We start from the raw sequence: 284,490 nt of genomic DNA on the forward strand, positions 1-284,490 counted from the left end.
TTGAGCTGGTCGGTAAGGGCTAGTTGTTATGGTTCCCCTATTTAAGCCTAAAGGAATGAGCGGTAGTTATTGGAAAACTTGACCTGGGTCATCCACAGTGGTGCCTGGTGTGTGGGTGACCTGCGGAGCGAGGGTTGTTAGTCATCATTGATGGCTTAAGGCAAGGATGTGTGTGTGTGTGTGTGAGTAGGCTAGACACCCTTGTTTTGACACAGGATCTGCCCTTTAATTAAAGAACATAGAGCTTGTTTTAATGCAAATGACAGAGTGAAGGTGAGGGTTGACTCGAGTCGTAAGACAAGGGCTGGGGGGGGTTGTAAATGCAATGACTCCATGCCTTTGGGCATGTGTGTGAGAAACAAAAAAAAGTTTTACTTTACAAGGAAATACAGATAAAACAACACTGACAGCACTGTGTGTGTGTGTGTGTGTGTGTGTGTGTGTGTGTGTGTGTGTGTGTGTGTGTGTGTGTGTGTGTGTGGCTCCAGCAGTCAGTGGGTCATTCGCATATAAATGTATAAATGGCAAAACTCAATCAGTCCTGAGCTAAGGCCTTTCTCTCACACTGGACACTAATATCGTGTCTGTCTGTGGGTCTACTTTTATACAGTGTAGTCTGTCTGTGACTCTACTTTAAACCAGTGTCATCTGTCTGTGGGTCTATTTTAATGCATTGTAGTCTGTCTGTGATCTTAATTTAAACCAGTGTCATCTGTCTGAGTTTACTTTAATACTATGTAGTCTGGCTGTGAGTCTATTTTAATACAGTGTAGTCTGTCTGTGAGTCTAATACAATGTATTCTGTCTGTGAGCCTACTTTAATACAGTGTAGTCTGTCTGTGAGTCTAATACAATGTAGTCTGTCTGTGAGTCTACTATAATACAGTGTAGTCTGTCTGTGAGCCTACTTTAATACAGTGTAGTCTGTCTGTGAGTCTAATACAGTGCAGTCTGTCTGTGAGTCTAATACAATGTATTCTGTCTGTGAGCCTACTTTAATACAGTGTAGTCGGTTTGTGAGTCTAATACAATGTAGTCTGTCTGTGAGTCTACTATAATACAGTGTAGTCTGTCTGTGAGTCTACTTTAATACAGTGTAGTCTGTCTGTGAGCCTACTTTAATACAGTGTAGTCTGTCTGTGAGTCTAATACAATGTAGTCTGTCTGTGAGTCTACTTTAATACAGTGTAGTCTGTCTGTGAGTCTACTTTAAACCAGTGTCGTCTGTCTGTGAGTGTATTTTAAACCAGTGTAGTCTGTCTGTGAGTCTACTTTAAACCAGTGTCATTTGGATATGTGTCTTCTTTAGACCACTATCATCTGTCTGTGTGTATACAGACCAGGTTTGTCTGTGATCAGAGTCTACCTTAGACACATTCATTTTGTTACTACCGCATCTTCAAACAAGGCCAGTGAGCACTCCAGGTCAATGTCCCTCAAATGGCTCCCTCTGCTTCCTTCCTCTTTCTCCACCACACAGGGGGTGACAGAGAATAGACAGTCGACGGCCACTGAAGTGATTCCCTTGTGCGTTGGACTTGAAAGTTTTCCCTGTGAACTTTACATCAAACAACCCCGGCCCACACTGGTGGTGCTTTTGAAGTAGCATGCGTGTGTGTCGGTGTGTGTGTGTGTGTGTGTGTGCGGAGCAGAATTTAGAGTGCTCTGTCTCTACATGTAGGCTATGTTGGTAAAAGGAACCGTCTGGTGTTAGATTTTTATTTCTTTAAGAAGCTGAATGGCTACCGGGAGTGTGCAAAGGATCGAGAGTAATCTCTTTACTTACATTTCAGGTGTACACATTAAAATTTGTCGTTTTCCTTTCCCCCCTTTCAGATATCCCCCTTCCTTGCTGAAGTAAAGAAAAAAAGACTGAAATTATATTAAGACAGGCGATAGACACTGTACAGACCAGGAGGAGGTCCAAAACATAAACCTGTATGTAAAATAGACAAATTGCTGACTATAAACTGGTGTGTGTGTGGCATTTACTCCCAATTGCTTTATCACAACAGCCTGGGGTTTTATTCATTCATATGTATGTAGGTAGATGAATATAAAAATGCCTAACAGTCTAAACACCAAACTATTATCTTATTGTACATCTATCTTCCATCTACTGCTATCAGGAATTGAAATATCGGAGTGACAAGCTTTTGCCTACAGTATTTGGCTCAACAAATTGATGGGAAAAAATGCCGGCGTTAGGACCGCGAGGCGATTACTCAGACGGAGTCGGCTTTCCGTGTGGTTCGTTTCCCCATGCAGCACAATCCTCCCAGAGCTGCTGCACGCATTATATCCCGCATTCATAAAAACCCTATCAGCAACAAGACGCAAAGCAGCCTCTACACCTCGCTGCGTTACTGTTTGTCTTTCCCAGGAAAAGTAGCCAGCAAAGCCCCGCAAGTGAACAAAATGGCCAGAAGTCAGAGGCAGCGAAGAGAGTTGAAAAGCGAAGATGTGTTTTTGGACTCCGAAACGTCCATGGATCAGCCAGATTTTGATATATCCCGTTGCTCTTTCATTGACGTCTACAACTCCAGAGACGGCACTTCTTCTCCAATGAGACAGATAGATACTTTTCTGAAAAACGTTCAAGTTTTGCTGGAAGCTGCAAGTTTTATCGAGAGCACCGAGAGGAAGGATGGAAGTAAGTTTATATGTACAAGGTTGTGGATTAGTTTGTAATATTCAGTGAAACAAGACTTTCATTGTCAACAGACTCGAGACAACAAAGGACTGAGTTCATTCAATTGATCTAGGCTACTTATTATTCTTGTGCACCCATTATTATGCACGTAGGCCTACGCGCTTACTGATATCGCACTGCACAATAGGCTTAGCCAATATCATATAATTTGTTGTTTATTACTATTTCTTGCTATTGGTTTCTTAAGGCATGTCCTTCCCCCCATCACAGTGTGAGCTTAGTTTGCACCTGCTCACTCGAGCACCTTGATGATATAAGTTCCGACATTTCTCCATATAGAGCTTGCTAAAATGGTTTAAACCTAGAATAGGGTTGACTAAACAGTATTATATGTTAAGGTATGGGTGCAATGTACATTTTGTTGGTTTATGTCTACCACTTCAAGATTAGATCAGTCTGACCCGCATCGCAGGCTCCAACTCATTTTGGGTGATGTCATAGTGCCCCCCGCAGAATACAGTGTAGCCTGAACAGGTCGATTATTGTTAGGCGAAAGAAAAGACATAGGAGCCCAAGCCAAAAGCACATAGTGTTTTCCTATCACGGTGATACAGAACCTTGATAGGTTCTGAATCAGTCTTATTGATTCATATTTCAGTCTTATTGATTCATATTTCTGTTTCCATTTCGATGCATTGGCTAATCGCCCCATGTCTCTATCTCGAGGAAAGATTATGTTGTATACATTTTTCTAAGAAATTATTGAGTTCTTTTCGCGACGTTACGTCGCTTTATTTTTTTTCTCCAAACGATGTTGCTTCCTGATACTTGCGGGGGTGTTTCACATGGTTTCCACATGGCGAGAAATCCCATTCTAATTGGTCAAGGACAAGTTGGCATGCAAAGCCTGTCACAACCTATAACCAATCGAGTGTCTCCTTTGTGATTACGTCATTTGTTGCTGGGCTTGGCTTCAGCAAGCCGGTTCACCCCCACCATTGTGTTGATTTATGGGACTTGCAGTCTCTTTGGCTAGAAATGATTGTGAAAAGATATGATAATCAGCAGGTGTTCTCCAACCTCTCCTCGAGGAACCCCAGCCATGCATATATTTGATCTATTTCAGAGCTGGCACACCTGATTTACCTTTTCAATAATAATCAAGGCCTTGGCAGGGTGGATTAGATGAGTGAGTTCAAGGCTAAACTAAATGTTGAAACATCAGATTGTCCTAATAGAGAGGTTTGAGAACCACTAATAATCAACAGGACGGCTGTCAGCTGCATTGGATTAAACAATCTTAATGTTTTACTCGTTTAGGTTGGAGTGGTATGTAGTCGATTAATTCATAACATATTTTCCTACTTATGTAGGTCCATATAACAACTTCTGTGACAAACAAATAACATAGGCTACTAGTGTCAGACAGGCTATTTAAGTAGCGGCCGTTCATATAATTACGTTACATTCTCTTCAATTTCTAATTAAAAGTCATTATTTTATAGCTTACATGATTGCAGGGGGACAGCTGCAATTGGGAAAGAAAAATATATCATCAAGTAGTTCGCAATTCAGCATGGAAATCAATAAAATAATGACTCGATTTCCCATGAAGCATTGTGTCGAGACAAGCCCCCAGCTCGCGCTAGGTCTCCGCCCCTCAGCTGTAGAGTTAGGTAAACAAACTGGAGGAGGAGTGAAAATACTGGCAGCAGCAGGGACTTTGCAGGGTTTAGGGCTGACGGGGACGTTTTATACATTTTTTTAAATACATTTTGTACAATTTATAACTTTTTTCCTGAATACTTTTAATACTTTGCTACACTTAATTTAACAGCAGAAAAGCTGACTGAATAGGCTGCAGCTAGCTATTTCATAAGATTGAAACTATTTTTTTCTTCTCAACAGGGCTTACAGTAGCAGAGCCAGAAAGCAAATAAGCTACCAAACAATATATTTCTGAAGTAATAATTTGTGTTAAAGTCAACGAGGACCAATTATTTTGCATCGTGATCAGCTATAACACTTGACGTTGAAAACCTCTAAAAGCCACAGTGTTGAAAAGTAACGTATTCTGTAGCTAACGTTCGCTAGCTCCAGGCAGGATAATGACGGCAGTGCAGTTGATAAACATCCAGAGGTTATTGGAAGCGGCAGAATATCTAGAAAGGAAGGAGAGAGGTATGAAAAAGAATAGAATAATGTGGTTGGGTTGGTTTAAATCGATGTTTTTTTCAGTTTAAAACATTTGGTTGTCATGTTGAACACGTTTGAATACACACAACGAACAACAACATAAACACGTTAATTACTCTACAGCAGTTTTTTGTGTTTGTTGTTTTGAACTACTAGAGAAACAAACTATTACTGTATTTCGGTTAGATGTGCCATTGCAAGAGGTGATCAAGCAGCATCTTCTTAACGTTTTTTATTAAACGTTGCATGGTCCAAATCGCCTAACCACAATTATATTTTAACAGAGTGTGAACACGGCTATGCATCAACGTTTCCGTCGTCTGTCCAGAACACAAATTACCAGAGGCAAAAGAAGTTTCGAAACAAGAAGTTCCACAATAACCATAACAGGTAAGCAAAACTGCACCATATTTGATCAATCGATTTCGTGCAGTGTTTTGTGTTTATTTGTCCAGTGCATTTGTCCGTTTAAGACAAATTAATGAACTGTAAATAATTTGCTTTTGTAGTATCGAGAATGACAGATACCAATTCTGCCACATTAGATTGTCATTACAGCATTGTAGCCGAACTGCTGGTAAACAAGTCGTCCAATAGGCTAGATGTGGTTGCCACAACACCACTTGAGTGTCTTAACCTACTTTTCCGCCCATTTACAGAACCGCAAGGGATGATTTATGCGAAAGCTGAAACATTGAACAAAACACGTGAAATGAAACCCGTGTATAGAGAATGTTATGGCACTCTTTGCTTGGGGGATGGGTTAGCACTAGCAGCTCGAGCTCTTTATTATCAGCTGATTGTCAAATTGACTGCAGTGCGGAGGTTAGGGACTGGGGAAATTTGCAGCTGGAAAACCCGGCGAACACGAAATTTTTTGGTATCATTTTAATTTTAAAACATAGTAACAAAGGCCTTCGTTTTTACAGTTTGGCAACTGTTGCCGCTTACAGTGTAAAAAAACGTCTTATTATATTTAAACGTATTTTTCTGGGCTGTAATGGTCGGTTAGTTTTGTCCATAACCCTGGAGGGGGAAAGCTTCTATTTGCGGCTGGTGTTGTATGCAGACAAGCAGAATACGTACAGCCTTTCAAAATACGGGCCCGTCAAAGTCACTGCGCTTAATCTATATGTTGTGTTCATAATCAAGCTGTGATGCAATTTTGATGTGCTTACATGAACGGTATCCGTAATGTATGCGAGAAAGTAATGGCTTTTCTGTGCACGCATTTATTTCTGTATGTATAATCTGATTATGGTTAAATCTCATGGCTTAATGTAATGCAAAAATGTTAGCCTACACTTCAGAAGCCGATGTCATTTGAGAGTGACATTGTACAAAGACTACACAGATTCTGAGGTAAGATTGTCTGATATGATTGAAGCTAATGCTCTTGCCTTCTATCAGGGAAAAACAATGCATTGAAGACTACCGACTGTAATCTCATCAGTTTAGGCCATTGATATATTATACTTAGGATTGTCATCAGCTTTCCTAGATAGTACCATATTCCTGGATAGTACCATATTCCATCCTACTGAACCCCTTTTGATCTTTAACAGGGAGAGGTGTTACGAAGAGCAACATGCATGTATGCCCTGTGGTAGCCTAGTTAGGCAAGGCGCTGTTTATGATCGTGCGTGCGTGTGTCTGTGGCCAGGTGAGGCCACCTCATCTTGTAGCATGTTGAGGCTTATATTTGATGGGCTTATCTCCATCTCTCTTCTCTTACTCTGTACTGCAGGGCCACGTTTATCTCTTTTTTCCTGTTTGTGTGGCAGTATGGGATCCTTTATTTAAACCATTGTCATCTACAATTTCAGACATTGTGTCTTTGGTGGCTGATGTACATGTATAAGGAAGGCTTATTGTCTATAGGCTGAATACATGCTATTTACTATAGGCCGTTTATATACAATTTCATAGACTGATTAGTTGACCTAGTACTGTCTATTTAGTGGTTACACAATATTGTCTTTAAGCTGGTGTGCTTGGTGGTCAACCTCTGACATTTATTTGAACTGCTGTAGATGGATCTCTCTTTAAATGTTGCCTCAGAGCTCTGTATAAAGCAGTATGGCTGTTAACTGTTTTTCTTCTCCTTCCTAGGGCTGGGTTATGAAACAGTATAAATATTTATCGAATTTAACTTTTGACCACGATAGAGTATACGGTGATTTCGGAAAGAATTTCGGGTCAGTTTACGCTCTCCACGTTTTGTTTTAGACTTGAGTTTTTCCATTAGTCTAGGCATAACACCTCTATGATGATGAAGTGGAAGCACCAGTTTAATATAAAAAACCCTAACTGAAATCCCATGCACAAACGTATTCAGTACTTTGTAGAAACACGTTTGACACTGATTACAGCTTCTAGCCTTCAAGCCAGGCTAGATGAGCAGGGTTGGCATTTTCAGTCAGACAAGTTTGATCAGATGTCGATAAAGTATTTCAAACGATTGCCAACGGTATTTGAACCCAGGCTTCCGCCGGGTTTGTGTTTGTGTAACCTAATGCGTGGCGCCCTGCGCGGTTATTTTTTTTGAGCACATTTACGATTTGCACAGGAAATTGGCTTCGTCTTGGAGGCTTGTTAGGTTGTGATGGCCGGCTAAGCAGCGACCAGGTCCTCTGGTCTGGAGACCTTGTTAATGGGAAATGACTGTCACAGTTGAGTTAATAGCCCGGTCTTGCATACACAACAAGCATGGGAGCAGCAGCTCCTCCCAATGTATTCTGATGGAGACACATGGGATTTTTATTTACATGAATAATTGAACCCGTCTGAAGAGGTGTCTACCGCCAACTCCCATTGTCCCCTAGGAACCAGATTTTTTTTTTTAGCCCAGTTTCTGCTCTGCTGTTTCCTTGCATCCATCCGGGCTGCCATTGTGCCCCATGCGGAGAAGTGCCTGTATGACATGGAAGCCAAGGATTGGTTTCCGCCTGTGGCGAGTTTGTTGAGGAACTAAGGAGATTTTGGAGAAAAGCGAGCGCGTGCGCGCGCACACACACACATTGGTGGGCGGGCGGGCAGGCAAACTATCCTCAGCAGGAGGGCTTGTTTCTCTTCACTGTGTTGCCATACAAAGAGGCTCTTAGGGGACCAGCAGATTCACTCTGCATTACTAATAACTCACTGGGTCTGAAGCCTGGCCTGGCTAACACTCAGACACACACAGACACGCACAGACACACAGAGTTTGTTTTTCAATCCGTGTACAAGAAACCCGGAAATCCATGTTACCTTTCCGCTAATCCTGGTCCTTAACCTAACCTACAATGCCCACACCTAAAGGTGACTCCGTTTCCAGCTGCCCCTAATTGGATGTTTTACTGTGCACACAACCTGTAAGCCCAAAATTACATCTTTCATTGTGGGGACCTGATATCTTTCTTGGGACATCTGGTCAACACGTGCACACAAACCTGGATCTCTCTCGCACACACGCGCGCACGCGCACACGAGCACCATCCGCTCACAGTGAGACTAATCAGTCTTCACATTATGGGGGTGTTAACTGGCGGATGAGGAGGAGAAGGAGATCTTTAAGTGTTTTTTGACAATACTGGGGTCTTTGTATGGGGCCGAAGCCTTGCGCGCGCGGGGAGGGGGGTGAGGGGGAGGCTGCTGCAGCTTTCTCGTGGGTGGGGGGTGGCGGGGTTAAGTATACGACGAACCAGGCACGGTCTTAGTTTGGTACCTCGCGGTCCTTCCCAGGATATGTGTGTGTTGTGGGTACAATGCGTCCCCGTGGCGACGACACTGTATTGTATTCTTCCTGTTAGCCCCCCCCCCCCCCCCCCCCGCCCGGGTCCGTGTGCTTCTTTGCCGTTATTGGCTTTGATTTGACGGTGTGTTCCCCTGGTTAAAATGTCCCTTCTCTCTTCCACCCGCAGGTCCACGCACAACGAGCTGGAGAAGAATAGGTAAGTCCTTCAACGCTTATTGTCTTCATTTACCAGTCAAACAGGCCCCTCAAAATGCACTTGGAAGTCACCTGGTCTTTGCCTGCCAGGTTGTAGTTTTCCATCTGGCAGCTTTGCCTGGCAACAGGTTATGAAAACCAAAAGTAAGATTTGACCTAGTTGCTGCTAATCTAAGGACATTCCTCCTCTGTCTCCTCCTCTTCCCCTCTGCTTCTCTCTCTCTCTGCCTCTCTCTCTCTCTCTCTCTCTCTGTGTGCCCTCTGTGCCCTCTGTGTTGAGTCACCACTTTAGAGTACATTGGGTTATGCAATGGGCCCGTTGCCAGGGGATTTGAGTTACACTGTTGCAGGGCGCAGGCACAGCAGACTGGGCCCAAAACCAGAGACCAGGGACCTCTTATTCCCTTTACTGTGCGCTCCTCCTGACCAGGATGCCTGTGGTTCTGGCCTGCAGTAGGGCACTAGGTAGGTAGGGAAATGGGCTCGTTTTTCAGGCGGTTCAGATGTCTCTGGAGGGCCCGTTATGCCCGTTGGTGTTTTGGCCGTTGCATTGAAGTCAAGAGGGGCTGGTTCATTTAGACCTCAACAAGTGGTCGGTTGATGTCCCTTTTTGTTTGTTTTTTACACTCGCCAAGCATATTTTGGGGAAAGTGATTCTCAAGATTACTCAAAACCTGTCACAGAGACGCTTGGAGTGTCTCTACTCTACTTTATAAAAAAAACTAAAGCAAATAAGAAGAATCTCAAATCATTTAAAATAAAAGGTTCATATAGCAGCTGTGAGTAGCCCTGGACTACAATTTCCAGCCTGAGTTTAAGGTTTTCGGTTGTTAAAGCCCACAGCAGATATTTGAAATGGGGAGGGAGCCGTCTGGTCTGAGCCGAGGGAGGATGGATGTGGTCAGCGAGGGAGACGAGCAGTTCCCGCGCCGGCAGACGCCAGGTTCACCCTCCGGTTTGTTGTTACTCTGCCTTGACGTCCCTGTCACGGAGGTTTTCGCCTGGGCGACTTCACCACACAATGGCAACCACAAAACCCCTTTGTGAGACCCCCAGGGCCTTATGGTTGTATTGTAGAGACGGACCACCGGAGACTCTCTCAAAAGGAGAATCCCTTATCAGATCTAGCGTTAAACCACCTACAGTGGAGTGTTTAGGCTTTGCCTGAGAGGAGAGGGAGACCTGAAAGGATTTTCCGAAAATCCACGAACACGATACGGCTAGACTCTAAAGAAAAACACCAACTGGAACGAACTCGATTACGCATCCCCTTGTCGTTTATACGTTGGCGCTTTCGTTACGTTTGAAATGATAAAAGGCGTCGGCTGGAGAGCAGCGTCTGTTGGCTAAAGGACTAGTTAAATGTATCCGAGGCTGTGATGCGTCATCCTGTCGCGGCTGGCCCTCTTTCTTGGCGACGCCATTCGGTCCTGCTCACAGAGACTGGTCCCGGCAGATAACAGCCCACATGGTTTGTGCATCGTCAGTGAGAACCCAGTGCTTGGTCACCGGCGTCTCTGTGTGGGTTGTGGTCGAGATAAGCGTCGAGGGTGGGAGGAGAGCGAGGACACACAGGATGCCGCTGATGTAGCTGACACTCTCGCACGCTTCGGTTAGTACATCCCGTGCTCAGTGCGCGAAAGAGGGCTGGGTGGGGGTGGGTGGAGGGGTTCGCAAGTGCACTTGTTAGTTCCTGTTTACAAGGTTTTCACCAAAGCCACGTGACATTCAGACCGCGTGCCGCCGCTGCTGTTGTTGCCGGCCAGATTAGCCAGCCGCGCTAAACCACGCTGCTGAATTGGAGAAAACCAGCGTTAGTCGCTGAGGGAATGATCCAGCCCTTTAGAGGAAGCACGTTGGTGAGTCACGCCTGCTCTCTTCATTTGCATGCGATCATTCTAATTTGCAGCAGGCAAATACCATAGTTGATATGCTGCTGGCCTTCTGAGCGCCTGAGGCTGTCAGGTGTCCGACCTAGCCCTGCTGCGCTGCATTCTGGAACGAGGCCGTCACCTGTTGCGGAAACCGTTCCGTTCCGATCATTTGGATTTTCATGTCTGGTTTAGCGGCATTCTGTGTAATTGGCTCTTCAGATGTGTGTTTGTCCGATAAAACCGGCCCTGTTCCATTCCGTTCAGCCCGGGTTTCATTCTTGTGGTTACCTCTTGGCACATTTAACCACTATCATCCGCATCATCAGACCCTCCAGCGATGGTGGCTACAGCGCCGGGCCTGTTCGGTCTACCGCAGCGGTGACGAGCGGCGATAACCCCGCAGAGACGGAGGTGACGCGATAGGAGATGAAAGGGACCTCGAGACCCAGAAAACACATTCCAGAAGCGCACACACCGTAGCAGAGAACCTGGGTTTTCAGCCTCTTTGATCATGTCGCCTGTTCTACCTCTCCGAGGCCTGCTCACCAATGCACGTGCTTTGGCGAGACAAACTGTTCAGTTCGTCGTTATTATCAGACCTAGAGTAGCAGTCGGGTCTGGCTAGCTGTTTTTATTTTTTTTTCTACTTCCCAGCTTCAGAGTTAGAATTCTGCTGACAAAATAGCCCCTGAGGCTGATCACATTGACTATAGAACGAGAGAACGGTTGCGCAAGTTGTCTGGATTGTCTTTTTCTCCTGAAGTATGTGACCGGTATGGGGATTTCCAGATACGTGTTGGCCCCGCCTCGTACCCTGACAGCAGGCGACACGGTACCTGCCCTGAGTCATTGCTGCGCTACACAAGGAAACGGGTGACGATTGTCGGAAAAATGTGATCAGGACCGCACGACACGCCTAACACCGGGCGCTTACCTTACAATTGTTTGAGTTTGTGTTCGGCTAAAGTCCTACTTGGTGCTGGCGGGGAATAGAATGGCCGTAGGACCTAATTGAATCGGCTGTGTGTTTTGATTGGCCGTGCCGTGTTATAATATAATGTGTTCACGTCTGACCACTGGGACCCAGCTGTCACTGTGAACCAGGCATTCAGCAACCACGTCTTCGCCTCATTCATTTAGCATTGTTTATCAGCACTGCGACGCACCAGACCATTATACTGTCTCACGAAGGTCATCACTGGTGCCAGTTAGGATTCTTCGGTCTCTGACTCCGGCTGCTCATTAAGTGGTATTTGTTTTTTTCCATTCCATGCTTTATGGCGCCGGTTGAGCAAACCGACTCTCACACACCTTTTAGCACGGGGGCGTCTGTCTCTGCTGCGGGTTAAAGGTGCCATCTGCAATATTTACTGCCGTCCAGTGGCCTGTTCAATTACAGAGTCTTCCCGTTAATCTTGTAGCGCTCCAGGCTGCAGTAAGAAATCAGGGTTGTCCCCTTTGAAACCCACCCCCCCCCCCCGCCCCCCCCACCCCTTTTGCCTGTGAGCCCGTCAGCCTGGCCGCCGATGCGTCACGCCTGTCTGTGGGAACGAGCGCTCGCGCGTGTGTATGCCCTGTGTTTCGGCCCGTTGCGATAAGGACGCCTCCCTGCCTGCCCTGTGTTTAGTCTGGCCGTCAGGGGAAGACTGTCACAGCTCATTACCAGGGGACTGTGGAATGGCGTGGGACGGACGGCCTGCTTTGTCTCTCGCTCTCATCTTTGGGGACTTTGGAGCGGAGGATTTACACGCTTTATACTGTACTGGATATAATTGCGAGGACGCTTGTTATACAGTTATGAGCCCTTTTAGCGATTCATTCGGGAGAGTATTCTGGGATCGAAATAAGACTGTGAAACACCGTTCCAAAGTAGGGTCCTGACCTTTTCAGATTTTCCTTTGGCTGTTTTCAGTTCCAGGCGTTTGTGCAGCGTGCTTCCAGTGACCCTGCATTGTGAGTGTGTCTGTGTGTGTGTAATTTGCCCCCAAAGCCTCACCAACAGCCGGGCCCAAACTGAAACAATAGGCCGCTGGTCTGAAGTAGTGTGCTATGTAGGGGAAAGGGTCTGATTTGGGACCCCTTTGTTCTTGGCCGTCCAACGTGATGCCTTGTAAGCTTCTCCTGGCTCAGAAAAGCAGCTTAGGGACTTGATCTTTGGTCTGGTGAGCCCAGCGGAGCAGCACGGAGTCAGGGTGGTCAGGGGGGAGCACACGCTGGGGGCATGACCACCCCCCTCCTCTGACCCACCTCCCTCTGGAACACCACCCTCCTCCTCCCTCTGGAGCACCACCCTCCTCCCTATGGACCTCCTCCCTCTGGAACACCACCCCCTTCCTCCCTCTGGAACACCACCCACCTCCTCCCTCTGGAACACCACCCTCTGGAACACCACCCTTTGGAACACCTCCCCCCTCCTCCCTCTGGAACACCACCCCCCTCCTCCCTCTGGAACACCACCCTCTGGAACACCACCCTTTGGAACACCTCCCCCCTCCTCCCTCTGGAACACCACCCCCCTCCTCCCTCTGGAACACCACCCTCCTCTGGTCAGGGTTGGTTTCTATGCTAGGCCAATTAGTCAGTCAATATTTTTATTTGATCACCAAAACCTGTTTTATAAAGCCTTTTTATTTTTTTATTTTACATCAGCCGTTGTTACAAAGTGCTTCTACAGATGCCCAGCCTGTAACCACAAGGAGCACCAGACCAGGAGAAACGGATGCAAGACGGGGGTGCTCCCGCTTTCAAAAGTCTACATTTTCAGAACGCAGACCCTAGAATCTGGTTTTGAATAGATTTGAACTGCTTTGTCACTGAACAACCACATACTTATCGAGTCCAATCAGTGCTTTAAGAGGCAGAAGAACTGGCCTACCGATCAGAGGAGGATGTAGCCTGTGCATAATAAATATTTCATTTAATCGGTTAACATTCTTTATTGTAACCACAATACGATCGTTTAACTCTGGTTCGAATCTTAAAATTAATTCAAGGACAGTTATGCACTTAGCCTATCTTACTAGATCTCCTTTGCTTGATGTCGTCATTTATTTCCTTCTGGGCATTCATCAGAATAGGATTTATTTAATGAAAATATTTTCCATGGGAAGAAAATTCAGACATTTGTGTGAAATACCATAATTTACTGTCAGCCCAAATAGTTTTTTTCTGTTTATGAACATCTTGGGTGAGGGGTCTTAAAGGTATTCTTTCACATGTGGGTTAGTCCCACTTGGTATAATTTGTGGTGTTGTTGAACAGTATTGGAAGGTCACGGACGATTAGTTGAGTAGGAGTGGAAAAGGCAGTGGACCGGGTTTGAACCTACACCGACGAAAACACAGTTGTGGACGCCGAGACGCAACAGGGTCGGGATGAATAGGGGTCGAAGAACACCTGTCTCCGACGGGCCTCGCTATCATTCAGCCAATCGCGTGCTTTAATCTCCTCACATTCACAAACCTGTACTTCCCACACAACACACAGACTGTAATCTGTGCACGCACACACACACACACACTTCCTAGGGTTGTGTCTGTGAAGGAGACTCTGGAGAATCTCTAGGTCGTCCTCGTCACGCGCTACTTCCTACTGACCTACATTCTACCCTGCTAAGATGATCTGTAAGCACATGCGCGCACACACACACGATACTTTAACGGGTCTTCTGTGTCCTCTGCCCGTATGGCGTCATTGGAAACGCGTGTTTATGCGGGGGCTATCACATTGACACGCACAGCATTCTGGGATAGGACACCCTGCGACCATGACAGGATGACACGCGGGACACCGGACACTCGACTCGTTTTTAGCAACGAAGAAATCGGCCCGTGTTTTGGGGCGCCTAAAGTTTCAATCAACCGGGTCTTTCAGTCAAACGAAGGCCCTCCCATTTACCACGACGCGTGTAGAACCCCCGACGCGGCGCCGTGCCTCGGACACACCCATTAGCGAGAGTGTGTCACGCTCGGCGACCGGCCGACCCCACGTCCCAAGCGGCCGGTTGGTTACGGAGTGTTCCGGCATGGAATGTTCCGTACCTCCCCCTGCCGCGGCTCGAACGGCACAGTGTTCCCCCTGTAGTGGCCTACTTTGGCCCACAGCGCTGTGGGCCCTGGTCAGAAGTTGGTGTATGGTGCCATTTGGGAAGGAGCGTTGAGCAGTTTTTCAGTTAGTTAGCATTCCATCTCACTAAATCATCATCGCTCAAGGGAGGGAGGGGGCGGAATCATCTAGAAGCTGGCGGAAAACTGCAACCACCTCAATTAAATCTGTCTGGGGTCTATATTTAGACTGGGGGGGGGGGGGTGATTCGACCAATCACGGCGCTCTATGGCTTGCTGTCCTCCAATCGAAATGCAGTGTTGTTTGCGAAGATGTCATGTCCTTCCTGGTGGGTGCGCGTGGGCGGTGGGGTGTCATTGTTTACAGCGGCTGTTTCATTATGGGAACCAGGACAGAGTAAGCTGAAAGGTTCCTGAGCTAATGAAGCATTGTACATGGCTCCTGTCACAGGGCTAAGTGGCTACGCTTTCAGGATGAGACGGGAGTGGGAAGACATCTGTCTGTGTGTGTGTGTGTGTGTGTGTGTGTGTGTGTGTGTGTACAGTATTACCACAAAACCGAGTGAGAGGAAAAGCGGATATTAGGGATAGTGGAGGGAAGAAATGCCCCAGAAGCCAACATCTGCCTGGCTGGATGTTGGAGGATCTCCCTGTGGTTTGATCTGGTTTAACCAAAACACGACATTCAGGCCTTCTGGTCGCCGCGGTTTAATCCAAAGCTCATCTGACCTCTGGCCACCATGGCGGGCGAGGGGGGGGTAGGGGGGGGTGCGGTGGACAGGGACCAAGGGATGGATGGGTGACGGAGAAGAGAAGGGCCGGAAATAAGGGATGGAAGGAAACAACAGAAGCTGGTCATTTGCCCGAGCTTTTGCCGGAGTCACACGAAATCTGAGGGCGTGTGATATTATCCCCTTATTTAAGCTGTGATGTTTACCACTAACAGCTAGGTGTTTGTACTGCAGCCCCCCCCCCCCCCCGTTGTTCAAGAATAAACCACGGCTCCAGACTAAACAACCCCATTTGTTGTTCCATCCGGATCTACAGGATGTTGCGGCTTTGACTAGACAATCAAATCTCAGAGGAGTTATCGAGGATCTGACGTTAGAAGAAATGTAAAAAGGGTGGGTGGGTGGGGGGCTTGAGTGAAAATCTAAAAGAGTAAATGCCACCGTAAACACTGGAGAAATTCCACCACGCCTGCAGTGACAGACCCTCTCCCACAGAACGGAACACATTCCAAATGTTTCTCTGTCACACCAGTCTGGAAGGTGGGTTCGCCGTCCGACTCTGAGAACAAACTCCCGGGACTCACCAATCAGTCTTTAGGCTCCCCAACGAGTGGAGTGCGCTGTCACGCACTCTTATTGAATGCGCACATTCCGTTCATTGTTCGGGGCTGTTTGCTACCTGACAGTGGCCTGTCGGTAGTCTCTGTGCAAAACCGAAAGGAGATTTATCCTTATTGAATGTCACGCTTTCAGAATAATACAGCCAAGAAGGGCTCCTTTTTGTCTCTGCCCTAAGGATCAGATGAAGAGACAATTGTTTTATTCGATCAATTACCAGGTTCATGTCCTTGTTCCGTTTTGTCTTATTGGCTTATTGAGGGGTTGAACTTTACAAGGACCAGGTAACGATCTGTGTGATCTTGATATAACATTTTATACAGGAAATTTGAGGGATTTAGAGAATTGTCCTATCCTGAGTTACAGTTACTGAATTCTAACAAGTCCAGCACATTATGACCCATTAGTCAGCAGTAGTTAGTTGGAAGGATTTTGTTTTGGGGGGGGTTGGAACTAAATAACTGTCCTTTGTATAGTCAGGCTAGGTAACATGGGAGAATCTCATACATTGCTGTAGGCTCCCAGCGTTGGTTTCTGGGCAGATTACTCTCTTGCTCTCTGTCTCTCTCTCTCTCTCTCTCTCATCCTTCTCTCCCATCTGTCTGTTCTTATTGGAGAGCAGTAAAGCGTCCTTCAGTGTAGTGATGCCATGGGCAGAACAAGCAGGCCTATTTTAATCTGAGAAAGTGGTGCGTGTCAGAAACGTGACTGATCACCGAGTCACCACTTGCCACTGGGCAAAATATTCCACCCGCCTCCTACCAGGGCTCTCAATGTATGGCCCTGCTATTATTTATTTACATTTTCCTTTTTGGAAGAGGGACACCGTCGCTTGGGATTTATGTCCAGTCTCGTTAAAGGGAACGGGGACACTTCCTGTTGTTGTTTTTTCTTCCCTATGGGGAAAGGTGGCGAGTTAATAGGACAGCTGTTCTTTGTCAGCCGTTTTATCTGACCCTGGCAAATGAACTGCCCGTTATTAGCGGAGTACTTCCAATTTAAAAAGCATTGGAAAAGTCCAATGTACTACAGAACCTTGAGACCCAGCCAGGGACAGTTCCTGTTGTCCTCTGGGACAGAGTTGGGAAACGTTGTGACGTCGTTGCTTGGGAACATTCCGCTCTTTTAGCTTTAGGAGCGCCAGCTAGTAGGCATCAAAGTGGGTATCAAAACCCGGTGGATACTCTATGCATTGAAAACCAGCACAACATGTAGATCTCATCCATTTCCAGGCCCGTTCTGTTTGTTAGTAGGGCAGGTGGCTGCCAGGAGGACATGTGACCTGTAGCGCCGTGGCAATCGTCATGTGAGGCCTCAAAAAGACAACGCACACACAGATCCAAACAGAAAGTGAAATGCACATCCTTACCCGAACCACAACACGGTCTTGTGTTAATAGCGTGGCTTGCAAACAAAAGTGAACAAACAGTGCAGCCTGCGCGCGTGATGCGTGTGGGTGTCATTCGTATGGGGCGGCGTTCCGGCCGTGTGCGTGCGTGCGTGCGTGCGACATTTATATAATCCACTGTATGGGGGCTAAGTGTTGAGCTCACGGTCGCATGTACATTGAATATCACCATCGCCAGAAATGTATGTGGAGGGTCGGTGCCCGTTGGGTTCATGAGTCATATGTTATTCCATATGATCTGCAGGGGCAGGTCTGTGATTTCCCAGGAGTTTAAAGCTGAGCCAATAAATCCCTGTCCATGTTTGTAGCATTTCAATTATGGATTTTCTCCTTTCAGATTAATTTAAATTGTAGAAACCCTCAGTGTATTGTGTGTGTGTGTGTGTGTGTGTGTGTAGATCTGAAGTACTTTTGAGGTGTAAATCTTTAAAATCAATTTCTGTTCGTGCCATGGATGCTGGAAAGAGAGAGGCATGTGAAAAGACGTTTGTTTTCCTGCGGAGGGAGGTGGTGGTTTTGGTAATGCTTGGCAGTGGCCGTCCGGTTCCCCACCAAGTGCACCGGCTTTGACCAGGCTCCGCCAACGTGCGGTCGAACGTAGCGCCCTACGTATGGAATAGGTTGTCTTTTGGGACGCGGACCATAACGAACATGATGTCTGAGTTTCCGGGCTGCCTCGTCAGTTTAGGGACTCACCACCAATCCGTGATTAGTGTAATATCTATGTGAGGGATCGTATCCCTGCCTGCCACGGCCAGACCTCGTCCCAAATGGCGCTTCTGTTCTTTCCGTATTGCACCGCTTTTGACCCGAGTTCTGCAGGCCCCGTGGGGGAGGGGGAGGAGTCTAGCAGCGGTGTGATTGGTCCAAATCAATTGAAGTGTCCTGCTTAGTTCTCTTCTCTATTCATAGGGTTACATTGTTGAAACGGACCTAACCCCAAACCGTCATCCTGTTTTTAGACGGCTATCTATAGCTTGGCGCTGAACCACGCCTTTGTGTAATTATGTATGTCATATATCTTGGATAGGCCGTGCCATGAAGTAATTAAGTATTTAACACTTATTCACAAGTCCTGGGGAATCTAGGGCAGCTCTAATATATTGCTCCATTCTTTCTTTGCTTCATGTTGTTTAGTCGAACAGAATTGGGACAAAATGCTCAGTAATCAGAACCGGCGGGCATGATGGGCCTTTTCAGTGATCTAAAATAGTACTGAATCACAATACACGGAAAATCGTGAAAATAACATGTTTTGTACCAGCGCTTACATATGGTGACCATATCATGAGGTCCCTAACAATTACAAGCCTAGTTTTACCTATGATCTGGAAACTGCTACAATAAGCTCTTGTTATTTTGGGCTACTGGGCTACTCTTTTAGGTGTTCTTGTGTTTATTCCTAAAACACAGCCTGAAGGAGCCGTAGCTGGAAAACATACAGAATCGACTTTGCTATTTAAGCTTCTGTATTACTCTGAGGCAACACCCTGTGGAAATGCCTATAGAGGCAAGCATGTGGTGCTGCTAGTCATGTTGTATTAAAGCAGTCTACAGTTACAGACCACTCACTACTCCTATAACCTCTTAAAGTCTACAGTTACACAGAGCTCACTGGCCTTACTATGGGTTCTATAGCTGGGGGAAGTAACGGATGGAAAGAGCCGTGTCGAAAAATAACATTGGCCCCATCAAACGTTGCTGTCCGCTGTGTTCGCACAGTTGCGCATCCTTTCAGCCTTCCTCAGCAGCCGTCTTTTCCAAACCTTCTCCAGAATCTCGCCGGGGCGTTTTAGAATTTTTCCTTTTAAACTCCCTCTTCATCGGGTTGAAATGGAACGGGCGGGAGAACTTGTAGAAAGGAGAATCTGCGGTGCGCTATAGGGACGAATATAGAGCGGGGGGGCGTGGGGGGGGGGGTGCGTAGGCAAAGAGCTGTGAGCAATGCTCGGGCGGCTGTGTTTCCATGTTACAATGGAGTGTTTGAAGTGCCGACGGCCTTTCTCTGTAAAGGGCCGGGCCTTGTGTTGAAGGCAGGCTTGACGCATAGAGGAGAGGTGGATGGATGGATGGATGGAACGGGCGGTGTTGGGTTCAAGAGGGTCCAACTTTCCATTGAAGGTCTACCCACTCAGAAACACGGTTTTTACCTTGATCGTGCCATCCATGATAATAGCGGCCCTTCAGCCGGCACCTTCAGTGACCGCCGGTCACGTCTACGTGCTTTTCATGTGTTGGCGGCTTTGGGATTCGAACCCACGACGCTGGCGGTCGCAAGCGCCGTTCGGTCGGGCGGCGGACAATGACGTGGCGCACGGGTCCTGGTTCTGTTGTCATTTTTAGCTGTGATTTCGTGTGTGTGTGTGTGTGCCTCTGTGTGATTGCGACAATACGCTAACAGCAGGGTTACGTAACCTGCTGCTGCAGATGTAACCCCTTTCACGCTAAGTGAACACTAATGCTAGCTGATGCTATTCATAGGTTGACACAGAGAACATCGCTCTTTGGCAGGTTAATGGTAGAATGTGTGCTATGCTATTCATAGCCAAAGCAACAAGGATCATTAGCAGGGTATCACTAACAAGCACCAGGCTAATCATATGCATTCAGCTAATGCTAGCCAACCAGCAGTGCTAAGTTAGGTTAGCCGGCTAACTGCTGGTGACACTGAGGTTAGCGTCATGTCATGATCTTTCCTGGAGGTAACTGGTTTGTGTCATGTCACTAAGTAAATCCTGTGTTGTTTATGTAACCAGATATGCTTTTCTAAGAACCGCGCAGGAAATGCGCTGGCCTAGTAGGGGGTGGGGTTAATTCAATTTTGATCCCCCGAAATACCGGACGTCCCAAAACGTCCTCCTAGGAAAGCATGGAGGTTGACCGTTTAAATGGCATGGAATTTAGCCGAACGTTAGTTCCCATTTCACCATTCCCTGTGTTATGCCCGGGAGGCTGGGGCCCAGATTAAATGTAACCCGCCGGCTAATCGCTCTTTCTTTGGAACCCAGATCTTTCACCCGACCGATTGACAACCGTGGAGCGTGGTTTAGGGATTATGACCCTTAACCTCTGCAACTTAACCGGTCAACAGCTGTGTTAAAGGCTTAAGATCATCTAACCTTGTGAAGACAGTGATCTTATTATTGAGGACGCTCGCTTTCTCTTGCTTCCTGTCACATTGTTATTTATCTCTTCATTGGTCTGCTTCTTTCTCTTTCTGTCTTCCATACAGCTTTCCTTTCTGTCTCTGTCTCTCTCTCTCTCTGACCTGTGCCCTAATGTTCTTATCAGGCTAAAGGTTTGCACAGCAGCAGGTCACCAATGTCATCAGAGATTAAACACTCTCACACACACACTTCCCTATTTATCCATCACCCTAGACAAAGATCCTAGTACTCTAGGGAAGCTGGGTGAAAGTAAGGGGGAGGGTGGGGGGGTGGTAAGTACTGTGTATGCCGTGAGGGTAGCCGTGGCTAAATATCTGCTGTGCCGACAGACACTGTGCTCACCCGGGCCGGCCTGAGACCCAACCGGTTCCGTGGAGAGGGGTGGCATGAGGTTGGAGGGGGAGGAGGCCTGCCCTGCGGGGGAGGTCCATTCACCTCAGGCCAGCTGTAGCATGACGAGCGGGTCTGGACCTGTCTGGGATCATCCCTTGTCACGTCCTCATCTGTCTGGGTTATATTCAAGGGCCTTGTTGACTTGGGAGACGTGTTTCCACTGCCAGAACAAGACAGGGAAATAACAGAGAACCAAAACAGCAATTTACACAACACGTAACAAGTTCCCACACGCTGTCTCGCGCCCGCTGTCTCTTTCTGAGTTGAGTCTGAACAGACAGTGTGTGTTTCAGACATCTACCAGGTCAGTTACATACTAAAGATAAGCCGGAGGTCTTCGAATCTGTCGAAGACAGCTGGCTCCGCTACACGCAGACAAACATTCGGTGACTGGGGGACAAGTAGTGGTGATTACACTGAGTAACAGACAGTAGTCATATATACAGATACTGGCACTCAGCCCAAACAGTAACTCCAGTCTTGACAGGATATTGGTTCTGTCATTGTCAGGTTATCAGTGAGGTAACTCCCCCTTCATTCAATCAGTGCTTTAAGTCGTAGCGAACCCCCCCCCCCCCTCCCCATTCCGCTCACATCCTTCCCCACAGCCTGACGGTCTCCACATAGCTAAACAACATGGACGCCGACAGCCGAGTGGTTTCTGAGTTGTCGCTGGCTTTTCTCCGTAATCTGGTCCTTAGGCGGAGACACTTTGAATGGCCCACTTCGAGTAGCCCAGTAGTCTAATTCGGCTAAAAGACGCACTCTGTACGACCTAATGGAAGGGTTATTGTGTTAGAGCTACCTCGCAACTTAGCCATTAGCTAGATTTAAAGACCTGCCTCAAGTAACGCATTCTAGCGAGCTGTTGTTGTCACGGGGGGGGGGGGGTAAATGTTGAGTAGGGTGCTGGACAGGCCACAGTATCTCTGTTATTTCAGCCCCAGAGGCTTTCCTAACCAGGACTTATTTGGGTCTGTGTTGATGGTATGGAGCGCACGTCAGGGATGGGATGGGAACCCCAACTGAATTGGGTGCAGGAAATGGCGTCACTCCCACAAAACCAATGATGTATGTTGGTGGTGGGGGGGCGGGGGGGTTTCAAACACATTTTTGTGTTTCAAAGACTTTACGTCAATCCACCACTGCCATTCACCCTTCAGGGAAACCTCTGCACCCCAGGATATCTATATGTGCTAGGGTATTCTAATGGGTCAACTGAGTGATAAGGATACAATCACACCCATGACTATCTAGACAGCCTGTGTAACAATATCCCTGTATACAACTGGTCCTGGTGATGACCTCTCTAAAACTGCCCCTCCCCCTCTCTCTCTGTTCCTGTCTTCTAGGAGAGCCCACCTTCGCCTGTGTTTGGAGAGGCTGAAGGCCCTCATCCCTCTAGGAAAAGACTGCAACCGCCACACCACTCTGGGGCTGCTCAACAAAGCCAAATCCCACATTAAGGTACCCAGTACCCAGTGCTGTTCTGGAATAATAATCATTCTGCAGTGCACTTCACCACAAATGACACGCACAGTTCTACTGAACTCGCTACAAAGCAATACGGCAGGCTGGGCTTTCTTTGGCTTCCACCCTCTCATTCCAGTTCAATGGGGCTTCATTGGCATAGGCAATGTCTGTTAACTTTGCCAAAACAAGTGAAATTAAATGTGGGGGAGATGACGTCAACACATGTTAAATAAATGAGAAACAATTTTAAAATGTTAAATGAATTATACAGTACCAGACAAGGTTTTGAAACACTAACCCATTCAAGTTAAAGGTAAGTGTGTCCAAACTGTTGACTGGTACTGTATCTCAAGAAAATTAACCCAAGTTGGAAATCTGTACAATTAAAAATCCAATAAAAAATGGGATGGCCGTTTCACGACACAAAACGGGGTCTCCTGGTGCTCCTTGTGCAAGTGAAAGGTTGGGTCTGCTAACATCTGAGTAGCATTGCAATTGCCTGAACGTTCCATTAACTCCTCTCTCGACCTTTCCCTGTGTCCTCCTACTTTCCTCTCCTGTCGTTGTTTCCCTGTCCGTCCGCCTGTCCCTCCGTTCTGGGACCCGTCGCCCTGGGGGTGTTCGGGCTGCGGATGCTCTGTGGAAACCGGGTCGCACTGTGACTGAACCTCTCCGTCTCTCCCGCAGAAACTTGAAGAGGCGGACCGTAAGAGCCGCAACCAGCTGGACTCCCTGGAGCGGGAGCAGAGGCACCTCCAGCGCCAGCTTGACCTGCTGCAGGGGGGCGCCGGAGCCGGGCCGGGGGAGGGTGAGAGGATACGCATGGACAGTGTGGGGTCCACCCTCTGCTCCTCCGAGCGCTCCGACTCCGACCAAGGTGAGCGCCCGCATCTCCTCGTAAGGAGGCGTTTGTCTGTACTCCTGTTCGTAGATAACTACGATAAGTGTTTCCCCGTAGACTTCAAAGTGTGTCTTTCTGACGTGTCGCTCTCGTCTCTCCCTCTCTAACAGAGGAGATCGAGGTGGACGTGGAGTCCACGGAGTTCTCGGAGCAGGGGGAGTTGGACTCGGTCTCTCTGGCCTCCACCAGCGACCTGGATGACCACAGCAGCCTTCAGAGCCTGGCCAGCGACGAGGGCTACTCAAGCTGCAGTGTCCTGAAACTCTCATCCACCTTCTCCTCCACCTCCTCGTAGGACATGGCTGTTGGCTGTAAACTCCTCCATCCCGACTCCAGTCCGTGACCTCTGGGGGGATGGGGGGGGGGGGCCCCCCCCCCCCCCCCCCCCCCCATTCTCCCAACCCTCTGGCAAGTGACGAAGGCCCAACCCGGAGCCTTCTAGAATTCTCTCCACCCGCTCCCTACCTCGCCCTCCGTCCACTCTGTGACTCGTTATGGCGTCGTGGAAACGCACACACCCGACACGTATCATCGCCGACTGCGCCGTTGCCGTGGTAACCAACCTCGCGTGGCGCCGTAACGTTCTGTTAACCCCCGGCCTTCTGAGGCAACTGCTTCCTGTCCGCAACGCCTCTGCTCTTTGCCACACACTTACTCCTTTGTGTCCCCCCGTCCACTCGCTGCTCAACCCGCTGTCCGAGGAGAACCCCTTTCTGAATCCCTGCCCTGGTTTCATGCAGAATTTCGAACCCCCCAGTCCCAGTGAACAGTAGATGAGGACTAGAGCTCAATCCAAACACAGAACCAACCAACGATGAGCAGGAAATGGTTTTAGATTGGTTAGACTTCATGAATGCTGGGAGAAATCTTATGAATTTATTTCAACAAATATTATGCTGAGATAGGAATCATCTAGATTTTTTTTCTTTGCAGGCATATTTGAAGGGAATAGGTAGCTTGTTTAGAAATCGGAAATTATATTTGTTAAAAAATAAAATAAAAATAATACGACCCCATATGTTAGTATCAGAAATGCACTTAAAGGTCTAAAATATATCGGAGTGAATGAGTCTGGAAAAACCTGTGTGGCTGTACCGTGTGTTTGGATCTTTGATGTGGTCCTGCTCTGTGCTAGGCCAAGTCAATGTTCTGCTGGGCTTTAAAAAATGAACACGTCGGAATTTGGACATGGACTGTGCGAGATGTCGGGTCTGGTTGCTGTATCAACACGTTTTAGTCCACGAGCGATGTCCCTTTTTGTCTTTTCTTTTATGAAGTGTTTCTCGTTCACCCCTGCTAAACCACACCGATGCAGAATCCAATAGACATTCAAAATGGTGCTACGTGCAAAACTACGACAACCAACCCATCAACAGCACAGATCAAATGCTTTGACAACCCACAATCCTGATTGATGTTTCAAAGTTAACAGAAGAGGGAGAGAAAGGAAAGAAGTGAGATGTAAAAAGTATCCTTACATTATATACATTCCCATAAAATGTGGGTGGTGCTCTGTTCCTTTTCAGAAGAGTGGAAATTGTAAAATGTGTTTTTTCAAAAAAGCAGCTACCACAACAAGCTATCCTGCACTTGCCAACCTTATAGCTATCTATAGAAACCAACCGGCACAATTTCAAACGAAACAAAATGTTGGACCATAGAGACAAAGCATCCATCCTTTCGGTCTCTCCGGCAGTAATAAGCAATAAGTCTTTGTAGTTGTCTTTTGTGTTGTTTTTCCTCCATTTGATCTTACCCTTTGTTTTTTTTCCAAAGCAAAAGACCTGCAGCCGTCCCAAAAAAAAACAAGAATTCAACTTGCTTTGCTTTTTGTACATAAGTCCATACAAAATAGCTTCTTAATGAATTAAAGATGGGGAAAAGGATAGAGAAAATGTAAGTGTAAAAAAAAATATAGTAGGTGTTTTTTTTTTTTTTTTTTTGACCTTGTGTTTTTGTGCATTTTAAATTATATTTTTGAAAAGATTTATTCTAGTTCTCTCAGTGTGACCTAGCAGGCAGTCGGGCAGGCAGTCAGGCAGGCAGTCTGACATTTGCATGACTTGGATCGGACAGTATTACTTTGTTCATTTTGCTGGTTGAAACGTTCAAAAGTTACCATTCTGTAGCTGTCCCGCTCTTCCCCAAGAGAAGTTACACTTCACAGTAATCAAATGATAGTTCAGAACACAACGAAAATCTACAGGAGAACAACATCTATACAGTCACAAAATGGCCTCCACCCTACAACGACTTCTGTTTATCAACGCTGAGTTTGTGTGGCACTCTTATTTATTCGAGTTGGTTTTTGTTTAGTTTTTTTGTTTAGAACTTTTATTTTTGAAACAAAAAAAGTATATGGCATTCCACTAGTGGTATCTTGTGAGCTGTGATGGAACTTGAGTTTGAAGTGGCAACACAAAGGTGTATGATGTCATTGACCGTGTATGTTGATGTCATTGTCCGTGTATGTATGATGTCAATGACTGTGTATGATATCGTGTACATCCCTAGCCCTTGTTAGTGAGGGGAAACCAACTTGCACTTCAATAAGTCTGCTTTTCCACTGTTATTCTGAACTGTCTTCTCAGCCATCTCTCCATGTGTGAAAGACAAATACCACCACCCTGACTATCGAGTTTTTAAACTTTATATATTTATTATTTCTTCATTCCTCACAACGAATACGGAAAGAACTAAAGAAAAAAAAAGATAACTTATTTTGTTTCTGTCTTATTTTATTCTTCCCCACCCTCCTTATTCCTCATTTTTAGATTTTACTTCAAATATTATAATAAATCTTTTTTTTGGGGGGGGGGGGTGGCGGCGCATGTTTAACTAGCCCTGTTAAAACAGACAAGTTGCACACCAACGTTTGGTCAAATGGCACCCTAATCCCTATGTAGTGAGCCGCTTTTGACCGGTGTGTGGACAGGTCCACTATGTAAAGCATGGGGCGCAATTTTGGGATGCACGACATGCTGAAATCAGTTGGAATTCCAGGCTAACGTCCCCCCCCCACCCCTCCCCCCAGTTGTTTTGTATTGTTTTAATTCACGGACACCTGAAATGTAATCAGCCCCTAGGCTGCTCCCGTTGCTAGGCTCCGCCTCTTATGCACCGTAGACCGAGTTCCCAACCAACCCGCTACCCCGTGTACCCTAGGTTTTACACCCCAACTCCTAGGCGCACCGGTAGAGTTCCAAAGGATCAGAAAAAGGTTTTAGGCTACATGGTAATGCCTTCACCTTGTCTCCAGATAGTCTGGTTGGAGTTACGTGTGTGTGTGTGTGTGTGTGTGTGTGTGTGTGTGTGTGTGTGTGTGTGTGTGTGTGTGTGTGTGTGTGTGTGTGTGTGTGTGTGTGTGTGTGTGTGTGTGTGTGTGTGTGTGTGTGTGTGTGTGTGTGTGTGTGTGTGTGTGTGTGTGTGTGTGTGTGTGTGTGTGTGTGTGTGTGTGTGTGTGTGTGTGTGTATATGTAGGTATGTATGTATATATCCAGTAATTTCAGATCTGCTAGGTGTTGTTTTGGAACTCAGCCTAAATATAGCCACGTCTGATTGGCAAATACTGAGCCAGCTACTACACAAAATGGGGGCTAGCTAACCAACACTCCTGTAGTAGGAGTATCAGTAGAAGTCTTTACGAGACTAAGTTTTAGTCAACAAAGTGTCTTAAATTTACAAAAGCCTCAGATTAATATTATTGAGAACAAAAACCTATGGTTTCTACACAGGACATAATTTAAGGTGTAACGCTAGTGTAATCATTTTGGGATTTTGTAATCTCGCGACTTGATATCCTTCTGGACTTCCGGTCAATGTTGATGGTTCACTGATGATGGTGCTTTCTCGATATTAACGAATTAGCCAAACCACCTCAGAACACCAACAGTGTCCTGTCTCTTTCGTGGGAGGAGCAGATTACTTTTCCTTTGCTCCTCCCTCGTTCAATTACAGCTTTGTCTATTTATCACTATTTTTTTGTTTTCGTTTTTTTTTTAACCTGCACTATGAGAAAAAAAGGGCCCATATTTTTTGAAAAACTGTCTTTCCCAATACCCTCTCTCCTCTATGTATTGTATGGTGTCCTTAGTAAGGCCATAAGAGATGACTATTTTTGGCTATGTATGACCAGCAGTATGTTGATATTTCCAGAGTTGGGATCAATTCTTTATTTTGAATTCAACATGGGAATTTCTGCGTGTATCGAAACTGAGTCCACGCTCCTTCCAACGTAGTTGGGAATTGTATGGAATTGACCTCAACCCGGAATGTTATCGCACTAGCGTTCTAGGTTTCTGTCTACGAGACGCCAACTACGGGAGAACTAAGTCTGGTTTCAGATCAGTTTGTACTGCCTCAACTACTAAAACCTGTGAGCTACGGTCATTTTGGCAAGATGACACAAACTGATCTGGGAACCAAGCTAAGGCAAGAAAGAATGAGTCACAGTAAATGAAGCTATCCCCACATCGGACAGGGGAGACTGATAAACCAGATTAAATAGTGTGAAACTATAGTCTGTGGTTTGTCTGGTTCGAACAGTCAAAACGGACTGTAGTCCCCCAGTTTCTCCAAACTCTGTGGCCATTGATCCTTTGTAGGACATGCACTCTGATGTTGATTCTCGCTGTGTAAGTTTGAAAATGCAATACTTACAATAAAACAACAAGATTGTCAAACCCGAAGTTCTGAGTGTGTTGTCTTACTGATGTATTTACAACACATTGATTTATCTAGATTTTGTTGTGTTAGGGACATAAAAAGTAATGAATTGTGAATTAAAATGTTACCGCCGTGAATCTACCCAAAATACCTTGATGACAAAGCGAATTTTATAAATGTGTGCTAATTAATCAATGTTCATGGTTAATTAATGTTTCGCAAAAATAATAAAACCATAATCAACAGGTGCTGTTGGCATTGGTCATGGGTTTGGGTCATCTTGGGTATGCATCTACCACCTGGGGTTGGGCAGTTTCTCCAATTCTTCCTCTCAAGTTCTGTCAGATTGGATGGAGAATGCTGATTAACAGCGACTGTAAGGTCTCCATAAATGTTCAATTGGAAGTCCAGGATTTGGCTGGGCTCCTCAAGGACACTCACAGACTTGTCCCAAAGCCTTTCCAGTTTTGTCTTGGCTGTGTGTTTCAGGATGTTGTCGCATTAAAAGATGAATTCCAATCTGAGGTCCTGTGCTCTCTGGATCAGGTTCTTCAAGGTTCTCTCTTTATTGCTCTGTTCACTCTTCACTCTCCTGGTACCTGCCACTGAGAAACATCCCCAAAGCATGACGCTCCCACCACCATGCTTCACCATTAGTTAAGTTTTTGCTCTGACATGCACTGTGAAGTGTGGGGCCTTATATAGACTGGTGTGTGACTTTCTAAATGAAAATTTGCCACAGGTGGACTCTAATCAAGTTCTAGAAGAACCTCAAGGATAAGGACACAGGATTCACCTAAGCTCAATTTGGAGTGTTATGGCAAAATATCTGAATACTTATGAACAAAAGCAATATCAGGTTTTTATTTTGAATAAATTGGCACACATTTCCCCCCAGAAAATTCTGCTGCATGTATATGCAGGCAAAAGAAATGTTAACAAAAAATGTAGTCTGTAACACTAGAAAATGTGGAGAAAGTGATAAGATCAGAATATTTTCTGAAGGTGCTAACCCTGGAGAAAATGTTTGGCTCTGTAATAAATATATAATATATACACATAGTATATATGTGTTAGTGTGTATGTCTATTGCAGAAATGATTAAGTCAAATGGTAGTTACCTATCTAATGTGTTGACTGGTTCTGGGTGCCAACAATTGTGTCTAGAATTTACTGATACAACTTGTTTTCATTCCATTCTGCTTTTTAAAGGAAGAAGTGGGTTTATAAACATCATACACATTTTGAAAGATCAGATTTTCCCAGTGGATCAAAGCGTATGTTCACGGTTTTGAGCAAATACAAGTAAAAAATAAAGTAGGCTACAAGTATTGTGCAGAAGAGACATGTAAACATAGCTTGGCTACACACAGGGTCTCTGCCACTTGTGTCAACATCATTTAGTCGGTGATTTGGTTGATGAAGTTCACATGGCTCTTCAGAGGAATTCTATGGGAAAGGCTCCAGACAGGCAATACGATGTTTGTCTTTCTGAGAGCCACATGTAATATGCTGTATCACCACACCAAACTGAAGCCATCTTCTGAAACATGGCACAGCCCCACCTGCTGTCAACAGAAAGAACTGCAACATAATTGTTATTTTTATTTCTCGATTTCAAGAACCAACTCTCCCAGAAACCAGACCACAGAATAACGTATATGAAGATGTTCATTTGAGCTACCCGTTTTTCTTAAAATAAAGTTAGATTTCGTCTTTTGAAAGGCATTTTCTTTTTTAATGTTGCTGAATATAAATCTCTAAAAAAAACAAGTGGTATAACAACCACTAATAGCTACAATAATACAATAAAAATAATACAATCATTAAAATAATCCAAAAACCTAAGAGGTATAAAACGTGGAGAACGTAACGTGGCTATAAAGTGTCCGTAAAAATGATTCTGGTTAAATTGTCTATGATCGCCTGAACTGCCCATGAAAAACCTGCTGAAGAAAATCCCTCCTCTGTTAACATGCTGTATGTGATGTGGTGCTTTCACAGACATCATGACATCAATAAGAGCCATTTCGTATGCAATCTTCAGTAGCTGCTTTCCCAGCCTCACTCTGTACAGGGTGCTGCCATTTATACAGTAAAAAGGGCGCTGTGACATCCAGGCGCAAGTCATGTTTTACACCAGTAGGGGACGCCAAAGCATTGTCTATTGGAGGAAGAGAGACAAAAAGCTACTGTGTTCCAAAAAGGGAAAAAAGAACAACAATTCAAGCTAGACACTGATGCCTTACAGCAGTGGAATTCAAATCCATCCCTCGAAACCTGTTCCACTCCATTTTTCCATGGGGACCTCCTAATCAGGGACTTTGCCTTCTGTTCTACCTCATAATTAATTGGACCCACCTGGTGTCCCAGGTCTAGATAAGTCCCTGATTAGGGGGTTGCTATTAAAAAATGGAGTATAGCTGACTTTGATGGACAAATTTGAATACCACTGGCCTAGAGCAAAGAAAGTACTGACTCCACCCTGAACTGAATATCAATAAAACAGGTAACCTTAACAAGGCTGTGGATGATTTCTGAGATGAGGCAAGAACGGCCTTCTGAACACTGAGGCCAAATGGGAGACATCAATAGCCCAAATAGCCCAATAATCTCATCACTGGCAGGTAAATGATATCGGCGGTTAAGTGATAATTTACAGATTACTGCAGATATTATAGCCATTTCCTGCAACTACAATCTAAAAAGAAAATGTGTTGCACCATTACCTTTAATGTAATTTAATTGAATTCAGAGAGAAAGAGACATAATTTACAATGTAATTTAGTGAGATACATGAACAAATCACCTTTCATTGTTGATAGTCTTTGCAGCCAAAAACTTTCTCTAATCTGTTAAATATTTTAAACCCGTAGGTGGCAAAAAATTGCTATTACAGAGACCAAAAGAGGGAGTTTGAATAAGAATTTACATTTCACTGAGTGACACAATACATAAAGAATAGTTAATTATTGTTTGTCTAAACAGCCAAAAACTTTCTGTAATCGTCCAAAGATTTCATGCTACACCAGTAGATGGTGCTAAACGATTGCCTATTGGGGAGAGAGAGAGAGAGAGAGAGAGAGAGAGAGAGAGAGACACAGACAGATCACATCATTACCATGTAAACCAAAAGGTATATTTCTTTGTAATTTTCTGTACACTCCCATCATGAGCCTCCTACAATTGACTAATGCTAGCTTCGGGACTGGAGTGGGTTTCTGACGGAGTCACTTGCCCAACCTAGTTATTGATACTAGTCACCTTAAAAATAAATGAAAGCAACTAAAATGATGGGGGGTTCACTCATATCCAGAAGGCTTTGTGTCATGGCTTTTCTTCAGACTACAGATTTAAAGAGCAGTGATTCTGTAAAAATGGCCACATTCTAATCAGATGCTGATTTAAGACAGAAATTCCTACTGTAAAACTTGATAAGCAGTTGATGCTTATCAAACAGATAGTAGTTTTCTGCGAAACCCAGCTAATCAATAACAAAAAAGCTTGAAAAAAGCTCTAGGTTGAATAGAATATGTAATACATCCAACGCACAGGAAATCTCCAATTACAATAATCATTTCTTTGTCCAATTATGAATCGCGAAGCTTTGGCCTGTTGACTCATCGAGACTCAATGCGAATCCACACACATTGTCATTGCATCGCTTCAGGAAGTGTCACATGACTCCCTCGTCACTCACACTGAATTCCCTTACCCTGTCTGTCTGTGACTCACTTTCTTTGCTTTCACCAGCCGCAAAACCATACTCCTGGACTTACAGGCCAGACAGCATGCACACGGTTAGCACACCAACACACATGATGTGGCACAATATGCACACACAAATCTTCCGCTGAGCCATTTAGAGAGGGAAACTCCTGCGTACTGGGCAACAACAGACATTATAGTGAATTTTCTGTGCAAGGAACAGCAAGCGTCAGTCAATATAAATAAAGTCAGCATGTTCTCCACATGGGTGTATTCATCAGACGGGTGGTTTTCCGGTACTTTCTTCTGGCGTATTGATCGGGTGGAGGAATGATGGCTGTTGATATTGACTACAACAGGTCTGGAGAGGAAGAAAGGGTTAGGGGAAGGAAGAAAGGGCGACAGGTTTAAGACCTTCCTCTGCCAAGACATTTTAAATAGTTTTAAGAGCTATCACCATCGAGAGGTCTGCAATAGTTTAAAGACCTACCGCCACCAAGGGGTTTAAAACTGTAAATAAACACTGGAGAGCAATAACAGCGAAACAGATTTCAACATAAACAACCCTGTTTCCAAACAAGTTGCGATGCTGAGTAATCACCACTCTGTTTTGATTGCCATTTTACGCCACTTTTTGGAAGCGAGGTTGTGTTTGCAATTCACAATGCTCCAACCCACAACAAGTCAGAGGTAGCTTGGGATGTAAGAGCAGCTCTGTAGGGGCTGAGACGAGTCACCCCTCTCCATCCACCGTCCCTCTGTTGTTCCTATCTTCCTGTCTGTTTCGCAGCATGACAGATGGGTCGCCACCGGCCAAATCGAAACTGTGTAGATAGATCGACGGCCAACAGACAAACCGGCGGGCGGCCAGTGAGAAGGGCAGGAGGTCAGATTACACGGAAATGAATAGTTTATAGAGCATTTGTCTCTCCCCGTCCCCTCTAAAAAATTATTGTTGAAAGATATGAAAGGGCTTTCTGCACCGGTTGAACAGAGGTGACATTTTTCATGTTTTCCGCCCTTCCACTGTGGTGACCAGGTCACAGTGTCACTTTTCGCAGCCAAGGAGGCGGAAGGTGCGCTTTTCGAAACAGGGTTAAGGTCAGTCCAAAAATAATTGCCATGGTGTTGCTTTTGCCTTTCTCACTCTCAAGTCTCTCCCTCTATCTTTAACACTGTGTGACTCCTCCGTGTCTCCCGGGCGAAGATATTCTTCCTGGTTGTTGCTGGACTCACTGGATGTAGCCAACCCTGCTCTGTTGGAGTGGCTAGCATTTTGTTCTTCTCGCCGATGTGTTCGCAAAGTTAGCTTTACAGGCACCCGGGACACCTGCTGGAGTTGCTGGAGTGTGCTGTGACTGGGAAAAACCTGCTGACCATGCCTCCCTCCTGCTGCATTAGCAGTGTATGCTGATTTGAATCACCCCAGGGGCTTATCAGCCACTTGTCAGCTGGCAGCACATTAGAGGTCTTATGGCATTTAGTCTGTCTTGAGCATTTGAAAGACATGCTCAATTGGGTTCAGATTATTTTAGTGATTGATTTGGCCTGTCAAGAACTTTCAACGTCCGGGTCTTTTTAAAACTCTGTGCTATGGCATCGTGTTTGGGGTGATTGTCCGGCTAAATAATGAGGCGCCTTCCATTAGAGGCATTTGGTGGTGACCATTCGTATCTGAGCAGACAAGCTGTTTCTGTACACTTAAGAATGTATCCTACTGCTGCAGTCAGCAGAGAAATCATAAATGAAGACAAGTTAGCCAGTTCCCATGGCAGCCATACATGCCCAAACCATAAGACCCCCTGCACCGTATTCATAGATAAGCTGACATGACATTCTTTTCTCTCCCACTTTCCTCTTACCAACCTCCTGGAGAGTTCCTATTCTTCTGGACTGTTTGTCTTCTTATGGCATTATGGTGAATACTCTTTAGATCTATGGAGAGATGGCAGGGTGAAATATCATTCTATCCGCGAGGAGTGCAATTAAACATTGTTCCTCCCTGCAAACTGACAAATATCCCCTTTTACTATTTATCCAAAGCATGCTGTGTGTGTGTGTGTGTGTGTGTGTGTGTGTGGTTTCACTTTACATGTGTTGATCAGAAGTTCCCATAAAGATTTTTTAGTCGGTCCCCACTAGGAAAAATGTTTGGGTAAGGTTTAGGGTAACATTTAGGCATTAGTGTTAGGTTTGGTTTAAGCATAATTGTTACATTATTGAGATTAGGGTTAGGTTAAGGTGAAGGTTAGGGTAAGGTTTAAGGGGTGTGTGTGTGTGTGTGTGTGTGTGTGTGTGTGTGTGTTGGTGGGTGTAGAAGAGGTGTGCCCATAGTCATCATGTGATGTAGGCGTATGGGTGTGTTTAACAGAGGAGTGTCCATACAGTCATACTAGAGAGTCGAGAATGTGGGTGGAAACAGAAGACTATACTAGTCACAACAACAACTGGAGATGACTGTTAACTGTCATTCATTCTCTGGGATTGAGTCAGAGCCACACAGCTGGTTGAATAGTGAGTGTTTATTTGCCAAAAGGTCAAATAGACACATTCACAGGTAACGTGCCTGTGACACTGCTTATTGTTATAAATGTTTCTTTACTTTACATACACTGCTCAAATAATTACGGGAACACGCAATCATCACAGTATAACACCAAGTCAATTAAACTTCAGGGATATCCATCTGTCCAGTTAGGAAGCATAAGCGATTGTGAATCAATGTAGCCTGTTTTGGTGCAAATGAAAGTGACAACAGGTGCACTGGAGAGGCAACAGCAAGACAACCCCCAAAAAAGGAATGGTTTTGCAGGTGGTGGGCACAAAATATTGCTTTTAAGCATCTCTCCTAAACCTTCCTGACTGAATCTTCTCTAGTTTCGTGTTTTGCTATTGTTTTGCTTGTCTCTACTGGTAGCATGAGACAGTACTTGCAGCCCATTCAGGTTGCATCCAGCTCCTCTAGGATGGCACATCCAAACATGTTGTCACAAGAAGGATTGCTGTGTCTCCCAGTACAGTCTCAAAGCATGGAGAAGATACCAAGAGATGGGCCATACCACAAGGAGAGTTGGATAGGGCCGTAGAAGGGCATCAACCCAGCAGCAGGACCGGTATCTGCTCTTTTGTGCGAGGCGGAACAGGTGGAGCACTGCCAGAGCCCTATATTATGACCTCAAGCGGGCTACTGGTTTGCGTGTTACAGACTCCATGAGGGCCCAACATCCTCTAGTGGGACCTATGCTCACAGCCCAGCACCGTGCAGCTCGATTGGCATTCACAGAAGAACGCCAGAATTGGCAGGTCTGCCATTGGCGCCACATTCTTTTCACAGATGAGAGCAGGTTCAGACTGAGCACATGTGACAGATGTGAAAGTGTCTGGAGATGCAGTGGTGAATGTTATGCTGCCTGCAACATTATGCAGCATGACCGGTTTGGCGGTGGGTCAGTGATGTTGTGGGGAGGCATGTTCTTGGGGGTTGTACAGACCTCCTCATGCTAGCCAACGGTACCCTGACTGCTGTTAGGTAGTCAGACCTTACGCTGATGCAGTGGGCCCTGGGTTCCTGCTGGTACAGGACAATGCCCAGCCTTGTGTGTAGGCAGTTCCTGGATGATGACGGCATTGATACCATTGACTTGCCTTCACGTTCCCCAGACCTGAATCCAGTTGAGAACCTCTGGGACATTACGTATCGGTGGATCCGAAGCTGCAAAGTAGCACCACAGACTGTCCAGGAGCTCACTGATGCCATGATCCAGGTGGGAGGAGATCCCACAGGACACCATCCGTCGTCTCATCAGGAGCGTGCCCAGACATGGTCAGGAGTGCATACAGGCACGTGGGGGGCCATACATATTACTGAGTCACGTTATGAGTTGCCGTGAAGAAATTCACACAAGTTAGAACAGCCTGTGATTTCCATCGTCTGCTTAAATATTTGGTGTGAGTTTGAATCCAGCCCTCAGCCGGTTGGTGATTTTGGTTTTCAACATCAGTTGGATTTTGTTCTTAACTAATTAACACAATGAACAGTAACGATTTTGACCTCTAATATGTTTCCCTCTTCGAGACCCGATGGGTGATGCGATGTGTTCCCTTGATGTCTTTTGAGCAGTGTGTTCATTGGCCGACGGTTTCAGAAGTGACTGTCTGCTGTGAGAAGGCTATAGGCCACACGGTCTGAGGGGGGGGGGGACTAAGGACCCAACGGAAACACAGAGAGGAGAAATAGCATCAAAAAGGACACACTGAATGGAAGCCAGAGAAAAGACAAAGGAGAAAAAGAAGAGTGATTGAGGATTACTATAGGAGGGCGTGACAGGATATAACAGCCCATCCCTACCAACTAGAAGCATTGCCCTGACATAGCCCTGACATAGCGCTGACATAGCGCTGACATAGCCCTGACTTGTGGTCTGAGGCATCACTATAGGCAGAAGGCACAACAAGATGAATCCTTATTTGGTTGTCATTTAACCTATTGAAACATTATGGTATGTTATATAGAGCTTGTGCTGGGATTTATGTTCACCTGATGATATTGTATTACACAAAGGCTGGGATTCAATTGTATATTAAACAGTATTAATTAATTTATTTGTAAAGAATACACCTTACAAATGCCTCATTGGCATCTAAAAGTTACATTTGATTCCATTTTAAAAGTTTAACTTGTACCCAAGCAGAACCCAAAATATCAGTTTGTGAACAAATTCAATGTGAACCAGCACTCTTCAGTCTCTAAACTGGGTTCAGACTATAATGTTGATGTCATGGATGATCAACAGTGTCCATAAGTGTGTCTGTGATATCCTCTGCAGCAACCCTCAGAAGTCTACAGAAACTGGGGAGGGGATGTTGTGTGTCATTCAAACTGCTGACTCCTGCTTCACATGAGCAAAATTTCCATGTGTGATTGGATGGAATCCGGGCCAGTATCTTAGTTATGTCTTATCAGTATTTTTCATACACTATGTACATTATGATGAGTTGCTTCCAAAAACCTGAAAACAAGGCTGTTGTCGTCTACAATGTACTGTAGATGTCATTAGGAATTAAAAGGTGAGTGTAAGAGGTTTTCATTGACAAGGTAATTGATGAACAGAACTACCTTTATCATCTGCAACAAATATGTCCTCACCTTAAGACCATCTCATTCACCATAGCAATCTCTACAGCCAGCTGGGTTGTCTTTTGTCTTTTTCTATTGGCAAAGATTTAATGATATGCATTGACACAGCTGATTTTAACTATGGTAATTAAGTCACCTGCATTTTATGCAGAACAAAAACATCAATGCAATGGAAGGATTTCAAAGATCCTAATGGGGAACAGTTCATATAATAGGATTAGTCAATTGAAATAAATAAGGCCTGAACCAATGGGTTTCACGTCACTGAGAAAACAGATCTGCGCCTTGTGGTCAGCGATGTTTCCGTGGGTTACATGTCTGGCGCATGCGCAAGCCACGGAAAAACTGGGATATTTTCAGCTTCCAGGAATTGCGCACAGAGCCTTGTGACACGGGGCTGTGCGGTTTCAGGGCCAACAGTAGGTGTTGCTGGTGAACGAAGCAGGATGTGGTGGGCCTTTGGCTGGGGTGGTTACACCTGGCCTGCAGATGTGAGGGCAGTTGGTCGGGCTGTCTAATTCCTTGAAATAACGTTGTGTTACAAAATCAGGGCCAGGTGCAAGCTTCGGCATTTCTTCTTTTTTTTTTGGTGAACCCAGTCAGTGTCTTAACTTACTGCAGAGAGTAAGAATAGTAGAAAATAAGCTAGGATGTCTATGTGGTTGTGCATCAGCAGTTGTTGTCTTTGTGTGTCAGTCACTCAGTTAGCCTACAATTAGCCCTGTAGTTGTTTTATGTAGTCAGGCCAGCGACCCAATGTTTGTGGTGGTAATGATCACTAGAGATACCAGTATACAGGATCAGTTTTCAAGGACCGCTGGGGTGCCCCCATTGATTTTGTGATAAATTCTCTCTAAGAAATCGTGTAAAAGGTTGTGTGTGGAAATTAAAGTAAAACTGCCCTTTGTTCTCTATGTCCCAAGGCGTACTAAGTAAAATTGCATGAGACTTGATATAAAATTGTTAAAGGTTCTGTCCATTTCATGGCAAAAGGAATAGAATGGCAAAAGGAAGCTATAAAACCGCAACAAAACACCTCTGGCAGAATGAACACAACTGCATGAGATTTATTTATTTATTAGATATGCATATGTCCTAAGTTTGGCATAAATGTGTTGTTAATTGTTTTTACTCAAAGTGGGGGCCCCCCAACCAAATCTTGCTTATGGCCTCCCCAAAGGCTTGTGCCCTCCACAACACGAAAAGGTTTTCCTGAAATCCATGAAAAAAGGATTCTTAGAATCAATACCACAGACAACAGTAAAGTTAATGACTAATGGTGTGTGTTTGTGTGTGCATGTGCGTGAGTGTGTGTGCGGGTTCGTTGTGTGTGTCGGTGTGTGTTTATCCTTCTCTGTTCCCCCTGTCAACACCAGCCCTTATTATTAAACCACCAGCCTTTGTTAACAACCATTACAGTTGAAATTTATATCAGCCTTAACACACACCCACACACATACACACACACACACACCCACTCATACATAAACCAAAGAAGTGAGACTCAGTGGGCCACAGTCACGTCCTTTGGCTGGCCTTGCCTCTGCCTCTCTGTGGAGTATCCAGCCGTTCCAACCCTGCCTGCTGTCTGCAGCTGACTGTGGTAAGAATAGAAAGACTGAGAAACGCACCACAGTGACTAATCCTCTCCATTTCACTCTGAACACTTGAGAATCTCAGCTGAAAATGTGACATTGCCAGGTTTGCTGTCCCCACCACCTCAGTATGGGAGGAATTCAGAAGGAGTGTTTTGTCATTCGGGCCCCCCCCCCCCGGGGGGCCAACACCACGCAGTGACATAAACATCTCCGAGACTACATTAGTTCAGATGTTTGTGATTATAATGAACAGTGGGCTGGGTGACGAAGCGAGTGCAACACATCTCCGCGTCTGGTGTCGCACACACGCACGCGCACACACACACATGCAGACACGCTACACACAAACACTTTGATCTCACCCCCCCCACTCCAACTACACCACAAACAGGAAATGCAGGGTGACTCACTCTGTGTGTGTATGTGTGTGTGTGTGTGTGTTTATGTGTGTGTCTGTGTCACTGCCACCACAGCCATGTAGGCGCCACCTCTCTGTCACCCAGGAATGATGTGTACTATCTGAGAGGGAACTAAGCACCCAAAATGCATTGTGTTCTGCTTGCGTTCCAAACGGACCCCTATCTCCCCTATCGCTAAACCCTATGGGTCCTGGTTAAAAGCAGTGCCCCACCCAGTGAAGAGGGGGCCTTTAGGGACACAGCCCGTTCGTCACCCAGTTATTAATGCGACCAGGCGGCACTGTGGTGCGACTCGCCGACGACCGGACCGCTGTCGTTCTCCATGGGTCGACGGGTCATTTCCTGTGACGTCATCAGGGCCAATTTGTCTCCTTGCAGTAACTGTGACATCACACAACACCACACACATGCTCGCAGGATCCCTTTTGTCTTTCCTTTCCAAAACACTTGAGCGCATTGTCTTGGACCTGGGATTGTCCCGCAATCTCTCCGAATTACATCCTCAGGCCCTAACCAGTAAGACCTGTGGACAGGTCACACCACAAAAAATGCTGTCCTTGGCGTTTTGGAGGCCCTTCACGGCCAAATTGACTCCTCATCCTGGCAATTATTGACTTTCGTCCGGACTGCAGCGGCTGATTGTTGGTCGGGCTTGAGCCGTCAAACCCACGCAAAGCATTCAGAATGGACCAGCTGGTGTGAAAGACCACAATGCTTTGTTACGGAGCAGCAGGTGTAGCTGTCCCTCCTTACCTCCAGGCTACACCCGAACCTTACGTCTCCACCTTACGTCCCCACCTTACGTCCCCACCTTACGAACCCACGCAAGGCCTTTGTTTAATCCACTTCCAGTCTCTTGGATGCCCAGACCGTAATGAGAGCGGTGTGTGTCATTATCACATATTTTCATGAGTCACACCTAAGCAGAACCGCATCTCGTTCAAGCCAAACTCATCAACCAAAATCATTTCAGTTTGAGGAAAGTCACAGAATGGATTGGAGTAACTTTTGTTATGTATCTTAAATCTGTATCTTAAATAATGACTGTCCCGTCTGGTTCGTATACTTTCAAGCAGCACTTGTTTTTCCTTTTTCACTTTGACACTATGTACAACTTTTGGGTTGATCAGTGACAAATTCAATATGATTTCATGTTGTAGCAACAGTAAAATGGGGTCCAATGGTTCTGAATACCACTGTGTGGTCTTTTAGGAGTGATTAAAACAAGGAATATATGGTGGTGCTCAAACGTTTGCATACCCTTGGAGAATTGGTAATATAGGTACCATTTGTAAAGAAAACTGGAGCAGGCAAAACACGTCTTTAATTTCTCATGGGATTCACATTCGACTGAAGGTTATAACAGAATGGCACAATCATAAAACAAAACATGGCAACAAAGAAAGAAATGGACTGACCCCTGTTCAGAAGTCTGCTTACCCTTAGTTCTTAATACTGTGTATTGCCCCCTTTAGCATCAATGACAGCATGCAGTCTTTTGTAATAGTTGTCTATGAGGCCCCAAATTCTTGCAGGTGGTAAAGCTGCCCATTCGTCTTGGCAAAATGCCTCCAGGTCATGCAAAGTCTTTGGTCGTCTTGCATGAACCGCACGTTTGAGATCTCCCACGAGTGGCTCGAAGATATTAAGGTCAAAAGACTGTGACTCCAGAAACTTCACCTTTTTCTGCTTTAACCACTGGAGCACAACTTACGAGCACAACTTTACACTGATCAGCCATAACATTATGACCACCTGCCTAATATTGTGTAGGTCCCCCTTTTGCCGCCAAAACAGCCCTGACCCGTCGAGGCATGGACTCAACTAGGCTTCTGAAGGCGTGCTGTTGTATCTGGCACCAAGACGTTAGCAGCAGATCCTTTAAGTCCTGTAAGTTGCGAGGTGGGGCCTCCATGGATATGACTTGTTTGTCCAACACATCCCACTGACGCTCGATTAGATTGAGATCTGGGGATTTGGAGGCGAAGTCAACACCTTGTTGTTGTGTTCTTAAAACCATTCCTGAACCATTTTTGTTTTGTGGCAGGGCGCATTATCCAGCTGAAAGAAGCCAAAGCCAGCAGGGAATACCGTTGCCATGAAAGGGGGCACATGGTCTGCAACAATATTGTGTAGGTCCCCCAGGCCACCTTCTTCCATTGCTCCATGGTCCAGTCCTGATGCTCACGTGCCCAATTGTAGGCGCTTTTGGAAGTGGACAGGGGTCAGCATGGGCACCCTGACTGGTCTGCGTCTACGCAGCCCCATACACAACAAACTGCAATTGATTGTATGTTCTGACACCTTTCTATCAGTACCAGCATTAACATTTTCAGCAATTTGAGCTACATTTGCTCGTCTGTTGGATCGGACCACACGGGCCAGCCTTCACTCCCCACGTGCATCAATGAGCCTTGGCCGCCCAAGACCCTGACCAGTGCAGACCGGAAACACCCCACAAGGGCAGCAGTTTTGGAGATGCTCTGACCCAGTCGTTTAGCCATCACAATTTGGCCCTTGTCAAAGTCACTCAGATCCTTACACTTGTCCATTTTTCCTGCTTCCCACACATCAGCTTTGAGAACAGAATGTTCTCCTACTGCCTAATACATCCTCACCTCACCTGTCAGTGGTCATAATGTAATGGCTGATCGGTGTATAAACTTGTTCATTTCCACTAATATTGTACCTTTATCAACACAAAATGTGAACAGTACAACAATATAATGACAATAGAGAAGTCTTAGTGTCACATTAAATACCTACAGCACTAACACACACACACGCAAAGATATTGATACCAGGGACTTCACATGGTGAGAGATTCCTCTTGCAGTGATCTGAGCCTGTTGTGAAGTGCGTCATCACAGAGGGCTTTGGCCAAGTCACACAGTTCGTGTATTGACAGGATCGGCTGAATGATACTCTCACACACACGCACGCATTCACACACAGAACAGAAGTGAGGTACTGTATGACTCAGGCATCAACAGCGCTAAACTGCATCTTGTGCGTGCGCGCACGAGCACCCAGCCTTGTCCACCTGGACTGCCTGAAGCTACAAAACACGCAATATAGCGCCACCAGCAAGCAGGGTGCTCCAGACTGACATCTGTCCATAACGGTCTTGTCACACGGCAGTTTTACCTACCTGGTAGTATCTGTGGGGTGGGTACGGTTTCCTCTAGGAAGGCCCCAGCGAATCATATCGTACGTGCAGTAGACTAAATCCTCAGAGGTTCTGTTGGTCAAGTGGGGCGTTTTTGTCTGCGGGGGAACTCGGACGAGAAAGAGTTAAAATGTATGCGCTCGCTAATGTAAGTCGTTCTGGATAAAAGCCTCCGCCGAATGATTGACATGTAAATTAGAAGTGAAAGGGATTTGGGTTTTGGCCTACGACAGGCAGGGGTGTGGTGGTTAAGTCACTGCTCCTGACTGACAACACCCGAAGAAAAGTCTGTCCTCTCTACCATCTGGCGTTGTCAAGAGACACTGGGCCACCAGGAAATAAACTCTCAGGACCACTTTGTCGTTTTTTCTTTTTTTTTTTATATTGAAATACATCAACGAGGAGCACCTGATCTGAATTGCATGAGAGTGTGCGAACCTACATCCACAGAGGAACCGTCTTCTCTCCGCTGTGCCCCACCACAATGTCTCCGGGCTGGGGAAGGAGACCGTAGCGGGTGGGTCCTGGGCCAGGAGCTCCGTGTTTATGCAATAACATCCTGCCTGCTGTCTGCATACAACAGTGAATAATCTGGCCCAATCTGCTCGGTTCCCCGGTTGCCTGGCGTCTGCTCTTCCACCCGCCCCCCCGACGCTGCCAAGAACCAGCCTGGCTAGTCTCAGATCTGTGATCTGTGTTTACTGCAGTCAACCCCCTTGCCCACCGGAAACCCTGCCAGAATAGCTGCAGCCTGGTCCAAGAAACATTTGTGCTATAGCCAACACCGACTGGCAATATCACATCCACAAAATATTCATATCAATATAATTTCAATATCACATCAACATAATATGAATATGATATCAACATATTTTCTATTTCAGATCAATGTCATCAAATGTCATCAAAGTATTACATCCATATCATGTCAATATCACATCCACATTATATTAATGTATATTACAATATATATTAATATCACATTAATATCATGAATATCCTATCTTAAATCTCATCAATATCATATATCATATCAATATCATATTAAAACCAGATCAAAATCATATTGATATCACAGCAATATCATATTAATATCCCATCTATATCATATTAATATCACAGCAATATCTTATCAATATCACATCATGATCAATCCAGGAGCAGTATGTTTCTTTTAATAGGCCAAAACTACTTAACATGACGTGATTTGGGGAAATTGTATTCACATTTAATCCATTCCGTTTTGGCTGGCAGGTGGCTAAAGATCACTGAAGTTTGTAACGGCTGTTGAATAATAGTGTGTAGTCTTTTTATAGACTTCTTCTTTCAGGTTCAGAAATTATATGAAACTTAGCTGGGGAAAAAGTTCTCACCTAACAAACTTGATTTCATATTCTAATCTGACTCCGGTTAGTAGTTTGATACCGAAACACCAGGATTCAACACTCTTCCTTGAAAAACATGCAAGTGATGGGAAGCAGGAAGTCACACATCTTCCGGTTATTCAGGATGTGCCGCAGCCTTACCCCCAAGTCTCAACAGAATATCTTCCTCATGGTTTAATCCACCTGTGTAGGCCTGCATTATTTCAAGGCTGAAGAACTACAAGAGCGCAGGTTGCACAACACACACTCAGACACATACAAACCGCAATGGATCCTGTACCCCTCCGCGTATTTCCTAAACTCTTGCGTATTTCCGAAGTACGCATATCAGACACAACGATGCAGATCCTCCCTCACGGACTCCCACACGCCGCACACACATGCCCAACCCAGATGTGTGAACTTTGTGGTTCGAGGGGAAAGAGAGTTTTGCTTCTGTCGTTTCACTCTCGGTATGACCTCAGTGGATTCCAGGCCTGCAGTTTGCAGAGAGGGTGTGGCCTCACACATGTCATGATGACTCACCCCTGAGGTTCTTTTACATACGTGTGCAAACAGCAATTCCAGATATTTTGTTATGATTTATTTTTAACCTCCTTCCATGTTTAGACCTGATTGGAACAAGGACTATGTGAGTTAATGCACAGGCTTAAATGGAAGTAGAATAACGTTTTTTTGGCCTGGGGGATTTCTATGAAGGGGCACAGATTTGTTTAAATTAGGTTATGTAATATACAGGCTTCTAACACTACATTATAACCCTACCCACCGTAGGAACAGTTTTTGCATTATAAAGTCGTCCTTTGTGGGACCCTCTTCAAAACCCTAAAGACACAACTTGGTGTAGCTCCAGTATGTTCCATTACACCATGGGCTGATCCAACCACTTCCTGTTCTACAGGAAGTGCTGCTGTCACTCAGTACAGCTGGGACAGTAAGTTAACAACAAGTGCGTCCTGGGCCAACAGGAAGCCATTTCCTCCCACAGGGCAAACATTGTCCACCTCCACAGTTTGGGAAACCGGTGTTTGGACAACCTCTCTTATCAGAGCCAGCAAGTTTTAGTGCTGAATCCACATTTTCTTTTGTGACGTACGAATTGGAAAACGAACTGTAGTCGGTTAAAGGCTTCTATTCCCGGCTGCTCGTTTTCAGCACTCATTACTCTTTTCGATCTCAATTCGGGTGGCACTTTCTCAAACTTCTGAACCCAGGGGTGTTTCTAGGATTTCGTACATCTTTGTTCAAGTTTGGGAACCACTGTACCAACCCAGGCGTCTGCTTGCTTTGTCTCACCTCTCTGCCTGCCCGAGTGTCGAAGTTAGAATTAAAACCTTGTAGCTTCATAGTCCGAGCAGGCCAATATGACCTTTGACTGTGATTAAAGTCTCTGTCAGCAAATGAGCTAACAAGCTGATATATTGTCATGCTGTCTGTGGCTGCAGTTGTGCACTTAATCTCCAGTTGTAATTTTTATGTCTGTTAGCACAGCAAATCACGGGACCGTTTCAGCTTTGTCGTTTGTCCGGCTCAGATGAAAAACATAGACGAGAGAATGATAATACTGGATCATCAAAAGGTTCAACCAGAAAGACGCGCAGGGGGCCGAAGCCACTGAAGCCCAGGCCCAGTGACGCCACCCCTCAAAATCTTTCAGACCTACTTCCAATGTTCCCAACATAGCTTTTCACAGACAGCCTGCCATTTCTTTCGTGCTATTGGCTTAAACTGACGGGTTTAGGAGAACCTGACGGTGCCGCTGAAAACAAAACCGATTATCCTCACCGTGAATGAGAGGAGATATTGAACAGAACAGGATGACAGACAGATCTAGGTACCTGGAGTGTTTAAAGCAGGCACGTTCGACAGGTATTCGAACCTCATCATGGAAACATATCTCTGTCGCACTGTATCTAAAAAAGGGGAAATAACCTCTCACTGTTTAATGTCAAAGTATTGTTCAGACTAAAAGTAGCTTTTCTCATACTATACACCAGCATGTATCTTCCTCCCCTAAAACCAGATGTTAATTTGTCACTCTTTCAAACTCTCCATCCAACAAGCGTGCACTTTTTTTGCACGGAAGCGGATACAAATACTGAAACCAGTTCAGTTCTGATAAATCTCACAAAAAATAGGTAGTACTTCTGAGGTCATTGCCCAGAGTCCGGGCATGGCCAAATGAGTCACTAATCAGCCCAGGGACAGTGAGCTGCTAACAAACTCAACTCCGCATTACGTGGGATTGGCTGACCCAAGTGAATTGGAAGGTGGGCGAGTAATGGCTGGGCAAATCATGCGGAATCGAGTTAATTTCAGGCCATTGAGGGAAGAGAGACACGCGCTGTTGAAGTCATGCGAGCAGGATGTCCTCTTTGGGTTTTTAAATGTACTATAAATGTTGTTTTTTTTCTCTCAACCTCACAGCACCGTGTTGCATTCTGATGTCACTGAAAGGCGCATTTTCTTTTGCGTTAAGCGGACAATCTGACCGTTTGGGTCCGTGAGTGTGTCTGAGTTTGTTGAAAGGAGAGGGCTAGTGGGAGAGAAGAATGAGTGTCACTTTTGCACCTCTTTCTCTTTAGTGCGAGGGCACAGGAAGCATAGTAACCAGATTAACACTTAACCCCACCCGTCTCTTCAAAGTGAGAGACGTCTAGCCCTGCTAACGAGCAGCGGGGGTACTGCTAACAGGGATAAGTAGTTTAAGTAGTTCACTTGCCTACTGACTGCTTTCACCCAGGAAGACAAAATTCAGCTCCCTTTGCTACAAGATCGGAAAATACTTTTTTAAAACACCTTTTCTCGCAGTGATCATTAAGGGCTTATTTCTTCTAAAATAATAATGTGCCGTGTGTACCGCGCCGCACCAATAAATCACTCAGTGTTATGTACATATGAAACCCCTCTACACTGGACATACGGAGTTATGTACATATGAAACCCCTCTACACTGGACATACGGAGTTATGTACATATGAAACACCTCTACACTGGACATACGGAGTTATGTACATATGAAACCCCTCTACACTGGACATACGGAGTTATGTACATATGAAACACCTCTACACTGGACATATGGAGTTATGTACATATGAAACCCCTCTACACTGGACATATGGAGTTATGTACATATGAAACACCTCTACACTGGACATATGGAGTTATGTACATATGAAACACCTCTACACTGGACATATGGAGTTATGTACATATGAAACACCTCTACACTGGACATATGGAGTTATGTACATATGAAACACCTCTACACTGGACATATGGAGTTATGTACATATGAAACACCTCTACACTGGACATATGGAGTTATGTACATATGAAACACCTCTACACTGGACATATGGAGTTATGTACATATGAAACACCTCTACACTGGACATATGGAGTTATGTACATATGAAACACCTCTACACTGGACATATGGAGTTATGTACATATGAAACACCTCTACACTGGACATATGGAGTTATGTACATATGAAACACCTCTACACTGGACATATGGAGTTATGTACATATGAAACACCTCTACACTGGACATATGGAGTTATGTACATATGAAACACCTCTACACTGGACATATGGAGTTATGTACATATGAAACCCCTCTACACTGGACATATGGAGTTATGTACATATGAAACCCCTCTACACTGGACATACAGAGTTATGTACATATGAAACACCTCTACACTGGACATACAGAGTTATGTACATATGAAACACCTCTACACTGGACATACGGAGTTATGAACATATGAAACCACTTCACTACATCTGTACTTTCACGCCCGCCCGCGGACCTGAGACTTTCCCAACATGCCCCCAGAAAAGCCCTAATGTTACGACTGAGAAAACCCCCTGAGTCTCGACTCCATTATATCACTAATCGCCGTGAGGGGAGGAAACGCTTGCTCAGAACAGATGATGTATTGGATGGTATTCCCCTGATTTTACAGTGACCACTGGGAACATATAGGATGGCCTGGGGGCGGGCTGGCACGTAACCCGTCTGGAATAGTTGCAGCTCATCATATGACTGCAAAATGCGTCTTCCGAGTGTCTGAGGCACTTGGGTCACGCAGCTCATTGCGATCATATCAGTAGCTGTTAGGAAACAGTGGGGTTGGAAGAAAGGGCTAGTCGATGGGATGGATCTTGGTTGAATGGGCGCTTTGTGGAAACCCTGACAGCTGACCTGATTCGGTGAGGTCCACCCTCGCTGTCATTAAACATTTATAGTTGTGTTCGGAGAGGGAACCAGGGATTCCTTCAGCAAGCCCAAATCGGAGTCGCATGATCTGAATGTAACGTTTCTGTGTTCGTTTAATGGATAGGAGGCCCTATATCTGGTGCACAGCTATTCCACTGATGTATTTTTGGATCAGCCACTCTCTCCCAGCCTGTCAGAACCACGTGTGTTTAAATCTGGCAACCATCCTCCTACCCTTACAGTGTAACTCAGAGATTAATGGCTTTTTCTCATTGATGAGAGTGAAGAAGCTTTTGTGTCGTAAGGGACCACACACACACACACACACACACACAAATCTGGGCTCCACCTCTGCTTTGTCTCAATCTCCTCGACTCAGCAGAACCATGAGTCACTGTGGGGTCGGGTGACATGATAAGCAAGGACACGTTTCTTGGTTGTTGTGATTCCCACTTGATGCTTGTTGCCATTAGCAGTGTAGCGCTGCTACTGGAGAGACTGAAGGGGGACAGTCTGCCTGGGGAACAGTCTGCCTGGGGGACAGTCTGCCTGGAGGACAGTCTGTCTGGTGGACAGTCTGCCTGGAGGACAGTCTGTCTGGGTTGGTAGCAGCCTGTTCCATTACACCGCCTGCCTTATGCATGTGGGCTTTAGCCTAGCGCTGTTGTGACACGTGCGGAACCTTGATTAGAACCCGTTTTTTTCATAGTTACTATCAGCTGACCTGGATTGCCTGTTAGATTAGATTTAGATTCAACTTTATTGTCATTGAACAGTACAAGTACAGTACAACAAAATCCAGTTAGCATCTAACCAGAAGTGCAAATAAAGGAGGGTAGAAGTATTAAGTAAATTGCCTGCTAACAGTCAAACCTTTACGAACCGCCTATGCTTAAAAACCAACGCTTAACTACGAAGGCCAAAACACAGATGACCAAAATCTGTCCTCAAGTCTTTACAACGGAATTTAGACAGCTAGTGCAATTGGACATCCCTTCAAAATATGCCAGGCTAGATGCCCTATCCAGATAAAATCTGATAGCCTGCCAGTGAAAACGATTCTTTCTCAGAAGCAGCAACCCAGAGAGATTCTCATAGAACAGTACAACTCCGCTAATCAAAACAGAGGGTCTAGGCAGGATAAAATTAGCCTCTCTGGTGTGATAGCAAGGTGAGGACTGAAGGAGGGGGGGAGGGGGGAGAAAGGACAGGGGGAAGGGATGCCTTAGGGATGCCCCCCCTCCCCCCCCCCCCACCACTCATCCCGGACAGAGAGGGATTCAGAACCACTAGGAACGGGAAAACAACGTCACAAACTCTCGGACACACAAACAAGCACAAATGCTCAAATGTACACAAATGCGTACACACGGGCGGGCGCACACGCACTCAGCCCGCCACCACACGCACAAAGCACGCGCGCATCTACACACGCAAGGGAAGTTAGATGGAGACTACAGATGGTATGAGTCACTCACCTCGGCTCCAGTTCTGTACTCCGGAGACATCGTTAAAGAGAAGATGGTATAGAAGACAGAGGGGGGGGGGGGGGGTATGGAGAGAGGAAGAGAGAAACCCACAGATGTCTGCCAAACCACCACCTAGACTGACAACTATATTAACATGTCTCATTTGAACTCCCACAATGGAAGCGCTACATGCGATTGCTCAACACATATGTGCCATGTAGCATTTGAAGAGGCGTTCTTCTTCACCCCCTGACATTTCTAGGCCCTAACTAGTGTGACATCTCACGTAAATGAGAAACATTGTTAGTTCTGAATCCGACCAGACTGTTTTTGAGGTGGTTTTGGGTGGGGGGGGGGTTCCCACCTATCTTGCATGACATCAACCCAACCATTCTTGTAACTCTCAGACAATCTGAGACTGAATATCTGAATAATTGTTTAAGTGTGACTGTAATGGTGGATTTTTTTTAAATATCACAGGTTTTTATTCATCACGACAATAGTCCCAACTAGAACACTCACAGAAACATTCACAGTTCTTGTTCCTCTCGAAATGCAGAAGGGCAGAGATTGAAATTGACATTCCTACAACGCTTGTGATAATCCTAAAGGTGTGTAACTTGACAGGAACTATGGAGTTGACACTAGGTCAACACCTCCAACAGTATCAGATACATATTTCATACACTCCAACGCTCGTCATATACACAATTGTGATCATAAGTTTGCATACCTTGGCAGAAATTGTGAAATTGTGGCATTTTGGTCTTTTATTTAAGGATAGTGATCATATGAAAGCCCTTTCTTAACACATAGTTGTTTGGCACCTTTTCAAAACATAATGAGAACAGAAATCACCCAAGTCCCTGATCAAAGGTTCACATACCCTTGAATGTTCGGCCTTGTTACAGACACACAAGGTGACACACACAGGTGAAAAAGGCAATTAAAGGTGAATTTCCCACACCTGTGGCTTTTTATATATGACATACAGTTGAATGTGAATCCCATAAGAAATAAAAGACGTGTTTTGCCTGCTCACTCAAATGGTACATATATTACCAATTCTCCAAGGGTATGCAAACTTTTGAACACAACTGTATTTATGTGTGTGTGTCTATGTAACGTGAATGTGTGTGTGTGTGTGTGTGTGTGTTTGTATGTGTATATTTGTGTGTCTGTTTGTGTGTGTGTGACTTTGAGGTGGGGGTTGCAATTTGGAGGACCCCTTGAAATGACGTAGCCACACTCCAATCCCCCCTCCCTGCATTCTCTGTGTCTGATAAGGGAGGAGCAGTGCAATATATGGTCCCTCTGCCTTTCATTCCAACTGAGTGGCTCTGGCTTTCTACCCCACACAGGTGTAGAGGGAGAGAGGGAGAAGGACTTGGAGGGAGGGAGGAGGTGGATGAAAGAGAGAGAGAGGGAGAGAGAGGGGTGGCTAGATGGGGGTGGGTGGAGATAAATATAGAAAATATTGTTATATCTGTTCTGCTGGAGACCTTTGACATGGTTTCTTGCCACGTGACCCGTGATGCTTCCTTTCAGAGTTGGGCATTTTGTATTATTAGTGTAGAATGGTGGTTTGAGAATGTCGGTCCCATTGTCTTCGAGTGGTGATTTGGTAATGTAGTGACCACCATCTTGGAGTAGTGGTTTGATAATGTAGGGACCATTGTTTTGGAGTGGTGATCTGGTAATGTAGGGACAATCGTCTTGGCGTGGTGGTTTGGTAATGTAGGAACCATTTTCTTGGAGTGGTGATCTGGTAATGTAGTGACCACCATCTTGGAGTAGTGGATTGATAATGTAGGGACCATTGTTTTGGAGTGGTGATCTGGTAATGTAGGTACCATCGTCTTGGCGTGGTGGTTTGGTAATGTCGGTTTCATGATCTTGGAGTGGTGGTTTGGTAATGAAAGGACCATAATCTTGGAGTGGTTTGGTAATGAGGGACCATCAGAATGGACGTTAGTTATTCTGCCTAAGACTCTTACAGGAGGTTCTAGCAGTCACTAAAGTATTTCAAGTCCATTTAAATCCCTTCCCCTTTGTAAACATTTTCACACATCACACACAAAATACAACACAATACAAATGTCCAATTGTTATGTGGAATGTTTTTCAGTTGGTAGGGGAATGCGCTTCCTCGGAAAAACAAAGGCTGGCTAGCCCTTCTTTCTAAGCTTCAGGAAATGTTCCATAAGAGTTGAAGGTTGTTTTTAAGTAAATCATTTTTTATGGTTTCACTGCTTTTCACACAGGATGACGAATGGTGCAAATGAAAGAAATAGGTCACCATAACAACAACAAATTAATACATTTTGGCTGAATTTTAACCTATATGACTGGAAACAAACGCTACTGAAAATGTGATCATTATGATTATTATAATATAATTTTAGGGCTCAATCTGTGTTGCAGAAGTTGCACACTACAGTTTAATGTAAACATTTGAATTGTAAGCATTCTTTAGCTCTACTGCAGTGATACAGATCAACATTCACTAGCCAACAATATGTGGGACCTTTGTGTTTCTGTTTCTTGTAAAGCTAGATCTTAAAAAGATGACTTTACACTGACAACAAAACAGACCTTCTCAAATCAGCCTTTCTCAATGTCACTCATTGTTTTCACTATGTCTGTCATCTGCTTTTTCCTTGATAGCTAACAGACCAAAATACATTCACACTCGCTCGATATTATTCAGTCTTCCTCAACACTGGCACAGATGACAACTTTGGCACTCTGCTCTCAAGTTTAAGAGCTTCTCTGACTCACATCAAGGGGCTTAAAATTGTATGCATAAGTCTTTCTCAAAGCAGCACTAACGTTCCACTCGGCTATTCAGAAAAACAACAAAGCGTCCGGGCCACCAGAAAGGTTGATAGTAGAACCGAAAGATGGAGTCACAGAACTGAACCACCAGCACATTCACGGGTGGTGTCCTGAGATGCTAGTCCATTACGAATCGGCTTTTCTTTCGGTTTAAGCATGTAATATACATGGAGGTAGACACATCCTGTAGCTTTGGATGAGTCGTCTAGTTTGGCATTTATTGGAGAGGGTAGTGATTGTTCGGATAGTTTTGAATATTTCTCTTCCATGCCTGTGGTCCTAATGCTCATCATAAGCTTGAGTCTGCACTGCAGTTGCGTTTTCACAGCTTAGAGTGGATGTGGTTTTTGAATTTCCCCTTCAGCTTCTATTCAGCACTCTGGGTTTGTATGAAATAACAGCCTATTTTCAATATAGAGCACTGCTTTAAGGCCATCTAGAAAGGCCCCTGTCCAAAAGCAGAAGTAAAGTCAGAACTGAGCAAAGCAATGAAGGAACAATGTTGGTGATGCTGTCGTCACGGTTACATGGCATAGCTACACAGAGGTACAGAACATTTCGGAGAGAAGTAACGACAATATTTATGATCTCTTCCAATTAAAGTGCCAGCACAGTGTCTGTAATAAAGGTGTTGACAGGGAAGAATGACTCAGCGGGTCACAATGATGGTTATAGTCCCGTTAACCTGAAAAGGTGACTCACTTTATTGTCATTGAACAAGTACAAGTGCAGTACAACAAAATGCAGTTAGTATCTAAGCAGAAGTGCAAATAGAAGAGGGCAGATTATATTACAAGTGGAATGTGTAGATGTGTAATGAAGGCAAATGCAGTACAAATGGCAATACTAAATGTGCAATTAAGGCAAATAGAGGAGGGCAGAAAATGTACAAGTATTAAGTATAATGTATGTTACAAGTGGGATGATAGTTGTGTGGGTACAAATGGCATATCTAAATGGCATTCTGGATGTGCAATCGAGGCAAATGGAAGGAGTAATGTAGCATGTGCAAATGGCGCATGTAGAAATGGTGTGTTCATAGCCTTCATCCCTGTTAGCTCAAACTATGACCCAGTCGTGGACAATGCTAGGCCTTACGTAGGGATCAGCGAGCATTGTGCATAAGTGCGCGTTCGGCTATTTGACCTTTGCACTATATCAAATACGTTTTCATCGGAATGGTCACATTTAAAGTCTTGTAATGTCTAAGCAACGGTCTGACCTAAACCTAACTGAGATGTTGGGGAAAGACCTGAAATTAAAAAAAGTTTGTGTTAAAGAATCTGTTGAGTAAAAGCAGCAGCTCTGCATGGAAGAGTGTGTTAGGTTTCTTCAGTAGCGGCATTATAGACTGATCAACGTCTACAGGAAGTTCTTGGTTACAGTCATTGTGCACAACCAGTATTTGAGTGTCAGGAGGAAATCCCATTTTCACAAAGGGGCATACCTGTGTTCGGTAAATAAATTAAATATACAAATCTTGTATTCTTTGTTCACATAGATCCCCTTTGATGAAAACAGTAAATATTATGTTGTAGTTAAATATCTGAATTTATTCAATGACCCAAATATGCAAAAACAGGGAAATTCTGAAAAGTGGAGAAATCCCTTTTCACTGCACTGTGGCACATATTTTAATTTGTGTTCTGACCGTCTGTGACCTTCAAGAGGTAGTGGAACCATGCTTAGCTAATGTTGTCTGTATATAAAACCAGCAAAAACATACAACAGCCCAAATGGACAACATCCATAGATGTTTTTAATCTGGATAGCAGAGAGTGAGATGAAAACATCAACTTTTGGAGGAGGACATTTCTTCAGTAATGTCGACCCCAGAGGTTTGCAAACGCGCGTGCATGCACGAATGTCTGCCTATGTATGTGAACCTCTCACGAACATGCACACACACACACACACACACACACACAGAACAAACAGAGCGGGCCAAATCTGTCAGCACCTGAGGCCCCAGCTATTTTTATTCTGACAGACCAGACTTTCTCTGTGAGCTTTCTGAACAACAGCTCAGAGGTGGATAAAGGTGAACCTTTCTCTACTTTTCCAATACTCCCCCCATCTTTCTATCTATCTCCTGTCTGACCGCCTCTTGTCACACAGGAGAGAGCAGTGGGTGGAACCTAGAATGATTCAGTCAAACCTGTGTGCGCCTGTGTTTGCATGTGTGTCCTTGTGCCCCTATGTGCGCGTGTGTGGGCATCACCTAGGAGATCACATTCAGATGGAAATATCTTAATTGTGTAAGACGTCTGGTAGCTTAGCTTCTTTTTTCCCGTTCATTTCAATTTGTTCTGCTATCCCGACTCCCTGTCTGCTCCCTGCAGTGGATCGAGAGACTTCCTAGGGCAAAGAATACGACCCTTTATTGCTCATTGGGAATACTGCAACATTATTCCCGTCAGATACTGAGGAATTCCAATTAGAATGCAGTGTTGGCTTGATAAGGCTAGTTATAAACAACTCCTGATTGCTAGGAATCACTGGCCAACTATCTACATTTTTTTGGAACCACCAGAATTCAGGACCAGTCCTGCCTGTTTTATATTTTATCACCAGTGTGGGAAGGAATATTTGTTTGCAGAATTCCCTACATCAGCAACATTCCCAACATGACCATTTTGGGAAAAGTCCATTGGAAAACAGCTAGATACAGCTGTCAGTATCTGTAATCATTCAGAACAGTGATACACGTGTGTCCTCTTTTTATTGCCTGTCAACGACCGGTCAAATGGGAATCGGCGGTGGAGACAAAAACAAAGCATGGTCCCCACCCGCTTATGTAAAAAAAAACATCTGGGAAATACAGTTTATAGTTTAAACCATGTTTTATTTTGGAAGTTTGTTCACACTTTATTTGCACAAATATTGAAGCAAAAACAAGCAGATATGTAGGGTTCTGGTCAGGTACAATCACTGAACTAAGCCCCTCCGGCATTTATAAGATCTTAATCTTCAAGATTTAGTGCAATAATATAATTATTTACTGGTCCCAAAATGTTTATCACAACGTCTGATTGCCGTCCTGCTGCTTATAAACGGTATAAACAGCCTTTCTCTGAAACACTGGCAGTATTCTTGCTTATAAGGAATGTATGAATATGACTGAGAAGAGTTTGGGTGGAAAATAATTCCATGGTAGAAGGTTTTATGATTGTAACAAGGAACTGGAAATCCATCCTGGCATTTCTAACATAGTAAAAATATTTTACTTAAAGAAAAACAAAAAACAAATGACAATAATAAAAAAAAGTATTATTATTAACTAGCCCCTTTGGCATTTGCCCAAAATAACAGACACTGGATTGTAAAATCCACAACATCAGCAACAAACTCCATTTTGGGGAATGACCCTATAGAACAGTGGTTCCCAACCAGGGGTACTAAGAACCATTGGGGGTACTTGGCCTCTTTGGCGGTACAGTTACTGAAAAAGGTTGGGTAACCACTGCTATAGAACACACTGTCCAGCACTCAGCTGAGGTGAGTAATCGTGTGTTCCTATTCAGGGATATTGTGTGTTGCCTGAGGAATTTAGTGCTGCTGTCAGAGAACCACCAGGAAGCACCTGTGTGTTACACAGGGGTCTGTCTTTGTGGTGGCCATTGTATGGGAAACTTTTTATAAATCATCTTCTTCAAAAAGGAAGTGAAACAAGACACTAGAGTTGAGGATTGTCCACTATACTGTAAAAAAACACAAAACAGGTGTATAGCTTTTCGAAATTCTGAGATAAATGTTACATGATCGTTTAACCCAACCTTTAAGTCTCAAATAGCCTACATTCATTAATGGCGGAATAATATTTTCCAAGTATTAGCCAAATTACCTGGATGTCCAGTCCATTTTCACTCAATATAATGGACCGTTGTAAATCAAATGAGCCAGTCTGGAGTGACAACGTGCCATGCGGGACCAAACCCAGCCCAAGAGTTAGAAGGGAAAAAAACACAAATTGAACCCACAACAGCTTCCCGTATGTCCGGTGATAGGCTACGTGTTTCACATGAATCAAGTGTTGTTTGTTTTGGATTTCGTGTGTGTTTAGTTGCAGTAGTGTTGCCACACAAATAGAGAAAATAAAGTACTCAATCATTTACCAACAGGCTGCGCAGCATGTGTATCTGTCACGCACTTATAGCCGTCCGTAACTTTCCATTGAGACTTACACCCACACAAGAGGACCTGTGGAGTCATCCGCAATTCACAAAACACCACCCAGCGGACTGAGAACTTCACAATACGCAGGATTAAGGCCTGTTCTGCAGACAACGTCATATTAGCAACCACACTGCACCGAGGCATGAATGAAACCAAGTCAATCCCCTTAGAAATGTACAAATTGTGTGTCACCTGAGCACGCACAAACACAGTCCAAGAGAATAACCTGTCCAAGACCAAGACTGAATCATGGTGTGTGCGTGCGTGTGTGTGTTTGTGATGAAGAATCGAAGGGTGTCAGTGCTTCCCAGTCCTCAGGGAATGATGTCACAGGCCCAGATTAAGCAGAAGGACCATATGGCCACATTACTGCCTGGTTACTAATCCACTGGCATCCACCTTCCTTCCATCCTGTCATCCTGGCACCAAGGACATCTGCTTCACCCCCACGACCGGCTAAAGGACCGGCTACGGCGTGGTCGTTGGCTCCGACAGAGCAGCAGAGCAGTCCGGTCTCAGTTTCACTCACACTTTCTCTGTTTCTGTGTTTTATTTTTCTCTCTCAACGTTTCATTCCTCTGAGTGTTTGTGCTGTCGTGTCTTTCTCTCTTCGAATCTATTTTGTGTATTTTTTCTAAAACAGAGTGGGAGAGAGACGTACGTGGCAAGGGAATGTGGTTTATCTTTTCAAAATGTTTTAAAGGCAATAGGCTACTATTTATCCGTTCATATTTTCCCTGCAAACAGCCTACACAATACTGAACACCAAGGTGGAATTGTGGGAGAAAAAACATTCAGTACTTAATTACATGCGAGTCCAGAACCATGACGTTTAAGAACAGTTATTCCATTATGAGATTACGACCAGCTAAATACAGGTTTTGCGCGGACTAATACAGGCAGAAGTGTACCTTGTTTTAGTCAACAGGTTACCTGTATTTTTGACTATTCTGTCAATCATTGATTCGGTTTACTTAATCATAGACTACAGTATCTGTGAGCAGATGTTGAGTGCAGGTGTAAAGCGCGTTCTCCGTTGCTGGAGGTTAAAGGACGTTATGTTAGTTCTTGATAACTGGGCCATAATATCTGTTCAAATGTGAGAGATTGGAAACGTTTATAGAAGGGTAAACACGATAACGGGTTTGGATAGCAATGAAAAAGTTGACTGAATCTAAAGCGTTCGCTACATCTCAGAGAGTCGGCGGAGGTAGAGCCTAGTCAACACTGCTGTGGGCAGGCTCTCTTTGGATCATACCTTGTCGGTGTCCATATATGGTTCGTGATGTCACGGGCCGGAGGTTCCATTTGTATAAAACCTATCTGACGGAATCCCCTTGGAGGAAATGTACAGATCCACACAGTCTAGGGCTTGCAGTCGTTTCAGTTAGACGGCCTTATAGACGGCATACACTATTTGAAAAATAATTGTACAACACTGTATTACAAACTTTTAGCAGCAAACATGAAAGTGTCAAGCATAGATTGCCGTCGCCTCAAGAAGATTATCAGGAAGGAATGTGGAAGCTCTCTAATTGTGGATTGTCGACCTTATTTTTCTTTCACAAACTCTAATATCAAAGGCTCGGTCAATGCCAACCTGAACTCGGTTGTTGTCCGGAGATCCAGAGGAGGGCCGGTACCTCTTCAGTTTGTGATCCCGGATGAGAAAGCCCTGTTACGGCTACGAGAGGGGAGCATATCGTCAGTGGTAGTTCTGGATGACCGGGCTCCTCACTGGCAGAAACTGAAAAAGGACAGTATCGCACAGATTGTGATTAATACACTCACTCATCTGGAGAGCGGGGCAAATATCTGTTTTCTAAAAGGTGAGAAATGTTATAAGATTATCAAATAATTCTTACAAATCTCCTAGTATTTTTTATTTGTTTGTCTGGGTAACTTTCCACACTGTCCGGGGCTAATACACGTTTAAGCGTTACATTTATTTAGCCAATAGCCTATAATAATTAGTCTGTTAGTAAATCACACATTATAAAAAAATAGATATTTTCAAGAAATAATCTAATCTGGCTGACGTTTCATATACCTTAACGTCCTCCCGTTTTGTACAGAAAACTATTTTTGTTTCTGTCAGCCCTTTCTTCGAATAAACCTATTTATAATCAGACCTGGGTTCGTTTTCTATGGAATTACACACAGCTCAATGTCATAAGTATTTGATTTGACCCGATTTGACCGTGTTTTAGCAACCATTTAATATAAGAATTACATTTTTGAGCTCAAGATTTTAGAGACAAAATGTCCCGCATTGCCTGAAGGAGTGCGCGGATGAGTCAATGTACGAGAAGTGAGATCTCGAGAAGATGACTGGTTGTTCTGAAAATCTTCCGCGTGTGAATGTTCTCTAAGCCTACAGCAATGGTAACTTTGTTCTATTTGAGACCTTTATTTCGCCTAATTGAAATCTTTCTGTCATTGTCAAACAAATCGTTTAATTTAAAGTGTGTTAGATTGTCACCTTGTTCCCACGAAATACCTGATGATGTCCTTATTGACGGACGCATTAATTACGAGGTTTAATAAGGTTAAGTCAGGTTATGTAATCCATTATAAGCGCAGTTGATCTGGTGTTTAGGATTAATGATGTTATAACGCAAACAAAATAGATCATCAGCTAGGCTTAATGATATGCTAATGGTATTGTAGGCCAAAATCAGATAATCATTTAGGCATGTCAAACACATTTTTGTGGTTGGGATTTAGAATATTTGTGAGACTCTCCTAGTCATTTGTCCCAGAGCACATACAATTCTATTGAATGCAATTATTTAAAAGGGAATGTTTTCCTTCAGGTGGCTTTGAGAACTTCCACGGGCAGTACCCTGAACTCTGCACAGAGGTCGTGAAACCCGCCGGTTTCGACCAGAACAACGGAACTGAAACCGGAAAGTGTAGGTCAAGCATCTCCCTGTGCTGTGAGAAACTGGGCTCCAACCTCAAACCAGATTACGATCAGGTATGGAAACAAAAACAGGCTTTAACTTCCTTTTTTAGCTTGCTCCCTATTCTTTCAAGGCTTGCCACTTCCCCCAGGCTGTGCTGAGGGCGAGGCAGGGGCTTAGGCTTTGGGTGGAATATCCCTGTTAGATTAGAATTACTGTTCTGTGTTAGTCATTTTGTCTTCCTGACAACTCAATATAGACTTGTTCAGAGATATTTAATCAGGCAGACTCAAAATAGTCAGTTTCGTAGTTTCTTTGAACAACAGTCCTACTAATAGGCCCAATAAGGCACACATTGTCTCTCTGATTTAACATTTGAAGTTACACAAAATGTGTCCTGTTCAGGACAATTAAGATTTGGCCATGGAGGCCGATATTTTACTGGCCATTCTCAAGACAGAGGCTTCCATTGTTAGACCATATCTACAACACTCATTTGGTATCTGCTGGCCTTCCCTGCCTCCCCAGGCTATGAAAGAGGGCGGCCACTAAGTCAGAGACACCCAGTTGGCATAAAAAAAAGTATTAACCCTGGCCTTTTCTCACAATCAACTTGTTTATGGTACAAAAAAACACTATTGCGTCTCGCGCTGTATCGACGTATGCTTGGGATGTATCGCCACATTGTGTTCTGTGTAGGGCATCAGCACCGTACAGCTCCCAGGCCTTTTAATCTCCCCTCAGGTCTTTGTTATGTCTCATCAGGTCCAGCAAGTGTAGCCAGCGCATTGTATCTCGGCGCTTCGCAGTTCTCATGTCTAACACCTGCTTCCTCTTTGTTGTGTCTCCCCCCTCTCTCTCTCTCTCTCTCTCCAGGGCAAGCCAGTTGAAATCCTTCCCTTCCTGTACCTGGGCAGTGCCTATCATGCCTCCAGGCAAGACTATCTCAGTGACCTTGGGGTCACGGCCCTGCTGAACGTCTCACGGAGGGACACAAGGCCCTCCAAGGGCCACTACGACTACAAGTGGATCCCAGTGGAAGACAACGTCACGGCAGATATCAGTTCGCATTTCCACGAGGCCTTCCAGTTCATCGGTGAGTCTCCTCCCTATAGCAGTGGAACGCCTCCACTACAGAGAGACAGAACTCGCTATTTAAAAACCCGTATTGACGTAGGTCTCTTACTTCAATCTTCTGCCCGCGAAAGCAGAAGCAAAAAATCCAAAAGAAAAAAAACAACCTTTCACTAATCGGTTAAGCTTCCCTCCGTTTCCTCCTCTTTTACTTCCCTCTCCCTTCACAAATCCCCTGATTGCCTTCATTCAGGTCAACAGCTACCGTGTCCTCATCCTCCCCCCTCTGTCCTCACCCTCTCTGTCCTCACCCCCCCCCCCCCTTAAGTTTAAAAAGAGACACTTTGCAATGCCGTCATTGCCTCTCAGCTCCCAGCTAATCTCTCCCGTGGCTTATTGAGGGTTATTACCGGGTGTGGTTGGATCTCTCCTTCAGGGAGTCAGTGTGACAGGTGTATGAGTCGACCTGGGCGTCCCAGTGTGTGAAGGATTTGGATGGAGGAGGATTTAGATGGAGGAGGATTTAGATGGAGGTGGTTCAGTCGTTTTTTTTGACGCACAAAACATCTTAACATTGGAGTGCTAGTCTAGGGTCAGTTTGACCTTTCGGAGCACCATAAATACAATTCTTGACAGGTGGATCCTAGATCAGCCCTTTGAGACCTTTTGTGATACGAGCCCTGGGCAGAGCCCCATGGGAACATTTAGTAAATATATGACGGAAAGAGGTGTAAAGTGATAGATGCATTAAGAGCGCTTTTATTGACAAGACAGGCAATGGTAGGTTAGACACTTTCACCTAATGTGACAGCACAAAGGTTTGAAACCTAGAAGCGCATATTAGCATGACTTCCTGGAACAGTTGGGCAAGCCAGGGGTTTGACAGGCTAGCCAGGGGTTTGACAGTTGCCAGGGGTTTGCCGTCTTCTTGTGATACTAATATAATGACCATGATCAGATATACCCACACACACAGCAAACTGAATAAAAAAACAATTGTTTGTCTATTTATAAAAGCTGTATTAATGCAATGTGGTGGAGGTTGAATATTCTAGCGTCGACCTACTGTCAACGATTTGTCTAGAAATAGAATATACCGACCACTTGGGAAAAAAAACGTCAGTCTGAGTGCAAAGCACAACTCTCGGCCGGCTTCCCAAATGGCACCCCTATGCCCAATGTAGTGTGCATGGGTACAACCGGAGCACTGCGGTTGCGGGTCAAAAGCGGCGCCCTAGATAGTGGACGAGGCGCTGTTAGGGACGCGGCCGCCGTGCATCAGCCGGAGGATAGGTCATTAAGACACCCACAGGCTCTCAGTCAGCCCGGCCTCCAGACACTCCAGCTAGGAGCAGCCTCATGATTCATTCATGTGGTTTTCTGAGGATCTGAGCTGTCAAAAAAAAAAAAGAACATAGCCGGATGTCCACCAACTCCCCCCCCACCCACACGGCTCAATGTGTGTGGGACACCGATAGCCAGAATGTAGGTCAGTGTTCGCGTGTCGAGTAGTTTGCGGGAACATGCGATACGGGACTATAAATGACTCCGCTCCTCTGCGAACTCTGTGGAGAACGGTCAATGTTGGAGAGACACTATGGTGTCTTTTGTGCAGCTGTGCAGTGACTCACTCCGCCTCACCACAGTGGGTGGGTGGGCACAGAGTGTGTGTGTGTGTGTGTCTGTGTAATGGGAGAGTGATGATTGAATGACAGCAGGGCTCTTACACGTCCTGTGTGGGTGAGAGGAAGAGAGGAGGGTTGGGGAGGCTGGTGATAGCTGAGACGCCGAGGAAGTGTCTCTCATCCCTGTCAGTCGCTAAACACCACTCGAAGTGCTCATTCACCTCTGCGGCGTTTTGGCCCAGTCCTGTTCTTCAATACTTGCGTTGCATGGTGCAAGGGGATGTGAAGGCTTGACACAGTGTTCACACAGTCATTAACCTGAGGATCCTTGTTCTTCTCGTCCGCAGATCACGTGAAGCAGAAAGGGGGCAGGGTCCTGGTACACTGCGAAGCCGGCATCTCCCGCTCTCCCACCATCTGCCTTGCCTACATCATGAGCACCAAGCGGCTGCAGCTTGACGAGGCCTTTGACATCATCAAACGGCGACGTGCCCTCATCTCGCCCAACTTCAACTTCATGGGTCAGCTGCTGCAGTTCGAGTCCGAGGTCCTGTCTTCGACGCCCCTCGGCGCAGCGACACCCCCGGAGCCCGCCGCCAAGCCGACCTCCCCTTGTGGCTTGGCCAAGGAGGCAGTCTCCTTCTTCGGGAGTTCGACGGAGCTCACATTCAACAATAATAAGAACTTTGACTTTGAACCGTCCACAGTATTCGCCCCGCTGCCTACCTCCTTCCTCCAGCCCATACCTCTCCAACCCCCGCCTCTCCGCCAGTTCAAACTGAGCCCGATAACTGCACTGCCTTAAGACGTGACTGTTCATGAAGTCTTACATTACTTGAAAGATGAAACACAGAAAAACATAAAACAAAATGCTGTTACAAGCCAGAAAGGAAGTGGAATGGCTGGCTAAACGGAAACAAAGAGGCTGGGAGACGATGTTGTGTTGATTGTGTATTGACCGAAGTGATCGACTCGTCATAATCCCCATGAAGCCAAAAGGCAAAGTGTGATACTGGTTTCTTTTTGTATTTCACCATTCATTTATCCCATTCGACATTTTAGAATCGCTTCAGACAAAGGCTGTGTTTTAAGGCTTACTCCGGCTCTGCGTTTTGATAACCGTGTAAATCTTGACTGGACAAGATAACATTTGTCAATATACTTGCTTCACTTTGCTCCACAAAAAATGTCTTTGCTTATATTTAGCATGTATTGATAAAGTCTACTTGTTCTATAGATATTGACAGTTATCAAAATGGCAAAGTGGTGTAAGCCTACACGAAACTCAGACCTTATTTCAAGTGGATCTAAAAATCCCCTAAGGAGGAAAATAATGATGTATGACAGCAAGGAGATGCTTTTCCAGTTTTGCCGAAAGGTTTTATGGGGATTACGACCCATAATATTTTAGTCACAATGGGACATTTTATTCTTGTGGTGAAAAGTCTGTGACTTTTTTCCTGCTACAGCTAGTAAAGCTGTCAGTTGTTTGAACTTTGAACTGCAGGTAAAACCCCTGTACAGAGGACTACTGCAATACATGCCTTAGGTTGAAAACGTGATGTTTTGCCTATTCACAAGCCCTGTCAAGGCATTTTAACCTAATTTATTTTATAAAACATGTCTGTTCATCTGTGTGTTTCTAAAATACAATTGTGGATGTCAATAAATGTTTCCACCAAAATGTAAATTTGCAGCCATGTTATTATTTTATCCACTGCATCTCACATATCAACATTTCTCTTGAACTTGTCAAATAAACAAAATAGGCAATCAGCTATACCCTGCATGTAAATTGATTAAGCCATATAAACTTTTACAGGCACAACATTATACAAAACATTTCTGCAAATAAAACAAATCAATAAATGAATGTAATTTAAATGTTATAAGAGTATTTCGCCGATTGTCCAGTTTAACTCGGTAAGTAAAGAGGAAGCAACAGTGACACCTGCCGTGACCTACAAGTAGGATTCAGAAAAAACACCACTGCCCTACGGTTCCTTTGAACGCTTTCCACTGATTACCAACTGTATGCCTCTGACACTCGACACTCCCCTTAGCCTCTATGATAAAAAAAAACATTGTAATAAACTCGGGGTTTAATACAGTAGCCAATGTGTTTTGACCGTACATGTTATGTCAGCGACCAAATCACAGAATAGGTTTAACATAATTTCACATTTAAGAAAATAGCCATATCAACCACCCCCTTGAATTATAAAATGTATACAGCATAAAGCGTTTACAGCATGGGGCTACAGTGGCATGTATAACGACCAAAAGCCCAGCTTGAGATTGCCCTAGTTCCTTTAAAACAGCTACCAGTACAATGTCTTACATTATAACCTGTATGCATGGACACTCGTGTGTGTGAGAGAGAGAGATAGAAAGAGAGAGAGTGTGTGTGTGTGTGTGAAATGACAATATAAAAGTATGATAATCTTACATAATAAATTGTGATAATCATAAATAAGAATTTAGAAAACGGTTACCCGTTTCTTCCCATTTGAAAACAAAAACATAACTAAATGAAGCATGAAGTTTTTTAATTCGTGTTTCAACTGGTTTCAAACCTTATCCTTCATTTGGAGGAAAACGGGCTTTTAGCTATTGTACCGTAGCTACTTTCTCTGTCAGCGCTTTGGCGCCCAACTAGCTCCCTGCTATGTCTCATACCAATTGGAAGGAAATGGGGATGTATATAAGAGTGCAATATAATAAATATTTCCTGCCGATGTATGGATAAATAAATAAAAACATTATTCACTTGATTTACATTTATTTTCATAATAATATTTTTTTTAAACACTAAGGTTTAGATAATTATGTAACATATAGCAATCCAAATGTAAACGCTTCCCCCTGTTTTCACATTATTGACTGTTCCATTTCATCCCGCCCCTGACGCCATTTTCCTTGTTATTTCTGTTTCACCAGGGTAATTCAACAATCTTGGATACATGACTTTTGGAAAAATACTCACAATTATTAGATATCTGACACTTTAAAGGCCCACCTTCCCCTTTGTGGAGGAGAAGGGTTATTTATTTTATTTTTTTGATTCGCTTTCTGAGGAAAGTTCCTGCATAGGAGACCATGTACATCAAACAGGTAAGCTAGCTAGCGGCGCGAGCTGCCTGTCGACGACCCGCTAAGAAAATTATTGCTAGCGGCCTAGCCAGCTAGCTTCATCATATAATAAATAACAAATAATGCACTTTTACATGTATCTAGATGGAGGGATAGTGTTGGATACGGTACTTAGAAATGTTGATAGTGCACTCAAAAAACATTCAATTACGGCCCATCTGTCAGTTGGCTAGCGTACCTAATGTTCCTTGTCAATTTAGCTAGCTGAATAACATTAGCAATCTCAATGTGGGAACTTGCTCTTCAATCCAAGGAACCGTACTAACGTTCCACTTAACTACTAAACTGTACACATCGAGACTAGCCTTTCGTTGCTACTTAGTCTACGTTAGTAGTTGCTCACCGTGGTGCTGCATTCAATTAAGTACAGTAATTGTAGTTACAGTAATTTTAGCTCCATTTAATATTTGAATAACATTAGCTTGTTTGAAATTAGAAATTGTTGCTTACTAATTCTAACTTTCTGTCAAAATAAACTATTCTGGCGGATGTCGGAATCACGTGTTGTTTTCAAAGATGCTGTAATTTGGATAACGCAGTTGAGATAACCGTCGCACTCGGTCTTCTCATTCCAGGTCATCATCCAGGGGTTCCGAAGTTACAGGGACCAAACTGTGGTGGATCCTTTCAGTCCCAAGCACAATGTCATCGGTGAGCTTATTCACAAATCTTGACTCCCTTTCTTGGCAATATCTGTCAAGCTCATTCCATGGACGGCCCGTTCTTAGCGGGTTTTGGCTCCTACCTTGTACTTGATTGAGGTCACTGATCAGTTAGGACTCCCCTCAACTGGTTGTGTTGGTAGGGTCTTAATTCGACACCAACTGAAAGGGAGAACAAAAACAAGTAGAGGCTATGCACTTTGCACAATGAGTTTGAAATTACTGCATTACACAATAACAAATATTTTTCATAATTTTGCCATTTGTTAAGTTTGTCTGTAAACATTTATGGGTCAGTTTTCACAGCACTCTTGAGTGCGGAACTGTGATGCACTCAAGGCTGCCATGGTGACCTTATCACTAACGTTTTTTCTGAAATTCTGGACACAGACAATGTCTAGCATGTCAGCAAAACAAGCGCTACCTATGATGCATGTTGGTAGAGGGCAAGACTTTTGCTCACATGTTGCAACTTGGCTGGCATAAGCAGACATACTATGTCTTGGTCAGACGTATTAAGGTTAACCAAACCCACTGTTCTAGTTTTGGATCACTGATCAGTTTTGATACAGCAGGTATATGTAGTCAAATTGACTATTCAACAGTTGTGAATGTCATGCTATTGTTTGTTGTCTAATGTTGGACCTCGTTTCCGCTTTGATGATGTGTTCAGGATTTCAACCTGCATCTAGGCTTTGTAGTTCTGCTGATGAAGTGTTCTGCAGATATGTGTCTGACGCATTAACATCTGATGTAGTTATTATTATTGTTGTTATTATTATTCGATTTTATTTTTATAAAAGTAAACATTCTTAATTCATCCCGTTGAGCTCTTTCTTGGCCTACCATTCCTATTTCAATTGCTGAGCTCAGCACTGCTTTCCTCTTTTAAGGATGTCCCAAACTTTTGTTTTTGGTTAGGCTAAGGTTTTGTTTAGTTTTTATGTTTATCTTCCAGATGGACAGTGGGGAAAGGCAGAGGAGAGTTTTAGCTTAAATAAGTGGGTCCTAGTCAGACCCATGATTCAGCTGTACAGTGGCGGCACTGGATAAAAAGATCATCATAATGGCTTGCTTGACTTTGATTGACGTCACTTTGATTAACATTTTTGGACCGTTTGATGAATGGGCGTCATTTGTCGCCAGCACCTCACAATGCCGTCTGTAGGGGAATCGGTGTGCCGTAACTTTTCCGTTCATTGTCTGACTGACCTTTCTCTGTATGTTTTTATTTTTACAGTGGGCAGAAATGGCTCTGGAAAAAGTAACTTTTTCTACGGTAAGTGCTTTGTCCTCTCCCGGTAACAATTAGTCCTATATATATTGAGAAACTGCAGTCTTTGCTGTGTCTAACAAACCGGTTATATTTCTATATCCCCCCCCCCCGCAGCCATTCAGTTTGTGCTCAGTGATGAGTTCAGTCACCTTCGCCCTGAGCAGCGATTGGCCTTGCTCCATGTAAGTAGTGTTACCAGGTTCCTGGAATAAGTCCTTTTATTGTAATATCACTACATAACAGACTATATAACATACATTGGTTACTACATTGTTACATAATCCACAAGCCGTTTAAATTGACTCAATGTCTTTTGTGAATCTGATTTATAACCTGGCCGTACAGACGTTATTTCCTGGAATTTACTAATTTCTTTTTGAAAATAGTACAAAATTATATTTAAAACAAAAAATCATTAAAATAAATCTCAAATAAATCACACTGTCTGCTGAGGTCCAATACAATTACAACACAGAATGTCATTAATGGCCGTTCACCTACTGTATTATTCACTTTCCTTGTAGGAGGGAACTGGTCCTCGTGTCATTTCGGCGTTTGTGGAGATTATATTTGACAACTCTGATAACAGGCTGCCGGTAAGAATGTGAGCGTCGCCTCAATAAGACAATTTGAGTGTTTGGTCGGCCACCTCTTTGCTCTACGGTCAGTGAATTCACTCTGCCTTCAGATCGACAAAGAGGAGGTGTCCCTCCGGCGTGTCATCGGAGCCAAGAAGGACCAGTACTTCTTAGACAAGAAGATGGTGACGTGAGTGACAATGAACCGCTTCGAAATGGGTCCTTTTTGGAGTCATTCTGATTTATGATTGGCTGTTGTGGATAAAACACAGAACACAGCCCCATTCATTTTACCATGTTTGTTACCATTGAAGTGGTTAAAAGTTTTGTGTAAACACTTTGGGGGGTGACATTGGAGCCTCGATGATAGACAGACAAAATTGACTATTGTTCTTGATGTTGAAACTTTGTTTTTTTTGTCATTAAAACGATAAGATAAAATTATAAATCCTTGTTGGTGGTTGTCAGCCAATTGAAATGTCATCACACTGTTGCTTGACTAAATCCATGCTACTGCCTCTGTGTGGCATGTTGTTTTGAGGTATCTGGCTAATCAGTGAGAGGTGGAATTACAGTTGATGACATTTTTAAATTAGAAGGATTGGTGACCGGTATCACTTGCTTTTTAGCAGTTAATGTGAATAGAATTGGAAGGTTAGGAAATGCAGTTGAAAGTTTTTGTTCTCAGTTAGCCTAGACATTGCAAGCTAGCTAATAGCTTATCTGTATTTGATACAATTCAGTCTGCTACTCTGTTATTAGAAGAGATGATACGTAAAAACCAATACGCCAGTTCACCAGGCTTGGTTGCTCTCTTGGTTTCCCACACTGGATGGATGCCAGTTTTTGCCTGCTGCTCCTAGTCTACTGCTTTGCAGCTCCAGCTTAATTTGTTGCTAAGATTATTCCCCCTATTAACAATGAATGTTTTGGTTTTGTTAAGCAGCCACAATCCCAAGTTGTTTTGTGGACAGCATTGTGGAAGGACGGCATTTCTCAATACACCGCTGCCGGAATTCAGTTGAAGTGGTGGTCGACAGATTCACTTATCAAAATCATTATTAGTGGCTGTTAAAGTTGACCTTTTTGTTTCAGTAAAAACGATGTCATGAACCTCCTGGAGAGTGCCGGCTTCTCCCGTAGCAACCCCTACTACATTGTCAAGCAGGGAAAGGTGAGACGGCACTGTAAACACACTGACCGGAAACGTGCCACAACAGTTATTGGTTATTCGCTGCGTAAATTATCCACATCCAGTTTACACAGACCGACATTTCAGAGAATGGTTCGTGTCAGATCAGTTCACCCTCATCCGCTGTCTGTTCAGTTAGGCCTGGGCGTTTCACGTACACCGTAGGACGTCCACGTATGTTAATCAAGGGCCAGCTTTCATTTGACGCCTCTTTGATGCCTTCCTCCTGCTGTGTCCAGATCAACCAGATGGCCACGGCCCCCGACTCCCAGCGCCTGAAGCTGCTGAGGGAGGTGGCCGGAACCAGGGTGTACGATGAGCGCAAGGAGGAGTCCATCTCTCTCATGAAGGAGACCGGTACGGCAGGAGAACCACATTCAGGCCTTTGCCCCGTCCTGAAAGGGGACGCACTTCCCGTTAGCCGGTGATCTCGAAACGTCGTGCCTCGCCTTCCCGTTTAAAGAACATTGATTGCATTGGAATTTAGTGTGCCGACCAGTAAGACAAACTGTAGGTTATGGATGATTTACACGTGCACTAGTGTCTTCCGTTTCTATCACCATGCATGGATATTCTGGTACATTTTGCCATCGGCATACCGGACCAGTGTTAACAGAACTATTAACTCGATTAAGACAAACTACACACCCTGGTCAAGATCTTTACAGTGAAGTGAAGGATGTGCTTGTAATCTTGTCATTTGGACTGAGCAAGTAGTTTAGCCTATGCAAGGTTCATCCTGGAAAGGACCTTTTATTTATTGTTCTGCGTTTTGCAGAATTATTAAATTTGTCCAGGAAACCGGCTATATAGTCGTGAAGAAATGCTTGATTTTCAAAATGTTGTAATAGCTTGGATTGCATTACCATTCCGTCCTTGGTATATGCTGGTAGGAAAGCCTTGCGTAACCTTTCAACAACATTGGAATATACTGATGTAGGTGTTATTTGTGTTTCCTCCAGAGGGCAAAAGAGAGAAGATCAATGAGCTGTTGAAGTACATCGAAGAGCGTCTGCACACCCTGGAGGATGAGAAAGAGGAGCTGGCTCAGTACCAGAAGTGGGACAAGATGAGGAGGGCCCTGGAGTACACTATTTATAACCAGGAGCTCAACGAGACCCGCGCCAAACTGGATGAGGTAGGCACCAGTAAAGGCACTTTGGGTAAATCTAGGGTTGGACATAGGGTTCTGGTTAAGGTTACTTGGAGGATTTACATGGAGTGGAGGTGGAGTTTGCAAGCAAATATGTTTTATTTCGGAGCGAGTGGACCATCACTGCCTAATATAACACATTCAGTCATATAGTTATCAGTTTTGGTACCTGTGTTTTGGCCTGAAGGTTGTATTTCTTTAAAATTGAACTTGACTGGGTTCAAAATTTGTCCTGCCAATTTACCCTAATTTAATTTCAACCTGTGTTCAATTTTCCTGTTTCCCCCTCAGCTGTCCTCCAAGAGGGAGACCTGTGGAGACAAGTCCCGACATCTGAGAGACGCCCAGCAGGACGCCAGAGACAAAGTAGAGGTCAGGACACGATAATTACCCAGAGTGACCGAGGGGTCTGTCGATTATGAATTATAATGAAACGCATCGTCTGGACGCTCCTCCTGATCTGAGACGTGTTGTGCATATGTGACCTGATCCGGGAGGCTACTCCGTCACATGCATTCATTTAAATGGGCCGGAGGGTGGAGTATGTTCTCACGGTTAGACACCTTTATCCCTGTACGTGTCTGATTGGTGTGTTTTTATTAATTTTGTTGTTGTTGTTGTCCCGTTTCCCCTCACTGCAGGAGACAGAGCGCGTGGTGCGGGAGATGAAGTCCAAGATCAGCGCCATGAAGGAGGAGAAGGAGCAGCTCAGTGCCGAGCGACAGGAGCAGATCAAACAGAGGACCAAGCTGGAGCTCAAGAGCAAGGACCTGCAGGAGGAGCTGGCTGGCAACAGCGAGCAGAAGGTGGGAGGGCGGGCGGGTCGGCGTGTTGCGGGGCGGGCTGTGTGCAACGGGCTCGGTGGGCGTGTGTTTCTGCGTGTGGTGGAAGGAAGCCTCCTCACCTGCGTCAGGGTCTGTGGACAGATGGGTCTTACCCACCTGCCCGCCTCTCCCTCTGTTCTTGGACTGAAGCCTCTCCACCTGGGGGATGAGGGGGATGGGGGGGGGTGGTGGTGGTGGTGGTACGGACGGAAGCCTCTCTGTCTGCGTCATTGTTGCGTCACCGCCTCCTCCCTCCTTATCCATTTCATCCTGGGCAGAGGCCCAAGAGATCTGACCCACCCGTCCCTCCTCATAGAGGTGGTCTGTCATGGACAGGCTGGGTGTAGAGGGAGGATTGACTTTTGCTGTACTCCGGTGCCTTGGTGGACCCCGAGGCACCCCCTTTTTTCCCCATCTCAATAATCTCCTTTTGTGTCTCCCACAGAAACGTCTGCTGAAGGAGCGTCAGAAGCTCCTGGAGAAGATTGAGGAGAAACAGAAGGAGTTGCAGGAGACTGAGCCCAAGTTCAACACGGTGAAGGAGAGGGAGGAGCGGGGCATCGCCAGGTAGCCCCGAGCATTTAACACGTCGCCTTAACGGTGTTCAGCGGTCAGCTTTGTGGTAGCCTCTAGTGGGACAATTAAAACAGGTTTTATTGCCGTTTTATCACTCCCTGTCTCTTCTGTGTGAACTGATACGGATATATTTAATTGAGCTAGAAATGTTTCCTGCCCAGTGACATGCTTGTCCAAAGGGTCCATGGGGGAGATTTAAGAACTGGACCTCCCTGTGTGTCTACTACAGTGGTCCTGAAATGTACTCACCCCCCTGAACTGGTTATGAAATGAGTTTGGATTGAATCCCTCCATACAGACTGGCCCAGGCCACCCAGGAGAGGACTGACCTGTATGCCAAGCAGGGCCGGGGCAGCCAGTTCACCTCCAAGGAGGAGAGGGACAAGTGGATCAAGAAGGAGCTCAAGTCCCTGGACCAGGCGATCAACGACAAGAAGAGGCAGATCGCTGCCATCCACAAAGACCTGGAGGACACCGAGACCAACAAAGAGAAGAACCTGGAACAGTACAGTGTATGGGCCGTGTTTCCTGACTTTAAATCGGTTCAATTGCCACTTGTGCAACCATGTGCTTGAAAGATTAAAAAAAATCGCTTTTAAAATTAAAAGCATTACAAGGAATAATGGTTTAAAAATAATAATAATATTCAGCCATTAACATTTTTCATTTAATGGTTCACCAGTGAGGTGACAAGTAACAGCAGTGTTGCCAAATGTGTATGTGTAAAAATGGCAGTGGAACGAGCCTTATAAAAGGACTCTAGTCTTATGTGAATAACTCCACTCCATTACAGCATTCTCACTGTCTAGACCCTTTTGTTGGTTTGACCCATGTGTTTCCCCCCTTTTAGAAACTGGACCAGGATCTGAATGAGGTCAAGACCCGGGTGGAAGAGCTGGACAAAAAGTACTATGAAGTCAAGAACAAAAAGGATGAGCTGCAGAGCGAGAGAAAGTAAGATCCTGATCTGGGTTTTTATCTGTTTTTTTTATCATATGTTTTTCTGCACAATCCTGTCTTAATATGAGTTATGATTTGCCCTTTAATGGACTGATATGAGTACTTCTTTTCACTCCGTTTTGCTAGTTCACTGAGTCATGGTTTGCACTTCATATCTATTTAATTTGTTTGTTAAATCTATATATAAATATACATTTCCCTTGATGACAATCTGTAGACCATGGCTATGACTCAACCCGCCACTGTGATAGCCAAAAGTCTGTGGGTTGTTGCCATTAATGCCCAATATAATATTTCTGCCCGGCAACCCACAGCTCCGTACCAGACTAGTGTCTTTAATGTCACTGTGCCTTTTACATCTCTGTCCTCTGAACAATCCGCTGTTATTTATATGACTTGTGAGGGGGAAGTTGTATGCTCAGCGCTTCACTGTGTGATGTAGAAGAAGGGCCTTGAGGTGCTGGATGTCTGTTTGTTAATGGATCAATCGAAAAGAGCGGAGACGATTAATGAAATCCAGAAGTTTTTCCTTTCATAAAACCTGAACGCTGCCAAAATAAAGGTGTCTTTTTAATTAGTTTTCGAGGCGCTGGTGAGCAATCTCACCACTTTGCCTGCCGGTGGCCACAGTTTAGGCTGGGCACGGTGACCTGCCTGTGCCGGTGTGGATGTTGTTTAACACTGTGCTTGGCGTCTCCCCACCAGCTACCTGTGGCGGGAGGAGAACGCGGAGCAGCAGGCCCTGGCGGCCAAACGGGAGGAGCTGGAGAAGAAACAGCAGCTACTCCGGGCAGCCACTGGCAAGGTCAGGATGACAGTATCTTCTCTGCCCCTCTTGGATCTGTCTGGCGAAATGGCAGAATTAGAGAATGAGAACGGTCATATAATTTATATTGGATGGATTCAAGGTAGATCGAAAATTCCCCTCAGTGTGTAGCCAAACTGTTTCCTGGTTATGTTTGTCTTCACCATGACAGAATATGGAATGTTCACATTCTTGTGCTACTTTGCTATTTCTGATCTAGAAAACCTGTTCTACCTCTTTGTTTTCAGCAATAATCTACCTTTCTTTTCATGGCTCTCTTTTCCCTGAGCAGAAGACATGGGGAGCAATGTGTCTGTCAGGGAATCGCCATAAAACCACAGTAAACCATCATGACAGATACAGAATCGATGGTTGCAGCTCCTCTTATCTGCATCTACTCCCCGGGAGGTTTTATTGAGGGGCCTGTTCACACTCATCGGCTGTTCACACACATTTTCGCACAAAACATATCCACATATCATATTCTCTGCCCAGTGTTTCAGATGTGAAGTGAAACCGTGACATGTAGGCTGGCCACACCTACACACGCCAAGACACGACCGACTTAAACACTGATTAAAAAGCCACCTTCGGGTCAGTCCGCCTGTGCATTTTGAGGACTCGCGTCATGACTTGATTAGGAACCTGAATGGATGCAGAGATTGTGTGACTCACTCGGTGGTTAAGGGGAAGAAGTTGCCTGTATATGTGGAGTAAATGAAACAATGAATCATCCCGTCCCTTTCTTCACTCTCTCCCAGAGATCCACATCGGAATGCCTATGACTCACCTTTTTCTCCCGGTCACACTCCGTTCACACTCACTCGATTAATCAAAAGGCCAAAGTCTCCGACAGAGCAACGGTTTACAGAGATGGTGGGCGGTTACCTGGCAATAGACATTTTCTAATATCCTGATATCCATTTTGTGATTATGGCCCTGCTTCAGTGCGGCAGGCTTGGGCGGTTGAGAGAGGTCTTCTGAAGAGCCTCTGATGGCGTTCTGGTTCCAATCACGCCAGCTCAATCAGGATGTCTAGATTTGCATCTTCACACCCTCGAAGGGATGCAATCTAGGGCCTGCCTTGATTATGCTCACAAGCGCCCAACAAGGCAACCGTCTTTGATTAGCAGCATCCCAGGGCCAGGCGGTGGTCAGTTGTACGCCGTCCTTCCACAAGACCCCTGGGCTAACCCTACCTGGGGATTATTGACTTTGCTTTAAGGCTTCTGGTTCTAGAAACCTCAGTGGTACCCATGTCATCACATATGGGGGCTTACCCTTACAAACCACAAAATACGCGAAATCCTTTTCGCTGATCTACACGGTAGTTTGGTTAGAAAGTGTTGCAGTGTAGGTAAATAATCAATATGGTTGTTGTTGTTGTTGACCTCCCACAGGCCATCCTGAACGGTATCGACAGCATCAACAAGGTGCTGGAGCATTTCCGCAGGAAGGGGATCAACCAGCATGTCATTAACGGTTACCATGGCATCGTTATGAATAACTTTGAGTGTGAGCCTGCCTTCTACACCTGTGTGGAAGTCACCGCAGGGACCAGGTGAGTGAAAGGCCCTGTTTCCAATAGCTGTGGCCGAATTCTCCCACAGATTACTGGACAAAGCGTTCAAGGAGAAGATCGGAGTTCATTGCCCTTCAATGTGTTTTGAGAAAGAGTTGGGGAAGGAGGACTTCCTTCATTTGGAAAAGCGATTGTGGCTTGGTTCCTCATTGTAAAAGTAACTTTGGAGGATGGCTCCTTTCTAGGTTTCTTTTAAGGTGCCTGCATTCCTAGGAAGTTTTTTTTATATATATATGTGTGTATATATATATATATATATATATATATATATATAGATAGATAGATAGATAGAGAGAGAGAGAGAGAGAGAGAGAGAGAGAGAGAGAGAGAGAGAGAGAGAGAGAGAGAGAGAGAGAGAGAGAGAGAGAGAGAGAGAGAGAGAGAGAGAGAGAGAGAGAGAGAGAGAGAGAGAGAGAGAGAGAGAGAGAGAGAGAGAGAGAGAGAGAGAGAGAGAGAGAGAGAGAGAGAGAGAGAGAGAGAGAGAGAGAGAGAGAGAGAGAGAGAGAGAGAGAGAGAGAGAGAGAGAGAGAGAGAGAGAGAGAGAGAGAGAGAGAGAGAGAGAGAGGAGAGAGAGAGAGAGAGAGAGAGAGAGAGAGAGAGAGAGAGAGAGAGAGAGAGAGAGAGAGAGAGAGAGAGAGAGAGAGAGAGAGAGAGAGAGAGGGGAGAGAGGGAGAGAGAGAGAGATGGAGAGAGAGAGAGAGAGAGAGAGAGAGAGAGAGAGAGATCTCTATTAGTGACTTTTTTAAATTGTATTTATTCCAAGCTCGTTATTCCAAGCTCTTTGAGGTTTTGGCTGGGTGTCTGTGTAAGCCCTTTGTGAATGCTGCTAATTTAAAGGAAAGGCTTCGTCAAATACATCTGATTGGTCTGCTGATTGTCTGTGTTTGTGTCCCCTCTCCCACCAGGTTATTTTACCACATAGTGGAGACAGATGAAGTGAGCACCAAGATCCTGACGGAGTTCAACAAGATGAACCTGCCTGGAGAGGTCACCTTCCTGCCCATCAGCAAGCTGGATGTCAGGGACACAGCGTACCCTGAGACCAATGTAAGAGAATCACTGACCCTAGTGCTCAACCCTGAGACCAATGTAAGAGAATCACTGACCCTAGTGCTCAACCCTGAGACCAATGTAAGAGAATCACTGACCCTAGTGCTCAACCCTGAGACCAATGTAAGAGAATCACTGACCCTAGTGCTCAACCCTGAGACCAATGTAAGAGAATCACTGACCCTAGTGCTCAACCCTGAGACCAATGTAAGAGAATCACTGACCCTAGTGCTCAACCCTGAGACCAGTTGTTTTGGTAGGGGCAGGTGATTTTTGCATATGTATGTAATTCCAACTGGTATAGCTCCTCTTTAACTTTTGCCCATACCTTTGTCTGGTAGTGCAGACGTGAAGCTTGTCTAAATTTATCATTATGATACTGGCTTTTGTCTTCCGGTAGTTGTTCTTTATGATACAAGGATTATTAATTACAAATAATTAAAATAATTCAACAGACATTTGATCCCTCCTCCTCGTCTCTGCGTTTAGGATGCCATCCCTATGATCAGCAAGCTGCGCTACAGCCAGCAGTTTGACAAGGCCTTCAAGCACGTCTTTGGGAAGACCTTGATCTGTCGTAGCATGGAGGTGTCCACCCAGCTGGCCAGAGCGTTCACCATGGACTGTATTACTCTGGAAGGTATGTAGACAGACATTTTCAACGCATTGAAACCAAAAGTAGTGGTTCTAGCTAACGTCAACTGCATGACGACCCCCTCCCAGGTGACCAGGTGTCCCACCGCGGGGCGCTGACCGGGGGTTACTACGACACCAGGAAGTCCCGTCTGGAGCTCCAGAAAGACATGAGGAAGGCCGAGCAGGAGCTGGGGGAGCTGGAGGCCAAGCTGAACGAGAACCTCCGCAGGAACATCGAACATATCCTTCAGGCGTTTGTTCCGTTAGTTAGCTGACAAAGATCAGCCCAGGCGTCCTGCCAACTAGAGGCCGAATAGCCGTTGTCGGCCTCTCTTTCCTTCTAATGACTGACCGGGTGGTTTCCTACGACTGGCGAGGTAGGGCGCTAAGTTCCGGATCGTGCGGGTACAGAACGCGTAATCCACAGTAGTGTAGTGTTTCAAGGTGAAGTCTTCTGACCTCCTGTACCGAATAATTTCACCGTAATCTCCAAACTGTTCCCTTGCGGCCAACCCTCTGCCTATGTGCTCTTCATGTCCTCAGAACAATGTGACTGTAGCCCTGTCTGTTTCAGACAATTCCCAGAGATGTGGATATGTAACTGGTTTCATATTTGAAGTGGGGTTGGGGTGGGGGGGGTCATAGTATGTGAGGGTGGTGGAAGGTTATCGAGCACAGGTAGGCTATTATGAGTCTTAAACCCGGCTTGCGGAGGCTGACACGGAGCGTGTGCGTGCATTGCTGACATGGATTATACGGTGAGGGTGTTATTAGGCATTAGACCAGGGAGGGTTAGCTGGCGTGCGACACAGGGAGAGGTCGCTAAGGGCAACGGTATGAGTCACTGGCGTCCACGTGGGGCACAGCTCAGGGGCCCTTTGCAGGGAAGGACTGGCACACGTGCCCTGAGGTGTGTGTGTGTGTGGGAGGACGGCATGAGTTGATGGATGTCATGGCGTCACTCCTACAAGCCTCCAGCCATGAGTCAGGGGTACAATCGATGGTTTAGAGGCGGGGGCGTAAGCCTGTCTTCAGAGTGGCTCTCAGCGTCGGCTCTGTTTTAAGGTCACCGTCTTGCAGCTGGCACCCCCAGGACGTTTACTTTATCTATATCCCTATAAACTGACGCCATGACGACAGCCTACCCCCCCACCCACCCCTGTCTGACGCCTAACGAGAAATGCGTGACAGGCACGACAACGCCACGCTTCATAATTGCAGTGGGATCTTAGCAGTTGCTTAGAAACCAAACATCTCTGACCGCATATCTTTCTTGAAAACGTTCATGTGTTTAATGTCCAAAAGCCCTCGAGGGACCTTCTGGCTCTCCCTGGATCAGAGAGCCACTGAGGCATGAGATGGTTTTGTGTGTATAAGGTGCTGTAGGTGCCTTAACCCTGCATCACGTATCAACAATGAGATCGACCAGCTGATGAACCAGATGCAGCAGATTGAGACCCAGCAGAGGAAGTTCAAGGCCTCCAGAGATTCAATCCTCTCCGAGATGAAGATGCTCAAGGAGAAGAGGCAGCAGTCCGAGAAGACGTTCATGCCGAAGGTAGTTTCAACACAAAAGAAAACTTTGAGATTCTGTTCTCAAATGCCCCGTTCTAACGTCGGTCACCTTCCCGGGCATCAGTATTGGAGTGCAACGGAGTCAGCCTGTTCCTAACCCTCCTCTCTCCCCACAGCAACGCTCCCTGCAGTCCCTGGAGGCCAGTCTACATGCCATGGAGTCCACCCGGGAGTCTCTGAAGGCAGAGCTGGGCACAGACCTGCTCTCTCAGCTCAGCCTGGAGGACCAGAGACGCGTGGATGACCTCAACGACGAGATCAGACAGCTGCAACAGGTAACCATGATGGCTGGTGGGAGAGACCTCTGACCTTTTGCAAGACTCTGATTGCGGGGAGGCCGAGGCCATGGAGAGGTAATGCTGTGACTGGGTGGGCTATATCTCCGCCACTCGTCATAGAAACCATATTCTAATACCAGAATTTTGAACTTTGATGAGATGTCTGTGAAATTAATCAATTCTTGATACCTGTTTTAATGGCAAAGGGGGAAAGTATCATAAATGAAGTTTATTTTTTATAACAATCACCGTTAGTGTTTAAAGGAACATTGTTAATGTTACAAAAGTTTTCTGAGAAACTGATTTCTTTTTCAGATTTTACAACATAAGACGGCAATCTAATTATAAGTTGAATTAATAAAAACTGCATTACTAGTACTCTGGGTGTTTTTGGAGAACAACACCTGCATGCCAATATGGTCCTGGTTCAGTCTTTACCATCTTGGGCTGAAAATTAATCTGGATGCACTGAAAGCTGGCTAAAATGAAACCGCTTGATATGCTGGAGTGCCTAACCCCTAACCTTTAGCCTTCACATTAACGCAGGAGGTTAGACTACTGATTTTTCTGAGTTGTTCAGGTGTTGCACCTGTGATGATGATGATGATGGTGGTGGTGGTGACTTTCTGTCCTTGTAGAGCTATGATGATATTTTGTGACGTGTGCAATTATGTGAGATCTGAACAGTTCGTTTTTTTCCCCCCTATAACGGAAACATTGATTCTCGTTACACACACACACACACACACACACACACACACAGCCTGCTGTGCACAAATATGACCTCAATAACCACCAAGCTGTTCTTGTTGAATGTATGACTCCAACGCTGGCTGCTGCGCTGTTGCTTGACACTTACTGCCTCCGCAGCCAGCCAACCACACACACACACACACACACTGCTGTGCGCACTAACCACCTCAATAGCTGCCTCAATTGCACTCGCTCTCTGTTATGCAACCGTCCCAATATGGATGTGAAGTCGTGTTCTGTGCCACAGACGGTACACACACCGTCTCCTTTACTCTTGTTTTTTCGCTCTCTCTCCGTCAGACCTCCCTCTAGTCGTTTTTGTCCCTCCAGTCACAAAGGTTTATTTGTTTGGGTTCCGAGTGAGGGGGTGTTGCCTTGCTTGTTCTCCCTCTTTCTGTCCTGTGTTATGTATTCTGTTATGAAAGAGGGCATAAATGAATGAATGTTATCTAGTTAGGACAGCAGATGTGAATGTTGCTCTTACGTGAATGTCTTGTACTCGTTATGGATCTGCGTTGGTTTCTTTGTCATTTTTGTAGGACAACAGGCAGCTGCTGAACGAGCGCATCAAGCTGGAGGGCATCATGACCAGGGTGGAGACCTACCTCAACGAGAACCTGCGGAAACGACTCGACCAAGTAGAACAGGTGAACAAATGGAGCCCAGAACGTCACACGTTACCACGGTGTCCAAAACGGAGTGTTGCGTAACCGGCCCGGAGACAGAGAGGGTTCGCGGGGAGCCGACAGATCATGATGGATAATAATAATACGGGGTCTCTAGTCAAACACAAACTGACGCGTGTATCGACGTCACGCAGTGGGTCATGTCGTTTCTTGTGTCACAATCATTTTTTGGGGACTTTTAACTTGTGTGATTGAATACAATTGCACGTGCAAAGACCGTTGTGTAGAGTCTCATGTAACGATTGGTTTGATTAAGGTTTTCACATGATTTGCACGTGGATGTACGGTTGCATGTGAACTCTGATACATGCTTTCACTTTTTCACCACCCGCTTCACGTAAGAGGGAGGCTTGGCACGGGAGCACATCCAACATTCTGCTGGAAGTCTCAAGATTAATTTTCAAGATTTAGATAGTCAGGTGTTTCAGTCGGCGTATGCTTAATCCAATTTTGACCGAGCACTCATTTAACTAATGCCATGTTTATTTGTTTTTTAAGTATCAGTTTACTTAAAATGACCAGCCTGTTTTCCTTGTGCTCCTGTAGGAGCTGAATGAGCTGAGAGAAACAGATGGAGGTACCATGCTGACCGCCACCTCCTCAGAGCTGGAGGGGATCAACAAACGCATCAAAGATACCCTGGCCCGCTCAGAAGGTAGGATCTGGACGGACACACGCACGCACAGACAGACAGACGTGTTTTCAAAAGAAAATAGGGTGCACACTAACTGTTACTTGACAGCTAAATTGGTGGTCCTTAAACACACAACAGGGTGTCAGTGAAGGTAGACCTCTGGTACAGCTGTGTGTTCGACACGCCAGGTTTTTAAATTGTACCTGACGGTGTTTGTCCCCAAGACTTGGACGTGTTGATCGACAAGGCGGAGATTGAGGTCAAGGAGCACGCCAAGAGCATGGACCGCTGGAAGAACGTGGAGAAGGAACAGAACGATGCCATCAACCATGATACCAAGGAGCTGGAGAAGATGACCAACCGACAGGTCCGCCTTTTTAATTCCCTCCTGAGAAAGCCTGCTGCAGGCGTTGTCGTTTCACAATTCAGATGTGTTGCTGATGTTCTTGTTGCTGCTGCTACAGGGCATGCTGCTGAAGAAGAAAGAGGAGTGCATGAAGAAGATCAGGGAGCTTGGCTCCTTGCCGCAGGAGGCCTTCGAGAAGTACCAGACCCTCACACTCAAACAGGTACTAACACACACACACACACACAACCACCCACATACACAAGCACTTGCACAGGACTCACTGTCCCAAGAACACTTGAAAAGTAACAGCAGGCTGAAGCACCCAGTCTGTGGCTCGTTCCCTCTTGACGCCCGGCACTAAACGCAGTTGGTGCGTCTCACTTGGACTGTCATTACTCACAAAAGACCCTACAGTCACGACGGCCGCCGTCTCTGAGCGATCCGCTCAAGCTTTCGCGGAGGAGGGCTTTGGCCAGGTCACAGCCCCTCTAAACACACACACACACACACACACACACACGAGAACCACAGCAGCCCCTGCCTGGTGACTTCTGCCACCAGGGGGGCTGTGGTGTGTGTCGACAAGGCCTGAAATATCCCTCACTTTCTGATGACGAATACTTGATCCTTCTCCTGTTAGCCTTGCAGTTAGATGTTTGAGTAGACTCTGGTCCGGGTGTTGAAGCCAAAGGATAATAGACCTTTTTCACTTCTCTTAAGTATCCCTTGACTAGAATAGAAACTGACCAGAAGGACCATATGACACATTTGCAGTCAAGTCTTTGTATACCGGCGCCCACTCGATGACACAGAATTTAAAAACTCCAGGAGCTCTTCTCCAGAGCAGTTCAGATCAAATACGTTTAAGTAATGGAATTTGCTGAGAGTGACAAAAAGTTAAGGTTGTAGGAGTTAGTCTGGCCGTTAGGAGAAACTCCAAACCTTATTCACGAGGAGTGTTTTATCTCATTGCCACACCTCTCCCCCTTGCCTGTCCCCCAGCTGTTCCGCAAGCTGGAGCAGTGCAACACGGAGCTGAAGAAGTACAGCCACGTGAACAAGAAGGCTCTGGACCAGTTTGTCAACTTCTCTGAGCAGAAGGAGAAGCTGATCAAACGTCAGGACGAGCTGGACCGAGGACACAAGTCCATCATGGAGCTCATGAATGTGCTGGAGCTCAGGAAGTACGAGGCCATCCAGCTCACCTTCAAACAGGTGCGTTTCCACGCGTCGCACAGGTCACACCGTCACAGTAGGCCTCTGTTACCTGGCTCCTCTTCACACAGGGAGGTAAACTAGGGTCTCAGAAATCTGTATTCATCACCAAAGTCTCCGACCTAGAGTTGTGTCAGTATGAAAGATGATTAAGCTCCATTTTGTTTGTTTCCTTTTTGAGGAAGACCTTGTCTGGGGGACAGCTCACACCTTGTCTTGATTTGTAGTAGTAGTAGTAGTAGTTCAGACACTTTTAGGGAAATAATTTTACAATGAAGCAACTCTGTCTGATTCAAATGGTGCCTCTAACTGTACCGTGGCCAACGCCATCTTCACTTCCATCGTTCCACTCCTCCAGGTGTCCAAGAACTTCAGCGAGGTGTTCCAGAAGCTAGTTCCAGGGGGCAAGGCCACCTTGGTGATGAAGAAGGGGGACGCGGAGGGGGGTCAGTCCCAGGATGAGGGTGAGGGGGGCACCGACAGTGAGAAGGGCTCGGGCTCCCAGAGTAGTGTGCCCTCCGTCGACCAGTTCACTGGAGTCGGCATCAGGGTAGGACAACCACATCAATGGTTTATGTTTAAGACGCAGCCTGAGACACGTTCCCTTTTTACAATAGAAGAATAATATTACAGGACATACTGCTCTGGAAAAAAAATGAAGAGACCACTGCGTCTTCTCTTTCCTTTCCGAAAAAGTCGAAAAGGAAGGTTTTGAGTGAGGAACAAAAGCGTTAAATTTGCAGTGGTTTAACCCTTCTGTTCCTCCCTTAAAACCTTCCTTTTCAACTTTTTTGGAAAGAAAATAAAAAGGTGTAGTGGTCTATAAATTTTTTCCATAGTTGTAGAATATGGAATTACGTCGGCTTAGTTCATGAAATTTCTATGTGCAGAGAATTCATAGACGTAATACAGTACACTTGATTGGGTCGTATATGAAAACGATACAGTGGTTAGTTTTATTGACTCCTGCAGGGCTTTGGTCACATTTTACTAATTGAAGTGGTACTCCTCAAATGTGGCATCGGTTAAGTTCCCTTTCCTCATCTCCTTTCTGATTGGTGTACCCTTCACCGAAGAGTCTGCCGTACGCGTCGCTTAAGCCTCTCGCTGACACACCCCCGCCTCTGTCCTGTGTCTGTAGGTGTCGTTCACGGGCAAACAGGGGGAGATGAGGGAGATGCAGCAGCTGTCTGGGGGGCAGAAGTCCCTGGTGGCCCTGGCTCTCATCTTCGCCATCCAGAAGTGTGACCCGGCTCCCTTCTACCTGTTCGACGAGATCGACCAGGCCCTGGACGCACAACACAGGAAGGCTGTCTCGGGTACGACAAAACAACCCCTCATTCAAAAGTTCTTTCATATGGATCTGGAGCACGTAAAATGGTTCTAGGGTTCTAGGGTTCTATTGTCCTGTTTTTGGCTGTAGTTGTTGTTGCTGTTAATGTTGTACTGTAATTAAATATTACTGATTTGGTTACAGACGGCCTGCCTTTCATGGGATTGACTAGGAATTCCCTTGTTTTTGATGTGTTGATACGTTGTCAAGACGGGCAGAAAGACCGGTGTAGGCAACTACATTTGTGTAAAGTTTTCAAAGTGGGGCATAATTAGCTATAATATTTATACACAATGATATGGTCCCTGCTACTTCTCCTGACCTGTGAACGTGTGATTCCGTTTCAGACATGATTGTCGAGCTGGCCGGCCACGCCCAGTTCATCACCACTACATTCAGGCCTGAGCTTCTGGAGTCGGCCGACAAGTTCTATGGCGTCAAGTTCAGAAACAAGGTTTCTATGTGTTCATACTAATATCCACGTCCGTAGGGTAAATGGGTGCTGGCACCAGCAAATGTGGAAAATTGGGTTCCATTACGTGTTTGAATGTGACCGGCCCAGTGACCCGGGCACTCTTTACTCACTGAGGGCTTGTCTGTTTCCAGGTGAGTCACATCGATGTTATCTCTGCGGAACAGGCCAAAGACTTTGTGGAGGATGACACCACCCACGGTTAAGAAGAATCAGCTCCTGATGACCCTCCCCCTGTAGTGCACTGACCGCTCTGAGCATTCAGTCCTCCGCACCCTGAAAGGACTCAATGGAACTTTTCAGTCAGATGTGTATAATTAGAACACATTAAATACATTCTAATTCTACGGTCAACTCTCAAGTCAGGCATGTAGAATTTAGAACACATAAATTACATTCTAATTCTACGGTCAACTCTTCAGTCAGACGTGTAGGATTAGAACACATCAAATACATTCTAATTCTTCGGCCAGAACTCTACAGTCAGATTTCCAAGTCTGTCGCCTGGAGCTTAGTATCGGCATAACCACCACTGTTCCTCATGTGGCTGCGTTTGCAGCGGCATCCCGGCTCTCTTCCATTAATTGTTGTTTTGACCATTTACCCAGGTGTTCACATCAGATCTCTTTATAAGCTTAATGAAATATAGTATAATGGAAGCATTGTCAGATTTGGGCTGGCTGTGTAAGCCTGGCCTATGTCGACATCATCCATTGGCCACAGTTTTTTTTCTCTCAAAAGGAAGAACATTTTTAATAAATAAAAGTAAGTTTAGCTCTCTTTTTTTTTGTCTGCTTTTAAAAACAATGTTTTCAGACAGTGGTTTTTGTAAGTGTTGTTGATGTATGATATGAGAGGGTTGATTTTATTTTATTTTTTCCGTGCTGGAGCAGTCTTTGAATTAAGGTGCATGTTGTCCTTTTTTTATTTTAACTGTGGATATGTGCTGTGCCGATGTTGTGCTTACCAGATTTCATCCCTATTGAGATTTATTTCTACAGTTGGAATAAAGTTCTGATAAAGAATGTCTAATCTCAAATCTATGTGAGGTTTAATGACAGATATATATTTTTTTTTACCAGTGCGTGAGATTAATCTTCTAAGATATCTGACTTAATACTTTTTTTTACTTTCAATTAAACATGTTATAGCAGGAAAGTAGTTAAAATTGTTTTTGAAAATTGTGGTTAATTATTGTTTTAACTGTATTCTGTCATAGGTCATTTCATTCTCTGTAACCAGTTTTAGTTCTACACTGACTGCAGTATTTTAGCGTTTTTTTTTTTCTCTGTTACTCTAGAAGAAAATAAACCATATACATTTTGCATTTAAATCAAACATCTGAAATGTTTTGTGGATTCCTCAAAAAAAAGTTGAGGGATTATGAAGTCAACCGGAATAATCACATTTCCTGAAGTAAACTGGTTTGGAACAAGTTGTAGCGGGATACATCACTGGACGGTGCTAGGAAACAGACTAGCCTCGAGCTACACAACTGTGGTGCAGCTGCTTGAACACAAGCCACGCACGTGAACAAGATTAAGTTGGACCTGGAAGTAAGGGTGAGATTTCAGTGTAATGTTGACGCAGAGCAAATATGCCTTTTTAGTTCAGCGGACATAAACGTCAGTTGAGTTGAATGACAAGACTGTAGAAGGCAGTCATTAAAGACTACGTGCATGCATGTACGGGCCCTGGGGTCCAGCAGAGGGCGACAAGACATTGATTCAGTGGACTGGTGAATGTTGGAAAGGCCTGCCTTGACTCTGGCCTGAAGCTCATTCGTGGTTGCACATGGAATGCCCGTGGTCAGGTGTAGGCCTCCTGGTTGAGCAAGCGGCCTGAGACGATACGGAGCAGCTGTACCTCAGAGGACACTCGTTGAACTTCACCTGCTTGTAGAGTTGTAATCACATGAGGTGGATTTGGAATCATGACATGACAATCTATACCCGCAAATTAGCTTGATATTATTTTCGCAGTTAGCAGACCTACTCAAAGATGGATAACCATGAAGAGGATGTCTACCAGAAGCCCCCTTGAATTTAAATCTGTTAATCAGGTCGCCCAAATATGACCAAGAATATTTTTTAAGGTATTTAGTCCTGAGGCTGCACATATTTCTTCCCTTCTGTTTGACAGCAAGGTATCAGAGACTGTAGGCTAGTTAAATCAATGAAATAATCAATGAGATCCAGATATACATTTGTGCTGTGGCGTTTGTTGAACCGTTGTGTTTTGATCTTTCAATATTTACACACAAAAAATCCCCTCAATATCTCCCCAGACTTTATATTCTGCCCAGGGCCGGCCCTAGCCTTTTGGGGGCCCTCAAAAGCAATTAGCTATTTGATATAGGGGCACCCTCTTCCCTACTGGTCCGGGACTTACTAGCACACTGGAACCCCCTAGAGGTAGAGGGCCCTAAGCAACTGCCTATGTCACTTATGCATAGGGCCGGCCCTGATTCTGCCTTATAACGTCACCCTGACTTACACTATAGCCTGGCCACCGACATATTTGTGTTTTCTATTTGGTCCCTGTTTGTGTTCTGTTAGTGAATGTGAACCCTCCCCCCCCCCTCCCCAAACCATCCTTGGTCTGCTCCAAGTTAGCCAGACACCATAGATGGTTTGATAGATGAGACAGTATAGGGGCACAGCCAAACCCTTATTTCCCCACTGAATGTGTCACTGTAGTAGCTGACTTGACTGTGTCAATGTCCAGCTGTTGACCAGTCTGTGACTGTCCAGCAGCCTACCCCCTGCTGACCTGACTGTTAACCCGACTAGTTTGACACTGCCTGCAGAACACTTAATACCCTGCCAGGCCAGAGTCGCTACCCACAGAGCAGGCTGCCCTTCCTGTCCCTGGTCGCCCGTTCGAGCTATGTGTCCGAGTCAGGTGGACTGAAATCTATCCAAGACTCCCTCCCGAGCGATCAGCTGATTGGATTTGTCTTCCTAACATTATCCCCACCATAACCAAACACCACGGGCCAGTTTCACGAAAAACGATTGAGCCTGGGGTTAGACCTCTCCTGAACACTGATTAAGCCTAGTCCGGGACTAAAAAAATCCAACTAAACGGAGATCTCCATTGACTTAGATTTTTGTTCCTTCAAACTCCCCGTCTCCTAAACAATATATCACATTGAAACTCCTCCCTGTCACCCGGTCGTCACTGTAAATCGTTCTCACTTAAATAGGTGTTAAACTCGGAGGCCTTTCTGGTGCACTCTATAGTGACCAGGGCTCATATGGGCAAAGCACATTGTGCACTACACTGAGTGTAGGGTGTGATATAGGGTGCGATTTGCTATGCAGACACGGACAAGAGAGACATTAAAACGAGAGACCGCCCCCTCTCTGCACAGCATTACATATTCTCCTGGGTTTACAGGCATTCCCACCCAACATGTTACTATCGTTGTCTGACTGGTTTCTTGTAGTAAAGACCCACACGGGTCAGGCTCTGGTTTATACGTTATTGACAGTATCAGCCAATCCAGACAAACCATTGGGATTGTCTGAAATTATTCAAACCCCGCCTACCTGGCTCTTCTGTGAAATGCTCAAACCACGTCTGACTGTGTAGGTGGTGGTGAGGCGGTGCTGTTAACTGTGCAAGCCTTATCATAGCACTGGACTCACAGGATCTGGACAGTGTGACACATCCAATGAACACGTCAGTGTCATTGGGATAAGAGACGTTCGGGAGACAGGGAGGCAACAGTTGTCAGGCAGTACAAGGAGGCCATGTTTAAACCTTGTTCTAACATGCTTCCTGGGCCCCGATCTTGTCCCCTTTCTGATTACAGACACATTTTCTGACAGGAGTAAAGGATGTATTATGATCAAGTTGCGATCAGATCTCAGAAGTGTGGACAGATGTGATCAGGATGAAAAGCACATGTTGGATGCAGGTATAAACGGGGCAATGGACTGGCAGGCAAACTACTGGCAGGCTACTGGCAGGCAAACTACAAAGTTAATTACAACAGGCCACAAGACAATTGTAAAAACATTTTGCAACAGAAAATGAAAATTAACGGATATGTAATCCTTCTTTAGTCAGAAATCTCCCCAGGTCTATGCACAGACCTTGGCCTGCAGGACTAGCATTGGGTTCAGGGACAGGCTGGAGGACTGGGACTGTCCTCCCTCCTCTAATCGCCCCAGTAGGGGACCGGTTTACCAGCTCAGACGCCATGGAGCCAGGATCCCCATGGAGATTCAGATGGATTTACCGTCTAATTTAATTAAAGCTATTAATATACTGGTAGCAATCTTGTTTATTGTACTGGTATTTCTTCAGTAACTACCCAGAACCAAACGGTGTATATATATATATATGTTTGTTTCAATGAACCCTATAGCCTACATGAAATAATAAATAAAGTTACAATGAATTAAACAATAACAATAATACATGTCAAAATGTATTTAGTTTGAATATGGTAATAATACGTTATATATATATATATATATATATATATCAGTTTATAAGCTTATTTCCCCCCTGTAGCCTATGTGTTTTCTTTTATAAAACAAGACCACCAGTATTCAGAAAGTCAAAATATCCTAATAACAACAATATACTTTTACTTAAACCATCTACAGTAGTTAACCCTTTTTTACAGGTGAACTTACTATTACTCTTTATGTGCTTGTTGCCGAACAACCAACTCCCCCGCCACAAAAAAAACAATAAACTAAGGAAAGTGGTGGAAACATCTTCACTGCATTACAGGCCATTGACTAGAATGCAATATGAAAATTGTAAAAGCATGTTCTGAAAGGCTCTAAAATAAAAACAACCAACAACTTATATCAGAACTTATTTCTGGGTAACATCACCGTGCTGATTTCTTTTATTATTATTTTTCATCTGATGAGTTGATTTGGAGTGTTTTGGGGGGTATTAGACATGTTCATAAAGCACTGTCTTCATCCTTTGACTGTGTTAATTTTCTCTTCATTGCTCTCCACTTCTCTCGGTAACGAAACATAAAACAGTTGGGACATCACCTACCCACACAGAAAGTGTTAAAATAATTAAATATGTGGAAATGGGTGGACATCCCCTTTAACAGAGCGGTATACTTGGGTGACCAAATGCCTTAACATTTTTACAAACGGCTAGATATCCATCCATTCACGCCTAAATGAATTGCAGACTTCAGAAGTCTACAGATGAACACACCTTTCCCAGTATGACCCTTTCCGATTTTTTCTCCAACAATACATTTTTCCATTATAATGTGTAGTGTCTCATAAGGTCTTATCAACGCTGCAACACCTCTTCCGTAACTCCTACAAAAATAAACAATACTCACAATTATACAGTATTTTCTTTGGGATGTATGTGGTGCCTCAAATTCCTCAACAATACACCACAGGACTCCGGCAACTAGCCACAGACGGAAACCAGAAGAGACCGTCTAGTGCAATCTGCACAGGACAGACGGGTTAATGGCCGATATACTGACCAGCCTTATAGCAATTATCAAACTGACATTGAATTGAAGGAGGGGATATGTCAGTGTAATTATATTTTATGTATTCACTAATGTAAGTCACCCTGGATAAGATGACCCGTTCAATAAACTGTTAGCAAGTACACAAATAGCCAACCATCAAATACATGTACAGAGCCAATAAAAGAAAAACCCATTCACTGTCCCAATAATTACGGAGGGAACTCTGTAGGCTAGTTTATGTTGACAAATGTACCAGATAAGGTAAGGTTGTCATTCGCTAAAATTAGCAGTATTCGTCAAAATAGCTAACTTGTTCTGGTCCGATCTCGTCACAGCAAGAGGATGTGAATGCCGGCTGAACAAAGGAGTAACAAGGCAAGGGTAGGCTACTTATCGTTGTAATTTCATGAGCTTTTACAATCCTATCACCTGTTGGTATGTGAGTTGTTCAAGTCCATAAACCATTCACAACTGTATAAAACTAAAAAATGACAACGTAATGCAAGGAAGTGTATAAAATGTTCTTGAAGTGTCAACAACCCCTTATCAAATAACACAAAACATGCTTACTATTACTTCCACAAAACACCAAAAAACACGACACAGGATACACCACACTCAATGGTGATTGTGCTATTCTGTATCAATGTGTAATTTTAGTTCTCCGCAGAAGAAACGCAACTGTGTGAACAATGGAATTTACGAGCTGTTATCGTCGGCGGCGACCGCGGTTGCCTTCATTCTTTTTATAATCTAGTTTTATGAGGTCAGGCGTTCTCTGCATCCCCGGCCAATCAGATGCCTTCCCCGCATCGCCAAATGGTGACGACTCAGCACAGGATCCTCAGAGGTAGATATGGGGGTGGCGACGGGCCGCGGACCAACGACCAATGTCCTGTGTGGATTAGGGGGCCGCTGTAGGGATAGAGAGAGCATGTGTGTGTGAGAGAATGAGAGAACAGAAAAGGTGTAATAGATACCTTCTCACGCCACGGCCTGAGCCACAGCTGACCTTCATTTTCAGTGTTGTCCTATGCGTGTGTGTGTCGAATACCCGGCGCCGAATCCAGGCGCACAAGGTTTAGCGTAATGAGGCTAAAAGTAAAATATTAAAATGGTTTAATTATAAAGTTAAGCCTAGATAATGACTTCGCACGTCTGTTTAAATCCTCCGCAAAATCAACAGTCCCAGTTCCCCTTCATGGGAATGCCCCGCTCCGGGGTTAGGGATTGGCATTCACAGCTGTACCCTCCTGGAACGTTTTCTGTTTCTGTCCTGGTGGATTGGTATGATCGTCTACGTTTCGGTGAATTATCGTGACAAGTCATGAGACTAAACTGCAGCCCCACAGTGATGTACTGCATCAGGCTTCTGGTTTCAGCTTTATTCTTTCATTGGTCCTGAATTGAAATGAGTCAGTCTTCCCACCTGGTTCTCCCTCAAATGTTAAATTGAAAACGTCGTTTGAACCACAAAAGCGTCGTTTGAACCAAAAGGCCTTGGCAACACTGAACACTATTAGAAAATGATATCATTCCTTTCGTCAGTGTGAAGGGTCTTTCTGCATTATGTGTATATCTGAATGGAGTGGTAGCAGTATCTCCTTTCACCAGGGCCGAAAATAAACGCAGGGATTATTATGATGAGACTTTAATCAAACACGTGTGCCACGACCATCCGAAGAGTGTGCGTATATCCACCGTCCGTGTACGCGTTTACGCGTTTCTCTGTGTGGGTGTATACCACTGCATACACGTAGATGCAACCCCAGTGTTTCCGGTGGTTGTCAACAAGAAATCTATCATCTTCGCCATCACTCTTTCAAACAGATGAAGTGTAGATGTACAGTAGATGTCTCCTTACGTTGTTGGTACGGGTGGAAGCCCATCTGCTGGGGTCAATCACACAAACGGTTTATGTTTTTTTAGTAGTAGCCTACTTATTTTCAGGCATTAACACTGTAGTTTGTACTCCGTCTTATTGATGCAGTTAAATCATCACCAAGCCAACATTCTCAGAAAAATCAATGTCATTGTTGGACTTTTGAAAGACACTGTTGTGCTTTACACAACTATTTCTGTCAACCAGAACAGCAAGGTAACTGTACCCTCTACTCTGATAAAAGGCTTGCTTTTTGGGTTGCCAGTTATAATATTATGATTTCCTATTTTTTAACAATTTTCCTGAATAAACCAACCGAAAGTAAGTGGTCATCGCACACCCCTATGCGGGTAATTTGGGTCGTGCTTGAAGTGAAATGAAAAAGGTGCTGGTACTAATTTTCCTATTTTGGTGCAGGAGTGAAATCTTGGATCCAGTATTCTTGGAGTTACTGCACCAGGCCGATTCAAGCTCTGCGTTTTGCATTAGTTGTGCCAGGCCATGGGGTTGTTATCTGACTGCTGTTGACAATCTCACTCATCACTCAGTCCTTTGGATAGTCCATGCTGTCTACTCAAAATATTATGCTTCTAAATAACGGTTTACTAAATCCTATGCACATTTGCCAAGGCGCAGTCTGCAACATTTCATACAGATGGCGTGTCTTCATTTGAAACAGAAACATACTTCGCAGGAACAAGTATTATGAAATGTGAATCTTAATTAATTGTCATTTTCGTAGATGTTAATACGTTGTTAGAGAAAATTAAGTAAGGTGTTTTAATATAGACATTTCAATCAATCAATCAAATGTATTTATAAAGCCCTTTTTACAACAGCAGTTGTCACAAAGTGCTTTTACAGAAACACCCGGCCTTAAACCCCAAGGAGCAAACAACAGTAGTGTTGACATTTAAAAGAACTATTATGCTTTCACTTATTCAACAACATAAGGATCAAATAAAGACACAGAGTCTGTTCTGTTTCAATTATAGGGTATACTATAAACCCATTTATTCTCAAGAATCATCTTATTTAAGTAGTAGCTAGAGGCTTTAAAATACCCACCAACCCCTGGGCCAATTGAAACAACCCACCCTTCAGAAAATAGCAGTTTATTTAATGATGTTTTATGGGTAAGGCTGTTGAAACGGCAGATTATGACAGATGCGTCTACCACTACAGAAGATCTAAGTAACGTGAGCCAGTGGAGAGGGAAGTTGCTGGCTCTTTCACTCAGTACTGTTCTTCGACTGGAGTGATTTATGGTTGAAAGGGGTCCCAGGACTTCTGGCCCAGGCATAGAGGTGTAACTCCAGACAGACGGCTACCACAAAATTTCAATAATCTGACACTGGTAGCAGCCACAAACACACGCACACACACACATACACACCTATATGTACGTCCATATGATGTATATACACCCACACACACACACACATATTGCTTCAGCTGCTAAATTTGTCCCAGTCAACTACTGGGTGACTGATGAGACACCTTATTCCCATTTCTGTCCCTGAACACTGCTCCCAATTAAAGACCTGAACACTGCTCCCAATTAAAGACTTGAACACTGCTCCCAATTGAAGAACTGAACTCTGCTCCCAATTAAAGACCTGACCTGTGCTTCAAATTAGAACACTGCTCTCAATTAAAGAGCTGAACACTGCTTCAAATTAGAAAACTGAACACTGCTCCCAACTGGAGAGATTAACTCTGCTCCCACTGAGAGCGCTGAACACCGCTCCCAATTAGAGAGCTGAACACTGATCCCACTGAGAGAATTGAACACCAATCCCAAATAGAGAACATTACATCCAGTGAGACAGCTTAACATCACTGCTACTGAAAGAGATCAACACCGCTCCCAAATAAAGAGCTAAACACTGCTTCCAATTATAAAACTGAACACTGCTCCAAATTAGAGAGATGAACTCCGTTCCTACTGAGAGAGAGTTGAACTCCACTCCCAATTAGAAAACTGAACATTGCTCTCAATTAGGGAAATTAACTGTGCTTCCAATGAGAGAGCTAATAACTGATTCCAATGAGAGAGCTAAACACTGCTTCAATTAAGAGAGCTGAACACAATTTCCATGCAGGTAGCTGAACACTGATCCCAATGAGAGAGCTAAACACTGCTCCTAATGAGAGAGCTGAACACCGATCCCAATGAGAGAGCTGAACACTGTTCCAACTGAGGTTGCAGAACACTGCTTTACAGAGAATACTGAACAACACACCCAATGATAGAGCTGAACACCATTCCTAACGAGAGAGCTGAAACTCACTGGGAGAGGCGTTTAGGCGGTAGTGTGCAGTTTAGGTAAAATACGATTTTGTGTTGGAACTAATCCCTCAATGCTAGTCCATCCTAACTTGTTTTGTGTGTGTGAGAGAGTGTGTGTGTAAAAGAGAATGAGAGAGTGTGTGTGTAAGAAAGAATGAAAGAGTGTGTGTGTAAGAGAGAATGAGAGAGTGTGTGTGTAAGAAAGAATGAGAGAGTGTGTGTGTAAGAGAGAATGAGTGTGTGTGTAAGAGAGAATGAGAGAGTGTGTGTGTAAGAGAAAGTGTGTTTGCGCATGTGTGTCTTGGAGAGCAAGAGGTGATAATCACCAGTGGGATGTGGGGAAGATTCTTCCCATGTCTCTTAAACACACACACACACACACACACATACCCGTGCACGTGCACACTTGCACACACACGAACGCACACACACACACACATGCGCACACACACACACACGAACGCACACATCAATGCAAACACGCACACACACACAAACACATACACACACACACCATAGCCACTGGCCCAGCAGGTAGGGACACCCGATTGGTCAAGTAAACGGGTCGCCCCAACCCCCACCCTTCCCCTGAAGCACCGCTTCTCCCCACCTCTGGCAGTTCCCCTAGCGGTTCATTCAACGGTGGTCGCCCCCAGTGTAACACCATCAGTCCCTGGGTATTCTCTGTCACTGGGCAGAACAAGAAGGTGGGAAAGGGAAGCAGGGAAGCAGGGAAGAGAGAGGAAGAGAGTGGCGGGGGGGGTGGTGGCTTCACTGGCAAATTGCTGCTGTCTATCAGAAGAAGCAGCAAAGAGAACCAGAGGGGAAGAGAGAGGGAGGAAAGTTCCCGCCGAGCCGAACCAATCAGCAGCACCAAGGCTACAGTGTCCACCAACTTCTCCGGGGTAGAGAGGGAGAGAGAGTGAGGAAGAGGGAGAAAGTTGCTCCGAAGGATTTTTGTTTTCTAAAAACAGTGGGGGACTGGTACATACACAACTTTTGGGGCACACGTGTGTAGAGTGTTTAAAAGGAACAGCCATCCCGTTTGGCCATGCAACAGGCCTGGGACAAAGCTCTCTTTGAGGCACACATAGAAGGTGTTAAGAACGGGCAAACTGTTAAAATGTCTGGAAAAGGCCAAGGAGGATATATGGGAGCCAAGATGCCCAACCAACACTTTGAGAGGTAAGAGAGGACTATTGCTGCAAATAAATATACTAATGCTGTTATAGCATACAGTACTGGTTTATTAGATATGGTATGTGTTATCGCATAAAGTACCGGTTTATTAGATATGGCATGTGTTATAGCATACAGTACCGGTTTATTAGATATGGTATGTGTTATAGCGTACAGTACCAGTTTATTAGATATTGTATGTGTTATAGCATACAGTACCAGTTTATTAGATATGGTATGTGTTATAGCATACAGTACCGGTTTATTAGATATTGTATGTGTTATAGCATACAGTACCGGTTTATAAGATATGGTATGTGTTATAGAATACAGTAGCCATTTATTTGATATGGTATGTGTTATAGCATAAAGTACCGGTTTATTAGGTATGTGTTATAGAGTAAAGTTGCGGCCTATTAGATGTGGTATGTGCTATAGCATTAGTTATGCATATGCCTAATAGATTATTTGATATGGTATGTGTTATAGCATACAGTACCAGTTTATTAGATATGGTATGTGTCATAGAATACAGCAGCCGTTTATTAGATAGTGTATGTGTTATAGCATAAAGTACTGGCCTATTAAATATGGTATGTGTAATAGCATAAAGTACCAGTTTATTAGATATGATATGTGTTATAGCATAAAGTACCAGTTTATTAGATATGGTATGTGTCGTAGAATACAGTAGCCATTTATTAGATATGGTATGTGCTATAGCATACAGTACCGGTTTATTGGCAATGGTATGTATTATAGCATAAAGTACTGATTTATTAGATATGGTATGTGTTATAGCGTACAGTACTGGTTTATTAGTTATGGTATGTGTAATAGCACAAAGTACTGGTTTATTAGATATGGTACGTGTTATAGCATAAAGTACCGTTTTTTTAGATGTGGTATGTGACATAGAATACAGTAGCCATTTATTAGATATAGGTATATGCTATAGCATATAGTACTGGTTTATTAGATATGGTATGTGTTATAGTGTACAGTACTGTTTTTTTAATTATGGTATGTGTAATAGCACAAAGTACTGGTTTATTAGATATGGTATGTGTTATAGCATAAAGTACTGGTTTATTAGATATGGCATGTGTTATAGCATACATTACCGGTTTATTAGATATGGTATGTGCTATATCATGAAGTACCGGTTTATTAGATATGGCATGTGTTATAGCATATAATACTGGTTTATTAGATATGGTATGTGTTATAGGATGAAGTATCGGTTTATTAGATATGGTATGTGTTATAGCATACAGTACCGGTTTATTAGATATGCTATGTGTTATAGCATAAAGTACTGGTTTATTAGATATGGTATGTGTCCTAGCAGACATGGAATGGGAGGTTATGTACTAGTCTAATATGTCTTCCCATGCATATCAATACAAAAATGAAACATTTATTTCTTCAAGGCAGGCTGGCAATCATTAATATTTTCTTTCACCTAATTTCTGAACAATATTCTACCAAGCCATACTGCAGTTGAATGGTTGGAAGGTCAGATATGAATTAGATATATTTCAGACAACCTGCATCCTCCTGCGGAAAGAAGAGGTGAAAAAAAACCGCTTCAGTTTCAGTCCTGTGAAAACCATTGGATGGGGTAGATTGAGTGGAAAGGGGTGAGATCAATAACCTACCATGTTTATGCATGTCATTCATGTCTCTGTGACTCAGACCTGTAGAGAAGCTCACAGGTAAATAATGGTCAATGTATATTCCCCCATGGGTGGGCAGTAGAGCTTCCTTCTGCTGAGGAAATGGTATAAACCAAGGTCTGTCATGGAAACAAGCAGTGCTGAAAAGCCAAGAAATTTAAACTAGAACTGAAGAGCTTGAGACTAGAAGGTCTGCAAAAATTGGATTCTGTAGTGTAGGGGCTTTAAAATTCTGATACCTCATTGATTTGAATGTTGTTGTTTTTTTCCATAATTTAACAACCTGAATTGGGGTATTTGTAGAACTAAAAGGTTTATATTATACTAAATGGATGAAGACTGTCAATAATTACATTATGACAAAATTCAATTCAAAATTCTATTCAATTTAGTAGTAGCTCAGTCTCAAACATGCACTCATAATTGAAACAAAATAAGTTCTGTGCTCTTAGTAAAATAGACTGCTCTACAGGAAAACTAAAGACAGGAAAACTAAAGACAACTGAATATTATGTTAAAATTACTAAATGTTCCATAGTTAAAAATAATGCCAACATGTTAAAATAATGTATTATTTCTTATTCCACGTATTTGTTTCCTAAAACATACATTTTGTTTTAAAGTTACTATGCCTTTATTGTTTTGTTATTATTCTAATGTGGAATTGGATTAAACTGAAAAGAGATTACATAGGTAAAGAAATCCCTTAACCCAACCCAAAGGATCAAACAAAAGCCAATAAAACACCTTGATTCTTTCCATAACTGTGATCTGAGGCTTTGTACTAAGAACTTGTAATGAGATAAAAGTGAGACATTAGGTAGTTTAGAAAATCAAGCAATGTATTCGTTTTAAAATAAATCAATAATATAATTCTTACCACTATGGACTTTAGCATTTACAAGCTTTATCCTCTCTCAGGCTATGGATACTTTTATTTGTACATTAAACCAGTTAGCCATCTTTACACTTATATTTAACAATATGTATCATAGATAATGTTAAGAAGAGGACTTTAGGAAAGGGTAACAAAATATATAAATGTATCACTCCACGGTGAAATTAAATATAATTGGATTTTATATTTCTATGTATGTTTGTTCTATTACTTTGTTATATTCTCACTAGAACACATGCTTCTGTGTAATTATAATGTTCAAACCCTTCTTATATTCTCAATTATACAAATGATATAGCAACCAAGCAAGTATTATTTGACATAAAAATAAACATTTAAAAAGTCAATGTCAATAAAACATAATATATTATAGCCTCTCCTTATGGAGGCACATTTGCTAAAGTAATCACATTCAGTGCACGTATGTCATTTCCAATACCATGCTTATTTTTAGGTGTATAAAGTTTAGCAGCATCAGTGTAATTTAAGTTATTATCTCTCTTCTCTACGCAAAATTAAGCTTGAGTTACTTGTTGACTAACAACATATTAGCACATTTATCATATTGGCTAATCATTGATGCAATTTTACTCATGAAATAATAGTTTGTCACATCAAGTGGACTGAAATTATTATTATTTTATAATTAGAGCTGTGCATAGTAATGCAGGCGTTTTTGTCTTGCGAGTAGATTTGATACTAAACGTTAAAGTTGACTATAAAGTAGTTTTAACTTAATAAAAATCGTTCCCCAGTAGTTTTCCTGAATTAATTCACTATATATGCATCTTTGTACAGGTAAATGAAGGTAAAAGCCCAAGCACTATATTAGTCTGTTAATATGAAAATTAATGTCATACAAATTCAGTAAACTTTGGTAAATATTACCATGTAAACCAGTAAACCAGTAAAGGCACAAGTGTACCTGATTTTGAAAAAAACAGACTTTAGGTCGACCTGATGATGAGATAGTTAAAAAAAAAATATATGTTTTACAGCACAATGTAAGATGCACAGTGATTCGCTATACATTTTAGAGAAGTCAGTTAAGCTAAGCAAATGCCATTCAGCATGGGTCAACTCCCAATTATTTTTGTTAAGTGCATACAGCTCCGGAAAATATTTAGAGACCACTGCACTTTTTTCTTTCCTTTCTGAAAAGGTTGAAAAGTAAAGTTTTGAGTGAACAACAGAAGCGTTCAATTTGCAGTGGTATCTTACTTTTAACCCTTTTGTTCCTCACTCAAAACCTTCTTTTTGGACTTTTTTGGAAAGGAAAGAAAAAATGCAGTGGTCTCTTAATTTTATCCGGAGCTGTATTTCCTTAAAGCGTACCTTCATTTTCTGTTATTGTAATTAATTTTTATTAATTGAATAGTCCTGTTAAGATACTGTTAGGGGATTTTTCTTGACGTTTAAATGTATAATTGTACTAGGCCTATTTGTTATGTTTTGAGTAAATCTTTGCATTTATACCTCTTTTTTACGAGTCCTAAGAGTTAATGATTTGACTGGGAACGGTATACATTTCTTTAATGTGTGTTTAAGTGTTTTTCAATTTGTTAGTCCAATGATTTCAATGTTTATGTGTTTGTGTGTGCGCACGCCAGTGCATGTTTGTGTGTATACGTGCATGCTTGTGTGTATACGTGCATGCCTGTGTGTGTGTGAGTGTGTGTGTGTACAGAGAGGTGTAGGATTAAGCAGCCATGTTTGTGTGTGTTGCTGAGCTAGGAAGTGAAAGGTTAGAACAGTCCTTGTATGGCTTGCCTGTCCTCTCATTCTATTTTAAAATAGCAAGAATTTATGTATATGCAGAGCCCCGTCCCTGACATGTGACATTGTTTGTAGGGGTTTTGTGCCATTCAGTTAAAAATGACGCAGGGTAATACCACCAAGTCTGTAGCCTATACTCATCATTGTATATTTCTTTTATGCTTAGATGGATAATTTAGGGAAAATTACTAATGAATATTTGTGCATGGATGGCAGTCTGTTCTTATCCCTGTACAAAAAAAAAAAAAAAAAGAAAATGACTGCATTGTAACCACAGTTATATTTATGAAAAATGACATTAACCAGTTTCTGTGGATTATGTATATTATTGCTTTGTGTTTTCAGTGTCTGGGATTATAATTGTTTTTATAGTGCTCAAAGGAAGGGGAAAAAAAATCTATATGTTCCCATATATCCTGTCAAATAATATATCTTCTGAAGTACTAAATTAATTAAATAATTCATTGATATATTTTTTTAATTTTCTGTGTATGGTAGAAATGTACACAAACAGGTTACGTACGTTGATCTGGAAGAAATTCATCCAATACTACCCATAAAAAAGTTAAAAAAAAACGATTGGATTTTCTTATATTAATTTAGGTGAACACTGACTTACTCCTCCACATCCACATACCGTTCATAACTTTCATGAAGTGTAATCCCCACCAGTAAACCGTGGGGTGTCCTCTCGCAAGACCATGTTGAGTCAAATAAGTATTGATGTAACTAAGTCTTGCAGGCTTCAGAACACCTGTTACGCCTGTGTGTCATAAAGCTACAGGCCACAGGTTCTCTGACTTAACATGAAGGAAACACCCGTTCTTGTGGCTCCTTGTGATATGTAAAGGCTTTACACCTAAGTGATCTTAGCATAACATCACGTAGCACAGTAACCATACTTTATCTAGCATAAAATTGCACAGCACTGCAGTTTATTTACTCATATTTATCCATTGGTTCTAAAGCACGCTCTTTCTCCCTCCGACTAATGTTCTTCAAATTTTTTTGGTTAATCTCCCGTTTTCCACAAAATGTTTTTCACAAGTATAACATTGTTCTCTCTCTCTCTCTCTCTCTCTCTCTCTCTCTCTCTCTCTCTCTCTCTCTCTCTCTCTCTTGTTTCTCTGTTAAATCAATTTCTCTTTCATCCCCATCACACGTACCTTTCTCCCCATATTCCTCTCTCTCATCTTTCCTTCTTTATGATGTGCCTGTCTTTCACCCCCCCCCCTTTCCCAGCTGCTTGCATTATATCACACTGTCCAGCTTGTCAACTTTGGGGAAGTAACCTCTGAACTCTCCCCTTAGGTAGAACTGACGTTAACCTCAGACCATTCTAGTTCAACCACTAAGTTTGCTCTCTCTTTCTTTTTGACTTTCTTTCCCTCTGTTTCCCCCCTGTCTCTTCTTGTCTTCCTCTGTCTCTAACTCACCTGCCTTGTCTAAATCAGACCGTTGAACATACAGTCCCACTTAGAACTGTCTTTCTCAGAACTGATATGAGACAAAAAACACCACAGAAAATGTATTTAGCGAATGTCGCATTTAATATTGTTGTTGGTGTGGATTTCTTGCTGTGTTGTGGTATTGTAGTTAAGGATCCCTGGACCATTAGACTTAGTTTAATGACTAAGTGTAGCTAAACACTCGTTCTAGCTGTCTCTGAAGAATGACAATAAACTTTTTTGTATCTCTGTTACAGTTTCATATTGCATATCTCGGGGGGGACCTCTCCCTCGCCCCACCCAGCCAGCACCTTGTGCTGCCTCATTGCCTGGGAACCACAGCTTCAGGGGACCCCAAGTTAAAATAACAGGAGCCTTTTTAATGGTTCATTCAGGGGAAGAAAGGTGTTTTCAGGCTTCTGTGTGTTTTGGTGAAAGTCAACAGTTTACCCAGTAATCCAGTAATGTCGGATTTAGAAAATAACAGTTAGAATATGCATCACGATCTTGTCGATTTTATGGCAGTACGGGGTTAAAGCACATGACCTGAAACCAACATGTTGCTGGATCACATCCCTGAAAAATAGTAAATGTGTCCCCAGTCAAGTTTCCAGGTGGAATAAGAGTATAGAAAAACAATAAATGTAACTGCCTCGATGCCGGCTCTTACCTGTGTCTGCTCAACCACCACACACACGCACACACACACGCGCACCCACACACACACACACACACACACACATGCACACACACTGCTTGATCCTATGGTCAGATGGAAGGATAGTGCAAACAGACCTGGCTAATTTTATTGCCCAGAAGTTGAACGGCAACACCCCTTCCTCCTCCACCTTCCCTCCCTTCTCCTCCCCTCCTCCCTCTCCAAGCCTGGACAGTGACCATGTGTTCATTGCCGTGGTGACGCACGGCAGCAACTGGGCTAGTCTTCCTGTTAAATGGCTGAGAGGTCTGTAGCACTGAGTCGCTGAAGCTCCTTGACCATGACGTTACTTACCAGACTGACCACCGTGCATCCGGAAACATTTGTGTCCTCCCGTGTTGTTTCAACCATGTTTACAGAAACATGTGTTCCCCCGTGTTGTTTCAACCATGTTTACAGAAACATGTGTTCTCCCGTGTTGTTTCAACCATGTTTACAGAAACGTGTTCTCCCGTGTTGTTTCAACCATGTTTACAGAAACATGTGTTCTCCCGTGTTGTTTCAACCATGTTTACAGAAACATGTGTTCTCCCGTGTTGTTTCAACCATGTTTACAGAAACATGTGTTCTCCCGTGTTGTTTCAACCATGTTTACAGAAACATGTGTTCTTCCGTGTTGTTTCAACCATGTTTACAGAAACATGTGTTCTCCCGTGTTGTTTCAACCATGTTTACAGAAACATGTGTTCTCCCGTGTTGTTTCAACCATGTTTACAGAAACATGTGTTCTCCCGTGTTGTTTCAACCATGTTTACAGAAACATGTGTTCTCCCGTGTTGTTTCAACCATGTTTACAGAAACATGTGTTCTCCCATGTTGTTTCAACCATGTTTACAGAAACATGTGTTCTCCCATGTTGTTTCAACCATGTTTACAGAAACATGTGTTCTCCCGTGTTGTTTCACCATGTTTACAGAAACGTGTGTTCTCCCACGCTGCCACTGTGACCTGCTCTGTCTAAAAGTGCATAAATTAAATAAGGTTTATTAGATGACTGGGGCTCTGGAGACATTCTAACCTGCTAATATAGTTTGATAGATTAATGATTGATGTTGTTGGAACAGGCTTGTGGCTAGGAACATAAAGTTTTAGTTTCGTGTTTCAAGTATTTATTAGTTGCATGCACAGGTCAAAGCGTACATGCAAATGACATAAAATTGAACAATAGATAATAATAATAATTGGCATAAATATGTAAAGAGTGTGTGTACCCATATTTGTCCATTCGCAGGGATAAATGTGTGTGTGTGTTCAGAAACAGAGTCATTCTAGGAGGTGAGATGTGTTCCATTTATGCTCTTAGGATTGGGGCCACCAGTACTGGATCCATTATTATCCTCATTGCAAAGTCTGAAATAGAATTGAATTTGGGATTGGAATTTCAGTGCACCTCCCGAATCGCCTGGAACCCGAAATAGGATCGACACTAACCCTGCAAATTAGGAGAATATAAAATGCAAGACTATTGCTGTTGGTCTCAGGTCTTCAACACCTGTCTAGCTGAGAAGCACATGGTTATGCTTGGAGAACCAGACAAATATATCGTCTTTTATGACCATACTGCCGCAGTGCCATGCCATCTTCATAAAACGGCTTGGCTCCCTACCATGTAGTTAAACCAAGTATAAAAAGGGGCTCCATGAATAAAACATGATTGATTTATTGATCGATTTATTGATTGATTCATTGCTCCAGGCTAACACTGTAACTCGGCCCTCGCCGCTGAGTTGCCTCTGGTAAAACAAAATGAACAGAAGCGAATAACAAGGCGTACAAAATATACAAACAAAATATGACATCTGTATTTGGTTCAGCAGCGATGTTAGACCGTAGTCTCAGTTGCTTTGACATTCAGCTGGGGTGCATGAACGTCTTCATAGGAGCAGTGTTTGATTGACAGTTCTGTGGTCTAATCTATGGGGTACAGGCCCGCCTCTGCTTGGGTCCCTCCCACTGGTGCACGCCCCTCACCCAGTGTCCACTAGAGAGATGAAACAGGAACTTTAATTGTTCCATAGCTTGCTGGTACATTTTCAAAAGGTACGACGACTGTGAGTGAGGTCTCAGCAAGCGAAGAAACCTGTTGTCTTTAGATTTCAAAGGAAGCTGTAGAGGCAATCTTTAGCGATGCAGATTGAAATGAGACCCAGGATGGTGTATTCTGCCCTGGATAATGTTTACGATTTTCTATTGTAAAAATGTTTCTCTGGAGGTGTAGAGGGGGAAGGATATCCTTCCTACAGTTTCTATTTAAATGGTAGGACTTCATATTGTGTCATGGGGAATCAGATTGTAAAGGTGTGGAGTGCGCAGACTTAACAGTACTTAGTTTCTGGAACTTTGTTGAGAACAAGAGGATTTAAATGGGGCTTAAGTGATTGTTTGATGTGTTGGGTGAGTCGACATTGCTAGAATACAGGTCTAGTTCAGAACCCAGGTGGGGGAGGGGGGGGGGGGCGTTGTCACCCAGCACACACTTACTGCAAAATATTTTACTCGCACAGGAAACACACAAGGCCAGATTGGCAACAATATTACATATCATCTATGATTAAACGTGCTGTTTGTTTAGGTCAAATTGGACAACGGTGAGGGTAGGTATCTGTGGGTCTGTCTGTGAATCTGATGTGACATTGAATACAGCGTTTGATTATAAATTAGGTAGCGTACCAAGGTTAAGGTTTGAGACAACACACGGTCTCAACACACGGTCTCAACACGCGGTCTCAACACACGGTCTCAACACACGGTCTCAACACACGGTCTCAACACACGATGCACTCATGGGAACCCTTTAGATTCAGAGAGTGTGATGGGTCAGCCATTTGGTGTCTGTCAAAGTGACTGCCACTGCAAGCTTCCCGTGCTTTATTACACTTGTGAGTATCCCCTCTGGGATAATAAAACGGTCCTTTTGGTGAGTCCAGTGAGTGATGTGTCCCACAAGATGAAAGGCTGCTTTCATCTTATTGGTTAGGTATAAGGTAAACATTACAATATGGGGTTTAAAGTTAGAGTTAGGGTTAGGGGTTAGGTTTAGGGGGGTGGGCTTTGGGTGGTGTCCCCCATAGTAAAAGTTAAAATATGTGTGTAAGTATGTTTGTAAAAAAAGATTTTGATAGGGAAAACCCCATCCCTCTCACACAAATTTCTAAAATGTGTGTTTGTGTGTGTTTGCACAAATCATAACACAAGAGTGACTGGGCCAGACTCAGTTATTTCCACTATCCATTTGTCATTCGCTCAGCCTATGTGTGTCTGTGTGTGTGGATGTGTGTGTGTTTCTGTGTGTGTGGATGTGTGTGTGTGTGTATGTGTGTGTCTGTGTGTGTTAGTAATCCATAGGATGACTCATAATTCCCAGTCAGGTTTAGGGTCCTGACATATTTTCGTGTGGTGTGTTTTTTGACACAATTACACTTAATTTTATTATCAATTAATATCTATTACTAGAAAAGGTAGTCATATTTTCGCCTGCCAATTTTGATGAATCAAATGCCATGGCATGGGTTAGATGACAGAGAGAAATGTTTTGCTCCTCTTGAAAGCAGAAAACAACATTCTGTAATATATTTTTGATACTTGAAAAGACAAATAAAAAGCTTATTTCTTTATTGAATCTTAATTTTTTTTTAATTATTGCTTTATTTTTTGCTATATTTTTGCTGTATATATTATTCTCTTACAAATTTTCACTACATAGTTGTAGTGTGCTATGCCACCATTCATAAGCTTACTACACTCAAATGTATCTATTTGTTATGTATATTATTGCAATACTTGCCATATCTATAATGTTCAATACTACGACCCAGATTGCTGCTAGTTTACAGTACTCCTTTTAAACGGCTGCTAGTGTACAGTGTTATGTATATTATTGCTTTATTTTTTGTTTGGCTATATTTTTGCTTATATAATTATTATTCTTAATTCCCACTACATAGTTGTCGGGTTCCATGTCACAAGGATTTCCTTGTGCCGGATGATGTTGTGTTGCTTGGTACATTCGACAGATAAACGTTGAAACTATTTGATGTGCCAAAAAAGGTATCATGCTCGCTAACGATGATGCTAGATACTAGAAGGAGTCAGGCTAGCAGGGGTCCATCAGCCTAGTAGTGGTCAGGCTAGCAGGGGTTGATTAGCCTAACAGGGGTCAGGCTAGCAGGGGTTGATTAGCCTAGCAGGGGTCAGGCTAGCAGGGGTTGATTAGCCTAGCAGGGGTCAGGCTAGCAGGGATTGATTAGCCTAGCAGGGGTCAAGCAAGCAGGAGTCAATCAGTCTAGAAGGGGTCTGGCTAGCTGGAGTAAATCAGTCTAGCAGGGGTCAGTCTAGTTGGGGTCAGCCTCGCAGAGGTCAGCCTCGCAGGGGTCAGGCTAGCAGGGGTCATGCTAGCAGGAGTCAGCCTCGCAGGGGTCAGGTTAGCTGGGGTCAGCCTCGCAGGGGTCAGCCTTGCAGGGGTTAGGCTAGCAGGGGTCAGGCTAGCAGGGGTCAGGCTAACAGGGGTAAGGCTAGCAGGAGTCAGCCTTGCAGGGGTCAGCCTCACAGGGGTCAGGCTAGCAGGGGTCAGCCTCGCAGGCTTGAAATTGCTTTTTTAAATAGAATTAATTCAGATGGCAGCTGGCACTGCACTGCTTGTGTGTGTTTGCACATATAGGTCTGATGTGTGTTTATCGGTGTGTGTGTGTGTGAACAGCTGAGGGACGGGAAAAGGGAGTTTGCAGCACGTGCGCTCACCCCATAGGCCTCCCTCTACTTACATCTACAAGGAGAAAGGATACAGGGTATCAAATATAAACCGCCACACACGTCACAATGGCAGCAGGCTAATGCTAGCAAGCCAAGGTCCAATGAGTTGCCCATTAATGAATGTGCAGCTCTCTGCAGGGTTCGCGTCTAACCAGGGGTGCAGCCAATGCAATTCCTGACCTAATGTAGCAGGCATTCACAGAAAGCTGAAACGAGATCCCTCATATATTGGTCCTGACAAAAAGGTAGCAACATTTCTGGGTCTCTTCTGTACTGCTCGACCAATCCAGTGGTCGTGGAGGAGGAGTTAAGATGGAGTGTCCAGTTGGTAACCTCTAGAAGAAGACACGTCACGTCTTTTACATTTCCTGTGAAAAACAGAATTTTCTTTTGGGCATGAACATGGTACAGGCATCAGAGTTAAGGTCGTACCATAATGTTAGTTTTAATGTGCGTCTTTTGTGTGTCAGATTATAGCTTTATTTAGAAACTGAAAACAGGTATATCAATTGAGGTCAGGACTATGCGTCATGTTTCACTTTGGCGTAATTTATCTCTTGGATTATTAATAATTATAACCAGGTCATTATCACTCCATATTTAGCTGCCAGCAAGTCTAAAGATCTTATCGGGTCATCTTTACAGCTTCTGTTGGGGCGGGTGGTAGGCGAGGGGGGGGGGGTCAAGGTGGCGATGCGAGCACGGCCCGGGAGCGCGAACAGGGTAGGACCAAAATTGAGACGAGCTGAACTTCATGCAAGTTGTCTGCAACGTTTCTCACTGCTGACCGTAGCTTCCAGCCTCTACGTGATTGGTTGTATACACCTGGAACCATCTAGCATGCCCGCTCGATCTCGACCTCCTAGTTGGACTTGAACCCCACCTTGGGCTATCTGAATTATTGCATTATATTAGAATGAAGCGTAGGGGGCAAGCAGTCCCCTTCACAACAGAGGTGCCCAGTATGCAGAGTGGTTGCCATAGTGTTGCTAAAGATAGCTGGACAATGTGGGGGACCACCCGCCATGAGGGAGTGTCACCCTAAATCCCCTCACCTTGGAAACGGCCTTCCTTTTTCACGTGACCTACCGACACCCACCATTTCTGACGAATTTAGACGGCCAAACTGCGGTGCTCTGGCAGGTCAGCGCGTTCTGGCGGGTCATTGGCGAGTCATTGGTGAGTCATTGCCATTGTGTGGGATATCCGGTTTCAGCTGCCACAGGATCTCACAGGATCTATTTTAAAATAGAACAGAGTATTAACAGTCAGATCAACACCAGACAATAACACACGTTCACCATAAGGAACAGATGACCTCAAGTCCAGTCTGTGTATGGATTCTGCCCCTTGCTCTCACACTGACAGTGATAAAATCATAAAAGAGCTAGAGTAAACACTTTACAGACTCAGCATAAACAAAACAGATATGATAATAGGTTCAGTAGGTTCACGTTTGATCACAGATGATCTCATCCAAAGTAGCGATAGTAATCATTTGTACACAGGACTCAAACCCACATACTTGGCGTTGCAAGCATCATGTGGGCTACACAGGAGTAAAACTTCCCAAATGTTTTCTCACCAGTCTGCCATCTCAGCACAGACACAGTAGATAGAAACAGTTGCCTAGTCTAGGCATAGCTTTACTCAATGTATCAATTAAAAAACGTGACAGCAAGGATGCTCAAATGTTATGTCAAGCAAACCCATAACTGATTGAAGCACTGCTGTTAAGACCCTGAACGCTTTTATTGACGGCATTGTATGACATGTGGCGGGTTGCTTCTTAAGCTTCTGCTAACTGTTAGATGTACCAGCTTCTGAAGGTACTTCCCAGTGGGATTGCAAGGGTCAAACAGAAGTTCTGACCCTTAATGTTTGCATACGAAACCTACTGAAAAATACTGTATATACCTCCTTTTCTTTCCATGAAGACGCTGTCTATGATGTATTTCAGTGGCTTGCCTCTTCCTATTTTTTTGTTACACTTTTTACACATAACGTGCTAACAAATGCAACAGACAGACACTTGCATGTCAACATCTAACATGTTTTTTTTCTAAATGTTTAAATATTTATCATGGAGGCCAAGCACGGCGGCCCCCACCCGCCAAGGGCCCCCACCCGCCACGGGGCCCCAGTAGTTACGCCAGTGATCGCTCCGCACAGTTGATCCCTCAGTTGCAAACATTGATAACCATATAGTTCGAGTTGACAGAAATACTTTGAGCTTTCAACTTTTCCCAAAGCCTTGTCAAAACCGAGAAGAAGCCTTACCCGGTTTATATGATAACTTTAAATTAACTTAACGATCAGACAGACTCTTGCATTTGATTTCTAAGTTTGAAAAGCTAAAAGCTTTATAATTTACACACATTTACACTAACTTAGGTCACTGGTGTACCTCAATTACTCAGATCAAATATTTTTCCAACATTCAGAACGCCCTAAGGACGGGTACAAAATGCCCTCTGATCAAGTTTAACGACCCTTCACTTGACATCTTAAAGCTTTAATTACATCTGAAAGTCATAAATGTCAATCATTTTTATTATAAGAAAATAACACCCACAGCGAAGGCACGGGTCGGATGGGGTCGCGGGCCCACGTCATCGACAGAAAGGGGGGAGCGAGGGCGGAAGACATACAGGAAGTGAGAGAAATATGCAGGAAGTGAAAGGTAGAGAACAGGAAGACGACAGGACTAAGAACCACGGGCGCACCACGATAAATGTGCTGAATGATTCAGATGTTCCAACGCCGAGCCCGGTCACGAGGGCGAGCGCGGCGGGGCAGAAACGAGGGACGGACGGAGGAGTGCGTGGAGCATTCCTACGGCCTGGTCTTCGAAAAACTAGTGAAACCAGAGCACCCTGTGTGACACGGCCACCGTCCCGCCGGGCAGACTGATCCGCCTTGTCATCCGGTGTCACTGGAGAGAGAAGCAGGGGTCGACGGGTCGTAGGGGAACTGGCAGAGCACGGCAGGTGGCGCGGGCCACCCCGAGGCACAACGGCGCGGCGTGCGAATGCCTGGCAGTGTGCTAATCCTGAAGTCACGGCGATGAGCCACGTCGGAGTGTGTTTGTGTTGTCTCTCTGTGGTAGGTCCGTTAAGTCAGGTGGGTCGAGTTGCTTGACCTTCTAAATCAGCCCCTAAATCAGTATTCCATGTCTGCGAATGGGCTTTGTTCCAGGGAAGACCCGAAGCACAACCCCGGCTTGAACGGCCGCGTGCGATCACCCGATCCGGCTACATTAACACAGGTGACAGTGATTTGTGCCATATTAAGCTACCGAATGACACACCGTAAGGATGTATTGCATTGTTTATTTTCACATTTGTTTTACTCCCTAGTATTATTTCCCCTGGATGGTTCGAGCCTAAATACTGTCTAATCTCCAGTCTTGTTGGCACAATAAGACCTGGTTCCAGAACGCTGTTCGAAATCTTTTAAACTCTTTGAGTGTCTGTTTTAGCCTGTCTCAAGTGCTCGAGGGCTGGGGGGCTGGAAGGCTGGGGTTGGAGGGCTGGTGCTGGGGGACTGGGGGGCTGGGAGGCTGGAGGGCTAGAGGGCTGGAGGGCTGGAGGGCTAATTTGTTTTTAAGGCTTCCTTGTGTTGGCCCCATTATAGCAGGCCAGCTCAACTGAAGTATTAGAAATGAGTTTAAAGCGTATCTGAACCTAGATCTGGCCTGTCCGAGCATGACACTAGGCAGGGGGTATAAGTTATCAGTCACGCCAACACCTCCCCCATGTCCTCCTGCTGAGTCCATAATCTGATTTGCCAGCAGGTGTGTAACTTAGAGGAGGGGGTTAATAGATCGCCATTTGGTAATTTTAGATACGACACAGGCCGCCACATAATTAATGGAAAACGATGTGTGATATTTGTCACGGCGATATCAGGGGTGTGTCACCTGGCCCCTATCGACCTATAGGGAGAGACTGAATGGCACTCAGCCAATGGCCTGCTTGCGGGGTACCAAGACTAAAGCAACAATTTGTAGAGCTTGTTGACAGATAACAACAGGTCATTTTTCATCCTGTGCCAGTGCTTAAACAGCCGGGGGCTACTGTCCAATATGTTCCCAAAGAATATGCGAGAGTGGTTTGGATGACGACACGAAAATCCTGCAATCCGCTGAGGTTTGCACTCGTGGGACTCTAATTCAACTACTGTTAGGCAGAGTAATCCTTTTTTTCCTCTCGAAAAGAACAGGAACTCCTCAAAAGGAAATACATTACATTTGACTAACTTAACCGTATACTGTAGGAGATTTATTTTGGCCATGCATGTTTCCGATATGTTGCCCATGTCATCAGAATTACTCGGTTTTAAACTTGAGATTTCAGCGCTAACTGAATTACAATAGTGAGTTTTGTTTTAGTCCGTATTCTCACTAATGCTTTATGCTGTATCTTGGACAAGGCATATATACATACATTTTTACCCTTGTAGACATCCTTAGTTGCACATCGTTAAATGGGGGAGACATACCCTAAACCCTTTCAGGTATCCATGTTCCGCAAAAACAAATTTCCTGTCACCAAAGGCATGTGCTTCTCCTACTTCCCAAAAATGTGTTTTTCCCTATGTGGTTCCACTGAACCGTGGTGGTGGCACTGAGCCTGTTCTGTAGAAACCTGTACTCAGTTGAGTAGAAACAGCTGGGGAAAATATGTATTTTTACCAGGTTTGTTGATCTACAAATTAACCTAGAGTAGAGCCTTGGAAGCCACAAAGCCCCGGAATAGTAACGCAGTTTGACCCAACGGAATCATGCGAAAACAAAAAGAGAACTATTTGACAGACTGGAAAACAATTAGCCTAAAATCTGAAATTCACAGAAATGCGAATGCTACCCTAGACAGAGAGCACACGGAAACAGGAAACCCAGCTTTTGAGAGAATATGTGCACACTGCCTACAAAATAATGTGGGAAATGGAGTTCCTGCCAAATGTTCAGTATGACCATATTAGGGCAGGGCCGCCAAGCTGAGTTCCTGGAGAGTTACTGCGCCTTTTATCGGATTTCTTTCCAACCCCAATTTTGCACATGTAATTTTATTAACTAGCTGAAATGGTAAATCAGATTAGTCACAACTGGTGTTGGGGACAAAACCTATGTGACAGTAAATCTCCATGAACTGAGTTGGGAAGCCCTGCATTAGAGCATTAGAAACACATTTCCCTTAGATTAACAGATACAGACCCACAAATAGAAAATCAAATCAAACATTGATACTCGCTGTTGTGCTATACAGCAACATGCAGATTTGTGACTTGTTGCCATAATAAAAGTGAAACAACATTGGGCACATCATCGATTTTAAGGTCTTTATTTCCTTTTATTTCCAGTTACACACATGACTATAAACAAATACTTACAAGACTAGATAGCACATGGTATCACATATAACATTTCTTTATCCTTCTGTATATTGTTTAAAATTTACTTAAAAGCTTACATTCAATTTTAAATTCACCTTGTTTGAAATGATCGCTTTCTTATTTTTCACATGCCATTTGCATTGGCAATGTAAACAAGTATTTTCCATGCTAATTCCACCCTTTAAACTAACAATTGAATCGAGAAAGACAGAGAAAGACAGAGAAAGACAGAGAGGGAAATGCAGCACAACATTATTGTACCAGGTTCTCTCTTGCTCCACTCTGGCCTCGGTCCCATTTTGACACTTGGTTCTACACAAATGAAAATCAACATGGGATTTCTCCCAAATTAGTTTGGAAGAAGGATGGTAATTAAAAGGGACAGGTGGCAACAGAAACGTTCCCGCAGTCCATGGGACACTGAGGGACACGAAAACTGACTCTGGCAGGCAGTCTGTCTGTCGCCGGCCAGTCCCAGCTGTATCGTCTTTCAATAAAATCACAGACATGGAGGGCGGTGCCAAGTTCTGCCGTCCTGCTCCTCACCATATTAGCAATATCATTAATGGCACACTTTTTTTTTCTCATTCACAGAAACCTTAGACTGAAGTGATTTAAATGTGCAGTAGATTAGCATTTTGGTAAGGAAATTGTAACAGGGGCCCCAGACTAATGCCTCGCCGTTAGCAAAGTCATCAGGAGACCAGGGCTCGAATCCAGCACACACTCGACGCAATCTAGTAACACCTGGCGGTCACCTTTGTGCCTGTAAGTGCAATTAAGTGCATTTCTTGAGCGAGCGTGTGATAAAAATGTAATGCGGAAGACACATCTCGACATTGACTGTCCTGGGCCCACTGGGAGTTGCTGGAATGATTACAAATTGTACATCACCAATTGTGAGAAAAGCTGTGCAAAAGTAAAAGAAATCTGGTATCAAGGCTTTTATTCGGTGGCTCAAGGTGTGGGATAATGTGAGGCCTATTCACCATACCATTGCACTTCAGTAAAACTCCACTTAATAATAATATACATATGATTTATTTGTCACGTGACATGCACCTGGCTCAGGAGAGATGAAGATTGGGACATGTCTTCCCCTCATAGGAGTGTACATTGTGTACCTGCCAAGCATTTGCATAATGTAGCAGGCCATTATATCCAGACCTACTTACAATAGTGAGTGTAGACATTTCCGTACATTCTCATACCGGAGCCCTGTGGGAATCAGACCTTCCAACGTTGGCATTGCAAGCACCACGCTCCACCAGCTGGGATGCGACCAAGTCTGGTATGCTGTTCCAAAAAATAACCCCAATTAGACAAACAAAGGATGGTGTGCATCTCCATGGAGATGCGAAGCTAATATGAACCAGCCAGTGGAGCCACCTGTTGAAGGCTGGCTGTGATACACCTTAGGGCTAGAACTGAGGGCTTAGTGGCACCTTGGCACTATAGTGTAGTGTTTTCTACCAGCGGTCCCAACTCCAATCCTTGAGTTCTCCCGGGCAGTTCTCCCAAGCAGTCCGGGGGAGCTACGACAAAAATGTGTGCTGCACACACATTTGTGGGGGGAAATGGAGGACCGGACTTGGGAAATATTGTACGGTGTTAGACTGCTATCCCACTCTGGAGGAAATAATTCACAACTTTTTGGCACGTGACTCACAACTTCTCATGATTAAAACACCTACAGATGATCATGAACACAATTACTGAAGCAAGACAATGAAGACCTCACTATTATTTCCAATTGTTATAAAACGTTGCTTGCTTTCTCTCCACAGGAGATGATTCATGACACAGCTCCTGCAGGCGTGATCTGCATACACCATTTTAAATCTGATCATCGAGACGTAGGCGATTGTTCCTCACTACATCCACTGGCAGGGATTTATCGTCAGGGTCAAAAACGCTTTTGATTCCCTTGTGCCTTTAATATCTTCTCATGTGTCAATTAATGCCTTCATTGAATGTGTTGTCTCTGGAGATGTAGGCTGGTTGCTGGAAATAGCACACAGCTAGCCAGGAACAGCGTTATTGACTCAGATGACAAGTTTGGTTGGCGGGCCTCAGTGAGTCACAGACAACCACCTATACTCCTACACTTTGCATGACACACGCACGCACACACTCACTCACTTGCACGCTCACACACACACGCACACACAGCACAGACAAACAGACAAACAGGCAAGCGTAGCGTTAGGCCGTCACCTGCCTGACTGACTGACCAACAGGCAGACAGAGAAACACCAATGACTGGAGTGACACAATGTGTTTGTTTTGAAGTAGCAGGCTAGACTTATTTAAACTTAACAATCACCACACAGTCCGGGTCAGCTGTGGGAGTTGTGAAATGTATTGCATTTTATTATGTGTGGCTCTTTGTTGTCAGTCACGAAGTGTATCGTGAGGTAGGCCTTACCCACTTTGGAATGTCATGACGGAAAGATTTGAAAATAAAAGCGGCTTTGAAAGCAATTTCAAAGTCAAAATGCTTAACTAATGATATTTTCAGCCAAATGTTTCTCCAAAATGAGGTGTTATTATTTATATCTATTTCAGGCGGATTCGTTGATGCATGGAAAGATCAGTGTGGTCATAAAATTAAGGTTACTTACAAAACAACAGGTTACTTACTTATCACATATAAATTAGATCAGATGTTGCAGGTGTAGTGAAAAACTTTATTCACTGCATGAGGAAAAAGGCTATTTTCTGCTTCGGGGTTAGATTTTAGGTACATTTTACAACTAGGGTAAGAATTTGAAGTCCATATGAGTCCATTTGAAGTTCAACCATTAGTGTCTAGGTTTAGGGTTAAATGTAGAGTTAGGTTTAGGTTTTTGGTGTTAGAATTAGGTCTAGGGTTATTGGTTAGGGAACATAGGAATTTAAATGAAAATAGATTCCCCACAAGAATAGAACTTCCTAATAGCTGTGTGTGTGTGTGTGTGTGTGTGTGTGTGTGTGTGTGTGATATGAGTGAGGGAGACTGTTACAAAACAGTCAGCTTACATCACTGAAGGTGAAGTGCATGATATCATTAAAACGATGACAACGGTCTCAGTTCAGAGACCGACTTTGAGGTGTCAATGCTGGTGGTCGTGTGTCCTTAGTTTAACATGGTCTTAATGAGATATCACTCATACGAAAGCAGGCCCCTTCCTCTGGGCTTCCTAATCACGGCGCATGGTCCCGGAAAAAATGCCCCATCGTCAGAACACTATTCCTGGCCACTGCTATCATCTCTACTGCTATCGGCTGTCACATACAGACGCGTGTCAGGGACGAGGCGGATAGAGGGATTGAGAAACGGAGAGAGAGAAACAGGGAGAGAGACTGAGGAAGAGCGCAATGGAGAAAGAGACAGAGGGCGAGAGAGAGAGAGACACACAGAGAAGGGAGAGAGACACAGAGAGAGACAGAGAGAGAGACAGAAAGAGACAGAGAGAGAAAGGGAGAGAGAGAGACACAGAGAGAGGGGCAAAAGGAAGCGCTGATGGGGGTGACAGTGAGTGGATCGTTGGCAGCGTTTCATTTAAAACCAGGCATGTTAATGGCCTGCCGGGCGACCACAAAGCACCCATGTGGGAAAACAGGGACGGTCTGGACTACGCTGGTCTGTCAGTAAAAGGGTCGTGACCCCAGCTAAAGAGTCTCCTGCCGTATTAACCCTAACAGTAATCGATGATCCCAGAGAGTGAGAGGGACGCAGGACAGAGGGACCTGGGGGGGTGGGGGGGGGGGGTTTGCTGGGGAGGGCTGATGATAGCAGCTATTAAGTAATTGGTTGTAACTGGACCCAAGTTGTGAATTTATTCTCGCTCTGCGATGCCAAGTTTGTTTGTATGCGTGTCTAGGGAGAGGACTTGTGTATGTGTCCACGGGACGTTTCAGACACAGCTGTCAGCAACTTCCCACGGCAAAGATAGAGGGGAGAGGGGTTTTCAGCCCCCACCCCCCCCCGACCACTCCCCAGTCCTCGCGGTTTGCAATCCAGCCAGTCCCTCATTCCAGATTGTTAACTGGAGATAAAAAACCCAAATTTAGTTAAAGACGTTTTAAGTGCAACATGCCAAATAGGCTGGGCCTCTTGTAGATTCAGCTGATCTACTGGGCCCCCAGTTTATAGAAGTTGTCCAATTGGCTTAAGTGTATTGGATTATTTATTTTTTTATATATCACTGACCGAACCAAGTCCCCGTTCATGTAAAGTGCTTTTTTAATCTTTCTTATGTGTTAATTCTGAAAACAATTGCCCTTGGTTGACATTTTTTTATGCTTTTCACAAGCATGTTTTCATCCATAAACTGCTTTGATTTCCTCAATTGTCCATGCAGTGTTGTGAATAGGGGATCATCACACTGATATTGGCTTCAAAAGCCAACTGGGTTCAAATTGTGTTTGTTTCCTTTCCGACACCTTTAGCATTCAATCTAACACAGCTACACTGCACATGGACTGGGTTTTCACTTTTCAGAGTATTTGTTCTTGTTACTAGTTCTAAGCTGGATTAAACAAAAGGCTGCTAAATGATTTGAAAGAAAAAAAATACTATTTGAACCTGGTTCTGATAAAATGCAGCTCTATCCCTAGACAGTGATTATATAGAGGCATATCCAACGCATTCTGTCCACTAGCTTCCAAAGGGGATGTCTCACTTACACTGGGTTGGCTTTGTTTCCTGGTGAAGTTTCCATGGCAGCTGTTAGCAAGATCACTGTTTGTCCTCACTGTTTACTTTGATTTGCGTTGATGGCTGTTTGGCAGTTTTTTCTCTTATGAAAGCATCCCAATGGCTTCTGGGAAGGAGGAGCCGTATAATGTTGGACCACATGACTTGGAAGCGAATAACTTGGCTGTCAAAATGCCATCTTGTCGAGTGAGCGAGTGCGCGTGTGCGAGTGTACCCAAGTACAGTGTCTTGCTAAGGATTTGTGAAAACTGATAAAGAAAGGACATCCTTGCAAACAGACAACAATATCCATGCCATTTTGCTGGTGAGAGACAAAGCTGCCCATCACATCAGGGCCGTGGTAGCCTGGTCTCAGACCTGTTACAGTATTACCAACCCTTATGGTCATTGTCCATTGACAGCACAGACACATCTAGGAGCAGGCTGCAATACAGCGGAGTCTTATTAACTTGAGTGCAGCTTGACTGTAAGAGCTGTGAACAAATTGTCCCCCCAGGTCACGCGCTCTCCCCTCACGCCACTCCACTCGCACTCCTCCCATCACCACACATCTGTCTTCCCAACCGCACCCAGACCCCCCCCCGCCCCCCCGACACTCTACGCTCTCTCTTTTTTCCCCCTAACATACCCCCCATTCTCGCTTTCCCTTTCCTCCCTGTCACCTTCTACCTTTTCACCGTCTCTCATTATCCCACTCCGTCTTTCCTCCCTCTCTCCGCCTCTGCTCTGAATGGATCGCACGCAGGCTGCCTGGCCCCGGGAATCCCACTCATCCGTGCCCAGGGCACTATCACTTTCAAGGAATGCATCTCGTCTTTAGCGACGGGAGGGCAGGGTGGGGGGGGGCGCTGCCAGGGAGAGAGGCTGGAGAGGCCTTAAGCCTTATGTCAGTCAGTGGGCATAGTTTTCCATGTCTGGATAGTGGGGATGGTGGGGGGGGGGGGGGGGGTTAGAGTGGTGAAGGGGAGCGGGAGTAGGTGGGGTGTAACTAGCGTTCTGATTGGCTGTGGTTGTGACGGGATGTGATTGGCAGTCGACGGGGTGACGGCGTTGACAGATGGTAAAATGCTACGCTTGCTTTGGCTGGAGAAAGAACAAGTGAGGCGGAGAGGGAAGAAAAGAGTGAGAAAAAGGAGGAGACGAGGGAAAGAGGGGAATGAAGGAGGGAAGAAAGGAAATGAGGAGCAAGTGAAGGAAGAGGAATGAAAATGTCACCATGTATTCCAAAAAAAGCTACTGTGTTGCTGCCTGCAAAGAGGAAAGATTACTGAGGTGAAGGAGCAGCTCTATATCAATTAGGGTATATACTATACCATCAGAGTATTTTTTTAACTATACTGTATACATCAGAATATTTGTTTGAAATGGCTGCTGTGGAACATTGGATTTCACCCATTTAACTCATTTAGATTTTGGACTGTGGGAATTTCATCAGAGGAAAATGATTGCTATTTAATCACAGTTAACAACTAAAGCAATGACATAAGATTATTTGTTCTCCATAGCGGGATTAAATCTGTAAATACATTTTACTAGAGAACAAAAAGCCCTGACTCCGCTGTTATAGCCAAAGTGATTGGTTTACTATAAAGTCACAACAAGAAACTAGGGATTGTCCTTATGTAGCTCTGTATGAGCAAGTACCTAAACTTTACCTTTCCATTCAGAGCGAATGCTGGATTTACATCTGTCTGGTTTTAACCAACCCTAAGATGAAGGCTATGAATTAAACTCATAATCCAATCATTTTAAAATATTCTCTATAAATGACAGAAGCTATTTAACAGAAGCTATTCCCATTTCCCATTTATTTGATTTGAAACCACTAATGATTTGAATGCCATTCATTTTTATTGACCCCATTTTACATATGACAGTTTTCCATCCTGAGTGGCAAGTAGCTTGTCAGTCAGAACGACTGACAGGATGCTTGTTTGAATCCTTTGCAAGTAGGAAAATATATAGATTTTTCCATCAGCAAGGCAACACTAATTGACGATGAGTGACTTCAAATAACTGCTGATCCCAGGATTTGACCTCCCTCTCCAAGGCTCTGATCCAATCACTACTCATCTAAACACCGACTGTCAACAAGTTGCAGGTAACTGGGCTGCTTTTCTTAGCTCTTGTCAGCGCGTACACACACACACACAAAAACAAACACACACACAAACTCTCACACACACAGCCCTTGTCAACACTGCCGTGTAATCTCAAACTGCAACAGAACATTCGATACAGCAGAGAAGTAACGTTTCAAAAACATTTACTGTGGTATGAACTTGCTCCGTGCCTTGAAAAATTGGCCAAAGAATGACCTCTAGATATTAAACAATAGATGTTCCATTTCTACCAAAACCGGTATTTATGTATTTGGCTACATTTCTAGCCCATTGAGTATTGGTCCATTGAGAATCAATTCTTATTTTTTGGGATAGTTGTTGCAAGCTTACTACTTGCTTGTGTTTAATTAGTGAGCTCAATTAAATGTAAATTATTTGTTTTGAACATTAACATACTAAAATGTTTAAGTAAATGTTATACTATATATTCATAGCACTCTGAATACCACTTCCCCACTTCCACTTCAGCCATTAATAAACTCATTAATAAAGAAAACCATAATTCCACTGTGGTTTATCCGGAAGGTACACACACACACACGCACACACACACACACACACTTACGTGCACACACACTTGCACACACACGCACACACACACACATGCACACACACACACACACACACACACACATGCACACACACCCACACACACGCACACACACAAATGCCCTTGGTGTTGAAAACAGTTGTGGCCCAGCTGTCTTCCACCAGGGGACTTCATTTGACCTGCGAGTTTCTTTGTGACCCCAAAAGTCCATGTTACACTTTCCTAATAGCTGGTGGCAGGAATAAGATATACAGGGTTACTGTGTTTCTGTGTGTGTGTGTGTGTTCTCTACTGGGCGTCAGTAAATGACAGTGAGGACATGATGATTTTATGTGTTGAACTAACATTGCTTTTGTTGCTAGAATGAATTAGAGCCTTTTAAAAAGACGTACCATGACCACACACAAATAGACACAATCACGGTCCCAGACCCCAGCCCAGTGGAGCTCCAGTCCAGAGGGGCCTGTCCATGTATCTGTGGCCGGGACGCCTCACCCGATCCTGGGCAGCCATAAATCAGAGGCCCCCCTCAGCTGTGCTCAAATACCAAGAGGACGCTGGAGCCCCGTGAGCTGTGAACTTAGTCTCTAGCATCCTCTGCCCCTAGCCCCTAGCTACCTCCCTCACCCTCCTCACCCAGTCATATATATATACCTCACCCCCAGGCCTCACTCAGCTCAGTGTACATGACAACCACGTGATGAGTCAGCGACAGACAGTAATGTGTCAGAACTGATGAAAAGTCTAATTGGGACTGTGGAATGGGACTGATTGGTTGATGTGTGTGTGTGTGTGTGTGTGTGTGTGTGTGTGTGTGTCGAGGCACACGGTTAGCCTTGAATTACATGGACCCATTGATCAGTGACTTGGGTCGTGAGACTTGCAATGAGCGTGTGTGCAGGGTTTTGTGTGTGTGTGTGTGTGTGTGTGTGTGTGTAAGAGACAGAGGTGTGTGAGAGATGTTTGGTGTGTGAGCTTACATGTGTGTGAGAGATGGTTGGTTCACCTCATGAATTGTTATTAGCTTGTGATTCATTTAGCATCAGGAGCTTTAACAAGTCAGATGTTGGTTTACTTTCCATCCTTTCCATATGCAGATTTTATATTGTCTAACTGTGGGTAGCCAGACATGAGAGAGACACTATAGAGCGACAACACAGTTGGGATTTAGCTATAGGAGAATGGTGCCCTCATATGGTTCAATAATTTATCCACAGAGGGTACTTCTACATGGAAAAACATTTAGCGCCATCTTGTGGAATAAAATATTTTCAAACAGAGGTTATGGTTAGGTTGTTCTGCTTTGGGCCAAGGGCCTAATATAGGCCCATCTTTTATTTGGAATTCAGTTGGATTTCATTTCGTCTGAAAAACTGTGAAGAATGTGAAAGGCTAACCAAAAGGCTGGTTATTCTCTCGCATCCCGGTCTGTGCTGAAGTGCAACAGATGGAGTGACTGTAAATCTGTTGCTTTGTGGCACCTCGTGGGGAATCGGATGCTCGGGCGCTTGAGGAAAAAAACAGCTAGTTCATGAGAACTGGAAGACAGTGCGCAAAAGTGGTCAATGTAACTAAATTAACTCCTCACAACTAGGCCTATGTTTCAGAAAGTGTTATTAATTATAACGCTTTTGATGAAAAATAAATAAAATTAGCCAAAAGTCCAGTTTAAGTCATCCGCGTTTTGATTAATTCTTATAAAGGCTTTAAAAATATAAATTGCCTCCCCCTGACCATTGTTCTTGCACAGTAATTCATGCACATCTTCTAGATTAAATCGTGACGCAGAATGCCAATATTTCGCATCCTAAGTATCTCTGCTTTATGTAGAATTTCATTCTTAACAAACATAATGTTGAAGAGATTTAGTGATAAAAATTCAGAATACACATCGCCTAAACATCAAACACTATCCACGAATACTGTAAAACTTTACACATTTTAAACGTGATTGTAGCCAACTGATATACTTGAACTGATTTCGTATATATCGGATTGTAAGCCTGTGCTGATTTAAGAAATCAAATACAAAATTTGACAGAACAACTTAGAAGACAAAAATCTCCATATCTAATGAAAATAGAGATCAACTACGCCTATATGGAATATTATATTATGTGAATAATAACATAATCCACATTTTCAGATTTTTTTTTGGTTTGTATCACACAGGCATTTTTTTATTTTAACTTTTGTCCATGCGGAATCTTTTCCCGGTAGAACGACCACGGTTTACTACTCTCCACAGCTAGCGTTCACGTTTGCGGGTAAGCTATGATCTATTGCACATTTGCTGTGGTCGTAAATTAAATATGGTAGACCTATCGTGTATTTGCCAAATAAAATTACAACGGAAGATAAGCAACATGTTCGATTTATTTTGATAAATTTCAATGTATAGGCTGTGCCAAAAGAAATACCTTACATTTTGTCAAAAATATTCTGTCACATAGGAACTACACATTATTTTACACATTATATTATAGGCGCAAATTAATAGACGAACAATTAATTCTTCGGATTAAAGCATAAATGTTATTTTAAAAAGTATATTAAATATACCTAATAAAAATAATGTTTTTATTTTATTATTAATTATAATATTATAAATAATCATTAACATCATCAAAATATTAGCCTAATATCATTATATACTAAATAATAAAAATTCGTGTTTAACTTAACTTTTTAAAACGAGTGTAAAAGAAAGAAGTTATGGGGCTTAAACCTCAGAAGAATATTTTCTGTGTTGTGCCATATTTAGGATAAGCCTTGGGCAGCTAAATCCGTCACTCATCTCCACTCAAGACACGGTCCGGGCCTTTTTTTAAATCAATAGCGTATAATACAAAATCCAAGTTTACTATGTTCTGATGAGAGAGTTCTAACAATGCCTACCTTGGCGATTGCATGAGTTTTCTTTTCGTTATTTTCTTCTGCGTCTTCAGGATTCATCTTTTAAGAGCAAATTCACAGCTATCCGCCCTGTTTTGCCACACTAAGAGGGCCGTAGACGTGAAACGAACTACCCCAGCTCTGAGTAGGGCTCAGCAGACCAACTAAAACTGACTGTACATGTAGGTAGGTAGACATGCTGCAAACAGGGATTTGCTAAATGCATTTTATAACCGACTACTGCCGTGTCTACAGAATTCCCCACAAATTAAAAACAGAAGCCGACTCTTCGAGAACAAGTGCACAAAATCGTATCTCAGAGATACAGTAAGTCAGTCACTTCCAGGTGGTTAGGCTGTAGCTTAGCTGCCGGCACAGACACATTGCAGTAGGCGTCGGAGGGTTCTGGCTATCAGCCGGCTCATATATATTATTAAGGAAAAGCTCACTTTAACTGAGCCTGAACTCAGCAGGAAAATTAAGTTGGCAAATTAGATCTCATAGTAATAACTTGCAGGAGAAAGCAAAGAGACAAATAGAGTGAGGCAACAGATAGGAGGGATTAGTACAGGGACTCCCAACTTGGGCTTGGACCCCATGTGAGTCCCCTTGAGAAAAACTAATTCAAGCCAAAACAACCAACAACCTAAAAAACATACAGTAGCCTACCAGTCAAATGTTTGGATAAAGTGGCGATATAGTGGTGGAACGAACGTGATATAGTGGTGGTATAGTAATGATGTAGTGATGGAATAGTGGTGATATAGTGGTGGTATAGTAATGGTAGTGTTTTGGTGGTATAGTGCTAATGTTTTAGTGGCGGTATAGTAATCGGGTAAATGGTAAATGGGTGGCATAGTGTTGATATCATGGTGATAGAATGATGGTATAGTGGTGAACAAGTGGTGGTAAAGTAGTGATTTAGTGGCGAGGATTATATAGTGGTGGAGTTATAATAAATATGACTCGTATTCGCGGAAGGGCAGGGGTGCAGCGGCACAGACTTTAATGACACACGGATGGGTTGGGCGGAGGAGCTGGTGCACAATACGCCACAGTGCCATTAGCAAGAGTGTCAGAAAGCATGTATCCAGAGCCGGTTACTTAGCTAGAGGTCATAGCACAGTCGTATGATGTCTACAGCACCGTTGCTAGCGGGGTTTAACACAGAGACGACTCACACAATTGAGGCCACGGTTTCAGGTTGGTGTGACTTGATTTATTGATAATCAACAGTATATTTATGAAGCATGTATGCGCTACCACTCTTCCTTTTCCCTCACCTCATACAGGCGGTGTGAGTTACGCAGTTCTTTATAGAGTTAGGCTACAACAGCTAAGATACTCTTTGCTCATTTGTTATGCACTCAACACTCATTGCAGTCACAAGACAGGCACATAACAGAAAGGACTGACGGGCAGATAGTGGTTACAGTCATCTATCAGGCTACGGAGGAGCAAACAGGAACACCCACACACAAAAACACACACACATACAGAGCCGTGTTTTTTTGTGATGCAGGAGAGGAAAGAGGGATTGAAAGAAAAAAGTGAATGAGAGTAAAGAGTGAGCTGAGAATTACCAAGATTTTCTTTTGAACTAAGGATAGGTTTTCTAATTTATTTAATACTTATTATTTATTTACACCTAATTTTTATTTAGTTATCCACATTTGTGTGAAATGTTATTTAGACACTACCTAAAGATGCAGTCTGGGGCTTCTGCAATAAACAAAATCCTTTTTGAAACCTCCCATTTTTGGCCTGGAAGTGTAATATTATGTAAGAAATTACACACTGCATCTAGAAGGAAATCTAGCCAAATAGTTATTTAATTAAATATACAGTACACAGTTTTCTTTCTTTTTTCTTACATATTTATGTTATATGAACTATTCCAGTTATTGAAGTGAATAGGTCCCCACAGCAAGGAAATAGTAATATATACCATTTGAATGCCCTTGGTCCTCACATTAATTTGCCAAAACATATATTAATACCTATAACATATTGCCTTGTATGTACATAATCAGAATGCATCTTAAGTTAATAAATGCAAATCTGTATTTTACATATTCTTTAGGAAATGGAATACCTACAGTCAACATATAATTTTATATACAATATTACTGTCAATGTGTCCATTTATTTAAAGATTTCAAAAAGAAAAGTTAAACTAAAGATTTGTTAATTTATTAGTATTACTTTAATTGTTTTCTGGTCTCTCATAGCATGTTGAGAGTAAAAATGTAATTCAACCCAATTACGAAGTTGTGATGTGTATTTATTATTAACAGGCATGTTGTTATTTACCATTGGATATTACCCATTATAAGTGTTGTTTATGTTCAGATGCAAATATTGTATTTTCTAAGAGATAAAAATGTTGGCAGGAGATTAGCAAATGAATTAGTATTAGCTTGATTGTTTTCTGTCTGTAAAAGTTAGTCTGCATAGCATGTTCAGAAAAAATATTATTGAAATTAATTACAAAGTAGTATATACAGCTCTGGAAAAATGTAAGAGACCACTGCACCTTTTTCTTTCCTTTCCAAAAAAGTAAAAAAAAGAAAGGGTTTGAGTGAGGAACAGAAGGGTTAAAATGAAGAGACCACTCCAAATTGAAAGCTTATGTTCCTCGCACAAAATGGTGCAGTGGTCTCTTAATTTTTTTCCAGAACTGTATATATATATATATATTTTAAAGGACATGGATGTTATAGTTTGTTAGTCTTTATTAGTATCCTACTTTTTATATGAATTCTGAATTTATATATAATATTATATTATAATATTTTTGTCAAATTCACCTTTATAGGAGCTAGATTTCATTATATGTTGAAATCATTTGGCAGCCTAATTCAGGGTGATTGCAGGACCAATTAAGATAAAATGCTTTGCTCAAGGGCACACATGCAGATTTTTCACACTGCCAGTTTGAGGATACAAACCAGCGACCTTTCTGCTACTGGCCCGACTGGTTCAACGCCCCAACCTCAGAGCTATCATATATCATGAGGCCCGACATATTACACATTAACACTTATTACACTACAGCGTGTTCACATGCAGCCTGACAATGCCAGTGATCCTGTCTCATCTTATTATAACGCATACTAATTATAAAGCATGTCCACAAAACACTGTCCCGTTCACACTGCTACACTGAGGAATGAGGTGTCCCATAAGAACACAGCAAATGCTACAGGTAAGGCTGGACTCATTTCTGTTTAAAAAGGTTAAAAAAAGGAAAACTTTATTTTATTTAATCTCGTAGCTGGTGTGATTTAGCAAATGTCAGGGTCCAAATGCATCTGAAGACGCTGCAGTAAGACTTTAACTCTGTTCCATAGTGGTGCCCTCTAGCAATACACTATAGTAGTGCTTTATGTGTAGTGTGCTATACGTTGTATAAGTAGTACACTATAGTAGTGCTTTATAAGTTATATAAGTAGAACTCTATTAGAAGTGCTTTATAAGTAGTGTTGTATAAGTAGGGCTTCATAGTAGTGACCAGTGATTAATGATGTATCATAGTGCTCTATAGTAGTGATCTATAGTAGTGATCTGTAGTAGTGATCTACAGTAATGCTCCAACTAATGCTTGATCAGCAGTGTTCTATAAGCAGTGCTCCGTTGATAAGGTTCTATCAGGAGTGTTCTATAAGCAGTGCTCCGTTGATAAGGTTCTATCAGGAGTGTTCTATAAGCAGTGCTCCGTTGATAAGGTTCTATCAGCAGTGTTCTATAAGCAGTGCTCCGTTGATAAGGTTCTATCCGCAGTGTTCTATAAGCAGTGCTCCTTTGATAAGGTTCTATCTGCAGTGTTCTATAAGCAGTGCTCCGTTGATAAGGTTCTATCCGCAGTGTTCTATAAGCAGTGCTCCATTGATAAGGTTCTATCAGCAGTGTTCTATAAGCAGTGCTCCGTTGATAAGGTTCTATCAGGAGTGTTCTATAAGCAGTGCTCCGTTGATAAGGTTCTATCAGGAGTGTTCTATAAGCAGTGCTCCGTTGATAAGGTTCTATCAGGAGTGTTCTATAAGCAGTGCTCCGTTGATAAGGTTCTATCAGCAGTGTTCTATAAGCAGTGCTCCGTTGATAAGGTTCTATCCGTAGTGTTCTATAAGCAGTGCTCCGTTGATAAGGTTCTATCCGCAGTGTTCTATAAGCAGTGCTCCGTTGATAAGGTTCTATCAACTGTGCCCTGTAGAAGTGTTCTATAGTGTTCTTTTGCAATGTTTTCTGAATTCTTAGTTGTTGAGAACGTCTGATTTCGATTTTCTCATGTTTTCGATTTTCTCATGTTTTTCGACTATTCCTTTTGCCCCCGAGTGCCATCCTATAGTTGAAAGAGAACAGATACTACTTGCACTCTGAGCTAGCTGCCGCAAGGAGAACCGAGGCCATATTTGTCTATTACGGTATGTGTGTCAGAACAGTTGAGAGACAGTATTTTTAGCCGTGAGTCACTGGTTGCAGTGTTTAAGTATATATGATCCATCAGCGTGCTTGTACCCGACAAGTGGATGACTGTGTACAACATAACCCAGTGGCTGGGCGCCTGTCAAGTGGATGACTGTGTACAACATAACCCAGTGGCTGGGCGCCTGTCAAGTGGATGACTGTGTACAACATAACCCATTGGCTGGGCGCCTGTCAAGTGGCCAAAAGAGGTAGCTTAAACACTTACCCTAACAAACACTGCCTTGCTCCTACTAATGCTTTACCCAACGACTGCGTCCCTACCGTTAGGTACCGTATGTCTTGGGTATAGGTGCTCAAAGCATCTTGTGCAATTATACAGCGTCCAGTGTCTCCTTCATTTGTTTGGTGATGTGGTGCGCTGAAACGTTGGGCCTCTGTGCTGTGAGACGCTGGGGATTAATTTTAGCAAACCCACATTTCCGCAAATGTGTCTTTAGACTGGTATTGGGTCATTAGGGATACAGTAGGGTTACAGCCATCGGAGAAAGTGGGCTTTCACTTTTATAAGTGAGTGGATGAGTTTTGGATAAAAGGGGCGGGTTCCCATCCCGGTTTTATTTATCTGTATACTGATCCTCGTTTAATAAACAGCTTTGTATTATCTGGGCCTTAAAGCATATAGTCTGATCTGATCTGATAGAGACACAGGGAATCATTGTGACCTGACGGGAAGTTTTATCTTGGACAAAAGGACAACTGACTGATGCAGTTGTTATTTGTGTGCTTTTACAGCTTGCGGGCCGTAAATCAGTGTTTGTTTTTTTTACAGATGGCTAGCTATACCACTACAAGGCCATTTTGAGAAGGAGTTGCCAAAGACAGACCGGCATTTAAAAGGACAGCTGCTGTGGGGGTCCTAAAGTCTCAACATCATGTTGGGCAACTAGACTCAGTAAAAACTAGTGTGGCATTTTAACACAAGGCTCTGGTGACGTGGCGTCATGGACTTCCAATGTAATAAATGGCCGTCGGACCAAAGACACAGTGATATAACACGGCAACGCGGCAGGTCAGAAAGATTAGTATAAGGTCATCTTGTTACCATGAAGTCAGAACAAGTTAACAGAGGAGCACGTTTTGGCGGATACTAGCAGATCAGAAGTGTGTAATTTATTCGCTTATTTAAGTAAAAGAAAGACAATTTCTTTTGCACTGTCAGTGTGCATATATGCACATATATTAAGTATATATTAGATGGTACATTTTTTTATTCATTTAATCTGTCAGAAATGCATTGACAGTATGTTGCGGCTGATTAAAATTGTGCTATCACCACCACAAAATCCTTTCACTGGTCCCTCCATGTATACCACATAACTGATATCTGATTTAGCCCTGACATGATTACTTTATGATGTGGAAACGTCCGTCACCGTGAGACCAACTGGCAACTCTTCAAGCCAATAACACAACCGACCAAGGCGCTAATCCTCAAAAAAGATTCAGTTGCAAAAATCACATACATTAAAATGTCTCACACATTTTCCCATTTCCTGAGGAAACCTCAGTAATAACTTGGACCCTCCTCATATTTCACATCTGGAATCCAGAGACTAATTAAAGGAAAAATCTGTGTTTTTACTTCCTAAAGCTACATTAGTCACGTCCACCAGTGTCTAATGTTCTGGCTGTAATTGTTCTGACATTTCCATCTTCCTAACAGGTTGAAAGGGGCGTTTCACTGACTTTAAGTGGCTGGCAAGTCGAACATTAAAACATTTCCTAGTCACGGCTGGCACGTGAATGCGGCATGAAACTGCGTTCCCTTGCTGACCCTGCCTACCCCGAATCCAATTGGCCTGTGATCTTCTAGTTCTGGGTCCAGGTTATCGGCTGGTGGTTTCAGGGCTGGGCTGCGTCAAGATTTGATTGATAGCATAAGAGGCTAAGTTTAGCCATGCGAGCACATTCATCAGAATACGTCAGGACAGCGCCCGGTCCGCATCAAATCGCAGCCAGCAGGGCTCTGGGTCTCGTACTTTGGTATGTGGATAAGCGTTCATATCTCCTGCGGGTGGGCTGCCATGTGGGCTGCAAAACATGTTGTTCCTAGCGGTTCCTTTGTTATGCAGTGCGTTGCAGTGTTCCACACAAACTATAATTTTATTCTATTATATAACCTTTCTTTCCCAAACCTTCTGATTAGGAGTCGTGGTTCATATCTACTTTCGCTTGCGTTTGTTTTCCCTGGTCAACTACAGCACCGGCGTGTCGGACGGCAATGACAACAAGCCCCACCCAGTGGGCGGCGGCCAGGATCAGCTGAGTGGAGCGGGTGGTCCTCACCAGAACGCCCAGCTCCTCCTGACCCCTGCCAGCCTCCAGCTTGCCCAGCTCCAGGCTCAACTCACCCTCCACCGTCTCAAACTTGCCCAGGGTGCCGTGGGAGGAAACGCCAACGCCGCAGCAGCGGCCAGTGTCCTCAATCAGGTCTGTAACTACCTGGGTTGGTTTAACTCAGAGATTGTCCTCTCCTGTCCTTGGGGGTGTGGCGGGGGGGGGGGGGGGGTCTGTTTGCTGACACACCTTTGCCCCAGGCCAAGCTAGCACATGCAACTCCATTAGTTACCTTGTCAACCGGCAGAGAAGAAACATCAGGGGTTCATGAGACAACCTTCCTGATGTTCGAATTTGTGCAGTTTGTTTAGCCAGTTTATGGGAAAGTTGTGACACCAATCAGGTCCTTGAGGACTGGATTTGCTCACACCTGTTTTAGTTGGTTTACCTGTACGTGATTGGACTTTTATTTTGAAACAGTAAAAACCTTTATTCTGAAAAACACATTTATTTTCAAATATATTTCTATATCTTGGTAACTGTCTTCCTGTTACAGGTCCTCTCCAATGTGGCCATGTCCCAGCCTCTTTTCAACCAGCTAAGGGCCTCGGCCATGGTCGGGAATGCTCAGGCAGTTGGGGGTGGTTTCCACTCTGGTGCCCTAGCTTTCCAACCGCCTCCACCACCGCCGCTACCCCCCAATGCCGCCATGGGGACATTGGTAGGGTCCGGATTCAGCCAGAACCATGGTAACGTGAGACTGAACCATTATGGGGGTGGAGGTGTTTCAGGGAACCAACAGCAGCAGCAACAGGCCAACCAGCATGGGGGATCAGAGTACGGCAAGAAAGCTGAATCAACATACCCTGCTGATCGGTATGGCTTTCTGGATGCAACGTCCGCAGCATCAAGTAAAGTAGGAGATGGACAAGGGCAGTATGTGCCAGTCATGACTCAGGCAAAGAGTACAAACCAAGGCTTTCAGATGGACTTCTATGGGCAGAGTGATCAGAGCCAGCAACAACAAGGTGGATTCTGTGGTGGGAATCAGAGTGAGCCGAACATGAACACTTTCAACGAGCCGCAGTGGAAAAGCCCGGCTACCAGGGGCCACACAGTGAAAGGCATGGACCTGGTTGCCAATACGGCCACAGTGTGGACGGCAACTGGGAAACCGTTCCGTGCCAGAGGGGAACTGTACAACCCTGAGGAGCCAACCGCTGACCCCAAGTTCAACCCTGACACTAGGGGTGTTACTTCCTCCTTTGTGGCGGGCACAGGAGGCACCCAAGGGTTTCTGGGATATCACAAGCAGCCCCAGCAGGGGGTTGAGGAGACCCTGTCTACGGGTGGATCCTTGCAACTGCACCCTCACCAGCTTAACGACTACCTTGCAGTGCCACCTTCCCACCTGCCCCACCAGTGCACCATCTGTGAGAAGAAGGTCTACAACCTCAAGGTGGGTGCATGGGAGGAAGTGAGGATCACTGCTAAATGTCAAATTAACCCCTCCTTCCTCCAATCCACCCTTGTTTCTCAATTTGCCCATTCACACGCGCCTCCGCCATTTCTAATAGTGTCTTAATCTCACCGGGAGATATTTTTTAATATTTTAAATAGATATAAGCGATATATATGGCAAAATGATTCCCGACACTATTCAGTGCTAATTTTTTACTGGAAGTGAAATTAAGTAATTAAGCAAATATTGAAAATTCGGTACATTCTCTTATAATACAATATATCTACACAATGTCCCATGAAAGGTAGCTTGTGAGCTAATAATGTGGCTGAGCCAACCAGTCAAACTCCATACACAGTGAAAGTGTTTTTAATAGGGTTAGGAATGCTGCTAACCAGCGCCGCCCACTCAACGTTGAACATGTTCCATCAAAAGCTAGCTAACTAGCCATCTGTGTCAGAGCTAACTAACTGTTTGTGTCAGAGGTAGAAACAAGCCATTTGTGTCAGAGGTAGAAACAAGCCATTTGTGTCAGAGGTAGAAACAAGCCATTTGTGTCAGAGGTAGAAACAAGCCATTTGTGTCAGAGGTAGAAACAAGCCATTTGTGTCAGAGGTAGAAACAAGCCATTTGTGTCAGAGGTAGAAACAAGCCATTTGTGTCAGAGGTAGAAACAAGCCATTTGTGTCAGAGGTAGAAACAAGCCATTTGTGTCAGAGGTAGAAACAAGCCATTTGTGTCAGAGGTAGAAACAAGCCATTTGTGTCAGAGGTAGAAACAAGCCATTTGTGTCAGAGGTAGAAACAAGCCATTTGTGTCAGAGGTAGAAACAAGCCATTTGTGTCAGAGGTAGAAACAAGCCATTTGTGTCAGAGGTAGAAACAAGCCATTTGTGTCAGAGGTAGAAACAAGCCATTTGTGTCAGAGGTAGAAACAAGCCATTTGTGTCAGAGGTAGAAACAAGCCATTTGTGTCAGAGGTAGAAACAAGCCATTTGTGTCAGAGGTAGAAACAAGCCATTTGTGTCAGAGGTAGAAACAAGCCATTTGTGTCAGAGGTAGAAACAAGCCATTTGTGTCAGAGGTAGAAACAAGCCATTTGTGTCAGAGGTAGAAACAAGCCATTTGTGTCAGAGGTAGAAACAAGCCATTTGTGTCAGAGGTAGAAACAAGCCATTTGTGTCAGAGGTAGAAACAAGCCATTTGTGTCAGAGGTAGAAACAAGCCATTTGTGTCAGAGGTAGAAACAAGCCATTTGTGTCAGAGGTAGAAACAAGCCATTTGTGTCAGAGGTAGAAACAAGCCATTTGTGTCAGAGGTAGAAACAAGCCATTTGTGTCAGAGGTAGAAACAAGCCATTTGTGTCAGAGGTAGAAACAAGCCATTTGTGTCAGAGGTAGAAACAAGCCATTTGTGTCAGAGGTAGAAACAAGCCATTTGTGTCAGAGGTAGAAACAAGCCATTTGTGTCAGAGGTAGAAACAAGCCATTTGTGTCAGAGGTAGAAACAAGCCATTTGTGTCAGAGGTAGAAACAAGCCATTTGTGTCAGAGGTAGAAACAAGCCATTTGTGTCAGAGGTAGAAACAAGCCATTTGTGTCAGAGGTAGAAACAAGCCATTTGTGTCAGAGGTAGCGGAGATTTTCAGATAGTAACATTTCTGGGTGGATCTAAACTGCTAGCTATATACTATATTTGTTGGCAACAGGAAGCGACCTTTGACCTTCCATTTCATCACGTGTCTACAAACTTCTCACTGCAGTTATCCGTGGGGTGTGTGTGAAGTGAAAGTGTGAGTGACATTGGGCGACCGACAATTTATATTTTACATGGTAAAGGAATGTACCGTCTGTCTTTGTTAACCTTAACATAATTAAAGTTGTTGTGCAAATAGACCCATGCTGGTTACTTTGCTACACACATGTTCATAAGGTTGTTTGAACTGACCTGGCCTGTGAATGGTTCTTCCTTGAATAGGGGTGTGAGGAACTGCAGTCTGTGAGCTGTAAAAACATCACAGCACAACAAAGACAACTACCATCTTCGCACTTCACGCCGGCCTGAACCATACTACTGTACTGGCCAGGGGTAGCTTTTTTCCACTCTCTTTCGGTCTTGGATTGGCTTGCTGTTATAAAATGGCTAATGGAGTGTTTATTAATGCAGCAGTCGGTACGGGCAATTTGCTAATTAGTGTTTGTGTTGTGGTGATAATACTACGGCTCCGGATTCCGGTTTTCTGCCGTCTTGCCAAATGGGGGCAGAGAACTGTAGTGGCACTCCTACTGTATTCCACAGGCAACAGCAGCTGGCTTCGCAGCACAACCAGATCTGACAACAGAAGCAGTTGCTCTTTGCTCCGAGCCCCTAGGTAAAAGGCTACTGTTTTGGGATTGGGTGTCTGTCTGTCTGACTCAGTCTGGCCGGCTGTGTGTTTCCAGGACTGGGACCAGCACGTGAAGGGCAAGCTACACCTGCAGAACCGTTCCCTGTACTGTGACGGGTGAGTTGTCGGGGGGGGGGGGGGGTTAAAAAAAAATCAGTTTTAACGGCAAAATAGGGTGCCTCTGTGTGTGCTGGAAACAGCTGTCTGCCTGGGTGTCACTGCTGAGTCATGTGGGCCGAGGGGTCCAGTCAGACTGTTGGTTCGAGGAGACGGCTTTCTTTAAACGTGTTTGAGGTTTGATCTTTGTTTTAAGTGTCTGTGCCTTACTGTGCTGTGTTCTTTGAGCGATTTTCAGTCAGATACAAGCTAGTCAAATATTGGAACACTTAACAATAAGGCGTTTTATATAAAAGGTTCATAAATACATTATTAATGCATTATAGAGGATTAATATCATGATTATAGACCTGTTATAAACCCTTTATTAAGGGGCTCTCAAATTGTAAATTGTGACAAAAAAATGAATTATATTTTCTTTTGCAAGTTTATGCAACATACATTTGATATGCGTTTGTTGCCTTCAAGCCACATGCAGGTTGGAACTCTTCCTTTCATGAATATTTTAGTATGAATATTTTTAGTTAATATGAATATTCCTTAATTAGTAACTCCGTTACTAGAACTAGTTACAGGCGTTCGTTTCTGAAACTAACAAGTTTAGTGACCATATTCTTGTGACAATTTCTCTACCTTAATTCCCTCCTTTCATGCCTGTTCTATGTAGTTATTTTATTGATATTTTGTTTGTTAATATCCCAAAAGTGCAGTGGGATTTCATTTTACACGTACAGTCTTTTACACTCACAGCCTTAATAGATCACGAATTTGAGACTTGAGCTCCCCTGTCACAAGATACAACCAGCAGACACGGATATTTGAGTGGAGGGTAGTCCGTCAGTCTAGTTAAAACTAGCCTCCGCTTAGCGCCGCTGCAGAAGACGCGTTATGCCCGAAACAACGCCGTTGGCTTTATACCCATTCAGTCGCAGGAGTGAATGGGACAGCATAATGCGATTTAGCCTGATGTCACACGTTTGCTTTACCATTAACTCAGCAAGACAGCTGAGTCAGTGAGGACAAAGCGGCGCAGCAGGGGGGGCAGGGGGGGGGCTAATCGTTCTGTCAGTCAGGAAGTTAAAACGAATCTTCCGTGGCGCTGCTTCCATCCGCAGAGCTAACACTGCAGCAGGAGCTGTCCCCTACGGTCCCACTGGGTCGTCTGAAGGATGCCGAAACACCCTCGGAGGGAATAACTCCATGGCTTACTCTGCTGCCGCCAATCAAGGTAGGTTGGAGTGTGTGTGTTTCTGGGTGTCAGTGTGTGTGTTTCTCCCTTTCTCTGTGTGTATGTGTGTGTGTGTTTGTCAGTTTTCCTGTGTGTGTGTGTGTATGTGTGTGTATGTGTGTGGCTGTCCTTGTTTGTGTCTCTTTGTTTTTCCATTCCAGAAGATTCGTAGAATAAGGAAAAACATTGTGGGGACACGTCACGGGTGCTCCGTGATGAAATGGTTAGGTGTAGGTTAATGTTTGGTTTTGGGGTTAAGGGTTTGGAGGGTGTCGGGTTCAGGGTTAGTGTTAGAAAAATGGGAATGCCTTTTTGGGGCCCTCGCAAAATAGTAAAACCTGAAATGTGTGCGTGTTTTTATTTCACAGGCGTCAGGTTGGAGGTCGATGTTTTGGGCGTTTTTTTTTTTAGAGGGGAAATAGTGTATGTGCAAGATATGGGATGGATGTGTGTTGAAAGGTTTCTAATTTTAGCCTGCTGGTGCATGGATCTGGTTTTAGATTTTGCGACATACAGTGTGGGGATTACAGCACCCAACCTTTGTTACAAGCATAGAAACACATTTTACGTTGGTCTAGTCACACAACTAGAGGAGCTAGTTAGCCTATTAATCGAAAAAGACTAAAGGAATTAATTTGAGCAACTTTCCACATTTGTACCATTACAACCTCAACTGATGCATCCAATTCTGTACGGTCAATTATCTGTCTCAGACGTTTATTTTCCGTCTCTTCATCACACCCTGGCACCTTTTGGAGGGTACATTTGTTTTTTTAAAGTCAGCTTTTTTTTCAGGAAGTTGACGTGCATCTATGTTAAATGTCATTGCAGTTGCCCAAAGTTTTCTTGTCGTTCTGTTTAAATGTTTGGTAAATCCCCCACCATTATTTAATTACTTGTTTTGCCGGGATGCCGTACCTGACCGCATCTGTTTAATTCACCCCTGAGGATTAGTGACTAACCTGCTTGTGTTGATATTGCTTTGATGCAGCCCTTATATACCACTTACAAAATACAGAGAATAATGTTGTTAAAATACTAGTAAGTAATGTGGTGTATTTGCAGTATTTATTCAACTCAAATTGTTTCTATTTTTGCGGACGTTTCAGTAGACCTGCTGAGTTTCAGATGTGTACAACTCGTGTTTTTACACTACTTTCTAGGTTTTTGAAAACACAATATTATTGTTACTAAACAAATTTTTAAGTTTTTTTCGGAATAGAATTTCTTATATTGTTTTTGAAAATTGTGAACTACACCTAGTCCTTTCAGTCTAAGGATGACAATGAGTCAACGCCAATTAACTCCAAGTTCCATTTTCAGTTTTAAGCTACAAAACCTCCCATGGTTCACAGCCCTGTATCTCCTCCATGTTTTTTTTTCCAGATGTACTGTCCGGAGCTAACACTAACGTGTACCTACCAGCCACATCCTTAAAGACTTATTCCATGTCAGGGGCTGGATTTACTCAACTCCCACCCGGGTCACAGGTCAGACAAATGTTTTTGCTTTTGCTTATCAGGATAAGTGACTACTACGTACATGCTCCATTATGCAGCTGTGTGTGTGGACAGATTTGTACAGTTTGTGGTATTTGAACTAGTAAAAACAAAAACGCTATGCCAGGGTATATTTTGTGGTTAAAAAACAAAATATTGAAAAGAAAATCGCACTAAAATAAAAAAAGGTATAAACTCTGACAGTTATAATTGAAAGATAAAAAAAAAAAAAAACCTGCAATGAGTTTTTTGTTTGCCGGGTGGAGGCTATTATGTATGTGTATCATACTGTTTGCAAATCACTGTTTTTAATATGTTTTAAAGTTTGATTAAGTCATCCGTTAGAACTTTCAAACTCAGTGTAGAAATGCAATGTTTTCACATGGACACTGATATTGTGCTGTAGATATTTTTAAATAAGAGTGATAAGCAGTGGAATTTCCATTACTGAATACAGTGTGTATTATAATTATTTTCAAGAACCATATCTGATCTTCCATATAGACTGATGCGAACTTTTGTTTTAGTTTTACACTGGCTTTCATCCATATCTCTTTTGTATTCGGCATAAGCATTTTAACGGTGTTTAAGCTATAACTAAGCTATGTCTAAGCTGTTCTGGCAGATGGAAGTGGGAGCACACCAATCGACCAGACAACAGGAGGCTTTTGTCTTTGCTCGACAACTTAACTCCATTAAAGCTTATATTGCCGGCTAACTTTGTAATTCGATGCCTGTCTTGATACGTTGGTCTAGTGACCGGATTTCTGTTTCTCTTCAGTGATATATTGGGTCCAACATATGTTATCACTTCCCTGGCACAGTACAGTATGTTGACTTCGGCAAAATAGATTTTGATCATTTTCCATAAGTCAGTGGTTTATTTTGGTTGATAAATTTGGAGCATTTTTTCTTTTATTTATTTTGAACTGATATCCTCCATAAATTACGCCGTTACATGCCAATTAAAAAAATGTGTATGAAATGACGAGATTGGGGCTTCTCTTTAACGGGTTTGACAGACTCAATTCTGATTGCAGGTGAAGAATGTGGAAGCATTTATCTTTAAGGATTATTTAAAGTGATTCATTGTTCATAAATGTTCATACATAGTGCCACTTAGACTGCAAAGGGTTCAGTAACTGTTTCAGCGTGGTACAAAGGGTTTAGTAACTGCTTCAGCGTGGTACAAAGGGTTTAGTAACTGTTTCAGCGTGGTACAAAGGGTTTAGTAACTGTTTCAGCGTGGTACAAAGGGTGTAGTAACTGTTTCAAAGGGTGTAGTAACTGTTTCAGTGTAGTACAAAGGGTGTAGTAACTGTTTCAGTGTAGTACAAAGGGTGTAGTAACTGTTTCAGCGTAGTACAAAGGGTGTAGTAACTGTTTCAGCGTGGTACAAAGGGTGTAGTAACTGTTTCAGCGTAGTACAAAGGGTGTAGTAACTGTTTCAGCGTAGTACAAAGGGTTTAGTGACTGTTTCTGTGTGGGACAAAGGGTTTAGTAACTGTTTCAGCGTGGTACAAAGGGTTTAATAATTGTTTTAGTGTGGTGCATGAGGAAGAAACCATGATACACACCATCAGGGCACTTTGTCTTGGAGTCTCAGGCGTAAACGTGACACAAGGGCCCTTTTAAATCCAGTCAAGAGGCCCTCTCCATCCTACTTAAGGAAAGGTGAGCGGAGGAGACAGAAAAAGAGGTGATGAAAGGAGGTGGCAGGAGAAGAGGTAATGAGAGGAGGTGACAGGAAATCGCAAATGGCCAGAGCCAACAGCTTACAGGGCGTAGTGACGTTTAGTCGGCCGTCGCCGAACATCCACGCCCCGACCATGTGGATGAAAGCTTTTAACCCTGAAGGTCTCCCTGTCTGTGAATGAACAACTTAACGTGACGGCCGCGCGGTACCGTAACGCAAAGGCGGAAAAGTTATTTATGCCCTCATGAAGGCAGAGAATTGTTTTTGTGGCTTGGGCAATCTCTGTTTATTCCTAGTTCCTCAGCAGGGCAATGGAAGCTCTCTACTATGTTCCCCCTGCAACATAGTTCTCTATGCCCTTGGGTCCTTGACATGAGGGAGAAAATAGCAGCTGTTGATGGGTGTCTGTTCATCACGGCAGCCATGTAAAGCACACTCCAGATGAGGAGGAACGGGGCATGAGGGAGGGAGCGAGTCGTCCAAAATGTTTTTCCCGAAGAGTCGGAGGGGGGAAGAAGGGGTGAGATAAAGAGCGAGCGAGCTCGACAAGTTAGCATGGGGAGGCGGTGAGGGTGAGAGAAAGTCGCCCCCAAATGTTTCCGGGAGGAGGTGAATGGGAAAGCAGATAACATAGTGGCTAGTAAGGTTGCTGGTCCTATCCCTGAGCCTAATAGGTGAAAAAGCTGTCGTTGTGCCCTTGAGCAAGGCAGTTAACTCCGTTAAGAGCCTGTTAAAATTACTAAAAATGAAAGACCACATCAGCACTAGTGTCCTGCTGGCGACAGAGATCTATTTTACAGAAGAGACTGGGAGACAGGAGTTCTTTGGTGGATGAACTCATCCTGAAAAGCACCAACTGGACCTGTCTGACCACCAGAGGGGTGGCATCACACACACACACACACACACACACACCGATGGGACCATCTTCAATGTGAAAGTGACTGTCCATGGACTGGAAAGAGGGTGATGACACATTTCTGTGGCTCCCCTAAGATCTGTGTTTGTAAGTATGTGTGTCTGTTTGTGTTCGGCAGAACTGTTGTTGATGTGAGGTCTCACTCTGGCTTTTTTCACCTGTAGAGGAGACCTATTGCCTCAATGATGTGTAGTCCAATTTCAGGGTGACATTTATAGGTGGAGCTTTCCCGGGTTAAGTATTCTGAAGTTCTGGGATGCAGTGACAGCCATCAACAGTGAGAATATATGGGGAGCAAGTCCCTCCATGGGTGTTTTCGCATTTCCTCCTGGGCGCTTTGTCTTCTGATTCAAACCGATAACCCGGCATAAGCACCTTATAGGCCAACTAACAGTGTTCACATTTATTCCCTGTTACTCCATACTGAACGGTATAGCATGGTATAGCAAAACTAAGCTTAGCCCTTTTTTTTATATTCAAAATCCTTTGTTGTGGATTCCAGGAAATACTAAAAAACCTCCCTGAACTCAGCCTTTTGGTGCTCTCTTAGCCGTTCTGCATGCGCGAACAGATATAGGAGCTGGGTAGATTTGATGTGGACCGTGAGTCGTCCATGGAAGCCGATGGCGATTTGACGGGCGGTTATTTACGAGGCCTTTCATTATGCCAGTGGCAAACCTTTAATACGTGTGCTAATGTTAGCCCCTATAAACACTCCACCTGTCCCCACCACAAACTACCTAACAGATGGCAGTTTTAGTGTTCCAAGCAAAATACAAGCCTCGCAGGCCGCCCTTTGGTGATCCCACATGAATGTGTCGGTGGGAAAGCTGTTGATTCACGGGCAAACTCTTGGTAGCTTCACATTTGTTTGTGACATCTGTTGTCCGATGTTAAAGTCGAGCTCCAGGTTTACTCTCTGTGAAAGTTGGTGCGGTGTCTAATGCTAGATTTAAGTGGTTTTAAGTGTTTCTCTGACACGCTAATTAAATACAGTGAAGTTGTAGATAAACAGTCGGGTGACGTTACGATTTAATGCTTGAAAACGTGCATTGACAGATGAAAACATTTGATTATTTACCGTGGTAATTAATACCATTACCATTTTGTTGACAGGGGTAAAAAACCATGTGAATATCCGTCCTACCATGTGAATATGTGCCTCCTACCTGTTGATCTGTGACCTTCTACAGGCTCTGATCACAGATCAGATCACGACGACAACAAACGAAATTAACGTTGGCTTACATTTAAAGCCCAACCCGATTGAGTCACACGGATCTTCGGGAAATGGGTTTAGTAGACCAACCACCGGGGGCTTATTATGTTCCGTAATGTGATCCTGTGGAGTGGCCGCGCCCTGAATTCACCAGGAGAGATGTGATGGCCCGCTGTGGTCTGCACCCTGGTCCTTCAGGGACACGATTCAAACATTCATCGACATTTGGACGATCCAACAGCTTCGCCTCTTGAAACGTAGCGTAAGATATTGATTGGTTGAGAGAGAGCGCTGTGCGGCTGCAGCCCCGACGGAAAAAGTAATCGCCATCGTTTGGCTGTATTTCAAAAGTGAATAAAAAGTGAATAATTTCTACTAATTTGTCTTCAAAATAAAAGCTGACAATATTCACATGATTACCTACACCACCTTTTCTACCTGGACCTTTAAATCAGGGAAAAATGTGAAACGATGTCTCCATATGGTTGTGAGGTCCAAAAATGTATTTGGGACAACAAAAGTGCTATTTAGGTAAAACATGTCCAAGTCATCTGTAATTTTGTAGATGGCACCAATCAGATATAATAATGTCTCTGGGAGAGTTGACACAAGATGACATTTCAAGGGAACAGTTAGAAAATCTCGTTTTGATATCAAGTAATTTTAAGGCAATTTTTTTCAAACAGTATTATTCAATCCATATGATAGCAACACATATAAAAGGGACATATGTGGTTTTAAAAAGTTAGATCTATAATTTAAAAAAACAAGATCCACAAAAACATTTACTTCAGGTTCATAATCATGGAATGTTTTATATATTAATATACACAATTTGATGGAGTTTTTTCCATTTAGAAGTAGTTTTCTATGTCTTATGCCATATTGCAGCTGTTATTATAATCAGAACGGTGTATTTGAACCTTCATCAACTTCAAAAAGCATTGTAGTGTAATTCAATGACAGGGTAGGGTTTAAGATGTATAGTTCAAAGAAAATCTACTCCACCCTGGCCTTGTTGCCAAGGATGTTCTGTGGACATAATGTACTGTAATTCTGTCAAATGTGCCTTTAAAGAGTTGACATTGTTTTGTGTGTCAAAGCCTTAATCAGAGTGTTAAAGGGAACAGTTAATTCTGTATAACTGAATCTTGTAGAATAATGATAGAAACCCTCTGTCTGACCCAACGCCACCATGCAGCCAGTCCATTTGCAAGACTTATATTCTTTCTTTCACCTTAACGACTTTAACAGCCTATTGCTGTAGCTGTTTACAGAGACCTGACCGCAGGTTTCTCTGTGTTTGAGTGTGTGAGTGTGTGTGTGTGTGTGTGTGTGAGAGAGAGAGAGAGAGCTAGCCTAGCATTGGCAAAGGGCCATTGATAGAATTATCACTCTCACATCTGAAACCGTCAAACTCCTGCGCTGGGCCAGAGGCAGTTATACGATAGATATTAAACCCTGTAGGCAATCAGGGCTTTGGACGGATTAACGTTGTGGTTTTGGGGATGAGTCAAAGGCAGCAGCACAGTAGCAGTGTTGTTAAAACACCACCTACTAATGTTCGGGCTGAAGATCTTCGTAATAATATTGGGTTGTAAATTCTTTGTTCCAATCTTCAGGGTCGTGTTCATCTAGGTCTTTGGATGTAACGTCTTGGTTTTCTAATCCTGAAGTGTTAAGATTTTGGTATTTATCTTGGGGTGATCCTTGTACTTTTTAGGGTTCTAACCGTGGTTTGGGGTTAGGGTCTTAGGGGACAGTACCAGCGCAGTAACACGTTCTATTCACAACTCATCACGTGCTAGTCTACACAACCTCAGATGTATTAGTGCTGCTTATTGAAAACACTTAGCTATGCAGACCTGCTGTTTGGAGACTCACCTCCCGTTTTACCTGTCTTCCAGCATGAGAAGAGCATCGCAACATCACGTTGGATATTTCTTAGTGTTTTTTTACATTGCAGGACCGTTGAGTTGGGGGTGGACTTGGCCGTCAAAGGGAACATGTAGAACAGTGGGATTATTCGTACCCGATCCCCGTAGCCCCTCTTCCCTCTGAACACGCCACCTCTCGTAAGAACCTTGGTCGGTGTCGGGTTTTCTCGGGACAAGTTCTTTGTGAAGACAACTGCATTGATCCTGGCCCTGGTTACGGTTACATGCTCAGACCTGGGCCCAGACCCATGGGAATCAGACACCACCCTGTCCCGCATGTGGGCCTGTCTGTCAGGCTAATTGGACGGCCTGTCCCTGGCTACTGTCATGGTTGAAGACAGCTAATTCAAACCATGACCAGGGGGCCAATCACTGTTTTTACGTGAATTCTTTGCAGTGGGAATCCATCTGTAGCATGCTTTGACAGGCGTTTTACTGTATGATTTTATATTTTCATTCTTTTTAACGGCGAGGGCTTGGGAAAGGGCTTCGTAGCGGGGGCTTTGGTGCATGTGACAAATGCAATTGGATTACAGAGGTCAGAGGTTTACTTCAGTCATGGGCGGCTCTTAACTGGGCATGTAGGATGCTTAGGTGCTGTTCAGTTGTTTATTGTTTGTTTCTGTGAACATGACCTGAAGCTGAACTCCAGCCCGTACAAACGATCTACAGAAGACAGATACGGTAGTTTCTGGCCACAGAACATCATGTGAATCTCAAAAGTGGCACAATAACTGTATTTTAAAGGGACCTGAAAGGTTGGTTTGCATCAAGGATACTGTCCCGGTACGGGGGCTCAGCAGTGAAGACACTGTAGTTCCATTTCTTTGTAATTACGTCACTGGATTGATGAATCAAAAGCCACCAATGTTAAATGACTTTTTTCTCTTTTGTAGTATAGTGTCTGACCCGATGGTACAACTGCGCTGTATATATACAGGAAGCGCTCTGCATGCTTGAGCCAGCCCTCTGTTCACTGATTGATTGGTACCATATGTGGACCAATCACGATCCAGTGCCTCGGCCGTTGTGGGGAAGTGTTCAACGCCCTCGTCATTGTAGGCCAGGTGTATTCACCTCGGTGCCGAAACAGGGTGTGTCTTCACTCCACCAATGGGGGGGAGAGAGGAGAGTTTGAGGGGGGGTGGAGGAGGTTAAGGAGCAGAAGGGGTTGCTATACTTGGCGATCCAGGGAGATTAGCGACAAAGAGGACTTGGATGTCTGTTGTGTGAGTGTGTGTGTGTGTGTGCTTGCGTGTGCGCGCGCATACGTGCATGCTCTGTGGATGTCTGGGCCTTGTCAGTATTCTAAAATGATCATTGTCCTGCTGTCATGGTGACCGTATCAGGGTCTATTAATATCGGAGCCCCTGAGGTGTTAGCAGACACTCAAGGGGTGGAGGGATGTGTCCCATTCTGTAGCTGAGGGTGTGATAATGCTGAAGGGGTATTACACAACAACCTGGAGGAGTCTGCATTTCTGCATTTCTCTAAAACAGCGGACCTGTTTTCAAACATTGGCATTTGTCTTTCCTGGACTGTCATGTTTTCTTATAGACAGAAGCATGTCTGTAATTGATCTGTGTTTTGGAGTGTGAGTAATGTTAAATATTCATACATTTCATAAATCTCAGTATTTGTTTTACAATAATAAACATAATAAGTAAAGCTTTTGTCTTATCTGTCTTTATTTAGACATTTCCTCCACGGAAATCGGTCCCAGGCCGAGTTGTCCACATATGCAATCTCCCAGAGGGCAGCTGCACAGAGAATGATGTCATCAACCTGGGACTGCCTTTCGGCAAAGTCACCAACTACATCCTCATGCGCTCCACCCATCAGGTACAGAGTCTTTTTTTTTTTAATGCATTTTTCTTTTAAAGTAAACAAGTGCCTAACCCAAGGCTTCCAGTCCCAGATGAGACAAAATGGCAGCTTGTTTTTGGTCCAACCAGATGAGATACAAACTACTCAGGCCTTTCCAAAAGACTGCTAGCAGTGGACTTTAGAATTGGGAATGGCCCTGAGGACAAACCTGTGCTTTCGCAATAATATGTTGTGCACCTAAAATGAGATCTGGTGTCTGAAGAGTGTTTTTGAAAATGTAAAAAACGATGTAACTGTTACAATACACAAAAAGGCTTTTATAATAGAATTGAAGTACTCTGAAACTCCCACAGTGTTTTGTAATAGAGCAGATGTACTCTGAAACATTCACAGTGTTTTGTAACAACATAAGAAGTACTCCAAAACATTGACAGTGTTTCCCCAGTCTGAATATTTGCGGTATACCCAAGGTACATGGAGTTAACAGCCAGTGTTGAGCACAGGCCCTTTCTGGTATGCTACGGTATTGGCAGGGTCAAATAGTGTCGTGACATTTTCTTAATCATCAACTTGACATCTCACTCAGTCTGTAGTTTTGTTTATCAGATACTATTTTAACTTTACCCGCTGATCATTTTCAAGGGGCTCACCAGTGATACTAAAATCATGAGTGCTGTTTACCCAGAATTCATTTCAGCTGGATAGTAACTGTTCCCTGTGATTTACAATACTAATTAAACGTGATAGCCCGGCTGGGATTTTAGGAGATTGGCTGAGACCTTGTAGATATGTCAATGGAAAGGACTTTAAGCTGTCACAGAATGTCATCTAAATGCAGTTTGTCCCACAGGCGTTTTTGGAGATGGCATACATCGAAGCGGCCCAGGCTATGGTTCAATACTACCAGCTGTCTCCAGCCACCATCAATGATCAGAAACTACTAATCCGGATGTCCAAGAGATACAAAGAGTTACAGCTCAAGGTGAGCTAAACCCACGTATTGTATACTGACAATTGTTCATTTTCAGTTCAGTTAATGTGGATTCAGTAGGGATAGCTCATTCAGGAACAACTGCCTCTGTCGTTTGTTTTGCATATGCACATTTTCATTTGGGGGACACTTTGGTCAATGAGACCTCGTATTGAAGACCGGTGCTGTATTCTGTCAATATGTTTTAGTGTTTAACACTGTTCCCTCTGTATCTAGAAACCAGGCAAAGATGTGGACACGATCATCCAGGACATCAATTCTCAGAGGGAAAGGGACGAGATGCAGGAGGTTGATCAGTAAGACAACACATCCTTCTTTCTTTGTCTCTCTTTTCCTCTGTTTGCACTTGCATGTCCTCGGTGGCCTGGCTAGAATGACGGACAAAAGCTGCATAGTGGATCAAAATGTTTGCTGTCTGTTCCTCCCTCTCAGCTACATGCCAGAGAGGGCACGGTCCCGTAGTCCCATCAGCCGCTCCCTGAGCCCACGCTCCCACAGCCCGAGCTTCACCTCCTGTAGCTCTGCCCACAGTCCTCCTGGGGCCCCCTGCCGAGGAGGGCCGGAGCGGGGGTGCGGCAACGGGCCACGACGGGGCTCCTGGGACTGGACCGCGCAACACATGAGAAGGGGAGACGAGGAGCGGGAAAGAGACCGGGAGAGGGAAGAGGCGGCGTGGAGGAACGGAGGCGTGGCGGACGACGACAGGTCTAACGGGAGGATGCACGATCGACGGAACAAGCCGTACCCGAAACCCCCGGAGCGAATCAGTCCGCGCTCGGCGGAGGAAAGAGGAAGTGGAGGAGGCGAAGGCATGAGGGGAGGGAACCGGGGTGGGGACTGGCACCCCCACCCCCGGGGTAGCCCTCAGGGCATGCCCCACTACCCCTCCTACAGGAACATGGATGAGGATGAGGACTTCTACAAAAAAGAGCAAGTGTACAAGCCGGAGATGCCCTTGAGGCCGCAGTATGAGAGGCATGAGGAGGGGAGAACCAAGACGAAGAGGAGGGACGGAGGCGACTACCACAGTAGACCCAGGCACCAGGAGTCACAGCCCCCTCCCGCCAAGACAGCCGAGAACAGGAGACAGGAGGGAGGCAGGAGCAAGAAACCAACCAAGAGGCATGACACAGAGAAACCGGAGAAAGAGGCTACGGAACATAATGTGAGAATCTTTTTCTGTTTTGTGTTGTTGGAAATCAGCCGAACTACATTTGAGGTGTTATTTCAACCGTGCTGCCTGCTCACCTGTAATCCACAATGTAATCCACAATGTAATCCACAATGTATTCCACAATGTAATCCACAATGTTCACTGTTTGGTTCACAGGGAGCAACCGCCGAGGACCAGCCGTCAAAAGAGAAGTCTGCGTCTCCGCCACGAAGCGCTAAGCACGAGGGAGAAAGGGCCGCTGAAGCGGAGTGGGAGAGTGGCGAGGACACGGAAGGCGAGTGCTGGTACCCAAAGAACATGGAGGAGCTGGTCACTGTCGACGAGGTCGGGGAGGATGACTCCATCATTGAACCGGACCTCCCCGAGCTGCAGGAGCACGACGACCCGTCGCTCTCGGCCACGGGCCCTACAGGGGAGGTGGCGGAGGAGGCTCTGCGGACGGCCTCCAAACCCTGTCCTGAGATTGAGTCGGCCCCAAGAGAGGAGACGGAGTCAGGGAGAGGAGGTGGCGTCAGTGGGCTGGGGGATTCTGCGCACACAGAGAAGGCAGAGGATATTTTGACATCGCCCGAAGCCTCTCGTCTGCCCCCTCCACCTCCCCCTCTACCGGCTGTCTCAGTGGCTTCAGAAACGGCCGGTTCAAAGCTGAATGATTTTCCTACCCTGGAGTTCAAGGCAGCCCTCGAGGAGACATGTTTGACTGGGCAGACACCAGTGCACGACACACTGAACAATCATGTCAGCGCACGTGAAAGCAACAAGACACAGGAAGAAATACACAAGATGGAGGATGTGGAGAAGCAAGTCCCAGCCACAGTGACAGACCGTAAAGACTCCCAGCCTGAGGCAGGTACTCCTGCAAGAGGTAATGAACACTTTCAAGGGGGACATTTTGTTTTTATTTCACGTTTTACTGGCAGGGAATCTTCACCTTCATGAATTTGCGATTTTCCTATTGTGACCAATTGTGATGGTGACCAATTAGCTGTTGCACATTTTTCATTGAAGATTAGCCAATGTTTCTAATGTTCGCTTCTCTTTCGCAGTTGTCCAGAATTTGACACACATCGCATGTCCTATAAACCAGCCAGACACTAAGGCATATTCCCCTTCTATGGAGCAGGAGAAGGCTATTAGTGAACACAGCATCCCTCTAGGTAAGCACAGGGTTAATTTCTTCATCTAGGTGGGGTACGGGCAACATGTGACCTGCGGGGGGGAAACTGGCCTGCAGATACAGGTTTAAAAACAACCACAAACTACCACTGTTGAGAGTTGGAATAGCAGAATTCACAAGGTGCGTTTTTCAAATGTGTTCGAGCATCGGCCGGTCAGTTGTTTGTATTAGAAACCAGAGTTTGTTAGTCGCCCTCACTCAGATACCAGTTAAACAAAAACTACAAATAATTCTCTCACTGAAATGTGTAAATCTTGAAACATGCAATTAGCTGTAACACTGCCTTTATTGTCAATCTTTTTTGATGCCGCCTGCAATCTGGACTGTAGCTTTAAGGCAAGTGGCAGTTGCGCCCTTGGCCTCTGGGGATAAATTAAGTAGATTTAATGAATTATGGTTATTAATGAAAGGCCCGACGCTAACTTTGCCCAGAGTGTGTTGTGCTGTGTGTGGTGACTTCAGCTGCCCAGTTGTTAAGTGCAAGGTGTGAACTGTACCCCTGAGGTATGTATTCAAGTCTGGAATGACATAGACACATGTAACACATGGCTTACTGGGCCGGACCTACTGTTACGGGTCTGAAAATGGCACAGCAGACACCCGTTGTTTACATGAGAAATATTTTTACCACAAGGCGACCATGATGACTTTTGAGAGAGAGGTTGTGTGTGTGTGTGTGTGTTGGGGGGGGTAGGTGTTTCACAGCCAACTCCTGTGGTCATTGTTAGCATGGCTAAGATGGATGCAGAGCTTAGTAATGTCTGGCTGTGGTGTGGTTTTCTCCCATGAGAGATACACTGACTGTGCGGATGATCCAGAACAGCTTGAGGAGACACCTGTCCCTGACTCCTGCTGGTTTTCGCCCTCGTACACAAAATGTTCTCGAGACTCAAGTCGACGCCAAAAAACGAATTTGCGTCAACCTTTAAGGACTGGAGCGTGCAAACCTCCGCATTGAGAAAAAACACTGTGTCGAGTTCATTCGACTGACCACATTTCTTATCAGCTATTGACTTCCTGTTACGCCGGCCAATCTCTTATTCTGTTACACTCTGTTCTCCGTGAGGACTGAGCTCTCCAGTTGGCTCGTTGCTTTTGTGGCAGTTATCTGATTCGTTCGTTTGCTGTCTTAGGGGTGGAGTTCATCGTGCCCAGGACTGGGTTCTACTGTAAGCTGTGTGGCCTGTTTTACACCAGCGAGGAGACAGCCAAGACCTCTCACTGTCGCAGCACCGTGCACTACCGGAACCTGCAAGTATGCTAACACCCTTGTCCTCACAGGTTCATAGGAGTAGAATTGATGAGCAGGAAAAAGTAGAGGAAGAGGAGGATGACAATGAGTAGTAGTAGGAGGAGGAGGAGGAGAAGAAAACGAAAACTTCCATACAACCTCTGACACGAGGTTTTGCGAAAATACAGTTTGTGTGATGTTTATTAGTATAGGACGGAGGGTAAGCTTAGAAACGTTTATTTGCAGTTTCAGTTCCCTACCCCATCATGTGACCAAGCGCAAGAGAGCAGTCATTCAGTGACAGGATTAGTCCACCACAGACGGGATGAATTGCCGTCCAGCCGGCAGACACACACACACACACATCACACGCACACACGGTCGCACGTGCAAAAAACTGTCATCGTCACCCGGAGCAATTAGTCTTAACTGTGGGTGGGGGAAGAAGAAAAAAAAAGAGAACAACTAAATCAAAGTCCTAGATGGGGAGGGGCCTGGCACTGCACAGGGTGGGGCGTCGGGAAAAGGAGACCTGTGTTGAGTGAGTGGACTAGAGGGTGTTAGCTCTGCTCCCACAGGACTCCCAAAAGGCCCCTTACAACTGGCCCAGCTGCCCTGCTCTTTCCTCGGGGCCAAGTTGAATGTAGGCAATGTAGAGGCCAGGTATCAGTCAGAAGGCCTGCATTGATAAGTGTTCACTTTCTGGCTGCGCGTCCAGTGAAAGGAAAACATCCTAAAAAAGCTCCTTTGTAATCGGTCAGCTGCCTCTGTTCTTTCCTGTGGGACCTTATTCGCGAAGAGGCAATGTACAGGATAACGTGCCGCCAACTGACAGTTGTTAGGCCCGTTGTGCCTGATCATCAAGTAAAGTAATAACATCCTGAAAGTTTATTCCCAACTGGCTCTCGGTTCAGCTGGCCAGGGTCCTTGTGACCAGCTGTGAACAGGCAGTGGAAGGGGCAGCCCTGAACCAGAGGAAGGTCTCATCACAGTGCTGATTGCTGGGGTTGTATAGGGTTACCTATTTGAGTCCATCTACCAGGGAGACCCAAACACACACACGCATACACGCACAGCCCTGCACAGCTGAAGCATTCCCGAAGGGAAAAATTACTCCTTCACATTTGATAGATTACTTTCCAATGGTAAGAAAACAGCAAGAACACTTGTGCTGTTTGTCAAAAAAAAGTAAAGTTGTGAGGGGATCTGTGTGTGTGTATGGGTGTGTGGTGGGGGGGGGGGGACAACAACATGCTGCTAACTGCTTAGCCGACAGAAGGTTGGAAATATTTTTTTTTGTTCTAAGACTGAGAGAGAAATTATGCTGAATGTAGTATGTCTATCCAAGAAGCACCTGTCTCTATTAGCACATTCCACTCTTTTTGGTTGTAGCCCCCCCCCCCCTCGACTGTGAAGCAGCACCTCCTCTGGTGGAAGGGTTTTAATGGCAGGGTTGGTTGTTCTGCCCCCTCATGCACGCTCATAATTTTCTTGGCTCTATGGGAATATGCATAACAAACTCAAAACAGAATTTATATTTCCAATATATATTTAAAATCAAAAGGACATTCCTGAGAGTCAGGCGATGATTTTAGGACAAGTATCCCAGTTCATGTGAAACTCACTGCTAGTATATACAAAACACCACAGCATTTCCTCTGTTCTTTTCACAGAAGTACCTGTCTCAGCTGGCAGAGGAGAGTCTACTAGATGCACTTGTCGACCCCGCTGCTGTTGAGTGATCTCTGACCCCTGACCTATACTCATACAGTGCTGCCAAGTTGATAGACTGGTTCATGTTCAGTGTGTAACATAGAATGACCTGTGAAACGGTGTGTAGCGCACTTGCGTGCGTGTGTGTGTGTGTGTGTGTGCAGGTTATGCCCGAGGACAACTCAAAGAGACAAAGGAATGGCATTTCAGATGGTGCAGAGAGTCTGAATGACACATGGGATGGAAATCATAAGGTCAGATGCACTGGACCCAGAGAGAAGAGAGTATCTATGACTTATTGCTGAATATCTCAGCAATATGTTTTGTACACGGCATAATTATATTTACTGTGATTTTAGGAAGGTTCAGTAATGTTTTGTATGATGTTGCAGTACTAAAACTAAGAAAAGGAAAATGGAAAAGTCACCAAATATTTGTTAAATGGTGCCCCTATCACATGCACCTGAAATAGTTTGCAGTAAGGAAATAATTATGGAAGTTTTTTCATCATCACAATAAAGCATTTGGCCTTTTAAGTATGTCAGAAATTACAGTATATAGTGAATTTAAACTAATTAGAGCTTTCTAAATATTGTTAAAATCATTTGAATGACTTTGAAATTTTGTTTTTGTATAGGTGTCAGGGATATTACATAATTTTCTTTTTTTGCTGTAAAGTGCTTTGGAACATAGGCTGTCTGCTGTTGAGAGATTTTTTAGAGCATAAAGTTATCCTCAGGTTGATTTCATTTGAAGGTTGAATTTTGAATGTATATTTTATTACACAGTATTTCTGTGTATACTTGGAAGGTATGAAGGTCTACCTTTGTTTTAGCCTGTTGTGCCTGTTCAGTGGACAAAATGGAATAAGGTTCCAGACACTGACAAAGACATTAGTCTGAAGTGGTATAGCCTGATTCTTCAAAGGACAGGTGAAGATTTGCCAAAGTATTGCCAATACGCTTTATTCAGGTTTACATCTATTGTTTTCCCACCCTGTATTAGATTTAATTTAATTACTTTGAAAACTTTGTGAATTATAAAGCTTGTCACAACCAGGTTTAATATTTTAAAGCGTTTTTGAAAATGTAAAGAAACTTGAACTGGACCATCTGTGTTATTTAAGAGTTGAGACTTAAATTAAGTGTGGTTTTAAAGTCAGTAAAATATATTTTTGTTGGGGAAGGGTTTGAAACTTGCTTTCTCTTTCTCTGTGTTTTCTAAACTGTGAATGTTGCTCCAAGTTTTAAGGTTTGAAGACATTCTTTTGTTTAACTTTTCTTATGGCAATTTTCTGATGCAAACCTTTAAATAAACATGTTATCAGAGCAAGTCTGCTGTGTGTGTTATTTAAGCTGTACAGACAGTCTCACCTAGGCACAGATTCCATGCAGAATGTATGCCAATAAATGTGAGCGCAATAAATTACCTAATCTAATGATTTGTGTAAAAGTTTAGCAGCAGAGTAAAGCAGCAGATACACAGTGTGACATTTTCTCAATGAACAATTAAATAATGATGTGGAGATTGCAGAATACTTCATTTGGTTTGTCAGATAGTGTGGAGAAACAAAACTGTAAAAGAGGGTTTAAAAATTTCACATTTGTACGGTCATTGGCCGTTAATGACTTTTATGCTTTGAAGAGAGCTCCCCCAAGTGTTAAAGCAGGATATTGCACTTGCCAGAGGACTGTTCCCTCTTTTATAATGAGCGCCCTAATCACAGGATCACCCCATTGAAATTGCCCCATAGAAAACTCACCTAACAGTGACTTCACCCTGTCTCAGACATCACCACCATAATCCCAATCAAAATGAGATTCAAGTGAGCAGCAGGTCGTTTGGGGAGGGGCACTGCTTTTAGCTGGAAAGACTTCCCAAACAGACAGACATTTAAGTGCCACTTTAAAACAGCTTTTGATAATTAAATTGCATACTGATATCAACTGGACTTCAATCACTGACATTTAAAGTTAGGTAGGACACATAATACAATAAACTCGATTTCTTTTTTTTACATTTCCCATTAACCACTTATTATAACTAATTTGACTATTTCAAATTTGTATCACACATTGCTATCCACACATTTGTATCACACATTGCTATTGAATAGTGGGCAGCTGAAAGAATAAGTTTGAGGAAAATGTTACTTACAAATACATACAACTAATTTTGAAAGTTCCTTGACTGACTGTTATATGACTGTAACGAGCAGTTAATTACACATATAATCTGTCTATTACATTACAGGCTCAAATATTTTACCAGACATGTAGTTCATTTATAGGTTATAAATTACACTATAGTGAAAGATATGTGTGAGTTAATGTGAGGTGTCAAAGACAATAGTTCAGACAATTTTACGATAATTTAACGGTAATACCTTTTTGTCTGTTACATTAAAAAAGTGTTGCTGCTACCCATCAACCATAACAATAGGGGGCAGCACTAGATCATTTGGAACACAAGATCATCAACAGAGAAAATTCGAGAAGTTAAGTCCCATCCGGGATTTTAATAGGTGCCATTGTAACAACGCCTCCATTTGTTCAGCCAATCAGATATCTCAAACACAATTTTTTGCCAACGTGTTGCTGGGTAGACACAAAAAACAACAACAGCATTTAAACCCCACATCAACTTGCAGCTTGTGGAGCGAGAGACACGGTCAGTGATTTTCATTTGGACTTCAAGACGTAGTAAGCTATTTGGTAACATTAAGAAACTGTTTTGGGAGTTTGGACGTTCATGAAGTCGACGATAAATTATTTTGACTAACTGCAAGATAGCGCGCTGGTTTTTTGTTGTTGTACGTAAACGTTAATGCTGTTGTTGTGCATTTCACCGTCGCTTGCCTTGGTTGCCAAGTCAAGTAATAAGTTAACAATTGAGGCATCCTTAAACTTAGTAAAAACGGCAATATTTACATTATAAGAATTGACACCAGTGCGGCAACTTTAAAACGTAGTTAATTACTCCTGTTGTTTACTGTAAATAGTTAACGTTAGCTAACCATAGACCAACATACCGTCAATTATTTTCGTCTTTGGAAAGTGCACTACAATGATGCGGCCATTGTTTTGTCTGAGTTGGTGCGTCGTTGCCGCATTAGCTTACGAAGTCATTACAAAAGCGACTTTCTAGGCTAGTATCCAAAACATTTGTGGACACACTTGCAATTTTATGGAAATATTCAAGATAGCAACGTCAGTTATTAGCTAGCTAAATTAGCAGAATCAGTGCTTGGTGATTTGGGATAGGGGGAGGGGCATGGCTTGACATGTTAGTGTTTATGTTTGCACCAGATGCGCATAGAAATTCATCGACTTGTTTTTATCATTTCAGGTTGGCCTGTCTACGTTTAATTAATTCTAACAGTACTAATCCCCGTTTCAAAACGATGGCAAATGACTGCGAGGCATGGCTGAACGCAAACCCTCTGGGTAAGTTATCTCTACAGTTAAGCTGTTTTTAAATGCCCGTCTGAGACTTCCCCGTTCCTTTGATGTGTTGGGCAGTGGGGATGTTGATGGCTCGATGATTACTGACTGCTGTTCCTACATAACAATTTGATCCATCTAATCAAAAGTGGTGGTCCAAATTGCTACGTTTATTTCATTTATTGATTATAATCTAACAGAATTACTTCCAATGACCAGACATTATTTGGTTTGCCCTGTTGACTAGTCCTGCAATCAATGAATACATTTTAACTCCTCTCTCGCCACTTTGCCGCCTTTCTCCAACGCCCACCAACAGACGCAGATGACCTGAGCGACTCGTTTCAGTCAGGCGATGAGGAGAATGGCATTTACACCAACAATATAAAGAACGAAATCAATGGCAACTGGATTTCGGCACCTACATCCAGCAGCAGCATCCACGAGGCCCGTCTCAAAGCCAAAGCAAAGAGGAGACTGAGAAAAACCTCTTCCAGGGACTCTGGGAGAGGAGACTCGCTTAGCGATAACGGTGACGTCTCCCGGGGCACCAATGGCACTGTACCCCCGACCAGCCCCAAGAGCAAACTGCTGGACAGGAAGTCCCGGGCTGGGAAGGGAAGAGGTCTACCAAAGAAAGGTATGGGAGTTCACTATATGTGGTTATACGTAATAATGCGTGTTTTACAGTTTTATGGTCACGTTACGGTTAGAGAAAAGTTATGTTGTAGGGGAGTATTTGTAAGCAAAAAAACAGGGTAGAGTGTGGTCTATGGCCTGTATACCATCGGTAAGAGCTGTTCTTATGCACGACACATCGGAGAGTGCCCGGATACGGCACATACCCATGAGATACTGGCAATATAACCGTATAAAAACACAGTTACACCAGTAGAATATTATGTGATGTGAATGTAAATCACTGTCACAATAATTGTTTGAATCACGTAATACTGAACAGGCGGAATATTGTTGCTATGTATTATTTTACCAGCTGAAATATGAGCAGCCTTTTGAGAAACACTCCAATATGAAAATGTCTTGTGTATATTTATCTCATGTATCCAGATATTACACCCCATATTTCCACACTGGTGACCAACTGACCTGATAGCTCTGATCTTTCTCTACAATTGCCAGGCCAATAGTAAACCAATTAGCTTAAACAAATGGCCAAAAGGAGCCTGGGGAGCTCAAACGCTTGTCAGCACACCATTTATCTCTGTTTGTCATCCATCTGCTCAATGGTTTCCTGGTCCCAGAACATTCCACTAGTAGCCATTGGGAAACCTGCATCTGGTTTGCGGAGATTAAAAATATGCTCTGTGACATAGGTGACTAATGTTGCTGATGATTTATAGGCCATGTTTCATCATCAAGTAGTTGGATGAAATATTGTGCCCTGTAGTATTCAAAAGATTCTCATATCTAACAGGCTTGAAACAAATATAGAGGTTTTGTCTGAAGATATGCATTCTAAGCAATAAAAAACAAGCTGGTGGTTTGTTGTAGAAAACCTCATCTTTCAATGGCCCCCTGGCCAACATATCTAACTAACCTAAATTGTTCTCCAACAACACAACCGTGACTCCATTCTAATCTTTTGGTTGCATGTATATTACTCTTCTCACTGCTAATCTAGTAAGGGCTCTTTAATCGCCCTCTAGATAACCGAGGCGCAATGCGTTTATAGAGCGGAATCTGCTACCCACAGAAAACACTTTGCCCCTCCCCCAGCACTCATCCTTTGGGTCCATAGTGTCAGAGACTTAGAAGAGCATTGCCGCTGTTACTACTCACAATACACTGCTCAGTGGATTGACAACGTACTGTTTATGGGGGGGGGGGGGGGGGGGTTTATGATTCCAAGGAAGTGTAGCCTTTCCCAAAATACCTCTGGAGATAACTCATGGTGTTACGTGTTAAATCTGCCACAGTCAAGAGCTAGCTGCTTCTGGTGGAACATAGCAAATTGTATGTCACTGTTTACAGTATCCCTACGTTAGCTGGCCAAGCTAGTTTTTGTGACTGTCCAATTCCAGAAACGCTTCTCGTCGGTGCACAAAACACCTCAGGATGTAAAATGGCCTGATATTTAGTTCTTTATCACCATGTTGGATCATGCCAAATGAGCGTAATGTCCTGGACCACAGAGATTGTAAATATGATCTGGTAATGTAGCAAACACAACGACAGCGTTAGATGTAATTCAACATCACTGTTGTTTGCTCCTTGGGGTTTGAGGCCAGGTGTTTTGTAAAAGCAATTTGTGACAACTGCTGATGTAAAAAGGGCTTTATAAATACATTTGATTGATGTAGTAATGGTTGTTTGTAGTTCTGTAGTAGATTGATGATGATGACATATGTATTGGATTTGACATGTGAATGAGTATCGCGTTGCAGTCCTTTATACAAAGAATAACCTAAATGTAGGCCAGTTATGCTGACGAGGAACCATCTTTCCCCCACCGGTTTCCATGTAAATTCTGTTGTTGGGTAGTTTTCCGACTTTGAAGTGTAACAAAAACAATTGTGTGTAACCCCGTTAGGCGTTTATAGTAGTACATCAAAGTGGAATCTGCCAAGTTTGCACACTAAGTGGGCAGGGCTAAATATAGAACACAAACATGGAGGGTGGGACTTGAGACTTATGAATATGTAGGGACCTAGACAAGCTGCGCTGCTTTGGAAATTGCCACCTCTATTTAAGAGACCAATCTGTTTCAGCTGGCCTCCAACAGATGTGGCTTTGTGTGGCACACTAATGAGGTTTTTAATTTGTCTTTCCGTCTGTTATAAATAGTTTTTTTACATAGGCCAATTTTAATTTTGCAATAAAACACTCCTTATCAAATATGTTAAGCAAAGTCACAGTGTAAACACATTATACATTTGGAAAGGAGGTTGTGCTATTCTCTCATTGATTATAGATCTGCTAGGTTGCTAGCCTGATTTATTTTATTAATTGTGATTCATCTTCGATACTGGTATTGAATAATTACTACATGAAATAAGTCATCAAAAGTAATGACATAGTGCATTATCTAGCTAGCCAGCTGTGTGGACATATTGGGCATATGGTTGTTTGCTCTGAGTAGACCAGGTTTGCTGTTGACCTGCATGGATTTGGGTCTCTCAAGCCATGCATGTATGGATAGGTGCACAGAATCTCTATATAGAAAAGAGCAGACCCACCACCTAAAACTGTACTTATGAGACGAGCAGGGCAAAGGGGAATGTGCTCTGCACAGAAAATGCCCCATCGGCGTTACCTGCCAGGTACAGGCCCAGGTAACGAGACTGGGAAGGTTTTTAGCTTTTTATTGTCTGGTATTTGTACTACCAGTGTGCTTCATTCTCATGGATTTGATCCTTTCGCTAAGTCAAGCTACCCTAGCTAGCAGGTGAAAAGACATGCTCCACCCCCAGGGAAAAGAGCTATACTTTCCAGTACCCCATTGCCCACCGGATCAATCTCTCTGATGTGCCCCAATGTGTTCTGGGGCCTCTACAATTACAAATTAGGCACTACATGCCGACAAGGTGAAAATTAGCCAACAGTTTACTGTAATTGCTCCGTCGTTGCTGTAAAATGAGAATATGTTTTCAGTCCATTTTTATCTGTCAAAACGGGTAGAAAGGGAAATGGAGTTATCACCTTTTTTTCTCTGCCTGTGATGTTTTGATGCAATGTGACGTCATAGGCCGTTGACTCTCCTTAAAGCCCCTTTGAAGGTGGTTTCCATCGTTTCGTTTCAGTTCACTGAAGGCTGACATCCTGTCACATGGGCCGAACGTGGCTCTTTGTGTGTGTGTGTGTGTGTTTGGCCATGTGCGGGTGTGTATACTGTTCAAAAGGTGCATTGAACTACTGTGCTCCCTTGTCTAGTCAGCACAGTGGTTCTGTGTACTGTTTATAGTGTAAGCTTTGCACTGTAATGTGACCATACCGCTACAGGTGCTTGTGGGCATTGCTAAAGAAATATGCCAATGAGTGCACTGTTTTTGCCCGATGAGAAGTGTGGACCCTGTTTGGAAAATGGCGTCACTGGCCAGCCTAACGGGACGTTGTCCTTGTGCTTTGTCCATTGTGCAGGCGGGGCTGGAGGCAAAGGAGTGTGGGGGCCACCTGGAGAAGTGTACGACCTGGAGGAGGTTGACGTTAAAGACCCCAACTACGATGAAGCTCAGGTATGGAACCAGTTACGACTTCTGACCCCGTGACTAAAATGCAGTGTGAACAGAAACACAGAGAAACCCCACGACCCAAGTCATTAGATGGCAATTTAACTGGGTCCAAGTTTTCCGGTCATAGAAAAAGAAACGGGCTTCGTGCTTACGAGCTGCTTCGGCACTGACCGCGGCCTTCAGCGGTTAATGTTATCAGCGAAACCTGCTATACTAGTTGCGCCGCATCACGTTCCGGTCGCAGTGTCTTTCCCGTCCTGTCGATTTGAATAACGGCCCGGTCGATTTGGGTTGGTTTCCTTGACGACACGCTGCCGGGGTGTTTGCTGAGGTCTGTGCTCCGCGTCGTTCACAGGAGAGCTGCGTGTATGCCACGGTCGTCCCTCCACTGGAAGAGGGGGACTTCGAGAAGACCATCACTCCCATAGTGCAGGAGTACTTTGAACACGGCGACACCAATGAAGTAGCGGTAAGCCGGCTACTGTTTTAACGCTGACAATCTGATTGATAAGATTTTTTTTTTGGGGGGGGGGGGGGGGGGGGTTCTATTTGATTCCGTGTGTTATTTCATAGTTTTGATGTCTCCAGTATTTTTCTGCAATTTGGGAAATGGTAAAAAAAATTAATAAAACTAATGCACTCGAATGAGTGGGTGTGTCCAAGCTTTTGACTGGTACTGTAATGTGTGGTGTAGTAGGGGATACTGGTTTGACAAAGACATTTACAGTGTGGCTGAGGTTTTTATTTCCAACCATCCACATTCCTCCAGTGAGCGACCCCTGTGTCGGATCCGTAGCAGGGGTTGTTAACTCCCTGAATTAGCAGGTAGCTGACCCCGAGCCGCTGTGTCTCCCCAGGAGCTCCTAGCGGAGCTGAACTTGGGCTCCATGTCGAGCGGCGTGCCCGTGCTGGCTGTGTCCCTGGCCCTGGAGGCTAAGGCCAGCCACCGGGAGCTCACATCCAGACTGCTGACGTACCTGTGTGGCCGCGTGCTGAGCCATAAGGACGTGGAGAGCTCCTTTGATAAGTTGCTCCGGGAGCTGCCCGACCTGGTGCTGGACACGCCGGGGGCTGCTCAGGTAGGTTGTCCGTGATGCGTGTCTACAGTTACAGTCCCCTTTATTATTTATTCAGGGCAAAAATATATATTTGTTTTGCAACGCAAATTATGACATTGAATGGTGAAATGCATGTTTTTTGTTAATGTATTCCTCCTGAAAAGGTTTACAAAAGTTTTGTTGGCGCCTGACTTGAACTGTGTACTGCAGCAAATGTGCAGTGAGTGGCTTAAATTCTCTTTTTGATAATGCCACACTGTCTGTTTTGCAGAAGTTATTCTCTGATTGGTCTAAATTTGGAAGCCCTCAGATAATATGTAGGAAACGGTTGATTTTGAGGAATTCTTTAAATACTAGAGTGAAGGATTACAAGGGCATGTGTGTAGTGCCTAACAGTGTTTCCCAATCCTGACTAACTGCCTCTAATCACCTATTAAAACAAACAGCATTGACAGATTTTTGTGCCACACCCACGTCGGTTAATACTCTAAAAATAGTTTCAAGTTCTGTGCAGATTCATTTTTCTCTTGTTAACAAACAAAAGGAAAAACAAAGAGCCCTGACAGCCCCTGTCCCTAGATCTACTCCAATACTCTGTTATTTGTAGATTACTGTGATCACTATAAGCTTACACGCATGGATTTAGCTTTAATCTAACTTGATTTTACCCCCCAGAGTGGTCCATTCTCTACCAGTTGATCAGGGACTCTTTAAAGAATAAATGTGCGCCACTAACTTGGTCTAAAGACGGACTGAAGGTCTGATGTGAACAGTGCCTTAGTGGTCTTTGAAGACCTTTGCCAAAGTGCTTGTTTAATCCTCCCAGATCCACCACACCCTACCCTGGCAGTGCCTACCTTCTGTTTCCTGTCACCGATATGTAGGTCTGGTACTAGTTCTGGTGGGGTGGACGGACGAGGGGGAGTAGTTGCCCGGCGGATGACGCTGTGGTTCAGTAATTGAATGGGAAAGGGTCGAGAGGGATGAGTGTCGGCTCGCGCAGCGCAGACATGCGATATTTCGCCTCATTGTCTCCGCAGCGCTAGGCCCCCCCCCCCCAAAAAAAAAGCAAGCTCAGCGTAGGAGGCTGCTAAAGCGGTTTACTCAACCCCCCCCCCCTGTCTCTTATCTTTCTGTGTCCCGCTCTCACTTTCTCTTTCCACCTACTCGTGTTTTCTCCCTCTGTCTATTCTTCCATCTGACTGGGCAGTCTCACTCTCTCTCTCTCTCTCTCTCTCTCTCTCTCTCTCTCTCTCTCTCTCCTATTCTTCCATCTGACTGGGCAGTCTCTCTCTCTCCTATTCTTCCATCTGACTGGGCAGTCTCTCTCACCCCTCTGACTGTTAAGACCGGTTCTGGTCAGATGACTTTGGAGCTCTCCCTCGTCTGCACAGACACAATGGCTCGTTAGTGACAGGCTTTGTCCAGTTTGTACAGTCCAGAACAGTGAGGCCGGTGCTTTTCCTCCCCCCTCTTCTCCTCCATCCCTCGTTCCGTCGCCCCGTCTCTGAGTCATAGGCATGGGTGTCTCTCTTGCTCTCGGTCAACAAATGCACAGGCCGTGGGGCCACCTCTGCTGTCATCCCAAACAGCAGGCGTGTTTACTCATCCGTCCAGCCCTTTGTCCCTCCGTTGGCTGACTCCCCCTGCCCGCACGTGGGCGGGTTGTGGCCTGTGTTCTCCGGCACGCACATGCCAACTGAACTGATCTATGGATGTTCGGGTTCATTTTAATTGTTGAACTTCAAATGCATTACCTTCCCTGCTGAGCTTCAGGCGAGGTGGTCCAGGCCCATGGGTGTTTATCTACTCCCTGGTTGAACTGTAGCCTTGGGTGGACTGAGGTTCCAAGGGTGGGGGGTTAGTGATTGGCCTCCATTCTGACCTTGGCTGTAAGTTATGCAGCCCCATTGTGTGTGCGCGTTATCTTTGTTTTCCTTTGTCTTTCAGCTCGTTGGTCAATTCATCGCCCGGGCTGTGAGGGACAAGATCCTTTCTAAGAGCTACTTGGATGGCTACAAAGGCCGTGTCGACTGTGTACATGCAAGGTTTGTGTCTGCATCTGCGTCTCCTGAACACAGAGCCCCTCCCCCTCTCGCATTTCCACACGGCACGATCGCCGCAGTGTTGGTGTGACAGCAGGTGGCTGGGCAGTTTGTTGGGTGTGTCCCAAAGCTTTTGGGGAGTGTTTCCTAAATATATGACATGGTCTCCATCCCGTCAAGGCGTTTAGAGGGACCCGTGGGAGAGGTTGTTCATGGGAGTTAGGAGGGAATGACAGGGAACTAGTGGGACCAGGTACCCCCTGATACTGTGACGGCAGGGTCCCAGCCCACTGACCTTCCACATCCAACTGTGTCTCCATGCAGGGCGGCCCTGGATCGGGCGGCGGTGCTGCTGAAGATGAGAATGGACGGCCTGCGTGTGGACAAGGTCTGGGGCGCGGGAGGGGGTCAGAGACCTGTCACGCAGCTCGTCAAGGAGGTGAGGCCAGTCTCGCGCCGCAACATTGGGCCCGACTCTCTGTCCATTGAAGTGTAGAAATGCCTGAGGAAAATGATGTGAATTGGGGAAATAAATTAATATTATCTGTCATTGGCCATATAGCGTGATGACATCTAGAGCTGGCCTGGACAAAAAAGGGAAAATCTTGACCGATGGTTGAGCAGTTTCTTGACCAACCGATATTGCTCATGTTTTGCTATATGTACTTCTTTATTTAGTAGACACACTTTTTTGTCCTGAAAGTCAGCTGGTGGCCAAGAAATCGCTGAACGACATCCTGAGAATGTCCTGCTAAATCATCCTAATGTTCTGAATTGTGCTGTTTTATTTGGTCACCCTAGTACTACTCTAATGAAAGTTGGTAAGCTAACACAGTGAAAGGGTCCCGTGTTCACAGAATATTGGCCGACATCTGAGCTGCCACAAGTGACACCACGTAAATATCTCAGACATTTCTGAACTATAAGTAAACAGCTTTGATGTCTTCTGCCTTTTCCCCCCGTATCAGTTTTATCTGTGAAGGTGAACAGTGGACTGTAGATGTACTTTTTATCTCCGCTTATGTCAGATGACCCTGTTGCTGAAGGAGTATATTTTGTCTGGAGACAACCAGGAAGCCGAGAGATGTCTGAGAGAACTAGAGGTACCTCACTTCCACCACGAGTTTGTCTATGAGGTAAGCGGCAGCCACTCCATTGGGGTTTTCTCTGTATTTTTATTTTGTTTCATATTTCCTAAATGTTTTTTTGTGTGAATTGCAAGCAGTAACTGTAACACGAGTGTCAAACTAAATCAGGGATGAGTTTCTGCAGGGTTTTGCCCCTTATCTTATTAAGGCCACTAAAAGTTCCAAGACTTCATTGGAGATTAATTGAAAGTTAACAAATAAAATGAAAAAATCTGTCAGTCAGACCATTCTTAGAATGACTTTGACAGCCCTGGTTTAATAATACTTCATTCCTGATACAGACATTTTAACTAAACATGACCGAACTTCATAAAGCTTAATACGACATCGGTTTTCTTCCTATTGTCAGGCAGTTGTCATGGTGCTAGAGTCCAAAGGAGAGAAAACACTCAAAATGGTGCTGCAGCTGCTGAAGTTTCTGTGGGTGTCCTCTGTCATTACTGTGGACCAAATGAGACGGGTAAGCTTGGGCACCACCTGGTGGTCACACTCTAGCATTGCAGCGCAAACGGTGCCCTCTTGTGTTGGAACTGTATTTTCTCCGGTTTGAGGACCAAAAACGTTATAGAATATATATATATATTTATTTATTTTAACTTCAAAAATGAAGTAGTAAATGAATGAATTCATACAATGGATCTCCTCGTTGAATGTTTACTTGCTGCTGCACAAGTGTTTTCACTTGAAAGTATACTCAAAGCCACTTTTTATGACATGAGAATTATTTTATTTGCAGGGATATGAAAGAGTTTACATGGATATAGCTGAAATTAACATTGATGTCCCTCGTGCGTACTTCATCTTGGAGCATTTTGTCGACAAGAGTTTCAGTGCTGGCTTCATATGTGAAAATCTGAGGGACCTTTGTCCTTCTCGGTAAGTGAGATTTGCTGTACACACATCCAGGCATTATTGGTAATATGTGGATGTGTTCATAGACGTTTTGTCTGTTTTCACAGGGGCCGGAAGAGGTTTGTGAGCGAGGGCGACGGTGGTCGCTTTAAACTGGAAAGCTACTGAGGACCCATTTTGTTCCAGATGTGTTCTGTAAAACTAAAGCTAGTTTTTACTATGATACATATTTTGTCATAATGGTTGGGTACAAAGCTGTTTTTCCCCCCCCTCTTAAACAGTGGAAACATGTACATTTCTGGGAAAGGGGGGTGGGGTTCTAAAAATTCATAAAATGGCACTTTGTTTTTGGTTTTTTTTAGGTTGAAAAGAAGTTAGTAGACGACACACCACTTTAAGGTGTTTGAGTATACATTTATAAGCTAAAATCCAGAAAGTGCCACACCTTATGATGACTGAGTCATTCCAAGTTGTTTTTTGTATTTTCCTCTTGATTTCACTGCCACTTCCTTGTTTTCTAGACCAAATCAGTGTTTGTACAGAAATTCTGGTTTGTGAGTATGAAGCTTTATAATAATAATAAAAAAAAAAGGGGGTCAGGGGTGGCACAGATTGTTGTTTCAAAGCAATACTTCTCTCAGCGGCTGTTGTCTGTTCTATACATCAAGTGTAGGAGTTATGCAAGAGAGCACAGATTTGGATACTAGGCTAGTCTGTGTCAATGCTATGCTCCTGTTTTTTTCTCCTTTAGCTCAAAGATGTCATCACTCAAAGTAATTAATTTAGAGCTTGGACATTAGGACCTGGCTGGGATCATTCAAAACAAAATGGTGTCCAGGATTATTTTTATATTTGGGAAACACTGTTGTGCAAAATAATGTACCAAGTTTAATTGCTCCCTGTTTGTCTGAAGTTCAGTAAATTGGTTTACAAAATGTATGCTACTGTCTGAACTGATGTAGATGGATGAAAAATGACCTCAGTATTAGAATTTTAATCCAGGACCATCAAAAAAGGTTTGAAGAATTTATTCACAACATCAAAAGGAAACATTACATTACATACTCTTAATTCAACCTCTCAGAAATTAAACATTTACAATATTCACAGCTAGTACACATTTTCATAAACCTATAGAATATGTTGAGACCTTGATGCCATAGCATAGTTGGCGACAGAGAAGTTGCAAAGGTTGTTTGTGTTAACTTCTGGCCTTAAATGTGTCTGCTTAAACGATTCTGGCTGTCGTCCATTTTGTGTCTACAGTGGCTATGACTCCATGAGCTGCAGCCCTGCAGACTGTACATTTGACTGTAGCTGCTCCTGCTGCCCATTATGCGTTCTACTGAAACTGTAGTGACTATTGACCTATTTTAGAGTTCACTGAACCTAACCCTCCTTGAACTGCTGTCCACCATTGGTATCTACTGTGGCTCTCGGTCTTTCCGTGCCAGTTCCTGTTGCTTGATTGCTTCCTGGGCATCCAGCTGCATCTTCTCCAGTTTCTCAAGGGTAACTGATTTGAGAGGCAGCAGCTTGGGCTTACACAGCACCATAGTTGGCACATCCTCCATGGACAACTGACCTGCAAATGACAGCAAAACCAACAGTGAGAAGTTACAGGTGAGGCTTGTCATGTAGTTGTTGGATGGCATACAGTATCCACAGGGTATATCAAAGGACATCAAATAGTCTGAACCCAGGTCCCTTGTGTGACAAGATTGGATGAGCCCACAATGCTGAGATGCCTATGCATTTACAACTCATACTCCAGATTACTTGCTAACAACAACTGATGTCCATCACACTGTTCTATATGCCATTTTGCAATTATCCATTGAGAATACTGTTGGCGAGTGTTGACGGAAAGTAAAAACTGGTGGGCTGTATCCGTGTACATGTTTGGGGTCTGGAACAGGTTTTAGCACTAGATGGCAGTGAGGTATTTTCCGTTGGAGTAAAACGTAAGAACAGAACATGGGTTAGCTGTTGACACACTTGTGTGTTTCTCCTACTGAAAGGGGATTTGCTTGTACTGAGTTGCATAATGATCTACTTATGCTTGGCTGGATCACGATTGATAATATTCACCTTGTTTGGGCAAAACTTCTCGAAACATTGATTTGACTTCAGGCATTGTCTGTGTTGGTCCAGCTGAAATGGAATAACGAACGGTTCAAATAATTAAAATTTTTGCTAATTATAATGAACGATAATTTAGCTAGTTTATAAGCTTAGCTAGTTAACAAGCTAACATAACGTTCGCAAATGTAGCACTAAAAGGACAGTTGACACAGCTGTAGAAAGAACATTCACGACCCCTAGAACATGAACGATTACAAAACAGTACCCAATCACTCTGACAACGATATATTTACACAAAATGAATGCATTGTATACATACCGAAAGCTCAAAAAACAGTTGACGAAGTCCGCCGAACAACAAACCAATCTGTGACCACTTCCGGGATTGTCATTCTTCTTCTTCTCCTTCTAAAATTTACCAAGTGCATCACACTGCTGCTGTCTAGTGGACACTATTGGAAGTTGATATTGAGTTTGTCAAGGTCCTTACATCATAATAAATACAGACAACTCACAAAAGTGTCTTTACATCGTTATATTTAAACATATTTATATTCTAGATAAATACAGTGCAAATATTTAATCTGTAAAGATATGTGGTGTTTAAAATGAATTGAATTGACCTTATCCGAACATTTCTTATGTAGTACTAATCTATCAATTTGAATGACTGTATGTACTAATTATATTAAACATACTAGCCATATATTTTACGGGCTTTAAACGCATTGTCTCTCTTAGGAAAACGTTTAGAATGGAGGCGTTTGTAATGGGGGTGTCTTTTTTGTACTTCTATATTATTTTAGGATGACAATATAATAAGCATAGTGATGAAAAGCTCCAACTTTTCATCACTTGCAATGTCTACTTTCAAGAAAGAGTCGTTACACGGTATATTTGGTTATGCGTGCGTGCGTGTGACGCAATTTAGTGGTGGGGAGGGGACCAGAGTAACAGTGGTAGGAAAGAGGAGGAAGCAGGGATGGCCGAGTCACACCTCTGAAGGTAAAACAGTTATATTATTTCATGCCTTTCAATTTGCCCTTATATCATGCTCCTGTTTTTATGGCTGGGTCATTTAATGTCCCATGTTTCAACCGTGTTACTCGATTGATGACGAAGAACTATTGCCTTTCCGTAGGTTGAGAACGCAATCTTTTGTTCAAGCTTCGTTCGGAATGGCCGCTGTTTTGAGAATGTGTTTTCTTGTTTTCTCATGTTCAGTGCTTGAGCGATAAAAGGAAGCAGTAAAAATGAAAGCAATATCACTGCCCCTAATGCCATTGTGTCAATCTGTAAAATAAGATTGATTTGGACAAACCGTATTTAGTTGTCAGTACTGTAGAGCAATGTAGCTACTGATTTGAGCCGCGCGATCGAGTGGTTGTGTGCTTGCAGCGGCTTGTTTCCCGTGATAAGCTCGCAATGGTCGGGATGGTTTTCCACGTCTGACAGCTGCTTTGGTACGGGCCTGCGAGAACCGCAGAGTCAGAGTGGTTGATCGAAAACTAGCTGTTTGAATTAATTCTTTTTGATAGATAAGAACATCTACTGATAGTTGTATATTATTCCACAACATGGATTTGGCATAGTTTGCTCGTAGACTTGACTGAATCTGGTGGCAAAAAATAGCCAGCATAGCTAGTTAACTAGTTTCTGACGTTAGCTTGCTGTGTTGACGTTTCGTCTTTTTATTTTATGACTGGCAGTTGAAACGATTTAGCAGGCTAACTACTGGGTTTTGTTGGCAAGCACGCGAAACAATAAATAAAACAATACACGTGTTTCCACACCAACTTAGCTGCTAGTTTTTTTGCTTTGAGTATCAGTTCGTGGGGAAGCTACTGTGTCTACATAACGTTATGTGGCTAGCCTTTTGACAAGAAACAAAACCACCCCCACCGTTGGCTGCTCTAACATACACACAGCAGGTTGGCTTACGTCTCGTTCTTACGCAAATCAATCGGGATCTTGGAACGAAGCTGGACTTCTCCTAACCGTGCCACGGCTTTTATTGATAATCTCGCTTTCCGCGTATTTGTTATTGGCATGGTGACATCCTGGCTGCCCGGGCTGTTCGCTGCTGGTCATCCAGCTAACTAGCTAGCAACTGCCACCTCACCAGTGGATCTTTTACCGTCAGTATTTAGCCCTATTATGGTGGTAATAATCATTATAGTCAGTGGTTTGTAGGCCTACCTAGTCCAGTAAATGATTTGTTGAAAAGGGAAATTATTTGTTATGGCAAAAGAGAGCTGTAAAACCATTTATTTAGAAGTGGGCATAGGAAGATTGTTCCAGCCACAAATACGCCAGCCCAGATGTATTTTAAGTTTGTAGGGATTGTATCATACCAGAAAGTTGAAGTTGCTACAATATTTCTATAATACTTTTCGGCTAAGCATGTCTGTATATGCGGATGCTTATGCAATCCTCAAAGGAGTGGACTGAGAGAAAATTGGCAAGTCTTGTGAAAACAGTACACAACATGGAAGGACTTGGCAGGATTGCTAGTAGTAATGGCTTTGCCCAAGATGTCCACTGGAGATTGTCTACTTCACACCGGCAAAGGCTAAGCAATTAGCACACTAATTGAGGTGAGCTACAGTGGTGATGGGGATTGTGGATGACATAACGATTGGGGACGGATTTGCTTATGTTTTGGTATATTAATACTGGTAGTAGTTTGGGCATGTTTAATTCCTGCCATCATCTGAAAAAACAACAGTAACACAATCATGTAAACAAAGGTTAGTCACATCTTAAGGATTTTGGCCTCTTGGGATTTGTAGTCTCAGAAATGCATCAGTGTGTTATTGGGAAGTTGATAACCTCGTCAGAAAAGATCCCCATGTTATATTCGTGGCATGTTAGCCCCTGTATCTACAATGCCCCTCTGGTGTGTTGTCATTTATGTATAGCCATTGCCTATTTTATGAAGGCAGGGTTTATGCATACAATGCATGTATTCCTTGTAACAAATAGTTTGGAACTGCGCAAAAAATATCACAGATGATACAAATGTTTTAGCAGCCCCTTTAAGTGCAGTGGTTACCATGGTAACAGTTTCCCCCTCTGTCATTTGCTTGCTTGTATCTGACTAGACTGTAGTAACCTGGTCTCTCTGCTAGAAGTTGTTTAAACTGAAACCTAAACCTCAGCAAAACAATCTAAGTATACTAGAAAGAATCTGTGGAGATTTTAGGGGGAGATGTTTCTTTTATTTATTTTTTGTGGGTCGGATGCCTACTCTGGGTCGCACTGCTGTGGTTGGTGCAATCCATGATGGTTTTGGGTTTGTCTGCAGGTTTGTGTGGGGGTGTAGGTTGCATTAAACAAATAAACAGAGTTGATATTATGCAAATTCAGATGGTTTGCACTACAGGTAGATAATGTCTACTCTCTAATGGCTGATCTGCTCCCAGTAAAAAAAAACAAAAAACACTTGTTTTAGACTTGGTGCTGAACCCCCTATTCCTCTGGTATCTTGTGCTTATAAACCACTATTGGTCTCCTATGTAACACTAGGTCAGCTTTTTGCAGCAAATTGTCTTATCTGAAGTATTGTAAAATGCTCTCATAGGTTACAAGACTTGAATGGTACAATGCTTTCCACCCAGAAAAATTTTATCATATTTTTTTCCACATAAGCCAAATGTATCCATAATTATATTCGTTGGTAACTGTTTTATTATCAATGTTAACAATTGTTGGACTGGGATGTCTGTGGGGTTTGTTACAGCATTAAACCTGTAACTTCATTCTTTGTGTTTTTGATATTCACCACCCTAGTTTCTTTTTAGTAGGCCAAGGCTGAATGTGTAACAATGCACTTGGCTAACCTAAGCCAGTGAGCCTCTGACCATAACATTATGAGGTGTTGCACTTCCATAGCCGCCAACTAGTCACTAGTTAATGCAAAACTGTTTTATGGTACGTGCCATTAGCCAGCCCCCATACAATGTTAACCCTGTTTGACGGGTTCCGTCACTGAATAGTGTGGTAAAAGCACCTCGCTGAATTACCATCTACCGCAAAGTATGCATGAAACGAGCATAGTGCAAACATCGGAGTAAATATTTCTCTGTATAAAAGGTGACAATATAAACAAAAAGCAAAAAAAAATCCTCCAGAAAGAATACTTCTACAATGCTGAAATAGTCATAGTCAATGCCGGCCCATCGCTGCGGTCAGATGCTTGGCTGTGTACAGTGTTCGTAATCCATTGGCCTACAGAGCAGTTTTATGCCCGTCGCTTTGTCATTCAGGGTTCGACGGGACCTCTTTGACCTCTAAAGGTCTTCTGACTTGTCGGGGGCCTAGTGCTTTGAAGACCGCTACCTCCCAAAGATCTCACACACCCACACGCCCCCCCCCCCCCTATTCTCAGCAGCAGTGCTAACCTTTACATTGGCTTCGGTCTGTAGCCGTTTGAGACGGGACCACGCAGAACACCACAGAGCTAGAATTAACTAGAACTTCAATGCATGGAAATTTGTGGGGTTCATGTTTCAATATCATTAGTAAATCTTGACTAAGTTAAAAATATATATATATTTTAGCAGGTCTGCAACAATAAGTTGTCGGCGTGAGACACAGCAACTGCCAAAAAGTAAAGCCATTGTAAAGGGGCATTCACATGATACGTGCAGAAACTGCATTGTGCCGGAGAAAAACTTGAAATTACTTTCAATGGTTGCGCTTTCCTGGCGCACTAAAAAGGCACGGGAAAATGGGAAGTGAGCAGTCTGATGGAACTGCTTGTTATAAAAAAATGGATAGCATTGATCGAATTTCATGTCATTCATTTGTTTATTTATACCTAGCCATGTTTGTTGTTGAATGTGGACTAGTACAGTTGCTAGCCAACGTCAGTAGACATCTTTCTGATCTCGTGCCTTGACTTGCTTTTACGCCCAACCTTGCGTCCGGCACAGCTCACGACCTAGGCCAATCGTAAAATGGAGGAGTTTGCGGTGCTTTGTGCTGTTCATAGGACTCTGTATCGGTTCAGCGTCAATTCCGTAAGGCGCGTTGAAGTGAGAACTATTTCTTGTGAAATGCAATAACACAACGTTCACACAGTTGCACCACTAAACCGGTTGGCTTGGTTAACTTGTGCATATGTTTGTTTACAGTTTGGCAGCGCGAGGTAGCTAAGAGGTCAGGTAAAGGATCTTCTCAAATGCATTGTTGAGTAGTGCCTAACGTCAAGTTCGCAGTAGCAGCTCTGGTTTACAGGCGAGCTTGCTAAGCATTCCCCACATTACGTGTGTGATGGATCACGCCGTGCGTAAAATGCATCTGCGGTTATTGAAAACGAGAGATGTGGTCTGTACCTAATTCCATTAACTGTTTTTAAAGCTGTCAGTTACTAGATTCTCAGCAAGGTCTTACCTTTTATTATCCTTGCTAACTGCAATTCCATGCACATTTCCTCATGTTAAAGCATACTATTTAATGCTATTTTAGCGTACTATTGTACAAAGTTTTCTTTATCACTTTTCAGGACAGTTTAGAATGGCACCTTTCAAACTGAATAGTAAGAGTTTTGTACAGCATCTGTTGCTTTATTGTATGTACATGAAGAAAAACATTGCACTTCTCCTATTTGTTTGATTACTGCTATCGGAAGATATTTTTGTGTTGTGTAAGACGAGGAAAACACATTTCCAGTAAATAAAACACTTGTATTTAATACTATAATTTTTGAAACTCTAATTAATAATCAAAATAGGTGCAGCCTTAATCTCGAACCTTGGCATAAGTTTGTCTTGTATGACTAGGATATGTCAGCTGTTGTAGATTAATTAGCCTATAATTCCCTACATCAATTAGCTTAGCCTAGCATGGCATGTCACTCAACCTTTTGTCTTTAGCCCTTACTCAATACAATTTACATTATATTGCTATTATTGTTATTCATTTTGACTGATTTTTGTTTTGTTTTTTCTTCTCTTTCTTCTTATACAGTGTTCCAAGAGACCAAATTCTTAGAATCTCAATGACCTTTGTAGTCTGAGCTCTCTTCCACCCAGACTGAGTGGGATTACCTACAGTACAATCAAGAGCAATGTGGGCCCTGCCTGCCACTACTGCCACTCCAGTCAAGTCACACTGTCAGAGGATTTACTTCCCCATGACGTTCTGAGAAACGAAAAAGAGAAACGAAACAGTTTGGATCGGCAGGATTTTTTCCTGAAGGCAGATGCTTGTAAATATGAAGGCCCACGCAGGTATATATTGAGGACATACGCGAAGGCTGCCTCTCAACCTTCTCCTGCTCCATGCCCATTTGTCCCGCCTCCGTCACATTTCTCTGAGGGGGCAAAAAATAAAACAAAATAAACCGTCTGGAGTAACCGCCGGGACGTTACGGACCCATGAGCGACTCTGCAGGAGGTCCGACAACCACGTCGACGACATGAGTAGTACTTTAGGCAACAAAGACAAGGACCCGAAAGAGAAGGACCCGAAAGGAGGTCCGGCCACGGGGAAAGAAAGGGAAAAAGAGGCCAAGGCTGCCCTGGCTGGATTGGGAGGTAAAGATGTCGGCAAGGAGCCCAAGACCAAAGGTAAAGACGCCAAAGACGGAAAGAAGGATGCGGGTTCCGCGCCGCCCGCCGTCGCCTTTTCCGTGGACAACACGATAAAGAGGCCAAATCCGGCGTCAGGGACGCGGAAAAAGGCCAGCAGTGCAGAGGTGAGATCAATAGGCCCGTAACTGATGGCGAAGGAATGCGACGAATAAGGAATAGCATCTAGATGTTCTCTGACAGTGTTGTCCCATGTTGACGCTTGCATGGGGCCCTTGGGAAAATTTATGTAGGCACCACTTTAAGTCACTTTGGGTAGAAGTGAGTAATAAATGGCGTTTGTATTGTTGTGCGGTTATAGTGTGCATTTTGCATACAACGCTCCCATGTCATGGAGTCGAGGGGTCTCCAACCGATTCAGACCTATTTTGGGAAACAAAAATGAGAATACCAAGTGTTTTTTGATACTGCTTTGCTTTTTATTTGGGCCATTTTCTTCTCCCCTGGAACTTCTATGTGCTCAGTTTACAAGAGAATGTACTGGTTTCATTATGTAGCAAATAAGGAATGTGCCAGCCTTTGATAAGTCTGTAGCCCTTTACAAATAACATACTAAAGAAATGTGTATTTATTTATCCTTCTGCTCGTGGTTCCTTACTTTTTAGTTTTCAGGTTTTGGGGAAAGTTTAGAGTTTGTCTGACCGCCCATGAGGTGTGGTTATTGTTGTTAGCAACTTACTGAGATCAAACACTCAATAGTCAACATGCGAAAAGCGAGTTGCTGTAAGAGTTTAACTTTTTGAGCCTGTAATGCATGAACAGGGTTTGGGTTAATCCCAATGTTACGTTGATAGTAGGTTGGAGCCCGATGTGTTTTTAGACAAGCTACTCGTGAATGGGCTGTGGGCTAACAGTAGGTACCTGTAGGTAACGGTAGCTTGCGTTCCACCCGTTGGAGACCTCTGATTTGGACACATTATAATGCATTGATTTGGGACTCATTACTGCCTAGAATGGTTTTGATCTGCATTTCCCGTTCCAGGTGAGCAAAGAGGTCACCAAGTGCCGCGAGGAGAACTCCACACGTCTGGATCTGTCCAAGCGTTCGATCCAGTCGCTGCCCACCAGCATCAAGGACCTCACCCAGCTGGCCGAGCTCTATCTGTACAGCAACAAGCTCCAGAGTCTCCCCTCAGAAGTGGGCTGTCTATCCGGCCTGGTCACCCTGGCCCTGAGCGAGAACTCCCTCACCAGTCTGCCGGAGTCGCTGGACTCGCTAAAGAAGCTCCGGATGCTGGACCTGAGGCACAATAAACTGAGGGAGATCCCGGGGGTGGTCTACCGGGTCACGTCGCTCACCACGCTGTACTTGAGGTTCAACCGGATCACGGCGGTGGAGCGGGACATCCGGAACCTGGCCAAGTTGACCATGCTCAGCATCCGTGAGAACAAGATCAAACAGCTGCCCGCCGAGATCGGTGAGGGGAAGGGCTGGGCGGTCGCGGAGGAGGGCTGAAGCGGGTGGTGGGGGGTGGTGGCGGGCTAGAACCCATGATTGTGCTCTGGTTCACATGGACAATAAATTTTTCTTGTGCCCTGTGTTTACACAGGGGAGCTTTGCAACCTCATTACCCTGGACGTTGCCCATAACCAGCTGGAACACCTTCCTAAGGAGATTGGCAACTGCACACAGATCACCAACCTTGACCTACAGCACAATGAGCTACTGGACCTACCAGAAACTATAGGTGAGTCTGACTGGGACGTCAGCATAGTCCGTTCTTTATGACCGGTGATCCACGTCGTGGCCCTCAAGCCGACCCCGCAAACAGTCTGTTCACCGTGTAGCCAGCAACGTCTGTATTTGAGCGGTTACACATCTCAAACCCTCGTTGTTGGCTCTTATAGGAAACAAAGTGCTGTAATTTCTATTGGAACTTGTGGCATATTGTACACCCGTCACCAATGCTGCCTAACAGATGGGGTCGATTGTTGTGTTTTTAACTCTTGTCCCATTGCAGGCAACCTGTCGAGCATAAACCGCCTGGGTCTGCGCTACAATAGGTTGTCAGCCATCCCCAGGTCGCTGGCCAAGTGCAGGGAACTGGAAGAGCTTAACCTGGAGAACAACAACATCTCTGTGTTGCCGGAGGCGAGTGGTGCTTCGTCATTGACACGTCCGGGATACGTCACGGTCCCTTAATGTGGACACGTCTTCATCCGGGAGATATCGCCGTAGATTGCTCTGGTTCATCAGCCCGCCGATAACCAAGCGTTCTCCTGCTCTTCTTCCTCCATCCGCAGGGTCTTCTGTCAAGTCTGGTAAACCTGACCAGTCTTACCCTGGCGAGGAACTGTTTCCAGTCCTACCCTGTTGGCGGGCCCTCCCAGTTCTCCACCATCTACTCTCTCAACATGGAGCACAACCGCATCAGCAAGATCCCCTTTGGTATCTTCTCCAGGGCCAAAGTACTCAGCAAACTCAACATGAAGGCAAGACCACGGGGGGGATTTTTTTTGCTGGTGCCGACACATAGTATGGTCCCCCTTTCACATACACTCAGTTTTGCCGACTTATAGTTGACCCTCCATTAGTTTTGATTAATAAATAATGTCAGAGCTGCTGCTTTGATGTTGCTACATGAGGGGGAAAATCCGCTTTACAGCAGGTCCTGGGTCTGAGCCCCATTCCACTACGTACTTGTCTGACTTGGCTATGGATAAACAGTCACATCAAAGTTGCTCAGTTTTTATTCTGATGTATTTCTATCGCAGCGTGTCTTTCTGAAAGAACCTGCTACGGGTCAGACTAACACACAGTATTTAACCTGAATCCAAGGACTGATCTGTAATTTGAGGACCAAATAAATCAGACTTCTTCTCATAAAGATTCTGTCAATTCATTTTCTTGATCTGAGGAGTGCATTTTTAAGTGTCTATCCCATTACACATTTAGTAACGACGGGATACATTTGAAAGTTAATGCATAGTAAAAAAAAAAAACATGGGGCTGGGGAGAAGGTAAAGTAACAATTGTCTGTTGTTGATCCGATTACGTTGTTGTTTACCAGGACAACCAGTTGACGTCTCTGCCTCTAGACTTCGGCACGTGGACCAGTATGGTGGAGCTCAACCTGGCCACCAATCAGCTGACGAAGATCCCGGAGGACATCTGTGGTCTTGTTTCGCTCGAGGTGAGGCCCTGTTACATTCCAGAGGAATTTGGAGTTCTTGCTTTTCCCACACCATTCTCTACTTCCAAAAAATAAATGGAAAAATTGTGATAACTTGTTTCGACGGTGTGTTTTGATCGACTGTTGCTTATTTTGTTTAATGTTATTTTATGTTAAACGCTACAAGTTGTGATAAAGCTGCTTGTCAGTGTTTAAATGTTGCCTTCAGTGTAGTGAAGCTATTCTTTGTTTACAGGTCTTGATTTTGTCCAACAATCTTCTGAAGAAGTTGCCCCATGGTATTGGTAACTTGAGGAAGCTGCGTGAGCTTGACTTGGAGGAGAATAAGTTGGAATCTCTTCCAAATGAAATCGCTTACCTGAAAGATTTACAGGTTCAAACATATTTCCGTACCCTTGTGCTTTGAACTGTAACGACAGGAATGTTCTTTACATCACCTGTTTTGTATTCATGTCTCCTTGTATCATGTGGATGTGTAGACTGAATGAACAACGTGTGTGTGTGTGTGTGTGTGTGTGTGTGTGTGTGTGTGTGTGTTTTAGTTTGTTGCGTCACAGTATTGACATTTTGACTTCCTCCCCATCAGAAACTAGTGTTGACCAATAACCAGCTGACCACGTTGCCCAGAGGGATCGGCCACCTCACCAACCTGACCCACCTGGGTCTGGGGGAGAACTTACTGCAACACCTGCCTGAGGAGATCGGTGAATATGACTTCTAGCTTGGACCGGAGTTGGGTCCGATACACAAACCCTGTGAAACGTTAAAGATCAAAATGTTGTCAGTGGAACTGATCATTCCACGTTATTGTACTGGACCTTTGTCTGACGTGTCCATTATCGATATTCTACTAATTCCCTGTGAAGTGGTTGAGTCAGCCAGTTCAGATATATTAGCATGTTTCAAGCATGTGTTATGGATACTGTTTGCGATCGCCAAATCATTGTATCAACTGCCTGACGATGCACCAGCCCCAGTGCCTCCACGTAAGAACATAACGCTATCTACCCTGCTTGAATTGCTCCGTTCTTCTGTCCCAGGTACACTGGAGAACCTGGAGGAGCTGTACCTCAACGACAACCCCAACCTTCACAGCCTCCCATTCGAGCTGGCCCTGTGCAGCAAGCTGTCCATCATGAGCATTGAGAACTGTCCCCTGAGCCACCTGCCCCCACAGATCGTCGCCGGAGGCCCCTCCTTTATCATCCAGTTCCTGAAGATGCAGGGGCCGTATCGTGCCATGGTCTGAGAGGGCCACAGGTGTGGTCTTGGCTCAAAAAGCCATGGTCTGAGAGGTGATCTGACAGACCACGCCCATGGCCGACAGACCACGCCCATGGCCGACAGACCACGCCCATGGCCGACAGACCACGCCCATGGTATTAAAGACCACAGCCTATGTTTTAACAGACCGCGCCCATGGTATTAAAGACCACAGCCTATGTTTTAACAGACCACGCCCATGGCTGACAGACCACGCCCATGGCTGACAGACCACGCCCATGGCCTGATATTCTGATGTGGATGCCCACCCAGTCAGCCTGTCCTCCCCAACCTGTCTAACTACATGTCATACACTGTTTAAAAAAAGAAATGCGTTAAAAAAAAGACAAAAAAAAAGAACATAACAACAATCAAAATGTACAGAATGTGAGGAGAAAAAATGTCCGGTTCATGCATTATCTATCTATATATCTATCTTATATACGTGAGGAAAAAATACAAAACAAACAAGGCAAATCCTATATTGAGACTGCTTTAGCGTTTCTGTTCAGGAAGCATAGCCATTTAGATGGCCAACTTCCACTATATTTCATTCCCGAATTATGTAAGAAGACAAATTAAAGGGAATTCCACTACTTTTCATTCATATATGGACACCGGGGTTGTGCTGGCGATTAGAAATATGACATGAAAAAGTGGTTGAATTCTCCTTTAATATACATCCACCCCCTTTTGCCAAAACTGATTATGTATATTGGGTGATTGTCAGCTGACATTGCTATATGAGTCTTTTAACATATAAATCATATTCCCAATGCCAACATATTTACAGTAATTAGGCATATGTCTATAAAAAGAGCTTAGGATACAATTGTATGCAAAACATATTTGAAACTTTACTGCTGCTGCCATAATCATGTTGATTTTATTTTTGATTATTCTTTTTTTTTTACACTCCACTAAAGATTTTTATTTGTGTTTTATAGTGAGGTTTGAGGATAAAGAACAAAGGTCTAATGTGGATGTTTTTAATTCACATTAATACATAAACTGTGCCTACATATCCAGGGTGATCTGCTGTTTTGTCTGACTAGTATAACTCAATTGTCCATTAATATTATACAAAGGTATAATTTATTTAAAATATTTTTCTTTTCTGGAATTGTTCGAATAGATTTTTTTAACATGTATTATATTAGTTGTATTTGTTGCAGTCGGGCACAGTTCTATAGAAGTATGTGATAGTTATCGATTCTAATCAATGGCTTGGTTTGAAATAAAACAATTGCAGTAATCGCTCAAAAGTAAGCCGGTAATATGTACAAGAAATGCATAAAAATGTAATGCTAAAAAATAGAACCTTTATCGGACCGACAGTAATTTTAATCATTTTAATGTTTACTCTGTTTGCTACATCTTCTGTTTTGGGGCTCTGTAACTGTAATACAATGTTGAAATGATTGACCGGCCACAACATAAAGAAAGCTGAAGTAAACGTGTCAGCACAGCCAATTACTAATGTCATGGTTACTGTTATTATGGTATGCCAGAAACAAGAATCAAACCCCTATTTGTAATTTTACATCCAGTCTCTTACTGCGTTTTAGTCTTTCTTTTGGATTGCTCATCCTTTGTCTTCTACTTCTTCTGAAACGGTTTGTGAAGATCTCTGACAGTGGAAGAGTTGCTCTGCTCAGCTTTTTGTATTGTCGTTGCTGCTGTTCTTATGCACTTTTTAAATGACCTTGGAATAATCCTCTTAACAATGACAACATCCTAATCTCCTTGGGGGCATTTTGTTTCACAGTGAGGTATTTTATCATGTTAATTTTATAATGATGTGAAATTGATATAATTGTAGATTAATTATGATACAAGCTCTGGTTTAAACCTAAACTAGTAAGTCTGTGTCAGGAGTCAAATTCAGACTATTTGGATTTTGTCCCTATCAATCGTGATGGAAAATTATTAGTTTGAGCTGTATGTCTGATGCTGTTGGTAAGGGATGTATTACAGCACCCCATATCTTGCTCATATGTACAACAAACAATAATGCAATTCATTGAGTTTCACATTGTTAAATTTCACATTGTTGCAATTTGTTTTAATTTTTTATTATAATGTATAATAGGTTTGCTCCGTCACGACTGTACATTACAAAAGGTATATCAAACCAAACACCTTGAAGAGGGCGGAGGAGGCTGAGTACTAAATCATGACTTTAGAAAAATATTTTATTTTAATCAAGTGTTGGTCAATGTTTTTTGGCAGCAGCTGGTGGTTGACATGTTGGGTGTGGACTGGTAATGGGAAAACCAAGGCCTGGGCAGAGCACACACCCAGAAAAAATATACCGCTGCTTCTAATCCTACCAGCAAAACCTGTTGCTGCTTCAGTGTGAAACTTTTCTGAAACATGCTGTAAAATATTGATGGTGGGGGGGGTGAAAAGTGATTTATTCTAAACAACATTGATACAGACTTAACAGAACACTTGTAAAGTAGCCTGGCTGGGACAAATCCATTGACCTCCGATCCTTGACCTCACTCTCGAGGTTGCAGGAGTTCAGAGCGTCTGGTGGTTTTCAAACAGATCAAATTGTTTGGACCGACGAACAACACGGAAAAAACTAAGGTGCATATTTGAGCCTATAGCGTAGTAGTTAGTTACAACACAAATACTTTTTTTTGAAAAGACAAAAAAATGTTAAAAGGGCTTTCTTCTTGTTCTCTATGTACACGCTCAAACTATACCACCAGAGACAACGCATTCCCGGTTTTATATTTTAAAAAAAGCCTCGGAGGAAATGGACAAAACAAATGTATTTCTTTTTTGTTTGTGTTATTGCGTTTATAGATGTAAACAAAATGGAACAGTTGTGAAAATGCCTTCAGTGAGTACATAAGTGAGATGTGCATTAGGGTATGCAGCCTGAAAAATGCTGTTATCCCATATAATCTTAAGTCTGTTTTTGTTAAAGAACATTCTGTGCCATTTGCAAGTGAGGGGTAATTGACACTGATAGTATATATAGGTAACCTGGGACCTGTCAGTCTTAATCGTTCAGTAAGGCATTTATCAAAAACAAGGAATGTAAGTTGAACATGCTTTTGGAATAATGGTTATGACTTTGTCTAGGTTCAGTGTGTTGAGAGTGGTCATGTTTTGGTCTCATATCTGACGGTGAATATATGAGGCGGTGTTTGCGAGCATCGAGAGGGCTTGGAGATGACTAGTAGGTGTTTTTATTTTTTATAGTCTTTGATTTTAGGTCATAATGTGTAAGAATCATGGTAAATTTGATCCTTTTTTTAATATTTTTTTTTTATCTTGTTTTAAATTGTAGAAACGTATTGTCTCAATCCCTTTTCTTGCCTGGCTTAGTTGTATAGGTTACCAAGCTTGTTGAAGAATAATTTAACATGAAGACTTTTTGTCTGGGTCGGAACTAGGGGCATCGATTTGTTGTAAAAAGACAAGATAATGTGGCTAATATTTGGTATCTGCAACAAAAAAAAAATATATATATATCCATTGCGAATAGTATCTGAAGCATTGTGCAGCCTACAATGCTTAACCTACCTATTCTTTGACAAGCAGCCTTAACTGTTTATCTTTGTTTTGTTACTATAGTCTGTGACTGTACCTACCATGTTATATCCAGTAGTTGACTGGTCTGTAAACTGTCATTTCTGGTTTTTGCTTTCTTGCTCTGTACATGCTTATTTTCACCTGGCCTGATCAGTGAATGACAGTTCTTACTTGATCATGATCTAGCCTGGTATCCAAATGGAGGTCTGTACTACTATTCTGGAATGCTTAACTAGTGATCAATGGTGAGACAGTAGCACTTCATTTAGATTCCAGGCTAGCTACTAGGTTACCCCAAGCAGTCCCTAAACCATACAGACCTGCCCAGGCTAAGCCCTAAATTTCCCCACATCCCCACCTTCTCCTCAACTTCCAGTCGATGGTTGCTCACATGGCTAGTTTTTAATCATATAAGACAGATAATCAGTTGTGATATAAATTAGATGAAACATTTCCTGGCCTTTAAGTGACCGGTCTCTTGACCAGGAAGAACTCCTGTCTTTAGTTACAGCCAATAATAACTCGGGCTCTGAGTTTTCTCCCTGATCTCTTCACCTCAAGGTCAGGAAAAACTCCCTGACGCTCATCATGACAAAAGAGCTGACGGTTTAATGGTCAGAAATTAGACGGATCATCTTATTTTCTACTACTAGAACACAGTTCTTTGTTGAAAGATTCCTTTTGTCTCTGTTCAAATATGTGAGTCCAGTATATGCAGACATGGCTACCTCAATGTGAGTCTGCATTTCTGACTGTCATGGCCACTACCGTCCAAGTTCAGGAGTATCAAACACAAATGTGCTAAAAGATATTGTGGCAGGGGGGGTAAAATAATATTTTTCTCAAACTTTTGGCGCTGGGTGACAGTTCCCATAATTTTTTTTCCCCCTGAACATCTGCTGTTCTTTTCTGAGATGCTTATTCTAATTATTACTTGGCAAATTAAAAGATAAATTATTTGTTTGCTTGGTTGTAAATTTCCCACTTATTAATCGAAGCCTATTGTAAAGAATATGATTCAGACACCTGCTAAAAAGTTTGCAAAATAATTACTTTTTGCAAAATATTTGAAAAATTGGTCATGCTTGGTGACGTTCTGTATGTACATATATCTTTTAACTGTAATAAACCTATAGAAATTTGCAAATTGAAAACTTTATTATTTTTTTTTTGTATCTTGCATCTTTTTTTTCTGTTGCTTTCACCAAACTATTCTGCAAAATAACGTTTTTTTGGAGCGAGCAGAGCAAAGCAGACCTGCCTCGGTCCTTGAAAGTAATTCTTCGTCTGTCTTAGTCGATTTTGTTCGTAACTCCAATTTTTATTTTCTAAACACGAAGCAACGTTTAAGCCAAGAGTCCGATCCTTGTACAGTACGAACTTTGACCTATTTGCAGTAATTTGCACAAGCACAGTGAGTGCATAGTTAAAAAAAATCCCAATCGTTGAAGAGAATGCCCTTTGTTTGATCCAATGCCAACATAGGATCAGTTTCACCTTTCAGATTATAATTTATAAAATATGTAGAGATGGGGACCTGAGCCCAGATCATATTTCCTATTTTGAGATGCATTTTTTTAAATTCTGGTCCCCACTGTCCATGTCCCCTTATTTATTATGATCTGATCAGCAGAACTGATCCTAGACAAGCGACTGCTCACTCTGAGGTACTCGATATGTACTGGGTCCAGACTTAATGCCTGGAGGTAAATAAACTAAACGTGCGTATGTTTTTAAGTTGTTGCGATACCATTTGGGCAGTAAGATGGTGTACTATTGGAGCAGAATGCTTTTGGGCTGCGTAGATTCTAGAAGCTCCACATTGGTTACATTTAACATACGCATTAGTTCAGTGTATCAGCGTTGGAACTGAAGTGCATTCAACCTTTCCGCCCATAGACAGCAGTATCAGCTGCTGACCCCTGGACATTACTCCGTGTGTTGGTCACCGAGGGTCATTTGAATTCAGTGAATTCTAGATGTTAACTGGAATTTCAATTGGACCCAAAAATGATCATACTGAAACAATGAAGGAAATCAGTATTGTAGGTGTGCTTGCTGAGTAGACTTAATTTTAACTGAACCCCACCAAGGCGGTTGAAATATTTCCCACTTTTTCAAAAAGATAAAAACATGGTGTTGTGCCTTTTAATATGTTCAGGCCTGGGCTGTTCTCATGTATCTTTTGTACCTAGCAAAACGAGTCATTTGTGTTATTTGATGTCATTTAAGAGTGAAAATGTTATCATTTTAGGATTTTCAGATGTTTATATATTACTCCTTTGTCATGCCTGCACAATGCTTTGGATTTTGTTTTATATTTTGGAGGTTTATCCCACTTTGTCAACTTGTGGAATTGAAACTGAAAAAATGTATAAATGTACTTTTAATCCAATTAATTGTAATGTGCAGTTTGTTACTTCTTCAATATAAAAAAAACAGTTGGCCTGTCTTCATTTTATAATTTATGTTCTACCGATGTGTTTTTTCAAATTACAAAATATGAATTGCCACTTTCTTTAGGGTTTGTGGGATGGTTTCCTGGATAGACTAGCATAAATCTTAATTCCGACCTGAAAGACAATAGTCAGAGATTTACCAATCATGGTCCGCAGTAATTTACTGAGATTAGCTAAATATCATTTTTAGCCTTGGTTTAGTTTCAGGGCTGGGTTTTTCTGAGGCCTGTACTTTTTCTTTATCTGGGAACCTTAACTGCTTGACACTCCAGACCTTTTACAGTATAACATGACTAATATATTTGAAGTACGGTTTAAAAATGGGCTATGATGAAACCGAAGTATTTCCTAATCGGGTTGCATGGTTTACATAACATGTCTGGATAAACTCCTGGCCTTGGAGAGGATGGAGACATGACTATGTCAACCGTGTGCTTGTTCACATTATTTAAAAGGTTTCCTATGCACACAGTAAGAGCAATATGATTGGGCTGTGAAACCCTATGCAACTTTAGGCCTAATCAAAAATGTATATCAGCTCTTGTGTAATATACATGTGGACACCAAAACATTTCCACCCGGTTTGTGAATGTGTATTAGCAACCTATGCGCAGAGGTGAAACATACAGGAGTTTCTGGTTTAGGACAAAAGTTCTGTCAAGAATAGGGGATGGATAGCCCACAGTTGATTTATTTTAAAGTTGATTGATTTAATGCAAACCAAAAATTATTCTAGTCCAGGATTTTTTAAGTTGGATCCTGGAAAATGCCTCTGTGTTGTGTAAATCAAGTCATTTCAGCAACCCAAACGAGAGTAACCATACATTTACTTTTGCTAAATCACTGATCTGGAGTAGCTATACTCCGCCAACCTTGCTAAATTAATCACAAAGCTAGGGGCCAAAATAATTTTATATTTATATTTTACTAATTAACCTAGCAGGCACTTTGAACGGTATCCAATTGAAATTGCATTTTTCTGTACAGGTCAACGAGTATATCATCCGACAGCTTGGTTTCATTTCGAAGCTAGGTTCAAAGTGGATGTTGCAAATATTTCTGCATTGTTTATTAATCAGGATTCTGACATTAGGTTACAGCATTCAGAACGGTTTTAGCTGTGTCCCGAGTGGGCCAGTGGTTCAAGCCATCGCATCGCGTATTTACGGCTCGCTGTTTGAATCCTGGTCACGGCACACCGAGGGTCCATGAGACAGAGGTTGGTGTATGAGATGGAGCTGCCAGACAGGGTTGAATTCTGTCGTCACGCGTCAGCGACTCCTGGTGGTATGGTTGGGAGTCGGCGAATTAAATTGTGGTTCTTCGTTAAGTAATGGTTTTCTCCGGAGCATATGTCCTGACAAAACTGTTCATGGTTGAGACAGTCTTGTGAAGCAGAACCGAGCAGAACAGCTTGGCGAAATTTGATTTGGTGGAAACCTTTCGACCTCGTCTCCCTTGCATGTGCTGTGGGATTGTTATGGGAAGACACGGAAAAAATGGGATGTCAAGAAAGTCGAGAAGTCGAAGCTGACGACGTGTTATCAAATAACAGTCATATATTCAGTGATGATGATAATAGGGTGAACTGATTGAATCAAAGTGAACCCAGCTCGTGAAATACATATCTTAATTGGCAGGAATGTTTCACAGTGTGAGAATTGGAACATGGTCATATTGGAACAAACATGCACACTCAATACATATTCAGCTCTCTAACTTCTAATACTTATTGTTATATATCCTTTAACTTCCTTTAACAAAAGTATAATTCATTCCCATTAGGTTTTGAAGTTGAAAGACTGTACCATGACCGTGTAGCCTTTCAATGCTACTGTAACAATGTCTGGATCACGTAATTATTACATCCCCATGAGTCATACACGTTATAAACACCTTTTGCAGTGATCACAATGGTACATAGGTTTGCACAATATTTCCCGATCTATATTGTCAAGTCCAAGACAGATCTTTTCAAGTCTTGCCAAGTCAAATGTTCCTTTCAAGAATTTCTAGCCAAATCAAATGTGCAACTAGGCCATTCAAGAACACCGAGCAACTACAATGTAGCATAGCGTAGTGTTTTACATTTATCCTACTGAAAAGTGAATCCCTTTTGGAAATTGAAAACGACTCGTGTCTGTTCTTGGATCTATTTCTTTTTTACCCTAAACATTTTTTAATACTTGACGACGACAGCCAAAAGTTTAAAATATGAACAGTGATGTGTTAACTAGGATTTGTCCCGAACATTATGCTCTTTGCATTCACGACCACAACTATTTTTACGTTAGTACCTACAAACAGGACATTCTATGCAATAGATTTATTCTGTGTGCTTTTCTGAAATGTATGTTAATATCGTGCAGGATGTGGTGTTGATCCATCTTCTGTCTTATCACAGCAAAAACTGTAACCGTTTAAACATTAGGCTACTACGGTTGGCCTCATTCGCCTCCATAACTTTTTATCCATTTGACTGTTCGGTGCCCTTCTGTGCAAGAATTTGGATCACCTTATTTGTCTTTGTGGTTGATATGTGCTGAAAAGTGACTAGTCAACTGAAGGACCAATATTGCATTATACAGCGGCATGCAGAGATCGGGTAGTCAAAATAATGTTAACCACTATAATTGCACATTACTATGTGATTTGTTAAGCAAATGACCTTCTTAATCTACATTTCCTCTTTGGCATTGGATATTCTGTGTAGATTAGTGACACATTTAAAAAAAAAAATCGTTTTAAATTCAGGATGTAACACCAGAAAATCTAGGGAAAGGTCTAAATATGGATGGGCACTTCTGACTTTGATTCAATATCTCGGCTGATTAATTATTCATTTGATGTATATGGTCTCCGTAATAAAACGTATAAATCGTCTTTCTCAATCTCGACACTTCTGCATTCTATTGCTCATAGTCCCACACGTGGCTGGTTTAGCTCGGCTTGTTCCAATACAACAGTGTCCCCTACTGGATGATTGAAAACACGGTCCCACACACCTCGACTTCAACATCAATTACGCCTAGTTAGTTTGTTTGACCCATCCAATACACACACACACACACACACACTCACAGGCATACGTTGACTAATCTAAATTATGTCAAATAAGTAAAGCAATGATTTTGCTTTAAATATATAAAATATACTGTAGCCTATATGCGTAAGAACCGACAGTCATGTACAATACTATTTGAGAGGAACAACATATTTCATATCCTACAGTCATGATGGGCCACATAACAGGCCACTGTTTGCGGTAAAGATAATGTGTAATACGTCGGGGGTATCCGAAGGACTTTTTCTTACAGAGCAAAGACCGGCGTGAACAGCAGAGCGCACGGGAGCTCTTTCAAAAGACGATAGGTGTCACTGTATCCTCGCGCTGTATCCCCGCGCTGATACATGTTAACTGGTAGTAAAATGTTTGCTGGAAACACAGAATAGTCTTACAGCTACAATAAAGTATGCCCATTGGTATTATATGATATGGTATTGACACAAAAGTAAACTCAGCTCATTAATGGTTTATTGCGATTTATTGAAATCACCTTTTCCCTAGAATAAATAGTTACAATATTGTGACACGTGGGTAACCTACCTGTAGCCAAATCACTCATCAAGTTGATCTAATGTCTACTGCCTCTCAATTGCCAAAACATAGGCCTGTTAAATAATAAAATGTTTAAAACGCCCATGATTAAGTATAGACCGAAAGGCAAGTTTTACGAACTGTCCAAATCATTAATTATTTTGGCTATATTTCAGGAGCACGTTTAGGTCCGGTTTCGCGGACACTGATGAAGTCAAGGGCTAGACTTAATCTTTGTCCGTGAAACCGTCCCTTAGTGTGTAATAGCAAGTATTAGATCGTTTAAATCATGCGATGTTGATTGCAAGAACCTTTGCAAATGCTTAATATTGACTAACCAATGAGCCAATCCATAATTTACGCATCACACGGGCTGACATGGATATCTAATACCCCATAACTATCGATTTTAGTCTAAAGCCAAGAGAGTTGACTGGTCCAGAAATTGTTTACTGCAAAGTAGGCTATCCTTTAATTATCTTACCATTGACCGAGACCCATAGACTTTTGTGTTTTTCTCTAACGTTGCAACGGTTTTATTATAACAATTCCGTGAAAGTGTGGTGCGTAAAAGAGTGGGCTCGTGAATGGAACGGAGAGGAATGAAGTTAGCTCGCGCCAAGTAATAAAACAAGCCCTATGTTAATTTCCACGTGGTGTGGACTCCGACTGCTGCTATAGCAACCCAATTCTGGGACGTTGAGGTAATAAAGAGAGGGAGTGGCAGAGCCGAGCTGGAGCTGGAGCGAGCATCAGAGAAGCATAGTACTAGAAAAGACTCCACTCACAGAAACGACGGCAGCGGCTGAAGCAACAGCAGCAGCCACTAAGTAACGTGATTACAGCTCTATTAGCTCTGCTAGAGAGACAGACCTAGATACGGAGTGGCTAATTCGGTGGAGAGAAGAGGAATACTATATATGAAAGGTCTGCTTGCGATCATCTATGGAACACAGAAGCGATGCGGCGGCTGATTCCCAGGTAACTGACCTGCGTAAAGAAGTTACGCATTGTCAGTTCAATTGTCGGGCACGAAAAGGGACTCAGCACAATGCTTGAGGTAACAGTTGTCTTTAGTGTGTGACTGCATTCTTTTCTGACATAAAAAAAAGTTTATTTCACTTGTGGTGTATTTTGTAAGCTGACAGTAGGCCTATATAATTATTATATTAATACGACATTTGCCATTGATTTTGCTTTTAAGAATTCATACTTTTGGTCATCCATCCTGTTTTTCAGATGAATTGACAGGCAGTCAAATTCAACCTAAACTGCTCTCAGTTGACCAACATGCACTGGAGCGAAAAATACACAAATACCACTGACAAATACCAGTGCCAAACCATCCCCTTTAAGTCTTCTATCTGCAATCCACACTGTTTAGCGGACAGACTTTGTTGACCTCACATGATTGGATCCCTAAGGATCTAAGAGGACCAATGATGGGCTGGGACAACATGACGAAGATGACCAATGAGACTGTCCTTGGCGGGCCGCCCTACAGCCTCCAGATCTCGTTGCCCCTAACGATCCTTGTCGGGATGCTCATCCTATTGACCATTTTCGGCAATGTCTTAGTTGTCATTGCCGTGTTTACAAGTCGGGCCCTCAAGGCCCCTCAGAACCTCTTCCTTGTTTCCTTGGCGTCGGCTGACATTTTGGTCGCCACGCTTGTCATGCCCTTCTCTTTGGCCAATGAACTCATGGGCTACTGGTACTTCGGTAAAGTCTGGTGCGAGATATACTTAGCCTTGGACGTCCTTTTTTGCACGGCGTCCATAGCACACCTTTGCGCCATTAGCCTGGACCGGTATTGGTCCATAACCCAGGCTATCGAGTATAACCTGAAACGGACGCCACGCAGAATCAAGTGCATTGTTGTCATCGTGTGGGTCATCGCCGCGGTGATCTCCTTCCCGCCACTCATCTCCATGGAGAAGGAGCGGGACAAAGAGGAAGGGCCGGTGTGCAAGATCAACGAGGACAGGTGGTACATCATCTCTTCCTGCATTGGCTCTTTCTTTGTCCCCTGTTTCATCATGGTCCTCGTTTACATCCGGATTTATCAGATCGCCAAGAAACGGACACGAGCACCGCCAGGTGACCGCAAACCCAAAACGGCCGCTTCGGTGTCACCGGCAGCCAGCAAGAAGGAGAATGGGGCCGGGGGTGACCAGCAAGCTTGCGTCGAGGAGCTGAAAGGAGAGGAACGACGAAGGGAGGAGGACGAACAGGGAGAAGAGCCACGAGACGGGGACGGGGATGAACACCAAAGAGAGGAAGGAGAGAGAGAGGGACATGAAGACCGGGGGGAGGAAGAGAAAGGAGAGCTAAACGGCGTGGACCTGGATGATTCCTCGTCTTCCGATCACAGGGTCAACAACCCCTGTTCCATCAAGAAGAAGAAACACAAGGCGAAAACCAAACTGAGCCAGGTCAAACCAGGAGCGGACCACCCGGCACTGGTGCCCCAACTGGTGGGCCGACAGAGCCCCAAGGGGAGTCGATGGAAGGGGAGGCAGAACCGGGAGAAGAGGTTCACCTTCGTCCTTGCTGTTGTCATTGGGGTTTTTGTCATATGCTGGTTCCCTTTCTTTTTCACATACACCCTGATGGCGCTTTGTGGCTCGTGTCACGTGCCGGACACACTGTTCAAGTTCTTCTTCTGGTTCGGCTACTGTAACAGTTCGGTGAACCCGATCATCTACACCATATTCAACAATGACTTCCGGCGGTCTTTTAAAAAGATCCTGTGCAGGGATAAAAGACGAATGGTATGATTGGAATTTCTTTGTGCTGTTCATCATTTGTACGTTGTTTTTTTTTTATTTTTTACAAATTGTGCATGGCTGAATCCTTGGCTTTAAAAAACAATGTACTTACCTGTGACAAAGTATCCTAACGTCTTGTGTTGCAAAAGCATCCGGGGGGAAAGGCTTGAACCTACTACAGTACATGCAGTTAAAGTATTGAAGTGTTGTTTTTCAAAAGGTTGGCTGGACCACAGCTCGAAAAACAGACCCCTGTGTGTAAAGACTTAAAAATAAAAAAGGCCAACCATTCCGGCAATATAGTATTCTACCATTATATGTTGATGTTGACATCATGCCGTCTCCCTGTCAGCCACCTGTGTGATTTTTCCGTTGTTTCTGAATCTGATGCACACTGCCATTTTATATGAGCACGCTACAACAGAGATTTGGGTCACAGTGGTCATGTTCAGAATAAACATATCTCCCAGTGGCTTTGGGTCTGTTTCTCAACTCTTTCACAACTTGTTATAAAGGTTGACGCCAAGATGAGGATGTCATCACACACACACACACACACACACAGACAGAGCATTGTTCATAATACAATATCAAATCCGTGTCCTGGAGGAGAACACAGACAAACCAGGGGTTATGGAGGAATAGGTGGCACTGATTTGTTCTTGGTTGTTTATGAATGTGTGCTTCTGTGCAGGAGCACAGAAACAGCTTCCGATGTCCGCAGCTGGAATTACTTCATTATGAGAGAGGAGGTCCCAAATGGCACACCTTGTTCCCTCGGTAGTACACTACCTCTGGCCTGGAGCCTCTGAGTAAAGTACACTACTAAGGGGAATAAAGGGTGATGTGTAAAAAGGCACACCAACTGCCCAGTTTGGGCAGAGTCGTGTCGGCGTTATTAAAGGCGGTATGTTAATTTTGGGTAACTTTTGGAAGTTTTAGTGTCAAACGATCTGGTGGAGAACTGCAACTTATTGGTTTTCCGCTAATACGAGGAAGTGGATGGTGAGATGTAGCCTTGCTCGTGAGCTTTCAAACCAGAACCCGACCAAGTGTTCACAGGTGATTCAGAAGATGCACACGTACACCGACGGCGTTCCATGCACGTCCGCTGAAGTCGAGGAGGAGGGTTGTCGGGCCGGAGTCGCATTGCGATCTGACGCTTCACTTTTGATGTCATAGTTCTTGGGGAAATTATTGTCCACCTATACACCATTTTATACACACACGTGCTGTTTTAACCCCCAGTAGACCACCAGGAGAGAGAAAAAAATGCATCAGCTCTCGAGTGGGTTACCCAACCATCACGGCAGAATATGGTGATGGGATTGTTATAAAAGGTGAGGAAGCACTGAGCTTCCGGGGGAAAAATGAAAACAGAGCAGGGAGAGGTTTTGTTTCATTTGTCATCCATCCTCATGTTTCCCAGACAGACTGCATCCAATGGTGTAAAACACAGAGTCCAGGTTTGAACTTATCTAGGGCTCAATTAAATCAAAACCTGCATTGCAGCACAAGGCTGTATCTTTTTTCCCCCAGTGTTCAATTGAACTGTAAAAAAACATCAACAACAACACTACCCACCCCCCCCCCCCCACACACACACACCCCATGATACCTATTGCCAATAGGTTGAAGATTGCCACAGTACAGAATAAGAGCACATTTGATTACATTAGCAATCTCCTTGACAGCTGGATGACAACAGGCCACTGTAGACTAGGATGGCTTAGCGGTGACCCTTGCCATTATAACTACATTAATTTATTACAGTAACCCATTCACACGACTCATTGGGATAATCTCTTTGATACTGACGACCACTGACCTCAATAACTACTGACACACGGTAGCACGGAACATCCACATTGAGATGCGTTGCATTTCGAAACTTGCCTTGATGTGTCGACATCATATTATCATTTTTTAAACGTGTTGGCATGAACAAACATCTTTATCTGAACACAAAGGGTGGCTAGCCAGACCAAAACTGGGGAACATCAACTAGTTGTGATTATATATTTCCTAACTATGTAATAATGGCATGGAAAATTAAGGATTAATCTATATAGTAAACCTATCTATTACTATGATTAGTCCTTTTGAGGCCTGGTGTGGAATACAGAAAGCTGTTTTATTCCCTGAGCACAGATCCCAATAAAATAATTTGGGAGGACATCTTTTTTCCGGAGCTCCTTATTACAGAGAGCAATTATCTCTCATCCTCAGACAGACAAACAGAGCACATCTGGGGATTTGATTATTGAACCTTCCTGTCATTCTGACACACACACGCCTGCACACACAAACACAAGCCCACATGCACACACACGCGTCCCGTTTTACCATTGTAGTGAGGACACAACACACTTGTCTATGTCCCCAGTTGTCAGTTGGTCTCATAAATTCTGACCCTCTCCCTGCCTCTCTCTCTGTCCCCCACACATTCTCTCTCCCTCTCTCTCTCTACTCTCTCTCTCTACTCTCTCTTGCTCTCTGCCATTGATTGATACCACAGGGCTCCCTGTGTGCTCTGATAAAATATATACAATTGATGTTTTCAGTTGCTCACAGTTGCATTAATGAGGCATCTACACATTGGGCAGATATATGCACGTCCATCACCCCCCCCACACACCCTCCATTACACAAACCATAAGAGATATTTTCCCCGTGATAAAACATGAATAATACAGCAGAGCATATTGTGCTATGGCTGGGCATTATAATAGTGTAGTAATCACAGATAATTAGAACTATTATATCAAGACCCATTCCTGATCCAATGTTCTTCCTGTTCAAATGTACATTTCTCACAATTTAACAAGGCTACCATATACTGGAGGTACAGAGCCACACATACAACCACACACACACACACACACACACACACACACACACACACACACACACACACACACACACACACACACACACACACACACACACACACACACACACACACACACACACACACACAGCAAGTAGTAGGCAGTTTCTAGTGGCTCTAATAATCTATCTAGTGAGTGATGAAGGACAACTAGTGGGTGTGTAGAGGAGATTAGCCCTAAGTAATGTACTCTGCTGTTTGGCACTCTGTAATGGCCTTTAATATAAACAGACATTTTGTTATCAGTATAAGCCCATATTCTTTACGTCTTGTAAAGAAGTAGAAGATTTTGATTTCTAAACTTGATTTTTCAAGTGTCTAGTTTGGGCGCTTCCTATAAATACATGTTATTTTATGAATGCAAGAGGCTTAGGGACACGGTCAAAGTGGCATGTTGATTTTATATGTCTAATGGATTTTCTTGTCAATTGGAGTTGCACGTTGACGGTCATTCCTCACTGGCCATCCTTTTTCACGCAGTGGAAATCCCGATGACTAACACACTGATAAGTATGTTAGCTAACTAGAAAAGAACAGCATGTGCATCGACCAATTCCAAAAAAGGACTGCATGCGAAACGACCATGGACCAAAATTAACTCGAATTAACTTTTTTCCCTCCTCTAAAGTTACTAGCCAGGTCTAAGATCTCGTCCGCGCTTACAGCGATACTGTGAATATTGCATGCATGCGTCATCTGAGTTCGTGTGGGACAAAAGTTAAACATTCACCGGTTGCTACCCACTTCCACAACGCATACGATTTGATGCATATGTTCGATATATTAAATCCAACGCATGCACGAGGCACCATACTGGGACAGCCTCCGCAACGCAATGGTGGAAGGCACGCGCACTGTTTTACTGGAAATTAATGTACTTCTGGTGTACCGAAACGCAATGACGCCGTAGGCATTAAGTCTTGTGTGAGCAGACTGTAATGGCTCGCTGACATCCACATTCCCTTTGTTTGCTGTGTGTTTACCGTGGGCCTGCCGTAGTCGTGTGCGAAAGTCTTTTTAAATATTTACCCGTGTTTAGGCATTTCCCATGAAAGCATCTGTAATGTGCCTGGAGAAAATTGGAGCGAAGGATCAGTCATATTGTGGCATAATAGAGGCCATTAAGCCTCTATATCCACGGAAAACTGGAGCTGGCGGCTCCCCTGCTACGGTGAACACTGGTGGTGAACAGTAGGGGTAGAAATCCACTGATTACTCTCTTAGACAGAATATACTAACAGGAAGCAGTGTTTAGGCAAATACGAATCCCAGTAGGCAAATTATTATCTTGTGCCGGTCGTATATTGCGATTTGAATGGAAGACGTTAACGTGCAGTTCCTTATGAAGGGGACGGAGTCCACCCCAAATGAAACCCTACTCCCTGGGCCCCACGGTGCTAAGATAGGGAGACTGAAGGAGGTGCAGAAAGAGAGACAGACCAGAGGGGAGGATAGAGAATAAAGAAGAAGGAGAGAAGGGGGAGGTGAGTGTGTGTTTGAGAGAGAGAAAGGAAAGCCCTGGGGCTGAACCAAAATAAACAAGTTTCAAGTTCTATTTGTCACACGAACAGGATGCACAGCGGATGGACCATGGAATGCAATGCACACTTGCGGCGGTTCCTTCGAGACAGTGCGACAGCAATTGAGATGACACTGTTTGTATGAGTGCCATGTGTCATGAAATACCCGGCTACACACATACACAGATAGACATTCACCTTCATGGAAAGTCACAGGCTTGGTTATCAAAATATGTTTAAACGAACCCTTTTTCTGGCAACCCCGCATAATTACAGTCAGTTTCTATTTTCTATAGTTAAATGTAGACTGAAATATGTTTACTTTTAACAACATTTTATTCAAATATTGTTAAAAATATTTTATTCAAATGACACAATATGTGCCAGTAGGACTACATTTTACGGACCTATCATAAAAAAGTCCAATCTTTCCATCTAAAAGTACACCAGAAATGTATATTAGCATAAGCTATATCATCTTAGACAATCTTAACCGGATCACATTTTTCAGGATATAAAACATTCAGTAAAAATCTACAGAACACATCTAATAACAAGCTCACACATTATCAATCACATCCACGACCGTTATGGAGGTTATAGATATCGCAACGCTGAGAAAGGAAACAGACAATGAAGGAGAGAAACCAATTATAGATTTTGTTAAACCTTAATAAAATCTGGCTTTGCAGAGAAAGTTTAAAGATCCATTAAAGATTCAAATATGTACCCTGTATTCACTGGTGATGTATGTACTCTTGAGGTTCATTTCGGTTTCACAGCGTTGAGAGAACAATGACTCAACTTTACTACTTCACCCGCAGACGTGTTCAAAATTCGGATTTCCGATCACTTCCCGCCTGGTCACGACATAAAGCTTTATATTCAATTACATTAGACAAATCTTACATGTCTTCCTCTTTCCACAGTCAGTCCTCAGTGGTTTTTTTTAATTACTGGTACCTACTAAACGAGAACACTTGGAATTAATGAAACACCTTATCCCATTAGAACTCAATGGCCCGTAGAAAACGGTGGGAGCTGAGCTACCCTCATGACAATGATATTATACTTTTTATTAAATTTTTCCCATTTCCATAAACAAATAAAAGAAAGCGATTCATAAAAGTAGACTTTTATAATGCAACTTTGTTTCCCACAGCACCTTGTTGTTCATCAAACCTCGTCGATACATCTCGGTATGGAGATCTGGCTGGGTGTGTGTTAATGTGCGTGATGAACAACAATCAGCTGGGGTTAGAAAGCTCTTTACGGGACGGGATAAATGAAACAGATGGCGTGAAGAGGAAAACAGATATTGGAGTGGCGAACGGCTATTGAAGTGGCAAACAGATATTGGAGAGGGCTACGCGTGTCATGATGAATGTATTATTCGACAAATGCAAAGCTTAAAACGAGGGGCCTAAAGTTGACTCTGGTTCCATTTGAAATGACATGGAATGCTTTTAGCGCACTTTACGGTAAATAGGGTGCATCGAAAAGGTAACAGTGTTATTTGTGCCGCCTGCTAGAGTGCATTTCGGGTTGGGGCCTGTCTGTCTGCCCACATCAACCTATGAGAAAATAGCCAAACTGTCATAGTGTGACGCACCAGCCACCTGTATAAACGCGTCGGGACAGCGACAGCAGGTGGGCATGTCAGTCTCTGATGTCAGACCTGGCAGAAACAGGAGCCAATAAAATTAAACCAGTGAATTTGTTAATGTGCATCGCTAAAGTTCTATGTCCATGGTACAACCGTGAGGGTGGGGGATTCTAGATGACAGACTTCCTGTGTCACCCGTCTTTCTGAAGGCAGGCTGCGTCTCTACCTCATTCAATTTCCACGGCTTCCTGACGGGCAGACCATCCCTAAGTGCACCCCCCTAACCCAGACACACACGCACACACACGCATGCACGCACACACACACACACACACACACACAAACACTCCATCCCCTGAGTTAACACAGTAATCTCTCCTCAATCAAACATCGCCACAGGGCCTCCTCTAGAGATTATATGTTCCGGCAGGTTGGGGAAACATGGCACCGGTAAAAACAGAATTTTGTGTTCAAATCTGGGGCGTCCCCCATGTCAAATGTATGCATGCATGGTTTGAAGTAGTGTTGGAATCTGCTAAATGCTCGTTGTTTGCATACTTAACATCCAACTCAGGGGTCTTAGAAATGCCGGGCTCACCTGCCTGTTAGTCTGTGCTTTTACAGCAAATAGCAGACAACTGACTTCTGCTGCCATAACCCATCGGTTTCTACCAAAGAGGCTTGAACCTCAGGCTTGTTAGGTTGCCAGCATGTATGTTTCAAGTTTGCAGGTGTGAGGTGCCTCTAAGACTGTTTATTGCATCCTTTGTAATTGGTCTGGAATGTTTCTAGCAGAGTTCTTTTCAGACAATTACTTATTTCCTGACACCCATTAAAGAAAATTGTTTGTTTTTCCATTGGTAAACTTTATTGTTGATCCCTGTTACCAAATATTTAAGTGCCTGTAAACTTCACATGTGGAGCAAAACTTGAATGTTAAGTAGCCTTTTTTTCCCTAGATCAGATCTATTTAGCAAACTTATTTTCTTCCAGCTAATTTAGTGAGTGATTGTCTAGGTAGCTAAAACGTTACCTGCTTATGTAGCTAATAGCACTTTAGCTAGCTAGAGCTTAGTGACTACACTGCATCTTACTATTTAGTTAGCTATGCAAAAACACAGACTGATATACTAAAGGACCGAAGAAGCAACAATCTGGCTAATCCAATGTTCTGACTCAAATGTTTTCACCCCACTACACGTGCAATAGCTCCCCACAAATGTAATCCGTTACTGCATGGGTATTTTTGGGGAAGCCAAATGTGAGAACGCTGGTAAAACAGATGAGCTATGCAACACAACAACACATTATAAAACAACTACATAACACAACAACATATCACAACACATCCCGACAACCCAACAACATCACAACACAACACTACAGCATTATTAAAACACACCAACACAACAATGTAAGAATGCAACGACACAACACAGGAATGTCACAACGCGACAGCACATCACAACTCAACAACACGTCACAACAATGTTTTTACACATCAACACGTCACAGCACATCAACACAGCAATGTCACAACGCAACAACACATCACAACACGTGAACCCATCACAGACTGTCAGAGTAAAACCGTACAACACACACATTACATGTCACATTTTAGTCATTTAGCAGACACTCTGATCCGGAGTGTCTTACAATAAGCGCATTATCACACAACAGAATAACACAACACATCATCATAACATAAAAAAACTATTGAATTCACACAACACGTCACAACACATTACAACAACACACGTGGTCTTTCTTTCTCCTGGCTGTCACCATGAAAAAGAGCTGTTTGATTGCTCATCAATAATCTTTTCAATACAGTATGTAATTGCAAATCAACATGACCGTCTGTCCATATTCATTTTCTTTCTCAGACAGTTTCTTATTTCCTGACACCCATTACAGAAAACAGTTTGTTTTTCCATTGGTAAACTTTATTGTTAATCCCTGTTACCAAATATTTAAGTGCCTGTAAACTTCACATGCGCAGCACAACTTGAATGTTAAATAGCCTTGAGATAGATTTGAGATCAAATAGATCAGATCTATTTTAGCAAACTTATTTTCTTCCAGCTAATTTAGTGAGCGATTGTATAGGTAGCTACAACGTTAACTAGCAAGAGCTTACAGCACTTTAACTAGCTAGAGCTTAGTGACTACACTGCATCTTACTATTTAGTTAGCTATGCAAAAACACAGACTGATATACTAAAGGACCGAAGAAGCAACAATCTGGCTAATCCAATGTTCTTACTCAAATGTTTTCGCCCCACTACATGTGCAATAGCTCCCCACAAATGTAATCCGTTACTGCATGGGATTTTTTGGGGGAAGCCAAATGTGAGAAGGTTTGTAAAACAGACGACAACTGAATTTGTACCGAGATGCATGTGGAGATCATTTGCATTTGAAGGAGATTTACCAATCTACATACATAGGTACATGATTTGATTCCCCCTGAAATTGAAAAAGAGGAAATGCTTGCAGCAATAATTATCAAAATAACAATGCATGTTTATTATAACCATTTAGTGCAGTGGTTCTCAATCCACTCATCAGAGACCCTAAGAGGTGCCAAAGCTTAGCTGTAGCCCTGAAATTGCACAGCATATTCACTAATCAAGGGCTTGAGTAGACTAGTTGAATCAGGTGTGCTAGCTCAGGCTTACAGTTTTTCCCAATTGTTACACTGTGACAGAAAGTATACACACAGTGATCAGATGTTGTCTAGCTAACAACCCAGAATCATGAACCATTTCTGCGGAACCAGGCTCACATTCTACTTGCTTCAACTCAATTCGCGAGTCCAGTTCACTCATGTTGCAAAACACTACACACAATTCTCATGTGTGAGCACAAATGTCATTGAGAAAACGCCTGTGCCATTTGTGAGAATACATGAGTCAACAGACAAAACTCAATGTTGGAATGCACTACAACACACGTAACCTGCACAAACCCATTTACATTTATTCCCAATTGTATACACACTATTCTCTGAATAATACCCCAGTACCCCAAAACTGTCAACACAATGCCCATTATAGGAAGTCACAACAACAAAACCTTACACTCACAGGGCAAAATGAAATTCTATCCTAAAAACTAAAATACCTCAAAATAATTTTAGGGAGGCCAGGATCAAACTTTATGTAAAATAAAGTTCTTCTTTACTGGCTGTGTTGGTGGATTATTTTTGTTTTCCTACACAAATCTTCCATTTTGATGAAAGATGGGAGAAATGTTTCTACACACAGTGTTTTCTAAATGCTCAGTGTGAGCCACAGATATGTCTGTGTGTGTGCATGATTCGGAAACGATTATTTGATTTTGAGGGCTGTGTGTTTAGTTGTTTAGGCCAGAATAAAAATGTTCCCTGTGAGTGTCAGGTTTAAGAGATGTGACTTTCTATAATGGCCATTGTGTTGACAGTTTAGGGGTACTGGGGTATTAGTCAGAGAATGGTGTGTATTCAATTGAGCAAAACTGTGCTCCAAACACCCTGACCAGCTGGGGATCTCCGAGGAGTGGATTGAGAAGCGCTGCTTTAGTGGACATCATTGTACACATCGAAAGTCTGAGATAACAGATTTTTAAGAGGATCCCCGAAATTAGGTTTAAATGTTTTATCATCTGTGTGACAAAACACACCAATTATTACTTTGTTGTATCCATCTCAACTCGTCCTTGCGGGAGATTATAAAAATTATTTGACGTTGTGTCTGGGCTTCTGCTTATTGGCTCAATGAATCTCAATGACAGGGTCATAACCGTCATAACGATCCCATCCCAACACCTTGCAATAACCCTGGTGTGATATTGAGGCGGTGCGATCTCCCCCGGGAGTCCCTCCAAACCTAAGAACCACGCCGGCAATTGAATCCTGCTTTTTTGGCTCTAATTGCTGCCATCTGAAGCATATCTGTAATCATTGCCCGCTGCCTTTTCTCCAGTCTGAGGGTGTTTGTGTGTACGTGCGTAGTGTTTGTGAGTGTGCGTAGGTGTGTTAGAGCGCTGTGTTTGTTTCCTAGGACTAAAGAGCTTCTGAAAGAAGAGGGAATACTCGTTATCTCCCATCTCCTCAAGGTTTGACGCCAGCTGGTGACCAAACGAGATGGCCGGCCTGTGTTGTTTGAATGGTCGTCCATGTTTGTGTAGTCGCTGACTAAATAAGTCCAGACAGCAGAGACAAAACAAGGATACAGCCGAGTACGAAAGCAAAAACATACCTAAGAACTTGAAAGAGGTGCTGGCTTTTGGAGAACTTGGTGTGAGATGCCAGTGAAGTGGCACACAAACGTTGGCGTTTCACCTGGCAGGAATAACTTGCAGGAGCATGGTGTGCGCGACTTTCTTCCTGCGTACAGCGCAACCGGACGTCTCCTCATTGGATGCTGCGGCACAGTCGAGTATCTGATACTGGTCCCATCCAGGCGAAGGGGAGCCGTGGAATGTGTTGTTGCGAGCGGGTATTCTTAGAAGCGCTGTGGGGTGGCATTTAAAACCACGCTGACTCTGATATAATCACTCTGTTGACCATTTAAGCCACTACATGTTGTTTTAAGATTTCAGCTGAGAGTTCCCAGTTTGCCACTTAGCCAAATATTAGCAGGGGAGGAAAAGGTCACCAGATGTAGGAGGGCTGGCTGGGAGAGTAAAGTGGTGGTGGTGGCGGGCGGGTTGCCGGGGGTGGGGTGGGGGTGCGGTAAGAGGGACCAGAATAAGTTAGCTGTTTGTCATGTTGGCCCCCCTTGGGGGACCCTGTGAGAACTAACTACTGTAAGACCCGGGACGGGCCCCAGGGGCCCAACGGCTGTGTCAGAGGGATGACTGTGTCAGAGGGATGACAGTGTGGGGAATTACTCAATCACCAGGCTGACATCCTCCAAGTGGATGTCAGGATGGATCATAGTGGATTACGTGTGTCACAGGTTTTCCTTGTTCCTATTTCTTTCAGAGTATAGCTAAATAATTGTCATTCAAGTATCTTTCATGATTAACATGTATATTTGTGTATTGCAATGTTAAAGTGAACATGCTGGCAACCAGAATTTATTGACTCTGACATAATATAATGTTATGAGACCTGTACAGAAGAGTAACTCGATTTACAAGGGAGCTAAATGTCCTCCGAAAAGTGTGTGTGCATGTTTAAATGAAGCCTGCTTGGACATCGTACCATTAGCATCACAGAGTTGATGAAAAATTGAATACCACAGGCTATCTAGAATACAACGGGCAATCAAAATTTTTCATTTTATGAAAGATTTAATCTCTTCACTTTGCTGGGAAAATCCCCCACGGCCTGAGTAATTCACCCTGAAAGAAACTAAAATATCAAGAGAGAGACATCGATAGAAAAGAGATACGGTGAGAGAGAGACCGAAAAGGGGGAGCAGAGCAGATGTTGTTGCTCCCCAAAGCACTCCACTCCTCTCCACTCCTTTCCTGGCTCCTCAGGCCTACTGATTTCTCTCTGTTGTGAGGAGGGGAGGAAGTGATTACTTCATCAGCATTCTCTGCACCTACTCCTATGGACGGCTGCTTCTCTAAATCCTCTCCCTGTGCACCCTCTGCATATTCTACACACACACCGGACCCAACACATTTGACCCAACACATTTGACCCAACAAATTTGACTCAACACATTTGACTCAACACATTTGACTCAACACATTTGACCCAACACATTCGACCAAACACATTTGACCTAACACATTTGAGCCAACACATTTGACCCGACAAATTTGACTGTTTTTTTGTTTGCTCAAACTAACTATGGTATCGCCACATTATCAGCTGTATCGCGTGTTAACAACCACTGCCTAAAATGAACTTGGTTGAATAACCTAAGTGTTTGTAGAGCCCTGTTTAGGGTTTGGCCAGCTTTGCATCTCATTCCCGCCCTCCCTCTTTTCCTTCATTTATCCATCCCGCCCTCCCTCTTTTCCTTCATTTATCCATCCATCCCTCCCTCTTTTCCTTCATTTATCCATCCATCCCTCCCTCTTTTCCTTCATTTATCCATCCATCCCTCCCTCTTTTCCTTCATTTATCCATCCATCCCTCCCTCTTTTCCTTCATTTATCCATCCATCCCTCCCTCTTTTCCTTCATTTATCCATCCACCCCCCCCTCTTTTCCTTCATTTATCCATCCATCCCTCCCTCTTTTCCTTCATTTATCCATCCATCCCTCCCTCCATTTGCCCATTAACCATAAGGTCAAAGGACTTAAGGTTTCTTTGTCAATGAACGGCGAGAAGCATATTTCAGCCTTTGTTTTTTCTCAGCGGTTGTCGTTGTAGATGATATATTTAAAAATGTCCCAGTTGTCTTTCCCTGTGGGAAAGGATTGAGGGAGTGTTGAGGGCATGAGAGGATGGAGGGCTGATGTGGTTCGAGGGGGGGGGGGGGGGGGGGGGGGGGGGTGGGGGGGGAGATGGGAGAGGGAGAGGAGGGAGAGGCTGGATTTGCTTCAGGGTTCAAGCGTTTTTCACAAATTCACTCCGTCTGTCTGTCAGGACCAAGTATAGCAAAAGCCTTGGCTCCGTTGGTTGTCTTACACACACATGCACACACACACACACACACACACACACACACAAACATATATGCACTCGTGCCGTTCCCAACACATTTAAAACAGCAGACACAGTATTGACAAAAAAAAATTTGTTGCTCAAAGAGGGTTGCAAACAAATCGACTACCCATAGACTTAGCAAAGATTCTTCCTGAGCGCTCCTCTTTACTCTGACCTTTCCCGCGCTGCCATGCTAGGAATTCATTGACATGGTTTATTAAAAGCCCTTTCTTCCCAAATACTGAGGGGATCAATAGGCCCACAAGTGGGAAATACTACAGTTGCTCAACTATCTGTGAGACATTTCTGAAAAGCAGAAACTCTTGTGTAAATATGTACTAATAAGTGGCCCGTGATGTTAGCTCTAAAAAAAACTCTGATAAACTGCACTAGCAGTGTTTTTGAAGAATTGAGAAAAAGCCAAAGGTTTTTGAAGAATGTAGACTAGCTGGCAAGTGAGAGAGGTGTGTTATGGCTGTCTGAGCAAGACAACCATTTACAATAGTTAATGTCCATCAACCGTCTCAGAGGGTTAACCATGGTTTGCCGACTTGTTTATGAAAAAAACAGATCAGCTGTTAATGGATGTGGATTAGGTCAGTCTAATCAGTAGATGCATACATTTACTGTACCATATGCTCAGAGTGCTTCCCTCTAAGACACTGCCACCCACTGTTCCAATCACTCGCGCACACACGGTCCTCATCAAAATTACATATTTGCTCTTGCACCTGTTTTTCGCTTCAAGGGACACCCCTTCGCCGCAACACACCGCTTAAACATTGCCTCGAACGGGTTTTTACAGATGCTCTTTTCCCGCTAACTCACTGGGGTGAATTCAGTTCTGTTTGTTAGCAAACGGCCCCCTCAGGCTGCGCCGACAGATCCCTACACACCTGTAAAATGTAGTGGGCTAAGTAGGGGCCGATGACCTGTCTGGGATGTAGCCTTCGAGCTCTCTCACAGAGTCACAGAAGCAGCTGTCCAAAAAAAAAATAAACACAGGACCGATTGCGACACTGCTTTAATGTCTCTGCCCACATTCTCTCTAATGGATGAGAACAACGACTGTACGAAATATAAATGACGAATAATTGATCGTTTCTAATGCTTACAGTGTTGGGAATCATTGTTGCCGTCATAAAACTACCAATCCTATCCTTGTGAGGACCCGAAGACAAGCAATCCACAGTGCCTATCCCTTAACCTCAATCCTTTCCCTTACCTGAATTACCTATTTACACCTTTATGCATGAACTTAACACCTGATGTCTTAACCTACGAGCAGTGTCAATTCTACCACTAATCCCAATTAAAAGTCAAAAGTCCTAAACTGGAAATCACCCTTTCTCCGGGAAATACCTTGTGAGGACCGACTTGTCAGCTCCCTGGACTTCTGTCACCCATGTGATTAATCAGTCCTGGGACTCTCATTCACACACACAGTGTCTCAGGGTATCTTACAGAGGGAATAAAAGAGAAAGAAGAAAGAGAGAGGTAGAGAGTGGAGAAAGAGAGGAAGAGCGGAGCAACTGAGAGAGTTTTTAAACTCTACTGCCATCTGCAGACGGTGCAGGTAGAAAGAATTGAGTTCTTTCCACCTCCACAGTTGGTGCGTTCATGGAAATACGGAAAGACATTAAGCCTCTACACCATGTTTACATATTCAGAGGAATTTAGCCATGCTCTCACACTCACAGCCCTCTGGAGAACCACTATTTAAAGTTGAATAGGGGGAAAGACATGGATGAATTGTAGGACATCAAACTCCTATTAAGTCGAAATGGATCAAGGGTACAGGTGACAACTCCCCACCGCAAGACTGCACCTGACCGATGACCTCTGCTCCACTCTTAGGCCACTTCTCACCTATTGGTCAGTTGACCGATGACCTCAGACTCACCCATTAGTCGGTTTGTTGAATCAAAGCTTATACTTTTGTTTCCATTCCTCTACATGCCAAAAGGGTTGCTGTGGATGGAAAATATCTCTAATCCTAACCAAGCCAGACCACCTTATTCAAGTGGACTGGCTGCCTCTTATTTGATGTACATCTGGGTATGATTACTGACCTCCCTAGAACAAATATGCCACCAGCACATAAACTTGGGTGATCAGACTCTTGACCGGTCACACATCAACTCTGCTCCTCCCATCCCATAGACAACGACTAAAATGGGATAAACCAGTTTCTCAGACTGTTCAGCGCTGGAATGAGGGATCCATTACTGCCCTGCAGGACTGCTTTGAAACAACGGATTGACAGATGTTCTGTGATACAACCGATGGGAACATTGATGAATACAAGAGACTCTGTCTCAGCATATATCTCCAAATGCATCGACGATGTCATCCCGAGGGTCAATGTCAGGACTTTCCCCAACCAAAAGCCCTTTGTAAATGGTAATATCCATGCTAAGCTCAGAGCACAGTCGTCTGCCTATAGCTCTGGGGACCTGGAGGCTTTGAGGAGATCCAGGGATGATCTACGGAAGGCTATCAGGGATAGGAAAAGAGACTACAGGGATAGGTTGGAGTCTAACTACCACAGCTCTGACCCCAGACGCGTGTGGGTTGGACAGCGACACATCACAGAATACAAAGGGAGAAATAGTCATGCCGCCTCGCACCCTCACGAGCTCAACACCTTCTATGTGCAGTTTTAGGCGACCAACAGAATTCCTCCAGTGAGGCTTGCTGAGGACCAGGATGACTACACTCTGTCACTAACCACAGCTGACTGTAGCACTGACCTCCCCCATCATAAAGTGCTTTGAGTGGCTGGTCAGAACTCACATCTGCTCCACCCTTCCTGACACCTTGGACCCTTTTCAATTTGCATACCGCCCCAATAGATCTACAGACGGTGCCATCGCCCTGACAACACACTCCGCCCTCTCCCACATGGATATAGGCAACACATACCTGAGGAGGCTTTTTGAGGACCACAGATCTGCATTCAACACTATTGCCCGCGGCAGGTGGGGGGCCCATGGCGTTTTGGGGGGGCCGTGCTTGGCCTCCATGTTGAATATTTTTTACAATTTGTATTTTAGGTTGTGTTATTCTATGTGGCTGTCTTAGTCAGATGTCGGCTGTGAGGTTATTCTACGCCCACGTCGGCTTCACACGCGTGTATACCGCATTGTACATTTCTTGTGTTTTGAAGTATTTGCATGTAAGGACAGCTTGTACCCCAGCCACCATGATACACCAGTGACTTTCAGATACTTTTAGTGGGCATTAGAATATTCCTCTGCATGTAGCATTCATAAGCACATTACACTCATATGTATCTATATTACTCAATGCGTCTACAATACTGTTCGTACTGCCCATCTTACTCTTCCAAAAAATGTCTGCTAGTTTACATTGTTGTGTATATTACTGCCATACTTGCCATATTTATACTATTCAATACTACCACCAATATTGCTGCTAGTTTACAGTACTCTTTTCAAACTGCTGCTATGAATAATAATGCTGTATCTTCTTGCTATATTTTTGCTGTGTATATACTTTTCTTTATTCTCACTACGTAGTTGTATGCCAACTAAACATAGACTTATTACTCTCATATGTATCTATAAACATTCAATAATTCTACTAAATTGTTGCTAGTTTACATTGTTATGTATATTACTGCCATACTTGCCATATCTATGATGTTCAGTAATACTACCCAGATTGCTGCTAGTTTACTGTACTCTTTTTTAAACTGCTGCTTGTGTACAGTGTTGTGTATATTGTTGCTTTATTTTCATATTTCGCTACGGAGTTGTCAGACGCCATGTCACAAGGATGCCATTGTGCAGGATGACGCTGCGTTGTTCAGTGCATTTGACGAATAAACATTGAAACTAAACACGCGCTGGGTGTGACAGTGACCTTAATGTAGGCCTACAGCTTTTACACGTGAATGTGACCTAGGCTCTTGAATATCAGTCCGGCAAGTTTGCAGTGATAACCAAATTCATTCAGGCATAACATGAAAGGCAGACTGGCAGTGCAGGGGGTGTGAAGCTGGAAGATATTTGTACAATCACTTTCAGCAAGGTTGACACTGCATTCATTTTCTGTGTATCGAACTTTAGAAACTCTAATTTCAAGTTCAACTGCATATTATAGCTTCTCCAATATAGTCTCATTCTGGTGTATATTAAACTTGCCTATTAATTTAATCAATTTGAAGTGAGTTCATTAAACTGTCTTTCATCGTATCACAAAGTACAATAGCAAACTTTGCACACCTTGATTTGAGCAGTTTCTACAATTTCCCCTTGTAGATCCTCTATACTGTAGCTCAGGTTGGATAAGGAGTGCTTGTAAACTGTGATCTTTGTGTCTCTTTTCTGATAGATCAAATCCAGGCTTTGGCTGGGCTCCTCAAGAACGTTCACTGACCTGTCCGTAAGCCACTCCTGCGTGGTCTTGGCTGTGTGCCCTAGACCAGGTTTTCTTCTGCATTTTCCTTCATTCATCCTTCATTCTTCTCTGGATTCTGACCAGTCGCCCAGACCCTGCCACTGAGAAGGATCCCCAAAGCATGATGCTCCCACCAACACACTTCATTGTAGGAATGGTTTTAGTCAGGTGATTAGCAGTACCAAATGGAACCCTTGGTATTCATGCCTAATTGTTCAAGTGTGCTACAGAGATCCTTGTACTTCCAGCAAATTCTCCTATCTTTGAAGAGAAACGACGAAGCTCTGTTAGAGTGGCCACTGGGTATCTGGTCACTTCCATGACCATGGCCGTTCTTGCCCAGTTACTTAGTTTGGTCAGATTGACAGGTCTCAGAAGAGTCTTGGTGGTTCTGAAGTTCTTCCATTTTGCACCGCTGTGCTCCTGGAAACCATCCATGCGCTAAGAAATTGTTATAACCTTCCCCAGATCAATGCCAGAGGTCAGCAGAGAGTTCCTTGGAGTTCAAGGCCTGAATTTTGCTCTGACATGCACTGTAAAGTGTGGGATCTTAATTTGACCTGTATGTATTTCTAAATCAAGTATCCAATCAATTCAATATGCGACAGATAGACCCCAATGGGCACAATTCGTCCATTCGTTGACAGCCCCGGTTAAAAGATCTTCCCGCGGCTAATTGCCGATTAGATTAATTGCCAAAAAATGTATCAATTATAAATAAAGCTTATATCAAAAACTGTATATGGATAAAACGAAGGGGTCTGAACACTTCTGAAGGACCTGTAGGCTCATTCTACCAAACAATAAAGAAGAACAATAAGCAAAGAAAACGCACCTCTTACAGGAAGAGAAAAATAATCAATTTCCTCATTAAGACCAAGGCCCTTCATCTGAAGACTCTGAGCACTTTGCATTGTAGGAAGCTTGACGTAATTACTCTCCTTGCCAGGACTGGAAACCACTTGAATTACTTTCAGAGGTTCAGGTCTGGCACAGCCAGCATTTCCACAGTGTTTAGCCATCAAGTAGTTGTCGTTAGCAGTCCTTGGGACTTAAGGATGCTCTGAAACAGCACCTTTGCACATTCTCTCAGCCCAACCTATACATGAAGCGTGGCGTTTCACTTGACAAACGATGGCCCTCTGTAGGCTCTGTGTGCTCAAGTATCCCTGAACGTGTTCGTTTTTACAATGTCATGGATGTTTCCACATGGGAAATCACCTGTGGGCTTGGACGCCCTGCTTGGCATGGTGACCGGGTTAGGTCACTGCACACCGTGTAGTCCTTTAGGGTGGGGCCCTTCGGGGTTCGTGTCGCACAAAAACCGGATCCCTTTCAATGACGTTTCAATTGCCTTTCATGAGGTCCTTAACCTTTTTTGGGTGATATCGCATTCCTCTGTATCGTGCCATGTTCATGGAAGTTTTCCTATGCATTTTTCTTCAAATGATCTACTACATATGCTCATCAATTCTGTAGTTTCCTGTGGGATTTTGTATTTAAATGAACTTTTTATCTATATACCCGAACCATTTAGAAATTACAAGCCGTTTGGTACGTAGTCCGCCCATTTTAGGACACCAGAAGCATTTGGACAGTCGGCTTCACAGCAGTTTCCTGTTAGGAACGTGTGCTTAGTCTTCATTCTAGGCTTTTGCATTTGCAAAAGGGCAAAAGACTGAAGGATCTGGAGAGACACTGCATAGATGAAGGGTCTCACATCATTGGTCCAAATCTGTCCCGCCACTCCTGTAGCAAAAAAAACCCTCATATCTTCCCACATTATCTTCAGCCAATAAAGCATAGAACGCCCGGAAACATATCTTAAAGAAATACAATTTCCTCCAGGCCCTCCAGACTGTTATCTAATTAAGCTATAACACTGCAAGGAATATGGCGAAGAGTGTGCCATGTCTTATCAGGGGATCTATTAAGGCTGTGCACATTACAAATAAAGATTAGTCCTTGTTTCAAGGCAACACCACACAGTTTGACATGCAGACATATATATTTCGGAGGAAATGGGGAAGTTTTTTTGGCCTAAAGAGCAGTGTGTCAGAGCCCAGCCCGTGATGTCGCAGTGTTTTAGATTTCTGGACTACCCAGGACACCACAGTGATTTCTAAGAGCAATCAGATCTTATTACCACCTCAAAACATTTTCGCCCCATCGCCAGTGTTCCCACGTTTCAATGGGCATGTTAAAAGTAAAATTTTCGGGAATCTTGCCGACTCTGAGGTCCTTGCGTCTTTGAAAACGGCCCGACAATAACCTCCGCGCCTTCCCCGCCTGTGCGACGGTGAGACGCAGGTCGAGGGCCGGACGCGGGAGAGCGAGTCGGCAGGGGTTCTATGGAACACATCTACCGCGTTGAGGCTGACTCCCTCTGGGCGTGAGCCCGAAAACCCCCGAGAGAGTGTTTGTACTCTGTCTTTAAGGTCCCCTTAACAGGAGGGAGCCTGAGGGGGGGACGAAGAGGGGGAGGCCACGCAGCATGGTGACTCGCAGTGTGTAGGCACGACTCTAACGCTAACCCTAACCCTAACCCAAGCCCCGCTAACCTGATACTTGAATTAATCCGTATTTGAATTTATACTTTCTTTCAGGTCGACCTGATGACGGGCAGGCTGAGAATGCGACGCGGAATGTTATGACTACAGACATTTGCAGCCCGTCTCCTTTCTCCGATTCTGTCCTTTTGATTCTTGTTCCTTATTCCTTCTTATTCAGCTACAGAATAAATATAACGCCTTTTGTGTGTTTAATCCTTTCCTCCTTTATCCTGGTTTTGACAATATGACACGAATGTGTCATCAAAGCGGTCTCTTTCCAGCCCGTCATACTAGGGCGCAGACACCTCTGTTTTGTCTAGAAGCAGCACCCAGTGCTCCTAATCTTAAAAATAATTTCGACGTGACTTTAAGGTTTCAATCGTTGGTAGACGTTGAGATCAAAGTACGACTTCCGTGAAGTAGACAAATCCCGGTGCCTTTGCTACCGAGAGAGTGAGAAAAATGTATAATTAACATTCTGTTTGATCAGGATTGTCTTCATGAACAGCCCTAGTGAAAGTCTGCCATGCTCAGATACAGGAGCACGCACAGGAACCGATCCAGAGATGGAAACGGCTTTGAAACGGTTTCTTTGTGGTGGGTGGTTTCACTCATTTTGTAAAATAATTCTCCTGCAACTCAACTGCCAAACCAATATACACTGTTATCACTCGCATTGATCCGTTCGATGTGGGCAACAGTTCTGTTTTGGTGATTCATCAATTCAACACGATGACTCACTAAACTTAGTGACAGTGTAAAAAGGGTTTGTGTGTGTGTGTGTGTGTGTGTGTGGGGGGGGGGGTGGCTTTAAGCCTTGAAATGCAGAGGACTGAATTAATGTGTATTGTCTTTCTGGCCCAAATGATGACAGACAGGCAGCATAATGATGACTTGCGAGAGGAACGGGAGCATGCATGAAACGCTGTAACGTTAAATGCCGTCGTTCGCCAAGTTAATTAGCGGGAACTGTTAATTTGAGGTTGCAGTCTTCAGTTTGTCATCATATGTTTTTGGTTTGTCTTTCAGGTCCAGTTGATAGACATTTGCCTGTGGATCAGACACATTGTGTGGGTGTGTGATTACATGGCACTAGAGACCAGCGTCCCTGTGACTCACTCGTTGTGTCGCAAAAGCAAACATTTCCCGTCTTCAAAGAATGCTGTAATTTCCCAGTGATTTTGGGGGTCGTCATAGAACGACTGAAGATGGCAATTGTCTTGCGGACCCAGCTGATGGGAGGCTGAGCTCCGGAGGTCTGCGGGTGTGCAAAGGCTAAAACAAGAGAGAAGTACCCCACCATGAGTCCATTCCCATTTGCATGCAAGAGTTCACATGGAATCTGTGGCGTTTTCTGACTCAATTATCAGGAAAATCCATAGAGGCGTTATGCGGCAGTGTAGCTATACTTCAGACATTCCCACCCTTGGGAATTTAGATTGTTCTTTCATTTCGACTTGCTCTGTCGTCCATTGGGACAACCCTAGTCAAAGTCTTGTGATTTCAAGGCTGAGTGCATGTTCAAATACTGTAGTCATAAATGTTTTTCCTATTTTCGGCGCAGGCTAAGCTCTATGACGGGACGGGGTTTCACAGTGCGTAACACAATTCCCCTGCCACTCTCCCACCATTCATTTGAATTTCAGTCATGTAAACTCCCGGTTTGACAGGGCGAATCCTGTGTATATTTAGCCTCCAAAGTTAATGATTTCATCCTTTTGGGTAGCATCTCCAAAAAACTCCTAAACCTAACGCCCAAAACCTAACCTTAAAGCAACCCCAATAACCCTCTTAAACCTAACCCTAAAACCTAACCATAAAGCATCTCCAATAACCCTCCTAAACCTAACGCCCAAAACCTAACCTTAAAGCATCTCCAATAACCCTCCTAAACCTAACGCCCAAAACCTAACCTTAAAGCATCTCCAATAACCCTCCTAAACCTAACGCCCAAAACCTAACCTTAAAGCAACCCCAATAACCCTCTTAAACCTAACCCCAAAACCTAACCATAAAGCATCTCCAATAACCCTCCTAAACCTAACGCCCAAAACCTAACCTTAAAGCATCTCCAATAACCCTCTTAAACCTAACCATAAACGAACCCCCAAAGCCATAATCCTAACCTTAAAATATTAACCCAGCATTATCTACTAAACATAAACCAAACCCCTGACACAAATCTTAATGCCTAAGCATAAAGAAAACATTTCTGTTAATGAGGGCCGGTAAAACTTCCTTGCATCGCAGAATTCTCCGTAGTTAACTATTCTTGTGAGGACCTCTGATAAAACACACAGGGAAACACACATAATATCAGTGAATAATTCAATCCATGTTACATGGTTATCTTTTCACTCTGACTTATTCACCAGCTTTCTGATTAGTCCATTAAATGAGGCTTTGACCTGCTCGCTAAAGCTTTTTTTGTGTGTGTGTGCGTGCATGTGTGTGTGTGCGTGAGTGCGTATGCATATATGTATATTACACTGGCCTTCTACCATCTCAGCGAGGACACAAACAAGGACCCCAAAATGAACCAGCTAATTGACTTTAGCCTTGTCGAGAGACTGAGTGCGGCGCATCAGCGTTGAGTGATGGCACGCAGCACCGTTTAGCATATTGGAGAACGGGGGGTCGTTAATAAAGGTCTGAGTTAATTAGCTGTGTTTCATTTCAATGTTCCTTTGGGGTGGTGTCCGAGTGTCATCCGTCCCCTCGTCCATTGCTGGAGGGAGGGTGGCACGTACTCTGGTCAAGCACATTGGAGGACCGGGGCCTCGTTCACGAAGGCGCGTGTTAATTAGCCGGCGTTTCTCTGAAGTGACTGTGTGACAAATGGTTTTTCCGAGGCCCTTTGGGACCCGGTCAAAAGCGGTGCATCGTGTGCAAATGCGACATGAACGATCGGTCCCCTTTTCTCCTACAAATCACCAAAGATCCCATCGCTGACGTAAGGTAATTACTCCGACGCCATTTGGCTGGTTGATCGTGGACGACCCGGACCGGTGAGCGTTGAAACACGTTCTCTCCATCCCAAACTGTGCCCTGCACTACTTCTGACCAGGGCCTATAGGGAGGTAGTGCGCTATGAAGAAAGTAAGAGGCTTGTTGGGATGCAATCATTACTCGGGCACAGAAGGTCTACGGAGGTCGTACACTTATAGCAACATTCCAACATAATTTACGTTATTAAACTCAACACTCCATAAGCCATTAGAAAGACGACAGAAAGCACTTTTACATTACGTGAGTTGTCAAGGGGGCAGGGTGTGGGTGTGTGTGTGTGTGTCAGAAAAGCAGAGGAAACCTCTGTCATGCTAATGAGGAAAAAGTGCATTCTAAGGGTGTGTTGGTCACTAGCTTGTACTAATATGACATGTTCAGTTTTTGTTTATCGTATAGTTCTGCTTGCTCTTTCTCACGCATGCACACACACACACACACAATGGATTTACTTGCAGGTAAATTAATACATGGCTCTTACATTAGACAGTTACGTTTCATAGACTGCTATAGTGTGCACACATTGATGTGTGTGTGTGCGTGTGTATACAGTCATGCTTTATGGACCACAACAAGCCACCCACGGCGCAGATGGGTGTAATTGTTGATTTATAATCGTTTGCTCAGTCACCTTGATGACAGTGGTGTTAGCTAGAGATCCTGCACTAGATCCTCTTGACATCACCCGTAACCACAATGTGCGTCTGTGTCATATGAGGACGGGCCAAGCACCTCTGGAGTCTGGGGTCAGGTTTTACTTCACAAACAGATATGTCGGGTTAAAACTGTCCCCTCACCGGTGGTTCAGCCCGGAGAAGACGTTACCACCTTTGGCATGTTATGTTTAGGCTACAACACTGTATTGTGGTTGGGGTTGGAATTTGGGATTCTAGGGCCACAGTGTCTGGGCACCCATGTCTCAGCCCCAAGAATTTTCGCTGCATAAAGACCATAACGACTCTGGGAGAAGAAACAAATGCATTTACTAATTGTTACAACTTGCACTCTTAAAATGTTCACCTGGCACAGCCAGAAGAGGACTGGGCACCCCTACGAGCCTGGTTCCACTCTAGTTTTCTTCCTATATTTAGGTTCCTTTGTGAATGTTTTTCCTAGCCACTGTGCTTCAAAATTGTTGTTGCTTGCCCCTTGGAGTTTCAGGCTGGGTGTTTTGTAAAAGCACATTGTGACAACTGCTGATGTAAAAATGACATTATAAATTCATTAGATTGATTGATTGAAGGGTTATGGATAGATTTTTGAAGTTGCAGTTAGGTTAAATGTCCATATTCAGAAAGTTTGACATGCATCTTTATTCCAGAGTTGAGAAAATATACAAGGAAGAGAGTGTAGATAAAATGTAGCAGTTTCAAAGAAAGTTCTCTGCAATTCTACAACTGTTGCTATGGTACTGGTGTGTTCTACTGTTCTTACTGTCAACACTTAGGGCATACCCCTGGCAACCAGGGTTCCTAAGAGATTGCTTCTGTCACTTATTCCTGGAGCTGGAGTGTGTGTATGTGTGTGTGTGTCTGTGTGTGTGTGTGTGTGTGCGTGCATGCATGAATCACATCCTTGTGGACCTGAAGTCCCCACAAAGACACTAAAAAACTGTTTTTATGGCAGGATCCCCCCTCCCCTCTAGAGGCAAAGACAAACATGTGTGACGTTAGAGTGTATATACAGTGCTTTGAGGAAAAGATGTGGCCCCCTTTCAGATTTTCTCTATTGTAGTTATTTCTTCCTCATACTGAATGTTTTCAGATCTTCAACCAATGATAAATAAAGGGAACTTGGGTGAATGAATGCGAACATATGTGTATGCTTATTGCATTGGTTGTGTTAGCTGAAGTGGGCAAGCCACCCTTTTCCGACTGAGGACCATGGCCTCGGATTTGGAGGTGCTGATTCTCATCCCCACCGCTTCACACTCGGCTGCAAACCGTCCCAGTGCATGCTGAAGGTCCTGGTTAGAAGGGGCCAACACAACAACATCATCTGCAAAGAGCAGAGATGAAATTGTGTGGTCCCCAAACCTGACACCCTCCGGCCCCTGGCTGCGCCTAGAAATTCTGTCCATAAAAATTACGAACAGAACCGGCGACAAAGGGCAGCCCTGCCGGAGTCCAACATGCACTGGGAACAAGTCTGACTTACTGCCGGCAATGCGGACCAAGCTCCTGCTTCGGTTGTACAGGGACCTGACAGCCCTACCCACGGGAGGGACCATAAGGGGCCGGTGCGAAGAGGATCGGGCGGCAGTCGAAGGCAGGGGCCTAGACAACCCGATCTCTGGACACGGAAACTAGCTCTAGGGACGTGGAATGTCACCTCGCTGGCGGGGAAGGAGCCTGAGATCGTGCGTGAGGTTGAGAGGTTCCGATTAGAGGTAGTCGGGATCACCTCTACGCACGGCTTGGGCTCTGGAACCACACTCCTTGAGAGAGGATGGACTCTTCAACTACCAATGCCCTCCAGGTAAATGGTGATTACCCCACAATAACCTGTCGGCAACAGCAGGACCAATGTTGTTCAAGAAGACTGCTTCAGTAGTCCAAAGTGGAAACCTGTCAAGATTAGCCGAGACAGCAGAAAGAATGTTCTATTTTCTAATTCTACATGTTTCGGTTAAGGCCCTAGTCAGTGGTCTATCATTTTTTTAAATTGAGATGTGGCCAGAATTGAAACATGCCGTTAATGTTCAAACCTAGAACCTATTTGCTGACTCAAAGCAGTTTTGCAATAAAGAGTGGGCCAAAATACCTCCACAGGGATTTTGGAGACCGGTCAACAACCAGTTATTGAGAATAATGGGATAAAAATATTTTCACAGGTGGGCATTGGGTGTTGCATGACTTCGTTAATTCAATAAATGCAATGGGGTATACCAATCTTGCATTATTGGTTCACTCAGATTTCCTTGATTTAATATTAGGTTTTGGGCTGAATGTCTAACATGCATTCTGTGTGGAAATGGGACAAATACCTATTCATGGCACTATTGGAGTGCCTACTGTGTCTGACTGTAAGCGAGCATGTGGGATACGACAAATGTTTCCTTTAAAGAATATTACTGTCACGAATCCAGCCACCATGATGCATTACACCAGAGCCATCCTCCGGAGTTTATTGAATTGTTTGAAACCTTTCACTATAATACACAATATTATGTCCATATTTTATTTAAAAAAATACAACTGTAGTTGTTATTTTCTCAAAGTATTTAAATAGTGACAGTGAAATGTAATAAAAAGTGTTCTTTTTCGAAAATGAAAAATGTCTATATATATTGTTTTAAAAAAAGTTATTGTCCACACAGTGCAAAACAAATCAAAAACCTTCATCACCGGCGCTATTCTTTTCAGCACAGTTATTTCAACAATTCTCTGGTTTTGGACAGAGTAGTGGGTAGCTTGGGCCTACCTGTCCAAATCAATAATGAATGTACGATGTCAATGCTCAGTCTTTATCTCATTACTTTAGCTCCTATTATTTACAAGATTGGGACTGGTGTTTCTCCATGGATGGTGTTTTACACAAGTGCCCCCCCCCCACACACACACATTCTCAAACCCACTCTATCTTTGTCTCTAAAACTATCTTATTGTCTCAAATTGTCTGTCTCTCTTTCTCTCCAGCTACCTCAGCCTTTATGTTTGTCTCTCAATCTACCCTGTCTCTTTATCTCTCTGCCTTTGTCTAGGAATCTACCTCTGCCTCTCAATAAGTTTGTGTCTATCTGAGATGATCTCAAACAGCCTGTCAAACTACCTCTCTCTCTCTGTCTCTGTATCTCAAACTACCTCTGTCTGTTTGCCTCAGTTTCTGAAACTACCTCTGTCTGTCTCTGTTTCTCAAACTTTGTCTCTCTTTCTCAAACCAACTCTATCTGTCTCTCCGTTAATCCTCTGTCTGCCTTTATATTTCTCAGACTATCAGACTATCTCACTCTTAGTCTCTTCCTGTCTCTGTAACAACGTCCAGCAGCACAGAACAAGCTCACCTTCCATGTCACTGTGATACTGTGGACAGCTTCCCAGACAAAGCGATATCGAAAATTGCCCTAATGCTCAAGTCTCCCCCATACAGAACACATTGTTTGTGCGGTTTTGGAAAAGCGAGAGACCGAGCGGAGGAAAAAGGGTAGAGCGAGAAGGACTGAGTGAGCAAAGAGCAAAGTGAGCGAGATCAGGCCTAGTCGCACGCCCACCTTACTCATCTCTTCTCTCGGTCCTCTCAGCCTCTCACCATGATGCACGCTATGTACAGAACATCCTAACCCCAATCACGGAGGATGGGGCGCGTCCCAAACGGCCCCATGTGCCCTTTGTAGTGCACTTCTCTGGTAGTGCAAATGTGTGGGGAATCTGCCGCAATTTGTCCCTCCAGCTTCCCATTGTTTACCCAATCTGTTTAATCAGGAAGTGTCCGGCCACAGATTGGGACTGGAGTGCAAGGTCAAATTCGGTCAGGCCACAACATTTTACAACATTTTACAACATTTTACAATGGTAATCGAAAAAAACATGCCCTTATAAGTTCAGGTGGAGACTTTCCATTTCTGTCCACATTTGACTTTTGATGAGTGTGTTTGTGTGTGTGTGTGTGTGTGTGTGTGTGTTTACAACATGTACTAAACCTACTAGAGCTGCTAAATGAGCCAGCAGAACCAGGCTTATCCATTTGAGCTGCTCAACCAACTCTACCTAAGTACATTACACCACCCCAACGATACTGGGCAATTGGCCAGATAGGGTATGTTGGTGGAAGGAGGCAGAGTGGGAGTGGAATGGGGGGGGGCCTAAAAAAAAAACTTAGTTGGGCTCAATTCACCCTAATCGATGTACATTCCCTCCCACTTTTCTCTATCTTGCGTTATTTTGCCTGTATTGTCTTTCCTTTGTGCTCTCTCTCTCTCTCTCTCTCTTTCTCTGACACTGCATCTCACTGTTTCTGTCTTGCTCTGTTTCTATGCATCTCTTTCATGCGGTTTGCTGATAAATCTCTCTCTATTTAACCCATCGTCTCTCTTTGTCTTTCTTTCCGATATATAGACTTCGTAAAATGTGTCTTTCTAATTTAAGGTGTCTCCTGTTGCCTATTCCACCACAGAGCTGTCAGGACAAGCTAGGTCTACCTCCATCTGTCAGTTCGAAGTAGCCTAGGTGCCAACACAGGCTATCACCATCAGAAGATTGGAGGAATATATATTTACTGCCACTCCCACATGAGTATTGGCAATACCATTCCCTTTTTACTCCCATGACGTTTTATGTTGGTCGGCATCATAAATGGCACCAGATTTTCTATATGCTCTAAGCCCCATGGGACCCAGGAAAGCAGGGCTCTAAAGTAGGATGTAGGGTGCAGTTTGGATGTATCCCTGTTAACTGCATGGGGGGGGGGGGCGTGGAGAGGGGGAGGGTAAATTGACCAGGGGTGGGAGGGAGAGTGCGTGAGAGGGATGAAGAGAGGAGGAAAATAGTTTTTTTTTTATATATAAAAAGTGAATGCTCTAACACCACATGCATGATAATTGTGTTTCCATGGGTTGCTTGGTTACTGTTCACGTGAAATCGAAGGATGTTGAGGATTGCGACTCCCCAGTGGGATTGGTTGCGCCTCAGTGTGTGTTACGACGCAAGCACACTCTGGGAAATAACAGGCTCATGTTGATGGAAATGCTGAAAGCAGATTTTGGGTGAAAGAGCACTGGCAGTTTGCAAAAGAGACACAGACAACTGAATGCAGGCTGACAGAGCAGATACTGTTCGATGGCTGTTTACTCACCTCACAGAGGAAACAGGCGTGCCAAGACGTGGACCTGTATTTTCAGTCGCAAATGAATGTTGTCAAAGTCGCATATACAAAGACGTGTATATTTATGATTATGCCGCATTTCCAATTCTCTTTCAAGTCAATGGGGGGGGGGGGGGGGCAATGTACCATGCAGACAATTATTATTATTTATTTATTTTACAGACTTTTTACTTAATTGAAACATATTCATATATAATAAAAAAAACATTTATTCTATTGTTCTTATTGGCGGCCCAACACACACACACACACACACACACACATTTGTATTTTCCATCCTAACCACCAATCCAACCAGGACACCTCCCAATGACTCTCCTTTAGTCATGTTTCAGCAGCCACTGCCACTGCCTCACAGCTCCGCCGAAATGTGACGCACAGTTTCATCAGTTTCATGATTTTTGGGGATGATGAAAGTGTGGGAGTGTGTGTAACAGATTATGGACGTGTATATTTTTTAAATGCAAATAGTTACTAAGTTCTGCTCGTTTGCTGGCAAGAGGCGTCCGTCGCGGTTTTGCAGAGAATACTTCCTGAAAGACAGCTTGGCACTGACTGCTTATATATATATATATACTTTGTTTTGCAAAGACTCCAGCTTGTCAAAGCAGCCCCTTGCCAACAATCTCTGATCTGCACAATCCATCTTGTTGCTGAAGTATAAACTGCCATTGAATCCTTTTAGTAAAGGACAACAAATTAGTAAAGGAAATTAATTATTTTATTGTGTCAAATCAAACTTAAAAAAATATTTTATTTAAATAATATTTTGATTGATTGGACACTACTAAAATAATTAGAAAAGGGCCCATTAATGTCCATGTACTTCTGGCGACTCTAGGTTCACCCGCATGTGATTAAGCAGATTTACAGTAAAACTTTAATTATTAAAAAACATATAGTACCATTATATTATAAGTAATGAAAAAAATACAGATGAGCCCATGCAGGGTATTGGTTTTACAACAGCAACATTTCTTATCCACAGGGAATTATGTAATTATGCACATCCATACACTCCTGAAGTATTTGGCCATTGACACATTTTTGATTTGAAATCACTGTAGGCCCCCTAAAATGGGTGACGATGTAGAAAATGTGTTGTAATTTCAAAACGGTTCATCCAATATAGATGAAAAACATCCTAACATTAAAACTGACAGCCTGAACTTCAATAATAACAATAATTATTATTTTATAGCACTTTTTTTTTTTAAACAATCTCCAAGAACTTTGTAATAGATAAGTAACAAATAAATAAATATACACAAAACATGTAGCTAGCTACTGTAAACAACAGAGTAGGACTATACTTAACAATAGGACTCTACTGCCCACTGATATTTTTTTGGTTTGTTCCCAATCAATGATGACAAGCCTCCGCAAAGCACAGGAGGAAGCCTCAGACTTGATTAATTAATTAATGATTCATTAATTGGGCTTACAGCCAGCTCACCATCCATTGCACTCTTCCTCCTGGCGTAGCAGGCGAAACAACCAAATAAATCAGGTGGCGTAGCTGGACCGTTCACATCAAAACACACTAAGCTCAGCTTAAGCTCGGCAGTTACGTTAGAGCAGCTTATGTTACATCAGACGGGCTGGCTTGTACCACATGGTCAAAGTGCTGGAGTAGAGTCAAAGCAGGAAAGCATGTCTAACTGTCCAAACACTTTTGGATTCTACCGTAGGACTAAAACAGTACAAAGCTCAGACAGCCATAATGACCCAGCTAGACAAGCCAGCGGGGAACAGTTCACAGTGCCCAAGCCTGGAACGGAAGCAAGGAAATGCACAGTAATATAGAGCCATTCCCTTCCACCTCGAGCGAGTAGTGAAATCATATTAAAGAAAACAGATAAACACACACGCACACACACACACGCACACACACACACACACACAAACACACACACACACACACACACACACTCCAACAGACAGATGTTAACAAATACTCACAGGCACATGCTTTAGCATCCCCAAACAAAGGTGACAAATGAAAAAGAGGTTGACAGCAGAAATGAGGATAGCTTACTAAGTTGTTCTCTTACTGAAGATGGGTAATAAATATTGTTTTTAAATCATAAATTCAGCCAGTCGTTTTGGAAGTGGCCATTCAAACTGATTAACATAAGGTGTTTATGATTAATATGCATTGGCGTGACATTATATATTCAGTTCTACTCTCCTCCTCTGCTGACATGTTTTTCTTCCTAGCGCCTATTCTAAGGGGGAGACAATGTTTTCCCTAGCATTTTTGATTTGGAAAGAATCCATTTTCCAATATGTTGTTTTGAACAACACCACTCATTTTGACCTCACCCAAAGTATCTTTAAAAAAAAAAATGTGGATCCCATTATCTGATGCCATGAAGGAGTTGACCATAATTTTTCTTTTTCAAGTGGCCACTCTTGAAAACAGGATTGCGCATCTCAAAGTTTTATCCTGCCAAATACCTAATAAATAAATACATTTTCAACAGACTACAGTGTTCCAGAACATTTTATGATCAAAACCACTTACAGCAAATTGAAGTTTGTAAAATCCTGCCTTTGCCACCATCCATGGTGCTTTTCTAGGCCAACGCTTCCTGCCAGAGCAGGCATTTACGCTGGACAAGCTGAGGCAATTCAGTGCTAAATCAGGGGCTGTAGGGTTTTGGTGTGGGGCATGTTTATCTAGATTTGTAAGGAAATAGTATGTAAAGTAAAACCAGGTGTCTCCAACTGAGGGAAAAAGGTGGATTCTGGGCCATTGGATAGATGCCAGGTCATCTGAGGAGGCCAGCTAATTTGTGACGTTTGACACTTGGTAGGAAATAAACAGAGGTACCACAGTGATCTTTACTGATCACTGAAATCTTGGCAGAAAACTGCTGCAGGGTTGGGGTTGAAACAGGCGGGGGCCTGGACAATTTGTTGAGAAATATTTAAAGTGTCCAACTGGAGCTGAACAGAATTTGGTGGGTTGAGGATATCCCAGTTAAGGTTGCTTAATAACACAAATTCAGCCTAGATATGGAGTTGGGGCTGGCTCCTGATTGGCTGTGTAGCCAAATGGTTACAAGCATTTCTATATGAACAGACATTTAGATTACTCCCTTCAAGCAATTGATTATCGCCCAAATAAATTAAACATACAGCAAGTAATCTTGCTCGGTTAATGCGCACGGCAAAAATAAATAACACTGGCTGTGGCAGGGGTGGCTTTAGGTCACAACATAACCTAGAAGTCATCAACGTAATGTAGATCGCAAATAACACTGCATTCTATACTATACTGTCCAGAAAAAACTATGATATATGGCAGTTTGATAGAAAAGTTTTGTGCCAGCACAGATAGGTGCAGGAATATATCTAAAGTAGAGAGCAAAAGTTAGAGAGATGCTCCTTTAGAATAGAGCAACAGCTCAAACCATTTGATGAAATGATAGAGCATTGCAGATTCTCCCTACAATACCCACACGCCCCTTCCCCCTCAGAGGGCCTATTCTGACAAAATAAATTACAGACAGGAAAGTGTCTGAGTTTGAGGCACCAATCTTCACATCATAAGCATCCTGTATGACATTAACCGAGGAATCACCAGGGCCCGGATTGAAATGGCCGTCACCAAAAATATCAGAGACTAGATACCGACTGAAAACTCCGCTCAGAGCATTCCAAGCGTGTGGGATTGATAACAGTTGGATAAATGACTTAGACTTGATGAAACTGTTCTAATACCCGAGAGGTAGACAGAGGTAAGATCCCTGGCCAGCGGTTCTAGACACAGTGTTACTACGATGCGAGACGACGTACCTGAGAGTGCGGCTAGAGTGAGACTAACAAATATAATGGCTATGGGGAAACCCCCGCTTCTCCAGAGGCTGACAGAGAGGGGGGGGGGTCGCCCAGTACACCATTCGGCAGTTGGTGCAGCACTAGTGAGCGTCTGCCTAGAAATAACAAGTGAACGGCGAAGGCAGAAATATTGCACCACGTTGCACAAGCGAGGTTGTGTAATCAGACGCGACGCAGTGTTTCGGTTGAAAGCACAGGCACTGGCGGGCACCACGATCTGGCCAATATAAATGCTAACAACAGCCTGTGACGGGAGGTGCGACAAAGTCCTCTGACGTCGGAAGAAGCCCCAGGGAATTGTCGATGGGCGCTCATAGGGAGGACACACTGAGACTTTTTGTGCGTGTGTGTGTCTATGTGTTTGTTTGTGTTGACCATTAGCAGTCCCTTCATGCTACCCAACTTATCAATTCACCAAACCTTTTCTTCTGGGGTACCTACTTTCGAACAATGAAAGTGTGTTGCACATCGACTGCTGTATAGGGAATATGCTATTTTACATTTAAATTAATATTTTTCTTGCTTGAGCTCTAGCGGTAAGGGAAGCACAGTGAGTTTCCTCCTTCTGTCATAGGACTGGGGGTTGGGGGGTTTGTTACCATTTTTATTTGTGTTACTTGGCGACAGAACAGTAGGAACCCAAGGCTAGGGACTCAGGTATGGTAGAGGGAGATGGAGAAGCCAGACAGGCAGGAATCCCTTTCACCAAGGAACGTGTGGCTGGAAGTGTACAGACTGTGACACATGACTTCTGAACATCATCCAAGTAACTTTCAGTTTTCCCTCAAATACTCAATCCGAGTCATCCCAGGACTGCACATTGAAAGTTGTGAACAAGCTTCTTTTGCACATGGAACCGGGGTCAAAAATATCATTTTTCGAATGGATTTCTCAGATGGATTTCAGACACAGAAGATGTATTAGTTGAATGGGTCTGAAATGAGACAGTCAGAGTATAGCCTTTCATTTGTTTATCTTTATGTATGACAGGGTTGTTCAATGCATTTCTCTGGGCTAATGGCAGCAAGGCCAAATTCTGTCTTTCATTATAAAATGAATAAAGGCAACAAAAGTAAATGTTGTTTCTAACCAAACGATGCAGCACCTGCCCTTGGGCCAACTGAGATAATACTTCTGATATTTGTTGACTGCTACAGCGTCCTCGAACAAGTCTGTACATGTCAAGTCATCTGTCACCCATGTTTTGTCAAAACTGGGCCAATGGCGTCAGATATATTGAATGTGATTGAAGTGTAGAGGGTGGTGACAAAATGTTCTGTCTTTGCAACCAAATAATAATTGGGTTGAACTTTTATTAACTATTGACGGTTAATTAATCTACTATGAACAATGAAATAGAAACCTGATCTTGTGCAATATCTAACCTCAGAATTCAATGATTAAGGGGCAATACGAATGAGTGACGTTCGCTCAAGTATGTTCGCCTTAATTTTGGTGTGTATATTTATTTGTAGATCTAACAACAAAAAGATTTGTTCTAAATTTCTCCACCAGAGTAATCAAGTTTAGCAAGCAATACCACGGTATCTGTTTAAAAGTAATATAATTTCTTCCAATCAAGTAAAAATGTCACAATTCAGAATATAGTTACATAGTCCACAGATCTTCGACATCCTCCCCAGTCATCTGAAACTCTGTTAGTAGTCTTGTGATCCGCAGACCTTCATTTGTAGGACACCATACATAACATGTACAATATATTTAAAGTATGGATGAATTCATTCCATTATGAGGGACACTGGAAAAAGTCCAAACAATACTCTCATTGACCCAGTAATTGTAGTTTTACTTCCTGGTTGATATGTCTTCTCTCTAGTTTTGCTCCTTCACAGTCCAAGTGGCTGGGGATACTCTGACCCCTCACCTCGTAGGTGGGCTCCGTCGAGGAAGCAAAAGGTTCAATCGTGTTGGTGACGAAATACATTACAGCCAGACGCCTCTTCACATGTTCCTCCAAAGACATCTTTTTATTACACCATACATGTTTTTTATGATCTCAGGGGCCAACCTAACATTTTGTAAATGCTGGGCCTCTACGGCAAAACACATCGTGTTTACCAAAGTAAATGGTGTGCGACTGACATTTGCTCTGATCATATGGCCTGTACGTGACTGTTAGAGCGTGGTGCTAGCCGCGTCGGGGACGTGGTTCTGAGGTCCAGGGGGTGTCAACATGACAACGGATGGCGCGGCAACGTTTTCATACCTACTGGGGTCCTGAAATTCTCAATGCCGTTTTCAGTCAAAGTACAATGTACATCCCACCTCATTTGTCCAACATCCCAACCCATCCATCCCACACCTCCCAGTATGGATGCCTTGAAAGATTGTTTATGAGAGCAGAGGGGGATGGTCCGTCTGGAATACTGATCTAATGACCGGCGGAATTTTCCAATTTACACATTACAAATATTGATTGGTTGCTTGGTTGATTGATTGATTGACGATCCAATTGCGAGTGTTTTTCTGCTGATATCCTGTAGAAAAGCAAAGTTAGGAACCTCCTCATACTGTGTTGACTGACTTTTCCATTACGGTGCGTCCTAGCTGTTTTGTGCATGTCCAATCTGTGCTAAGCTTTGCTAACACTGCAGGCCTAAGGCTGTTTCCTCGGGCAGCCCAGTTTAGCAACTTTTTTTCCTACTAATTGGTCTTTCGACCAATCCCGCCTGACCTTTTCACATCAAGCCTTTCTCAGACCTTATCGGATTTGACGCAGGCTTCTGCTCGTGTCAACAAACCAGCAGCGCGGCCTGATGCCGGGCCTCACTGATAAAACAAAACACCATCTGTGCAATGATCACTTACCCAGGTGCCGAGGTTTTACTCTGTTCTTCGTTCTGCTGCTCCTGTGCCATCCTCTCCCTTTTTCCTTTCATGTCTCATGTGTGGGCGATTCGGGTTGAGATTCGCCATGCATATATAGGCCCTGGCCCGCTGGGAGGAAGTGCCCATCTGTGGTTTGGCATATGGCGCTACTGTGCCTTGGGTGTGTTTGGTGGTGTTGGTGGGTGGCGGGTAGATTCTGCGCATGAGACCGGAACTGCCGTGTGATTGATCCCAATTGATGAGGCCAAGAGCCTTCGCAGCATAACGTTGCCATGCCTTGGTTGTATTGTCGGCTGCACTTGTGTGTGTGTGTGTGTTTTGTGTCTGCATGTTTGTCTATGTGTGTCTTTGCCCAGAGTCTTTGCCAACCTAAAGCCCTGTTCAAATGCATGGCAATCAGATCTGGCATTAGATATTCCATATTACCTCAGAAGAGGTCAATCATATATGGATTTTTACCATCATTAGTCTGCCCTCTGAAATGATTGGCAGATAACACCACTGACATCGATAATTGAATCAACAGTATATTAATAAATAATCTGCATACTGGGAGACTCTAGACAATGTGGTCCCGAATTTTATTGTATAACCATGTGCAGGTCCAATGCTAAAATGTTGGCCCAATCTCAATGTAGCTAAGATTCAGATATACATTAGAACTTGGAGTAAACGAGTCTGGAGAGACTAAGCAACAACTGTCTAACATCTCTAACATGCTCTTAGTGGAGGGTGGTGTTGTGTCAATTAGAGTTGTCGGGGAGATTATGGGCAGAAGACCGATATTGCTGAATCCCACTCGGGCAATAAGTGGTTCCTCTTTCTATTCAGCACTTTGTTTTCATGACTATTGGAACTGGACGTCTTATTCATTGATCCAAGTCTGAAAAACAAGTCGTCACAAAACATACAGTTCTTGGAAATTGAGCAAAGATAAATAATACGTATATAAAATCCCCAAATGCAACCAGCCAAACCATTTTGGGCAAGAATAAAAAGTACCCCATAAATCTGGGAGAAAATAAATACAATGTGAAAATGAAATATATATTGGTGCAGAATAGCTAATAAACAATGTGAAAAACATCAACATGTTGGCAGCCATCGGATGAGTCCATATTCAATAAGCTCTGGACCACAACAACAGATCAGATGACCAACAAGGTCCTCAGATTTCACATCAACTGATAAACACATTTGAAAATTATGAAAAAATACATGACAAATTCAACCAGCCACTGAACATTGAAAGACTGCTCCACCCTCCTTAACATTAGCAGAGGAGGTGGACATGCTGAATGGATGAGATCTGAAGGTCTAAAGAGGTTCCGCCGCAAATCATCCGCTGGCCTCTGACTCGTCTGTCACCTTTCTGTGTAATGTACTTCACTGTTCCCTGTTGCCTGTACAGTATAACAGCTAGAAGACTTAGCTGAACATAAATACAACAGAGATCAATAAATTAGCTGCCATCTCATATCTCAAGTATGAGACACACGCGCACACACACACACACACACACACAAGAGAAGACAGAATGTCTGTGTGTGTGTGTGTGTGTGTGTACATGTTTATTATCTTCGTGGGGACCAACAATTTTTAACTTAGGGGTTACATTTAGGTTTAGAAGTTAGGTTTGTTTTGGGTTAAAATTAGGTTTTTGTAAATTTGTTAGTAAAGTAGGGAATGGGAATCATTTTTGGTATTCCAAAAAACATAATACAATGTAAAACGTGTGTGTGTACTAGCAAATCTAATGGAGGTTGTGCCACCTGGGCGATTACACAACTCAATGTATTACCCTCATGGATAATTTGAAGCCACGTGTTCTAGAACATGCAGACAGACAGGAAATGTAACCTTAATGGCTAGCTAGGTCGACTACATTATGGCATGTTGTTCCTTCCCATCAGTGTTGTGGGTGTAAATCATCATAATGGCTGTTGTTTTAGAGCAGTGGAATTGCACTTGATTCACGTTCTGGGATTTTGTTCGATTGAAATTGAGATAGAAATTAATAATATTGAGTCTTGTTAAGTCAAGGACATGAATGAGTCACTGTAATGAGTGGCCATTGGTTTAGACTGAATTAACTTGATTTAACCAAGGTCAGTTCTTGTGCATTTGTGAGACTGAAATTCATTATATATCACATTATTTTTCAAGAGCGACAAGGATAAACCATTTTCACAGAAACAGTGAAGTTAGCATCAAGTTCCTACATCCGCAGTCCTACCATTTTATGGTGCCAATGGTATTTGGACAGATAAATAGTAAGAACAATAAAGTACACATTTATTAAATGCTTGCACGTCCTTTGCAAAGGATTTTGCCACATCTAATGTTTTTCGTTATGTCTCTGATCATTTTATTCTGACTTATCTGTCAGACGATGGCCAGCTAGACTTGCATTAACACCTTGGTCCTCATGTTGTCAGACACTAGAAACAAAGCAATTTCTAGTCTTTGGATCAAGACTAGAAATGGACAGCTCTCTTGTTAATACATGTGGGTTGCAAGCAAACGCAACTATATAATAAGCAACATCTGCAAAGCCAATTGTCCAAGCAATATTGGTACCCTTAAACGTGGGTAATATATACAAGATATGCTTTAATTTCTAAACGGTTCATTCAAAATGGATGAACATACCTTAAAATGTATGCTGACAGTCTGCCCATTAGACAGTCTGACATTTTTTCTGCCCTCCTCAATTTGCCATTTGTACTGCATTTGCCTTCATTGCACATCTACACATTCCTTTGAAACATACTCTACTCCTGCCCTCTATAATTGCAATCCTGGTTAGATGCTGACTGCATTTTGTTGTACTGTACTTGTACTTTTTCAAAGACAAATACGTTGAATCTAATCTAATCATTAACCGCAAAGTCATTATAACAATTCAAAGTGGTGGTGCAGAGTGAGGGAAAAAAATAACTGTCATAGTCAAACTATATTTATTTATTAACTGTCTAAATGATAAAGAAAAAAGTGTCAATTTAGTGAAAATAAAAAACAGAAACGTCTCAAAACACATAAGACCCTTTATTCAGGTACAATCACCATTCACAGCAATCAAAGCTTAAAATCTTCTGAGGTGTGTTTCTACCAGCTTTGCACCCAGCTTTCACTGGGCTTTCACTGGGCTTTCACTGGGCTTTCACTGGGCTTTCACTGGGCTTTCACTGGGCTTTCACTGGGCTTTCACTGGGCCACTCAAGTGCTTTGGGTCATTGTGCTGAACGATTAATCATTGTCCCAGTCTAAGATCCTGTGCTCTCTGGGTCAGGTTTTTCTTCATCAACCTCTTTGTATTTTGTCAGTTCGTCCTTCCTAGTCTTGCTGACTCTGGCTCTGAGAAGCATCCCCATAGCATGATGCTCCCACCACCGTGTTTCACCATAGGGCTGGTATTAGTCAGGATGTGAGCAAAACCTTGTTTTCATCATACGTTACGCCTCACCTGAAGCTAGAATCTTTTTTCTCATGTATAGAATGTCATATGCCTTTTACTTAAGAGTGGTGTACGTCTAGCTTAAGGGCCTGATTGATGGAGTGCTAAGAGATGGTAGTTAGAGTGGCCATTGGGTTATTGATCACCTCTCTGGCCAAGGCCCTTCTCACCCAGTTACTTAGTTTGGCCGGTGGGCCGGCTCTACGAAGAGAGTCTTGGTGGTTCCAAACTTCTTCCATTTCACAATGATGGAGCCCATTGTGCTCCTTGGAACAGTCGATGTTTTAACAATTGATTTTTAACTTTGCCTAGATCTATGCCTCGATGCAATTCTATCTTGGAGGTCTATGGAGAGTTCCTTGGATTTCACAGCCGGGTTTTTGTTCTGACATGCATTGTGATGTATGGGACCATATATGGATAGATGTGTGCCTTTCTAAATCATGTCCAATCAATTGAATTTGCCACATTTTGACTCCAGTTAAGCTCTAGCGACATCTCAACGATGACCAAAGGACATATGCTCAATTTAGAGTTTCACGGCAAAGTGTCTGAACACTAAACATAGACTGTATAATTAGTGTATAATTAGTTCAGTGACTTTGTTACAGTCAGACAATTTTAAATTATTCCTGTGCATGCAAACAATGTTGTATCTCAGGTCATGGTTGCCTATATACTGAAATGCATTCCTCCCAATTGTAAGGACATCCCAGAAACACCAGGGCATGTCATAATTTTCTACTATCTTTAGGATGTTCCTCGCTGGGCCTCCAATCATGTCAAGCTATTGAGTGTCAATAATACATAAGGTAATAGACCGGGGGGAGGTTAACTACTTCCATGTGACTTGGATTTGAAAGGAGTCAATAGGTATGAACTCATTTGAGAGAGAGGGAGCTGAGATTGATTTCACATTGTAACCTAACCACCTTGGCAACCTTGATATATGTATTAAAGATGCTGAATAGCTCAGAGATCAATGGAGCGAGGCATTTCACTGTATACAAAGATGTGAAACGCCAAATTATTTGACAATACTTGGAGACAAGTTTCTTTAGAAGATTAGTAGCAAAGGAAAAATCTAAATCGGATGGGCATGTACAACTAATATTTCACTTATTATTTCTCACAAAAAATCTATATTTCTGACACACACTAATGAGCTCCACTGCTTTTTATTTTAACATTGTTTGAATGTTATAACTTCTATGACATGATTGTAAAGGAGGTGTTATTTCACTGCCTAGCAGACATCTTGTATTACTGCTCGCAAATGTGGCAGTAGAACCTTTGAGACAGCCATTGTGAATTGTACCCAGACAGGAGTCTGTTCTCAGCAGTATCCCACGTATCTATTAATTTTTTTCACTCAAGTGTTCACTAATAATTGAAGTGATAATAGTGACACAACTCCTAGCTGATAATATTATCAAATCCTAAGCCAACTAGCGTTGAGTAAGCAATAACCTCACAACTAGCTAGCCAGTTAGCTAGCCTGCTAACTACTTGTTGCTCACATGCCTTTCAACCCAAATGCTAATTCGGTTAACTGAAATAACTCTAAATGGGAACATTTCTAAATGCCAAAAATTTGCCCTACTTTTGAAAATCTAAAGTAACAATTTGTGTGACATGTTACATTAGGGTATTACATTGTGCTAATACATTTTCTAAAATGTTACGAGTTATACATTTTTCATACCTTACGAATTTACAACAACATTACAGATTACGGTCAGGGTTAAGGTTAGGCAATACAGTACTAAGGTCAAGGTTAAGGTTAGAAAGCCTTCCATGGATTTGAACATGCAACCATTAGTCATAAAACCCTCCCACCATCCCGTCTACAAAATCCTGGTAAACCAAGACTCTATTTAAATGTAAATACGCTCACCACTGTCCCTAGTGGCCAGTCTAAATGTGACATATCACACAAATGGAGTATAGTCTCTAAAACCAGCCTGGAAAAATGTGTATTAATAACACAGATAATTACCTAGGAGCTTATATTATTTCATTTAAGAATTTTAAGGTGTTGTTGGAGGGGGAGATAAGTTTAAAATCTGTAATATACGTTAAAACAATCCACTAAAATGCAACCAAAACTCTGCTCATCTCCATGCATCTATAGCTACTATACTGAGACTGTACATGTATATATCAACTGCAAATCCATGTCAAAGGCTCATTAACCACATGTAATTGTATGCCAGCTTTGTGTAGATTTGTTGAATTTTGTCCCTGTGTTGTCTAGCACTAGCAGCACCAACACAAAGATGGCGTATACATGTTTCTACTTAACAATTAAATATATGTATTCCAGATGTAGCACAACGGAATCAGCTTGTTAACTAATTATTAAGCTTTATGTCATGACAAGTTAATGGTGGGGGACCAAAAGGCCCCTTGGGCAGTTTGCTTGAGCTAGCTATGCTACCAGATTATACAAATGGGAGTTAGCATTTAGCAGTCGCCTCTAAACCGTGATATGGACTTTGAAATGTTATGCAGCGATAAACTTTTAAATATGTCGAAATCCAACTTGAGTACCCACATGGTGGACCTATTATTATAAATCAATCACGACGTATTTGACGGATATCCACTTTGTTGGATCCAGTTCTTTTGACTGTGAGCCAAAGACTGTAGCCTGCTTCAACCCCCCACAGTCTGCGTTCCATTGACCTCTTTACTGCGTCAATTAATCTTGGTCCCTGTTTACTTTGGGTAAATCACTCACCCAAGGCACCTGTTGGGAGGGTTAATTACATTTCACAACCCCCCGCCTGGCCAAACACACACACACACACACACACACACACACACACATTTTCTTCCCTCTTACTCATTCTAGTTCTCTCTTTGTCTTTCTCTCTTCCCCATATTTCCTCTCACAGCCTCTCCTCAGAATCCTACCAGAAGTTGGGGCACAGAGATTTGGATTCATTTTATCTTTCCACCTCTCTCTCTCTTTCTCCCTCTGTAGGCTTGTCTGCACCCGCGGTATGGAAGGCTTTGCAGAAAGAGAAACTCTCCTTCGCACCATATTGTTTTTATGAACACAAGACTTACTGAGCCCTAAAGGGGCTGCACTACTGTTACCATGGATGGAGCCAAGCCTTGTAGTGTTAAACTGAATTACAACGAACATGGGTCATAACAAAAATAATTGGCTTGAAGTTAAACACAAAAAAAAGTTATCTTTGCTCAGAGATTTTGACTCTCTCTGAAGCATACCAACACCAAAGATGGTAGTATATAAATCTTGACATCAGTAAATGCTATTATACATTAAAAAGTAAGTCCAACCCCTGGAAAGTTGTCTTTTTCTGTACATATTTGGACACGTGGATATTTGAGCTAGCTAAATTCCAACGACATGGTATGCAACAGATTTGGAACGGGTGGACAAAGTGTGCCCATTGGCGTAATTGAAACATCACACTATCGAACGAATGGACGAACAACGCTCATGGGCAGCCCTGAAGAAGCCTCTGCTCTCAAAAAAGAATCACAACATGACTGACGTTTGCCAGACAACACCTGGATAGAGACCAAAACTATTAGAACAGTGAGCACTGGACACAGGGATAAAATATTGGAGTAGAGTGTTATGGTGTGATTAGTAAAACTTTCAAGAGGCATGTGCAGAAACTGGAAAAATGGGCGGAGTTGTCCGCTCACAAGGACGAATGATGTGTTGGAGTGACGTGCGTCACAAAGACAGACAGTGCATGCCCGTTGGTGTGGAGACGGAGGGGCACATGTCAACTGGAAAGGCCACTATATAGCAAAGGGGCATGTGCTCTGCACAGGTTGAGCGTTACCTGTGAATGTACCTGCTATCAGAGCATAATTGAGTGTAGTTAATTTGTTATGAGTCCGCAATAATAGGGTGAAATATTGTCAAATCATATTGGAAAACTTGAAATATTGTAAAGTTACTGCAGGTTTTTTCTTGCATTCATTCCGTCCATTGCCATGGAAACTATTTCCCAGAAGTCCCCTCTTTATACGCTGGGCGGAATTATAATTGTATGGTAGACTTCAGTTTGGGTCTCTGGTTTCCTACACTCCTCAAACTAACTTCAAACTTTCATTAGATTGGCTGAGTAGTGTTGCCTTTTCTCAACGGGATAATTATTCTTGTTATAAAGTGAGTCTTACTTTTTAAAAGAAATATAGTAGTTTAGATAACTTCAAATAAAGTGTCATAAAAACAGCAAGCCGGCTATTTGTGTAATGTTCATATGTCCTTAGAATGTTTCATGTCTGGTTCATTTATGATGCTGGTTTCTATCCACCTTTTTCCATCCATAGGTTATTAAGCTAGTAAATACATTGTATATTCATAAAGCACGACAGGTGGGATGGAAACAGGAACTGTGTGTGAAATATGGTCAATGTTGAAAGATTAGTTGTACAGATTAGTTGACCGTGAGATCTTTGTGTGTCTGTAAAATTAAAGTAACTGCCTAGCGAAAACTTTTAAAATACACCGATCAGCCATAACATGATGACCACTGACAGGTGAGGTGAATTACACTGATGATCTATATGAATATATACACCGATCAGCCATAACATTATGACCACTGACAGGTGAGGTGAATTACACTGATGATCTATATGAATATATACACCGATCAGCCATAACATTATGACCACTGACAGGTGAATAACACTGATAATCTCGATATATTTGGCAGCATGGGAACATTCTGTCCTCAAAGCTGATGTGTTAGAAGCATGACAAATTGGCAAAAGTGTAAGGATCTGAGCAACTTTGACAAGGGCTAGACGACTGGGTCAGAGCATCTCCAAAACTGCAGCCCTTGTGGGGTGTTACCGGTCTGCAGTGGTCAGTACCTATCAAAAGTGGTCCAAGGAAGGAAAAGCAGTGAACCGGCAACAGGATCATGAGCGGCCAAGGCTCATTGAAGCACATGGTGAGCGAAGGCTGGCCCGTGTGGTCTGATCCAACAGACGACCTACTCTAGCTCAAATTGTTGAAAAAGTGAATGTGGGTACTGCATACGGGGCTGCATAGCCACAGACCAGTCAGGGTGCCCACTGACTGCTGACCACTGCTGAAGAAGGTCACCTGGTCTGATGAATCACATTTTCTTTTGCATCACGTGGATGACCGGGTGCGTGTATTTTGCTTACCTGGAGAACACTTGGCACCAGGATGCACTATGGGAAGTAGGCAAGCCGGTGGAGGCAGTGTGATGTTTTGGGCAATGTTCCACTGGGAAACCTTGGGTTCTGCCATTCATGTGGATGTTACTTTGACACGTACCACCTACCTGAGCATTGTTGCAGACCATGTGCAACCTTTCATCGCAACGGTATTCCCTGATGGCATTGGCCTCTTAAAGCAGGATAATGTGCCCTGCCACAAAGCAGGAATAGTTCAGGAATGGTTTGAGGAACACAACAACGAATTCAAGGTGTTGACTTGGCGTCCAAATTCCCCAGATCTCAAACCAATCGTGCATCTGTTGGATGTGCTGGACAAACAAGTCTGATCCATGGAGGCCCCACCTCGCAACTTACAGGACTTAAAGGATCTGCTGCTAACGTCTTGGTGCCAGATACCACAGCTCACCTTCAGAGGTCTAGTGGAGTCTGTGACTTGACGGGTCAGGGCTGTTTTGGCGGCAAAAGGGGGACCTATACAATATTAGGCAGGTGGTCATTATGTTATGGCTCATCGGTGTATAATAATGTGTTAACTGATATGAAAAATAACACTTGAAAACTGACATGAAAATAACACTTGAAAAACAAATATGCTTCCTGCTGAGACTTCTGTGTAATACTCCTTATGATTTGTCCCCCTGCATTCATATTTATAAAGACCACACCATTCTGCTATTGGACTACATCTACCCCATTTCAGCACAGCTTTTTATTAACATACTTAATTACAAATAAGAAATGTCAGAAGAAAACCATTTTTACAATAGGTCATATTGTAGGTTATATTTCATAGACATCTTAAAAAAAATTTTTTTTACTTTAATTATTGATAAAAAACAGCAGCGGAAACGCCTTCATGCGCAAAAACATTGACAGTTACTATGAAATTTAAAGAAACTTGGAATTACTTGAATTGTGATTGGTGTTCCTCCTGTGGTTCAAGGACATCATAACGAACTTCACAGGGTGGTAAAAGAGCAGAGACACTTAATGTTCCTTCCCAATAATTATCAAGGTGCATAATGATTATAATTATCTGGTGACATGGCGTGTGTTGCGAGGCTGCCAGTTTAACAAATAAAAAAATAAAGAAATCTTGCTCTTATTAATATTCTCATCATGTAGTCTTGAGGTGGCCGTCCCACACTGTTATTGTCAGGTATTGATTGTAGGTCACAGGTGCTTTGACCAGATTGAGCATGAGTTGTCATTTTACGCAATCATTTTTGTGACAGCAGAGCGGAAAAAGTGAGAGAAACACGTCAAACTTCAGATTGATGGTGGCCACATGAAAAGTTAAGTGAAATAGAAAACTTGTGCATGTCTCATCAAGGGTTTTCATCTTCATGTGAAAAGTCGGTTTGTTTGAAACACTTGGCTTTATTCAAGCAGGAGTGCCTGGAGTTAAAAGCTGACATATATATCTGATTGTAACTTCACTCACGTCTCGACAGTGGTGTACTTCATATTGCGGGTCTAGCCTACAATACCAGCCATGAAATCTCGTATTCAACATTACAAACCATTAATCTTTTGCCGTTCTTTGGAATCATAATACATGCAAATGTCTTGCATCTTCTGTACGTGTTCCTTAAGGTTCAGCATCGTGACTTTCGAGAATTGTGGTTTGACCCGTGATAATGATTTTACATAACGTGGGCTTTACTGCACACGGCCCTCTGGAGAAGAGCTCATCGCTGCATGTGTGTGTGTGCGTGTGTGTGTGTGTGCGTGTGTGTGCGTGTGTGTGCGTGTGTCGGGGCGTGGGTGTCACTCAGCTATCAATCAAACTCTTAGATTATACTCACTAATGACCTTGATAATAAAGAGAAAGTGAATCATAAAATAATAGAACATCAAAATGACTCACAGTGGAGAGATCAGCAATAGCAGGGGTCAAAACTCCCTCTCATGTTCTTTTTTTTTCTTCCCCTCTAGTCTCTCCTGAGCAAATGCTGGAAAACGAGATATACAACAGGCAAAAGTTTTAAGGATATTTTTTTTTCTCTTTTTAGATTCATTATAATCAACAGCAAACATTTGTTTTTGCACCAGTGACCACACATAGCTAATGACAACCATGGGGTTACCAAAATGATGTTGTCATATTTAAAACCCATTATCACTCACCCTTATCGACTAAATGAACACCCAATACAGCATAAGTTGTCATTGGATATGGAAGCTTTTACTAGTAATGTTTAGCATAACATTTTCTCCCATAAAATCAAGTTGGGCACTATGGATTTGTTTCTGTTCATTTTTCTGTGCGTCAGACCCGAAATTTACCGGTATGACTTAAAGCAGTTCCTGTGTGTGTTTTTAATTTTTACTGAAGTCTGGCAACCCCACTGCAATTCCTTGAGACCCTGACTTTGAATACCTCTGACTTAACTTGCTAGTTTGGTGCCGCATTATTCACGGTTGCAAGATGAATCACTCGCCCAATTTTTTTATCCAAATCTGCAAAACACGATGAGCGACCACGACCGTAGTCACCAATGGATGAGCTGAGGACAAGCAAATCTCATCAGGGGTGCTGAGACCGAGGGGGGTGGGGGGGTGGGAGGGGGGTTCTGCTCCTCCTCCCGCACCCCTACTTCCCACATCCACACAGACATAGCAATTATTCTGTGCCAGGGGAGTAGATTCTGTGTTTAAAATAAATTTTTACGGGTCCTGGGGAGGCAAATGCATTCCTTGTGTGGGTAGGAACTGTCTGAACTGTATTACTTAATAGTGTTTAAATGTTCCATTAAGTCACTTACATTAAGTCCTTACAAACAACTCAGTTGGCCCGCAAACTATCATGTTCTATTGCACTTGATCATTGTCTCCTATCGGCCTGAAGAAACCACTTCAATAAATCATGACGTCATTTTGAGGACAGACCAATGCCATTCCAACAACCCCACTACTGTCGCGGATCCTGTTCCCATTCCACCAGAGTTTAGGAAGCGGCCAAACCTGCGGCTGTTGTGAAAGACGCTTGACAAGTTCTGCCGCTCGGCCTCGCTGCGACACAAAACAACACAGTACAACACAGGGCAGAAATGGATAACGTTTGTAGACAGACATGGCAAGCATGCAAAACATGTTACAGCGGCAAGTGCTTTCCTGACAGTTCGACAAATGTCCATCAGGTTTAGCCATTATTAGTCAGACTGACCGAAGTGGTTGGAAGTGCAGCATTTGCATCAAACTAACTCTGGAACAGAATAGGCCGGACAGCAGAGCCTGATTGCACATGTACGTCGTTTGTGATAATCTTAAAGCTAGTTCAGTATATCTATTTTTTTATTTTATTTTGTATTTTTTTTGCAACGCTGACTAACCAGTAACGTGCAGTGTTTTCTAGTACAGCTCTTCACTGCACGTGGACTCCCTGGTGTAGCATTTTTTTGACAGCTGCCATGTGTGACTGTTTGCGTGACATCGACGTGTGAGGATTAAGTGTCCACCCGTAGCATTGGCTGAAATGACCGGCAGGGCGGAAAACATTTGGTTGAACTTCAGTCAGGTTTACCTGGCCCTTGAAGCTCCAACTATTATCAGTGTGAGCTCTGGGTCCACGGCTTAGAAATCGGGGTCGACCTGTGTGACGTGTCTGTCCGCGGGTGGATACAGATGCCGGCGTGTCACTGGTGAATATGGACACCTGCAATCGGTTGTTCAGGGTCCTGACACACTCCGTGCCGTCCTCTGTGGCCACGCTTGATTCGACCTGTGCTCAGTGTAGCTCGCGCCGACTCTGTCACGATGGTGTGGCCAGAAACGCGCCGCCTACTACCCAGAGGGCACTGGACCCCTTAGCCGCTGCAGCCTTTTTGCTTTTGGACACCGGGGGATCGGAGATTCTGCATTTCATCTCGCCATGGTAATACATGCAGCCAGCACTGTTTGATGCTCGTTGGGCAGTTTCCCTGCCTTCACCCGGCAGCCTTTGATCAACCCCAAGGTCAGCCCTGTCACTCCTGTCAGCCAGGGCAACAAAACGCTCCAGGTATATAGACTACAGACCAACAGATCCCTCTGCATGCAGAAGCCTCTGTTACCAGCCAGCTACAGGGGATTTACCAGCAGTTCATCTGATCAATATCTGTTAAGGGGCCCCAATGTCACTGCCTGAGACTCAGTTACAATTGGCTGGGCTCACTGCAACAACAAAATTACATAATTCTGATCCTCCAAAGTGAGCCGCCCATCTATCCACAAAGTCCCCAGTCCATCTATCCACAAAGCCCCCTCCCCAGTCCATCTATCCACAAAGTCCCCAGTCCATCTATCCACAAAGCCCCCTCCCCAGTCCATCAATCCACAAAGTCCCCAGTCCATCTATCCACAAAGCCCCCTCCCCAGTCCATCAATCCACAAAGTCCCCAGTCCATCTATCCACAAAGCCCCCTCCCCAGTCCATCAATCCACAAAGTCCCCAGTCCATCTATCCACAAAGCCGCCTCACCAGTCCATCTATCCACAAAGCCCCCTCACCAGTCCATCTATCCACAAAGCCCCCTCACCAGTCCATCTATCCACAAAGCCCCCTCACCAGTCCATCTATCCACAAAGCCCCCTCACCAGTCCATCTATCCACAAAGTCCCCAGTCCATCTATCCACAAAGCCCCTTCCCCAGTCCATCTATCCACAAAGCCCCCTCCCCAGTCCATCTATCCACAAAGCCCCCTCTCCAGTCCATCTATCCACAAAGCCCCCTCTCCAGTCCATCTATCCACAAAGCCCCCTCAACAGTCCATCTATCCACAAAGCCCCCTCACCAGTCCATCTATCCACAAAGCCCCCTCACCAGTCCATCTATCCACAAAGTCCCCAGTCCACCTATCCACAAAGTCCCCAGTCCATCTATCCACAAAGCCCCCTCCCCAGTCCATCTATCCACAAAGCCCCCTCTCCAGTCCATCTATCCACAAAGCCCCCTGCCCAGTCCATCTATCCACAAAGCCCCCCCCATCCATCTATCAACAAATTGAGGTTACGGTTTTTTATGGGTAGAGTTTGACCTAAGGCAAGGTTTTTGGAGTTTGGTTTGGAGAAAACAGGATTTGAAATAGGAATGTTTGGGGTTCCTATAAGGACAGTGAAGTGCACACAGTATTGCAAACATACTGTAGTCTTGCTGTTGTTCTGTCTTCTTGTTGTCGTCAAAGTAAGTTGACTTGGAAGCAGATGAAGATAGGCCTGATGGATGTTTCCGGAATTAGAACTCGACACATTCCACCCAGCCATGCCTACTTGGTAATTCACCAGCATCGGAGAACAAGCTTTCCAGAGCTGCCCATTCAATACTGCCTTACATCTTTCCCTAAACCCCTGCTGATCACCTAGATTGTGCACACCGTCTGCATTGTTGTGTCTGTGTGTGTGTTTCTGTGTGTGTGTGTCTGTCCATCTGTGTCATAGTTGTAGAGAGAACAGCCTGTTCAGTCTGTTTGAACCCCCTGCTGATCCGCCGTGACGACACCCTGTCAGAAACGCATCACCACGACAACAAACAATGGAAGGCACGGCCAGACGGTAAAAGCAGATAACATCAACTCTATGACCTCTTGCTCGGTGAAGGTCCCAACTAGACCAGTGAGGGGGGCTCGGGCTGGGAGGTTTTTTTTTCTTCCCGAAAATGCATTAGAACTACTTTTTCTCATGAAACATAGATGATCCAGCGAACCGGTGACCTCAACCCCTTTTCGTTCATCCCGCCGTCCCGATCAATTTAAGGCACTCTGGGAAAAAGCCTGCCTCACAGCGAATCAGGCGGAAACACACTCACACACGCACACACATACACACACACAACAATCTACTCTCTGATCACAGCGTGGGACATCCTCCAGCCCCCAAGAATAATAAAAAAAAAAACACACTCTGCTAGCATATCATTGATAGGAGGAACGGCACTACTAAATGACAGTGTCCCAAATGGCATCCTAATCCCCACGGGTCCCGCACACAAAGTAAAGAATTCGATAGGGAATAGGTTGCCATTTGGGACAAGAGCAATGCTGTTGGTGTTGGACTTAGCACTAATGTCGTAGCATTAGCAAAGGTCGGTTTGGCCATGAAACCCATTTCCTGTCAGTTTCAGACCTTCACTTACGTCATGGTATTGGTAGCAATGGTCCTACTTTGCCCAATACTACACTGGCATTACTGATTTGGCTAAAAGCAGACATTGTTCCTTTGTGTTCTGTCCACCCCGTTGACAGTGAGTGCTTGTCATAGCATTAGTAAAGGCTTGTGTAGGGCAGTCGCTTTAACCCTCGTTGTCGGTTCCAAACTTTCCTCCAATGTCCTAAGTAGCAAACAACTTTGCTCGATACGGAAAGCAAATACAGTGACTCCCAATCGGCTAAAAGCACGGGGGTGCTGTCCCTGTCCTTGTCCATCTGGTCATACTTTTGACCTAGTCTAGAATCAAATATACTCTGGATTTAGTCCAGAGAAATGTATTTATTATTCCAATTGGACTCTTAATATCTCACCCGGCACAGAAGAGGACTGGTCACCCCTCTGAGCCTGGGACCTCTCTAGGTTTCTTCCTAAAATTCGGCCTTCTTAGGGAGTTTTTCCTAGCCACTGAAATCCAACACTACTGTTGTTTGCTCCTTGGGGTTTAAGGCTGGGTGTCTCTGTAAAGCACTTTGTGACAACTGCTGTTGTAAAAAGGGCTTTCTAAATAAATTTGATTGATTGATTGAATTCGGCTGAAACAAGGCTGAGCTACTGAGAACACCCATGCGCCTGGACTGAATACATATTTTTGAAGAATGTTGATATATTCCCTCTGTGCAATTTTCAGCTTCTTTGTTTATATATGGGATAATCATAGAGAACGGGGAGAAGACAGGTTCTACCATGGACTTTGTCATTTTAATGTTCTCAACTAGGGGGATCCTTCCACCTTATTGGCCAATACTGAAATAGGCGCTGCCATATATTCTATAATTAAGCAATAAGGCATAAGAGAATGTGGTGTATGGCCAATATAGAGTCATAACAAAGGGCCCGGGCATAACCCTTTGCCCTAGTATACACTCACCTAAAGGATTATTAGGAACACCTGTACAATTTCTCATTAAGGCAATTATCTAATCAACCAATCACATGGCAGTTGCTTCAATGCATTTAGGGGTGTGGTCCTGGTCAAGACAATCTCCTGAACTCCAAACTGAATGTCAGAATGGGGAAGAAAGGGGATTTAAGCAATTTTGAGCGTGGCATGGTTGTTGGTGCCAGACGGGCCGGTCTGAGTATTTCACAATCTGCTCAGTTACTGGGATTTTCAAGCACAACCATTTCTAGGGTTTACAAAGAATGGTGTGAAAAGGGAAAAACATCCAGTATGTGGCAGTCCTGTGGGCGAAAATGCCTTGTAGATGCTAGAGGTCAGAGGAGAATGGGCCGACTGATTCAAGCTGATAGAAGAGCAACTTTGACTGAAATAACCACTCGTTACAACCAAGGTATGCAGCAAAGCATTTGTGAAGCCACAACACGCACAACCTTGAGGCGGATGGGCTACAACAGCAGAAGACCCCACCGGGTACCACTCATCTCCACTACAAATAGGAAAAAGAGGCTACAATTTGCACGAGCTCACCAAAATTGGGCAGTTGAAGACATTCAGAATGTTGCCTGGTCTGATGAGTCTCGATATCTGTTGAGACATTCAGATCGTAGAGTCAGAATTTGGCGTAAACAGAATCCAGAACATGGATCCATCATGCCTTGTTACCACTGTGCAGGCTGGTGGTGGTGGTGTAATGGTGTGGGGTAATGTTTTCTTGGAACACTTTAGGCCCCTTAGTGCCAATTGGGCATCGTTTAAATGCCACGGCCTACCTGAGCATTGTTTCTGACCATGTCCATCCCTTTATGACCACCATGTACCCATCCTCTGATGGATACTTCCAGCAGGATAATGCACCATGTCACAAAGCTCGAATCATTTCAAATTGGTTTCTTGAACATGACAATGAGTTCACTACTGAAATGGCCCCCACAGTCACCAGATCTCAACCCAATAGAGCATTTTTGGGATGTGGTGGAACGGGAGCTTCGTGCCCTGGATGTGCATCCCACAAATCTCCATTAACTGCAAGATGCTATCCTATCAACATGGTCCAACATTTCTAAAGAATGCTTTCAGCACCTTGTTGAATCAATGCCACATAGAATTAAGGCAGTTCTGAAGGCGAAAGGGGGTCAAACACAGTATTAGTATGGTGTTCCTAATAATCCTTTAGGTGAGTGTATAACGGCAATATATCACAAACCCCTTAGGTGCCCGGTTACTATAATAAACCTGTTCCATGTGTAATTAAAACCGTAAAAAGGTAGGTTTTGTCACACATCTGGTAAACAGCTATAAATACCACAGCTTTCAGCCAATTAGCAGCCAGGTTGGGGAATGACATTGTTCATCGCTGGAAATAGGATACAGCCGTTCAAGACTGGTTTCGCCTGGGCTGGACTGGTCTTGACTACCATAGTGTAACCGGCTGCGTAGACCCGAACGTACTGAAGCCAAGCCATCCGGCAGTCCCCCGCACAGGTCACAGAAAATTTACAAAGTATTCAAAAGAACCCAAATAGTATTTACACCAGGCCAGGATTGTATTTAAGAAATGAGTCAACAGGATGCCTGGTGACACAGATGTCCAAATCAAATAGACGAATATTTAAACATACATTTAAACCTATTCCATTTGTCACCGGGCTGTACCTTCGCACATATTACGCACTTATCTTAGTCAAACATTTAATAAGCAGATAGCTTATTAAATAGGAGGGAGAGGTACAAAGGCTGGCTGGTTGTCATGGTGCACATTGGCGTTAGCAAAGACGGCTAGACGGTTGGCCGAAGACATCCAGGAGGGATTAGCCTTTGTTGATGCCGGGTAGCGGCAGCTGGCGGGGCTGGTGATGGATAACAGAAACAGCCAGGGTCGGGTACTGAGTGGATGATCGTTCTCAGGTGGCTAAACAGAGGAAGAAGGAACATTTGGTTTAGGCCCACCGATACCGATAATCAATGCAGATTTGTATTTTCACCAGTGTAATGGATAGGCGTGCATGATTACCTTATTGATACTACGTATTGACCAAAAAGCACAGCATTTATTGACTTCATCAATATTCTGTACGTGTATGTCTGCTATAACATCTCATTAAGGAGCTTGGTCAGTGGCCGACTGGCTCATGGTAACAGCCAGAATGGAATGAATGGAACTTAATCAGAGAAATAATTTGCTTGATACCATTCCACCTATTCCATTCCATCCATTCCACCTATTCCGTTCCATCCATTCCACCTATTCCGTTCCATCCATTCCACCTATTCCGTTCCATCCATTCCACCTATTCCGTTCCATCCATTCCATCTATTCCGTTCCATCCATTCCATCTAGTGATGGTCATTCAAGGCTTCATGACCGTTTTTCTAGCAGCAGGATATTATGCTAGCAGCACTAACTCAGATTTTCTTTTTCAAAATAAAAGCTATAATTGAAATATATAAAGCAATATAGTTAATTTATTCGATACATTTTATATTTAATGTCTGTTCCACTGTTGTTCTTGTCTGTTCTTTTTTACAGACTAGATTGTTAACTATATTGCTTTGTAAATTTCAAAGATGTCTTTTATTTTGAAAAGGATATCTGAGTGTTGCCAGCATAATATCCTGCTGCAAAAATAATGCTAATGAAGCCTTGTTTGGCCATCACTAATTCCACCTATTCCGTTTCATTCAATCTATTCTGTTCCATCCATTCCATCTATCCTGTTCCAGCCATTCCATCAATTCCATTTAATCCATTCCATCAATTTCGTTCCATCCATTCCATCTTTTCCGTTCCATTCATTCCATCTATTCCGTTCCATTCATTCCATCCATTCGATCTATACTGTTCAATCCATTCCACCTATTTCGTTCCATTCATTCCATATTTTCTGTTCCATTCATTCCATCTTTTCTGTTCCATCCATTCCATCTATACTGTTCAATCCATTCCACCTATTTCATTCCATTCATTCCATCTATTCTATTCCATCCATTCCATCTATACTGTTCAATCCATTCCATTCCATTGTTCTGAACTGTAGCCACGACTGATCTGAACCCACATAAAATGCTAATTGGCAAACTCAGGGAACTACTCTTGAATTCAAAACGCTAGACTGCTTTTCTTGGCATTCAATAAAGTCAGTCTGTGCAACAACACATTCATCATGAAATGTTGTTTGATGTTGGAATTCTGATTTAAAAAATAAATAAATATGAAGTACTGTTTAAAGCATGTCTAGTAAAAATAAAATGTAACAAAAGTAGTCATCGGCTCACACTACATTATTCAGTACACTAGCAATCAAGCAAACAATGCAAAACAATGATGGTGGGTGTTGGACAGGGTTAATGTTTTCATGTTTTTTCTCCACAATTTCAAGAGCTCTTGTCTGAGATGGACATATTGAAAGACACACCAAATGGATATAACATAAAACATAAACTACTCACACACACACACACACACACACACACACACACATACAAACATGACATGTGCACACACACACACACAGACAAGTTGGAGGAGAAGCGTTGTAGAAAATTTACCTGTTGAATTGGCTTGGTGCATTTGGAAGAGATTTTTAGTACTGCCACTTGATGCGGAGAACACGCACATACATGTACATACACATCAATCTGACGGCATTGATAAATACCCACACTCAAAAACATCTGTTCCATTGAATTAGTTGGATGACTGTTATTTCATATTTTGAGAGAGCAATCAAACTGACTCTTTACATTTGTTTGGCAGACATTGCATTGTCATTCGTTGAATTGTTTGGGCAGGCATCTGAACATTGGTGGCACGGTCCCAAATGTTTTCTATTCCTTTCATAGGGCAGGGTAGTTATGGGATTCCATTTGAAAAGCAGCCTGTGTAAATAAAAGTGCATGTTTTGACTTCTCAAATTTTTCTTTCCTCAATCCCGTACAATCATTTCTAGTAACATTGTTGATGGAATTTACAATGGTTTTCTCAAGACTCAAAATTGTAAATGCATTTTTAAAGTTATGTAGCCTGCCAAAACATGAATACAATAATCAAACCGATATTATGCCATCAACATTTGAAATACTGTTATCAAAGGAATTACCTCACTCTGTATGCAAAGATGAACATATATTTCTTAAATTTGAGGAGACCAAACATAAAGTCTGTGCGTCTTTTAGATCAATAGGTTTTCTTCTCAATTAATAAATCATGATCCTTATGACATACATTTGAATCCTACTCGTGGATTAGCCCAGTGGCCCTGCAATTGGCCAGCACCGTCCAGGTTTGAGGGTTAGTATTCGAATAGGGTTGAGCTAGCAGTGTTATATGAACCAAAACTGCATTGGATGCGCTTTGGAAGACACATATCTCAACATTGACTGTCCGGAGTCTGCTTCAAGTTGTTGTGATGAAGCCGGGCCGAAATCACAAATCAGTCAAATTGGATATCATTAAATTACAAGGATTCACATATTACACTCTGCATTTGTTTGAGGCTTGGAGAAATGTAATGTAAACTGGAACTTGAAAGTGTTCTGGGATGTTTCCATAAGTTTCATATGCATAGATCTTTTGGCTTGATGAAAAGCAAGCGTTATTCTTTGGCATTTTTATCAAAAGAAGAAACACAGACGCTGGAACAGGTGCAGCCTCCTAGCCGTTCTGAGCCTATTATTCTCTCAGAAAACTGTTACAAAATTACTGTTTATCAAATTACCTCTGCTTCTCACCTGGCAGAGGAAATAGACCCTAGACACACATGCACACACAAACACACACATTTACGTTGTTGTATCTTTATGTGGAATCCAAATATTATTCCTATTCAAAATTATTCTAACCCTAAAGCAGACCCTAATGGAAACCTAAATCCTAACCTGAATTTAATAACCTTGGCCCATTAAAATATACACTTAACCTAACCCTAACTCCCAACCACTAAACCTAATCCTGACCCCAATTGTGAGTTTTACCTTAAACCTAACATTGAGCCAAAAATAGCCTTTTTCCCACGGGAACCGACAAAAGGTCCAGAAAGGTCCCGTTTTCCTTGATTTAACATCCTGGTTCTACAACAGACTCTGTCTCCCACATGCATGCACGCACGCACACACGCACGCACACACGCACACACAAGAACTGTGGTACACAACAGAATATAGTAACACTGGTAATCACCATCCACGCCTCCTCTCCACTCCTTCTCACCTTTCTCCTTCTTCCTGTTATTCATCCTTTCTCACCTCTCTCCTTCTTCCCTTTATTCATCCTCCATCTCTGTTAGCTTGTAATTCCGTGGGTGGAACACAAGCTATTTTATCATTTAAACAGCCCGGGTTGAAATACTATTTGATTACTTTATCTTTGTGTGATTGATCTTTTCTCTCGCAATAGAACAAACAGAAAAAAGTCTAAACAGTGCAAACTCAGCCCACATGCCACCAGGCAGGCCACTGAAAACACAAAAACGTATTTGAACGATTGTAAATACTACTTAAACCCCCGTCTGAGTCACGGATCCCCAATTCTCTTGCTGCTCGCATTCATTAATTCAACTAAATGTCAATGGCTGCCGGCGATTAAAGACGACGACCATTTAACAGGTCATGATTTTGATAAGGGCAATTAGCCCACGAGCTCCTAGGGAAAAATCGATCTGGCAAGCGAAGAAGCCAAGGCAAAGTAGGTTGTGATAGGCAACACAGCAGTACACCTTTGGATGGTTTGACTATCCCGACCATAACAAGTCTATTGGGATATTTCTCCTAAAAAGAGAGATATGGGTAGACACTATTGGTATGATGTGATTTCTCTGTCTGCACTTTATTTATGATACAAACCAAGGCAAATCAATGTGGCACAAAAGCGAAGGCATAGCAGAATAGCAAATAAAGCAGACCCACAAACCCCTGGTCTGACAGAAAAGGAAGTGTTACGGTTGGTTTTCACTTAACGGCGTGTTACTAAGGACGTGTCTGTAGAATGCCACAAGTGTCCTAATTTTCTACAAACATGTTATTTGACAAAGGATAAACCACCTTTCTGGATAGAGACTTCAAGCACAGTAACTTGGTAAAAGAATACTTTGGCTTTTAGGGTCCAGGTAACAGGGTCAACCATACGGCCCCTGCTGACCAGGTAACAGGGTCAAGGGTGAAATGACATCATTCTGATCCTCCAAAGTCAGGGTGTAACTGTGCTAGAGCTGACTTTTTCTTTTTAGACCAAAGTTTCACAGACCTTAAATTTCTCCCCAAAAATAAACACAATAGCATGCAGAATCTGTTTGTAGCCCATGTAAATCAAAATATAAAGTTGCTGGTCTCTGATCCCATAGTTCTACCTTCTCCTACCACTGTGCTCTTGATCAAGACATGAAGTACAATAACTGCTATGTTAGGCTACTGTATAAAACATATCCACTCTATCCAGAAAGCGAAAGGTATGTCATGAATCACACAGGATATTATCTGTTAATATATTGGCTAAAATGTGTTTAGAATGGAGTTCAGGTTGGATGTTTGACCACAACCAAATACTTGTGTTTTATTTGATTATTCCTAAATTCAACCAATGCGCATAGGGTAGGGAACCTGAACAGCTAAAGGCATGGATGTCGCTAGGCCTAGGAGGGCTTTAGCCACCTTAAAATAATAATTAGCCCACCTAAATAAATCAATATATCAGTCAATATATTTTCTCTGTGACTTATTTTTTTGTCAACCGTTCCGTCGCATCTACACTTCTTACAAATTGTATAGAATCGTGTTCATTTGGCAGCGTGTTCGGATGGGTTTGATGCTTTCAACGTAACTCGCTCATCTGAAGCGAGCAGCCTTCTGTAAATAGTAGCTAACGTCTCCCTACCGTCGGCCACTCCCAATATCGGACGTTTCTATTGGTCAGAGAAGTAAAACCTCTCATGTTCAAAATGTAAATGCACTGGAAAGCATAGGTAAGTTTCAGCTAGCCCACCGCCATCTTTTATAGAAATGGATGGAGGTAAAAAAAAAATATTGACCACTTAAAAATATAATGGAAATTGTTTAGACAAGTTGCAATTCGTGAAATTCGATATGCGCAACAGACCAGGCGTCATGTAATATCAAAATGATCAGTCTTTCTTTTCTTTATCAGAAGGCAAGAAAGCTAGCTACAACTTTCTTGTAGACAATTTAGAGAATTTAGAGAAGACAAAGATCTGCCATTTGTAATACAAATAAAAAGCTATTATAATGTAATTCTACAAAATAGTAAGGTGGCCAATATTTCCGGACGGTGGCCGATAATAGGGGGTCGTATTTTTTTGCAAATGCTACAAATGAAATGCTAGCTAACATGTATGTCACTAATAATCACCTTAAACGGTGATGACTTCTTCAAATGATTACTTGGTACTAGGAGACTGTTGTTGGATAAGCTGATAATAGGGGTTTTGGGATTAGTTACGTAAAATGTTTCTGTTCAACGGAACACAGTTGCAAAACTGTGTGTTTCACATATTCATGTTTGTTTGGGTTTGAAGTTAACGTATTGCAACGTATTCTGTTCAAAGGAAGGGAGATCCGAAATTATCTGAATTAATCATTGAGATTATTCAGAATTAATCAAAAATCTTGTTTAGAAACAGAATATGTACTGTGTCTATATAATTTACTATAAACAATAGTTGACAAAAGTAATTTGGCTACATATTGATGTTTTTGTGCCTCTTGTTGGTGTTGGATGGATGAGGACAGAGTGGACTTTCATTTCTTTATTTGGATCGAATTTAAGTCTTTAGATCAGTGTGTAGTACATGTGTAACTATGAGACATGTATACTTTTAGCCTACTTGACCAAAAATAACCTTATTTTGATCGATTTTACACCCTTTGTTTCTCTAAAAATACATGATAAAAATATGTTTTGGGGAGTATGCCCAGACCCCTCAAAACGAGGCTTAACCCCACCATCCATTTTTTTCTAGTGACGTCCCTAGCAAAAGGCATACTGTGGCAAGGTGGCTAGAGATGTATATCCACAAACATTAATGAGGAGAGATCTGCACTGTATTTATGCACAGCATTGAAGATGTTCATTCTGCTATTATAATATGTTTTAGTGGAAACTCGACTGCTTAGCTTAGGCTAGCGAAAACATAAAATAAGCAGAACTATTCATTACATGCAAGTTCAAGAGGTGGGTTGGCGCACACACAGCGTCTGGAGACCAGGTGAAGATAAAGAGTCAGAAGGGAGCCACCTCTAGTCTTCTCATTCCTATTTCCGACAACTGCGCATACTTCATTCTATGTTGTGGATAATAACATTACTGACGCACCGTTCGGCTGGATTCACAAAATAAATGCGTTGGCTACTCTCCATTGTTGAACGAAGGGAAAATGAAGTACGTGTGAAGCATTCCAATAAATACCCTTACAAGCACTGACTATAGCTGGTTCTGAGGCTACTTTTTTTTTTTTTTACAAAAAATGACTTAACGGCAAGAGAAAATTAACAGCATTTAGCATTTTCAATTAATCGAGGGTGTTGACTTTGACAGCCCTACATGTTCTTCTAATTAACTACCTACTGAGGTAAACATTTGCCCTGCCACCCAGAACCTGACTAGAGAGAGCAATGCTGTGTGAGTTTTGTAATTGACATAAGTCTCAAAATATTTTTTATCATGTTATCTGTCTGACAACGAAAATGTATAGCATGTGTGTAAGATAGCAGCCCCGCATGGGACCCAGAGTTGGTCTTTAAACCCCCCGGGAGCAACAGAACAATCCTTGCGTAACAGTCTAGATGTTCAGAATACATTATATTTTGTTTTCAATCTTGTATCTATCAGTTTTATGCCATTGGAATCCCCCAACACTGCCCATCTATGCCACACACTTAACCCTTATTTATTTTTATGTAATTTGCATTATCGTGTAGCATTTTCTTGTATCTCATCATACTCTTTCCTCGTAGAGTCTGCAATATATCGTGTCAAGTATTGTATTGTTGATTTTATAAATGGATGTATGCATTTGGGGTTTTGTACTAAGAGTTTTGAAAGACCACAACGTACTGCTTATAAAAGAAACCAAAGGGACTAAAAACAGTGTAAAAATGATTATTGGAATATGACCAAGCTAGTCCTGTTCCTGACCCAGCTAGTCCTGTTCCTGACCCAGCTAGTCCTGTTCCTGACCCAGCTAGTCATGTTCCTGACCAAGCTAGTCTTGTTCCTCATCCAACTAGTCCTGTTCCTGATCCAATTAGTGCTGTTCCTGACCCAATTAGTCCTGTGCCTGATCCAATTAGTCCTGTTCCCGACCCAATTACTCCTGTTCCTGTTTCAACTAGTCATGTTCCTGACCCAACTAGTCCTGTTTCTACTAGTCCTGTACCTGACCTAACTAGTCCTGTTATAAACAATCATGGGTGAATGGAGATGTTTTTTTACTCAGATGTGATGTTGTGTTTTACGTTACTTTACCTCACTGATCCGAAACAAATGTGCCGAGTTCTCCTAAAAGATGAATGGGAGCTGGTATTAGCCGGATTGGTAATCTTAAGAGAATGGTTAAAACTTCAGGAGACAACAGGTTCAAATATATCTAAGTGTTCAGGATAAAAGTGTATTGATCCCATTCCTTTTCATTTTAAATACTATTATTTATGACATCTGGATTGTGGCATGCAAAACCACTAAACCATTTTCTCTAACCCTGTCTGGCATTCATCCATTGAATACAGAAAAATTGATTTCACTTATTCTTAGTGGCCTTGGCTACTGTTTTGGCAGCAATTTCAACCTTTAAATAAAGGTTTTTCATTGTCAAGTTGGGTTAATGAAACCATCACATTTGAGAGCTATAAAACAAAGAAAAATGACATATACAGTTAGGTCTGGAAATATTTGGATACTGACACAATTTTCATAATTTTGTTTCTGTATACCATCACAATGGAGTTGAAATGAAACAACCAAGATTTCATTGAAGTTAAGACCTTCAGCTATAATTCAAGGGATTGAACAAAAATATTGTATGAAATGTTTAGGAATTGCATCCATTTTCTTATACAGTCCCCTTATTTTAGGGAATCAATGGTAATTGGACAAATTAGAACAGTAATACATAAAATACTTTGTCGAGAATCCTTTGCAGGCAGTGACTGCTTGAAGTCTGAAACGCATTCTCGATCAGGTTGATATCAGTTGATTGACTCGGCCATTGTAGAATATTCCACTTCTTTGCCTTAAAAAACTCCTAGGTTGCTTTCGCAGTGTTTTGGGTCATTGTCCATCTGTAAAGTGAAACTCCGTCCGGAGAAGACCATATATCCCTATACACTTCAGAATTCATCCGGCTGCGTCTGTCTTCTACATCATCAATAAACACAAGTGATCCAGTCCCACTGGAAGCCATGCATGCCCATGCCATCACACTGCCTCCACCGTGGCACAGGTTGATCTTAGTTTCATCTGTCAAAGAAATGTTGTTCCAGAACTGGGCTGGCTTTTTGAGATGGTTTTTGGCAGAAAGGTCTAATCTGGCCTTTCTATTCTTGAGGCTTATGAGTGGTTTGCACCTTGTGGGGAACCCTCTGTATTTGTTCTCGTGAAGTCTTCTCTTCATGGTAGACTTGGATAATGATATGCCTAACTCCTGGAGACTGTTTTTCACTTGGCTGGATGTTGTGAAGGGGTTTTTCTTTACTATGGAAAGGATCCGACATCATCGAACACTGTTGTCTTCCATATATATACACTCACCTAAAGGATTATTAGGAACACCATACTAATACTGAATACTAGAACTGCCTTAATTCTATGTGGCATTGATTCAACAAGGTGCTGAAAGCATTCTTTAGAAATGTTGGCCCATATTGATAGGATAGCATCTTGCAGTTGATGGAGATTTGTGGGATGCACATCCAGGGCACGAAGCTCCCGTTCCACCACATCCCAAAGATGCTCTATTGGGTTGAGATCTGGTGACTGTGGGGGCCATTTCAGTACAGTGAACTCATTGTCATGTTCAAGAAACCAATTTGAAATGATTCGAGCTTTGGTGCATTATCCTGCTGGAAGTAGCCATCAGAGGATGGGTACATGGTGGTCATAAAGGGATGGACATGGTCAGAAACAATGCTCAGGTAGGCCGTGGCATTTAAACAATGCCCAATTGGCACTAAGGGGCCTAAAGTGTGCCAAGAAAACATCCCCCACACCATTACACCACCACCACCAGCCTGCACAGTGGTGACAAGGCATGATGGATCCATGTTCTCATTCTGTTTACGCCAAATTCTGACTCTACCATCTGAATGTCTCAACAGAAATCGAGACTCATCAGACCAGGCAACATTCTTCCAGTCTTCAACTGTCCAATTTTGGTGAGCTCGTACAAATTGTAGCCTCTTTTTCTTATTTGTAGTGGAGATGAGTGGTACCCGGTGGGGTCTTCTGCTGTTGTAGCCCATCCGCCTCAAGGTTGTGCATGTTGTGGCTTCACAAATGCTTTGCTGCATACCTCGGTTGTAACGAGTGGTTATTTCAGTCAAAGTTGCTCTTCTATCAGCTTGAATCAGTCGGCCCATTCTCCTCTGACCTCTAGCATCAACAAGGCATTTTCGCCCACAGGACTGCCGCATTCTGGATGTTTTTCCCTTTTCACACCATTCTTTGTAAACCCTAGAAATGGTTGTGCGTGAAAATCCCAGTAACTGAGCAGATTGTGAAATACTCTGACCGGCCCGTCTGGCACCAACAACCATGCCACGCTCAAAATTGCTTAAATCACCTTTCTTTCCCATTCTGACATTCAGTTTGGAGTTCAGGAGATTGTCTTGACCAGGACCACACCCCTAAATGCATTGAAGCAACTGCCATGTGATTGGTTGATTAGATAATTGCATTAATGAGAAATTGAACAGGTGTTCCAAATAATCCTTTAGATGAGTGTATAGTGGATATAAAAGGTCTACACACCCCTGTTAAAATGCCAGGTTTTTGTGATGTAAAAGACTGAGACAAAGATAAATCATGTCAGAACTTTTTCCACTCTTAATGTGACCTATAATGTGAACAATTCAATTGAAAAACAAACTGAAATCTTCAAGGGGGAAAATAAAAACCTTACAATAACATGGTTGCATAAGTGTGCACACCCTCTTATAACTGGGGATGTGGCTGTGTTCAGAATTAACCAATCACATTCAAACTCATGTTAAATAGAAATCATTACACACCTGCCATCATTTAAAGTGACTCTGATTAATCACAAATAAAGTTCAGCTGTTCTAGTAGGATTTTCCAAAAATGTTCTTAGTTGCATCTAAGACCAAAAGCCACGGTTCACAGAGAGCTTCCAAAGCATCTGAGGGATCACATTGTTGAAAGATATCAGTCAGGGGTATAACATTATTTCCAAAGCATTAGATATACCATGGAACACAGAGAAGACAGTTATCATCAAGTGGAGAAAATATGGCACAACAGAGACATTACCAAGAACTGGACATCCCTCCAAAATTGATGAAAAGACGAGAAGAAAATTGATCAGGGAGGCTTCCAAGATGCCTACAGCAACATTAAAGGAACTGCAGGAATTTCTAGCAAGTACTGGCTGTGTGCTACATGTGACAACAATCTCCTGTATTCTTCATATGAATGGGCTATGGGGGAGGGTGGCAAGTCTTCCAAAAGCACGTGGGAAAATGTGTTATGGTCTGATGAAACAATGTTTGAACTTTTTGGCCATAATTGCAAAAGGTATGTTTTGTCCAAAAACAACACTGCACATCACCCAAAGAACACCATACCCACAGCAAAGCATGGTGGTGGCAGCATCATGTTTTGGGGCTGTTTTTCTTCAGCTGGAACTGGGGCCTTAGTCAGGGTGGTGGGAATTATGAACAGTTCCAAATACCAGACAATTTTGGCACAAAACCTTCAGGCATCCGTTAGAAAGATGAAGATGAAGAGGAATTTCACCTTTCAACATGACAACGACCCAAAGCACACTTCCAAATCCACAAAAGCATGGCTTCACCAGAAGAAGATAAATGTTTTGGAGTCCAGACCTGAATACAATTGAACATCTGTGGGGTGATCTGAAGAGGACTGTGCACAGGAGATCTGACAGATTTGGAGCACTTTTGCAAAGAAGAGTGGGCAAATATTGCCACGTCAAGATGTGCCTTGCTAATAGACACCTACCCAAAAAGACTGAGTACTGTAATAAAATCAAAAGGTACTTCAATGAAGTATTATTTTAAAGGTATGCACACTTATGCAACCGGGTTATTGTGAGTTTTTTAATTTCCCCCCTCAAAGATTTCAGTTTGTTTCTTAATTGAATTGTTCACGTTATAAGTCACATTAAAGGTGGAAAAGGTTCTGACATTATTTGTCTTTTATTATTCTTTTACATCACAAGAACCTTGCATTTTAACAGGGGTGTGTAGACTTTTTTTATCCACTGTATATTTTTCATATTGGTGAAGTAACATACATGTCATATTGTGGAGATTGCATTAAGAGGCTCACCCATGAAGTTTGTTCTTATAAACGTCCAGGAAATTCCACGCATCTTTTATGGTCCAATTTATTATCATTTCTAAAGAACAAAACTAAAATCTGACAAGAATGTGGTCACATTCAATCACAAAAGCCATCATTAGATAAATGTAAATCACCCTGGTTAGCTAGCCTACAAAATCTGACCTCTCCTTTCCTCTCCTCATTTCTGTTGAAACACTGACTGACATGGTGACAGCAAATGTGATGATATGCTTCCAGGTAATTATCTTGACAGAAGTGAACTCCAGTCATTGCAGATGATAGAAAGGAGATATGAAGTGGGCTGATTTGTATTAATCCTGGGACATAACTATATATAGTCAGGGATGAGTGATTTGAATAGACCACATTTATAGACTTCAGAAAGATCTTCTGAAATAGTGTGTGGTTTTCTTTGTGATAAGTCGCGCCTTAAAACCTTCAAACATAGTTGGGAGTTTAGTTGTTTTTGTTGTTTCTTAAGTAGAAATGTAGATATTATAGCAGTGTTGTTATAAATATCGCCATTCTTATAGCCCAGTATTGTTTCAAGGCAACAGCTAGTCAATGCTGACTAATGAAATTGCCAAGGATCAGCAGAGATTTGAACTCAGGTCATCAGCCTTTAAGGCATTTGTGCTAACCATAACACCAGCATACATTTCCAAGTACAAGAAAATGATGTTGTTTCTCATGGGGTCATGGCTGCCATGTTATTTTATTATACGTAGAAAAGAAAAGGTGTATAATGTTGAGGTGACTCTTAAGCCAACAGCATGGCTCCGTAGTAAAAGTGTCTGGCTTCTAAACTGGCTTGCCTGCAGTGTAGGCCTGTCACCCATTGAAAACAGCTGGCTCATTACGAAACGAAAAACACCACAAAGTAGACCCCGAACTGTTGAGCAGCTGAAATCCTATATCAAGCAAGAATGGGAAAACATTTCACTTTCAAAACTACAGTAATTGGTCTCCTCAGTTCCCAAATGCTTACAGAGTGTTGTTAAAAGAAGAGGTGATGCAACACAGTGGTAAACATGCCACTTTCCCAATTTTTTTGAAAAGTTTTGTTGGCATCAAATTCAAAATGGGCATGTATTTTTCCAAAAATAACAAACAATTTCTCAGTTTCAACATTAGATATTGGGTCTTTGTATTCTTTTCAATTAAATGTAGAGACTTATTCAGCTGCTAACGGTTTTACCTGAATCCCTCAGAGCCAAATAAGAACATTTGTATAACCTTTTCTTAGAGTGTAAAGTTCACCTAGTAAACTTACATTACCTATAATAATTAGTCTTAAAGTTTTGGTATTTTTACACACAAAAAAAGGGTTGTTTGTTGCAATCATGTAACCTCACAATTATTTTAGGCAATTTTCCAACACACAATCTGATAATTATTCTGGTTGCTATCTATCATCCATTTACCTCCTTCTATCGCTCGTATCTCTGTTATTACCATTGCCTTTGTGTGTGATTGTGCGGTTAATGAAACAATAACTATTATTGTTCTGCTTTTGTTTTAACAATAACAAATATTAGCTGCAAAGCTCACTTCCATCCGTCGTTCATCCACTTTCCACCCCGCCATTATCCACCCGTTGTACATGTTTATGTCATTATGATGGACTCTCCGTGTGCAGCCCTCTAACTGTATGAAACAATAACCATTTGATTGTTCTGGTTTGGTTTCAACCAAAATAATAATACTGCTTTCAGAGCTCATTTCCATCCAACCCCCAAACGCTCTCGTCTTTTTTTTCATTGCGACTGCCTCCGCGCATGACTTCCCACACACACATACACACACACACAAACACGGACAGAACCCCCCCCCACCCCCACCCCCACTTCCCCTCACCATTTTAAATACGTATTTCCCTACCACTATGATTGCTTTTCTCTCTGATTGACTGATTCACATAACCTAGCCCAGGGTGATGAAATACTAACCGGCTGACAAACGGCACTCTTTACACTGCGGCCTTATTAGATTTGGACCCCTATTAAATGTCTGATGTGGCTTGTGTTGGTTTAGTTTTGCCCTGTGCTTGTTTCCGTCTCTCTGGATCATGCGCCTATATTTTACAAGGTTTCAAAGAAAGACGGAACGGCCTTGACTGACATTGTGCTCGATTCCGCAGTTTCATCACTCATATCCTCAATTAAATTGGCCTGCTCTTAAATGTCTGAATGGCTGTGGGTAGCCCTTTAAAAACCGGTTAAAACAGCCGGAATGCTGTGTTTACCATGGCGATCATGGGATTCAGGTTGGTTTAACCAGACCTGCTTATCTTAGCCTAATGTTCTAACCTGTTCAGACAGATTTTGTCTCCCTACTTAATGTCCTCCTCTCTACGTTTGGTTAAGATTGACATTTCTGTAAGTCCCACATCAACCCACAGGCCTATCTGTCTTTTTTATATTAAGATTTAAAGCGAGCAAGACAAGGCTTGAAAGACACAATCTGTTGTTGTGTTTGGGGTATATCTTAAATTCACCAGCAGGAAACATCCACTTTAATGGTAAAAAGATTAACGGTCCCGATCGACATTTTGTTGTTCCAAAGTTTACACATTTCTGGATAACGGTTTTAATCCAATTAAACTTTGCAGTAAAAGTCAGCCTCTCTGGGAGCATACAGCCCTAGCTCAAATCTGATCTGTCCCACAGTATGGTGCATTGTGGTAAATATTATTTGATAATTCCAGAAAGAAAAGCACAATGTGTTTACTCCAAGGACTTTCTCTCACTGGCATTTTATACACACTATAGGAGCAATCATTTTGCCAATGATATCTATACCAAAGGATATTTTACTTGCAGTTATTGTGATATGTGATCATACTATAGTTGAATGCACAGGCTGTCAGTTTGTTCTGGATAAGGACATATGCTCACTGACAGAAATATAAATACTTGCCTTAGGGTGGATCTGTAGGAGCTGAGTGAAATGAAGGGAGATGTGTGTCGTTATGCATTCTATCTATGGCCTATCAATACATATGCTATGTATTAATCAATTATCAATGCATATGCTATGTTATGATCAACTATCAATACAAATGCTATGTAATAACCAACTATCAATGCATATGCTGTGTTATAATAAACTGTCAATTCATATGCTATGTAATAATCAACTATCAATGCATATGCTATGTAATTATCAACTGTCAATACATATGCTGTGTAATAATCAACAATCAATACATATGCTATGTTATAATAAACTATCAAAACACATGCTATTTGAGTTTGAGTGTCATGAGCAACATTTCCACTGGCTAAAAAAGTACATCTTTAATAATCATCTATGCATAACCACACACACACACACACTCACTCACACACACACACACACACACACACACACACAGATATCACAATAAACAAATGTACAGCGTGTACAACACAGCCGTTCAGAAGCAGCTACCTACCCTTGGCATGTACATTAAATAATGACCTCATGCTATTTACATACTGACGAAGATGCGGAGTGTTATGTGTACATTTGAGTGTGAGTCTGCCCGTCCCTGTGGGCTTGTGTCTCTGTCACGTACAACTGAGCCACATAGAGACCTGATGAGGTGTGCTTGTACTAGCCCATTAGCCTCCCCCCATCCCGCTGAACAGCGATGTAATTTCCCCAGTACGTTGCCGGGGACGATGGCACCACCTAAGCAGGTGCTCCTGTGCATTACAGGAACCGTGTAAATCTGACTGAGTGCACCTGACCATAAATGGGGGAGAGGAGGAGGAGGAGGAGGAGCACTTAGGAGAGGTGTCAACCCCTCCAGTGCTCCTGGAGAGATAACGGAGGTGGAGAGGTGGAGAGAGTTAGGCAGTGTGACTGAGATAGAAAGGGGGATAAAAAGAGACAGCGGCAAAGAGATGAAGCAGGACAGAGCCAGAGGAACAGAGAGCGGGAGAGATGGGTGGAGACAGTGAGAAAGAGATGAAGCAGGACAGAGCCAGAGGAACAGAGAGCGGGAGAGATGGGTGGAGACAGTGAGAAAGAGATGAAGCAGGACAGAGCCAGAGGAACAGAGAGCGGGAGAGATGGGTGGAGACAGTGAGAAAGAGATGAAGCAGGACAGAGCCAGAGGAACAGAGAGCGGGAGAGATGGGTGGAGACAGTGAGAAAGAGATGAAGCAGGACAGAGCCAAAGGAACAGAGAACGGGAGAGATGGGTGGAGACAGTGAGAAAGAGATGAAGCACGACAGAGCCAGAGGAACAGAGAACGGGAGAGATGGGTGGAGACAGTGAGAAAGAGGCAGAAGAGAAGAATTGCCAGAACAAAAGAGAGAAAGAGAAAGGAGGGGGGGGGGATAAGATGAGAGATGGATACAGTGAAAAAAATAGATTGGTACAGATGGAAAACAAGACCTCTGTTTTGTCTAAGAGGATGATTGGTATACAACCCTCACATATCCATCATCGGAGCAGACCAGAAAGGCCAACCACACACACGCGCACACACACACATGCCCATCATTCAGGAGGACCAGAGGTCAACATCACTGACGGTGCTAACGCTAATGTTCCATGAGGACATCCTCACTGTCACCACTGCCCTCCTTTCTCTCCCTTTCTTTCTCTCCCTTTCCTCACACACACACAATAACACACACAAACACATACTGACAGCCATGTGCTAAACGCTGCTAAATAATTAGCATGAATTGAGGGGGACTCGTCGTTCTACCAAACGAAACATGAATGTTCAAGTGGGAACAACAAATTGTGTGGGTTAATAAATGTTGGCACTCGTTACCATTTGGATGATGGGATTGGGAAAGGGGTAAGAGGCGGAGTTTTAGTCAGAGGGAGGAAAAAATGTAAACAGACTTGTGAAGAGGAGTACTACTCTGAGAGATGCCATGACATTCTGCCTGACATGACAACCAATAATGCATAAATGATCACCATCTAGTGACTCAGACAAAATGTTCAGAACATTGCATATAGAAATGTATAAAAGCAGACACATTTCCCTAAAGATGTCAAAGATTATCTGTTTAATCTTCCAGACAATGGATTTGTGCTTTGTATGTTTGAATGTTTAATGTTAACGATTTATTGATCTATTCAATCTGTCATTATCTGAAGTTCGTTCTGGAAAATTAAAGTATCCGAATTGTATTTAAAATCCAGTATAAAGGCCAAATTGCATACCTGTTGTGCTTCTCAAGAGAGTGATGTGTGGCAACTCCTCGAGTGCGTTCAAAATAAATGTCGTTAGAAAAGAGAGCACTCAACCACTTGCGCGGTCAGTAAAAACAGTAGATGGAAGAATGTTGCTGCCATCCTTCGAATAAAAGAGGTACTGCATTAGTAAGTCTACAAAGCAGACCACTGAACCAGACAGCCAGAGCGGCTGGTGCAGTAGCAGAACTACGTATCCCAATAAACAGTGCGCAATACTTGTGTTACGTCAGCGATTCCGCGCCAAAATTGACGACACGGACATCAACATACAGGGTGAGAGGGCAATGTATGTGCTTATCTTTTCTTTTTACTTGCTACGGCGCTTCCATTTACCTAGTTTGAGTAGAGTGGAAGATATATGCAATTCTTGAATGCAAAGACAAAACGAAACTCTCGCTAACCAATTGTTGGAAGCCAATGAGCGAGCTAACACGTTGCTAATAAAGCTCACGACTGGATGGTTGTTTAGTATGGCACGCAAGCTTAGGTCGTTTCTTGCTTCCACCAAGTCATGAAATGTTACTGTGGTTTGGCGCGTCAGTTTGAAACCGAACCCTCAACAAACTTCACCAGCAGGAAACATCCGTAATCCCCAACCAAAAAATACAGATAAAACTAATATTTGTGACATTGGATTTTAATGGAAACCAGTAGCCTATGCATACCTGTTTATATTTATGGGAACTATCCCTTTAGCTTTTTGGGCTGGCCGCAACTCTCTCGGGTTGCTGCAGTTACCTCCGGAGCATTCTACGCAAGCGCGTTGAGCTTCTGGTCAGTAACAGTACGTTGCCAGATTGAAAGCCGCCCCAGAAAGTAGAAAAATATTTCGTTCTGTCCCTAAACAAGGTTTGAGGCAGCGTCAAACCTCTAATTTGTAATGGTTTGGATTCAATATGACACAAGTCTCTTTTTTTTGGATCCTAAGTCCAGATCGTGGTTGGGCCTTGTGTGCATTCCTGTTCAAAGTAGAATTAGCACCTACCAATGTTATATCAATCAATCAAATGTATTTATAAAGCCCTTTTTACATCAGCAGTTGTCACAAAGTTATTATACAAAACACCCAGCCCTATATTTTGTCATTACTTGCTTATAATATAATTGGCTTGCGGCTCCACTTAACAGTGTATCTACATGAATATCACCCAGTGATAACAAATGCATCTCGAGGGTTAAAAGGAGGTCAATAATGACAAAAGGTCAGATAGGCGTCCGGAGTATTGGATGTCTTATTGACCAAGACAAGAGCTGACAACAGACGCCAAAGCAAGCAGACAATAGATGTCTGGGAGGAAAATCGAGTCTGGTTCATTTTTTAAAAACAACTGTCCTTGTAAATCTCTGTTTATGACTGTTTTGGTGTCAAGATGCCTTGCAGTAATTGGTTTTTAAAGAATCAAATGTAACATCACAACAGCTTGGGTATAGAATTTCAAAAGACAGAGAAAGCATATTCCAGATGATGAACTTAACCATTACCTAAGTGTAGTTGACAAAACACAGAATAGGCCCTTCTTCCTCAACCTTGAGAGAAAATACTCCCTCGCACACCAGCATTCTATAATTCATAGAAAGTCACTCTCCATTTGGGCTTATAACACAAAGTAGCTCAAAGTTGAAACATTGGTATATGAACGATCAATTAGTAAAGAAGGCACATTAATATGTTCAGCACAACACCTATTGATATATGGAGCTGCACGCTGCGTAGCTATTAAATCATCTGAAAAGTAAACAAAAGGTTGAAAGAACGAATCCCCAAGCAGGCACGGGGAAGGTCTGTCATTCTGTCCCTCAGCAAGACTTGAACTCTTCTCCAGGCACTCTGGCGAAAGCCAGATCTCAGTTCAACCTTGAGGGCGAACTGACACATATGTCCCGCTTCTATGACAATTGAAAATGACCATCACACGGCATTTCTCCATGTCCATCCGTTGTTACATTCAATCGCAAAGGGATCGCCAAACCCTTTAGATGACCTGTGACATCATTGTCGCAAAACCCAACAAAGATGAGCTGAAAACCTGGAAGAGTAACGACTCTCTAAGCCTCTTGAGTATACGGGGGCTTATTGCTGTCTTTTGCGAGTGACACTTTGTCTGACTGCTGTTAGGCTGATGAAGACATTGTTCGACAAACTGCGACAGAACGACAGACGATTTGCTCTCCAGTTAGTTGAGCAGAGGCTGTGTACGCTTTGGTACTGTGATACGCCGTCTGTCATATTTTTTTTTAATCAACTGCATTCATTTCTGCGTTCATTAATCAACTGCATTCATTCTTGAAACATCTTGTCTAATGCATCCTCCAGCTTGATCTGTTTTCCTCTGCGCTGAGCAAGGGGATCATGGTGCTGAAGGGTTTGGATGGGACTAGCTGTTCAGGCAAGGCATTAAGCATCAGTTGAAAGCGTATTATTCTCAAACTGCGTGTGACCACTTTACACGTGTTAACGGTTCCTTGTTGTTTACAGTTTTCTTGTTTGTTTATGTGACTACTTTACAGTTGTTAACTTGTTGTTTACAGTTTACCTGTTTGTTTGACTGCTTTACAGTTGTTAACAGTTACTTGTTTACATGTTACTTTGAGTGGTTTACAGTTGCTAACAGTTACTTGTTGTTTACAGTCTAACTGTTTGTTCACAGTTTATAACGGGCTCAAATAAGGCAGAGAGAGAAAATTGCCCATGGATCTCAGTGAGTTTGAGGCAGACAATTCGGTGAGCTGTCGACTGGCCTCTGCAATACCTGATGTCTGCAAGACCCAGGACTGTTGTTTGGGTATCGATGAAGCCGGCAGGGGGCCTGTACTGGGTGAGTGTTTATGTACTGTGTTGAGTGTTTATGTACTGTGTTGAGTGTTTATGTACTGTGTTGAGTGTTTCTGTACTGTGTTGAGTGTTTCTGTACTGTGTTGAGTGTTTCTGTACTGTGTTGAGTGTTTCTCGACACCACCGTGATGAAGCATTTGGTCACCACAACTGTTCCTGATGAAATGACTGAGCCCCCATGTTTATATGAGGAAAGGAATGCTGGTTGTGCTGTTGGGAAAGGAAGTATGAGGTGTCGAGGTAAATGTGAATCTTCAGCAGGACGGGGGCAGATGCAGATCAATGGGTTTTAGTACAGGATAGAGGAAGACACACAACAGGGGGTGGGAAGGATAAGGAACATATGTTGTTTTATGGTACGACCATGCAGATTCCTACCCCCACCCATTTCTCTGTAAGTACTGAATGTACTTCCCAATGCTTTAGAGATTATTCACTGTTACTTTGTAACCTGCGTATTCTCTCCTTGCAAGAATAAACTGTCTATTGTGCAACTGAGTTTTCCTCTGTCTTACTTGACTTTAGAAATTGCCATCACAGTGACAGGCACTTTTTATTTATGCTCATTGCTCCTACACTGTGGATTGGAAAAATGCAGAATACTCCTTTTAGAGAGAGATTTTCATCCATATCTGATGAACAATTTAGAAATAACTTTTAGGGGACCAAAAGTTATTTGGCAAGTTTACTTACAGTCATGTGATAACATACACCCCCTGGAAAGGTTTATTTTTTAAATGTATTTGGACACGTGGATATGTGAACTCAATTCCAACCACATTCATTGACAAGGGTAACAAAACATTGTTCACACCAAAACATTTTAACTTTAAAACAATTATGCAACGAGAATAACAAGAAATGCAATTTATTAATGTGGAAAAGGATAGTATACTCTACCTTTAACGTCAAATAAAACTGCTAAAATTAAAATCTGGCACAAAAAATTAGCAAATGGTTGGAAATCATTAGAGCGTAACTTGGGGAGGGTCCAGTCTACCACAAACATTTGAGAATTGGACTGGTTTGGTCTTGGCCACAAGACCCAAGCCCTCAGGGGAACGATTATAATCCATTTCCAAGCATGTCAAACTAAATTATTCCACTGCCTAATGGCCCTGACCAACCTGCCATCATTGAGTCAACCATGAATTTGATTTGGTACCATAGAATTCATTAGGGGAATGTGAACGGGTGGCGGATTAGAGCGCTGGGCCATTAACCGAGAAGGGCCTGGAAGAATCCCCAAGCAGACAAGGGTGATCTATTGATGTGGCGTCAAACATGGCTAAGGCCTGTGGCGCCGGGGTGGCTGTCGATAATGGCTGATCCCTGGCTGTGACCCTTCTCTCCCAGGGTGTCCCAGAGGGAGCTGGGATGTGCAAGAAACACACATTTCCATTTCACCGCCGACATGGTACAAGCGCCCTGCGTTTGACGCGGTTTCTTTGGTCATCCTTTTCGAAGTTGTTGGCTAATATTGTGCATTTCTTCTTCCACCAGGACCCATGGTCTATGGAATATGTTTCTGTCCCGTCTCCAAAAAGGAAGATCTGAAAAACTTGAAATTGGCGGGTAAGTCTATGTAGGCTGAATGAAAGGTTCTAAAGATATACATTGACATTATAGAGGAATCCAAAACAAAAAAAGGGATTTGTAATGATTATTTGTCCGTGCTCAGTGTTCTGTGCTGTTTATGCTTATGAGTCTATATTGTTCTTTTCTGGTGACCCCTGACCCCTTTTAGTCGACAGATCAATAGGCTTGTGGCCAACAAAGATTCCTATGGTCCAGGAGTCTAAATTGAATCTCTTTGGAGACACTAATTTGTTTCAGAGTATTTTGACTCATTATTGAGGCTGTGGGTCTGTCATGATCTGTCACTCTGGGCCCATGGTTTTCAAAGTGGGGCAGTCACAAATTAGTTTTGATCCATCTTTATAGTGAAATACTGGGCGGAAAATGAATTACAACCATTTATAATACTTTCAGTTGGTCGAAAGATGATCAACAAGGTTTATTAATTGGATCTGTTTACTGTATGTAGAGAGTTCATGTGTCTCCTTTTCCAGACTCAAAGACATTGACCGAAGAGCAGAGAGAGGACCTCTTCCTCAAGCTGGATGAGGCCAAGAGCTTTGTGGGTTGGGCTCTTCAGATCCTCTCACCCAACACCATCTCCACCAGCATGCTGCAGAGGTATCCACACGCGCACACACACACACACTGTATCACAAACACACACTGTCACAGGGAAAGAAAGCACACAATATCCGCTTAGTGATCAAGAGGACAAACAGACCTTCCTAACCATTCCACTCTTGCCCAGGTCTAAATACAACCTGAACGCTCTCTCTCACGATGCAGCAATTGGCCTGGTGCAGTTTGTTCTGGACAGCGGTGTGCAGCTCAAAGAGGTACAGTAGAAAGTGTCCAAGTTCTTCTGAAAACATGAACACACCGGTGTCATCTTTCCTACCTACTGAAAGGTCCATAACGTCCTCTACCCATCCAGTTGTTTGTGGACACGGTGGGCCCGGCAGCGAAGTACCAAGAAAAGCTGTCCCAGCGATTCCCCGGGGTGGAGGTGACTGTTTGCCCCAAGGCTGATTCCCTCTTCCCCATTGTCAGCGCTGCCAGTATCTGTGCCAAGGTCAGAGGTCACACTGCTGCCAAACTCTTGTCTCTCTCTTCCTATCAGTTTCTGTCTGTTTTCTATCTTGAGGGATATTTCAGAGATCCGAAAGTACCTGAGTGAAGAATTCTCCCTCGGGTGAGCATTCACGTTCAGTAGCAGTGTTCGAAATGCCTGTTTCGACCGTTCCAACTCCTTGTCCGTAGATTTCCTCCCAAATGTATTTGGCTTGACGAGGACATTAGTGTTTGGCTTGACGAGGACATTAGTGTTTGGCTTGACGAGGACATTAGTGTTTGGCTTGACGAGGACATTAGTGTTTGGCTTGAAGAGGACATTAGTGTTTGGCTGGAGCAGCAACAGACCATTGGATGAGGCTGGTACTGAAGATCTCTATTTGCCTTTCTGGTTAGATGCTGAACTGCATTTCGTTGTACTGTACTTGTACATGTTCAATGACAAAGTTGAATCTGAATCTTCTCATTTGCCTAAATATGTCGGCCTCTCCCTCAGGTGGCTAGAGATCACGCCGTTAAGAGCTGGACGTTTCCAGAAGACATGGGAGAACTGGATACAAACTATGGCTCTGGCTACCCCAATGGTCAGCAGGGGAACATTTCCTCCAATCATGTTGACTCGTCCTGGGCTTGACAATACTGGAACAATATATACAGTTCTTAGTCTAGTAGTGAATTATAGTTTGGTGAAATCTGACACATTCCAATAGAGTATTTTGGAAATATATTAGTGTTTTAGCCCTTTAGTGCTTGGATTTGTCTAAAATAAAGTGAGGTTTGGCTCTTTCTTCGTGTTTGTTTACTCCAGACCCGAAGACGAAGGCATGGTTGTTGAAGTACCTGGACCCAGTGTTTGGCTACCCACAGTTTGTCCGGTTCAGTTGGAGCACCGCACAAACCCTCCTGGACAGCAAGGCGGTTCCTGTACACTGGTGAGGAGAGGGGGAGTGGGTGGGAGTTATGATGGAAGACTAGTAGTGGGAGATAAAATGGAAGGCAGGCAGCGGGGTGGGGAGTGGGGGTTTGGTTCTTGGGTGGCAGAGCGTGTACAGGTGGGGAAGGAAGGAATAGTTGTCAGAGGAGGGGTGAAGAAGACCGTTAAAAGACAGTTGGGAAAGGGTTGTGTGAAGACCAGAATAAATAGGTGGCTGCTTATGCTTTTTCACAGATGTACAAAGTGTGTGCATTTTTATATAGTTTGTAGGTGTTGTTTTTTTGTTTTTAACTCCCACACTCCCTGTGACACCCTCGAGAGTAGGACCAGGGGAACAGCTGTATGTTACCAAAACCCTGGAGCAATAATGGAGTTAAAGGGTAGAACGACACCAGCTCTTTGGTGTAACATTAAAGTTGTCTTTCCTTGATACATGCAAGGAAAGTGTCTGTCTCTGTACTGGATTTGCTGCATTGAGCCTGTGGCTTCACACACCTTAAAAAAAGGGGGGGGGGGGCGCAAATGTGCTTTGCAACATTTCCAAACCCAGTTTCTGAGAGAACTCAGCCACCCATTTGTTAGAGTGGAAGAGATTACATTAAGCTTTGTGTAGATAGTGCTTTTTATTTCTTAATGGTTCCCTTTTATTTCAGTAGCAGCTGCTTTCCAAAGATATTTGGTTTGGTATTGAGGTTTGCAGGACTCATATCACACATCAGTCATTGCAATTGCACAGGCTTCATTAGGTAGTACGTTTGAAAGCAATGTTTTTCTTTCCAACAACACATTTTCTGTTAGATGAATGCATACCTACTAGCAATGAGGATATTATTTAGATCCGGCAATCTAGACGATCTGTTTGGAGTTTCAATTTATCTAAGTGGAAAATTAGATCCTAATGAATTAATTCAATGACAAGACAAATTTGTCTTTGTTGAGCAAAACAAATAACATATTTCTGGAGCCCTATATAACTTAGTATTTAACAAAAGCCTAAATGTCAAAATGATATACGGTACATCTTCAGTACCATCTCATTGCTCTTATATACACCTACAGGGACAATCTGGGTGTTGCTTCATCTATTTTTTGACTTTTTTTAAATAATTTTGGAATTAATAAGATGTTCATATCATTTTTGAAGAATAGCGTACAAATGACAACATTTGTTTTTACTCCCACACCACATTGGAATGCCAAATATTTGCTTGTTTCACTGCGTGTGAACAGCGTTTTTAAAACCTTTGTAAAAAAAAATGTGTCATGTAGCAGATTCTCATATCCATCGTGGCTTAGTTGCAGCGGTCACCTTTTGCACGTGTCAGTCCGGTGAATTCTTTTGAATGAGTTGACATCGTCTGTGTGTGTGTTGTCAGGGACGATGATGAAGAGGACGGGGAGAAGGCGGCAGCCCGTCAAAACAACACCTCCATGCTGTCCTACTTCAAGGCCTCGGCCCAGCAGAGCGACTCGCGGACACCACACCGCTTCTTCACCGAGAGACGACTACAGAGCCTGCACACACTCTGAGGGGTGGATGTATACACACACACACACACACACTCTGAGGGGTGGATGTACACACACACACACACACACTCTGAGGGGTGGATGTACACACACACACACACACACACACACACTCTGAGGGGTGGATGTATACACACACACACACACACACACACACACACTCTGAGGGGTGGATGTATACACACACACACACACACTCTGAGGGGTGGATGTACACACACACACACACACACACACACACACACTCTGAGGGGTGGATGTATACACACACACACACACACACACACTCTGAGGGGTGGATGTACACACACACACACACACACACACACTCTGAGGGGTGGATGTACACACACACACACACACACACACACACTCTGAGGGGTGGATGTATACACACACACACACACACACACTCTGAGGGGTGGATGTACACACACACACACACACACTCTGAGGGGTGGATGTTTACACACACACACACACACACTCTGAGGGGTGGATGTACACACACACACACACACACACTCTGAGGGGTGGATGTACACACACACACACACACACACTCTGAGGGGTGGATGTACACACACACACACACACACACTCTGAGGGGTGGATGTACACACACACACACACACACACACACACACTCTGAGGGGTGGATGTACATACACACACACACACACACACACTCTGAGGGGTGGATGTACATACACACACACACACACACACACACACACTCTGAGGGGTGGATGTACACACACACACACACACACACTCTGAGGGGTGGATGTGCATACACACACACACTCTGAGGGGTACATACATATACACACATACACAGTCTTGAGCTATAGATCATAGCTTACATTACTTGTAGAATAAAATCCTTTTAATTATTTGTCATTGGCACACACATGTTGCACACACACACACACACACACACACACAGTTCCTGGTAGAAGAGGCATATTTCACGGTGTGCTGTGGGCACATACTGAATGATGGATGTGAAAGACTTGACGGCCAAAACCGGAAGCTTCGTTAACTCTGCTGTCTTCTGTACAATATTTTAAATGAAAGGAACAATAAATCATACTTTTTTTTGATAAATAATTGTTGATTTCTTCAGTTCTGGTCAATGTAATGGAAAATAAACTGTTTTCTTTTTTATGTTTTTATTTCTGCATAGGCTGAAAGCAGGTGCTCAGCTGTCAGCCTCCCACACGGCCTCCATATGGTCAAAAAAACAACATTACACATTGTGATACTATACGTTTTTAAGTGTGTCCTGAACAGTTGTACCGTAGTATTCCTTCTGTAATAGACCAAGTTTCACAGTCACCATAAAAAACCTTTTACTTGCATTGAATGAACTAGAAATTGTTCAGGAATTAATGGGAGGTAGTACTTACGTATAAAAACTAAATCCACAGCTACAATTTAAACTGCCATCTATTATTACAATGCCTAACGTGGGAACTTGTCGGAGGCCTACAGTTCCCACGTTTTAGACATCAGTGCAAGAATCAGTAATCGGTAACACCAGACAGTTCCGTCCCGTGTTAAGCTTCCCTGAGAAAATACAAGTGATATTTGTTTGTAAATGAAGTACCTTGTGTGTACAGTTCAGTCCGGTTTCACCTCTGTGCATGCCGGATTAGATAGCACAAGTCTGCTATGTTGACAAATCAGAGCTTACTTCAGCCAGACCTATCGTCTGTGACTATTCCATCCTATTCTGTTTGTCGTCTGCGAGTTCGATGGACGCTAGTAATCACATGGGTGGCTTTAGTTACAGACGAAGGTACATCATGGCAATTGTTCATCCGTCTCCACGACCAGCCTGTCTGTAGTCCGTTAGCTGTAGTTGCCCCTGTGCCTGGAATCCACTATCTTCTTCCCCATGTTCATGGCCACTGTGGAGGCTGCAAAAGACGACAGGATTATGATGGAAGTGCCCACAAACTGGGTAGAGGCCCCCCGCGGGGCCGCCCTGATGGCCCGCCTAGGGAGGGAGTCTGGGTCTGCGGCCTGGGCCATCATGGTCTGGGTGATGGGCTCCATGATCTGGTCGGGTGCAGGCTAGAGCTTGTGGATGTCTTGGGGCCAGGGGGGGAGTTGACGGCTGGGTCCGCTTGTGCCACTCTGAGAGCTGTTTCCTGGGACTGTGTGACGGTCGCTGCCTGGGTCTCTGATCCGGAAGAGCTCAGACAGACATCCCGGTTGTTGGGGACAAAATCCGCGTCCTGCTCTTCAGGAACCTCTGTCCACGCCCGGGAGAACTCAACACACACTGCCGGTTCTGTAAGCTTCAGGTCAGGGAAACATCCGGATTACAGCCGACACGGTAAATTCCTGGTTTAGGTCTTGTCCCGTCTATCCTGCCTTTTATAACCTTCAGAGACTGTTCCTGGAGCACTACGTCAAATCCCTGTGAATTAGTTCTGCGTCAATGCGATTGTAAATAGATCAGGACAACTGACTGACACTGGAGAAAGCTGGGCTGTCCAGGGATCCCAACGGCCAAAGACTCAATGCAACTCAATCGGCTTATTGCTATTAGCAGAACCCCCTGCTTTGCCAAGCAGGAGATGAATGGACACTAATGGAAAATCTAAGCTCCATTAAGTTTGTTCATTTAGGTGATTAACGCAGTGCATTATACTTTTCTGGATATTTCTTTAATTCTGTTTGGGGAATTTTGATGGTGGCTGAACTTGAATGCTTGACTCGAATGTTATGGATGCTTCTCCTATCTCCTTATTATGCCAACGCCAGCTGGCACAAGGCTGATAGCGTTGTCACCAAGGTGACAGTTCCCTAGGACACAATGTTTTTGATTGTGCTCCGAGAGTCCGTCACTGTGGTGTTGTGTGTTAGAGGACATAATGTGATTAGAATACAGAAGGACATGCTCAGGGGAAGCCAGGAAGACATTTGCCCTGTGTTTGTTTTGGAGATGCCTCCTCGGTGCGACCTGCATTAAACCAGATCGATTTTTGATTGGCTTCGTCTGAGACTAATCACTTGTTTGTTTTAACTGTTTCCTTTTACAAGGACAATAAGAGGACAACTGGTCAGACGAGCATTGGTGGTCAACTGAGCTAGACGCAAAGTTTGTCCAGGCAGTTAAAGGAAAATGTCCCTTTTCTTCCCTCTGTGCTCTGTTTCTTATCCCTGAGGGGATTCTATGATAGTCCGTCATCATGAGAGTCAATTATTACTTTTACTTTCAACAGCCATACCAGACACTGTATCTGATATCTTTACACATTCCTGGCCAAAATAAATGTATGAATTGCATACTCTTTACAGATAAATGCATACAAAGGTATATAAATGTACAGAACACAAGCAGGGAAAGGGGAAAGGGCCCAGGTTAGGACAATACTCCGATTTATAGGCTGGCTAGTCAGTTTTATAAGGAAACCAAAGCATTGCAATATCAGTGGTATTTGAGAGGTCATGGTGCCTTCAGGAAGTATTCAGACCACTCCCTCCATACTTGATGGGTTATAGCAGAGGTCTCAAACCGGTTCCACGGAGGGCCGAGTGTCTGCAGGTTTTCGCTCTCACCTTGTACTTAACTGACTAATTAGGTCACTAATTGGGTTCGTTTCTAACTCCACCTGGTTGTTTAGGTCTGACCTGGGAACCAATTTAAAGGAAAACCCAAAAACCTGCAGACACATGGCCCTCCGTGGAACTGCTTTGAGACCTCTGGGTTATAGACTTCATTTATCATTGAAGCCATGATTAAATGTATTTTTATTTCTTCTATCGACACACAATACCACATAATGACTAAGTGAAAATAATTTTATTTGGTGTGTTTAAAAAAACTATTCCAATTAATTGAAAAACTGAAATATCATGTATATCCTATGTATGTATCCTGTCCTAGATGTTGCTAGGACTTGACTCAATTGTAATTGCTTGGACATGACATGTCAATATAAAGTCCCACACTTCACAGTGCATGGCAGCTAGAGTTTCTAGATGAAAGCCAGAGTAAAAAGCATACGAGATGCCACCTGAAGCACTCTGACATGATGAGGAAAAGTATTGTCTGGTCTGATGAGACCGAAAGGCCTGAATGCCAAGTGATATGTAAAAACAAGGTGCCACTTATCACCCGGCTTACACCATTTCTATGGTGAAGCATGGCAGTTGGAGCGGGGAAAATGAGGGAAGGATGAACAGAGAAAAATAGAAATTATGAAAACCTGATCCAGCACACACAGGACATCATGCCGGAGTGAAAATTCCTCTTTCAGCACAACAATGACCAAAGGCACACAGTCAAGACAATGGTAGGGTTTTCTGGACAAGCTTGTGTGGCCTAGCCAATGACAACATTTTACCGATCAGGACCAAACCCAAGATTACCAGCAGTCATGAACACCAAAACCCATAAAAGTTGCTCCATCTTAGACTGAAACAGTAATTACATCAAATCAGAGTTAATACCCAGCAACAGTATCTGTGATTGGATATGGGCAGCACCATTGGGGGCCATCTTGAAGTACACCATTTCCTTTATTGAGTTTTACTTGCAAACATTTAGTCAAAACAGTTCACTATCCAATTATTTTATGGAAATGCAAACCAAATGTTAATTGAGGAAAATTTGTCAATATTGAAGATCATGCTGCATCTTACTATATGCATGTTTGATAAACATATCAGGCTTTCTATTGGGGAACACCCAGGCAGTCTCCAGCTCTTACATGAGCTACAGCTAAGAATCCATTTCAAATTTGGACTGACGACAGGATGACCTTGGTCTTTAGAAAACACTGACCAGCTTTCAAGATTCTCTAGTTTTTTTGCTGCCAGCTTACCGTTTGGAAACATGAACCTACACACATTCATAAGCACTGACAACCCATCACAAAAAAGCTAGTCAAAGACAGGCACCAAATCCCAAAACACAATGAGGCACTTTTAAGATGAGTTTTTATTGTACAACACATGAGGACAGCAGGGGTGTATTCATGCCTCTGATGAGTTCAGTTAAGCTTCTAAACTTGTCCGAAGGAAACCAACCCAAATCTTGCAGATTCAAGCCTATGAAAAAAAGTTAAGACATTGGTCAGTAACAACTTAAATGTTATTTGAGCATATGAACAGTCATTCCAGCCGCTCAAGAAAGAATCAACCATTAGATTCCAGTTGATAGAAATAGGAGTCCAAAGGATTTAAATAAGTAAATTTGGAAGGAGTGCAATAGTTGTACATTACCTCCCTGTAGCCTTATCCTTTGGTCAGAAGGCCTGACGCCGCCGCTTCAGCAGAGGCCCCGGGCCCTGACGCCGCCGCTTCAGCAGAGGCCCCGGGCCCTGACGCCGCCGCTTCAGCAGAGGCCCCGGGCCCTGACGCCGCCGCTTCAGCAGAGGCCCCGGGCCCTGACGCCGCCGCTTCAGCAGAGGCCCCGGGCCCTGACGCCGCCGCTTCAGCAGAGGCCCCGGGCCCTGACGCCGCCGCTTCAGCAGAGGCCCCGGGCCCTGACGCCGCCGCTTCAGCAGAGGCCCCGGGACCTGCAGCCGCCGCTTCAGCAGAGGCCCCGGGACCTGCAGCCGCCGCTTCAGCAGAGGCCCCGGGACCTGCAGCCGCCGCTTCAGCAGAGGCCCCGGGACCTGCAGTCACAATTGCGGAGTCATGGTTGCTTAATTGCTGAAGCTCAGTACCATCCCTGGGGGTGTTGGAGCCAATCACTACACTTGCTGAGGCATTGCGCTCAATTGAGTCATGAGAGCCAGTTGATACTGCCGCAGAATTAAAGCTGGTTGTAGCCAAGGTATTTGGACTAGTTGCCACATTTGAGTCAAGGTTCTGACGGAGAAAGGGAGACTGTTGCGATACATTGTGCCGGTTTATTTCACCTGGAGTATTTGAGCCAGTCACCACACTTGACATGTAGGAGCGGGTTGGTTTTGGTGTAACTTGGTGAATATATTCATAGTCACCTAGTAAAAGAAAATAGAAAGTAGTAAAATATCAGCCTTTTTGGAACCATTCTCAAACTTATTTAAACTGAATATTTAAGACCACTCACCAGTTGGTGAAGGAAAACATGCTATACCTCCAATTAGCAGGCAACTTATCCAAGAAACTCTACAAAACATTCAGTTAGTCAGTTACCAACAGTACTAATAGTTAAAACAGACAAGACAAATTTAAGAAACAAACCTCAAAGGAAGTCCAAATATTACAGCCATTTTCCTACTAAGACAAATGCAAAGCTGCTGCCTTTTATCTTGGTTTTGGCTTCTTATATAATTTTCCTAGACTGATATGGCTGGCTAATTCAGGACAGCTGACTACTAAAGATTTACTCAGGTGTTCCTAAATGTCCAATGAAATTGAGAATTGACTACTAAGAGTTATCCTAAAAACCTGGGTTAATGACTTTGCAGATCTATCAAAAACATAACAATGACGCAAACCTGCTACTTACTGGATGATGTGGATCTTAGTCTTTCCTGGCGAATAAATTTCACCGGCAATTAAATTCTTCTGTCACTATTGGCCTATTCACTTGTGAAACATTTGATTGACATCAGAGCTGGCATTGTTTATTGCATTACAAAGGGAAACAAATTGTTGTAAATACCCCAAATTGTTTTCATCATCATCAGTTATCTGCATTGACTAAGTGCTGCATCTAGCTAGGTCGCAGTACTTTCATTAATGTTAGCTAGCTAAGTGTTGCTTGCTAAAGTTAGCCTGCATGCAAATGAATGAACTCTTATTGCAAACACGGTGTGGTATGAAATGGTCACAAACCAGTCAACTCAGAGCTAAGTTGCACGCCATCTTACAGACTGAAACAGCAATTACGTCACATTGGATTTCATCCCCATCAACTTTCTGAAATTGTACATGCGCAGCACCATCAAGGCATGCTCCATCTTGAAGTAGACAATTTGCATTAGTGTATCTTTCAGATCCTTAACCAATTTTAAGTCAAGAAGTTCACTACTGTGAGTCAAGGCAATTTCCATGCAAAAACATTGTCCAAACAAAATCCATTATCCAATTCTGTCATGTAACAAACCAAATATTCAATTAGCACATATTGGGCTTTTAATTGGGGAACCCTGGCAACAGGAATAAGTCCATTCCAAATTGAGAATGCCTACAACATCAAGACCTTGATCTTTAGAATGCCCTGGCCCAACATGGCATATTGTCTAGTTACTTATAACCTGCCAGTGGTTATGAATATATCTTGCTTAAAAACAACTGCATCGGTTCTGCCACAGTTTGTCAAAAAAAGGCACCAAAACAAAATTACACTTAAAATGAGATTTTATTGTACAACTGATGATGTATTCATGCCTCTGATTTGGAGTGCAGGTAGGCCCCTTCCTGTAATGTTTCATCTTCAGGAACAAAGGGACCTTTCTTCAAATCCTTGGCTGATTCAGGAAATAAAATGAAATAATTGGTCAGCAAATGTGTCAGGTTTGATCATACGAACACAGGTCTTACCTGCCTCTCATGGATAAATCAACCATTAGATTCCTGTTGATACAAAATATGAAAAATAAAGTTTAACATTACCTCCCAGTAATCTTCACTTGTTGTTGGGTGTCTAGACACAGCTGCCCCGGCAGAGGCCGCGAGCCCCGATGCAGCCGCCCCGGGACCCGACGCAGCCGCCCCGGCAGAGGCCCCGGATCCTCCCATAACCGGTCGGCCTTGCTGAGGCGTTGTGGCCGGTCGGCCCTGCTGCGGCGTTGTGCCCGGTCGGCCCTGCTGCTGCCGCTGAGGCGTTGTGCCCGGTCGGCCCTGCTGCTGCCGCTGAGGCGTTGTGCCCGGTCGGCCCTGCTGCTGCCGCTGAGGCGTTGTGCCCGGTCGGCCCTGCTGCGGCCGCTGAGGCGTTGTGCCCGGTCGGCCCTGCTGCGGCCGCTGAGGCGTTGTGCCCGGTCGGCCCTGCTGCGGCCGCTGAGGCGTTGTGCCCGGTCGGCCCTGCTGCGGCCGCTGAGGCGTTGTGCCCGGTCGGCCCTGCTGCGGCCGCTGAGGCGTTGTGCCCGGTCGGCCCTGCTGCGGCCGCTGAGGCGTTGTGCCCGGTCGGCCCTGCTGCGGCCGCTGAGGCGTTGTGCCCGGTCGGCCCTGCTGCGGCCGCTGAGGCGTTGTGCCCGGTCGGCCCTGCTGCGGCCGCTGAGGCGTTGTGCCCGGTCGGCCCTGCTGCGGCCGCTGAGGCGTTGTGCCCGGTCGGCCCTGCTGCGGCCGCTGAGGCGTTGTGCCCGGTCGGCCCTGCTGCGGCCGCTGAGGCGTTGTGCCCGGTCGGCCCTGCTGCGGCCGCTGAGGCGTTGTGCCCGGTCGGCCCTGCTGCGGCCGCTGAGGCGTTGTGCCCGGTCGGCCCTGCTGCGGCCGCTGAGGCGTTGTGCCCGGTCGGCCCTGCTGCGGCCGCTGAGGCGTTGTGCCCGGTCGGCCCTGCTGCGGCCGCTGAGGCGTTGTGCCCGGTCGGCCCTGCTGCGGCCGCTGAGGCGTTGTGCCCGGTCGGCCCTGCTGCGGCCGCTGAGGCGTTGTGCCCGGTCGGCCCTGCTGCGGCCGCTGAGGCGTTGTGCCCGGTCGGCCCTGCTGCGGCCGCTGAGGCGTTGTGCCCGGTCGGCCCTGCTGCGGCCGCTGAGGCGTTGTGCCCGGTCGGCCCTGCTGCGGCCGCTGAGGCGTTGTGCCCGGTCGGCCCTGCTGCGGCCGCTGAGGCGTTGTGCCCGGTCGGCCCTGCTGCGGCCGCTGAGGCGTTGTGCCCGGTCGGCCCTGCTGCTGCCGCTGAGGCGTTGTGCCCGGTCGGCCCTGCTGCTGCCGCTGAGGCGTTGTGCCCGGTCGGCCCTGCTGCTGCCGCTGAGGCGTTGTGCCCGGTCGGCCCTGCTGCGGCCGCTGAGGCGTTGTGCCCGGTCGGCCCTGCTGCTGCCGCTGAGGCGTTGTGCCCGGTTACATCTGGTAATGCACGTGAGTCAGTCACCACAGTGGCTGAGCCATTGTGCCCAGTGATCTGGTCAGGCACAGGGGGATGGTCCACCTGCTGCTCGGGCACAGGGGGATGTTCCACCTGCTGCTCGGGCACAGGGGGATGGTCCATCTGCATTTTCTGTGGTACTTGTATTTGAAGCCATGTTGGCGTTGTTTGGGGAATATATTTATCATCACCTACCAATAGACAACATTCAAAACAGAAATATTAGACTTACTGGAACAATTTTTTAAACCATCATTTGAACTCAAAGACCACTCACCAGTTGTTGAAGGAATACAGGCTATATCTCCAATTAGCAGGCAACTTATCCAAGAAAGTCTACAAAACATTCAGCCAGTCAGTTACAAACATAATTACTAGTAAACACTAACAAGTTAATTTGATGTGCAAATTTTTAAGACAAACCTCATATAGAGTTGAAACATTGCAATCATTTTGCATATCAGAATTAAGAAGGAAAAAATGGAACAAACCCTTGCTAAGGCCCCTGTCGTGTTTTAGCTTCTTATAGTTTTCCTAGACTGTCCTGCTCTACGGCTGTCTAATTAGGTACAGCTGTATACCAAAGATTTACTCAGGTGTTCCTAATTGCCAAATGAAAATGAGAAGCAGATGCATTCAGCATATGTAAAAATGGGAACAGTACTGTACTAAGAAGTATCCTCAAATGCTTAGTCACTTTGCAAGATCTGTCTGAATCATAACAATGAAACAAACCTGCTAATTACTAGGTGAAGTCTGTCCTACCAATAAAAATAGGGGATCTGTCCCCCGCCAATAAATTTTTTTGTCCATCACTTTGGCTGGTTCTTTTGTGGAACATCTGATTGACAGTCTACATTGCTCATTGCATTACAAAGGGAAAAATTGCCATAAAAAAGTTAACTTACTTGCATTTACATACTATTTAACTAGCTATCAATTTCTTAGCTGTGTGTTGCTAGCTAATATTAGCTAGCATTCACAGTAATGAATGTAATGTTAGCTAAATAACTAGTTACTGTATTTTACTATTTGTAACTATAGCCAGACTAAATATGTTGAGTTTGCATGCTAGCTTCAGAACAGGCTAACAACCAAATAACATTGTTGCTTGCCACGGTAGCCATTAATACTTTCCCAGTACTTTGCTCCATTTCACATAGCATATTTGAAGCCTTGCTCAAACTAGGAAGGGTGTCAAAAAGTAAACACCGAATACTTCAGATTTGGGTTACTTTCCAGCTTGCATGACAACACATTTAAATAACATCCCACTTTGTCCCCAACAATAGAATCAGTATATGTATGGGCAGCACTAGAAGCAATCTTCAATCCCATGTTTATTGATAAAATCAGGCTTTCTATTTGGGGACACATCTAGGCAAACCGCAGCTCTTTATACATGAGCTACTGTTAAACAGTCTGTCCCAAATTGGACTGCCTACAACAATATGACCTGTCTTCAGAAAACACTGACCCAACTTGCTAGATTCTCTAGTTACCATTTCTTGCTGCCAGCATGCCCTGTTTGGAAACATGAATCAAAACATTCAAACACTGACAACCTATTGCATCTGTTCCCAAAAAAGCTAGTCAAACACAAGCACCAAATCCTAAAACACAATGAGGCACTTTTAAGATGAGCTTTTATTGTACAACACAAAGACAGCAGAGGTGAGGTCATGTCTCCATTTTGTATTCAATTAGGCCCCCGCTAATGTTTTCTTCAAAGTGGGACCCATCTAGATTTACCCAATGGACACCAAATCCCTGGCTGATTCAAGCAGATGACAAAACCTAAAAACAAAAGTAGTATTGGTCACAAAAATCTCAAATGTCATTTATGAGCATATGAACAGTTAAGTCTTACCAGCCACTCATGGAAGAATTAACCATTAGACTTTGTTGATAGAAATATATTAGTACAAGTATTTCAAATTCAGAAAACAAATATATTTTTGATGGGACCTCCCATCACATTTCCTGAAACTTAGTTGATCGTTGCTTCTGCTGTTGAGTCATGGGAGCCAGTTGATACTGCCGAGGAGTTAAAGCTAGTTGTAGCTGAAGTATTTGGAAGAGCTGGCACACTTGAATCAAGGTTCTGACAGAGAAAGGGAGACTGTTGTGATACGTTGTGCCAGTTTACTTCACCTGGAGTATTTGAGCTGGTTGGTTTTGATGTAACTTGTTGAATATATTCATAGTCACCTAGTAAAAGAAAACAGAAAGTAGTAAAATATCAGCCTTTTTGGAACCATTCTCAAACTTATTTAAACTGAATATTTAAGACCACTCAGCAGTTGGTGAAGGAAAACATGCTATACCTCCAATTAGCAGGCAACTTATCCAAGAAACTCTACAAAACATTCAACCAATCAGTTTTACTAGGTAAAACCCAAGGCAAATAGATCAACAAATCTAAGAAACAAACCTCAAAGGAAGTCTAACTATCACAGCCATTTTCCTACTAAGAACCTCCAATAAGAAAATGTTAAAATAAACCTCTGCCTGGCAATTGTGTTTTAGCTTCTTATAAAGTTTTACAAGACAGATAATCTAAGGCTGGCCAATTACAGACAGCTGACAACTAAATATTTACTCAGGTGTTCCTGATTGCCAAATGAAAGGGAGAAGAGGCTGTAATCAGCACATGAAAATGGAAACAGTATTGTACTGGGAGGTAGCCTATAAAGCTGGATTAGTGACTTTGCAAGATCTGTCAAAAATATAACAAGTAAGTACACTCACCTAAAGGATTATTAGGAACACCATACTAATACTGTGTTTGACCCCCTTTCGCCTTCAGAACTGCCTTAATTCTACGTGGCATTGATTCAACAAGGTGCTGAAAGCATTCTTTAGAAATGTTGGCCCATATTGATAGGATAGCATCTTGCAGTTGATGGAGATTTGTGGGATGCACATCCAGGGCACGAAGCTCCCGTTCCACCACATCCCAAAGGTGCTCTATTGGGTTGAGATCTGGTGACTGTGGGGGCCATTTCAGTACAGTGAACTCATTGTCATGTTCAAGAAACCAATTTGAAATGCATTGTTGGTGTCATTGTCAAGGGAAAATAAGAATTCAGTTAATTATGTCTTTGGAATGAGCTTACCATTGTCATTGGGACAGAGACTACCAAAGATTGATGCCTAATATCATAAATGTTCAAGTGCTGTATGCTGTAAAAGTGATGCATGATACCAAAGCAACAAACATCTAATGTAACCTTTCTTGAAAAACAAGGCGATGCAAGGCTTTGTGGACAAGAAGCTATAACTGCTAAGTTGGAACTGACCAAAAACACCTAACAGCATTAATTCATTATCTAGATAAATCAGCTTTAATTCCAATTAACACAGGCTGTTATATAGGCTAATCGACAGCTGATGTCATGTAAGGCTGCTTCTTTCATCACCATGGACACTGCGCTGGGAATACTGCAATGACCCAGGCAACGTGTTGCTATCCATAGAATAGTGATTCACAAATTTGCTGTGCTTCGCCAGTCCCGTCTCCTAATGAGCTGGGGATTGGTTTGTTGCCGGTACTTTTCCAAAACTGCATCACAGGGGTGTGCTATATGGCCAAAGAGATGTTCTCAAATATGATTCAGTGGTACAGCCTACTTTCATATATGTCACGGCTGTCAGCCAATCGACGTTCAGGATTTGAATCACCAGGTTTGTGTTATTACCTCATCATGAGATTAGTCCTATATGGGAGAAGCTTGTTATGAAAATTACATTAAAAAATAAATAATCTAAAGTCTATAGGCTCTACCACCATAGTCTATTTTAAAATTCTCCATGTATTCCTTCTGAGTCCATTAGTCACACCAATTCATAATTTTCTGCCATGGACATTTATCTGTTGACTGAACATGTGCTGCGTTCCAGTCAGTGTTGAGGGTCAATTGCATTTACATTCCAGTCAATTCAGAAACCAATACTAATTCTCTTCCATAATGGAATTGACACCAACCCCTGATTCCATTGAGTAAAACAGCATTTAGTAGGCACTAGGAATGATGATGATGATGATGATTAAAAGAGTAACTGGCAGAATGCAATAAATGACTTCATGAGATTAGGAAACCAATAGTGCACCATATGGGTTATTACACAAGATTAATGAATCTTCACCATGTTTCTTAAGGCTTGTGGTTACCATGGGAATCTACTGGGTCAGGTAAAGGCGAGAGAGCACTCCAGTTAGTTACATATGCCTAGACAATCTGGGTTCGAATCAGGTGACGCACAGTTCCAAAGATAACGTAGGAGACAAGTGGCTCAGATCTTGAAATTGGCCATCAGGTCAAAGAACATCCAGTCCCAATTTAGCCTAAGAGATGTTGACACTTAGCAGAGGTCCCAAAGGACATTACCCATGATTCTGTGTCAATGGGCACCTGGTCCCCACTGATTCAGGCTAAAGATCTAGAAGACATGGATCAATCTGTTCAAATCCCACCGTTAGATCTCTTATCTAGGACATGTAGCGTCAACTGACCGACTTCTCAGTGAGCCATGGCACCCTTATCCATCCCATCCAACACGTGAGGTGAGGAGAAGAGTGGACAGTCAGAACATAATTGTGTTAACCAAATGGTTAGCGCCATGGACCCTGACACACAATGTAGACCCGGGGTCATCAACTCTTGCCCTCAAAGCCAGTTTCACAAAATGTTTTCATTGCAACCCTCTAATCAGGGACATATTTAGACCTGAGACACCAGGTGGGTCCAATTAATGATGAGGTAGAACAGGAAACCAGCAGGCTCCGGTCCTTGTAGGGAAGGTTGATGATCAACCATAATGTGGCCCTGGGCTGGAATCTCAACATCTCCCTTCTCTGCACAAACCCCACCTGTTCTGTCCCCTCGCCACCTTCCCTTCCAAATAAAATAATTTTCACTCTAAGGCAATCTGTTCTGTGATATCATATGCTTTGATTACAAGTGCATCTAAAAAAAAAAAAGCTAAATTATTTTTTCTTCCCCTAATTCAATTCAAGAAATGACATGGTCATGTATTCTAGGTTCACTACACATAAAGTGAAACATGTCAAGCCTTTTTTGTTTTCTGATGATTACGAATGAAAAATGTATAATTCAGAAATGTCAACCTTCGAAGAGCTCTAATCAGCGAATTAACTTAAAACGCCTGCAAAGTTTTACTGAGCCTTCAATCTCTCAGTCTGGTTCAGTACACACAACCAAAATCATGGGGAAGACTGCTGACCTGACTTGTCCAGAAGACACTCGTTGACACCCTCCACGAGGAGGGTAAGCCACAGAAGGTCATTGCTGAAAGGGCTGGCTGTTCCCAGAGTGCTGTATCAAAGCATATTCATGGAAAGTTGACTGGAAGGGAAAAGTGTGGTAGGAAAAGGTGCACAAGCAACAGGGATGACAGCAGTCTAAATGAACATACTTATCAGACGGTTGACCTTTCTGTACTATACATTTTTTATTCTAATATTTTGAGATACTGGTTTTTGATTTCCATTAGCTGTAAGCATAATCATCAAGATTTAAACAAAAAAGGCTTGACATTTTTCACTCTGTGTAATGAATCTAGAATATATGACAGTGTCTCCTTTTGGGGTTGAAAAAATTAACTTTTCCACGATATTCACATTTTTTGAGATAGACTCGTAGATTTTAAATCCGGCCAGATGTAGTATGCCTATGGCTCCCTCTAGTAGTCATGTTGGGGACACCAGTTGGTGACACCTCCAGCTAAACCTAATAAGTACATCTAAACCATTCCTAACCTCATTCTCCTGCCTGCTATGTTAGTTCCACCAACCTGCCATGCTAATTCCCCTAAAGTTAGTAAATTTCCACAATTTTAAAATCAAGGTATTTCATAGTTCATAATTTACATTTCCGTTATTTCGTTTTCAAGAAGCATATGATATCTCGCCACAAAAAAACAACTCTGGCACTTCCCATAGTAATTACATTCCCACTGTAATAACTTTTTAGATATTGCTTTAGTGTTCTCCTTATTTACAGGTGATTTTCTTTTATATCTCAAGACTGTCAGGCCTTTCTGTACTCCCGTATTTAGTTTTATTTCTAGCATAGAATGATCCAATAATTCTGTTAGACGAATGTAACACATCCTTTCACTAGGTCCATTCTGGACTGGAGCTAACTAGGTAGCTTTTGCGCAATAATTTGAACCAATACGATGCTCTAGGTTGTGATTTCATCCCATCAGCTAGAAATCTGATGTTTCTTGGAGACTATCCACATTTCTCCTACTAAGATAGCTGATAACCACAGGCTTTCTCTCTTTTGTCTTGTAATTTATGGCCCGGACAGAGCGAGCGGAACTCTCCAAGCAAGCACAACCTAATCCTGCCACTTAACACCAAACGTTCTGCTCTCCTGTCAAATAAACACTGGGGCACTCAGTCTCCTGTGGGGTCTAAAGACGTATTAATTTGGGGATGGGACCCAGGTGATCTACTGCACCTATCAGCTGTTTGTGGGCGACTGAAAATGGAACGCAACTTAAGCCTCTTCTAAAAACGCTGGCTGTCACAGCAGATTGTACACACGTTCTTTCAAGCATATAGCCCTGTCCTACGCTGTAGCACACTACACCAGGGGAGTTGCCATCTACTGGGCACTGCCGTTTTGCCCACCGACATTCCGTCTGCCCAGTGATCCTCTGCTTTGTAACACCTGAGCTCCAACCGTTTTAACTACACTAAAGCAACCAATTGGATATCTCCATCCGCAACATTTAAAGCTATCTTTGGAGGGAATTTACTTTGTGTACCTATAACTGTTACATAACCTACTCTTTGGGTTAATCCCCAATAATCTCTATGTGCAGTTGTAGTAACATCCACCTTCCACATGGTGTCGCTGTTGCCCTGAACACTTTGTGTACAAGTGCCCTTGTGTTGCTGGCATGCCGGTAATCACTGGTGGGTGTGGATGTCAATAGGTTAAGGTGCCTTACCTAACACCTTTGGGAGACGAAGGGATGGAGAGCCCGGGGCGATTAAATGTGTTAAGCTCTCAGGCTGTTCTTAGCGACACTTTTACTTGCATACACAGTCTGACGTTCGAGAGCAACAAGACAGTGTTGCCATCTTGAGATTCAAACCCGGGTCATCCATGTAAAAGGCTGTGTTGTTAACCACTACTCCACGGAGCTGTACATTTGCTAGCTGTCAGTATAGCCTCTTGTCTATACTGACACCTGGCATCTATATATACTGAACAAATTCTATTTCGCCACTGGCCGTCTTTAACCCCTACGCCACGGCATTACACATTTCAGCAGTCGCTAGACTCCATTGCTGATTGTGTTACACTGACTAATGTTTCTTATTAAGTTTACCTCCACCATAGCGTCTATGAACTGTATTGCTTTTGCCACTGGCCGTTTTAACATCTTATTAGCCAGTAATAGGCGTACTAGTATCTACTAACTTCCTAGGAAAAATCATAAGAATTCAGCAATTGCTAGCGAGCCTGAATTAACTTTCCCATGCCAGTCACAATATAACCATATACATTTTCAGTTAAGGCTTACTATAATGTAGATACTAACGGTTTTAGGCAACGAAGTTATCGTCTGTATGGAATAAATCATAATGCGTACATCGCCTCACCTGCAAGGACATACAGACTCGGGACCTATAGTTCACAAGGCTGCTTCTCTAACCAATACACTATTTAAGAAGAGTCAGTCAGTCAGACATACAGAGACATTCGCTCTTCTTAGCCGGCTCCGTTTACGTGGTCCGGCAAAAAGACTTGAGGAATTGTTGGCACAACCAGCTGCAGGTGTATTGCAGCTGGAAGCCAACGCCTCACTTCCTGGCATGTTCATTTCCAAGTACGTGTGACGGACAAACCGTGTTGTCATAATAAATCAGCGGAATACGACAATACAACCACCTGTTATCGGCCAATTCCAGAATTCCAGAATAATCTGATATGTCAGAGAATTATGGCAGTTGCCAAGGATAGCTAGACAGACCCAACCCCCAATCCCTCCCACCTCTCCTCTCTCTCTCTCTCTTGCAACCTCTGTCTTCCCCCTCTCCCACCCCTATCAGTCTCTCTCTTCCTATTCACGCAGAAGTCTGACTGATGATGACGCTCCTGCGGGGCCAGTAGTCAACTGGTGTTTTATTTAGTCTCTTCTCCAGTGCTTTTAGCAAGGACGTAGTCTGTGACCTACTTCCACACAGGAAGGACTGTGCGTCTGTGTGCGCGCGCCGGCACATGTACGCCGTGTGCAACACTAAAATCGGAGCACAATGGAGAAAAAACAAACCCCAATGAACCCACTGTACCCAACGCTGCACCAACACAAAGGCAGTTGCTGCCGATTCAACAACCGCTGTGTCATGGATCCCCCCGTTGCCTAAGAAAAGGGAAGAAAGTCAACCGTCTCTTCTGAAGTGATGTGAAGCGACGCGTCTCAGGCTGAAATGAACCAGGGTGACATTTGGGGAGGGAGAAAGGATTGCAAAAAGGAACAACTTCATACATTTTTCAGAGGCTTTTGCTTGTCATGACGTTACCCCAGCCCCCCCCCCCCCCCCCCCCCCCTGAAATGCATCATTTAGTCCCTGACATCACCACTTTGGCCTGGTCCCACATGGCCCCATATCACCACTTTGGGCCTTCGGCCTATTTGGCACAAAGACACTGTATTGGGTTTAATATACAGTAAAGGAGATTGTCTCTTTACATATGGTAAAGGTTTTAACACATACACAAAGTTTTCCTTCCACCCCAATGGTTCCTCAATGCTAATAAACAAGAAAATATTATATGTGTGTGTTGATATGTTTCACCATTTGCTTGCTCAGGATTTGTACTAAGCCATTTCTGGCCTACTATTTTATGAACAGTCGGCCATGTTTGTTTCTCTTTCTGAGTGAGAGTGTGAGAGTACATATGTTTGGTATTTATATGTGTGTGTCTACCTACATCTGCGCTTGTGTGTGTCTGTGAAAGCGGGGCTGTTCGCAGACACACGGCCCGGACCAATCAGTCAAGAGTAGCTACATCCCAGAATGGCACTGCGCCAGCCATCCACACCCTCACAGGTGAAACAATTAGTCTTTGTTTTTAGTCCTGTCAACTTTGATCGGGACAAGCGGCCCTCATCAATTGGCTGGGAAGTGTTTGTGTGCGTTTCACTGATTAAAGACCAGTTTGATATTCTTAAACCACTTTTCTGTTCCCACTAACGCCAAAGTTGTTAAACAAACAGCGTGACGTCATCCGGTTGTGCCAGAGGAAGGTCCCACCAGACACGGACACTGTGGATAACATGCAGGATTTCGGGGAAAAAGTCCTCTGGAAAATGTAACACTTGTGATTCAGGCTTTGGAGTTTGGTCAGACATAGGAAACTCACTGCTCAGGACTGTGTGCTGAGCCAAGCGGGGGGGGGGGGGGGGGGGCAATGTGGCAAGATGGATGGAACATTCTGCAGACCTTAGTCACCTGTTAAACATCTGATCTCAATCCCTTTTGTCAGTTCCCAGCAGTAAAACGTGACGAAAAGAAAAGATTAGGACGGCTAGGTTTCACTGACAACTTTTCGGAGGGCTCGTGGTTTAGACGGAGTGCAGGGTGAATTGAGTAACATACATTGGATCACGCCGCATCATTCTGTGCAATGTGCTTATCATATTAGAATGAAATGAAGTTGATGCTGGACAGTGAACCTGGAAAAGCTGGCATTGTATCAGGTTGTCAGGTAAACAAGGCATGTAATGGAAAAACTGTAAATCCTTAATTTTTTCCTTTTGCATACCAAGAATAAAAAAACGATGAAAATACACCTTGGTTAAAAAACGTACTGTGTGCCAACACATTAGGAAAGAATAATGGACTAGGGAAAGGGATCGATCAATTGTATCAAAAGATTGACCACCAAATGTATTACATATGTTACAACAGACACACTAACCAGGGCATGTTATAACAACTGTAGCTGGCTATTCCTCATCCTGACTGGTTATTCCTTTGCAACAATGTAAATGAGTGTCATCACTGTTTTTCCCTCTCCTTGTAGATACTATCGATCTACTAAAATGGTTGTCGACAGAAGAAAATGAAAAATCCACAGTGATAGCTACAGATGTAATATATTAAAATTAAATGTGCGACACAAGGCATTTGTTAGAGATTTAATTTTTTAGAAAGGACATTAATTTCAGAAAATAATATACAATATGCTTAATGTAATGCAACAGTGGAATGTTAGGTGCCATACTGCAGTTCATTTGCTAATACAATTGGTTTAACTCATCGTGTTCAGATTTCGAATGACTTCAACAGTTTAATTATTGATATATATCACAATAGAAACAACAATAGGAAATGCAGCACATGCCAATCCTTTTCCACGTCAACGTGGGTCTTTATGGTAGTGCTGGAAATCTGACAGATTTCTTTTGTTATTTTTTATACAGCCTATTGTACTAAAATCTGTGTTCAAGTGGGTGCTTCTGGAAAACGTGTGTCCCAAGGCAGCATTTGCCACAGGATCTTTCAGTCACTTCTTATTCACTTGATAAAGTTTTTTTTTTTTAAATACATAGATGCAAAAAACATTGAAATGAGCAGCAAAAGTTCAATTTCTTTGAAAGATTTGCTTGACGCTAGTGACCTTCCACAGAATATCTTTGGTCACAGAATTATTTCCCCCATCTACACCAATCTGGGACCTACAGGTAGGAAACACACACAACCTAGAAACACACCCAACCCTTTAGCCAAAATGCAACATCCATTCATGGCCAGCTAGGTCAATTACAACAATGGTTAGCCTAGATGTTGCATAATAAATGTTGTTCAATTGCTTATATTTTGTTCCTCCTTATGTCTCTTAAAAGGAAAGTCAGATAAAGTTACTGCATTTGGGTGTTCCAAAGGTGCTGCCACTGATTACAGTGGGTTATATTTAGAAAGCAACCTGCACAACTTTGCTGTTCACTGATAAACAAAGGCTGTGAAATGTTCTGTAGTAGTCAAAGAACACAATATCAGTATCAGATTAAACAAAACTGTGCTGTATAGATTTGTCCATTTTCT

The 284,490-nt window shown here is 43.4% G+C and overlaps 9 protein-coding genes and 3 long non-coding RNA genes across 24 annotated transcripts; 8 read left to right on the forward strand and 4 right to left on the reverse strand.

The window, feature by feature from the left end:
• The first annotated feature begins 2,202 nt into the window (after nucleotides 1-2,202).
• mxi1 (max interactor 1, dimerization protein) lies at nucleotides 2,203-26,745 on the forward strand. 2 transcript variants are annotated; one of them, XM_010872755.5, is made up of 6 exons: nucleotides 2,203-2,653; nucleotides 5,134-5,239; nucleotides 8,752-8,781; nucleotides 22,388-22,502; nucleotides 23,196-23,385; nucleotides 23,520-26,745. In XM_010872755.5, exons 1-6 carry the CDS (start codon nucleotides 2,263-2,265, stop codon nucleotides 23,702-23,704), a joined length of 1,017 nt encoding a protein of 338 aa, XP_010871057.1. In that variant the 5' UTR covers nucleotides 2,203-2,262; the 3' UTR covers nucleotides 23,705-26,745. The 2 variants fall into 2 exon arrangements, with proteins under 2 accessions (XP_010871057.1, XP_010871058.1); XM_010872756.5 differs by lacking the exon at nucleotides 2,203-2,653 and adding an exon at nucleotides 4,335-4,834.
• A 30,757-nt stretch (nucleotides 26,746-57,502) lies between these two features.
• On the forward strand, nucleotides 57,503-63,501 carry dusp5 (dual specificity phosphatase 5). Its single transcript, XM_010872757.4, has 4 exons — nucleotides 57,503-58,035; nucleotides 59,023-59,186; nucleotides 59,989-60,208; nucleotides 62,159-63,501. Exons 1-4 carry the CDS (start codon nucleotides 57,672-57,674, stop codon nucleotides 62,614-62,616), a joined length of 1,206 nt encoding a protein of 401 aa, XP_010871059.1. The 5' UTR covers nucleotides 57,503-57,671; the 3' UTR covers nucleotides 62,617-63,501.
• A 1,225-nt stretch (nucleotides 63,502-64,726) lies between these two features.
• Nucleotides 64,727-84,592, forward strand: smc3 (structural maintenance of chromosomes 3). Its single transcript, XM_034294347.1, has 30 exons — nucleotides 64,727-64,925; nucleotides 65,540-65,615; nucleotides 66,867-66,905; nucleotides 67,017-67,084; nucleotides 67,427-67,498; nucleotides 67,591-67,670; nucleotides 68,576-68,654; nucleotides 68,912-69,029; nucleotides 69,635-69,810; nucleotides 70,117-70,197; nucleotides 70,467-70,631; nucleotides 71,095-71,216; nucleotides 71,524-71,737; nucleotides 72,076-72,179; nucleotides 72,891-72,990; nucleotides 74,391-74,551; nucleotides 75,478-75,619; nucleotides 76,112-76,262; nucleotides 76,346-76,498; nucleotides 77,665-77,816; nucleotides 77,950-78,108; nucleotides 79,404-79,511; nucleotides 80,097-80,205; nucleotides 80,409-80,551; nucleotides 80,649-80,753; nucleotides 81,536-81,748; nucleotides 82,107-82,298; nucleotides 82,890-83,067; nucleotides 83,429-83,535; nucleotides 83,688-84,592. The coding sequence occupies exons 1-30, from the start codon at nucleotides 64,911-64,913 to the stop codon at nucleotides 83,757-83,759; spliced, it is 3,654 nt and encodes a 1,217-aa protein (XP_034150238.1). The 5' UTR covers nucleotides 64,727-64,910; the 3' UTR covers nucleotides 83,760-84,592.
• Nucleotides 84,593-89,749: 5,157 nt separating this feature from the next.
• Nucleotides 89,750-121,510, reverse strand: LOC105012122. 2 transcript variants are annotated; one of them, XR_828132.3, is made up of 3 exons: nucleotides 121,328-121,510; nucleotides 106,713-106,895; nucleotides 89,750-89,950 (listed from the first exon to the last, which is right to left on the reverse strand). It is a non-coding gene; the product is annotated as an uncharacterized LOC105012122 (long non-coding RNA). The 2 variants fall into 2 exon arrangements; XR_828133.5 differs by lacking the exon at nucleotides 89,750-89,950 and adding an exon at nucleotides 104,806-106,025.
• On the forward strand, nucleotides 93,865-149,989 carry rbm20 (RNA binding motif protein 20). 2 transcript variants are annotated; one of them, XM_010872759.4, is made up of 14 exons: nucleotides 93,865-94,395; nucleotides 128,014-128,242; nucleotides 128,646-129,548; nucleotides 131,991-132,052; nucleotides 133,168-133,280; nucleotides 134,667-134,770; nucleotides 142,246-142,392; nucleotides 143,228-143,359; nucleotides 143,585-143,664; nucleotides 143,801-144,533; nucleotides 144,699-145,407; nucleotides 145,589-145,699; nucleotides 146,853-146,974; nucleotides 148,624-149,989. In XM_010872759.4, exons 1-14 carry the CDS (start codon nucleotides 94,262-94,264, stop codon nucleotides 148,690-148,692), a joined length of 3,648 nt encoding a protein of 1,215 aa, XP_010871061.2. In that variant the 5' UTR covers nucleotides 93,865-94,261; the 3' UTR covers nucleotides 148,693-149,989. The 2 variants fall into 2 exon arrangements, with proteins under 2 accessions (XP_010871061.2, XP_019905452.2); XM_020049893.2 differs by lacking the exon at nucleotides 93,865-94,395 and adding an exon at nucleotides 127,695-127,795.
• A 1,249-nt stretch (nucleotides 149,990-151,238) lies between these two features.
• Nucleotides 151,239-162,636, forward strand: pdcd4b (programmed cell death 4b). Of its 2 annotated transcripts, none has more exons than XM_010872760.3 (12): nucleotides 151,239-151,333; nucleotides 152,012-152,109; nucleotides 152,426-152,746; nucleotides 156,205-156,299; nucleotides 156,652-156,765; nucleotides 157,154-157,375; nucleotides 159,305-159,402; nucleotides 159,724-159,838; nucleotides 160,428-160,535; nucleotides 160,897-161,007; nucleotides 161,284-161,423; nucleotides 161,507-162,636. In XM_010872760.3, the coding sequence occupies exons 2-12, from the start codon at nucleotides 152,067-152,069 to the stop codon at nucleotides 161,565-161,567; spliced, it is 1,428 nt and encodes a 475-aa protein (XP_010871062.1). In that variant the 5' UTR covers nucleotides 151,239-151,333; nucleotides 152,012-152,066; the 3' UTR covers nucleotides 161,568-162,636. The 2 variants fall into 2 exon arrangements, with proteins under 2 accessions (XP_010871062.1, XP_010871063.1); XM_010872761.3 differs by having other exon boundaries at nucleotides 151,270-151,365.
• bbip1 (BBSome interacting protein 1) lies at nucleotides 162,412-163,903 on the reverse strand. The gene is made up of 3 exons (XM_010872765.3): nucleotides 163,804-163,903; nucleotides 163,491-163,553; nucleotides 162,412-162,984 (listed from the first exon to the last, which is right to left on the reverse strand). The coding sequence occupies exons 2-3, from the start codon at nucleotides 163,534-163,536 to the stop codon at nucleotides 162,824-162,826; spliced, it is 207 nt and encodes a 68-aa protein (XP_010871067.1). The 5' UTR covers nucleotides 163,537-163,553; nucleotides 163,804-163,903; the 3' UTR covers nucleotides 162,412-162,823.
• On the forward strand, nucleotides 162,949-179,171 carry shoc2 (SHOC2 leucine rich repeat scaffold protein). 2 transcript variants are annotated; one of them, XM_010872763.5, is made up of 10 exons: nucleotides 162,949-163,022; nucleotides 169,458-170,187; nucleotides 171,063-171,498; nucleotides 171,631-171,768; nucleotides 172,042-172,172; nucleotides 172,325-172,513; nucleotides 173,092-173,214; nucleotides 173,450-173,587; nucleotides 173,801-173,918; nucleotides 174,255-179,171. In XM_010872763.5, exons 2-10 carry the CDS (start codon nucleotides 169,909-169,911, stop codon nucleotides 174,461-174,463), a joined length of 1,761 nt encoding a protein of 586 aa, XP_010871065.1. In that variant the 5' UTR covers nucleotides 162,949-163,022; nucleotides 169,458-169,908; the 3' UTR covers nucleotides 174,464-179,171. The 2 variants fall into 2 exon arrangements, with proteins under 2 accessions (XP_010871065.1, XP_010871064.1); XM_010872762.5 differs by lacking the exon at nucleotides 162,949-163,022 and adding an exon at nucleotides 164,395-164,489.
• A 5,670-nt stretch (nucleotides 179,172-184,841) lies between these two features.
• On the forward strand, nucleotides 184,842-187,321 carry adra2a (adrenoceptor alpha 2A). Its single transcript, XM_010872766.3, has 2 exons — nucleotides 184,842-185,146; nucleotides 185,326-187,321. The coding sequence occupies exon 2, from the start codon at nucleotides 185,526-185,528 to the stop codon at nucleotides 186,864-186,866; it is 1,341 nt and encodes a 446-aa protein (XP_010871068.1). The 5' UTR covers nucleotides 184,842-185,146; nucleotides 185,326-185,525; the 3' UTR covers nucleotides 186,867-187,321.
• Nucleotides 187,322-256,650: 69,329 nt separating this feature from the next.
• On the forward strand, nucleotides 256,651-264,586 carry rnaseh2a (ribonuclease H2, subunit A). 7 transcript variants are annotated; one of them, XR_004576110.1, is made up of 10 exons: nucleotides 256,659-256,764; nucleotides 259,127-259,294; nucleotides 260,815-260,886; nucleotides 261,384-261,510; nucleotides 261,641-261,728; nucleotides 261,827-261,964; nucleotides 262,460-262,547; nucleotides 262,772-262,895; nucleotides 264,274-264,478; nucleotides 264,513-264,527. XR_004576110.1 is itself a non-coding variant. In XM_034294060.1 (10 exons), exons 2-9 carry the CDS (start codon nucleotides 259,168-259,170, stop codon nucleotides 264,425-264,427), a joined length of 918 nt encoding a protein of 305 aa, XP_034149951.1. In that variant the 5' UTR covers nucleotides 256,659-256,764; nucleotides 259,127-259,167; the 3' UTR covers nucleotides 264,428-264,438; nucleotides 264,561-264,586. The 7 variants fall into 7 exon arrangements, 6 of the variants coding, with proteins under 6 accessions (XP_028977740.2, XP_034149951.1, XP_028977739.2 ...); XM_034294060.1 differs by lacking the exon at nucleotides 264,513-264,527 and adding an exon at nucleotides 264,561-264,586 and having other exon boundaries at nucleotides 264,274-264,438; XM_029121908.2 differs by adding an exon at nucleotides 258,793-258,865 and having other exon boundaries at nucleotides 256,671-256,764; nucleotides 264,274-264,520.
• A 5,702-nt stretch (nucleotides 264,587-270,288) lies between these two features.
• Nucleotides 270,289-270,724, reverse strand: LOC105012130. The gene is made up of 3 exons (XR_004576193.1): nucleotides 270,620-270,724; nucleotides 270,486-270,544; nucleotides 270,289-270,396 (listed from the first exon to the last, which is right to left on the reverse strand). It is a non-coding gene; the product is annotated as an uncharacterized LOC105012130 (long non-coding RNA).
• A 4,282-nt stretch (nucleotides 270,725-275,006) lies between these two features.
• LOC105012131 lies at nucleotides 275,007-275,962 on the reverse strand. 2 transcript variants are annotated; one of them, XR_002197187.3, is made up of 3 exons: nucleotides 275,723-275,962; nucleotides 275,550-275,606; nucleotides 275,007-275,192 (listed from the first exon to the last, which is right to left on the reverse strand). It is a non-coding gene; the product is annotated as an uncharacterized LOC105012131 (long non-coding RNA). The 2 variants fall into 2 exon arrangements; XR_828135.4 differs by having other exon boundaries at nucleotides 275,830-275,955.
• Between the last annotated feature and the right edge of the window lie 8,528 nt (nucleotides 275,963-284,490).

The sequence above is a fragment of the Esox lucius genome, chromosome 9, assembly GCF_011004845.1.
Source record: "Esox lucius isolate fEsoLuc1 chromosome 9, fEsoLuc1.pri, whole genome shotgun sequence".
NCBI lineage: Eukaryota > Metazoa > Chordata > Actinopteri > Esociformes > Esocidae > Esox > Esox lucius.

Excerpts from the sequence above, each read along its gene's own strand:
- mxi1 (XM_010872755.5), top strand. The coding sequence starts at position 2,263 with ATGCAGCACAATCCTCCCAGAGCTGCTGCACGCATTATATCCCGCATT. Across the intron at positions 2,654-5,133 it reads CACCGAGAGGAAGGATGGAA|AGTGTGAACACGGCTATGCA; the intron begins GTAAGTTTATAT and ends ATATTTTAACAG. Across the intron at positions 23,386-23,519 it reads GCGCTCCGACTCCGACCAAG|AGGAGATCGAGGTGGACGTG; the intron begins GTGAGCGCCCGC and ends CCTCTCTAACAG.
- dusp5 (XM_010872757.4), top strand. The coding sequence starts at position 57,672 with ATGAAAGTGTCAAGCATAGATTGCCGTCGCCTCAAGAAGATTATCAGG. Across the intron at positions 59,187-59,988 it reads TCAAACCAGATTACGATCAG|GGCAAGCCAGTTGAAATCCT; the intron begins GTATGGAAACAA and ends CTCTCTCTCCAG. Across the intron at positions 60,209-62,158 it reads CGAGGCCTTCCAGTTCATCG|ATCACGTGAAGCAGAAAGGG; the intron begins GTGAGTCTCCTC and ends TCTCGTCCGCAG.
- smc3 (XM_034294347.1), top strand. Across the intron at positions 72,180-72,890 it reads GAGCTGCAGAGCGAGAGAAA|CTACCTGTGGCGGGAGGAGA; the intron begins GTAAGATCCTGA and ends TCTCCCCACCAG. Across the intron at positions 81,749-82,106 it reads TCCAGCTCACCTTCAAACAG|GTGTCCAAGAACTTCAGCGA; the intron begins GTGCGTTTCCAC and ends CCACTCCTCCAG.
- rbm20 (XM_010872759.4), top strand. The coding sequence starts at position 94,262 with ATGCAACAGGCCTGGGACAAAGCTCTCTTTGAGGCACACATAGAAGGT. Across the intron at positions 128,243-128,645 it reads CGGCCAGTGTCCTCAATCAG|GTCCTCTCCAATGTGGCCAT; the intron begins GTCTGTAACTAC and ends TTCCTGTTACAG. Across the intron at positions 132,053-133,167 it reads CGTTCCCTGTACTGTGACGG|AGCTAACACTGCAGCAGGAG; the intron begins GTGAGTTGTCGG and ends TTCCATCCGCAG.
- pdcd4b (XM_010872760.3), top strand. The coding sequence starts at position 152,067 with ATGGCAAATGACTGCGAGGCATGGCTGAACGCAAACCCTCTGG. Across the intron at positions 156,300-156,651 it reads CCAACTACGATGAAGCTCAG|GAGAGCTGCGTGTATGCCAC; the intron begins GTATGGAACCAG and ends CGTCGTTCACAG. Across the intron at positions 159,403-159,723 it reads GTCGACTGTGTACATGCAAG|GGCGGCCCTGGATCGGGCGG; the intron begins GTTTGTGTCTGC and ends GTCTCCATGCAG.
- bbip1 (XM_010872765.3), bottom strand. The coding sequence starts at position 163,536 with ATGCCTGAAGTCAAATCAATGTTTCGAGAAGTTTTGCCCAAACAAG. Across the intron at positions 162,985-163,490 it reads AGAAGTTTTGCCCAAACAAG|GTCAGTTGTCCATGGAGGAT; the intron begins GTGAATATTATC and ends TGTCATTTGCAG.
- shoc2 (XM_010872763.5), top strand. The coding sequence starts at position 169,909 with ATGAGTAGTACTTTAGGCAACAAAGACAAGGACCCGAAAGAGAAGGAC. Across the intron at positions 172,173-172,324 it reads ACATCTCTGTGTTGCCGGAG|GGTCTTCTGTCAAGTCTGGT; the intron begins GCGAGTGGTGCT and ends CTCCATCCGCAG. Across the intron at positions 172,514-173,091 it reads TCAGCAAACTCAACATGAAG|GACAACCAGTTGACGTCTCT; the intron begins GCAAGACCACGG and ends GTTGTTTACCAG.
- adra2a (XM_010872766.3), top strand. The coding sequence starts at position 185,526 with ATGATGGGCTGGGACAACATGACGAAGATGACCAATGAGACTGTCCTT.
- rnaseh2a (XM_029121907.2), top strand. The coding sequence starts at position 259,168 with ATGGATCTCAGTGAGTTTGAGGCAGACAATTCGGTGAGCTGTCGACTG. Across the intron at positions 260,887-261,383 it reads GAAAAACTTGAAATTGGCGG|ACTCAAAGACATTGACCGAA; the intron begins GTAAGTCTATGT and ends CTCCTTTTCCAG. Across the intron at positions 262,548-262,771 it reads TGGCTCTGGCTACCCCAATG|ACCCGAAGACGAAGGCATGG; the intron begins GTCAGCAGGGGA and ends TGTTTACTCCAG.